The sequence below is a fragment of the Falco cherrug genome, chromosome 6 (genome assembly GCF_023634085.1).
Source record: "Falco cherrug isolate bFalChe1 chromosome 6, bFalChe1.pri, whole genome shotgun sequence".
NCBI classification, from domain to species: domain Eukaryota; kingdom Metazoa; phylum Chordata; class Aves; order Falconiformes; family Falconidae; genus Falco; species Falco cherrug.
This window is the reverse complement of record NC_073702.1, coordinates 9,056,280-9,344,637: the sequence shown is the minus strand read 5'-3', so window position 1 is coordinate 9,344,637 and position 288,358 is coordinate 9,056,280. Positions and strand designations below refer to the sequence as shown.

The 288,358-nt window shown below is 40.0% G+C and overlaps 4 protein-coding genes and 1 long non-coding RNA gene across 24 annotated transcripts; 2 read left to right on the top strand and 3 right to left on the bottom strand.

The window, feature by feature from the left end:
- The first annotated feature begins 59,635 nt into the window (after positions 1–59,635).
- Positions 59,636–72,198, top strand: IRAK1BP1 (interleukin 1 receptor associated kinase 1 binding protein 1). Of its 3 annotated transcripts, none has more exons than XM_055714376.1 (4): positions 59,636–59,973; positions 66,591–66,656; positions 70,741–70,871; positions 71,883–72,198. In XM_055714376.1, the coding sequence occupies exons 1-4, from the start codon at positions 59,671–59,673 to the stop codon at positions 72,151–72,153; spliced, it is 771 nt and encodes a 256-aa protein (XP_055570351.1). In that variant the 5' UTR covers positions 59,636–59,670; the 3' UTR covers positions 72,154–72,198. The 3 variants fall into 3 exon arrangements, with proteins under 3 accessions (XP_055570351.1, XP_055570353.1, XP_055570352.1); XM_055714378.1 differs by having other exon boundaries at positions 59,654–59,820; XM_055714377.1 differs by lacking the exon at positions 66,591–66,656 and having other exon boundaries at positions 59,654–59,973.
- Positions 72,199–72,328: 130 nt separating this feature from the next.
- Positions 72,329–83,934, bottom strand: LOC129736368 (uncharacterized). Of its 2 annotated transcripts, XR_008732856.1 has the most exons (4): positions 82,413–83,934; positions 78,198–78,361; positions 76,213–76,323; positions 72,329–75,346 (listed from the first exon to the last, which is right to left on the bottom strand). It is a non-coding gene; the product is annotated as an uncharacterized LOC129736368 (long non-coding RNA). The 2 variants fall into 2 exon arrangements; XR_008732855.1 differs by having other exon boundaries at positions 78,198–83,934.
- A 10,201-nt stretch (positions 83,935–94,135) lies between these two features.
- On the bottom strand, positions 94,136–213,451 carry PHIP (pleckstrin homology domain interacting protein). 4 transcript variants are annotated; one of them, XM_055714372.1, is made up of 40 exons: positions 212,795–213,451; positions 212,598–212,656; positions 212,374–212,403; positions 212,158–212,217; positions 202,456–202,606; positions 202,253–202,351; positions 191,446–191,606; positions 178,538–178,759; positions 177,837–177,937; positions 170,918–170,988; positions 170,015–170,115; positions 169,870–169,910; positions 167,953–168,051; positions 165,747–165,900; positions 164,669–164,803; positions 149,328–149,456; positions 144,052–144,277; positions 140,902–141,039; positions 139,654–139,837; positions 138,880–139,003; positions 130,138–130,278; positions 129,171–129,247; positions 128,232–128,463; positions 124,863–124,982; positions 121,305–121,412; positions 120,788–120,912; positions 120,503–120,585; positions 115,863–115,974; positions 115,589–115,650; positions 113,876–114,031; positions 111,853–111,973; positions 109,801–109,926; positions 107,721–107,793; positions 107,272–107,322; positions 106,833–106,982; positions 105,960–106,112; positions 103,753–103,916; positions 102,993–103,273; positions 102,510–102,671; positions 94,136–100,646 (listed from the first exon to the last, which is right to left on the bottom strand). In XM_055714372.1, the coding sequence occupies exons 1-40, from the start codon at positions 212,838–212,840 to the stop codon at positions 100,003–100,005; spliced, it is 5,472 nt and encodes a 1,823-aa protein (XP_055570347.1). In that variant the 5' UTR covers positions 212,841–213,451; the 3' UTR covers positions 94,136–100,002. The 4 variants fall into 4 exon arrangements, with proteins under 4 accessions (XP_055570347.1, XP_055570348.1, XP_055570349.1 ...); XM_055714373.1 differs by having other exon boundaries at positions 94,136–100,643; XM_055714374.1 differs by lacking the exon at positions 149,328–149,456.
- On the top strand, positions 213,390–220,132 carry LOC129736344 (collagen alpha-1(II) chain-like). Its single transcript, XM_055714045.1, has 4 exons — positions 213,390–213,411; positions 213,462–213,806; positions 214,129–214,256; positions 217,731–220,132. Exons 1-4 carry the CDS (start codon positions 213,390–213,392, stop codon positions 217,740–217,742), a joined length of 507 nt encoding a protein of 168 aa, XP_055570020.1. The 3' UTR covers positions 217,743–220,132.
- A 10,690-nt stretch (positions 220,133–230,822) lies between these two features.
- Positions 230,823–256,656, bottom strand: HMGN3 (high mobility group nucleosomal binding domain 3). 14 transcript variants are annotated; one of them, XM_055714390.1, is made up of 7 exons: positions 255,881–255,992; positions 241,814–241,864; positions 235,773–235,802; positions 235,590–235,613; positions 235,071–235,118; positions 232,697–232,766; positions 230,823–232,143 (listed from the first exon to the last, which is right to left on the bottom strand). In XM_055714390.1, exons 1-7 carry the CDS (start codon positions 255,926–255,928, stop codon positions 232,130–232,132), a joined length of 285 nt encoding a protein of 94 aa, XP_055570365.1. In that variant the 5' UTR covers positions 255,929–255,992; the 3' UTR covers positions 230,823–232,129. The 14 variants fall into 14 exon arrangements, with proteins under 14 accessions (XP_055570365.1, XP_055570361.1, XP_055570360.1 ...); XM_055714386.1 differs by having other exon boundaries at positions 231,654–232,143; positions 232,656–232,766; positions 255,881–255,981; XM_055714385.1 differs by having other exon boundaries at positions 231,654–232,143; positions 232,656–232,769; positions 255,881–255,964.
- Between the last annotated feature and the right edge of the window lie 31,702 nt (positions 256,657–288,358).

Sequence of the window (288,358 nt, the reverse complement as noted above, 5' to 3'; positions counted from 1 at the left end):
GAAAGAGCTACCGATTTTGAAATGCAGTGCAGCTTTCCAGAAATAAGTGGGAAGCTGGAACTACATGGACATTTTATCAGACAGCATGAAAGAAAACAATAGCATCTCACACTTCTTAGCAGACGTGGGGGAGCACAGGCATCACTTGGCAACTGAGGGACTGAAACAGCTTCTGCGTTTCAGGGCTATCCGTTGCCTGGAGCTGCTCCAAATGTCACGGTTATTCACCAGCAGTGTGGGACCTGAGGATTTTCTAATATATCCTGGCCACCAGAAATCCAGGAACAAAGATGTGGACAGAGAGAGCCAATATCTCAGAAACAAGGGTGTATATTAAGCTCTCATCTCTATGCCTAGGGATCTGAGAAAGAGTTGGATTAAAAACAAATGGGAAGACCTCAGGAGCTCCTGCGGAAACACACAACATTTCAAAGCTTATAAAAAAGAAGACATTTAGTTGGCTGTCTATATTACTAGTTACATGTTCATACCCCTTCAAAAGAAACCAACCTCTAAATCTAACCTAGTGGTCTTTTTAGTATACATAGTTTCTGAGTGTTTCTATTGTCTTACTAAATGGAACATGAGGTTTGACCAAAGCTACTGAATGGGGGGTACTGCATGAGAGTGGGGGCGTTGTACAATTGTCACCTCCTGTGGTGATGCATCTCGCTACCTTCCCTGGGGGCTTTATGATCTCAGGAATTCCTGTTAGGCCTTAGCCTCCACGTAATGAGTTGGGCAGTTAGGTGTCCCTTGACCATCCTAGCAGCTCTCACACAGCTGAAGTGGGCAACTGCACTGGCTATACCAGAAACATCCCTCATCTGTGCAATAACAACACCTGCTAGCCTTGGAGGATTCCTTATCTGGAATATAACACCTCTTACAAGCCTGAAAATGCTCTTCATTATGGGTCCAAGTGGTACAGTACCAGTGTCAGTGGAATTCTGAGAAAAAAAATCATTAATTACTAACTCAGATTGCAGCCAAGACATAAAATTGCTGATGACTAAGGAGACAATCGTCTCCAAACATGTAAATGAAGGTCCTAAGTGAGGCCCTTGGATCTCTCCTAGACCGCAGCGAGCTGTGAAGAGCATCTCCCTCTGAGTGGGACACCTCTCAGAACTTGCAGACTCCCAAGTTTGCAATACTAGGGGGACTGCCACCAAAAGCTGATGACAGGACCTGGGCTGATTTTCCTGCTTCTCGAGGCTCAATGCTCTGCCTATTGAGAAATTCAAAGACATGCTATGTGACTACTTCACTGAAGTCGAGGTGAATTTTTAATATGTATACCTTTGTAAATATACCTCTACACTTCTATTCCTTTGTGTCTGCATGTATGTGTGTGTGAACTGATTTAGTAACTTCATAATAAGTATATTACCAATTTTGAATCCATAGTTAAGCCACTTTTATAAGTTAAGTAAATTTTATTTGAATCCCTTTGTAAATGATAAATTAGTCAATGATTTAAGTGCTGCTGAAATTCTATGATCAGCCGTAAACTGTGAATATTCCTTATATCCTTTAAATATAAACCGTTGTCCGAATCTGAAACTAAGACTGGATCTAGCCATATCTAAGCGCTATTAAGAGTTCAGGAAGCAAAGGGGTCCATTCTGAACCTTTTGACTCAATGAGAGGGTATCCCTTACTCTTTTACATTTTTTAGTCTCTATGTAAATCATTTCAGCTTAATTTTAATTTGATTCTTCTTTGTGTGATTTGTCTATGTAGTAAGTAATAGAGTGAACTTTGCCATTGAAGTCCCACAAATTCTGATTAAAACTTTTGCACTCATACCTTTAACAAGTATTCTGAAAGCAACTTACCCTAAACTACTCATTCATAAGAGCCCCCAGCAGCTCTACAGCACTGAGTTTCATACAAAGTCACCACGTGGGACGACTAGGAAGAGGGCAGTCACTGAGCTATTACATTGTGGCTGTGCATGGTTTAATTCAGTTTGACTGCCACATCAAAAATGCAGCTCATGAGAGATGCTAATGACAGGCTTATGCAATTCAATACTTTCAACTACAGTTTATTAGCTTGGATGGAATCTAGTAGGGAATAAGGCATTTTATCCTTTGGAATATATGGAAATAAAGGAGAAATACTATCAGATTGCCACCATACAGTTTTTGTGACCAGTCTGGGGAGACTCCCACCTATTTAAAATGTTAATACTTTTTTTAGAGCTCTCAGCAATGCTAGTGACCAAAATATTGGCAAATGGCTCCTAGGACATAAAAAGGGCAAGGTGGACTGGTTTGTATATTATTCCAGTGCTGTGGGCATTTAGCAGCCTCCTGAAGTAATTAATTATGATGGGGAATCACTTCCTGAAGTAATTAATTATGATGGGGAACCTCAAATTCTTAAACAAGCAAATGATTAACCTCTCATCAGCTGTCCTTGGAGTGCCAGGCTTCTCCCGGTTTTCCTATGGAGCCCCACTCTCCCAGAACACAAATACATGCACACGCTGTTAGCATGACATGATTGCCACAGAACTGATTTTAAAAAGCAACATGCAACACAGCCCACAGCAAATACTAGGAGACAGTGGGGGAAAAATCAGCCCTAGTTGAAGCCACTGATGTTAGCGAGTTCTTGATACAACACATTTGCTGAAACCGTCCACAATCAATTACCGAGACAGAAATGGGAGTGTGGAAAGCAACGGCCTTTAAATAACAGAGTGCTGATACACTTAAAACAATTCCTTACCTTTCTTCCTATGGGACAGAACCTCTTCAAAAAGGCTATATACAATTAACACTATATTTCTTATGGGATCCTGGGGGATTCTTTAACAAGCATTGATCACTTTTCATACTGTGGCAGAGTCCTGGTTAAATAAAATGTCTTTAAGGAATAGAAGGGTTGATACAAAATATACCTAACATCTCCCATTCAACAAAAAGCTTGTTTAACCAAGAACTGCTAGTGAAAGCAATGAGATGCACACAGGCAATGTCAGATTGCTCTGGCACTAACTCATGTTTGCTGTGGTTCCAGCCTCAGGTAAAAGCCCTCAAGATTTAGGAGCATTATTGAGATTTTTGGAAATTCCATGCTAGCATTTCACACCAGCTTGTTTTCCCAAGTCTCATTTTCTATAGCTAAAGCCGGAGAGACTGTGAAAGAGCATATCTATCCCGGCCAGTCGTGATGCCACCTGTTGTCCAGTTCTGCCTCCATGCATGGAGTGACACCTGGCCAAGCCCCACATTTCAGCCACTCACCAGAGTATTCCCTTGGGCCTACTGACCACTGCACAACCTAGATTCACACAACTCATTTTTCTTCCCATCACACAGCTTCTGTCATGCATCAGTTGAAACCAGTGTGCAAAACAAAGACCAAAGAAAGAAAAATATTAAGGCTTAAATTTAAATCTGTAAACAATTGCCAAGAAATCAGGCTGACTATGCAGGGTGGATAACCTTAGAAGTATGATGCCTTGTGTTCACTTCTTTGAGTTACATCTTGCTTTAATAACCTGGCAAACCAAAATATGAAGGAGATACTGGCAAATTAACAGGTTATTTAATATTAAATTAACTGATAATTAATATGATAACTGCTCCTTTTCAGATACTACTTCTCTTTATAAGCACATTCTTTGAATTTTCAGAATATATGATATTTCCAACCCTAAACAGTTCTCTTTCATCATTCAGCAGACAGGCCAAGTGCCTTGGAGCACAAGAGCAGGAAACCAGCACTACAGAATTCCCTCTCAGAAGACATTTAAATTTTATGTAATAAGCAAGGCCTATGACAAAAGTAAGTGTAATGTAATGTAATTGTATCATTTCTCAAAGTTTTGCATAATGACTTTCTGTTTCTAAATAATACTTCATTATTGGGAGTAGGAGAATGTAATTGTTCTCTGGGTGCTGCTGTTAGCTCCTAAGGGTACGATCAATCCTGCCGAGACATATAATTCATGCACTGTTTGCTTCTGATGCAGCTACATTTACGAAGGCAATGTAGTGATTAGACTCCTCCAGAATAAATGTGTCTATAAATCCCTGTATTGCAAATATTCACAACAGCTACATCCAGTAAAGGACCTGGGCCACTGGCATGAGGCTGAGGCAGAACTAACAGACCTCCAACCAAACCACATTTAAAATATAAAGAATAAAATCCCTTCCCAGCTATTGCTTAACCCTGGACACATTTATAAGCACAAGGCACCCTCCTATCTAACTCTAGTCCATTCAATGCCTGAGGTGCTGCTCTGGCTCCTGCTCAGCAGGAACTGTCTGAGCTTCTCGAACCCTCTTCCCACTTGAGGAAAACCAGAGTCACGACGTTAAATATCGTCTGCCATGATTCTGGAAAGATAGAATCTGATAAGCATTTAACACAGCATGAGCAGAGTTAGATGCCTTCACAAAAAGCAGCCGATGACACTCATAAAAAAACCTGGCTATTTTAGCAGTCAGCAGGTGCTCATGAGGGAAGATCACTCTCTGCAGCACTTGAAGCCAGAGAGGAATAGTGCCCTCAGCTACCTCAGGCTAAACATGATCCTAAGTAATGATCCAGGTACAAACAGAAATTACACAAACTGAACAAAGGGTAAGATTCATCTCTCCAAATTAAGACATCTGCATTGGGGCTAGCTGGAGAAAGATGAGTGTTTCAGGGCATAATTAATCTCATTTAAGGAATGTACCTAAAACTCATTATGTGCATCACTCCTTGGGATTGTTTTTCCCACACTGACTATAAAGGGAGAACTAAAAAGCTAAATCAGATACAAATGTATGCACTGCAGACTGCTAAATTTAGCTGAAATCAGTCTTGCACCAAACGTTTATTAATAATTTAACTAACAGAAACATGGATAAAAGTGAGTCAGTGCATTGTTTTAATATTATTTATGTTAGGTTGGACTGTGCAGAGAGCAGAAAGATTAAACAGAGATTGAAAAGGCATAAATCTTTCCTAACCACGGAGAAAATCTTATTTATGTATGTCCTTGTACACAATAATACCATCTTGATTTTCATCACATAAACCATTAATATACAGAAACTAAATTCTGAAGTCAGTAACTTAAAGAGAGTGGGAGCTTTGACAAATCTATAGGACTCCTGTAACAGTCCAAAGAGATTTTCACACGTGGCTCTGTAACCACTACAATTTTTATTGGGTTCCATGAACACTGTGAAGGAAACTTCCCAGGACATGAAGTTTGTTTCAGTACATTTCCAGATCAGTCTTGAAGAAGACTGGTATTATTTAGCTTACAGAAAGGCTGATTCTCGGAGCTTTCTTCCCATTTGCAGCCAAGGGGTATAGCGCTTACAACCATACTGAGTCGCTCTTTCCACAATGGCCTGTTTCCGACATGTACATGATTTAAGAAAAGGCGGCATATTTCCAGTATTCATGCAGTATCTAGTAGCACGGAACCTCAATCCCACATTCTCAGAACTGAAACTTAAATTTTCTGTTGGATGTTGTGGGAATTTTATACTTCAAAAGCAAATGAGAACAACATATCTACTTTAAAGAAGCACAGTATCATTGTCCCATACACAACTCCTTGTTGACAGCAGTCTTCAATTTGGAATATGTTCTCACCCACCCCATGAGTCTCACTAATACATCTTTTGCCGTCTTTGGCACATGGTCTGCCTTCTAGGAAAGCATCACTGTCTTCTGAGTGTTCAATGAGCTGATACCTCAGACAGGCACATGTTGTAATTTTCATCCAAATGACCTATTTAAGGAGAGCCAAAGATGATAACAACCACAATGTCCCAGAGAAAAAAAGGCAAGAGAAACAGCAAAAATCAAGGGAAACAGTCAGTAAATACCCAACTGGGTTTTGCAGTACTTATTAGAAGAAATAAAGAAATCCTTAATTGAAAGAAAGCAAAACTCAGAGACCAGCACTCAGTTCATCTGTTTCATCTCTGCTTTTTCCCTGAGCACAAGCCAGCGTGACATAACTAATGTTGACTGTGTTGCCTATGGTCTTTTTTAATTACTCATATTTTAAGATTCATCTTTTCATTACCTATTTTCCCATATTAACCACAGTTTTCTACCTGTTTTTTTTTTTTTACTTTCATCTGCTATCTCCTCTTAAATTTAATTTTGTTAGTGGTTTTTTTTTCCTGCTCCAGCTAAGCACCACTTCATTTAGGTGTGTGCTCTTACATGTGCCCACAGCCCAAGTGGTCTCTCCAGCATGAGAAGAATTTGATTTCACAGCAGAGGCAGACCAGGTTCACTGTTGGTGGAAAAATGGGAGATGTCAGCAGCAAGAATAAGCCTGTGGGCTTCAGGCAAGACCTTGGCACCTGTCAAAAAGCAGGAGTAGACGACTGTCCGAGCAGGAGGTGGGAATAAGCTAACAAAACTAGTCATAGAATCATAGAATCATTTAGGTCAAAGGTCAAAAGACCTTTGAGATCATCAAGTCTAGCCATTAAATTAGCACTGCCAAGTCCACCACTAAACTGTGTCACTAAGCACTGCATCTACACATTTTTAAACACCTCCAGGGATGGTGACTCAACCACCTCCTTGGGCAGCCTGTCCCAGTGCTTGACCACCCTTTCCATGAAGAATTTTTTCATAATACCCAATCTAAACCTCTCCTGGCACAATCTGAGGCTGTTTCGCCTTGTCCTGTCACTTGTTACTTGGGAGAAGAGACTGACACCCACCTGCCCACAGCCTCCTGTCAGGTTGTTGTAGAGAGCAACAAGGTCCCCCCTGAGCTGCCTCCTCTCCAGACTAAACACCCCCAGTTCCCTCAGCTGCTCCCCATAGAACTTGTGCTCCAGACCCTTCCCCAGCTCCGTTGCCCTTCTCTGGACACGCTCCAGCACCTCAATGTCTGTCTTGCGGTGAGGGGCCCAAACCTGAACCCAGGGTTCGAGGGGCGGCCTCACCAGTGCCCAGTACAGGGGGACAGTCACTGCCCTGGTCCTGCTGGCCACACTGTTGCTGATACAAGCCAGGATGCTGTTGGTTCCTTGGCCACCTGGGCACACTGATGGCTCATGTTCAGCTGGCTGACAGCCAGCACCCCCAGGTCACTTTCTGCCAGCCTAGTCCTACCTAGAAAGGCATAGACAGAGCAGGCATCTTGCCTATCCACCGTCAGACAAGATCTTCTCTTTCTGCTTGCTGTCCCTTTGCCTTTCCTGCCCCCTGAGGGTGCACCACCAGCTGAATCTCTCTGGTAGGGTCACCAAGAACACTACCTTCTCCCTAATCACAGCTGTCAAGTGCCACACTGAGCTTTGCTCTCCATTTCCCACACTCACGGCCACGTAGGGCACTACCTTGGGCCCCACACCAGCCCACCCTGGGGTAGGTAGGGTATAGGAGGTATATAGTCAGCCCCCATGCCACCTTGGGAATAACGAGGCACAAGGCACCTGAGGAGCCGGCACAGCCAGCTCAGCTATTCATTTCACAGGAGGGTGGGATGCTCCTGTGCAGCCTTCAGTGCTGTTATGGCCCTGATGCATATCAAGACTTCTCCCCTTCTCCTCTTGATGTCTCACAGCCACTCTAGCTTTAAACTAAACTCCTCCACACCCAGCCATAACCTTCTCCCAGCTCCAAACGTCAGTGGCACATTTGCAAAAAATTACCCAGGGAGGAGGAGGACTTAATGTATTTGACTCCCAGTTTGGCAAACTGGGCCCACTCAAAGCTCTGAGAAGTTTGCAGTAGTTATGTTGAGAGTCACCACCCACCAGCAGAAATGTAAACAAACACACTTATACAGCACTCGATAATCAAATGGCGGTAATAATTGCTCTCACCCAGCAGACAATAAAAACTAAAGATCTTGGGGGAAGACTTGTGATCCCCCAAGCTGTACTCAGTGGCGTACCCTCAAGCCTCTCGCAAACGCAACCACAGGAAGGGTAATTGCGCTGTGCTTGTCCAGATAAACGTGCTGCAGCCCCAAGCAGCACTCTGAAGACTTAGCCTCTGAGCTCCCAGGCAGTTATTGTCACTCCCCTGAAGGACAGGGAAAAGTCACGCTGGTGTCTGCAGTCCTTCCACTATCAGCAATGTACAGCAACTCCAGTACCACACCAGATGCAGACAGGGTATTTAATATAAATAAGAACCACAAAGAGACATGAAACTTTGTCAGCCTTCCCTGTCTCTCTGTATTGTGGGACTGCAGCTGAAGGAAGCTGAGGGTTTAACTACAGCAGGCCAGGCCCAGCCTTGAAGAAGACAGGCCAGGAGCCTTCCCCAGGTCCCTTCCATCCCTGTTTCCTATGATGGCTGACTGGCCAAAGTACAGCAACTCCTAAATGCATGTCTAACTTCAGACTCTAACCTCTAAAAAAGCCCAATTTAAAGTAGATAAGGAAATAATATTTATTAGCCTTCCTGTTAACTGGAGTATGTCCCCCACTTTAAAAAGAAGAAAAGATCTATTCACTTAACACTTCAGTGACATTCCTAAGCCAAGTTCAGACGCTACATGAGTTCCACTGTTTCCTTAAAAGTTATAGCGCTCGTGCTTTTCACTAAAAATTGGTATTACTTTGTATATTCACTGGGATTTTTTATTTCTAGATCTCAAGGCCCTTGGCAAAGGTAAATAACTGCAAAATAAACCTTTGAAGGAGTTCAGTCCTAGCAGCTATGTGTTGTATGAGAAATTGGTTATGAATGTATAATTTAGGGCTTCAAGCAAAATTTTAAAGCCAGGTATAAATTAAGGATCTAGTACTGCTCTCACTGAAGTCTGTTAGAACATGACTGGACTCTAAATGACCACTGGAGGTTACTGTTTCCCCACAGAAATTCAGTGAGTCAAGCATTATGCTAATTCTTTTCAATTATTGAAGACAGGCTTCCTTAATATCAACATCTGCAAATTGCTCCCACGTATGGCAAGCTGTGTTGAGTACATTTTGGGGTGGCAGAAAGTCGGGGGCAGGAGTGGAGGGTATTTGATCATGCAAGCATAGAGATGCAGTTGGTGAAAGATTTCTTGCTGATTATTATTGTTGTTATTAGTATATGTATTATCCCAGGACCTAGAAACGCAGCGCTGACTAAGTTTCTGCCGTGTGAAGTGCTCTACAGATTGGAAATGCTGCTGTAGCCACCCACAGCCTTAGCAAAGAGGCAACAGGCCATTACAGGCAGATAAGAACCCATCAGACAATATTGATTGGTGTGATAGACAACAGCATCCACACACCAGCAACCTCATCATCGCCACATCCTAGCAGAAATTACAGACATGGAGGGCTATTATAAGGGTAGATCCAAGGGAAGGTAATAAAGCTGTTTTGCACATGTTTACACAAGTTACTCTGCAGTGCGTTGGACAGCATGGGCTTTGTTGGTATACCCCTGAAAACCAGTCAGCAGGTAATCTTGACTTTCTGGGCATCTGGGGGTGGTGACCAACATCTTTAATATGAATGAGAGATGCCAGGCTGGCTAATATGACTGATTAACTCTGTTTTCAGATGTTAGTCACTGTGGGTACCTTGTATTACTGCTTTAATATGCCGCTTCATCTCAGAGGTTGTGAGAAGGTGGTTATTTTATGATAGATGTAGCATCAGTCTCCTTCACCCATATGACTTCTGTTCAGAGCTTGCTCAAATTCTTCTGTGCAGCACTGAAGAGCTTTAAATACTTGATCCAAATTGGGGACAATAACTGCTTTTTTCTGCCTCAATTGTTCAAAGGCAAGCTCTGGGAGTCAGGTGCTGCCTTTTAATATCCATTTGTGCAACATCAGTATGACAGATCTGGACAAAGGCCCCTAGAAACTTAGTACAAGTAGTAGAAACAATAATGAGGTGATTCTACCTCTCAAAATATCTTCAAACTGTAGACACAGACCATAATATTATAAGTTGTGTCAGGAAGAGCCTAATGGCGGTTTACCTACAAAAACCTGATCTTCTTCCTTAATATTGGCAGCCAGAGGCATCTAATGACATGTTAGAGGCAGTGCAACGAAAGAAGATCAATGTGACACAAAAAGGAAAAAAAAACAACCCAGTGGTGTGTGGAGAAAGTGTTCAGTCAAGCACAGGGGAAGCAGCTGCTTTGTCATCTGTAAGACTCTGTAAAATACCACAATCTGAAAAGAATAAAATAATTATAAAAATAGCACTCCATTTTCCTTTCTTTAAAGATTTGTCACCCTCACCATTTTCTCTTCTGCAAAGTTCTCCTTAACATCAAAGCCTTTTAACTTTAATATTAAAGTGACATATCACTTTTTTCCGCTTTCCTTCTGTTTGAGGAGGTGGGAGGTGTGGGTATCTGAACATTTTCTTTCATTGTTGGATTTATTTTCTTCAGTCTAAAACTGGTTTTGAAATTGTAAGCAGGTTTATAAGCTCTGGTACAATTTCAACAATGTTCTGTTTATTTAATAAAAATTAAAAATTCTGTGATTTAAATCTCTGTCATACTGTGCAAGGGCATTAACATACTATTCACAGCCGTTTCATTGAAAGCCTTTCTGCAGGTAAAGCAGGACTAGGCACAAAAGGAAGCTCACCTTCCAAGGTGTTGGGACTGGTTGTCTCCCAGACACCTTCCCCCAGCACGGACTGACATCCTCAGTTTGGTAGTAGGATACAGAGAATATTTCTCCTTCTGGTTGTCACTTTGAATCTGGGTGAGTTTGGCAGTCAGTAGTAACCATCACCTCTTAAACAGGTACTGGTCTAACACTGAAGGCCAGACTCTGGTTCGTATGAACCATTTTGTAAATCTTCTACCAGGACCTGAGTGGAAACCGTAACAGGTGAGTTCATATTTAAGGTCAATTCACCACTAAAGCACCGTTCAAGTCCTCACCCAGAAACCAAGGAAAATTATCCTGATGCAATGAGCAGTGCAAATGGCCCAGTGAATAAACTGTCCCCACTGGCAAATAGAAAACAAATGGCTTAACGAGGAGTATTTTTTATTAAAGGCAGAAAGACCAAATGCCTCTAACTGGCAGATAAACAGGGTAAAAATAAGTCATTCTCAAAGCATAAGTGTGATTTATAGTCTTTTCTTTCAGGGAGAGAACAGGCATGCCAGCTGGCTGCCTTTCCCCTTCTCTGCCAGCATTCACCGATAATGTGAGATATTACAGCTTTTCAATACCCCATCTCAGCTGAGCAGGCTGGTTGCACGTGGCTCCATCATCCACCACCTCCCATCAGTACTTTCCACTCCACAACCATGCGAGTGTGTTACCTGCACAGCATGGGGACACCTCTCCTCCTGCTTTTCTGGGTGGTAAAAAGGACTTGGCTTGAAGATGCCAGTTCTGCTTGCTCCTTTCTGAGCAGCCCATGAAATAAAGCAGATGTCACCCACCTCTGAGAGCAAAGACAGCTGGCAAATGGCCCTCAGAGCGGTAGGACATGCTGATGGCTTTCCCATGTCTCAAGAAAAGCAACCTCTGGGAGGGAGGCGAAGAGGAAGCAGGTGGGGGTGAAGGGAGAAATGGCACGTGGGAGTCAGTCCCCTGGCAGGAGTGAGAACAATCACATCCAGATGCCCAAGCAGAGTCACGATGCTGAAACTTGAAAGGAAACAAGAAAACTCAATTAGTGTCATACTTTTTCATTTTTGCAGGTCTGGGAGTTCCCAGGGGAGTGAAAATGCAGCCTACACAAAGCCTAAACAATATTGTGTTTTATCAAGGGCAGAATAAAAAATAATTTAAGGATTCCTTGTTTCCAATGGGAAAATCATCCCTCCCTGGTACTACAAGTACATCTCAATAAAAAATGCTGCAACCGATAAAAGCTCATGCAAAATTTTGAAGAAATGATCCCCAAGATCCTTAAATATTGACTTTATAGGACTTAGTTCATTTATTTGCTGCAGAGAAATGTAAGGCTGATGGAGACAGGACTGGCAGGTTCTGAACCAGCTCTTGTAACACTGAAGAGTTCTCTAGAGTAAATAGCATCATTATCAATAAAAATGACATTTCATTTACTGCAGTTTTTGTAAGAACACCTATTCTGTTCACAGAAATTTGCTGTTGATTGGAAAAGCCAGCAGTTTTCAAAGTAGGAACAGAAATTACTTGCCCTTCTCTGTCCCTAGCACTTACTTGCCCCCTTTCATTTAGCTGCCTTGATAGCAAAATTGATTTAACCAAATTACTGTGCCTGCTCAGGCAGACACAGTAATAATATATTTATACGTGATATCAACTAATACATCTTGTATGTGCTTATACAGATTTAAATACATTTATACTTCTCCCACAATCACTGAGTAGAGGCAAGACTTCTGAATAAACAATAGCTATAGAAAGCATGCAAAATAGTTGGTAAACTTTCGTATCAGCTTCATTTGGTTGTTAAAGTTCAGATGAAAAACGTCTTCCAGGCTAATAACAGCCAGAAAAGATTTTAAGGTTAAAAATGGTGTTTTGATGATGGATTTATTTTAACTCCAGAGCTAGACAAATTTCAGAGTTCCAAAATGACACATTCAGTGGTTCCACTTTGACTGCAACCATTACAACATTGCTTGATCCTGTCTCTCTTCTTCTAGAGATAATTTCTTTTTTTTTTCCCCAAGCAGAACAAAAAAAAAAAAAGTCTGTCTGCCTTTTTGTTCCACCTTCAGACAGCACTAAGGCAGTGGGGAATTGGCTTACAATGATGTGAAATAATCAATACACAGATTAATATATTACAGCAGAGCTGGCAATTATCAGTTGATAATAAAACTGTCAAGGGTTATCTAAGACGGAAACATGTCCAGCCAGGCAGTCCAGAGTAATCCATAACTTTTGATTATCTTGTCACCAAAGAGTTTAACATGTATCCAATATCACATTAAACTTAGATTGTAAAACAGAGGCCATATGTCAAAGCCTCCTTAAAAAATTTCGTATTGAAATTTTTATAACATCTTGACAAATTATGCAGTTAATTTGGTCATATTTTCTTAAAACTGACAGCAGTGGCTATTTGAAGCTCTAAGCGTGGAGTAACCATTCTGATCAAGATGAAAGGAGGAGCAGAGAACACAACTCACCCATTCCAGAGAATGGTTTTTCCAATTGCAATCAAAGATATCTAAGACTTCTTTGTAAAGCAGGTGAGAAACTTTTCAATTAATGATTCCCACCTACCCAGTGGCAAATCTTGACTTGCTAAAACCTTTTGTAGAAAAGACTTAGCTCTGATATATTTCTTCATATTAAAAAAAAAAAAAGGAAATGCAAGTTTTCAAACTGTACAGTTTTATTTGAGAAAAAAGTAACAATTTGTGTATTCAAAGTATATTGTTTTGAAAACTAAGCAAAAAAAAGAAAAATGTTTTCACCTGAGTTATGTGTTCTAAAGATTTGTAATCACAAACATTTGAAATTTTAATTTTGCATTGTAACCAAAGGGAATATTTTTGAAACTTGAAAATTCTCCCACTTGCCTTTTCCTTTTTTTTCCCACTCTGTCAATTAAGTTTTGAATAGTTTGGTTCAATGGGCATAGAAGTCACAGGTGGAGACCACTGTCAGTGTGATGGTTCAACACAGTCTCATCTTTTTTCTCCAAAATGAGTTTTCAGCAAAATAAATAAAATTTCAAAAGACAGTGAAGCTCTGCCATCTATTTTTTCTCATCAGCTTTGAACATGTTTTTTACCTTTTCTTCCACTAACATACGGCCTGTTTCCTATCTCTATTTTGATCTCTTCAGGTTTGTTAAAAAAGCTTGGCTATAAAAATACTACATGAGAAAAGTCAAATATCTGAGTAAAAGCTAAACTCAGCTCACCAGTAAGTTGCTGTGCAGAAGGAGTCACAATGCCCCTCTTGCTGAATCATTTCCATGAGCAACATATTGCAAACTTACCATCAATACCTTGAGACAGAAGAAAGTAATTACGGTAGCATTTTAAAGACACAAAACTTTATGGAAATTGTAGATATTAAATGTTATTATCTTACTAAATCTGAGAGCATGCAGGTTTAAGGTTTGTCCAGTGAGAACCAGAGACGTGTCCCCATAAACCTGATATAGTACAGCTTTACTGCCACCTTTTTCCAAAGTTAGGAATCTTATTACAGGAAGCACGTAAATTCATAGCTTCCTTCACTCACTTATCAAAGAATAAAGCAAGTCTTACTCTTTAACATCTTCTGCCATTTGGGAGAACACTGACAGCCAGTAGATTTTAATCTGGGTTTTCCAGTAAGAAGACACCTACTTGATCTCTTTTGATACAGCTTTTCGTGGAAATAGATGTTATGACAACAAAATCACTTGGTTTTATCTTCGAATGATGCCTTGAAAAAGATGTGATGTTAAAGTTTTATTTCTTAGCTGAGAGGAAAAAAACCAAAAATTAATGGGACTATTATTCCATAGTCAATCTGAGTCTAACTGTTACCTTCCTCTCTGGGTTATGACTTTCAGTTCTACCACCAATAAATTTCAGGTTTATTGTGGTTACAGTTGGGAACCTCAACCCTGTTATGGCTATTATCTCAATCTCACAATCCATTTGATACAACCTAATCCATTAGTAGTTATTTTCCCACTTAGGGCCACAGCCATTATTCCCCCCCTAATATGAGAACAGACATAAAAACAGACAGCAAAGAAAACTCAGGCGATAGACTCCACATTGCAGAGGTCAGTCAGAAGTTTTCTATGCAATAAGTAGCATCAACAAAACCTAAATTAATCATTACTGACAGTGCAATAAATAAATACAAGGTTCAAACACAACAATGACAAACTGGGAGTAAAGAATAGTTCAATGTTTCTCCAGGGAGTGAGAAATTAAATGCCTAGCTCTGTGTGCAGCACAGCTGATGAAACTTGGTTTCCTGCAGATCCGTATCTCAGGACTGTGCTCTCCTCTGGACTCTCTGATGTCTAAGCAACATGATTCCACATCAGCTTCTGCCCTGACGGGCATGAACCTTCTGCCTTCTCTGCCTGACCAACTACCTTCACAAAGCTTGTAGGGGTTTATTATTTTTCTTATATTTTTACCTTTCTGACAAACTTGGATGAAATCAGCTCACGTGTTCAAAAGTTTGGGGCCAGTGTTGGCAGCACTGTGGACAACTGATCAACAGCCAGACAGACAAATGCACCATGTTTTCAGAATTCTCATTCACTCAGAAAAAAACAAGCTAAAACAAAAACCTGTCCTTGAATCAAAAATTGGACACATCTGTTACTTGCAGCATTAAATAAAGAGGAGGGCTGGGGGAAGAGACAAGCAATGAAGTGGGACTACACATAAAATGATCAAGAAGGGTCTCAAAGAGAGACAAAGACTGATAGAGATGCGATAGAGATTAGATACAGATATGGAAAAAGGGAACTAAATTCTAAGAAGACAAAGGTTGCATTAGGAGAGGAAGAGGGTGACGAGGAAGGTAAGCTGGCTGATAAGGAGCTCAGGACCCTGTCTGGCCATCCTTGTCACAGCCTCCATCACGCCACCTTTCTTCTGATTTGACTTCAGTGCTACAAAGAGGCTACAAACCTGTCAATATCCAGAAAACAGAGCTCACAGATATCACTATACGGAACCCAGTGTGGGTCAGAAAATTACCCAAGGACAGACCGAAGCTCAAAATTGAGATATGGGAAGGGTCGTAGGAGTTATTTGTTTTTCCTGTTGTTTGCACCTGACACCTTCCAACTCGTGCTGCTTTTGATCTATTTGTGGGATGGGGAATGACTTACATGTCAGAGAAAGAGGTGAGGGAGGGAAATCCTCCACTTTCTTAAAAAACTGCAGAGCAGGAACAGCATGCCTGCGGAGGCAGAGAGCAGGAGAGCTGCTTAGCTGTGTGACATGCCATAGGAGGATACTGAGAGGGGACGGCCAGAAAACAGCAAGGGAACCACACCTGAGAGTTGGAAAAGAGGAAAAGTCCTACATCTAACAGAAAAAAAGCCCTGCCATGAGAAAACCCATTCCTTGGAAATGACAGCAGGAGTCTGCTTTCCAGCAGCCTGAAAGCAACTCTGACACGTTCACCCCAGAAATGGTCTGAATCACATTTGCTGAGAGCAAAGGAAGAAGTCTCAGGCACAATAGGTGCTGCTTATCCCTGAGCTCTTCTGTGACTCATCTCTTGGTACAATTTTTATCTGAATGATTCTCAGAAAACTTCTGAAGCTCACTAATGGAAAAAAAAAACCAACATGAAAAGAAGCAATGGCATTTGCCATTCAAATAACATCTCTCTTTCTTTGAGCTATTCCATGCAAGAAAAGACAGAGTGAGCTATCCACTTTCACTTACTGATAAACTAATATGAGTGAAGAAAGTAACAAATTATTTTTATAAACATCCATTCATTTGGAGTAATGGACTTTCTATGCAGGATATAAGTGTGTTTGAATGCTACCACGACTCACAGTGAGGTTAGAAGCACTGCCTCCCAGGCTGTGGTCCTCCAGAGTTTCTCTCTGGCTACTGCACTGTTCTTACCTGTGTTTGTTGCACTTGAATCAGAACAAAAGGGGAAAGTTGTGGAGGACTGGTAAATGACTGCCTCAAATCTAGCTTGTGTTAGTGTCCAACTGCTGGCCTGTATGAAATTAATTTATCTACATAACATCTCATTATCTCTTTAATACTTAAGCTCAATCTTGTCTAGCTGGGTGTTTGAATAACATGTAAATCAGAGTACCACCCTCGTTAGAAATGGGTCAAACTAATGCCAAATTCTGTATCACATTAAGTTTTCAGCAGGTTGAATTTTACGGCACAAATCTAGACTGGCTTCATTAGTACTTTGTAGCAGATGAGTAATTCTCTTCTACAGTAAGTCCTGATAAGCCACATCCAAATATAGGAGCCCCATTTCCACTCAGACAGAAATGTTGAATTCAGCCTGTTCTCCCATGGAGGGGGAGCATAAGAAAAAGCCCCTGCTTTCACTGTGTGATTGCTGTGGTGACAAAAAAACCGTCCATAAACCCTTCAGCAGCCTCAGCAGACACAGGTGAAGGTAAAAAAGGCTAGAAGTGAGCTCAAGCAGATCTCCTGGCTTTGCTCACAGAAAGGAATGAATGCAGTACTTACATCTGTGTCCTCAATGATAGGTAGGCACCTGCCTTGAACTGGACTCAGCAGAAGCTACGCAGATATCTATTTACCTTTGAGACTCTAACCCCTAAAGCTGTACTCAAGAGATCCTGTAAATCAGATAAAAACACAAACCCTATTTAAAACAAACAAACAAAAAAAAAACAACCCCCCCCCCCAAAAAAAACCACCAAACTCCTACCTGTTCCATCCATCTGTAACCAAAATTCACTACCCTTGACCTTAAAGTCAAGGCTTTAACAGGGATTTGTAGATTGAACTAAATTAACTTTTCTTCTTCTGATGTAATCCAATGAGAACGGTGTCATTTGGTTCTGTGCAGCACACACGTACTCCGAAAGAGTTTTTAACAGAGCTGAGAAATCAGGCTTAGCCACACAATGTTTTCCCCTCTTAAAGTACATAAAAACCTTTGGCCTGGGTTGAGGCTTGGTGAGCTGCTGCAGACTTGCACCTCCTCAGTCCTCTGCTTGCCAGGACTGACAGCACCAACCTCCCCAGGTCACTCCCCCAGCTGCAACCTGCCCCACATTATCCTGAAAAACATTCCCAGGACACGCGCTGAGCAGGGAATTGTATTGCACAGTCATGTCTCATTTACACACAGCAGCTGTCCAGAAAACTTGAGGCAACTTCTGGAGGAGTGAGCCCTTTTGTGTTTGGGGGTATGACAAACCTCTCAAGCTTTAATTTCATCCTGCTCCCAGTGCTGTGAGGCTCTGAACTTCATCAGAAAATATGCTTATTAATGACTCAGCTTTGGGAACTCCAACTGATTTAAAGGAGAAAATGTACCCTTTGAAAAAGATCTGATGGGAATCTTCTCTTTCAAATCTCTCCTCAAGGCCTGCTTTTGCTGTGACATCCATCAGCTAAATAATGATCCTTCCACGTTAACAGCAGTCAGGGACAATCCACATTCCTCATTAAAGGTGTTCCCTAATGATTCAGAAACAGCATGCTGGGCCCACAGATAATTTATATCATCTTGTGATATCATCCTCACCTTCTTTTCTTCCTTACTGCCTCCTTCCTCTTTAAACTTCTTTGTTATATTTTTTACAAGATCCTGTCCTCCTCTAGTGCTAGGGCAGCATGAGATGCTAGTCAGATGGCACTAATCCGGCAACTGAAATTCTGCATTGATATCTTTGGAGGTATCTATATATACATACTTATATGCACGTGTAAATGCTCACAGGCAAGTGTGTATATATATATTCATATATGTATGTACACACACCTCCACACATACCCACTCCGTTCTCAGAAAAATTACCTGGAGCTTCCTACAGCAGAGCTTCCAAACACAAAATGATTCACACTTAATTTACATTTTAAAATCTTAAAAATCAAAAGTAAACAAGCCAAAATTCTCTTAAGTAAATTTTTAATGCCTGATGGGAAGAATATTTGGTTTTCAAAGGATATGAATTAGTTCCCTTAAATATACGTAATTACACTACTTGAGAAATGAAATATACTTAGCAGGATCAAATAAGAGATTACATCTGTCAGAAGAGCTCTCTTTAAGGAAAATGTTCAAACCCAAAACTTTTAATACTTTTTTCTATTGGAAGTCATACAAGATAAAACCCAACGTGTCATTGTTCTAAGTGAATTTTAAGTTACAGAATCACTTCTTGTTTTACTACCTCTACATACATTGAAGAATTGCTTACAACATGAAAGATGTTTTCCAATAAAGTGGTAGGTAAAGCTTGACAAGCTAAGCTGAAAATTGCTTTGGGCTATTAGTGCTAGGGACAGGGGTTGTTTATTGCTGTGGATGACAGCTAGCCCTCTTTAAAATCAGTTAGAGCTCAGCAACCATGACTTCATCCAGGCCACCATGCTGGGACACAAACTGGGGTCTCTGATTATGTGGCTTGAGTACTTCAACCAGTAACTGGTGCATAGAAAAATTAAACATAAGCAACAGTGAAATATCTGCTCATTACCACATTTGGGACAGAAATCTTTTGGTGTCCAGGCAAGTTCGCATGAGCAGGTATGGATGGATTCTGGCCTCATTGATACAGGTGACTCTAATAAAGGCACTGGTGTAGCTGAGAGCAGCTTTACTGGTTACGCAGCAGCTCTCAGTTCACTCACGAGCACAACACGCTGTTCCACTGGCTGCTTCCTACATAGAACCCAATGCAGCTGAGACTACAAACTTCTCCATTTGGATGCCCAACTTCACATGCTTCTTTAAGAGGCTGTCAGTGACTTTTCTCCGGTGCTGAGTAACATCTGCTGAGATTCATGCTTTGGCCACGAACAGAAAGGACAGAGCAGTGCAGCCCCAGCCCCATTAAGACCCCAGGTGGCTGCTCCCTAGGCTCCTGGTCCCAGCTTTGAACGCAGTACCACTCTTCCTCCCCACATGAAAGCTTTTTAGAGCTTTCACATCCAGCTGAATGCTACACCGATGGCAGATTATTTAGTAAGAGCAGCGGAGTGTGCCTGAGAAGCATACAGTCTGGGGGTTACAACAGAGATTTAGAAAGTCTTTCCAACTGCCTGCTCACAGCCCGGCACATGTTAGAGAAGCCTTACTGCTCACCACTTCCAAAGCCACCCCAGCACCCAGGGACTTTGCCCACCTATAGCACTTTCAGCCACCTGCCAGAAACCAGGAGGGAGGTAAAAGTAGGTGCAGTGGTTTGATACTATATGGAAGTTCCCTTAACAAAGCTGAATTCCCTAAAGCCTGAAAAAAAACCCACCCTGAAAAAAAAAAAAAAAAGTGAATTTCACACTGTGCAGATAACATGAAGCTGTCTCCTACAGGACAGACCTCTGTTCTGTGCTGCTCCTCAGACTCCTGAATAGCATTTCCCAAGGTCAGCAACAGCCTCTTTGTAAAGCTGAGTTATCCTAAACAGAATACTATACCATAAATCAGAATATTATACTAAAATCTTTGCTGCTGGAAAGCACCCAGACATCTTACTATATACATCAGATCTCAGAACTGATCTGAAGGTGAGGATTACTCATCATCTTCTGTAAATCAGTTTAAAAAATCAGTTGTACCCAGTAAAAGGGCTTTTTTATTAGAAGACCTCGATTGTCACATAGATGGAGCAGGTGCTCAGGAGATGGTAGTTAAGCTGCCGTAGCTGAGACAATGTCATTGTCAGCTCCTGTTTCAAGCCATTTGTGGTATTCTGGAAACCACTATCAAAAGTACATAGCAGAAATTGTTGCAATATATTCAAAGATAAATAAAAACTGGAACAGCTGCACCAAGCTGATGATTTAAAAGGTGTGGTGACACAGGTTGAGGCGGACGCGAAAACACTATAGCCCCATGGCTGGGTTCAAACAAAATGGCCAAAGTGGCATTTATTATTTTTACATATTGCTTATGTATCTTAGATAGTACATGTGTCAGATGCTGATAGGCTTTCTGTCTTCTTCTTCTTCTTGCTTGCTATTTGCTGTTGCTGTATGTGCCCTATGCTGTGGTTCTAAGTTCCAGTTTTTCACATCTTGTTTACATACTTGACATTTCTGTGGCTGTCTTAAAGGTACACAACTAAGTCTTTAAAGTCAACTAACTCATTTTCAGACCCCTACAAAAAATATATAAAAGCTATAGAAATCAAGTGTTAGGGAGTTAAAGTCTGGGGAGAAGCTTGCAAAAGCTGCATAGAGAAAGGTCAAAGCTCACTTCTTTCCATCTGCCTTTATTCTAGTTGTCTACTTGCTTCTTAGGCCAGGCAGTGTATTTGTGGCTGAATCGCCTGGCTAAGCTGTGGATTTTCTTAAAGAAAATTTCCCTGAATAAAATCTGAGCTGGCATCTTGGACTTCCTGCACCATAAGTCACCCAAATGCCCATTTCCATCTCTAATGACACAGAAAATAGATGCTATCCAGTAAACTAGTTACCACTGTTGCTGAACTGCAGACCAACTCCAAGTTTACATGCCTGTACTAAATATTTTGAAAAATAAAAGAGTTCAAATACTCTGTTATAATATAGTAGAAAAGCTCCTGACCAGAATTTAGACAAGCTCATTAAACCAGACTTGACATGCCTCCAGAACAACATAAACCAAGTGATATTACAAAATATGTTCTGAAAAATCACTAACAGAAATTACTTCAAAATTACATTATCAGTGCATTTAGGTTGTAACTCTACTCAAACTAAATTAGGTCCCATTGAACAGAATGGCATAGATTCACCACCTTCATCTTTTATTTGCTATCTGCTAGAGTTTGGGTATTTATTTTTAATAATCTACAGAAGGGGGCAGATGTTAGTACTGGTAACTAGCAGGCTTTCCATATATCCTAACGCCCATAATTCAGCTTCAGTACTGCTTAAGTATTGCTTATACTGTCAAAAAAACCCCCAACTAACCAAACAAATAAACTGCCTCTGTTCTACGAACAAGTTCACCTGCGGGTGTGCCAGCTTCCAACTCTTTACACCGTAAGGAGGAAGAACCATCTCCTGGTCACTCAAAAGGAAAACCTCAAAGATTCTCCTTTGCCAGAGGGGAATTTGATTGGTATTAGGCATTCATGAGTCACACAGACTCTCACAAAATTCTTTCACTACTATCTTGCAGTAAAGCTACGTCCCCAGAGTGCATCTGCCTGCCAAAGGAGTAAGCCATAGGAAAAGGATTTATTTTATCTCCATTTAAATACTCATGTACAATTAAATAAATATGTGCCAAGCTCTGCCGCAACCGAGTACGCAGGAAAAGCAGCACAGTGCTCCCTGGGCACATATTGCTACAGAGATGGTGAACAGCAAGCCAGAGCTGGGTTCACCGAAGTCCCTTAAACTGGGACAGGGATGAACCTGAAGTGTCCTGAAGAAGTCCCTGGGGTTCACCAGTCACCACCCTGGCTATCCTTTGTGTAGCTTATTTCACAAGGTATTTGGGGGGAGGGGGGGGGGGGGGGGGAGGGAGGGGGAGGGAATCTATCAACTTGCAAAATCTGATTAAAGAAATCTAAAGAAAACTAAAGTTTCCATGTACCCTCCCTAAGAAAAAAAAATGCAATAAACGCCTACCATTTGGTGCAATGCAGTGTAATCCAAGGGCAAGAACTTTTGTTCTTCCGAATTATTTTTATAATGTCCCCTCTGCCAGGAATGATTTAAGAGCTTTCAGATAAAGGGATGAATTTAATCAGAGGCAGAGAGATCACCTCGAGTCTCCCTTTAGCTTCTTGAATAAAACACTCTCCCCAGCGCTCTCCAGTCTCTCACTGCTACACTCCGAAGTGTGACTTTAAAACAAAGAAAATAATTTGTGTCTTAGTCTGAAGAATGTCTTTTAAAAATCAGGAGAGTAAACATAATTCCATTCAGTAGAGATGAGTTTGTCGACTAAGCTTTTGACAGCTTTAAAAGTGAAACTACCTTACAACAAGTGTATCCAATCTACTCCTCTGAACAGCTATTACTACATAGCACCACCATGCCAGCGGCAAGTGAGAACAAATAGTACCCCACATTTCAAAAATTGAAGTCTGTCATATCATTTTAGGTGGTTTGCATGTAGGAATTGCTACTTGCCATTGCCAATGGCTAATTGCAATTCGTATTTGCATGTAGGAATCCTCTCTCTAAAACTAACTAACACTTCTTCCAAGGCTAGATACAGAAGAGTATAACCTAAAAACTTAAACAAAGCCAATTTCAAAGGGATTTCAACACAAATTTCCCTCTCTGGATAGGGGAGATTCCTGCCAAGTCTCACCCACCAGGCAATTCCTTCTCCAGTTCTCGTAAACTCAAACTTGGTAAATCTATCAGTTCTTATTAAACTCAAATAAATAGGCAAAGGAGAACTGGAGCTCAGAAATCATCTGCAATTCCCTCCTTCAGCCAACAGAAGCAGCTGCTACAAGCGTATGTGAATGGGATCTTCTCTCATTGTAACGCTTCTGCATAGTTCCAGTAAGCAAAAGGAATCCTAAATATTGCAGGCTCCCAGCCATGAGTCACCCAAAAAAGCACTATGCTGGGTGGCCAGGGGCTGGGCGTGCACAGATCCCTTGGATAAGAGCAAGGATGAACGTGATGTGTCTGTCCTGTGCAAGTTCCTGGGGTTCATCGCACCTCTAGCTATTCTTCATGTAGCTTATTTTGAACACTGAGGTATTCTTTTCTGATCTACCAGGATTTTTTCACTCGGAGGTGCTTGATCTGGAAGGATATTTTGTACAAGTCTCCATAGTCATCCTACTTCTTACATACAAACAGCAGAGGAGCAGCATTGTTGGGTTAAGCTCTGATAAGGAAGGCCTCCGTTCACACAGCACTTATGTTTCCTGACAGTTTACGTTAAAGAGAGAGGAACTCGGACTGGCACGTGTTCAGGAAGTACTGGCCGGAGGACTGGAGAAATGGAGATTCATCTTATAAGGGGACCCTGTGACAGGACGTGATTGTGCTACAAATACTCCAGAGAGAAGACACAAGAGAAGAATTTTCCAAGCTCACAGACAGTGTTGGCATATGAAGAAAATGGTTACTAAGAAATGAGATTTCCAGCCATCTGGAGACCAAAGTTCTGGCACAGATTTCCAGGAAAAAAATACTAGGAACAAAATGAAAACCAAGTTTCCAAGATAGGGCTGGATGTATTTACAAAAGGGGATTATTTGGCATGGTTTCTCAGAAGAAAATCCACTTCAGTACTATACCTGCTGCTCCCAAGTTAGGAACAACCTACAAACATTTCCAGGGAATCAGAGCACCTAAAGGTTGCTCAAGTAAACTGTTGGTCATGTCAGCCTTCTCCTATGAGGTGCAATAAAGCATTATATGCAAACAGTGCAACATACTTAAGAAAAAAATGTATCTGAACTATTTAAGCATGAAGAAGCAGACAAAATGAAATCTTCAAATGTTCTTTTAGGGAAAAGAGCTATCTACAGTGCACAGCACACTGAAGGGCAAGGAATGCAATTAGTGTTTGCTGCTGTATTTCAGAAGTCCTCTGCCATTTCTTCTTAGCGTGTAATTTACATATTAGTACTGGAAATGCCCTTTGTTTGTCCATTGCATTATCGCTCTTCACTAAGCAGGTGTCATTAATACATATAAATAAGGAGCTTCCACCTGTCTGCTGGGAAACACAGCCAGAAATTATTTACTAAGGGGTCATATTCAGTCTGTTTCATACTATAATGACATCTTTCCTTCCTCTGCCAAGCAGGCAGAAAAAATCCTGACAGCAGAGCTTGTACTGCTTACTGCATGCTGGGTAATAAAACACAAGACTTTTTGCTACGAGACCAACATACAGATATGCTGGAATTGTGCCCATGTGCCTCCTCAAGACATCACCTTGTACTTATGTTCTTTAGAAAGAACAAAAGTTAAAACTCAGCTTTTAAGAAAATCAAGGTTTGGGGGGCAAAAAGAAAGTCCAAGACAGTGACAGAAGCAGAAGCAGTGGCGAAGCCTGATGGCAAGGTTGGGCGATGGCTCAGCAGAGCCACAACCTCCTGCTGGCAGAAGATCTGAGTCACAGCAGCCACCTGAGTCCTTGGCACAGGCCAGGCTTTGGTCACTCAGTCAACAGTGAAGAACAGGGTTAACTCCATGTAATCAACAGAGTGGATATAAGCATGAAGATTTTAAGACACTTGTCAGACTAAAGGTCCATTTGTGCCCGTAGCCAGTCTCTGGCAGAATCTATCAGCAGATGCTACTGCCAGGAAACATGGCACACAAAGCCCTGTTGACCACAGCTGATCTTCCCAGCAAGCAGGTGTTTGAGGCTGCTCTCTGCCAGAGTTTGTTCTTGATGGCCTTTCTTCTCCAAATCCATCTAATTCGCTCAACACATTTCTACTTTCACATCTGACACATCATACAGCAATGAGTTCCAGAGCTGTATTACAGGCTGTGTGGAAAAGTAATTTTTCTTGCTTGTTTTAAGCCAGATGTCGAACAGCACTATTACACTGCCCATGCTGCACAGGCTGTGAGAGACAGGGAGTGATCATCCCCAACTGAACTGCACCCGGTGCATCTCAGTAGTCTCTTTCCCAGGCTAAAAGCCATTACTCATTTGATCTCTCCACATGCAGAAGCCATTTCGGGTCTCTGGTTAACCTTATTGTCCCTCTATATCTTTTCTAGCTCTACCGTGTCTTTTTGAGATTAAGGGATCAAAAATGAGCTCCCTATTCAACATCCCATATATGTAACAGTGACAAAGTGATGATTTATCATTCATTCCTTTCCTTATAACTTCTAACATCCTATTTGCCTTTCAATTATCATCAATCATTATAATGGGGTTTTTTAAAGAAAATTATGTATAACTTCAAATTGTTATGGCTAGTAGGAAAATTATCATTTTGCACGTATATTTGGGATTGGCTTTCCCAGGTACATTACATAAAGTATATGGTCCCCAGACTTCATCTGCTGTCTTTATTGTACAGTCAATTAATACCAAGAAATCCTACTAAAGCTCTTTGCAGCTGGTCTGAGTTCTGGCTATTCTGAAATATTCTGTCCCATCAAGGAGCAGTTGTCACCACATCACACACTCCCTTTCTCAGATCATTTATGAATATGCTAAACAGCATAGAGTCTGGGACTGCGGACGCTCCTCTCTGTTGTGAAATACAGGTCATTTACTTGTACCCTGTGGCTTCTTTCATGTAACCAATTATTGTTAGGTGACACCTTAATCTCACCAAGAGCTTTTGGTGAAAAGTATTGTTGAAAGTTGCTTGGAGATTTGTTAACTGCATCGCCCTTACTCACATGTTCTTCAAAGAACTAGAATAAATTTGGGAGGAACAACTTCAGTCTAGGAAATCTTCTCTGACTCTTCTCCCTTATGTTGTATTTCACTTCTCTACTCTTTTCTGTCATTTGTTACAACTTCCAATAATTTGTCCAGTACAAAAGTAGGAGCTACCGTCCTGTGGTTCCTTGAATTCTCTCTGAAGCCTTTTGATAAAAACTGGTGTTACATTTGCCACTTCCCAACCATCGGAAAAAAAATATTTAAACAACGGGGTGGAAGCAACAATTAATTTTTCAGCAAATTCAGCCCTGAATTCAATGGGTACATACCGGGCTCATGCTGCCTGATGTCATCAGTCTGATTCTGCTCTTTCCACTGCCTTCTGTAAACACTCTTCTGGTGTCAGTTTATATTGAGCGAGTTCCTCAGACGTGCTTCCTACAAAGGAAGGCTTTATGATAGGACATCTTTCCCAATGAATGTCAATTAAAAGAATTCCTTTTAAGCTTAGTCCCCTGTTTTCACTGGGTTCCCTGTAATTCCCTTCTGCTGAGTTTGAGATGACAGTATCTTCATTTAAAATCAGCTACTCTAGTTCATACCTCTTCGTTTTTAGAGTTCTATTACTGGTAGAAAAGTACTTATATTCATATGGGGTTTTCCAGTACATATGAAACAGATTGAGCTGCCTATTCCTGTGTCTTATGCTTAAATATATTTTAATTCTTTTAATAATAAGCAGTGAAAACAAGGTTCTTACTTGGCCACACATGATCAGTTACACAGCCTCATGTTTTACAGTGTCCTATACCTAAGTGTAGGAAATACTCCATCACAGATCTTACAACCTCAGTGACAAAAGATAACAGCACAAAGAATAAATTCAAGACAGTTAGCACTTTTACCCTTCTGTAAATTAGTTGCTCCCCCCTCCAAAATAAACTGAATTTAAATTAGAAGGCTAGACTACATTATTTAGGCACAGTCTTAAATGCGGAAGGAAGATTTATGCTCCTGCTCTGGGTTTATCTTAGGTCTCTGAACACACAGCACATGTTCAATGTTGTATTTATATTGCCACATGCTGTGATTTGTCCTGCCTGAGAGACTTCAGGGAATATGCCCTCTGCTCATCTGCTCATCTGCAATATTTAAGCTGCCATTTGTACAGTGAATCAGTAGAAGGGAATGAAAGCAATAAACCATCCTTTCCTTCTAAAACCACACCAAACACCTTGGCTGAAATTAACACCACCATTTCAGTGCTCACTTACATAAAGGAAACACAGCGTTATTTCTCTCCAATGGTACTTTTTCTTTCACAGATATCAACATCGGATATTGCTTTGATGATGAAGCTGACAAATGATCTCTATTCACAATTCAGCATCCCCAAATATTTGTCAGCAGCACTTCCTTCTCATTACTTGTAAGTAATTATTCTCCAGCAGCATTATGTCTAGACCTATTAACTCTAACGTCAATCTTATCCAGGCCTTTAAAAAAAACATGATGATGAGCTTTTCAGACGTATTTACGAGTATCTGTTGAGAAACTTCTGGATCTAAACAGGCCTACATTGATCTTTTACTTAATATATTGCTGTATAATACAAAGCATTTTTAATGTCCCCCACAAGAAGTCCATGTGGGACTGTTGATTCCGAGCTGCCTGCGGCACACAACCACCAAGCTGCTTAACCACCTGGGCACCACCCAGGTATCAACAACCCACAACTACTGTTCTGCTCCTCTCTTACCCTGCACACACCCAAGCAACTGACAACAGCAGTGGGGAAAAAAAGCCTGTATAGACACACATATATATACATGTATATGTATATGGCTCTTGCAACCCAACAACTAACATGCTGCTTGCAGGTTTGGCCTGAGCTGAATGAAGCCCTGAAGAAGATTTTCTCGATTATTAACAGAGAAAACCTCTCTTGAAAGCAAGCACGGTTTGGTCACCACTAATATCTAGTGTGTGCCTGCGTGCTTCCCAGGCAGCTCACAGGAAAAACCACAAAACAGCAGCACAACGCCAACATGAACGTCAGCAAGTTTATACAGAAAGAGTGCAGTCACTTGGCATCATGGGGACACAGGTTCAAGTGCTCACTTCGCCTGATGTGGGTCAAGACGTGCCGTGGGCCATACACATACCATGGTATAGTGGGCACCTCTGCTACCCAGCTGCTGGTATTTGGGAAGGAGAATCTCCTTTGCTTTATGAAGAACGCTGGTGTAACCGAGATAAACCTCCATGGGAAAGGCCAAAGGTGGGGAGAAGAAGGGCACCCATTCTCAGGGTCCCATCCCACAGCAGCACAGGCCGACAACTGAGCTTACAAAGTTTTGAGAGGCCACAAAGTTACCACACTGACCAGCGCTGGCGAAGCAGCAGTACCAAGATGTCACACTTCAGTAAATTCTCCTGCAGATGTGGACACCTTTTTGTGACTTACCACAGTACAAAAGCTGCCAAAATCTATGAATCTTTCCAGCTATTCATCCCAGTGGAACTACTTAACACAATTAAAGACTAATTGCATGAGAATAGATTGCTTGATGAGGTTCTTAGACTAGCATGTTTCTGGTCAAGTCATCAACTGATGTAAATTAGCACAGCTTCAAAGAAATTAATTAAGTGATGCTGAAGGTCTGGCTCCTACTGTTTGTGTGTTTTAGAGGGAAGGTAATACAGGAAAAGAGATTTTGTATGAGAAAAATCTATCTCTACTAATATATTAGAATTCTTGTCAGCAGACTAATAGGTAAAGTAGGCTAGCAAGGTATAATTTATTTGGATTTTCATTAAATTATTTTTAAGGCTATTAAGGAAACTAATTAGTCATGGGTTAAATGTCAAACCTCTGTCCTGTGATTTGAAACTGATTAAAAGATACAAAGGTAGATAATTTAGGCATGAAAATGGTGAGAATTTAAAAGTAGCTGTAGAGGGGCAGCATTTAAGTTATTACTAAACAATCAGGAGATTATTTGGATGACACAAAAATGTTGCATCAAGTCTGAAAGAGGTTTGAGGAATTAAAAAGGATGCAAGTAAATAAGCAGATAGTTATCATTTCTAAGACAAGGCGACACTGGAACACCCTACTCTTAGCATGAGCAAGCACTGTTACCAGCTGTTCTGTTGTTAATATACCTGAAGAGCAGCTTAAGCAATTTAAAACGAGACTCAGCTGCAAAGTAGGAGAAGCCCATCTCCTTTCACAGAAAACATCAGTTTGTGTGGTCACTGCTAAAGCACAAGTCAACACTAGAATATCTCTTCTATGAAGAAAGGCTGACAGAGCTGGCGTTGTTCAGCCTGGAGAAGAGAAGGCTCTGGGGAGACCTTATTGCAGCCTTTCAGCACTTAAACACTTAAAGGAGGCTTATATAAAAGATGGAGAAAGACTTTTTACCAGGGCCTGTAGTGATAGGACAAGAGGTAATGGGTTTAAACTGAAAGAGGGTAGGTTTAGATTGGTTATAAGGAAGAAATTTTGTCCAATGAGGGTGGTGAGGCACTAGAACAGGTTGCCCAGAGAAGTTGTGGATGCCCCATCCCTGGAAGTACTTAAGGTCAGGTTGGATGGGGCTTTGAGCAACCTGATGTAGTGAAAGATGTCCCTGCCCATGGCAAGGGGGGTGGATCTTTAAGGTCCCAACAAACCTCACAACAAAGAGTGATGCTATAAACACTGTCATCTTGGCTTGTTTTACTTTTTAATACACAGCTGCTACCCAGGTGTTTATTCTGATAGTGTTATGTCATTATTATGCCTCTGCAGTGGTACCCTGCTGGCAAGCAGCAAAGAGACGAGTTCGCAGGGAACCATCTGAGCTAGGAGTCAGGAACGGGTCCTGTGGCACACTGACTGCAGTGCATAGTGATTTCCACACAGGGGACATCCAGGTGCTTGGGTCAGAAGGAAGTCACAGTACCTTCTAGCCAGGTCCTCATGATATGGAGAAATAGTGCAAAATAGGGACAATAAACACCGATTGTGATTGTATATGTCTGCTAAAGGAGTGTAGGTGTGGTGATTGGTCACGTAACCATATAATTTTAAGGAAATACCTACTCTTCTTCATCTAACAAAGGGGCTATTTATAAAAAGGATGAAAAACATTCCAATGTTATCTAGAGATCTCCTCGCTAAAAAAAAACAGATGCTCGACAAGGACATGAATTAGCTGCAAACTTGCAAGACCAGCACATTCCAGGCAAAGGACTGATAAGCTAATTAACATACAAAGTGAGAGTATGCGGGGGGGGGGGGGGGGGGGGGGGGGTTAGGTAATGAATATGTATAGGCGTCAGTTGAACATTCATTTGTTTTAGTGTATAAATATGAGATGGTTCCTCACTTCGGACATGCGCGCTTGTGGTGGAGCGATCCCCCGTGCATCTGTGCGCAATAAACATACCTACTTTATAACTTTCGAGTTATAGAGTTTAATTCCGTACGTCACTCAGACTGAAGATACAGGAGGCCCAAATGCATGTCCCAAAAGTAATAGTGCAAAAGGCAGTACTGGACATATCACAGATAAGCTATTGTGGGAAAAGCTACAGAACTTAAATTATACATGAGTTACAAGGACGAAACCCTAAGTTTCTCCTTTATTTATAACTGAGCTGTAGGTAAGGATCAGGCTGTGCCTGTATGCCCACCCAGTCATGCCCAGAAGTATGCATTTGGTCACTGACTTCCTGGGTGGTCCATGAACTTCCCAGGTAGTCATCCACATAGATGAGATACTGGACTGGCTTTAGACAAGGGACTGACTTGAAACTGGGTGACTGACTGAACTCCCAGCACCTTCACAGTTAGGTGTTCAAGTTAGTGCTGCAGAAGCCCTCCAGCTGGGGCTTTTGGACACTTCTAGAAGCAGAACTGCAAGTTCCAGGCAGCTCCTGCTCTGCCTAGTCCAATCTGTGTGCTTAATTGGACTTAAAACACTTAAAATTGTTGCTTAGTCTCCTGGATGGGGTGGCTCCATGACTACCAGGCTGTTCCTGATGCAGAGGGACTGTGCTGTCCATATGGTGAGTAATTAATAAAAACTGTTCCTGCAGATGCAGAAATGGTTAAATAGGACAGTCTCCTGTACATTGTTAAGATAACAGTGATGGATGATGCATGTGCTGGAGTGGTCATGTAGGACCGTGGCCAGCTGGGTTAGAAGAACTGAGCCGAACTGCAGTCCAGAGAGTCTCACCCCATCCAGCTGAAGGCACTGTTGCAAAGACCTTTGCAGCACAGATCCCTGTCACCACTGGGCAACAACCAGCTCCTGTTTGAGAGACATCATTCTCCGTGACAGCATTACCCTAATGCAAGATCCCGATAAATTAGGGAACTTTTTAACCAACTCTGTGAGTGTCTGTGCAACACAACAATACTGCTTGTCATGTTGACACCTTTTTTGCAGCTATTTATACACCAACTATAACCTTGCTCATTAATTCAGAGGTGACAACTCAATCAAATGGATTGGCCACTAAAAGTTTCAGTTTATTCTATTTACGCTGGGCCACACTGTAACAGTATTTTCAACTCCTCACATTTTGCTTTATTTTTTTCCCTTCCAGGAACTGGTATCTCCCACTCTTACAAGAGGTAGAATACTCCAGAAAAAAAGTTGGTTTAGCTTGGTTCCAAAACCATAAATATAATAAAATTGACTGCCACATCCCAAATATATCATTAGAGCTAATGCAAGCCCACCACCAGGACACCCACAACTCCTATCTGAGACTATTGTTAAGTCTTGCCGGTGTTTTCCAGAGGAACACTCCCAGCATTGCTGCTGAGAGCTTCACGTGGCCTCAGCTAGAAAAAAGAAGCAAAGTTACAAGCCAAGGGCTTGTTTCAAATCAGCCCTTGTGTAGGTCTTGAGTTTTTCTTTCCTTCCTTCCTTCCTTTTTTCTTTTTCTTTCTTTCCTTCTTCCTTTCTTCCCTTTCTTGCTTTTCTTTCATTTCTTTCCTTTCTTTCCTTCTTTCTTCCTTTTTTGCCCTTTCTTCCCTTCCTCCCTTCTTCCTTCCTCCCTTCCTCTACCTCTCTCTGCTATAAAATCTCTGGCCTGAACCAGAACCATTGTGCATCAGTTCAGGGAAACCCTTTGCAGCTGCAGGTGTTGATCTGGGAGAAGCAGTTGAGTGTAAAGGCAAACAATAGTTCTTTCAGCAAATTTTCTCATCACTATTTTACTCTTTGGGCACAATGGCTTCAGAAGATGGAGTCTTGCATACCAGCACTTACACACAAAAATTTGCTCCCATTGACCTTGAGGCATGTATATCTGCAGGACATGTATGGCATATAATAGCAGCAGTGCTGGGGGAAGTTCAGTTCAGCCAGTCACAGCTTACACATAGGTAAATGCATTTTATTAACTGTAAGTTTTCATTTTCTCTCATGGGTTCACAGGAGTCTCATATGACATTTTTCTAAGGAGAAAATGGAACTGAATAATCTTTAAAGAAAGGAACACCATATAGCTCACGATTAATTCGACTCTATAATATGCAGAACACAGGCCTGAAAGCCAATTTAAAATCTTCAACATAAGATCAAAAACCACTACAAAAGGATGCAAGTATTTTTAAAGAGGAATGTTCTCTTCAGGAGTCAAACTACTTCACAAGTTGACAGCTTTCTCTGTTCATACCCAGTAGCTTCTCTTTGAAGCAACTTTTCACATTGAGATCTGATGGAATAACTCAACATTACAAAACAGGAAAGCACTATTAATTACGCTTATTATCTTGAGGGTTACAAAAATACTGTCACAGACACAGATCTCAAGATATGCAAAACCTAAAAAAAATTACTAGTCCCTGACTTACAGAGATTACAGCTGATATATAAGAGAGCAAGTGGACAAAAATACACAGGAAAACAATGGAATAATAAGGGAAAAAATCTATTAATTAGCATCCTGTTTCATGGCGTCATATATAAAGAAATAGCAGGTCAACCAAGTATTTGTAAAATTTCCCTCTGAAACCAAAGTGTGGTTACATTTGGGCAGGGACATTGGAAATGGGATGCATGTGCTGTCAGTGCCTGCCAAATGCAGCCTCATCATCTGGGAACAGCTGAAGATGGAGAAGGAAGTAAAATCCCAAATTTAATCAACATCTACAAAACAAAAAGCACTGGTAAGTAAATCAGATGACTGAACCATGTGAGTGTAAACATACAGTCAGCCAGTGAGGGATATCAGCAGAAGAAAACTCTTTGGCGTTTTAACATTACTGTAATCTTGCATGCATTAGGTGTATTAACTTAGCTACACTGGAAATTGCAAACACATAGCAAACCGAAAGCTCAAGTTCTCCCTAAAATCAGATAAGAAGCAGTGTTTAGACTTCTCATTAGGCTGCCACACAGAAGTGAATTCATACAAAATTTATATCACATCCACGTATACATTTCTCTTGCTTGTTTGTATCCACTGCAGAGCACTCTGTGTATGACAGAACTTCCCAAGCAACAGGTGCTTTGCAGCCAACTCACAAAATACGATCCTAAGTTTGTGCAGAATGTGTGGTGAAATCATGGTCTTATTTCTTCGGTATTAGTTAACAACTGTCTAGAACAAAACACATGCTTGTGGTTGTTCATGACATCTATCATACCATAAGCCCTGCTCTGTGGATAAGTCAAAGGCACGAAGTCATCAAGAGACCCGTAGCAGCTATTTAGGTGTTGGATAAGAAAATTTTCACGCTCATCAGTTAAAAATATAAAGACAAAAATGTAAAGGAAGAGTAGTTTTTTTGACAGATAAAAAGAATGGAAACAATTGTCTGAACTTTACTTTTGTTTGTAGCACTTCTTCCTTTAGTTAAACGTTAGGCTTGCAAATTTTTTTTTTTTTTTTTTTTAAAGGGTGCTGGTGCTTCAGAATAAAGGCATGATCTGGGGCTATCTCCATGACTCATTTGGTGGTTGGAACTGAACCTTATCAGATCAGCTGCCCAGACATGGCCTTGGAAATATGGGTCCTGCAAAAGACAGCATACCTTTATCCAGGTCCAATGGCATGATTTATTTGCTGCTTGGAAGGAAGGAATTGTTCAGTGACACTATTGCAGTCTGACTGTGTGACACCACGTGGTACTAGGAATAAATAGAGATGAAAAACAGCACCATGAATGGAAGAACAGCTAAAAGCTTCAGCAGACACACTGAAAAAAGAGGGAGAAAAGATGTGGAAGACATCTATATAGCATCTATCTCCAAGTAACATGTGCCAGAAGAATGGAAGGATTGTCAAAGGAGAAGTTTCATTCTGGCAGTCTTCAGTTGTGAAGTAGTGGAAGTGTTCCACAAGTTTTCAGTTCATTTCAGCAGATGAAACTACAGTGCGAAGGAACTCTGCCTTCTGTGCAAAAGTGACACTCCTGGCTGGCTGGCCCCAGGCTGGACACCCCAGGGGTGGGCAAGCTGGTTTGCTCTTTCCCAGGACCCCTGTCCTACAGAAACGTCTTAATGATTAAGTCAGTCCAATTCAATTTCAGACAACCTTTAAAAGAAATGTAAATAGCAGCCTTTTTCCTTCTGCCCCTCTGTCTTCTCCTCCCTTTCTTTCACATGTGCCAGAGCACGGATGCCTTGCTGTCTGGGACACTCACCTATGCGGTGGGAGGTGGTTTGAAGGTTTGAATCCTTTCAGGCGGAGAAGGGAATGGAGTTGCATCCCACGCAGAGTACTCTGCCCCCCTCAGAATTACACAATAAAGATTATATGTAAAGAAGACACTACTTTTTTTTTTTTTTTTTTTCTGGTTATGTCTTACAGGAGATGACGGCTGCTGCACTTCTGAAGAAAATTTCTGCGGCAAACACCTTACTCCAGCCTGTCTGGAGGGAGGCACCTTCCTGGAGGCACAGGTCAGATGGCTGTGAGTCCAGGCAAGGATAGGTCAGATGGCTGTGAGTCCAGGCAAGGATGAGGATGTGAGACAGAAGCTTATATTCCCAGTTGCTCCTCATAGTGATTAGAGACCACTTTCCCCTCCGAGTGCTGACCCTGGATCCCTCGTGAGGCATCCACCCCCTGGGAGGCAGAGGACCGGCACTGTAAGGCCCTCCAGTGCGGATCCCTGTGTGGCAGTAGGAACCTTAAAGCTGTGCTATACACAGAGACACTCGGCTCTCCAGCACCCAGATCTGTTGAGGGACCAAGGCTCATGTCACTGCATTGTGTCCCCTGGAGAACCCCTCAGGCTGGCACTGACAGACGAGCAGAGCATACAGAAACCTACGTTACTGCTGCTGGTGCCACATGAGGATTGACAGGATTTCCGTCACCGCTGGGGCCAAGCAGTTTAACATTCTTTGTGAGGTCTGTGTTTTCTTTCTTAAAAAATATTAGGATACTGACATTTGATGCTCCCTGATTTGCATAGAACTAAACTACATTGTGTGGTAATTTTTGCTTTGTTTTCTTACATATTATCTCTGTTGTTGCCCTAGTCTTTTGAGCTTTTCCATCTGTGCCCTGAGCATTAAAGAACTCACTGGGGTGCCACTTATCTTCATCTTTTTTTGACATTTTTTATATACGAAGTTCCCTGCATAGTAACAGGTTCAGTATTGTTAAAAAACAGCAGGAGAAAAACCCAATTAAATTTGCAGTTTTCCATAGAGCATAGCACAGACACAACATGCCTGCCAGTTGACTTGCTCTGTCCCAGCCTGTACAGGACATATCTATGAGATTTATCCCTGTGAGTACAACATCTCCCATTCCCTAAAATTCTGCTACCTTTCTGCAGAGAAATCTAAATAAAACATATCCATAATGGCTTTCTTCACCTCAAATATATATACTGAATTTACATGAAGGTCTAACGCTTCAGAAGGGTTTCCAGATTTCTGAAAGACACATATGCTTTCCATTGCAGCTTTGTTGTACATACACAGTCACTGCTTACCACATTGTTCAGGCTATTTCTCTGTGTAACTCCTCCATACATACGTAATCATTTAATTTTCACACATGCAGGAGGAAGACTGGACAGACATTTATTTTCACAGAACTGCACTCCTCCTTTGAGATCCCATCTGCACTTCAAAATCAATTATATTAAGTAACTACTAGTGTGATTTACAGCGAACCCAAACTGATTTATAGCAGGCCTAGAGTGCAATATGTTTCCCACCACTTCAGCTGTCCACAAGCTCAACACAGGGTAAGGAAGTCTTCTGCATTCCCTCCATACTCAAAAGAGTATTTTTTCATATAGGTGTCTTTCTGTTCAGTGATTCATCAGCATCTCCTGTTTCAGGATGGGCTGAGTCATTTTCTGGCTGTCTCTCTGTCCACTGATTAACAACCTAGATCACTTTCTTACTAAACAGCTAACTTCAAAGCAAATAACATTAGGACAGATTAATCTCACCCCCAATTAAATCATTGTTCTTCAATTCAGGTACTGTTTCTGTGTCAGGAATCACACTACAACATAAATCCTAGGGAACCTGAGTAAAGCAATACTCCTCTGAGAGTCAAGAGTCCAAGTCCTAGGTGTTAAACTGTATTCCGACAATATTTATGCACTGATAACTAGAAAGCAATTAGATGAAATGCATAAATAGTGATAGCAGTGACACCTTTCTGCGAGACTGTGGTTCTTACCACTACCCCACAGTGTCACGTCCTTTTTCCCTCGTGTCCCTGGAAGCTTCCATTCCAGTGGTCCAGCTGCAATGGAACAACTGCAGACAGCATTTGCTTAGAGTGGTTACTGACCCAGCAGAAAGGCACCTTCCATTTTGCCTAGCTGAGAGATGAATTATTATAAAAAGGAAAAGCATCTCTAATTACTCACCAATAAGAACATTAGTTTCCTATCCAAAGGCTCATCACCTGGTATCCATGAAATAGTTTTAGGCGGCAAATCCCACTTTCATCTAAGCATCAAGAGGATAGGGACACAGTGAGCCAGTTCTCTTTGCACAGGCTGTTTCACTGTATCCCCATGGGCCGTCTATTGCTAACACCAACCCTAGACGTCTAAGGGTTCCTATTACATTCAGAAGGAAATTAAGTACTTGCCATGAGCTTACAAACTGTATTTCCGGAACAGATGCTTAACATTGGGTCCAGTGTAAACATAATACAGAATCTGGGTGCTTGGCCTGTTCCTGAATTGCTGAATATCACTTCCCTAGGAGTCTGGAGACACCTTGTGTGGAGATCACAGATAGGTACTGATGATCCCTTTTGCAGACAGTAATTGCAAAATCCATGAAGGAAGCCATAGCAACCATATTTTCAATGGATTGACTTTTATTGTTAGATACAACATTCCTTTAGATGCATTATCATGTAGGCAACTTACTGATCCTTGGATTTTTAAAGAGAAATTTCCTTTGGCCACGCTGAAGAAAAAGCATAGGCATCCAAATTGATATGGATTTGCTCACTGCCCTGCAATAGATTCATAACATATAAGTGAATTTCTTTGCTTTTTAACTTAGCATCACTATTAGAAAAGGAGTTTGGAGGGTCTGTTGACTGGAGATCTGTTGGCAGAGGGAGGAAAAATCATTTTAATCCCTCCTTCAGACAGCCTACAGGCAAAGATTCATGAGAGAGACTTAGAAAACGGTGGTAATAAACCCTCCCAACAACCAGGTGTTAGCTCATTGCAGTACAAAGGGAGATTAAGGCATAAAATAACCTTTAATATGGGTAACATCCGAGGATCCTGCTGCATCAGACACAAGGTTTTCCTCCACTCTGCCTGGTAGGCAGCACCATTCAGCACAGTGGTACCTATAGCATCAGCCTAGCCTGTTCACTGGAAACAGCGAGATCATATCATCATTACCATAACCTAGATATTCTGCTCCTCAGCAAAAGCGGCTCCTGCATCGTCCCAGCTATTCTGCTCAGGAAACTGCCGTCTTTCACCCAGGCTATCTAGCACATCACTGTTTTGTGCCCCGCGCACAGACCCTGAGCGTTGTGGGACATACAGGCAGTCATAACGGAAGGAGAAAGGACACCATCCCAGAACAAGCTGTCAGCCCACCACAAAATCTCTTAGCCAACAGAAGAGAACAAGAAGTCCTGAAAAAGCTGTGCATACAAGAAAATCTTCCTGGAGGTATCTCCTGAACAGGCAAAGGCAGAACCAGCCAGGATTGCTTGCTGTAAATGACACAGTGCCTTACCAAGTTTTCCTTACTTGGACTTCCTCTTGCTCCTGCAAACTTGATATAATATCACCTTTATTAACCCACAGCAGAGCTCAAGAGTGATGAATAAAATAGACCAAACACATAAACCTTTATTCAAACATCTGAATTTGACAATCTACAAATGAATACCATAAAGTATCTGAAATCAGGCACACCCACGTGGACATCGAGAAATCCCCACAGAGCAGCATTCCTCAACCTACAGTCTAGAAAGGTAAAATATACATTACCAAAGAAAAAAGGATGTTTTTCATATTATGGATTCAAAAGATGAGAATTGCGTTTCAAAGGCCTGAATGCGCTCCTAGCACAAGGGAACACAGCTCCTCTCACCTTCAGAAAGTGAAACATGCATTTATGCCGAAACCTTTCTTCTATGAAGCTGCTGCTGGAGTTATATCAAACATTTGACTAAGGACACGAAAGCACATGAACCCCCATTCAATAATTGGGTGATGATGTGTGCTCACACAAATTGTATCCAGCAAACTCACTCCCAGCTTTTTTAAATGACAAGAAAAATGATGTGTGTGTGGGAATTTTATAACTTTAATATTCAGAAACGTTGTTTTGCAACTTTTACTCCCAGTTATTAACCCTTACAAACCAGGTGTATTTGCATTAGTCTGAGATCCAAAATTGAGCCACCAGAGCTGGTCTTATATCTACCTCACCTGCATTAAACCACATTGCACCTGCATTAAACTAATGCCTCAGCATAACAGAGGGCCTAAAATTCTGAACAGATCAAAATTATATATATAATAGATTTTTTTAACGTATATATTCATATTTAATAACATAGTTACTGAGATTAATGAACAGCACACTTTATTTAACATGTTTGCTGAGTTACTGGGGTTTATAAACCATCCAGGATCAGTTTCACTCTGTGTATTCACATTATTATTAAACTACGCAACTGCATTTCCCTTTGTGCTGGGGGTATGTGCGAGGTCTACGTTTGAATCACGTTGTATTTGTGGTTCAAATCCGTGAAGACACAGACACAAAGACAACCAGCCACAGTCGTTCTCCTTCAAACTATTTAAATCCTTTCACTGGGCACAACATGAACTACAGATTGTAGCTATACCAAAGGTAGTGTGGCAAAACCGCCCAGGAATAGATATAATTGTTTTACATACAATTATTTCTAGCTTCTTTATTAAACCTAAGGAAGAAAATGTGTATGTAATTTGCAGAGTTAAGTTTCAGAAATATGTTCTTTTTTCCTTTATATTTCTCAAGTCTCAGAAAGTGCATGGATTACGGGAAACGCCTGCTCACTGAGATGAATCGGTAGCGAAAACCAACTTAAGAGAGAAGGGAAAAGATTATTTCTTCTTAATGACACATGAAACAGGATTTTAATTTTTCTCTGGCATTCTTGCTTTTGGCTGTTTCATTGTTGTACACAGATATGTTTATAAGCAACAAAGAATCATGTCAAGTTTATTCAGAACTGAGTTTATTATTCAAGCTAATCTTAAAGCTTTGGAGGTATCGGTGCAAGGATTCAAAAAGGATAATGAAAAACTGTTTTGATGATTGCCAGTCAAAATATCTTTGAAGACCAAAAATCTAGGCATTTTCTTAAGACAACAAAACAGATACAGAAAAATTTACCTTAATAAATTTTAACACTAAAGCATTCCCACAAATGCTTAAAATTCTGGCTAACCCAACAGAGAATTTCACTGAAAAGAAACGAACTTATTTTTATATTTGGCAAATGTTTTCACTAATAAGCATTTTGATTAATTAATAATAATATTTTTAAATATTTTAAAATACACTCTGGACTATTTTATTGTTATATGTATTTTGTTTTCACACTTTGCTGACAGTCCATATCAACTTCAGGAAGAAGCATGGCTTCTCATGGCTTCAACAGGCATACTCTGTGCTGGGTAAAAGTCTGGCTGGATGGCTGAGCCCAAAGAGTGGTGGTGAACGGAGTTACCTCCAGCTGGCGGCTGGTCACAAGCGGTGTTCCCCAGGGCTCAGCACTGGGGCCAGTCCTGTCTGATGTCTTCATCGATGATCTGGGCAAGGGAATCGAGTGCACCCTCAGTGAGTTTGCAGATGACACCAAGTTGGGGGGGAATGTTGATCTGCTTGAGGGCAGGAAGGCTCTGCAGGGGGGTCTGGACAGGCTGGATCAATGGGCCAAGGCCAGTTGCATGAGGTTCAGCAAGGCTCAGGGCCAGGTCCTGCACCTGGGTCACCACAACCCCACACAGCGCTACGGGCTTGGGGAAGAGCGGCTGGAAAGCTGCCTGGTGGGAAAGGACCTGGGGGTGCTGGTCAACAGCCGGCTGAACATGAGCCATCGGTGTGCCCAGGTGGCCAGGAGGGCAACAGCATCCTGGCTTGTATCAGCAACAGTGTGGCCAGCAGGACCAGGGCAGTGACTGTCCCCCTGTACTGGGCACTGGTGAGGCCGCCCCTCGAACCCTGGGTTCAGGTTTGGGCCCCTCACTACCAGACAGACATTGAGGTGCTGGAGCGTGTCCAGAGAAGGGCAACGGAGCTGGGGAAGGGTCTGGAGCACAAGTGTGATGAGCAGCAGCTGAGGGAACTGGGGGTGTTTAGCCTGGAGAGGAGGCAGCTCAGGAGAGACCTTGTTGCTCTCTACAACTACTTGACAGGAGGCTGTGGGTAGGTGGGGGTTGGTCTCTTCTCCCAAGTAGCAAGTGACAGACAGCACACGAGGAAACAGCCTCAAATTGTGCCACGGAGGTTTAGATTGGGTATTAGGAAAAATTTCTGCCCTGAAAGGGTGGTCAAGCATTGGGACAGGCTGCCCAGGGAGGTGGTGAAATCACCACCCCTGGCAGTGTTTAAAAAACACGTAGATGCAGTGCTTAGGGACATGGTTTAGTGGCGGACTTGGCAGTCCTGGGTTAACGGTCGGACTTGATGATTTCAAAGGTCTTTTCCAACCTCAGTGATTCTATGATTCTGTGATTCTATGTCTGTACAATCGTACCAAATGCCTTACTGTATTTTTTTAAAATACCCATAATTGCAGAATCAAACATTAAACATGTAACTAAAATAAAAGTAATATTTCTCTTTGTCACAGAGCTGACCTTTTCTTAATAGATAGTACAGGTAGAATTTAATTTCACTTTCTACAACAAAAGAGACTTTAATTTACATATCTGATTCTCGAGAAGAATCTGTCTCGATATATATTTAAACAGCTGCCGACTTCAACCTACATTATGTCCCACCATAATGTTCACAGTATTTCATGAGCAGTTCTATTTTATTTTTTTTTTTGCAGTGATTTCTTCTCTTTTCTTGCCTCACTGTAACACTTTGTTCTCTCTCGGAGGGGGGTGGGGAAGACAGAGAGAAAAAAGTAGCTAAACCAAAGTCTGTATGTCAAGTGATGATCATTCCCAAAACAGATCATGTATGTCTTATCAGAGATGACTCCATTTGGACTGCTAATTTCATGAGAATTTTTGTTTGCAGTGAACCAGAATGTGTCACTTGAATGAAAAGATATGGTCCACTAAAAAGAACAGAATTTCTATTCTGATCAAATAACTTTATTTCGAAACTGTGTACAAAATCATAAATTAATTCAATACCCAAGTCTAAATTTTCAAAAGCATCTAAAGACTAACTATCTTAGTAGCCTAAATATATTTTCTAATTAAATTTATAAGCTTAAATGTCACAGACTACCAATGAGACCGAGGGTCCAGTATGAAGATTTTGGTCCTTAAAAATGCAGTATTATGGAAAACCTCACTATGTAACTGCACATATTTTTAGAAGCCAAGTATTTTTAATAATCCAGCTGGTAGTAAAAAAATCTTCTTTGAAAATGTGAGAAAAATTAACTCAGACAAACTTAGCAACCAAGCTGTCTGAACAAATTAGGTCCCAGTTTTTCTTCATCATGCAGTAAATAGAGGGTATGTTTTGTTTTGAAGTGCCTTCCTTCAGCATGAATGACATAACTATACCCTGTTCTTTACAATAATATGAGGAAAGAAATTAAATTATTTCTGTATGTATTCTCCTGAATAAACATTGGGTCAGATTTCTAAAGATTTTCTAATTTCTAATTTAGAAATAAAAAGATTTCTAAAACTTTGTCAGCCTTTTATTTCAACAGGAATGCATTACTTGGACACCACCTTTAATCCCGTCTCAAGAGCAACAGATGTGATATAGGAAAATCATATCTGAATTCATGCTAACTTATTGTTAGAAGGGGTGGAAGGAATAATACGAGATATTTAAACTATTCAGGAGGAAAACAGAGGTGCTGTTGACCTTTGAGCTGTATTCTCACTGCAAGTAATCTGACTAAGGATTTTATTCAGCTGGAGTTATTACTCTTGAATCAGAAAATCCTGATTTTTCAGAGAAAGGAGAATGTATCTCAGGTAAAATTAACAGCTACCTGTTTCCTAGCTTAGACTTTCTAGAAGCATAGTATAGACATACTAGAGTACCAGAAGGTGCCTTTTCAAGCCGGCAGACCTACCTGCAATACTGTCTTAATGGTTAGGAGGAGGAAAAGGGACAGAGCAAGAAGGAGCAGTAGCAACAGCTACTTCTACAGATTCCCTTGACAGGGGTTTTCTGACTTTATCATCTAGAAGTCAGCTGCCTAAATGGCAGCTAGTCCCCTGGGCTCCTTTGTAGTCAAAGGAGAGAAAGGCACCTCCAGAAGGCAATTCAACTCATCCTGAAGTAGGTATCTAAGACAGGTTCAATGAATCACAATCGCATTTCTTTCTTATTCCATGAAGGGAATGTGACAAGTAACTTTCAGATGCCCGAGTTTGGCAGGATGAATCCTGCCCTACTGTCATTTTTTCATTCCACTCTGAAACTTCAATTGTGGATTTTCTTCACCTTTGTGGTCTTTGGTTCTTGGTTCCCTTTCTTGACACTGCTGCCAGCCTTCACGATGCCTGACCTGACCTCACTCACTGGCCTGAGCTAAACCCACTGGAAGATCCTCCTTGCTGTGAATGATCTTTGGATCAGACCTTAAGGGAAAAGTAGTACAAGAGCAAAGGTGCTCATGAAGATTATTACAAAACAGCCAGCTGGTTTATTCCACTCTCTGAGGGAAAAGTTCTCCCTCAAATCTCCAATGTATTGATTAGCCCACTTCAGAAGGTTAGCAGCTTTTTGATCTCATACATAAAGATGTGTCGTCATAAATAATTTGATAAACTGCACCAAAATTGCTCCACTTGGCTGTCATTCACCTCTAGCCAGTAGAAAGACCAAGGAGAGAGAGGTGCAAGACTCTCAGAAATTTGAATTGCAAGAGTCTTTCTGCAACAGTCGGATGAAAAATGGACTTTCAGCCTGAATTCTAGAATTCCCTCTATACTGGAATTAATTAGGATTTTATTAGATTTGGGAAATATGTAAAGATGTTGTTGTTTGAATGTGTCCTTACTTGTCATCGAGGCAAAATCATATGACTAATTAAGTGATATTTTTCCCCTCTCCTGACAAGAGCATCAGCTGAGCATACAGACAGTCAACTGTTTCTATTATCACACAAAAATATCATAAGAAAGCAACTGTAGCAGAGGCTGTGTTCAGTGTCAATGTATGAAAATTTTCTCAAATTTTCCACCCTAAGATTAATGGCAAAGATTCCTTACTGAAATAAAAAATAGTTTGTGCTGTGCATCAAAATAACTCGTATCGTTCAGAACTGTGGGGAAGAGAAGCCTGAAGATAAAACAATCTGGAAAACCTGCTATCACCAAACAGAAGCTGTCAATCATGGTGCTGTACTAAACATTACAAAAAAGGCAAAAAATTGGACCCTTTGAGAGACCATCCGTTCTCTCTGCATATATGAGAAAAACAAAGCCGTTATACAGATAATTTACAATTTCCTTTTATTAACAGAATTATCATTGGAAGGCAGCTTTTATCAGAACATGAATCTGAAATCTGGAAATTTGTAAGTTATGGTCAAAAGGGGCCCACAGCTGAAGTGAATGGGTAAAGATGGGTAAACAATAAAATCCTAAAAAACTATGGAAGCCAACCTGAGAGCGTCCAACTCTGCAGATTCAAAAGGCTAAGAATAGGAATAAAAGGGTTTTATTGCACTTGAATTTGCAAAAACTTACCATATCAATAATAATAATAATAATTTTGTGTAGAAAACCCATCTACAGTTTAAAATAATTTCTAAGCAGACTGAAGGAAAAAAAATCACACTTTTAGTTCAGGTATATCTATCTACCAATGCATACGCTCCTATCCATCTATCTATATGAATGTATGTGAGTTAATCACACCAAGGTGAACTTCATTAAATCAAATTTTGATGTTCTTTACATAATTGAATCAAAACCCAGGGGTCTTTATCACTTTCTTATCAGAATTAACAGGATACAGCCACAGTAAAATGTACCATTATTGTAATTTTGTTATTATGCAGTGCCATGTGTTTATTATTATAATGTAAAATACCATAAATATGCAAATTTCTCAGTCCAACATGGCATTTAACACCAAATAAAAAATATTAGCAAAAGGAACTGGAAGTAATAAGTTACTTCTAAAGTTACTTTGTCTTTCTCACAAATGCAAAGTAAATGGATGATTTTAAATCTCAGACTGGACTCCATTTTTTCTACCAGTACTCTTGTAATGAATGTTTAAGTTTTAAACCTAGTCAAATAACTGTGAAGTATTTCTTTTGGTGTATTCATTGCCTTTAATTTTCTACTAATACATGTATAACTGTTAGACTACTCAGTTGCATTTTTAATACGAAGGTTCATTTTTTAGTGCAATATTGTGTCACTCCACGACATGTAGTTGAGTTTAAAAAGTCGTGTGGCTTTTCTCAGTAGAATAGTCCATGTCCTTTACAATAGATTCCGTCATCCCAGGACAGTTCATCTAGTCTGAATCCGTGTCTCCAACTATGTCCCATAGCAACTGTTTAGAGAAAAGACAAAAATACAGGGCATTAATAGAGTGATTTCTCCATGCTACACCTCCCAAGCAACCAGCAGAGTGCTTGCAACTCTGCAGGAGGTCATATCCAGACCCTGTCCTCCATTAATTTATCATAAAAGGAGTTATTAACCAATTTATTAATCCATTTAACCTAGTGTAAATGTAGATAACAGGTGTGATGGATTCCATATGTTTTGTTCAACATACACTTAATTCATGTTAATACGGCACACCTCTAGAGAATGACTGGGTCACATGAATTTGTTTGGAGAGGGAGACTGATCCAGCACTGGTATGACACTGAGGGGCAGTAGACTGCAGCATGGAAGAACATGAAAGAAGAAAGGAGAAAGGAGGAGAAGGAGGAGGAGGAGAAGGAGAATGAGAATGAAAACGAGAACAAGAATGAGAATGAGACAAGACCAAGAAGGAACAAGAGAATAATGCTCAGGAAGGGAAGCGTACCGCACAGCCGAAAGACTCAGGGCAAGTCTATGTTAGGGTGTTAATTTAGGCAGGAGTGTGCTTTTGAAGAAAATCTCAATTGTCACCACCTGGTATGCTTTGGTTTGCATCGTGGAGTGGTCTCCAAGCATATTAACTAGATTCCTTTTGGGTAAAGATAAATTGGAAGATGCCCTCCAATACGTCAAAACCCAACCTCAAAGCAGTATTCAACCTAGAGGACCACACCAGACTTAGTTCAAAGTACCGATACATAGTGTGGGCAGAAGGTCCTCAGCAGCAACTGCTCTGCTCCACAAATGCAGCTAGTAGCTCCCACCACTTGCCTATAAAGATGTAGCCTGAAAAACACCCCAGTGAAGCAGAGGCTGGCACAGCCACCCCTCAAAAGTGACAGTGACCAGAAAGGGCTCTACAGACTGTGCTACAACCCGTTATGCCTCTGAGTTGACTGAAACTGTGCTTGGAAGCCAGAACCTACCTTCAACACCTCATTGGGCAAGGGGAGATTTTTTTCTTAAGATATTTTTCTACTCTGCTTCACCTAGTCACTTTATTTTTATTTTTATTTTTTTTAAAAGACCAGTTCATCTACTTTTATTCTCAAAAAACTGTCTTTTTTAAGCTTACTATATGGAAATATTCTCAGCAGATCCCTTCTGGATCTCTGGCCAGTTTCAGATCCCACTACAAAAAATTACAAAGATACTTTCAAATAACGGATCATACAGGCCAATACTGATAATATTTATGACTGCAATCCCAAGCATACAGGAGCTGAAGCCCTCCTTTTTATCACTGAAATGAGAGTATAACCCATGCTTACACTTGGCCTGTGGATTGTTGCTAGTCTTCCCTCAGGACACTGGGATGACGCTTACTACAGCCATACACGTGACTGGCATTACTGATACAGAGCCCACAGATGGTGCATCATGGTCTACAATGCAGAGAAGCTGTCTGTGCCACACATGATCAAACACTGTACTGAAAAACATACAATAAAAGACCCACTTGACCTTCCCAGAAACATCATTGTTCAAAAAATGTTGCAATAATACCAATGGACTTTTGCTTTTTATTTCCTGAAACGTTAAACTCTTGACTGGAAGGAATCAGGTACATATGTATTACAGTGAAACAAAATCTTATACTTCAAAGATGAAAATATTCGTATCCGATGGTAATCGGCCTCCAGGCTTACGCACCAAGGCCTTCAGGGAGCAAGACAAGTCCACATCATCTTTCTAAATGCCAATTTTGTGGTTTGACCTCTGGCTTAGCTATCAGATAAAAATCACACGTAACCACCTAACTCCACAGCAATTACATTAGCACAGATGCTGAAAAGAAGCATTCTGTTGTGTGTAAGTCATCATGAAGTTAGAGAAACACAAAAACTTCTTACACATTCACTCTTCCCTGCTAAAACAAAGCTTAGGTAATATATTGCCAGTCACTTTAGAAACTATTTCTTGCTCATTGTTATTTTATGTTCATTTGTTTGATCACATAAAGCCTTTTTTGGTAAGTGATAAGTGCATTTATAAGGCACTTTCAGATCTAAGGATGAAAAGCACTAGCTAAAAACACTATCATCATTTCCACTGCAAAGGATTCAGAAAATCTTTTTTGTTTGAGAGGAACGTGAAGCGTACGCTGGGGCTATAGAACGTAGCTTTAAATACTAACATAAAGTAATTACTGAAAATGTCAACACAGATCTAATGAAATCATTGACACTGAGAAATTACACACCTAATATTTTGTAAGTAGCCCATACAGTCTCTTTTTTTAGCAATGCTTAAATTGGAGAAAACCTAAGACTCCAGAAATACAGGCCTCTCTTTTCCTCTAGCTTCTTTTCACATAGTTATCACAAACAGCAATTATATTCATATTCAAAACTCATTTCTCTGGCCAAGAAAAGGCAGCCATGTGTCTTCAGGTCATAACCCTGGCCTGAAAGGTTATGAGAAGACCCTAGAGCCTAAGTGCCACCGGAGCACCTAACAAAACTCTCCCCAGAGCTTACCAGCTCTACCCTCCTCGGGCTAAGCACAGCACCTAGGCTTTGGCTAGATCTGCCACCACAGGTCTAGGCCCACTATCACCAGTCCTCCGTGCTGGAGTTTAGCAGTGGATGATCTTAACAGCCTCTTGTTCACATTGCCTATGCTCCTCTAGGAAGGCTGTGAAGTTGTGTGTGCATTTACTGACGTGGTTGTTTCAAACTACTCTGTTCCTGTCAGCACATGATGCCATATTTGGCTAAATTTGCTAAATTTGGCTAAATTAGCTAAAATGCTAAATTTGGAGACATTCTCATACAGCACAGGTTAAAAAAGTATGAGCAGTGAATTTCAAGCACTTTCACACAGATGGCAATGCAGCGCAAAATACTATTTCATTTTCCCACACTCAGATAAGAAAGTATAAATGTCAAATAAACTGGAGGTTTTCCTCTGAGGAAAAGAAAAAAGCAAAAAAAAAAAAAAAAAGTTAGAAACTAGTACCTAGATGGAGCTCAGCAACCCCCATTTTGTCACTTGTTATACAATCGTTGTATTGCAAGCCAGTGGGTTGATTCACTGGAATGTGCCACTCCAAACCACGTTATTTTGCAATCTCTTACTGCCATCTTATGCCACTTTTGGTCACTGCACAACCCACAACATACTAAAAATTATCAGAGAAATGCTTCCCCACATAGAGCACTTCCTTTTGTGTTTGTCATCGTATCAGCTCATTATCACCTGGCCCTCATTTCTGTGCCTCCTGAACACTGAATTCTCTTTGAAGTTGATGAGAACTGAGAACCCTCAGCACCTTTGAGGATTGTGTTAGAAAGGCTAATAAGAACCTCTCCCCTTCAAAACTATTTCTTCAGTTGCTCATTGCTTTTCAAACATGTGGCTTGATTCTCATTTGCACTGATTGACTCCACGTTTCCCATTCCAGTACTGTGCAGGGACTACAAAGTAAATGTAGATAGGCCTGTAGTTTTTCTTCTGTAAAAGAGATGCCCATAAATGGTGGAAACGAATTCACAGTATATATACATTATTCACGCAAAAATAATTTGCAAAAATTGCTGATTTAAACAGCATTAAATGACGGAACACCAAAGGGAGTGAGGCACAGGAAAAAAATAGTGGTCCATAATGAGCTTTACTTTTAAAATGGGATGGGAAGGGTGGGGAGGAGGGTATCTTGCAAAAACTACTCTAAATAACATTTCGGACTTCTATGGGCGTCTTCTTTCTTGAATTCCACATCAAATTTCCCATTTATGAGTAAATGAACAGTGCTGGGAACCTTACCACCTTACCAGCAAAGCATGAAAATTCAACCTAAACTCTAAGAGTTAAAGTGTTTTTTCTCCTTTTTTGGTCCCATCAACTCTTAACAAATTTTCCACTAGCCGAGACATTTCCCCAGCACTGTCTGTGACAACCACTCCATTTCAGTTCTGCTCTAGACATTGATGAGAGTTTAGTAAAGTATCTTGTGGCTGACATATTAGAGCAAACAGATTAATCTCTCTTCCATTCCCTTCTCCCACTCAGTTGTGGTTTTGCTGTTCTTGTCGCTGCACTGGTGAAAATTAAAATAGAGCTCAGCTTCTCAATACAGCCAACATAAACAAACCTTCCAAATTCTCCAAACCAGCAAATTCTACAATCACATTTTATGCCACATAAACTCTGTTTTCGTAACGTTCATTGATTTCAACCATTCCCATCTATTGTAGTTCCAAAGCACAATGTTGCAAGACAACTAATGTATCGATTTTTCAATATGTGCTACAATAACTGCTTTTAAACACACTTCAGCGATCACTCCCAATGACAATGCAATCAAATGAGAGTAACGTATACACTGCAAAGCATTTCATTGTTTGGCTTTCCGCAGTGCTGGAGCAATTCCTGTATCTCAATAATACATTTACAGGAGAATCAACTAACGCAGTGAACCCTACCATCAAAAGGTAGAATTATCTTCTATGCTCAGTTTCCTAAGAGACTAATGTTACCCAAAAAAGGACAAATTGATGTGATGTTCTCCACTCTCAGATGTCATTTGGTCCTTGTCACAACCCTCTGCTCTGTGGCATGCTCCAGTGTGGGAAATTCTAAAGAGTTATAAGTCACCGCTTTCTGCTTACTTGCAAGCGGAATGAGTGCAGAATCTAACCTTGAAAACTCCCAAAACATGCCAGATTGGTGTAAACAGAACCATATGGCTAATTTTACAATTATCTGTTTTCCTTAGTGTTTGTATAACTCCCTGTGGTCTGTAATTTTAAACATAAGAGACCTAATTCACCATTTCAGGTGCAAAACATGGCCCCCACTGTAAAAAAGGGATACTAGAGTCATACTCAAGATCACTAAAAATATTGGTGCCTTTTTTTTTTTCCAAACCTAAACCTAGCTAATTTAAGATCTTATTACTAGAAAATATTTTTTTTAAAATATATTTTTATATATTTATTTATTTTATTATTTATTTTTAAAAGAGGAAGAGTAAATATAGAGAAAAGTGGTGTGGATTAACAAGGCCAACCTGTTTCTCACTGATAACACTGGTCTCCTGAAAACTGCAGGTAAGTACAGTTAGCAGATGCTAAGTTCAGCTAATATGAAATTAGAAAAAAATACCTAAATTTTTATGCAAAATGTGGTATCATAGTATCATAAAACCATAGAATGGTTTGGGTTAGAAGGAACCTTTAAAGGTCATCTAGTCCAACCCCCCAGCAATGAGCAGGAACATCTTCAAGTAGATCAGGTTGCTCAGAGCCCCGTCCAGCCTGACCTTGAATGTTTCCGGGGATGGGTTATCTATCAGTGTTTCACCACCTTCATTGTAAAAAATTCTTTTTTTTAGGTCTAGTCTGAAGCTACCCTCCTTTAGTTTAAAACCATTACCCCTTGTCCTGTCACTACAGACCCTACTAAAAAGTCTGTCCTCATCTTTCTTATAAGCCCCCTTTAAGTACTGGGAGGCTGCTGTAAGGTCTCCCCGGAGCCTTCTCTTCTCCAGGCTGAACAACCCCAACTCTCTCAGCCTGATATGACATATATGACATATTTATATGTGCTGCAGGGACAGAGATTATACTGAGGGGAATTGAACTTCAAGCTAGGTCCTAAAACATTTCAGTACAGAGACCTACAATAAAATAACTTTCCAGCTTAACTTCAATAGCAAGCAAACACATACTTTAAATCACAGATGATGCATTTGTAAGGCTGAAGAGTATTCTACGCATCCCTACGTATGTGTAAGTGCCCATGGAAATTTTTGATTAAAAAGTTTCATAGTACAGAGGGGAAAAAAAAAAAGTCTCTCTATTGCACTTTAAAAAATACAATTTTATTTTTTGGGAAAAAAAAAAAAACCAAACCCAAACACTCAAGTCTTTTCCTATGACCTTGCAAGGCTTTTGAATTGATCCTGAATATTTGTTATTTTACATAAGAGTTTTTAAATGTTAGTCCTTAAGGGCTACTAACTACAATGCCAGTCTGCTCCACTTCACAGCTACTTCACAACTCCTTAAAAGTTTCTTTACAAATCAGTTGCCTCTACTTCTGAACTAATGTTACACTTAATAGTAACATTGCACATCTCCAGATGTCCAAGCATGCTCACAAATGTTCTCCTGAGATACAGTTTTCAGATAAAAGACCTCTATCTTGCTAGAACTATTGCCATTATACCATCTGCTTTGACAGCTCTTCTGTCATCCCTTCTTCTGGCAGTTGCTATGCATTGTCCTACCGTCTCTGCAGGTCTTCCCTGTTCCAATTTTTTCTCTGGCACTCAGCCTTTTTTGATTAGGGAGCCTCCAGAGCTCTTCAAAAGCATTTTTATAGGCAATTTTTCCTGTGAACGTCTCTTGGCTGACCTTTGAACTGTGATTTGGCTTTTCTCCTTCTGTATCACTTACATTTCCTCTAACCCAGTTGCTGCTGCAATTGCAGTGGCTATTCTAAGACTATGTTATTGAAATATAATTTCTTTAAATCTCAGTTACTAAGCAATCTACTCTGTGCATTTAGTTACTCATTCCCAAGTCACATTACACTACTTCTTCTGTTTCAAACCCTAGAAAAGTCTTTTCCACTAACCAAAAATAAGATCAGGAGACATAGTTCCCAACTTTTCCCCCCATTGACAGTTGCATGGTTTGAGGACTGGTCAGTAGGCTGCCTGATCAAGGTGTTCCAGTGACAGTAACTGCTGTAACAAGCATTTGCACTTGGGAGCAACCCAAGTGTCTGCCTGTGCCAAGTCTGCTGTGGACTTAGGAACAAAAAGACACCTTAGACACCCTTTGACAACAGGAACACCGTCACCTCTTCATTCGCGTTGTGTAGGGTGGTACTTGGGGCAGATGCTCAGGCCGGGAGCTGTGGTCACTTGCAGAGAGCCTGTCAGTTCAGGGAGAAAAGCTTTTGGTGGCAGGCACCTAACCCTTGCATTTAGAAACCATGCTGAACTGTCTTTTCTGCCAAAGAAATCGCCTCCAACAATATATACAAAAAACATACAGGAAGATAAGTATTAGGCAGTGAACACTGGTATTATCACTCTACAGCGTTTCATTCCAAACTGCGCCACTGGATATAGTCTGAGCACTATTCTAAGTCTTTAACACTCGGCTTAACTTTTCATAGGGAACAGGGTTAGGGTTTCTAGGGAAACCTCTTTTGCGGAAGGACATGAAGAAGAGAGTGGTAACATGGCAAATTTAGTCCTCCAAGATATTCCAGAAATGTGGGGGGAATCTGTAAAAGGTAGAGGTGAAAAAACACATCAGTTGGATTGAGTAGAGTGAGCTGGGAAGCAAACCCCACAGGATATGGTCAAAACCCAGGGTCTTCAAAGGCAAGAATTTGAACTCTCATCATGGAAAATCTGAGGGATAACAAATGAAAGCTTGCCAAAAATAGAAAGAAAACATCAATTTCTGTTGACAGTTCCAGTAACAACTTACGTATGGGGAAAAAAGCCTTGGGGGAAAAGTTAGGGAGACATTTCTAACAGTTTCACTTACCCTTTTAAGGTTGTCACTGTGTCACTATCTGCTTCTTTCTAACGTTCATTCCCCTGAGTACATGAAAGCACATGCTTGCTGTCAGCTGCCCTGGTCTGAGCCTCCCACCTCTGCTTCTTCTCATCCAAATTCTTGCATGTCACATTTCAGCTAGTTTCTGAATTAGCTACTCCCATAGCTATGCTTACCTCTCTTGCTTCTAGCATCTGCAGCTTAATCTTTGGATGCGTACATTTAAAACAAGTATCTGTTACATGCACCTTTACAGTTGTTTTGTATATTCATCGTTTCAGATCAATGGACATAATTAACAACAAAGTCATTAAGAAGATCCATAACAAAACCAAAGTTGCACCTTGCTGCAAATATTTAAATGATGCAATGTCACATACTGCAATTTTTTTTCTTTTAAAGATGAAGATCATCCAATGACCGGCCTAGGTTTACAGTGATCAGTTCTTTACCTTTTCCTCCACCAACTGTGTAATAGAAAGATCTCATCTATGAAAAACTATTAATTGATAGTTTGGGAATGAAAGGCTAAGGAAAGGAAATCTTCAGTCTGTGTATAGTCAAACTATTGATTTCCTTGATACAGGAGATTCAAATTATACAGTCAAGTCTAATAATAACCGCCTGGGTAACGTTATGAAAGCTAACATTTGTTGCATTGCATACCCGATTGACCTTGTGCTTCGAGACATTAAACTGTAATTTGCCCTGTTGAAAACTCCATGTCATGTTGTGACACTGGGATAGGTTCAGTATAGTTAAATAAATAAATAACATCTAAGGGAAAGAGTATTTTATAATTTTTTTTAAAACATTCTAATTCAAGCTTAGACAGACATTTTTTAAGCATTGATTTTTCAGTCATCTATTTTCCATTGTGTAATTTCCATTACATTAACAAAAAAGCAAGCAAGCAGACAAATTCCAGGAATAGGATGGATAAAAGCTGCCCTGGGGAAAAAACAGCCCTGGGCCCACACACTTGAGAGTTTAAGGCTTATTGACAAATCAGATCATACCCACAAGCAAAGAATAGGGTCTAAGAACCTAGCCCCAGAAAGAAATCCACTTGGAATGAAAACTCCTTTCCATGGCATTTTGAAGCTGGGACAATGGTCTCTGCAATCGGTTGTGAGAGAGGGAAGTGAAAGAGGTGGCGCATGGGGAACCTCGTCTGAAATTAAGGGACCGTTCATTAGCAGTTCCTAAGCCCAGCTCCTTATGCTTGGGGAAAGAGGGAGACCACAGTCTCTTAAAGCAGTGTTTCTCCGTTGTTGCTGATTATAATTAAGTCTGCATCAGTGCATTCCTTGAATCTCCTGACAAAAAGGATATAAGCAAACAAGAGACACTGAGGACAGCTAAGGCACCGGGAAGTGAAAAATATCTCTAATATCAGAGGGTCTTTTTATAAGTGGGTAGCCTAAAATCTGCTAAGGACTGCTTGAAAAAAATAGACTTCTTAATTTCTAGCCTCTTCTAATCTGCATTCTCTGGTAATCTAGGTGGCATGTAAATTCACCTTTGTTTTAGCAGTTGGAATAATTAATAAATAGCTGCCCAAGAACAGCAAGAGGCTCTCCATAACAAAGTCTTTCCATCAAGACAACACAGTCTTTTAAAACTCTCTCAACTTCTAAACTCTGAAAGTTGTATGGCCTCTTATGGAGGTCAGGACACAGGGATTTCTTTTGGTAGTAAAATCCAGTATTCTGTAATTCTCCCCAATTATACGGCTGCCTCCACAAAGCTCCTTTAAAGTGTTCCTGATGAACATGTAATTGCTGTAATTGCCAGGTTCCTGGTGGTGAAATTACAGAGGTATACTGCCTTGTTAAAGAGGAGTATTTGTGGCCAGTCAACATTAAGATGTTTAACAGTGCTTATATATGAGAAGTATACATCTGTGTTCATTCACAGTTATTGTGAACTTCTAAGAAAATATAAAATTATAGACCGGAGAAAATATATATTATTTCCTTCATAACTCATGAAAGCTCAGATGACATTTTAAATAACAAATGGAGACTTAGTATTAAAATTGTTAAGCATGTAAATTTTAATTAAGAGATGCTTATAGTATCTTAAATTACGCCTTAATTATCAGATTCTACAGAATTATGATCTTTAAGCTATGAATTTATTTATAATTTATTTTTCATATATTGCTTCTTTCAACACATATTTTTTTAGCAAAGATTTACTGCTTACAGAGAATAATTCCAGGCCATTTCCTCACAAATGCAATACTGAAGACTACTTCAAGGACTCGTTTAGCTTTTCTGTAATGTTCGTACTCTTGAACAGGGACTGTGACTTTTTTCACTTTTAGGTGCTGCTGAGCTCAGAACATGAGATATTTCAGTGACATCTAGCACAGAAACCAGTTTTAAATCTTATTTCTACTAGTCTTAACCTAACTTTCTCTCTGACAGCTTTATTAATAGCAGTATGTTCCGTGATTCAGTTGTGAAGAACCACAGAATCTTAACTAATTTCAGTAGCAACTGTATTAAGTTCTTTACAGTTTTACAAAAATGGTCAATAACAATGTTCTGATGGTTTTTGTACTGTTGGCTTTCAACCAGTACATTAAATCAACATCAACAGGTAGCTGCAGTCAGAGAACGATTTCATTGCTCACATTATATGTTAAAGTTGACTTAGAAGAACAGAGTAAAAAAATCTCCACTTTTATTAACAGGACCAATTTAAAACTAGAAGTCAGATCACATCTGCACCCAGCCAGAGTCAGTGGTTTTGTACAGTTACCTCTAACATCACTCTATCTTGTTCAGGAGGAAGCCTGAGAGGAAAAGAATCTGTGAGATGCTGAGCTGTTTAAAGGAAAATAAGATGTGATGAATCCATCCATATTCTCCAGCAATACTGCCACTTCCCGTACTTGGGCTGCAAATTCTGCTCATTGGAGTGTGTCTTTCAGCAAGCAATATCTAGAGCAGAGACTCACTGATTAACCTCCTGAGCTATGGAAATTGTTAACAGCCCTTGGAAATTCTGCAGGCAAGGTCAGAGTGAGAAGACTGGAGACATTGCTCTTTCTCTATAGACCTCTATGTTGTTACAGGGAAAACCTCGGTTTTGCTTTAAAATTCTCATCAATCTCACCTTCTGTGAGCTCTAGTATGTTCCCCTCAAGCTTCAGCAAGTCTCAGTTATTCTTACTAGTCCATGAGTGGAAAAAAGCCTCCTAAGGACACATATTTCCTTAAAACAGACTTCACAGAAATCATTTAAGTTCCACATTAGCTCCACCTTACCCAGTAAATTTTGACCTTGTAAATAAAACACCAGCAAGGGCAGGGCTACTAGATTTGTTCTCTCTTTCTTCCATGCATGTTTCTTCTTAAAAAATTTTAAAAATTCAAGTAAAACTTTAGAACTCCTTGGTGATCATTATTAAGAATTCAGTAATTTAGAACTCTGACAAATTAGGTTTAGATTTTGAGAGGGATTTTCTATTTGCTCAGCTAACCTTCTCAATTTCGAGTCTCATATGGGTTCGAAAAGGTAGCAAATCTGGCTTATGGTGGGTATTTATTTGCCCTACAGAGTGGTTGTGAATGCCATGCAAGAAGTGGGTGACTGACCAACTTTGCCTAACAACGTTGTAAGGAATAACCAGGCAATACATAGATATGAATAGGGCGTCCATTCATTAAATGTTTTACAGTACGTCAGCATCTGAGACACATGACAGAAAGACACCAGTCACTATGGCTACTGCTAATTGTCCTTTCACAAAAAAGAAGCTTTAACAGATTTCTGCCTCACACACGTTCCAAACCTCAAAAATCTTACCTCGCTAAATAAATCCAGCTCCATTGCTACAAATCATAAGCAATGTAGCACTTTACTGCTACCAAACAGAAATAGAACCAAACATAAAACCATCTGTTTCCTAAGGAAAAAAAAAAAACCAACCAACAAATCCCACACACAATTTAGCACCTTCTCCATCTCTTTGCAGTCTGTAGTTAAGTCTTCAATGTTTTAATTCAGCTGTAAGTTAGCAGAATGATATTCACAATTGAATTAGCTTTTCCAACTCTGAAACAGCAGTTTATTCCACCATTTTAAAAAATACCTCCTGGTCAAACTGCAAGTCAGAAAAAGCTTATTTTGGCTTTATATTCAAATTCTGAGTGACAGACTCTCGATATACTTAAACTGGAGCTTTGCAAAGTGCCCTTAAAGAGTGCAAAGTAAATTCAATAACTTTAGCTATTTTTTATCCTTAGTGTATGATGTTCTTATAGCACATGCTAATTACTCAATAACATTTGACCTTGTTTCACAGAGAAGTATTTTTCCATTGATTAATTTGCGTCTAAGGTAATTTTATAACTGGCCTTAGAAAAGGTCTTCCCGGATTCACCCAATTAAGCTCATAATTATGATATCTTTTTGAAATATTTCTGTTTCACTGTTCCCAGAAAGTCAAAGATCATAAAGCATTGATTCATGAAGTGTATAACACATAGGAGATTTCATTGTATTTACATATATACATGTAGCCACTCCAACAGATTTTGTTTGATACAGGCTGTCTTTCATTAAAAGGCAAATCACTTTTAATAAACAGCTAAATCAGAATAGTCTTGAACAAACAAAAACAACCTGGAGAGTACACAATTTGGCTTCATTACATTATCCAACACTTTAAAAGTTGTATTGATGACCTCCTGACAAGCAGCATTAAAAATGTGGAGGGTCTCTATTAATACTGTTACATATTTAAGGAAATACTCTATAAACATATTGGCTAAACTAAAAAGAGTACATACTGCTGCAACAGGCTACTTTCAAAAGCATCTTTAACTCCCTATTTACTGAAAAAAAATATTTCTGAGGAATATACATTTATAATTGCCTCTACTAATTTTCCTTTTATATTTTATTTCCTAAAGTCAGCAGTGCCCAGAGTTCATTCATGTAAGCTCTCAAATTGATTTACGTTAAGTGAATAAGCACCAATATTTCTGGATTCTGTTACAAGCTTCTTCTGTGTCTTCTCATATCACTTTGATCAGTTACACTCAAAATTTTAGGTGTCTCTACTTTTGGTTATTCATGCTGAGAAACACGGAGTGTCATCTCCAGAGGTAATGAGTACCTATCAGGTTCAATCCATTTAATTTGAAGCTTTAAGTATTCAACAAATATGGAGAGAAAAACAGATTCAAAGGCAGAAGACTCAAAAAGTCATGAGGCATGCAGAAGTCATAGATACCTCTTAAGGCAGATGCGATATTAATGATGGGAAAGCAAGTTTGTACAGAAACTCACTAATGATGGGACATGAAGCATGCATCACACCAAGCAGATTAATGAGGGGGAAAAAAGACAGGGCTTCAAATCACTTAATGTTTCTTTTTCCTGCCACCTCCAAGGAATTTGCATCTGACTTGTAAAATCAGGTCTTGATGTCTTTACGTGTCATGTTTTTACCTAGAAGGAGATATAGCAGTATTTATCTGTACCATGTCACGCAGACTTTCTGATGTCTGCAACATGAATTCTGAAGGCTGCAAGACCTTGTATAAGCATACAGTATCATCAGCTTCCAGCCTCAGTGCCAGATTCCGGATTTCAGGTAATCAAAACATGTAACTGCTGTAACATGTTTACAAAACATGTAAACAGTGATGATGTATCCAGAGTCCTTTCCAAAAATCCTCATACAAATGAGCCCTGACATACAGAGCTAGTTCACTGAGCTAGCCATTTCAGTCACTTGGACAGGCTGGAGAACTGAACGGAGAGGCATCTCGTGAAGTTCAGCAAGTGGAAATGCCAGACCCTGTGTCTGGAGAGGAACAACCCCGTGCACTAGTGCACGCTATGGCCTGACTGGCTAGGAAGCAGAAAAGGACTTGGGGGTACTGACAAACAACAAGCAGATCATGCACCCACATGGCAAAGCTGGCCAACAGCATCCTGGCCTGGATTAGAAGCGTTGCCAGCAGGTCAAGGGAGGTGATCCTTCCCCTTCTTTCAGCACTGGTGAGGCACACCTAGAGTGCTGTGTCCTGTTCTGGGCTTCCCAGTACACAGGAGATATGGACATACTGGAGAGAGTTCAACAAAAGGCCATACAGATGATGAAGGGACCAAGGCATCTCTCCTGTGAGGATGGGCTGAGAGAGCTGGGACTATATAGCCTGGAGAAAAGAAGGCTTAGGGGGAACCTTATCAAGGTATATAAATGCCGGATGGGAAGGAAAGAAGACAGGGGAGTCAGGCTCTTCTCAGTGGTGCCCAGTGACAGGACAGGACACAGACTAAAACACATGATAACTCCATATGAACAGAACAAAACTTTTACTGTGAGTGCAGTCAAACACTGGCATGGGCTGCCCAGAGAAGTTCTGGAGTCTCCATCCTTTGAAACATCAAAACTCAAGCAAACATGGTCCTGGGCAATCTGCTCTGGCTGACCCTGCTTGGGCCAGGAGCTGGAGCCCCTCTCAAGAGGTCTCCTCTCACCTCAAGCAACCTGTGATTCCCAGAGAAGCCGAACTGCAACCCTCTGCAGAGGGCATCGTTAGCAGGACCTGGCCAGCAGACATCAGCAAAGCCGCCATGAGTGCTCCAAGACCCCCCCACAGAGGACCAGCAGCACTGACCTTAGAATGGCTTTTAACCATCCCTGCCACCAGCAGAAGCCATGCTGCAGCACCCCACCGCCCAGCCCTCCCTCCGGAGCCAGCCACTACAGCCCTCCTCCTCACACCCGCAAGTTAGGCCAGACGTTAACATAATGGAAAGATATGATAATAGGTCAAAAACGGTAGAAAAGGGACTGCTTTTCCTCAGAGGACGCGCACCCACACCTCGCCTGGCCCAGCCGCCCGCCCCAGCCCCGTTCCGGCGCCGCCGCAGCCGCGCCCTCGGAGCCCGCCACGGCCGCGAGCAGCCTCGCTCTGGCAGCCGGGCGGTGGCGGTAGGGAGCTGAAGGGGGGCGTCACGTGGGCGCCTCCCAGGGTGCAACGGGCGCGCCGGCGTTGGTTGCCATGGTGCCCGAGGGGCCCGCCGCCATGGCGCTGCCCGCACCGCCCCCCGCCCGCGTCTTCGCGGAGCTCGTCCCGGCCCCGGCAGAGGCCCCGGCCCCGGCCCCGGCGGGACGCAGCGGCCCCCCGGCGCTGTCCGGGCGGGAGGTGCACGTAAGCGGCAGCGCGGAGCTGAGCGCCGGGCCGGACCGGGCGCGGGTGTCGCTGCGGCTGGGCAGCCGGAAAGGGGCGGCCGGGGCGGCGCGGAGCAGCGTGGCCCGCCGGCTGGAGTACATCGCCCAGAGCGCCCGCCAGCGCGGCGTCCCGGTGAGAGCCGCTGCCCCGCCTGCAGCGCCGGGCGCGGGGTCCTCTGTGGGGCCGGGCGCCGAGCGGGAAGGCGAGCGGAGGAGCGGGCGGGGCAGCTCCCCTCAGCTGCGGGGGGCGGCCGGCACCGCCCGGTCGGCGGGGGGCGGCCTGCGCGGTGAGGTGCCTTCCTGCGGCCGCGGGAGCAGGGGCGGCCGGGCGGGGGCCGCCCGAGGGGACGGGCGCCCGCAGAGGGGCCCCGGCACCGCTGCGAAGGGCGCTGCGTCCCCCGGCCGGGCCGGCGGGAGGCAGGAGTGACGGGGTTTGGGCCTCCGGGCCTCCGCCCTGGGAATGCAGCGGCCGCTGCGGCACCGCTGTGGAACCCTGCCTGACTTGGGGAGGTTGCGGCTTTGCCAGCCTTGGCAGAAAAGGTGGAATGGAGTTCCTCGGGCTGACCCAAGGGTTGCTTGTTTTGCGTCTGAAAACCATCCTGCTTCGACTGTTTCAACTGTTCATGTAATACAGCATCCTCACGTGATGGAACTGAGCAGGGGTACACAGCAGCATAACTTAACCTATACATGTGTGTGTCAGTATAACTATGTCCTTACCATAGCTTAGTGACAAATGCCAACAGATCTTCTTCCTCTCTTTTTTTTCTTGTTCCACTTGGAGAGGTATGAAAAAACGTAAGATGTGATCAAGATAGCTGAAGTGATGGGAGCCCCTTGTGGCCTCAGAAAGTTCCTTTACCATAACAAGGTTTTTTTGGCCTCAAGAAGTCATTTTATGATGGTGAGAAAGGCATTGTCCTACCTTTAAGGCCTTGTCTACATTGTAAATGCTCCATAAGGGTGATACTTCTTCTAGCAATTGTTCTGCTGATGCTTTTTGGATTTTATAAAACAGTTTTAGACGGCGTTCCACACCTAGGACTCTTGAAGAGACCAAAGCTGATCTTTGGTGGAATAAGTGGTTGCTTTTGAAAAGTTACTTACCATTGAAGTTCCCCTGAAGTTTGTGCCTTTTTAGTGTGTTCACAAATGAGCTGGAAAGAAGGGAGATGACGGAGTTTGCTATCAACACCAAATTACTCAATGTAGTAAAAAAGGAGGAACTGCAGAAGGGTTTCATGATACTGCATGATGTTACAGTGCAATTCAGTGTTAGTAAGTGCAAAGTAAGAAAGTAAGCTACTTGGCGTAAACAGTAATGTGGGCATGCAACATCACTGTAAGCACATCTGAAATGCTGCATGCATTTGAAGATAGGTGCTGACTCCAACTTTTTTTTCCCCCCACAAAATAGGATGTACGGTTTTCTTCTAGAACTGATAGTGATGATATCTCTGTTTCTGTAGTAGCTAAATAAAGCATTTGTTCAGGAATAAAGAAGGCAATAAAAAAGACCCCTTAACCCCTGGTTTAAAGTCTCGTATTGCAGTTATGGGACTAGATGGCAAGGACACATGGAGGCTGCTGGATATGTGGGCTAGGTCCATGATCCTGCTCCCTATGTTTTTCCTGAATGCATGGCTGGGTGTGTGTTTGTCACAGGGAGCACGATTCCATGGCCATCAGAATGACTTGTTCAGTCAGAAATGGTGCATTTTTGTATGGGATTACAGGTTGAATGCCTTCAGTTTCTATTAAGTGAGTTAACAGGATTTTAAAGTCTTGTGAATTTTAAGAGGAGGAACGGGAGAAGAGAAGGCAACTGCTCATACATTTATTTTTATTAGTAGAGGAGACAATATGCTTTGTACCCAATATTATGGTGAGCTATCATATCAGGGGGTATTTTCATCCTGACTACAATTAAATAGCTCTTCAGAATGTGGATAGATTAGATAAGGTAGTTACAGATATTTACCCTACTGTGAATCTGAATAACCAACTTCCAGTTTTAGCATGAGCCTTATTGAATTAGGATAGTATGGAGCATTTGACATGGTGATGGCACACAAAAGGAGTAGGCAGGATGTTAAGTAAGTGAGCATGTGTTAGATGGGCTGTGCACGCTGCTCCAGGGTAGAAAAAATAATTGCAAAATGAAGTATGACCTGGACAGACAAATGGTTTTATTTGGCTATATGCAGCTGGTTCTGAACTGTAATGGGAGCAAGTAAGCGGCGGTGGTGTAACCTAGGCGGAGAGTGAACTGTCTTTATGATGTGAGAGCATTCAGTGTCTTATTATAATAATTTCATAGTAATCTTTTGCTGTTTCAGAGGTGCCGTGCATTAGAGAATGGAGATGTTCTTTCTACTTATTTGAGGAACTGTGAAATGCTGCTTAAGTTGTGGGTTTCTCAGTGTTAGCAAAGTGTTAGCTCTGGGGAACTCTGAGAAAAACAACATGAAGTTACTTTTTTTTTTTCCAGAGTAGTTCCCTGTGGTATAATTTTTAGTGCTTTGTTCCATCCAATTTTAAATCACTCCACTGCTGGAGCTTTTATTTGCCTTGTGGCTTTTCTACTAACAACTCTCACTGCTGACAATTTGTTCTTAACTGCATTTGCTAACATCACTTGTAGCTAATACCATTCTAGGCCACTGTAAAATTAATAACTCTTCACAATCTCCATATGGTTCTAGTTGTTGCAAGCTTATCTAAGGCCTCTTTAGAAATCAGCTGCCTAGTCTATATATTTATTTTTAATTAATCTGTAGAATAATTTCCTTAACGCTTGTTGTTGCTATTGTAGGAAGTCTGTGAGATCAGAAGTGCGTAACCTCTGCAGCAGCAGGAGCTTGCATTAGCAGCTTGTCAGGATGCCTGGGGGCAACACCTAATTTCCATATATATTTACACAGGATTTTAATCAGAAATAGATGCACATAGTAGCATTTATTTATAGAGTGCTGTAAGTATATGCAGCACTTCAGAGCACAGACTCTGCTTTGAAGGCTGCAGGGAAAGTAAAAGCAATGGGGAAACCAATCTCTTACTTGGTCCAGCTGCTCAAAAGTAATGTTTTTTTCTTTTTCTCTAGAAGAAAACTGGCTTTATATTTACCACCCATGATTTATTTGGGGAGTGGTGTGATGATGACACTTGTTTTCTTTAATCACTGTATCTAACAATTGGCATTGGCCATCTTGTTTAAAAATAACTGATAATATTTGTCATACTGATCAGCGTGTCATTTAACAAACTATATCCAGTGATCTCTGGCTTAAGAGTTTGTACTGGGATATGTAATTTGATATATGTGCAAGATTCTCCATAATTCAAAACTGTTATTTAGGAGTCACAGTTATGGATGCATATCCATACAGTTGGTGAAAAAGAGATTTTTATGTTTTGCTCACTCAGTTGCAAAATCTTGCAATTTCAATATATCCTTGAATAAGAAAGGTAGAAACCTGCGTAAGTCCTCATGGTTTTTAGACTGCCACATATTTTAAGAAATACCCCCAAAGCATCCTTACAGTTGCTGAGTACAAATCTGCTTTTTACCTTTCTTAAAATAACTGTTATGTATACTTCTGTTATTTCTTGAATGTATGTTAAGCAGCAGAAACTTCCTTACTGTAGATTTTTAGGTCGTCATTCTGTTCCTCTCATACCAAACAGAACAGGCAGAGTGAGGCGATGAAAGGCTGGAGCAGAGGTACCCGATGCCCAGCTGGGGTGTGCACTGACTGTAGGTGCTGATCATCCTTAACTGTCTGGGGATGCTACGATGGATAGACTGTTAGGAGATATGACCATATACCAAGACTCTCATTAACCATTTATTTAGTACTAAGAACAAAAAAGCTATATTCAGGTGGAAGAAGCTAATTCTTTTTGTTGTTGGAATATATTTTTCTTAATGTGAAGTTATATTGGCTATATCAGTGCAAATGTACTGCAAAAGTAAATAGTAAGGTAGGTTTCCAGGTGTCTCCAGATTTTTTTATTTGTAACTACACATACCAGTGTAACTTATGACAACAGTGCATAAGTGTACATTTCCAAACTATAAACACTTTCCCTTACTAAGGCTGGTCTGGTGTTGCATAAAAAGGTCTCAGTTTTGTTAACCGCGTAACCAGGAGCAGAACATACAACTTTATCGGCAGATAGGCTTTTCTCATACCTTATTGTTGTATAGCTGTCTCCTTGAAGTGTGCTTTTGCAACTTATCTCTTTAGTTTTCTCCCTATTCTCTTCTGGGGAAAGCAGCAGTCACTCCTGTAAACAGTGATGGTGTTGTGAGGGTGGCCACAACGGTTCTGTGAAGATATGGTTCAGGAGTAGTAGATAGGTAGGAGGAAGGGATATATTGTTGAAAAGAAGGAAAATATAAGGCAAAGCACAGTTCTAGACTTGATATTATAAGCCCAATGAGATATTGATTGTCTTTTGCATTTATTTTTTTTTAGAGTACCTGCAGCAGTGATCGATGGTTTATGTCACTGTTGGCTCAGAAAATAGGCTATATAAGCAGAATGGAAGTGCGATTCTGTTAACTGCTCCATGGCTTCTGGAGTAATTGAGTTATCACATAATGATAATATTATATTCATTTAATTTTCCTACTGTGATTCTTGGCCCACAGATTTAGAAAGTGGAGACTTCTATTCTATTCCAGAAGTCCAGAATACCTGACATATCAGAAGTGTAGCTTTGCTGAAGTCACACTTGAAACTATTTTTCCTGTGGATATTGCAATCAAATGGATAGTTCCTCAGCCAAAATATGAACGCTAGACATACACAGTAGGAAAAAAAGACTTTTGCTTTTGATGTAGTTGAAGTCTGGATTCCAGTTTAAAATTCTCTTGTCACCTACCTGTTTTTTCCATTATCTTTGTCTAAACACACTCCCAAACAGGAACAAAGTATCTAACAGAAGATGTATCACAGGAGGCCACCTTGTTATGAATTCAGCAATTATTTCGTCCATTTATCTTCAATAACACATACAGCTACTGTCAAATCTGGTGAGATAAAAATCGGCTATGAGGGAAATTTTAGAATATGTGGCACAAAATGACCTTTCACTCCTATTGCATTGATCTTGCAATAGCTCCCGGAGCCACTGGGTGGCACTGTCCTTAAATACACAGGAACCTTGTGGAGGGCAAAATCAAATCGGAATACTTGGATCCACTCGGCATGAAAGAGAACTTTTTTAAAAAGGATTCACGAGTGGGGACAAGGGAAAGCAAACACATTTTTTCTATGTTTACTCTAAAGCATAGTTATTTCTGTAAAATATGAATTGTAGAAGAAAGCTTTTCTGTGTGGTTATTTCTATAAGATATGTAAGAGCTCTAGAAAAAAAAAATCTTTCTTGTCAGTTGTAATTGGATTCTATCATAAATAGTAAGATTTGCTCCATTTTGTAAATTAAATGAGTTGCTGTTGCTGGACTGACTTGATCACTCTTTGGCAAACCTCAGCCACCCATGCTGCTGAAGTACCTCAAACCTATGACTGTAAAAGGGGAAATACAGGTTTTAGTGACTAACTGGCCCTGGTCCTCACACTTACTAGAAGAGATTATCCAAAAATAGGACTGTTGTGCTTGAATTTGAGTACTGCCAATCAATCATAAAATTGAAATGTCAAAATTTGTTTCTTGTAGCCTGCTGTGCAATGGTAATTATGGATCTAATTTCCATATGATATTTTAAAAGGAAAATGCTTCTCATGATTAATGTAATTTATATAAAACTGATGCATGCGTGCTACATGATAAACTTGGAGATTTCAGTCTCTGTAGGAAATATTCTGACCTAAAGCATCTTTTGAAATGTGTCAATACTGAAGGAAAATACTGTTTTCTGATGCAAATAAATTTAGTAAATAAAAAACTCTTTCAGTAATTATAGAAGGGTTAGTATGTGCTTCCCTACAGTTTTTGTGTATTAAATGAAAAGATACATTTACAGTTGTAAACTGTGTGTGTGTGTGTGTTGTGTTATAGTACTTTTGCAATAAATTGTTAATCCAAATTGTTTACCAAAGAGGGGAAGTGGGTGAAAGAAATGTGGTTGTTAGACTGCTAGCAAGCTGGTCAAATATTCAGATGTCACTGGAGTTATTCTGTATCTTAGTTCAGTAGCTTATATACCAGTCTTGCAGGATTTGCTAGTGCTCTGTGTAGCCATATGTTGAATAATGTAGCTGCGGTTAATGCAACAGTGTCACTGGTGGCATAGCCTCTTTTAAGGGTCACCATTGTGCCAGAACAACCACTGCTCAGTCATTGTTCACATCACCTTGCTACAAGCCACTACTGTCGAAATATCTTAACATAAGGGCCTGAAAAGCACTTTTCACATACTAACTTTCTGGAAACAATTGAAGCATCTAGTTTTTTGAACCAGGTGAATTTACAGTTACACACTGAGACACACAGCTTCTAGCTAGCAGTCACTTGTAAGACCTAATTGTTCTCTTCAAGTGAATAGCAGTGAAATTACATTATAGAACTACTGTATAATTGACTTTAAAAAATGTCAAGAATTCTTCAACATCCAGCTAGTTTTTAACTGAAGAGGTTAGCTTAGAAAATTCCTAATTTCTGTTGCTAAGTCATAAGTAATAAGCCAAAACAGTTCAACTTTCACAGGACAAAATGTACATACATTTCCAACAGATGTTTAATTTCTGTCTTTTAAGATATTCTTGTACTTTGTTTTAGGAAGAAAATATGACTGTAACAGAGGATTTTAGTAGAGTAGAAAATACTTACCAAATGGAAGCAGAGGTATGTATTCAACTTAACCAAAAATAATAATAAATAAAAAAAAACCCAAGAAATGTAGCGAGGACCAATGAAAATCTGCATACTCTCTTTCCTCCTGCTGAGGAGTAGGTGCTCTCTTCATTAAAGGCAGCATAGTCCAAAGAAACTATTGGAGGACTGCAGTTTAAAGCAGAGTTCAGCAGCAGTCTTCTGTTGTGTGCAGATCTTGTGTTCTGCTACTGTAATATAGAAAGAATTCTTTTCTTCTAAGATGGATGTGTGCTTTTTAAATGTCACACGATGCTGCGGAAGGCAATACTTGGTTCTGGAGCTCCTCAGTTGTCATTCTGTGGCAGTATAAGCAAGCCCAAGATTCTGCACTCTCCTGCACCCGTAACCCTTCCTGTCTTCTTGCAAGGAGTTGTACTTAGGTGGATAGGTCAGTTCAGAAAGCTGCTCCAGTTAATAACTTCTTGTCTTTCCAGATTAGCTTTTATTTTTTCCATTATTTTAGCTCCTTGAACTGGAGGCAATGCAAGGCAGAGGACAAGACTGGATGGGAGACAACAGTGCTGTGGCAGCCCTAATCTAGATCTGCTTAAGCCACAGCTGAACAGCACCTGGACTTTGGTCTATTCTACATGACTCTGCCATCAGCTTGCTGCAAGTAAAGCAAAGCTAATTGTTTCCTAGGTAATTGACTTGGACTTCTGTAGGTAAAAAGTGCTGCTAAATAATGTGGGAATAATCCTATTTACTTCAGAAGCAGCTTAAGGGAGTATATTTTTGCACCTTTGTGCTATAGTAGGAAATAAATGTGCTGGAAACATTCACTGAGGGAAATGTTGTGTTTTCAGCCAGTGGATCTTTTTAGAGCATCAAACTTTAATCACTACCCAGCAAATTTACAGATTCTTACTAAGTAAACTTGGAAGCCTGTCATAAAATGGTAACTGTTTCATAGAACTGTTATTTACAGTCTCCTAAAACAGGGTTCAGCCTCTTTAGTTTGCTTGTTTTAAGGCATATTCTGATCTAAATAAAACTAATAAATACAGGAATAATTCCGAATTTGGAGAACAAAATTTTGGGTTTCAAAATGAGTCTTAAAATACTTAAATAGTATGTATCAATGTCATGTTTTGAGTGACTTTAACTTCGTAATGTAGATGCCTACTACCATGAGAGCTTAAATAACCATGTTTTTTAGATGAGCTGCACTTAACAATTAATAAAATTATATTGAATTATCATTTAGGCTACAGACAAGCTTAAGGTTACAACTTCAGTCTTAAGTGGTAACTTAACCAATCATCTCCCTTCTGCTATTAATTTCAACGTACAACGTTGAAAGCTAATTACATAGATTTAGTGTTCATTTGTAGGCAGCTTGGACCAGCTGTAATTGCTGTTTAAAAACGGTATGGTTGCCTAGGACCTGAGTGTCAGAACTTGAAAAATCTAGCCATAGTACTGCTGTTTTGGCTGCCCTGTGCACTTAAGTTGGTTGCTCTTTATGCAGAGATTAGTTTCTCCTTGCTTCTCCCTTTATGTATGTACTTGTTTCATTAGTGCAGCTTCATAAACCAATGAAGTTCCATTGACCAGCATGTTTGCATACTTCAGCAATATAAATTAATTTAAAATTAACTTCTGCTTACTTCTTCACTAAAGAATTTGCCGTTATATTTGTATTATATATGAAATCATGGAAGTCACGCATTATTTCATTCTGCAAACTCTTTGTACCATTTGTGTACTGTAAGAGTTTTTAGAGAACAGAAGAAATTCCCAGACAAATAGCTATTTTGAAGGTATAATTAAGAATTCAGGATATGCTTTCAGCTGTAAGGAGATAAACTTTAATTCATTTTATAACAAAGGAAAACATGCAGAAGAAGGAAGTTGTGTATGAGATCACAAAGCTCTAATATCTTAATCATAATAAGTCATTTATTGCATGACTGTTTCATGGGATGAAGATTATGTTGGTTTTGTGTATTTCTTAATACACCTGCCTCCTTATAAAGCATAACTTCTTGTCCTTTACAGCCTTATTCAAACCTCATAATGTCCATAAGTGGTTTTGTATACCCACATATTACTTTTTCCACACTTTTTAAACCTTAATCATAATTGAAGAAATTGAAACACAGCTTTGCATTTTAATGCTCAGGTATCCTCTGTAAATGTAAGTGGAATTTATTGGATAGCTCTCTAAATGAAGACTGATTTTTAGGAGGAAAATTCAAAGTTAGTTGTTTTTTGCCCCTGAGGGTACCTGATTACTTGCTGCTGCTTTAACAAAGTTCCTGAGCGCCCAGAACTGCCCCAGCCTGAGCAGCTTATCTCTTGCTTAAGACCCACAGTTCTTTTGTTTGGTCATTCTTTTGTTTCATCCCCTTGGGGGAGGTAATCTTGTAAACACAGCAATCTGGAAAACACTATGACAGTGCTCATAGTGAGACTTTCAACTTTCCACAAAATACAACTATGACAGTTTCCTGGCAAAACAGCACAAGAAGATGTATGCTTTTTATATATGGCAAGAACTCCCACTGAAGAAAGAAATCTAGGTTTAGTTTCATCTTCAGTCTTTCAGAAAGTGATCCAGTCCCCAAGTTACCGGTAAAGGGCATGCACCTGAGATGAAGATGCAGACTTGGTAGAGTTTTGCACAACAGGCATGACCCTTTGTCCGTGTAGAAGATGGAATTGCCCTGCCACTCCATCTCGGTTAGTTTTGAAGGCCTTAAGCCCAGTTTTGGCTCAGCTGTGTGAAGAGCTACTGAGTCAGTGCAAGGATTCAAGCCAGGATGAGGTACATGTACTGCCTGAGAGGCTACCAAGGGTAGCAAGGCGTGGGCGTTAATTGCTCTGTGATAACTGTCAATATCCATTTTTTTTGCCTTACCCTGTGTATGAAGTAGCCCCCTCATCTCTCACTGAGAGATTCAACTTCCTTGAATTATCTCATTTTCCACAAGGTAACTCTATAGTATGCACAGAGGAAGCTACTGCACTGCAGCTGACGTGCACTAACTTGGATTTCTGTACCATATACCTTCACTCGGATGGATTGCTGCATGGACCGCAGCAATCACAGGGCTGACTGAAGGTCACAGGGGTTAGCAGTGGAATTTTCTTTACCACAGTTTTTTTAATTCCCTTCCTATTGAACCTGTATTATTTTGCAAAAAGAAAAGAGTCAGGGATAGGCGAGAAGGGGAGCCTGACTTGGTGATGGCACTGTACCAGGAAGTGAAGATGAGGGTTTAGTTCTTCTAGAAAGGATTTAGGACCCAAGATTCCTGATTCCTGAATGCTGCAGCAGCTCGGCGTCATTGCTTCACTCCTGGCAGCTGCACTATGCCACAGAAAAAGACTGGCTCCTGCCTGGAAAGCTGCTGCCTGGCTGGGGAAGGCCCTAGGGCTCTGGATCCAGGGCTGATAGTGATGCCTGCTTTGTAGCACTTGGGAAAGCACTTGAAAACCTGATGCATCTCTATTTAATGCTTATTGCCAGAGCCACAGACAACTAGATGTTCAAATCGTTTTTAATCCAAGTCTGAAGTGACCAGTTCTCTGTAGGCACTGAAGTCAATCTGTTCAGCCCACTGCAAGCTGGACTGGGCTAGGCTTCATTTAATCTAATAGTTTAGGTTTCTTGAACCTGATATTTGGAATTAAAATGTAATTTTCCTTCCTGCACAACGTTTCCCACATAATTTTGCTTGGTCTTATGCATAATTAACATCTAGTAATCTAAAAAAGGAAAAACGAGGATGCATCTAGTCACATGTTCCAAAGAGCACATTCATTCTTCAAATTGTCTACATACCAAGAATGCCGAACTTCCTCACAAAAGAGCATTTCTTAATCCTCAATTTTAAACCATTTTTGTGAACTTCTGTTGCAAACCTAATGATAGTCTCTAGGGCTATATAAAAGTGTTCTAAGTAAATAAATGTTGGAATTATATACAGGACTAGTAAGTTTTATGAGCTTGTACGTTATCTGGCTTTATACTGATCTAAATACAAGTGTTGAATCATAGGGGGAAAATGAAAAAAATTACCTGTGTGATGTCTGTGTTCACTCCCAGGTCTGTATTGTATTCAGCGATTTTGGAAAAATGCAGAATGTTTGCAATCTACTCATTGAAAAGTTAGGAACCTCTGTTACCATCAGTCCACCCCATTTCTACCATACACCAGAAGCCATAGACACCCTTCGGTAAGTTCTCTCGCACCACAAATTTTACAGCCTCAGATAACAGTTGATATAAATACATTATTTATACTGTTTGTAATGGGAGCAAATAGGTTTTTTCATACCTATTAAAATTCATGTTCAAAGATTTCAGTATTTGTTTTAAATATAAATTAACGCTGTTCAGCCCAGAAGATAGAGCTTGTGTCCCTGTGCAGAATGTAATAAAAAATATTTTCCCAGTGATTTCCATTGGAAGTATAATTTGCTGTGAATGTTAGGTCAACAGAATTTGACTTTGGTTACATCAGCACATGTAGATTTAATTTGTATTTATTCATGCAGGTACAAGCGTGTTACCTAAGTACCCTTGCCAATTCCCATTACTCTTAGCTGCTGACATGATCTGAAAAGAACCACGTACAGTGCTTGCTCAGCATTGAAACATGCTGCTTTGAAGCTCACAGTCTTGATATTTTAGGCATTAGCTATTCAAAGTCCTGCTTTTCCCATTGACATTAGTGGAAGGAAGAGGGAAATCTAGTCTTGGCTTGGGTTTTGCCTCTTTAAAGGAAAGAATTATGCCTGGTCCAAGAAACAAGCTCAACTAGCTGCTGCTAACAGTTCTAGAGATGTCAGAAGTGTATCTCCAAGGTATCTATGCAGGAGTCTGGAAATCAGACCAGTGATTTCCAGTGATCAGACCAGGTTAAACAGGTGCCAGTATGCTTTACAGCTGGGCCACCCAAATGCCTGGAGCAGAGGGTGAACTCTGGCTCAGCATCACATGCCAGATGCCTGCAACATGTAGGTGTTAGAAATGCTTGGTCGTAGCTGATGAGGATGCTGACATTTTTTCCACACGCTCCCCCCTCAAACTCCTAAACAATCACTCAGCAACTGGGGGAAGGCGATGTGCCTCACAGCTACGCAGTTACAAAAGCTGAGGCATTAAAAAAAAAACCCCGCTTGGCAGGGAATACTTGTACATCAGTTGGCCCTGCTTGTTATTGTGCTGCTGTTTCTACCTCTCAGCCGTCGAGTATGTGTCGCTGCTGTTGGAAACACGCGGCAGAAAGCTCAAGAAGTCTGTCGACTGTTTGGCCAGTCATTGGGAAAACCTTTATTAATAAGAGAAGAAGAAACAAAAGAATGGGGAGGCCACATAGACAGTCATCTGGTGAGCTCCCCAGATTCAATGACTCTGCAGGAAAGAATCCAGAATGCTACTGCTTATGCTTCTTGTAAAGTGTTTGCTGTCTTTGAGATAAAGGGAAAAGAAAACAGAAGAAACAAGTTCTTGTAGAAACTCTCAAATCCTACACATTTTCTTAATAAAGTTTTTATGCCTCCTTTGGGTTTTTTTTTTTGTTGTTGTTGTTTTTACTTTATTCTTATGGTAGCAAGTAGAGTTAAGAGAGAACATTAAGAATGAAATTCGTAGTGAGCCAAAGTAGGTTTCTTGACGTATCTGTCCATATGCAAAAATTTAGATTAACTCTTCCTTTGCATGTATCATGTGAAAGCAGTGCAATGCGTGTTTTTGTAGAGAGAGCTATCAAAGTATTGAAGGATTTATTTATAACAGCTCTCCCCAGAAATATTTTGGTTCCTGTTGGCCTTTATTTAGCTCTATTCCCTAAAATTAAGGTTACCATTAATTGTAAGTACAGTTCTTAACTGTTTAGTTTCTTCCTCTGCCCTCTGTAAAAGGGCAAGATGTTTGATGTGCAGAACCTTTGCTATTCCTTGCTGAAGCCAGGCTATATTTAAACCAAATGTGGAAGGAATTTAATGCCTGCCCTGAGTTACAGTAAACTGAACATGCAGTATGTTTGCTTATAATGAAATTAATTACTCAAAACATGCTTAGCAATGTTTTATTTCATCATAGGAAAAAAGGTACATGAGTTTTATCCTGGTATCTGTTTGCTCAAGTTTAAAAAGGAAGTATGTTTTCTAAATGTACTTTACATGTACAAACACTTAAGTACATCAATCATGAGGCTAGATTTTTTTCCCAGCCATGGCTGCATAATGTATTTTGATCCACCATATCCACTGAAATAGGCTTTCCTATCGGGGTGATGCACCTGAGACAGTATTTCAAGTTGAATAAGCACCAGAATTAGCAATTAATACAAACTGATATTTAAAAGAATCATTAACTGTAGTGACTTTTAATTTTTTGAAAGCTCCTGATTAGTTTTTAAGAGCATTTTATACATAGGGATACTTCAGTGGGATTTTCTATGTACCTTAACCTAATTTATGTCAGCAGAACAGTGCTTCCTCAAAGTACTCCACAAATGTTGAACATACCTCATGAGGTATGACACACTAGATCTATACTGGCATTGATGTTTTAAAATCAGCACTGTTTCTTACTGAAGTACTTGCCACCCATTTGTTGCTGATAGACCTTTTTTTTTTTTCCAACTGGATCAGTTACCTAATCCAATTAGGCAGCAGGAACAGTAAAGAAGCAGTCAGAGAAATGGTGAAGACACACAAAGTTGATGGCCTTAGGTACCACAACGTTCAGCTTGAAGATGCAGATCCACAAAGGGCAGTCCCACTTACGTGCCTTGTCATGATGCAGAAAGCCTGCAGTGAGTGGGTTAGAACTGGCAACTGTGAAAGGGTTAGGACAAGTGTAAACATTTTCTCATCAGTCTCAACTCTTCAGGAAATTACTTTGCCTATTGTGATATAGGAAAGGCTGAGTGAAGGCAATCCACAGACCTTCTTTTGATCTTGAGGTATAGGCATGACTCACCCTTTGTAACTAATCTCAACTAGACAGTTTTCAAATACCTGATTGTGTGAGCCTGTAACCATCAGTTCCCCTAATAAACTGCGGGGAGAATACCAGAAGCAAACTGGTATCTAAAAGGCTAGTTTACACAACGTAAATGTTTAAGGTGAGGTATCTGTTTCTCCCCATGGACTATAAAGGTAACTGTAGGTAGCCAGCTGACTGACATAGTAGAAGGCGCATTTTTCAGACACATAAGTTAGAGTGGTCAAAATCCAATTTTAAATAGTTGAGATGCTTATCTGGGACAGCTTAGTTCCTGCTCCTAGGTTCAGGCACATTAGCACATTTTGTATTACAACCAGTGGCTAAAACAGAAACAAGGACTGGAACTAAGGCTTCTCCCAGAGAAAAGAGGTAAGGGTGTCATACTGTTCGGCCCCACTGATTGAGAGGATCCTTTATGTGCAATGGCACAGTTCCAAGAGAGAGCATGGAGAGTCTTCAAGCCAGCCTAACTTAGACAAGTCCTTGTGGGGTTCTCCTGAAAGGCAAAAGATGCCAATTGAATCTCCTCTGTTTGACTAGACCAAGCATCTCCTGTTAGATGAACGGTTCAGCTACTTGCTGTTACTTTCAATACAGATACTGCCACTATCCACAATTTAAAAGGCATCCACAATAGAATCATAGAATCATTTAGGTTGCAAAGGACCTTTGACATCAAGTCCAACCATTAACCCAGGACTGCCAAACCCACCACTAAACCACATCGCTAAGCACCACATCTACACATCTTTTAAACAGCTCCAGGCATGGTGATTCCGCCACCTCCCTGGGCAGCCCGTTACAAGTGAAGGACCTGGCACTGAACCTTGTCGAACCTCATACAGTTGGCTTGGCCCATCAGTCCAGCCTGACCAAATCCTTCTGCAGAGCCTTCCTGCCCTCAAGCAGATCGATAACTGCCCTCCAGCTTGCTGTCGTCTGCAAACTCACTGAGGGTGCACTCAATCCCCTCATCCAGATCATTGATAAAGACATTGAACAGGACTGGCCCCAGTGCTGAGCCCTGGGGAACACCGCTTGTGACCGGCCACCAACTGGATGTAACTCCATTTACTACCACTCTTTGGGCATCCATCCAGCTTTTAATGCAGTGTAGAGCAGTACTGTCCAAGCCATGAGCAGCCAGTTTTTCCAGGAGAATGCTGTGGGAGATGGTGTCAAAGGCTTTACTAAGGTCCAGGTAGACAACATCCACAGCCTTTCCCTCATCCACTAAGCAGGTCACCTTGTTTTAGAAGATCATGTCAGTCAAGCAGGACCTGCCTTTCATAAACCCCTGCTGGCTGGGCCTGATCCCCTGGCTGTCCTGCACGTGCTGTGTGATGGCACTCAGGATGATCTGGTCCATAACCTTCCCCAGCACCGAGGTCAGCCTGACAGGGCTGTAGGTCCCTGGATCCTGCCCTTCTTGTAGATGGATGTCAGTCTGCTGGGACCTCCCTCGTTAGCCAGGACTGTTTGTAAATGATGGGGAATGGCTTGGTGAGCTCTTCCACCAGCTCTCTCAGTACCTTTGGGTGGATCCTATCCGGTCCCATAGACTTGTGCATGTCTTAAGTGGAGCAGCAGGTTTCCTCCTGGACTGTGGGGTCTTGGTCCTGCTCCTCCTTGTCACTGTCTTCCAGCTCAGGGGGCTGAGTACCCTGAGGGTAACTGGTCTTGCTGGTAAAGACTGAAGCAAAGAAGGCAATAAGTACCTGTCTTTTCCTCATCCTTTGTGGCAATGTTCCCCCACCCCCCTATCCAATAAAGAATGGAGATCGTCCTTGGCCCTCCTTTTGTTTCTGATATATTTGTTAAAACATTTTTTGTTACCTCTGAAGGCAATGGCCAACTTAAGTTCTAGGTGCACTTTTGCCTTTCTAATTTCCTCACTGCATAACCTCACTACATCCTTATAGTCCCCCTGAGTTGGAGGACAGTACAATAGCACTGGATCCCTTGCAGAAAGCCATTTGTATGTGGCATATATGCTTGAAGGCTGTTTTCTGGATTAGTCTCTGTCTAGTTTAAGAATGAGGTGCACCTTGCATAAACTAGAAGTCAAAAGCTACCCAGACCATGATAAGCACATCAGAATTTTTGGCTCCCACAGAGTTCTGTCTCCAGAGAGGAGACATTCAGTCTGGGCAGCAGCTGAGCAGGAGCTGTTTGAAACGCAGGTTTTTCAGAGTGGAATTGAAAAACCAATACACTTTGCTAGATTCAGCAGAAAGAGATTAAATGACTTGGATAGGCCAGTGAAATCCTAAAACAAAAGTCCATGTCTGCAACAGCCTGCACGTAACAGATGCCAAGTCTCTAAAACACTTACGAAATTAGGCAGTTGGATATTCTGAAGTAGGCAGTGCCTGGGTTTGGTCATTTACTGTCTTCCAAAACACATACTTGGAAGTGCAGCAGTAATTTGTTTATCTGCTTTCTCTACTAGTTTTCACTAACTTTGCAAAATAGATGGTATCTATTAAGTCAAAGGTCAGCTAACTTCTAAATACAGGATAACAAACAAGTTGCAACTGAATCAAAAATAAATACTACCTCTAATCCCATAATAATTGCTATCTTTTCCTCAGGAATGTAAGCTGTAGATTTGCCAAATCCATTTGCTTTGTTAATTAGAATTCCACAGCTAAGACTGTCTTTTAGACCCTGCAAAAAGAGAAGGAAAATAAATAGCCTCAAGGGGGGATGATGACTAAAGATTACATTATATAATCAGTTAACTCTCACTAGGCTTAGAGAACCTAAATGCACTCAATCTATACATACAGCAAGTTCGTTTTTATGATCTTACCAACATCAGTTTGGAAAATTAAATATAAAGCAATCAAAACTGTAACACATGAAGTTCTTGGCATATCTGAAACATTTTTTGAGAGTCACGATTTTAATTAACCTTTTCTCCCATAGATCTTGCACAAAACATGACTTGGAATATCCCTGCTTCTTGTATAGAGGTTCCACAACAATTTGTTAGTCACCCTTCTTCCGTCAGAAGCAGCAACAGAACACCAGAGAGAAACAGGCAAATTCAGAACACAATACCACCTCTGACAATCTTGGTCTCGATCCTGGACAGAGCTAAGGCAACTTTTATGCATATATAAAAATCTTCCAGCCAAGAAAGAAGTGTAGCTTCTTTTTTACAGTGCCTGTCAAAACAAATCATGGTCCAGGGTTCTGCCATGCTCACTATTATCCATAAACATTCCTGGCCAAGGTAGCCCACAATCTAAACACAAAGAAGTGATGGATGGATGAATACAGACAGATAACTGGAGTTTATGAAGCAGTTAGTATTGATCAATGTGACAGGCAGTGGCCTCTGCTCAGCAATTTAGTAAAGAACTGAAAGTCAGAGAAAGGCAAGGAAAAGTTGGGCTGAAAGCCTGGCTAATGCTGAGAGAGAATTTGCAAGGACCAAGCTTAGTAATTGCCTTGTAAAGGTCAGAAGGCATTTTGCATAGCTGACACATGTAACATGATAAGCAAAGGCAAGTTAAAAAAAAAAAACCAAAAAACAAAAGACACACACTTAAACCACATGTCATCACTATTGAAATTAGAATAATAAAGATGAACACAAGGTCACTAGGAGAACAGAACAATATACGGTACATAAAAAGAATCAGAATGCCTGATGGGAAATTCATGGGTGTTCAGTTGGTGACAATACTGAGAGGAGAAAAGCAAGCAAGGATGCAGGTGTTTTAGAAGCTGAAGCTGAGTGGCAGGTGGATAAAATTACAGCGGGGAAGGAACAAAATGCACAAAACAGGACTGAATGTCTGCTCACAGCTGAACATGAATTCTCTGCTACAGGCAGAGTTTCTAATTTTTTCTCATTTTCAGTCCTCTTTGACTAAACGATTAGTGCCTTCCTGCCACTTAAGCAGCATGTCAGCAGCCAACCCACAGGGTATGCAGCACTGTATTATCAGACCAGCACTGTCAACAAAGATTTAGCATCTGATTTTTACATACAAGGATTTAGGCTAGAGAATTTCAAATCTTCAAGAATTCTAACTAAAATACGTTTTTAAATAGATTTACATTCCAGGTATACAGACGCCCCAAAACATTGCTTTCTAACGGAAACTGATTAAACACAGAGGATTACTTGCATTTCTTAGGTGCAATGAAGATTATACCATTTATGGATGATCAAAGATTTAACAGCCTCTCACCTTTACTAACACAGCACGACAAATCCATTCAAACAGTACAGGTTGACACTGCTACTTTAAATACAACACTGCGTATTAAAAGTGAGTAATTTTAATTCGAGACATGTCTGGTACAACCCTGACCAGCGAAGCTTAATCAGTGGTGCAAAAACAAAGCTCTGCTGGGAGAGCAGCACAGAAACAAAGGAGGTACCACTCAGCTGCACAGGTGATACGGGATTCTTCAGTATTTTCCATTAGGTTAGCAGGCAGTCTGTCTGTAGTGTTTCTGAGGGGTTTTTAACCTGAGTTATTCTGTGTATGTATTAATAAAGCAAGATTATAATAAATTCAAACCTGGTTTGCTGGAGGATATTTGTGTTGTAGCCATTTTTCTGGAGAGTTAGCTTTGATGTCCCATCCAACAATGATTCCTGCATAGCCAAATCTTTTGTTACCTATTACTTGTCCCACACTGATCTGAATATATTCAGGCTCTGGACTGTGAACATGAATTGATTCTAATAGAAAGAGACTTAGCAAAGTGTTTGATCAAGTGCATTAAATGTTTAAACAGAAAATCTTCTGACTTCTGGTAGGAGAGAACTGGCAGTTAGATTAACAGGTGTGAAGTAAACAAGGGAACAGGTACTTTGCTTTTTCCCTCAGAATATTACTATGATCTCTGACAAAGCAGCATCCACTAAGGAAGGCATTTTTCTCTTTGTATGCCTTCGATATGACATAGAGGTCTTAACAGAGTTTTGGAAAGCACAAACACATGTACGTACTGACAATTACTTAAGGCTTACATACAGTATTTTACAGTGCTTAAATATGCTAACTGATTTTGCCAACAGTTTTTTCCAGTTTAGGTCACAGAATTCTTCTATTCAGTCTGATTGCAGGGAAATTTTTTCCAGGAGCAGACTGAAAAACTCTTGCTTTCTCCTTTTAACAAGTTGATCTACGTCAGTTCATTTGAATCAGGTAAAAGCCATATGACTGTTTCATATAGCATAGGCACTCAGATCTATTCAATAAAATAGATACACACATACAGTATATCATATTGATACTGTTACACAACACAGGGTGAAAAGGTCTTGGGTTTTACATTTTCTGTTTTGCTTACTGAACATTATCAATAATGTTGAGAAAGCAGGAAAAAAAAAAGACTACCATTTACAAAGTAAGTATGGAAATCCACTATGAAAGACCTTCTGACCTTATAGGCAACAATATCACAAGCAAAATCCAAAAGGATTGCAAAGACTAACACCTGCAAAACAAAAATGGGTTTCTGCTTCACTGTTGCCACTTGGAATTTTCTCTGTCGAAGCAATTCCTAAAACGTAAAAGTAATAACCCGAGATTCAAACAAGTTCTTTAGAAACTAAGTTTTAGGATAACTGACCTTCTGATTACTACTATTTTAAGCATTCGTATGAAAAGAGGGATACTGCAAAGCTTTTGATACAAAATTCTTCAAAATTTGAAGCCCAGATAAGAGGTTTCCATTAAAAGCACTTTTAAGGTATACACAAGACAAAGGGATTTGTTCCAACAGAAGAGTGTGAATCTAATTTCTTTGGATGTGTAACTCTACAGTTGCATTAGAATTTTTATATCAGAGGAAACCTATTTATTTTATACAGGTGAGCAAATATTATTCTGAACTCTAACAGAGTGATTCTTCAGTATCTTTTGTAAAATCCTTACATATTGGTTAACGCTGGTATGGCCAAGGTATCTGGCAATGAGTCCCAGCTTAAAGCTGCAGTAAGTATAGCTTTTCCTTCTGCACTGCACTGAATTTCATCTGAATGTAAAGGGTGAAGGCTAGGAGAAGGACATCTTTAGAAAGGGGAAATGGCCTCTGTTTTTCATTGCTCTTGCAAATATGTGTAAAGAAACTAAGCAAACCGAACATTTACTGGGGGCGAGGTTTCAGATATTCCTTCTGCTGGCAACGTAACAGGAGTAGTCTATGAACAGATGTATTTGGGTTAACATTCTCCATCCATACCAGTCAGCGGCCCATTGATGCCAAAGAACTATAGGTTGGCCTAGTCTCCTTCCTCTTTTATGGTGTTCACCACCTTCCCTCTTTGAGTCTTACTCCCTTCAGCCTGCCTGGAAGAAAGTAAGAGCAGGTTCCACAGCTGTGCAAAGAATACTTCTTTAACAGCTCTTGGTTTTGCTCAAGTCTGTAGGAAGACTTAAGGCTGCCAGATACCTTTTAATGCAAACAGGAATGGGCAAATACCCTGACTTGTCAGACTACATTGTTGAAAACAGCAGCTAATAATGGTAGGTTTGGAAGCTCTCAAATGTCACTGTATTTTTAGGATAACCAATTCTTTATAGTATAAGAAACTCAGAAGACATATCAGCTCAAACTATATACAGATAATCAAAGGATCGTTTGGTCTTTGAAGGGTTTATCTTTAGATATTCCTGGAGCTTTCCACAAAGCTGCAAAGCAATTTATAGTGAGTCTGAGAAAGGCAGTTTCTGTTTCCCTTCATACACCATTACCCTGGGTTTTCTTGGGGGCAAAACTAAGTCTGAACCTTCCACAGTTCAGAGGGCCTGAGACCCTCAATTGTTGTACATGGATCAACAATAAAGGATATTTGAAGGTCCAGACAAGGTAAAACCTTTGCAGTATTTCTACTGTACAAGAATTAAATCTCACAAACAAGCCCTTTAACCTTCCCAAACAAGTCCAAGCAACAGTCTTCTTAAATTGTCATATATGTAAATGGGTGTAATTTTACCTTTTCTAGACCAACTCATTGTCAAATGTTCAGTAATCAAGTTTTCCCTTCTTCCTAAACCCGCAAGTTTCCTGTCTGTGTTTTCCAGTTCAAGTTTTCTTGAACTACCACAGACAGCGTAAGATGTCCATCCCATGTTGTAGGATCTGATCCCACAAACATGTAGCTCCTCACAATCATTAATACGGTGAATTGCCCTGACTTCACAATCAGATAAATTTGAAGTAGAGGATAACATGTATAGAATTACTGCCATGATTTACATTTAGTTTTGCATGGAGTTCAAATTGCATGTTTGTGTAGAATATAGGCACACGGTTTTCTTAAAACTGGTAGAAAGTCCCAAATAATTCTCAACAAGCAAATGAGAGACACTTCATTACTTATTGTACCCCTACAGCATACCTTCCTGTTAAGAATAAATTTCAGACACGGCCTCCTCTTAAGTGTAGACAGTATGTAACACCCTGCCTTGTCTTTGATAGCCACAGCTTTAAACGATCTGCACACGCATCCAGACTCAAGTAAGATTTCGTAAAGCTGCTCCAAGAGGCAATTATTCATTAGTAGTAAAAATGATCATCGCGTTGTTTTAAAAACCTTCTCTAGTATTTTTATATTCTTTTTATTATTTAAAACTTTAAGGCTTTGCTTCTGTAGCGAACAGGAAAAAAGAGTCAGTGACCAAGAACAAGTTCTCACGATTAATATCAAGACTGCAAATGAATATTCTTTCAATCATCGCTTGTACCAGCAAACTGTATGTAACTTTTGGAAAATGTCATTTTTCATTACAAGGTTGCTTACTTTCTGTATTCAGACCATAGGAATTGCTAAATTGCAACAGATTCTGCAGTTTCAACTGTTACTTGAGAATAGCGAGCATGAGATGTCAAAAACGGTGCATGTAATCAAAAGACTACAGCCTAAACATTGCTGCATAACTCTAAACAGTTAGTAGTTGACTCATACCATGAAACCTGAAAATTATTTAAATCTGGGTCTTTATGCACAAAGTCAGACTTAGCTCTGTTTTCATCAGGCCAGTCTTTTGCTCTCATTACGTCACGTATTTGAGATCTACAGATGAACCATACAACCAACATGCTACACAGGCTGCACTGCTAAAACAGCCACCAAAGTCTCTCTTCGCATGGTTCACCTTCAAGATACCAACATTTGGCAATGGTTACCACTATCAAACATTTAGACCTGATGCAGTATTCTCCACTTTAGATTTGGAATAGATGCGTGCAACCCTGTCAATACATAACTTTTTAATTCAGATAAAAAACAGCACTACTTACTTCATTTTGTGACTGCCTTAAGTGATTTACTAGTAATGAATCTTTGTTGGTTAAGAACTCTGTACTGACTCACACTATGCAAAAAAAAAAAATCTATCTCAACAGCAAGCGTCAAAAGGTAATGGAAAGTTAGAAATAATCTTACTAATCAAACATTTCATTTCTCCCTTTTTAAAGGGACATAACCCATAGCAACATATATCATAATGTCCAAAAGCAGAATGAAATTAAGGCAAAGTGGAGCCCTCATGCAGATTATACACAGGTTTTTATGTGAAGAAAACAATGGTGGTTGTTCAGATTTTGAAGGACATCTTTAAACGACTAAATACAGTCACATTAAGGCACAAAAAAGGTATGTTGTTTTCATGTAGGAATGGCCAACGCGTCCCACCCACACTCCATCTTTCCAGGACAACGTGTTGTTGCAGATGAGAATGAACTCCCTTATCAATAAATACAGCAGGGAAGCAGAGACTTACAACTTTCCTGTTATTTGGATGCACTGCGCAGAGTCTGTTCCGTACCACTGGGATATGAAATATTGTGCAGGAAGCACAGACAGCAGCACGCAAATCCGCAGAGCTGCAGCTGCATTGATGTGAGGCATTCCAACAGGTTTCTTCAAAGAAACTTCCCGCTCTCCACTCTGAAAATAGGAAGAAAAGAAAAAAAGGAGAGACAAAAAACATGGCCATCAACTTGGCTAGCAGTGTAGTACTTAAAAGCTTCCTTCAGATTGTTCTGTTGGTTCACAAGATGACATACGATCTGTACACGCACATTTCAGTTACAGCCAGAGCACACGTAAATTAGGCCAAACTGCATTAAATTTGAGCATACTTACGCAAACTAATAGAATACTAAAGAAGGCAGCTTCACAAGACAAAACAAAAACCTGGATAAGTGTTATACAGACATCTCTTTCATCTGGAAATAAAAAAAAAAAAAAAAAAAAAAGGAGGAAGCAGGAAGTTGTATGGGTCCAATTTGCAATAAAATGCTGCTTTCCATGAACAAAATTCATCATGCTGCTTTATTGTGCAATTAAGCTTATTAAACATGTCTAACGTATCAGATGGATATCTATTTAGATTCGGTGATTATTGCACATATGAGAGGACTGAAGGATTTTTCTTTCAGACCAAAGGTACGCGTAACATCATACTAAGGCAATAACAAAGTGTGCCACAGTCCCACCACTAGACTAGAAGAGGATTTGACTCCACCATTCATTCCGACAGGCACCTGCCATACCTGACCAATGCATCAAGATATTAATTCCTCTTCCCTCCTCGACCATCAAATTAAGATACTCACCTTCAGCAAAGGAGCACACTGACTGTCTTTCTACATCTACAAGGGTTTTTCAAAACAGAACTAAGACCTGCTGAAATTTGAGAGTTGTATCTTTTACACAAACACCCTCAGAGCGTACAGGGTTACTGCAGCGTGCAGCCAGTCACCTACAGCCACCCCTCTCCGTCCTGTAGCAGCTACTACAGCCACTGCTCTCTAGTAGAGCACTCAGCTTGCAAGCACAAGCAATCGTCTCCATTGTTTCTGAATCCCTTCTAGCTCCTGCTATCCTAGTTTACATAGTTTACAACGTAACTTGGGTGATGTAATAAATACAGTACCTGTGCACGCAGTAAATTAATTTGTGAAAACTGCCTGGCAAAGGTAGCAGAGATCACAAGGCAGTGCTGAAGGAGGCCCGAAGAATATTGCCAGGAACATGAAAAAATCTGTGTGTGCAACGAAGCATTAACACAAGCTCCATTTCTCCCTTCTGCGTTACCTGCTTTAGAGCCAACAGCAAAGAAAAAACCCTCCTCCCGATTTTAAACGTTATCAGTAGCTGTACACCAAGAGTACTTGCTTTTTACCCCTGCATAACGTGGGGTCAGGTACCAGTCCGACACGGCAGCCATCCGCACCCGCCGGGGCTGGGGAGCGGGGCGGCCCCGCGGAGCGATGCGCTGTGCCCCAGGCCAGCCCTGACCCCGGCCCTGACCCCAAACCGGCCCTGAGCCCAGCCCAGCCCCCACCCCAGCCTTGCGCGCGTCCCTCCTGCTTCCGAGCGCGCCGCTGCGCGCAGCGCGCCGGGAGGATGCGGCAGCCTGGGTAGATGAGACAGCCTGGATCAAAGCTGAAACCCCACGGAATCAAAATACTTTTGCGCATACGCTGAAGTACCCGCAAACCCCTCAGAAAGGGGCTGCGCCTTCACCCCCGCCGGGAGCCGAGCGCACGGCCGAGCCGCAGCCCCCGCCGTGCCGGCAGCGCCCATCGCAGCCGGGGGAAGCCGCCGAGCCCGCGGGGCGGTAATCCCAGCACAGAGCCGGGGGCGCGAAGCCGACCGGCGGGCAGGTGAGGCGGCGGGGCGGGCTGCCCGCTCCCAGGGGTCGGCGCGGCCCGGGACAGCCCCGCAGCCCTCCCGCCCTCAGCCCTCGCCCCGGCGCCGCCACACGCCCTGCCCCGCCGCACCGCGCGGGCAGCCCCTCGGCGGGGCGGCGCGTCCCGCTCCCCGGGCGGCGGCGGGCGGGGGCGGGGCCGAGCGCGGGGGGCGGGGCGGGGGGGCGGGGCGGGGCGCGGCGGCAGGTAGCCGGGCCGGCGGCCATCTTGTGGCGCTGAGGGGAGCGGCGGGACGGGCCGCGGGCGGCAGCAGCGCCGTAACGCCTCAAACCGGGCCCAGGGCGCCGAGCCTGCCGCCCGGGGCGGGGGTACCCCCCCTTCAGCCCGACTGGGGGCCGTCCTCCCCGTCCGTGGGTGGGGGCAGGCGTTCTCATTCTCAAAACAAAACGAAAGAAACACCTGGGTGGACTTCGCACCCTTATCCTTTTAAAGGAGATTATCAAGAAAGAGACAAGAGGTGTGTGTGCTCGCAGGTTAAGTAAATGATATTTGAAACTCCCTTACTTATGTCTTTTTTTTTTTTTTTCCTCTGAAGATGGTCAAGCACCTTTGACCTAATTCTCTAGTGCGAAGTTCACAGAAAAGGCATCACATTTTAACATAAACTCTTAACCCAGCCTCACAGCTTACCTCTAGCCACCCAGCTGGTATTTCAGAGAGCGCTTACGAGTGGTCCCTGGGTCTGGTTTTGTCCCAGATGGATGAAGGTGTAGCTGAAACAACAGGCCCCTGCGTAGTTTTGAGAGCAGAGCCCTCCCTCTGGGCCTGTGGCTGCCCACCTGTTGCACCAGGGTCGAAGCCTGTCAGTGAGTCTCCTCTTTGCCAGGGATTTCTTTGGTGTAAATTCAAGGGCAATCAGATTTGTTGATGACACCCAAGCCGGAGCGGGAGCAGGCAGGAGAGGCTCGAACTGCAAACGACCCAGAGACGTTAAAGCAATAGGAACGTTACAGGCAACAGGAGAAACTCAGCAGCAGCAAGACGTTGAGTCCTACTGAGCAACAGGAGATGTTCTAGCGTCTCTTCTCAATTATCAAGCACATCTCTGTAAAGGGCAGTACCATGGGGGAAAAAAAAGGGGAAATGTTACTCAACAAGGTATGGTTCAATAGCGTTGCTTATTTTTCATTGTTTTTTTTCAGTAACATGTCAATAGTTACACTTTTCAAATGGAAAACTTCAGAAAATACTTTCTCCTGTAGGCACAAGCCAAAAGCAAAAATGGCTCAGAAATAATTTGAAAAATGCAGGAACTACAGCATGTGATGATACAGACTGAATACCTCCTGCTTTCTGCTGTGGATAAAATCAACAACATACAGGACAAATAGCGGCCCACTATGCAATATTATTAGCCAGCTAACAAGTCATTATGTCTCTTCTTCATTGACAAAGCCTGTAGTGATAGACAAGGGGTAAACTAAAAGAGGGTAGATTTAGTCTACATATAAGGAAAACATTATTTTTTTTTTGCGATGAGGGTGGTGAAGCACTGGAACAGGTTGCCCAGGCAGGTGATAGATGCCCCATCCCTGGAAATGTTCAATTCAGGTTGGACGGGGCTCTGAGCAACCTGATCTAGTTGAAGATGTCCCTGCTCACTGCAGGGGGGGTTGGACTAGACAACCTGTAAAGGTCCAAAGGTCCCTTCCAACCCAAACCATCGTATAATTCTGTAGTCAAGGAAAATCATGTAGCATCTCCTACACTTGTGTCAGACAGCAGAGGAGTGGAGTGGTGTTGGCTTTTAAGCCGAGCACGTTGGCTGGAATACTTTGACTTGTTGCTTGAGAGCTGTCTCGAGCAGTGGTTTTGAGCCCGGGGCCCATGAAAAGCAAGCATATCAGGAGTTTACATGCAGCATCCTGGGGCACGCAGGGAGACAAGGATAATCCATTTTTCTAGTGCATAAAGTACTTTGAAATCCTGTGCCTTGGCTAGGCAGAAGCTAAAGAAAAAACATCAGGATCTGGCACTACTGCTTTCCCTTCTCCATTGCTTGTGTTGCCACTTGATGTTCTTCCTTTCTCCTTTCATCTCAGGGTCTCCCCGGTGCCCTTTTTGCCCTGGGGACTGACTGACTTTGTCAATTTTAAGGCTGTACAAAGTTGATGAGGGGTTGGCAAAAATTACAGTAGCGATTTCAAGACAGCACTGGTGGAAAATAAATCATGTGGGAACTAAGCAGCCAGGCTTGAGGTTTTGTTTGTTTGTTGAAGGATTTAAACCTGTGCAACATGTCAGGTATGCCCAGTTGAAAATTCACATAACTACTGACCTAGACAAGAAATACAAATTTAATCTAAGAAAAAGATATTTTTAAAACTTAACTAATCAAGTTGTTTCTCTATAGATAAAATATAGTAGAAATATAGTAGGAATAGCTTTAGTTGGTAATTTAACTGTTATTCTTCAACCCAATTAAAATTTCATTATAGGGGGAACATAACAGGTTGTGTTTTCTGAAGGTGTTTAGGAATAGCCTGTCACAAAGGCCTCACAAACCATGGCCACGTCAATCCAAGAGAAGGTGCCTGTTTATCCCCTACCTTGCCACTGCAATAACAGAAGAATAACTTTAGGACCTAAATAGGAAAAATGGAAAGAATTTATTTTTTCTAGGAGCCCCACTTCCCTTCCAGCCCAGACAGCATCAAAAGGCAAAGCAACTTTGAATAATAGAAATGAAAAGACAGAGGGACAGAAAAGCACTTGGTGTCTGGAGAGCCTTCCTTCAAGTAAGTGCTTGGTGCCCAGACTGTAGTGAACAAAGTTTCTAGCATTTAAATGGGCTAGCTAGGTCTGAAGGTAACAACTCCTTGAGGAAGAAGCAATAGAGGGGTTGAGGTGGTACTTTGGCCGTTACTTGAATAGAGAGAATTTCCTGCAAGACAGCATATTCCTACCTGGTGGTAGAAAGGTTATCTGTGCAGTGGGAAAGTCTCTCCATACATTCATTACATGAAAAAAGTTTAAAGTTATCAGTGAGCTGGTGAGGAAGTTCCTCAAAAAGGAGCATTTGCAATTACTTTGCACGTCTATCTGGCTCACATTCGAATTCTCTGCAGTCACCTTCTGGGCAATGAGGGCCTGTCCAGCAGGGAAGGAGCAAGGCTCCCACTATACATATGCTTATCGACTTTTTCCCTTAAGGAACAGGCACATCACCTCATGTCATGGGCTGAACTGTGAAAAAACACCTGTGACCTGACAGCGTCAGTGGGGTGTCAGGTGGTTGGAAAGCAACGTAAATCCACACACTTTTCTGGGAATGTTACATGAAGTGGTGCTGAACTAGGTTTTTCTCTCTCAAGTCTTTATCTGTTCTGGGCAATGGTATGTTAAGATTGCTAAAGTCAACCTTTTTATTGTCCTGGACTAAATATGTAACTTCTCAAAAATTAGAAAACTTTTTCTTACCTTCCCCCCCCGCCTCCCCCATCATGGGGACAAAACACATCCTGTACCATCATAAAGATCAGATGCTGTTTTGCAGGATTCTTGTGCAGAGAAAGACTGAGGAAAACAAAATTAGAATAATTTGCTGAAATAGAAACCAATCAAGTTAAAAAAAAAATGGCAAACCAAAACCCACCAAACCCAAACTTGTGACTCAGTGACAGCAATTCCAGCCTTACCGTTCTGGAGGCACCAGAAGCCAAGCCAGTATTGCATTTACCGTCCCTCCAGTCTCGCTTCTCTGCTGCCTGCAGTTCACAGTTGCAATTCCTGGCCAAGTTTTACAGGTTAGGCACGATACCAATTGAGCAGCAAAACAGTTTTTATGAAGACAGAGCTACAGCTTTTCTGGTGGAAGATCAAGTTCCAAAAACAGGAAGAGATATTTAAAGTATGCATTCCACACAGGCTTAGCCCCAGTAGAACAACAGTTGTCTAAAAATGCTCCAGCTGCAGCACGTAGGGAAGCTAAATCAGGGCGGATGGACAGAGCCGTGGCTGCAGCTGGAGATGAGCCTTTAGGCTTGGCTGCTGTCTCACCTTGAGTGCCTCCGTTCAGCTCTACTTCATGTAATTTTTCACCCATAAGAAGACACAAGCCAGGTAGTAAAGGAGCAGAGGCTTAAGGATGCTCTTTGCATTAGTAGAATTGAAATCACATGTGCCAGAAATGTCTGGGTAATGTAATTGCTAGCGGGCCTGGCACTCAGCTGTGTCCCAAGATGTTGGCAGTTTGCTGGATTGTCATTACAGCGACACAAAGCGCAAGCTTAATGTGCTTACTCTTCACCTTTTCTTCAGCCAGCCCCGTCCCTACATCTGCCGCTTTCCCTTTTTTGTCCCGCTAGCTGGTAGGGCTGGTCTGAAGCGCTTGCCCACTGACCTGAGTTGCAACCATTCTGAGATGCAGTCAATGCTGTGATTTGGTCATCTGTCAACCTTAAGATAAAAATATTCCTGCATCCTGTCTTGCCTCTTTCTTCCTCACCTCTAGGGTTTGCATCTCAAAAAATGGTTAGCTCAGATTTAAAACTCAGATATAACGTTAAGCCACGCTGAGACACTTGGATTTCTGTGGTGCCTAAGTGGGTATGAGGAATTAAGACCACTTAGAAAAATGAGCGTCAGCACCAGAGAGCTTTCAGACTGGAGCTGGATCTCTGTTAGCTTAAGGTATGCGAAGTAAGGAACCTTTCTAGATGCCTTGTGGTCCACAGCAATTTCCTATTTGCCCCACACAGCCCAGCACAAGGAGAACGGATTCTTTGCGGCCACCGTGGCTGCTTTTGCATCTCACCAGCCCCGGCTGCAGTGGAGGGACCTAACCACTCACTCCTTTGGGTGAAACCTCGGGAGCCACATAAATAGCTGGTCTCAAGGTGCGACTCAAGCAACTTACTACTGAACATTAAGACATCTTCCAGAAATACAAAGTAAATCAAATGGCAAGATGCTTCTGTTACAAAGCAGGTTGCTCCCCATGTGCTTGAGCGGAGGTTTGTGGTTCAAGACCCAGACAGGAACCAACCCTGTGTGCTCTGCTGTGACAGAGCAGGTGGGCAGAGGAAAGGCCGAGATCCTCCTCATTCACTGGAGAAGCACGAGGCCTTGGTACTGGTCTGACTAAACGGATCTTCACGGTCTGATTTGCACTGGGATTCTCGACAGGATCGCAGTGGTTTCCCTTTTTACCAGGCAGCGGTTACTGCAGCGGGAGCGCTCCCCAACTCTCATGCCACAGCCGGGCCGCCATGCAGCCAGTCACGCAAGAGCCCCAGGCAGGGCAAGCCCGGGCCACGAGGCAGCCCGAACGCAACCCTGTGGTTAGTGCAGCCTGCTGGGGGGGAGAGACCTCTTCCCAAACCACTTCTGTTCCATCCTGGAGAAGCCAACACAAAATGTGTGAAGAAGTTTTGAGCACCAGCTTCACCTGCCACTAACTGGTAACTCAGACAAACACCTCTGAGGGCTGCAGTGGTTAAATATTAAATGTCTCACATTTTCCCAAGGAAAGCACGTTCTTAAAAATTCAAGGTGGAGAAGCCTGTGCAGTACAGTCTGGATAAGATCTTCCCAAAGATAAATGCCGGATGTTTTTCAAGCCCAGGGTTTTCACTGTCGCTCTGTCCCTGAAGAACTCTGGAGTTCTGTGCTGCTGAATTTCATGCAAGTTTAACCAGACACACTTGCATATCACAGCACATACCAGCCCCAGAGACTTTGTACAGACTCTCCTCTCCCCCAGAAGAGAGGCACACACAACACACCCGCTCTGCAAGGTCAGGAAGGCGTCGGCGGTCAGAACTGCTTCTGGCTTGAGCAGGCTCAAGCTGAGCTCAGCGCTCCACAGAAGACCGCAAAAGTGGGGCTGCGAGTGCCCTAAAAAGCGAGGGCAGCTTCAGTCTTTGCTAAAGCAGGTTGTGTCAGTGGTGTAAGAAACTCGTACAAAAATGACTTTGCCCCATTGCCTAATGACATTTTGGGTCCCAGAGTCCTGGACTTGGATGGGACCAGCTGCAACACTGCTGTACTGTGATCTCTTTAAGGAAGGAAAAGTCCTTTAAAGGTCTTTTAGTTCCTAAAGGTTTTGATGTATTAGAGTACCAGAGAAGAGAAAAGAAAAATCAGAAGTTTTCCTGATGTGTAAAGGGACCCTCAGGCCAACTGCTCACGAAGCAGATGGGTTTTGGATGACAGATGACAGCTAGGGGTAGAACGACAGATGTCAAGAGCTACCATCCGTTCGGGGTGCTTGGAGTTGGGGGCAGATCCCAAGTTTAGGAAACTATTTATTAAATAGATGCAGAAATTTTCTTGCATGCGAAGAGTCACATGTTTTCCACCATTCTTTTTTTCCATGCAGAAACAAGAACTTCCAGACGTGCAAAAGATCCAAATTTCTCTTCCTTGGTAAGACAGGCATATTTTCACAGAGCTGTGAAACGGGGATTACCAAGCTGTAGAGAACTAGGAAAACTGGTTTCTGTCCTTTAAAAATTCTAAAGAGCCTCTTTTATGAAGATGGATTTCTCCATAGACCTGAAAGAATCAAATCACATGCACAGAGGGAAACTGGAATTCTCAACAGGTCTGTGAAACCTGAATAAGGGAAACGTTACTCAGCGCACTGTGTTTCTGCCATGAGTCTTCCCTGACAGTAACAGTTGCCGAAGGAGGAGAGAGGAGGCTTAACAGGGAGTCAAGGGCACCAAGACAAGTGCAAAATTAAGGTCCAAAGCTCACAAGAAGTTTTGTAAGAATGTAAGTTTTGTAAAAAGGCTAGTGACAATGCTACGCAGACTGAAGCATTTTCTTGGGACACTTACAAAGCCAGAGAATTACAACTTGATAAATTAGCGTGTAAGAAAAAAAACCAAAACACCACCCTGTCCGAAAGACAATTTCAGGTGATCTACCTTTCTTAAGACAAAGCTTCTATGACTTTTCTAATCACTTTTCTAAATAATTAAACCTCTTATTTCCCTTATAACTTTATCAGAAGAGGTTAGTATTAACACACATTTTACAACCTCAAACCCTTAACAACCACTTAAACAGAACAAAAGTTCTGAATTCTAGATTTTTAATCCTTCCCAAAGTACTTGTACTTGTTCAGATTAACCGATGTCAGTGAAAGACGGCAACAGTAGAGTGCACGTACACTCAGCTTTTCGTGTTGAGATTCTAGTTGGGTAAAAAATACGCAGTGTATTGAAAGGTGCTGGCATGATCACTGAAGTGTGACTCTTTTAAGTAATTTTGTTCTGTGAACGTTCTCAAGTTAAAACCTTGGTGAATGGGAAGGTTTTGACAGCTGTGTTCCATTTCTGAGCAGTTCACAGAAGCTTACACCGCACTCCTTAATAATAAAGAGAATTCAAATTTTGAATCAGGGTGCTTGAATATGAAAAAAATAACCCCACTAGACTTCTCCTCTGTAGAATGTAAATAAAGTAATTCTTTCTAGTGTTTTAGCCATATTCTAACTAGTTTTGCATTTTAAGTTACAGTCTTTACTATTTTGAATATCCTTGTTCAAAGTAAAATTCAGAGACCTGTGACAAAGCACAAGTTAAGTTAATGTTAACTTCACTTGTTAACTTGTTAACTTGATAAGGCTGGCAGGCCCTTGAATATTAACATTCAGTTTGAACTCCTGCCTTCAGGAATACGCCTCTGCAGAAATTCCGTGCTGAACGATTACTTGCCCTTGCACTTGTTTCCTCTTTCTCCTGTGTTTGTGGTTTGTCTGGTTTTGGTTTTCCCCCCACCGATGTGCCTACAAGCTAAAGTCAAGTGAGAGGCAGAGGGGACCAAGTTTAGGTAAAAACTGTCCATTTCTGAGGCAAGACAAGGAAGCACAAAGAAGTCTGCATGGCTGATACCAGATTGGAAACAGCATTCCTGAATTCTCTGCCCTCTCCTCCTTTCAGGACACACAGATAATTTCAGTGGGCGAGAGAGGATTCGTAAATCCTCACTACACTCCTGTAAGAGAGTCAGTTAAGCCTGTTGTGAATATTATCTAACACAAGATTTCTGTGAGCTAGAAAAACCATCTAACATTTTGGGCTTTGAGTTTCCTGCCCACATTAGTAAAACCCTCAAAAATTCTATTTTGCATACCAATTTTGTATACAAAACCTCACTTATCATTGTTTAAACTCCAGTCACCTTCTATGTTGCTTTGCTTGTGTTAGTTCTCTGGCACTTGCTTTATTTTTCACATGTACTTCAAACAGAAACAGTGATTAATTTTTAAAGCCATTACAGTTTGCTCAAGTCTTTGGGAAAAACGACAAATGCTCTTTTGCAAAGCTCACATCGACTACCAGAGCAGGAAAGAACACAGGTTTTGGTACAAGAACTTTTCATTTTGAAAACAAAATGGCCACCTTCAGCCGTCATACATAATTTCCTTCATTTAATGAGCACTATGAACTAACAGGAGTAAATGGTATTAACAAGGTAACGAAGCATTAGTCCTGGCACAGTCAGCATCTGCCAGACACCAACATTTCACAGCATCTGTCAATCCCAAGCAGTTCCTACTCAAAGTACAATAACCCCAGTAGGCCTCAAAAAGGCACCTGTCACACGAGTGAGAACCGCCATACAACGGCACTTTAAGGATCCTGTACAAAGTTCCACAGAAAAAGATCTTTTCAAAACAAAAGCGATCATGAACTGCTTAAGACTATTCACAGTAACAAAAATAAAACCCCGGACCTGGGGTGGCTCGTTTTTGGAAGAGCGCACCATTACTGCTAGAGTACTGTAATACTGAAGATGCATGTGCAAACAGAACTACCACCTCTAGTACTACGCAGAAACAGGGAAGGAAACGCGTTGCATTTCGAGTATTTTAGAATTATTTCTCTCCAAGCAAACACGCCGATTACTAGAACTCACACAGATACTCTTGACACAACGGATTTTTCCTCGTATGCCAAAACAAGTCTTGCTTTTGCCAGACTCCGTAGGGGACATGTCTGGAAAGCTACTGGGAACTCAATTTGTTCTGCTATGACCGTTTCCCGATCCCACTACTCAGCAGCACACATACCTGCATCTGTGAGGTGAGTTAAGGGTTTCTTCTCTCTCTCCCCTGTGGTTTCAGGTAAGGTGCGTAAGGAGGAAAAGATCATCTGATAAAGCAAGTAACACATGAAATTAAACAGGATCGACACGGTGCAGTATTTGAAACAGCAAACACTTCTTTTGTTTTCTATCTATTGAGCAGAAACACGTAGATATAAGCAAACCAAACGCACACCACTGGGAAAACACATCCCGTCACTGCCTTTTCTGTGCATCACCCATTCAGGGCAACCAGAGTGCAGACCTGTACCGCTACATGCAGGGAGGCGGGGGGCTTCGCTCGGCTTAGCTGCTTTTAGCTTCTGCTAGAGTTGTTGGGAAGCAGAGATTTCCACGTAAACTGGACGTAGCTCTGGTCCAAACAGCTGTCACCTGAACAGGGGTGGCTCCTTGGAGGATGAGGGGCACCCTGCTGCACAGGTGACAGTGAGCCAAGAGGACTGGCAACGTGGCGTCTTCAGTGCCACATGCCAGTGCCTTTACACTGCCTCCAGAACTGCGGGTTTCTGTGAAAAACCCTACAAAATAGCAGATTTTGAGCTCTATCAAGCTGTGATATCAAGCTTGTAGTTTCGCCTGTTCCCTCGTAATACACTATATACCATGCTACCACGTAAAGCTATACCATATTCCACGAGGAATCAAAATGAGCCAATTTTAGGCTGTTTCGAAGAACGCATTAGCACTTGTCCCATAAACCGGTACATTACTAGATAGAAACACACACTGTTGGACAGCTTAGAAAAACATGTTTTCTATTTATTTAAAAATAAGTTTGTAGTTACTACATTGCAGTGACAGTAATTCTTACACATACATTCTAGTTTGTATAAAAGGATTCAAAGTATTATGCATCAAAACTAACATAGAAAGTGTCCACATAACAGTAAAGAAATTTCCAATCCATATGTACAAAAAGAAAGGGCACTGTTATCCTGGTGAGATACTTCAGGTTATAACATGATAATCTAGATTTCTGGAAGGAAAAAAACCTTGATAAAGCTAAAGAATTATAGTTTTCAAAACTGTTACTCATTACATACAACAGATTCGTGTTTTACATAATTCTGTACAAAATAAGCGTAATTTTAAATCTGAAAATGTGTCAGTTTCAAAATTAACCTTTCTAGGTCATTTCCTTGAAGTTGAGCTCCGTTCTATACATATTTAAACATTATGACAGAATTTAATTCACACAAGATCATTATCCAGTTGTCCACCACACTTCTGCAGTTTCAGTATGGTCCAAAAATGTAACTTCTGTACGGTCTCCGTGTATTAGCAAACCAACACACACAGCTGTAAGCACAGAGCAGGACACGTACGTCATACAGGCATGTGTACACGATAGGTACTCCAGATTTCTTTCTACTCCTAATTTGTACGACCTCATTCTTGGTTCTTTCAGGGTAGAAATTCATAGTATAGTACTACCTTCCCTCCCTAAAATATATTGTTTGCATTATTTGAAGTTAATTTCCTGATGTATTTATCTGCATTAAAAGGATCCAAATGACTACTTGCCTCACTACCTACCGCCTAAAAGCTAAATTTATTCACCTTTATTTTATTGCAGCATATAAGGTTTCTCTATAGATGCCTCGAGGCTGTTATAACCTTGGGAAAAGGAGAGGAAAAAAAAAGCAGCTAATAATTTTTTTTCTGCCATTTAAGATGTCTTTTAATCTAGTCTTTCTGGTGTGTTTCCTCCTCTAACACACTGTAAAAATGACACAGTGAATTCCCACATTAAAATTAGCAAAAATGCAAGTGCACCTAGAGATTAGCTCTAGTTTAAAAGCTACCTGTTATTTCCTCCAGACACAGCAGAAAGTGTACAAGCCGTATTCCCGATTCAAAACCAGGAAACTCTGTAAGCTGTCAATACCAGATTTGTTATTGGAAACACATTGTCAAGCCTTGGCCAATTTTATGAAATTTAATACACTTTCCTCTGCATATGAACAAGGATGTATATACAGCAATTTACAGCGGAAAACTAACAGCCCTTTTATCGGTTGAATATCTAGGTCCCCTTGGAAACCAATCTGTTACAAGTACTGCAGGGATAAAAGAAAATATATAATAATTTTACACAGTTAATTTGTCTTCATTAGGTAGTAAACAGAAAATGAGCTTTTGCTGTTTCTAAGGTGACTCTACCATCTGTATCACAGCACATCTGTAGCACTGTTCCAGTTGTATTTCACTTCTTGTTAAACACTCAGCTCTTAAACAACAACAAACCAACCCACACCCACCCCCCTCAAAAAAAAAAAACCAAAACCCCAAACCTTTGAAAAAACACTGTGGATAAAATATACTACTTCAGAGTAAGGTAAGGACTTGGGACACAGTGTAACTATTGTGGTATGGCTGTATCTTGATTGACCAACAATATGTTAAAATTATCTCAGCAAGATCTGCATGCTTCAAATCAAATGCGAACGCTGATGAAAGCGAGCTTAGGAACTTCTAACCTCCCATCTACTACGAAGTGCAGGGTGAAAGGGTCCCGTCCAGTTAAGCCTATTGCTTTTATAGAACCAGCCAACCATTTAACGTGTGCCTAAATTCAAATTACACGCTAAAGCATTTACTTGTAGTCCTTGATCCGACAAATGTGAGCAAAAAGATTTAACAATGTGGTGTAAAAATTGTAACAAGCTTGAAGTTACTGAATGGACAGACTATTTTTTGTTTTACGTAGTCGTTTTTTTGGTAAGACAAAAGCCTCTGGGCACAGAATCAGAACTGGTCCTTGAAAAAATATTTGTACAGCAATACAGTAAGTTGTCTCTATACTACAATTTATTTTTTTATAGATATTAATATTATCCTACGTGCTGCATCAGGGTCCTTTATCAATTAAGAGTTTTACAAATATTAAGCCATAGTAATATTTAACTCAACCAACTCAATCTTACAAGTCTATCAACAGACTGGTCACATGTACAAACCGGACACTGTACAAATAAACATATGTAAATCTATATCACAGCAGTCAAATCACTGGAGGAAGACATTTTTCCGTAAAGTTGTATCACTGGTCATTGCCGAGTGACAAAGAGCTCTAGTTCAATATTGACAATAATGAACACTACAGTGGTAAAATTGAAGTTCAGTTCCCAGGGAACACACTAACAACAGAAACAAAGCGGTTAGAGCGTTGTTAAGTATGTAGGCACAGGTACAATGATTTCCGTCAAACATTTAGAGCACACTGGTATCACAGAAACAGAACTTATTTCCTCATCGGCAGTTAGGGAACACACTGCTATTAAGATACCACTCAGCGGTATATACCAATTTTAACGTTTCCCAGTATAGAGTAGAAATACCAGAACCATATCCTCATATCCACGTCAAATAGAAATGAAGTTAATGACTTAAACTGTGTTAATTGCTGCCAGGTCTGTAAGATCGTTTGCGTGTATGTGACTATGAACCTATGTTATTTACAATGCAAATGTGAAACAAGCACATGAGATTTTGATACTCCATTTTCTGAACCAGTTGTTAGGTATTTGCGATGGCATTATAAAACATGCATGTAACTACAGTTCTTAAATTATTTCAGAACACTGACCAATAGTTTATTGCTCACATTAAAAAACTTAAGACTTTGTAATCAAAAGCTCCTTTTCTGTGTTGATACAGTATATTACAACAACCTCTAATAACACCTTTTTCCCCGACCAAAATGCACAGTCTGATGGTGACTAAAGTCTCATAAATAAAGTTTGCAACCTAGTGAAATTAAATTATAAAAATATAACTTTTAAATAAATCTGGTATTCATTTCTAATAATTTTCTAGCGTTGCTTCTATAAAAAAATTTGACCCAAATTATCCACTATTTATTTTAAAAGGAAAAACATTGATGTGTCTAATACGAATTAAAAAATTACTGGCTAAAGTCACCGATATTACTGGGTGGGAAGCAGTACCCATGTTCTGCAAGTAAGGCCTTCTATTCTCATAAAATTAAGATGTACAATTTTCTACTTACTGTTAAGGGAACACATATTATTTCAGGCTCCGAAACTTACATACAAGGTATTTTTGATATATAAATATATACACAAACATGCCATATAAAACATTATTACAAATGGAGTAAATACAGAAGTTCAATTTTAGATATAATCTATTTCATATATTACAATGCAGATAACATCAGGAAATTACACATTTTCAAATGATTGCCTTCATCAGTGAGACTTGACAAAATTAACAAGTAGAATCAATTAGCTGTGAATTGTGAAGCTGCATTGCAACTGCACAACCATAGCTTGTTATCTTATCTCATGTTTAGTGACACTGTTTTAACTGAATGATAAAGAAGTATTTGTTAGAAAAAAATAAATATATCAACAAATGAAATGCAAACTAATCCCTGCTCCCCAAATTCATATCCATAACAATTCAAAGAGGATCTGGAAAACATTTTCATCATTTTTTGTAGCAAAATGCATAATGAAAACTAGGTATGGTGGATACTAATTTGCTCTCCACAGTAGCATATTTTTATTCCCCTTGGTGCCAAATACCAACGTTCTGTGTTCAAAAATTTAAGCTTTTTTTGGTAACAGAAAATAGAAGTGTGAAGAATCAGACTTCAAATAAGTATACAGAATCTGTGCAAATTTAAGGTCTTAATTCTGTATGCCCTCCCTTCCAGATATTGCAGATGATGTTTGTAAAAAAAAAAAAAAAAAAAAATCAAACACAAAACCAAAAAACAAACAAACACCACCCCACCCCACCCCAGAGTTATTATTAACTAAGGGTGTACAGATTTGAGGTTTCATTTCAGGTTTATTTTTTCAACTAAGTTAGATCACACACACACACACACACACACACAAAACCAAACCAAAAAAAAACCCCCAAAAAAAACCCCAAACCCACAGAACTTGCACACTATCCAAACCTGCAAAATAATGTAAACCCAGAAAATTTTGGTTACATTTTTGTACCATACCAGATCTCAGAAAATATGACTACTTCCGTATTTTTTTCCTTAAAACTGGACAATACTTTTTTTTAAGTGATAGAAAATGGTATTAAAGTTTGTTTGCAAAGGTATAAAATAACTAAATGTACCATAAACAAATAAATAACTGCTTTTCTTTTCCAGAGCAGTACATATAACAATACATTCCCCTAAGTCATATAGTTATCATTTACAATAGACAACTTAATTTTACTAAGGATGCAAGAAATAATAGAATACAAGGCACAATCATTAAATGGAATTTTTCTTTAGGGTGTATATTGACTTATGTCAGCGTGATATACCATAAAAAGTGCAGAAAAACACAATGTGCAATGAGACCACTGTATAAAACATGATTGCATAAAAAGTGATTTGGCCTTTTAACCTTAATAATTGAAAATAACCAATCTTCCCCTTAAAATTAAACTATAAAGTATGACATTTTAAAATTTATTTTCAATTCTAGTGCTATCTAAAAAATCCTGAAAAAAATTTATACCTGGGTAATATTTTATATGTATGTGTTTATGTATATACTAATATATACACATACACTCTTCTTTGTAGGTCATTTTAGCCTCTTAAGCATGTCTAAAGTTGTAGAAACAACAATCAATCTGGATCAGAAAGTAAACATCATCATTCCATACCTGTCCTGTAATTTCCTTGAATCCTTTAACCAATTATACATTTTGTCTAAAACATCTCTGTCAAAGGACCCCACCAGTGCATTATTTTCTACCAAAAGTACCAAAAAGGATACATTTCAGAACAATGTTAACAACTTACTATTTAAAACAATACACAGCTTTTATCACTGCAAATGGTATGCTGTACTGACACTCAAAAAGAAAAAAAGGCTTTCCACTGCACTGATTCTCAGTCTTTGGCACAATAAACAGAGATTTAGTGATTGATACAAGAATCAAGGTCTGAAAAATTAGACATTAGTCAAACTTTTTCCAATGTGGATATATATATATATTTTGTTTACATTTTTGCTATGTTTGGCAGAACTTGGATAAACCAACAGCCTGTGCTAGGCTCCTTTTGCAGTTGAATGTTCCATCACAACTGAAATTAAGCGTTTTGAGATTTAAGTTTGGTATTTCTGTATTTAACAGAAATGTAAGTGAATTACTGCCACTGTTTGCCAAAATCTGCCTTCCTAGGCAAGTTGACTTTACAATCAAAGTGTACCTTGCTTGGTCAAAAATAAGACTTCCGTTTTCAGTTTGTGGCATTAAAAGTTCTATCACCTTTTTTTTAATTGTGTAGAGATACTACGCGCTACTAAAACAGAGTAGTTCTCAACTCTGTACGTCAGTCAGAAATTGCTTCAATTACTCTCAACTGTGAACAAAATGACTGTTGAAATGCATAACCTATTTGGAGGGCAATAAATAGCAAAAGTTTAAAATATATATTTCTTTCAAAGAATGTTCTTTCAGTTTATTTTTTGCTAGATTTTTCTCCCCAAATCAGAACATGTTCTTCTAACCCATAATAGCAGCAGGGAAGCAGAAGTCTGTTCTGCTGTTCCTTAACTGTACCTGCTTCATAGCATTCTGAAGTAAAACCCTTGGTAAAAATCACCAACCGATTAAATTAGCTTTTGCTTTTTCAGTCAACTTTCGGACTCTGCCTCGGCTAGATGTTCCAAAAGTTAAGGAGGTGTCTTCGAACAATAGCTGCCGTTGCTCTTCCTCAGAGTCATCTTCATTGTAAAAGGCTGTCCTCCTACCCTGGTTTCTAGTTCTCATGTGAGGCTCAGAATCTTTAAGCTCTTCAGAGCCCTCCTCCATAGGCTCATCTATCTTTTTCCTCCTGCTTCTCGTTTGCATTTTTACATTTGCAGGAACTAAGAGGTCCGAGCCTGGCTGATGGGTCTTTATCTTCCTTTTTGGCTTTCTACCCCCACGGCCTTTTTTTTGTAACAAGTCTTCCTTCATATTATTTTCAGAAAGAGAATTGCATGCGGTAGAAGCAGAGGCTTCTTCTGGTATATCCCTTGCAGTCTGGATTGTATTCTGCTCTGCAACCTTTTGCTGTTCAACAATTTGTAGCTTTTTTGGTTTTCGGCCTCTTTTCTTGTGCACCACTTCACAGCTACTGTTAGTCGTCTCCACCTTCGGTTTCCGTCCGGGACCTCTTTTAACCGGAGGTTTCAAAGGCTGTCCTCCATGTCCGTTTACCTGGACGCTTCCTGATGCCAAAGCGTTATTCTTGCAATCTGCTGTAAAGAAATGAGAATAGATACCACGTAACAGATTTGCATTTACATTAATTTTCACACTGCCTTAATAAAACTCTCACTAAAATATCTGAACGGATTCACAGTGATTGCCAACCTGTCAAAATCTAAGAAGCCCAAAGTAGAGCTCAAAAAGCTTCATTCCAGTGTGCAATAAGGACTAACTTCTAGTTGAGTTTAGCTCAAGGTAGCTTGAAGGGGGGGTGGGGGGGGTGGGAGAAAAAAGAAAAAAAAAAAAAGAAGAGGAGGCAGGGGGAAAGAAAGAAGAGAGGGAAAAAGGGAAGAGCTCAAGTGTTTTTATTCACTTATATGCCACCAGTGGACAAAACCTCCCATTTGGTAGCAGCAGCAGCAAAAAGTTGCTCAAGAAGCACTGCTGCAAGGATCAGGAATGCTTCACAGCAGGTCTTCTCTGGAGAAATCAAAAAGTTTCTTTCAGCCTGAGGTCACATCCCTTATAGCTAGTTCATTAGACCGCGGTTGTTTCAACAATAAGTGAGGAAAAGGGTAGAAATGTGGGAGACTTTAACAACGAAGTCTGCCGTTTGCACACGCTCCTGACATAACAGATGCAGGATACGAGGTATTTGCTTGGAGACTTTTACGGGCTAAGCGAGAGGTACTCAACTGCCTCCGTGGGACACGCCACATGGAGATGTTCTGACACCACAGCCCTGGCCTAAAACGTGACCAGTAAGAGACTCTTAGCCAGCTCGATAGTCCATCCAGTCCTTTGACGGAACATTCATGGACAGCTCCTGCTGCGTTCAAGTGTGCCCTATCGCGCACTACAAGCACAGGCCTCTACTGTCGTGTCACTGGACGTGCAGGAGAGACGGGATCACGTCAACAACCCTCAGATACCTCTGACATGACCAAACATCCAGTTTGTGGATTTTACATGTTACATTTTATGTAACAGGTGCATATTTAGCCATGTAATGTGGTAACAGCTGAGAAAAGCTTGAAAGGAATGGACAGATGACTTAATTTATTAGACCACAAGGTGCTTTTTCAGAAGTAAGAGAGAACAAATAATCCTCAAGGAGATGAGAAGTACAAGCAAGGAGTAACCCGATTAATTATGTGAGGCCCAATTTGCAGACCACTGTTTCTCCACCTTCATAGAAAAGATGTTTAGCGGATCTAGCTGCTTCACAGCAGCTTCGCAACAGTTCAAAGCTCCTTCATAAACAGGAAAGCGTTTATGACTAGATCTTATTTCAGTCTCCACAGAAGCTTTGAGTTTTAAGGCATCCAGGCATCAAAACACCAGGCAAGTTCCCGTCAGAAGATTATGTGGAACTAGGTCTGGTCAATCCATACAAATATACTAAAGACAAACCGTAAACACTGCACAGTTCTATTTTGCTGAGGCAAAAAATGAAAGAACAAAAGGCGCAGCTGGGATGCTCTGATCTTTATGCTCATGGTTGTGCAGAGTGTCATTACACTCAGCATTCACTGACCCAAATATAACCCACATCAGTTTTATTAGGTAAATCCCACAGGGTTTGAAGTGTGACCCCGCAGAAGTCTATACTGGAATCTGAGCACTCATAACATGACCCTTGTAATAATTTAAATGAAGGTACAGATACGTTAACGTATCAAAATTGGCTAGACAACGCAGTTATCACCCCATGGAGATGGTGATAAAAGAATACTCAAAACAATTTATCAAGAAGGAAACTAACTGTGACTGAGCTGTTCTGTTAGCCTTCCCTATTCCACTAAATCACACTGCATACCGTTTCCCCACTCCCAAATTATGACAACTGAAGTGCAACACAACAGCCACAACACCAGTAACTGGGGGTAGGAAGTTCCAAAGAAACTCTGTACCTTGTTGATTAACAGTGGAAGATTTTACTTTGCGCTTGATTTGTTTCTCTTTCTCAGGATTTTCTCTTGTGGAGTTATTCCTAGTGTTATGACTGTAATCAGACTGACTAGGGATTGACACAATATTCTGGTTCTTGGAATGTTTGGTTGAATTCTCCAGTACTAGAAGGACAAAAAGAAAAAAAAAAAATCAAGTTAAATACTTTATACCACATTCAATCTTATCTGGCTAAAAAGGAAGTCACGTTCTACTATAAACAATCAATTTAAATCAGCGATCTAGAGTGAGAAAGCTTCCTGGATAAAACAACATAGCCTGACTTGTTCAGTTTTCCTCTGAGAACCTCAATGGCACAGCAGCTTGAACACAGAACCAGTCTGAACTGAGACAAGTTTGTTCAGATTTCCAAAAAGCTAGTTTTATGTTTAAAAACATTCACAGCTTAAAAAAAAACCAAAACCAATGAAAAATCCCCAACTTGCCTGACTTTCCTGACCCTGCAGTAGTAGTAGACTTTGTAATTAAAGGCTTTATTGTTAAAGGCTTTGCTCCTGAAGAAGTAGATGGTTGCTCTGTAACAGCCACATCTGTTACCCCCCTATTGCTTCTAGTCCGCACAAGGGAAGAGGTTTCAGCTGCTTTTCCATTCATCTGAGGTGGAGCGTGTCTCGGCGCTGTTGACCGTGCAGGTGCAGAACATGAAGAGGTGGCAGAAGTTTCTGCCTTCAGATGAGGTTTTATTAATCTCCTCTTCCTTTCAGGGCTGCAAAAGGAGTAACAATTTGCATCCTGGAATGCCACTTTTTAATTGTACAAGAATAAATAAAATTAAATGCTAGCGTCTGAGACCGGGGGAGTAAAACTATCATCTCTGCATGAAGTATGTTAAAAATACGACATTTGCTGTGGAAATTCATCTAGTTGTGAGCCTCTGAGAAGTGAAACTTCACAATCAATGCTACAGTTATTTGACAAAGCGTGATGCAATCACTATCCTAACGATGCTGTTTTACTGTACATGTTCAAGAGTTATTTGAATTTTAAGCACTTACACTAGGACAGCTCTAAGTAAAGTTTAAAACTCTTCCACATCATAGGAACTTGCATGTCAAAGCTATATCACTCTGCAATATAGGGAATAGTAAAGGAAGTATTAAGAAAAAAAACCACACTACGTTCTGCTGTTTAGGTATGTCAAACTTACGCAGCATTTCATGAATACTGTAAAGGAATTAAATGTACCTGGATGCCACACTACTGGAAACTGAGCTGCTTCTACTTCTTTTTTTCCTTCGTTTCTTTATTGTATTTCTTTTATGAAAGCGTAGGGCAGATTTATAATCCGATAAAATAGAACTTATGTGTTCTTCAAAGAAAGCAGAAAGGCGCAAGCTCATGCTGTAAATCTAAAAAACACACACAAATTTTATATTTTTCCAAAGCATCATTTTTACTTATCATTGAACAACAGCTAGAGAAGTAAGGACAGTCTGCCTCAACAAATTTCCACTAATCCGATGTGTAGGTTTACTTTTAACTATTTTCATGGTTTTGAAAAGTTTATATGCAACCTTCAGTTGTAATATAAGGAAAAAAATAGAAAAGCCACCTAAGGTCAAGAAATAGAATTTACTTCTGTATTAAGTTGCATTCTTACATCTTATATTTGAACACCAGTCTATTCCTCTTATGGATGAACTGATACTACTGTTAAATTGGTTGCAATAGGTACAATAAATGTACCAGAATTATGCAGGTGCACTTCCCCTCCCCCTGCCCCTCTAGCCTTGGATGATTTATAGAGACTCCGCCTCAGTTTAGATGACAACTAGTTACCTCAGCACAGTTGCTATTAATTCCGGAAACAAAAAACACAGAAGTGAACTGTCTATAGATACTTTCAGAGGGGACACAGCACCTTCTTAGTGTATGAAATACAAAGACAATATTAAACAGTTTAAACTATCAGAGTGCCACAACAAACAGTGTTACAGATTCCGCATGCATTACTCAAGAGGACATCCAAAGAAATTTCACAAGAAAAATATGTAAAAAGCTATATAAAAATATATGTCTAATGTGCCAAGGAAAAAACAAGCTGACAGGTTTAGGATTAATCTTCAAGTAAGCATCAGTGATGTAAAGTAAGATGCTAAATATATCACTGAATGACAAGTCAGAGTAAAAACATCAACGTTCAACAGCTCTGCTTTACATGCACTGAAAGTACATAGGTTTCGGGGTATTAAAATTCTTCATGCCAGAACCTTCCACTTCTACGTAAAATAAAAGAGATCTACAAGTTTACTACTATACCAGCACATTTGGAAGAAACATGAAAAATTACAAAAATGACAGAAGAATCTGTGAAATCAATCACACAGAGCGAAGATACTCTCAAGCATTCTATCTTGGTTTGAGGAATCACATCAAACCATGGAATGGGTTGGGTTGGAAGGGATTTTCAGGATCATCTAGTTCCAACCCCCCTGCCATGGACAGGGACACAGAGATCAAGAAGAGAAAGAAGAACCACAGGAGAATCCAGACCTGCCCAAAAAGCCCTGCCCTTTGATGCAACTGAAAGACGAGAGACTGATTCTTAGGTAGCCCCAAAAGGTAGTGGGACAGTCTATTACTGACCGAGGAGAGATCAATCACTGGTCAGTCCTTCTTGCTAGTCACCTACTAAGGAATTTGGCTGTATGTTTTAAGACAGTAAAGTCCTGATGATTAATTTGCTACTTAGAACAGCCAAACATAAAAGCTATTAATAATTCGAGTCTAACAACTTACGAAAGAAAAGCTACGCAGAAGCCTTGAACACGCTTAAGTATACGTTTATAACTTTCACTGCTAACAGATACTGCGCCTGCAAGTCAATTTGAGAGAAAATATTATTAACTCTAAACCACTGGCAGGGCGTTTCAGTAGGAGCTCAGTAAGAATGGCTTTGCAGGCTCGTGCTTCACGTAAACAGTTCTGTTTCTCAGAAATCCCAAATGCTTCATTACAATCTCACTGCATACTGGTGAACAGCACAGAATTTCATTACCCTCTGCTCTCTCCACCTTGGTATTTCAGCTTTGGGCAACCTTCAGAGTGGAAGTGTGTTGTGTTGCGTGTGTGTTTGAAAATCTAGTTTCTCAGTTAAATTCCACTATTGTACCCACAATCATGCTTCTACAGATGTCTCCTTTAACGTGGCTCTCCCTTTAGGTCCGCTTTCAAATATTATCTTTGAAACACACTTGCTGAACATCAGACCTTTAGGCATTTAAACAGCATACATTCCTTTCCTTTAAAATACAAAGCTATACTACTTTCTCAGAAATATTAATATTTGAATATAAGAAATATTTTTAAGTAATCAATCACACGGTTTCTGTCCTTTATTTTCCAGATATAAGTATTCTTTCAGATAACAAGAAGAAGAAACTAAGTCTTACCCTTGATCTTTTACTTGGTGTATAGGCCTTGGAATTGCTGAAAATAAGTCTCACATCCTTACATAACTCCATCGGTGACTCATAGTTGCCAGCTTCCAGTGTTTCTCTAACAGTAGCAAAATCCATAGGAGTGTCAATAATATCTCTATAATCCTGTTAAGAAATAGCAAAGCAACGTATTACAGATCTTTTTCCCAAGTCTTAATGTAACATTTTCATTAGGATGCATTTGAAAAACCTGTTTAAACCAAATGCCCTCTTTAAATAGGTATGGAAGACTGCTTAAGACATTTTGCTTTTTTCTACTCATACATGACAACCCCTCATAGACATAGTCAACAGGACTGAAGTTCGAAAGTAAGTGATACAAGATTTAATTCATTTTCTAAATAGATTTACTGAAATACAGAGTTCAAAATTTTGTGTCCTAAGGGTTTTATTACTGACACACTGTCATGAAGATAACCATGATAAGAAAGTGTGACTACAAGCTTTCTGGGTGACTTAACAGCTCAAACTTGTTACTAAGACTAATAATGATTTTACAAATTAGCTTTAAATTATGAAGTTTGGGTATTTGAATATGATGAAAGGCTTAGCACATCCCTGATGAAACTTGAGCAGTTTCCCAAACGGACGTCTGACAATTTAGGGAAGTAATATTAAAATAATCAAAACTCCACAGGCTTCAACAGGACCCTGTTCAAGCCCATGACAGTACTTTTTTTCTAGGCTATGGAAAAAACAGAGGAAGTTCTGCTGCCTGAAGTTTCAATTAAAAGAGTTGGAAAAATGGTCACAGTTAAAAAAAAAAAAAAAGCCAACCACTTAAGAACTAGATTATAACTGGCCTTCCCGTTCCAAAATACTCACTGGATATTCAAGTAGGTCCACTGGTTGTCGGAACGGTTCTGAGTCTTCGCACTGAAAAATGAGATTTAGCAGCTCCTGACATTGCTTCTTCCATGACTGAATGTCATATGACTGAGCTCTATTACGTAGCCGCCGCTTTGGCTGATGATCCTGAAATGACAATATTGTCTGTCAGCAAAAAAACTAGCTGTTTTTACAGAATCTACTGGAAAAGGGACCCTGCAGGATATAAATTCTAATTAATGAATTCAGAACATGCAGCAGCACACATAAATGCTTTTACCTTGAAGAGCTCAATAGAACACATCACTAAGTTCAAAACTTGCCAAAAGCTGACATTACAGGATTAATAAAAACAATTTTCAGTTTTACATTCCTTTGTTTACAAATGCATTTCCAAGTATTTATAGCATTATAAACCATTAAAAAAAAAAATTACCTTTCTTTTTCTAGTGGAAGTTCCTGGCACGTTTGTATCTTTCTCTTCTTCCTTTGAGCAAGATAATGAGTCGCATAAAAAGGTTAAAAAAATATAAGCATACATGAGTAGGTGAGTTCTTTTACACTTCACTTATAAGTTGAGTCTTTACAGTTCTATCCCTGTCCCTCTGGGAAGCATTTCAAGTGACAGTCGGTTTTGAGAACCTCTCAGAAGTTTAAGAAGTTATCTAAATTCTCCAGCAAACAGTTAAAGCTCACTGCACTGAAGGGGAAGAGGCTGGATTTTTACCCAGTTTCCCAGCTGACAAAAAGAAACATCTCATTGACAGAAAAGTACACCCTGCTCCCTTACAGTGACTGAAAACAGCACTTTCGTATCTAGCAGGACAGACAGAGGTCCTCTTTCCCCAGCCTATCAATCCCAGTATCCAAGACACAACCACTTACCTCCTCAGAGTCAGACAACACTTTCTTCTTCATTGCGTTGTATAACGGGATTATGTCATAGCAACTCTGGTCTCTGTGTAAGAAGAAACACACGCTAACATTTATTTTCCATCTTCACCTATGGAATCAACTATTATTTTTCCAAGGATAAGGAAAATGTTTATGAAACCGTTCCCAAATAAAACAATAAAGTGTTTAGTTCTATATGAATGCTAAAAGGATGGTAGTAATAAGAAAAGCTAATCTTCTGTTCACAAAGCTGTAAAAATATTATCTGCACTCTGTAAAATATAGAGCATTTAATAGCGTCACTGTTTTAAAATTAAAAATTATAATCTTTTACTACGAATTTATTAGCATTAGAAAAATCTAATACTATACCACATAAAGGGTTCTGGGGCCCATCTAGCTCTGTAAGAAGCACTTAGTGGATTTAGTGTACAAGAAAGCGATTTAATACATTAGTACCCACAACGTAAGACACTTGAAATGTAACGTTTATTTGTGTAAGGGCTAACACTGTTGTTGTATAAACCTACACAAGTATATCTGCAAAATAAACACCGATTTTCAATTGTATAACACAGCAAACCCCTACACAAAAGGAAGTCCAAAGGTTTTCTACTATGTAGCAATGCGAACCACCAGAAAAAAGGAATAAAGACTCAGCAACTCTACAGTGGAATTGTAATCCATAAATAACAGGCTACTGTGCTTATCACTGGAGCAGCTGGGGGGGAAGGTAAGACAAGGTCAAGCAACACACACCCCACCCCTCATTTTCTGCTTTTTAGAAGACTGAGGTAATTTAGGTAACTAAGGCTCAGTCGTCTCTTTCTGAGCCTTAGATTCTCAGAGGCATCTAGATACTTCACTCTTGCTAGAACCATGAAGTTTGCCTTCCATGGTCTAGGTCTTCTACCCTGCAGTTAGAACCCTAAAAATCCCAAAGCCAAAAAACCAAGCCTCATCAAAACCCTCTGGGATTTATATGCATTCCTAGTTCACTTAAGTGAGTATATTAATAGACACAAGCTATAGGCCATTATTAAATAAGAATATCCATGTGTTGCACTAATTTAGCTAAGCCAATTAAAAACAGACACTTTGAAAAACCCTGAGCTGCTTAATTAATCAGAAAAAGAAACACGCAGGACAAAGATGTTAAAGAACAGTTAGTAACGGAGAAGCCTCTTTAGATACATGCCTGTTCCTAAAGGTATATTTCACCAAAACTTTTAACATCTGAAGAAGTTAAGTATTTTTCACTGTCCAGCCAGTACCAGCAATCACAGGTACTGAAGGTATCAAAGACTTAGGTGTGGAGTCAAAGTCCTAGATTTCCAAATACATAATGCAATGCCAACGTGCTTAAGAATACACAAAATAAAAAACAAGATTCAATTCAACACTAAATTAGAGAAACTAAATCACTAAAAATGTTATTTTTGTTAAACTAATGAAGTACCTTGCTGTTTCTAAAAGGTGGGAACAGCAGCATTCCCTGTGTACAAGTAAATCAAAGTAATGGACATAGTAAAGTCTTTGTACAAACTTTGGGTCTGCAGATGTGTCAACTGACTCAAATCTGAAACATTTCTCACTGACTTTTTCTACAGACAATAATAAAAAAGAACATTTGAAAGACAACTACTGTTTCTGTCAGCCACAAAGCTTCCGGTTTAGATTTTGCATTTTCAATCACATTATAAAGACTTCGGAATTAAATGCCCACAATTATGTTAACACAGGCAGTATTCAAACTCAGAATTAGAACTCCTAACTTACCTATAAATATATCTATCACTTCATGAAGATACTCAGACCCATTTTTATCATTTAGCAGAAAGTCTCTAAATAAAATGCCATGCCAATCTATGCCAATCAACATATTGTAAAATTTCATCTTGTTTTGCAAACTTATTTCTTCATCAATATTAGCTTTCTTCCTTTCTGCCCCAACAGCAGACAGCAGGTTTATTCAAGCTGCAAAACTACGTCACTTGAAAATTCAGATCTGAAAAGGCTTAAATACCTTGGTAAGAGACAGGAATAACAACAGACCTACTAAGCAACTCACTTTATGAAGTGTAGCAGAAGATCTGTGACAAATTTGGCAGATTTGACAATAGGACTTCCAGGTTCATTAAATGTGCGAGTATTATGTTCTATGTACCGGACTTCCCACATTAATGAAGAAAGGCGCCTGTATATGAAAGGAGGGACGGGGGGGGAGAACACGACTTCATTTCCAGCAATGTCTATGAAACAGGAGAAAAAGCCTTACATTCTTCTTCCAATGTACTACCCCATTGACCGTTTTTTTACATCACATCAGAAAACATGCACACTTCAATATGTTGCCCTACGCGACCAGCAGAAGGGAGCTTCCTTGGGCTTCCTGCTCTTACGTCCTGCAGGAACTTACACAAAAGGATTTAAGGATACACAGCTGACACTCCTTGGGATAATCCAGCTGTGACACTTCAGCTTTTATTATTCCTTAACCCACCCTGTACCACCTCTGAAGTTACAGCTGAGGATTAACAAAATAGTTATAAAGATTCATTAAAAGTATACATTTTTCTGACAGATAGACAACGACCAGATTTCCTCACACAGGTCTGATTTAATGACCTAACTATAGAATAGTCACATTATGAAAAATTACGCACAAAAGCTAAAATAACTGAAAAAATCAGATCCAGATCTTAAAAAAAAAAAAAAAGAGATAAAGATAATAAATACTATTTCATATAAAAACTCTGACAGCACAGAAGTCACAAATATATGCAGTCTTTCATTTTCCTACCAGCAAAACATGATGTACAAATGTTTTGCAAAGTTAAGCCGGGGATCATTTTAACAAGTGTAGTGTAGAATAACTGTTTAGATGCAATTTAATCATGTTTATGGCCCCAGCATTTAGATCTATACAATGCCAGCGGTGACTGGGAACGCCCATACTTTTTGTCTTGTTTTGCATATTTTAAAAACACACAGGCATGCTAAGACTCCTGGTTCAGAAGAGAAAAAAAGTATGTTTTAAGGTAAGCCTCATGAAAAGCTACCAAAATCACAAGTGATCTGAACAATCTTTCCTGCGGGAGGTAAAAAAAAAATTTCACTGGAAACCACAACACAAAGTGGCTGCTTATTACCTAACCAGGCCTTGGCAATACCACAAACTAATAAAACCAGGTTTACTGAAAAAGTATACTGATTATCTAAAATAACCGCCTAACTCTTTTAACAAGAGAAACAATCCAGCAAAACATCCTCATCACTTCTGATTGCAAAGCAGTACATTACAGAAGTGAAAGCTGGTTTAACTTTTATCACACAATAAACATTGGAACAATAAATGTGCATTACTGCATTATGATGTATAAATGGCTTTTTTGAAAATGAAAAAGTGATTTTTCATTTAGAATTCAGTCTTCAGTTAGTACGCATAAAGTCCTACAAATTAACTTTGAAATTTGGCCCAGAACAAAACGTTAGCCGTGTTTATTCAAAAGAAGTAGAAGTAATTTAAAGGAGCATAATACTCCTAACACTGATATTTACTGCAAAAAAATACAGCAATTAGAATCATAGTTTAGGAAAATGTCGGAACAGTGTCAAAAAGTTTAAACTTATTTTTATTGCTATCCAACAATTTAGAATTTCAAGACCAGTAATTTTAGAAACTCTCTTCTGTGTAGCTTCTGAAGTGATAATGCAAAATTTATTTATTTTTTAAAAGCACAGTAGGATAAATACACTCAATATATTTCTAAGGTTCCTCTTACTAAAAAAAAAAAGATTTAAAAAAAGAAAATAAGTGGAAACTTAATCCTTTTGACTAAGAGTCATTTTACTGACCTAGTCTCTGGTCCTGCAGTTTGAATCTCACATGGAACAAGCCATTTGCATAAGCAGGAATCTGAATGCCGCGTAATTCTAAAATACATTTTGGAGATGTTCAATCCTTTTAAAAGTTTTATAAAAAGGAAGCCTAGCTCAAGGATAGAAGATGAGAGCACACACCTGTACCCATCTCCTAACTGGGTATTTATTACAAGACAAAGAGCTACCAAAAACTACGGTCAGCAGTATTTCACAGCAGGAACTGAGACTTGGATCTAACCTGTAAAATCTGCTTTCCAGTCTTTGTTTAATGGTACTGAGGTCTGTGGGATACGCCACAACAGTGCAATACATGGGGTAAGCCTGAAGATCCACAGGTGCCACGAATGCAGAAGCAATATCTAGACAGAATGAAAAAAAACCCCAAAATCAGTTATATACCACAAAAGCCCCTTAGCAGTTTCAAGATTCATCCCCTGCAACATATGCTCATGTTTGAAACGCATAGCACCTTCCCAAAACCACCACCAACTAGATATTCCAAACAATTTGTGATACTCTACATATAGAAGTGCTTGCTGAGTTGCAAGTACAGTCACTGCAGCAACTACCCATTCTGATGCGCATGAAACACCACATTCCTCAGATATGCAAAATATACACCTTTGAAAAGCAGATTCAAATGTATGAATTATACATATATGAAGACGTGCAATTCAGTATCGTTATTTACAACACAGGCTCATTTAATTTGGTTTTGTACTGCCACTCTCCCATCTTCAAACAAAGCAATGCGTTAAAATTCTTACCACCTAAGTTACAGGACTATTTCAATCTCATTAAGATATGGGGAAAGCCCACACTCCAAATAAAAGTGAAACACAATCTCCTGTCCCTACCGAACTGTAAAGGAGCCTTCTAAGACCAATCCACCATAATGTTAGAAGACTGCTGAGCAACTTAAATCTCTGTACCTGCACAAACTTGTTTTTGTTTTTTTTTTCCTTCCTGTGCTTAGAAGTCTGAGTGCTTAGGCACATCATTCTAACATTTCATAACTCAGGGGAAAATACTGGAATACAAAAAGACAAAAAAACCCTTTAATGTCTCTCTCAAAAGCTTTTAAGAACAGGAAATATGCTGTTGCTAAACAGACTGCTCCTCTTCTAAAAGCTGTTTACTTATGAATGTTCCAGCAACTGCTACTTTGTACCGATACGCACGACATATGCTCTAGTTAAATCCCAAACTAAGCAGTATGCCATACAACATAATGCAAAATGTAAAACCATTACTCTTAGACAACACAGTGAAAATAACTAAAATTTCATTTCCTCACAAGCTTTTTAAAATGTAATTCTGTAAGCTGGATTACTGAACTGTATAGATACTTCCTTCCTTCTGGAAGCAATAGGAAGCTGCTTACGCAGCATGACACTGAAGAAGCCATAATGTGGGACACGTCAGTACCAGAAATATTTCGAGTGTTAAAGAGTTTTCTGGCTTTTTAAAAATGTGTCTTACCTTGCTTTATTTAAAAAAAATCAGTTAAAAAAAAACCAACAACTGTCTGTGACAAATTATATATATAATTTATGACCATTGTTACCCCAGAATTTGAGTGCTGACTTAACACAGTTTGCTCATCACAAAATATACAAAAGACTTGAGATTCAGCTTGCGTTTCACTGATGGACCTCCACCTCAGACACTCATCTTTGATCATGTAAATGTGGCAGTGATGTGTTAAACGTTTTAACAATTACCTTTTCAGAAGCTGCCTGTGAAGAGTAATTGCTCTACAACCAAATAGCAAGTGCCTTTTCATACGTTAACAAACTACTTTTTCCTCAGTATTTTGCACAACTATGGCAATGTGGGGGAGAAAAGGAGAATTAGAAAAGGGGAAATCTACACATAGTTATCCATTCTCTAAGTATGTAAGATGCCCCCCTCCATCGGCCTGTAATATACTTAATATTCTGTTCATCATAACGTTTGCAGTTTTAGCCCCCACAAGTCATTCTGGGGGCTAAAGTAAAAAATTAAGTACTTGGTTTTAGCATGTAAAACACAAACCCCTAGCACATATATGTCAAATTATCTACCAAAACTCAACAGTTACCTTTGAGAACAGGAGAAAATTTAGGTTTTATATGTACTCACTGAGAAAGTTTTGTTCCAGCTAATCAAAAGGTAAAAGATGTGTTTTATCACATTCGGTTTTGTAATTTCAGAAGTACAGATGAGCATAGTCGGAAAAATATAACAGGAAAACATTTCCCATATTATTCAGGATTTACCTAGAGTCATGAGCTGGTTTATCCCTGCAATAACTCTGTCACACTCCTCGTCTCGGGTCCTGGAACCCCACTCTCCATCCAGAGGTTTGTAGAGCAGCGTTCTACGTTCGTCATCTGTTAAAGGAACACTAGTTCCCAGTTCTTCTGGAAATACAGCTAGAATGTAACACGAAAACTAAATAAAACATAAATCTTTGTATCTTGTGTAATACATATACCCGTAATTCAAAGATGTGTAACATCATTTTACTAACCAAAACAAATGCGTAGTTCTTGATTTGCTCAAAGACATTTTGGACACATCCAGTATCATTTCTGTATATTGTTATATGTTAAATTTAAATCCTCACAATGTAGTTTGGTGTACAAGTCTTCCAAGAAACAAGATTTACCTTCTTCCGAATAGCTAATTGTAGAATTTATTTTAGAACCAACCAAGACACTCCTTTACCCCAGTTAGTTTGTGTTTTGTTTTGGGGTGGTTTAGTTGGGGTTTTTTTGTTTATTTGTTCTTGGCTTTTTGTGTGTGTGATTGTGGTTTTTGTGGTTGCCTTTTTTGTTTTTTTTTTTTTTAAAAAAAAACCCCAAATTCTTATATAGTTTTGGTAACGGATGGTCAATGATTTTCAGATGGAGCTTAAATGACTTTGATATTGATGCTAAAACACTCTCCAGGCAGTGGTTCCGTCTTGTCACGGTTTGTGACACGTGAGGTCAAATGCCAAAACCAGAGCTCCTGAGCAAGCAAATTAAAAGTGCCGTCACCCTAGCATTCTTCAGGACCAAGCAATTTTGCCAATTTGTAATGTAACAGCAGATTTTCAGTGTACAATGCAAAATGCTCCTCTTAAACTTTTTTTTTTTTAAAAGGAAAGTGTAAAAGAAGTTAGTATTTGTGGATACAGCAAAAAATAAAAGCCACAGGTTCAAGTTTGGTTACCTACCTATTTTAATTATTATAGTCATGTTATCACTTTAGTGTCCGTATTTTACTTATGAAGAGATACCCATTAAAAGATGGGTTGAACTGAACTGAAATGTTGAAATGAACACACTTACAACTTAAAAGAATTAAGAATGATACATGGTTACTTATGAGTGACAATGTTACTGAGCGTTTCCTAGAAAACACAAGGAAAAAATGCTGGTTCTACTTCAAAAAAAACACCTAAGTGAGACCAGAAGAAATACCGCATTCTTGTCTATGAACCGTGCCCAAGCTTTGCTGTCCACTCTGCAGCAGGTCTATCTGCCACACGTGCTGGGCCAGACACGGAGTAAATCCTACTATTACCAAACTATCTCACAGGCACATGTTGCATCTTCAATGCACCGAACACCTGCAGGCGTGCTGACAGGGCTCAGAGCAGCCAGCTTCCTCAGGCTGAGGTTTATCCTCAATCCTCCCGAACTGTACAAAAAGTTAACTTTAACTGTACAGCATCTGTTACAAGTTTTTCTAACACTTCTGCCTACTTCTAACGTGCACTTAGTTTGTCTAAGTATACTGCACGTTTTTCACAGTTCTTTTATCTTGATCTGCTTTTAGTTTAATAATTGATTTTAAAATGTTCTTCAAATGCAACTGGTTTGTGGGCCTTTCCCCTATTCCCCAAGAGAAGCAGGATTATTTAAGGTAAAACCATACAACTTTTTCTTTTTTCCTTCTGTAAATATAATCTTAAAGCAAATTATGTTATTAATGTACCATACCATTACTTGGTATCAGCTCCATGTCCCAAGGGCTCATCTTCTCAGTATCACCGTTGTCCCAGCTTAAAAATAACCACATTTAAATTATCTACTAATACTGCTTCAACCACGTGATTATTTAATGTTTGTAACACAACATAACTTATATACCACACAGTATTATAATAAACTGGACAGTGAGATGCATGACTGAATTTAATGAAAGCAAATTGCTCAGTCATACTTCAAATGAAATAACTAATGAAAATAAAAGATTGAAGATAAATTTGCTAACCAGACATTGTAGCACTGAAATAAGCTATCAGGATAATCAGGCTGAAGAGGTTCCTGGCTTTCAATTGTTCCAAACCACCAAGCATCATCTATCACTGACCTGAAACGATCACCTAGGTGAGAACATAAAATAATTTTGTCAATACAAGGCACCTTACTCCTCTCAAGAAAAGCAGATTTTACATACCTTTGGCTTGATCTTGAATACAGAAATCCTTTTGAACACTTGTAGCATCAACAGGCAAACATGAGTCATACTCAGTTTAAAAAAAATATTATTAAATTATTTCTGAAGGCTGCTTTTGAACCAAAATAAAAGTTAACATGGCATTAAAAAAAATTATCAATGCTTTCCAAATCTATCTATATATTCTTTATATATGAGTTTATTTCTTAATTTCACATGAAGGGTGTTATAACATTAGGATTCAAATCTGCTTGCATTAAACACTACATGCTACCTTAAAACAACTGAGCACCATGACACTTTTGTATGGAGGGTATTTTACATGCTGCTGAGCTCCTCCTCCTTAGTTTCTGAAGGGCTTTCTCAGCTACCCAAATGTAACTCAGAGGCTCATTCCCTTTACTATGCATGCAATCTGACTGATAAAAGAATAAAATTTATTAAAGCTTCTTCAAAAGGTTAGCAAAGTAATTTACTATGCCTTTAAATAGTTCCACTACTGCAAAGTGTTCACCTAGCTGAGAAAAAAGGTCAGAAGCATTATTAAAAATAAATTACACGTGAGAATATGTGTATTACATGCCACCATAAAGTCTAACATTTTCGGTAACATGCCACAGAATTTAGAAACAATTTTTAGTGGAGTATTCAGGTCACTCAATACAAGAAAAAATGTAACTTAAGTCTGATATTCCAAGAACTGCATGTTTTTGCTTTCATGGGATTTGAATATACACACACTTTCTCAACTGCTGCAATGTTTGAACTATTTCAATATATCCACATTCTGGCCAAATGCTTCCTGCAGTTGTCTGAATTAATAGGAAGTAAATACATTCTCAAAAATGTTCTGCTTTCCTTACTGCACTTTTTTTTAAAAAAGTTAACGGATTGCAAGTAATTCCAGCACAATTACTTCTAGCACAAAAACTTCCATTAATAATCCTAATTGTGTTGAACGTAATTGAACCAAGTATACAATAAATATCTGAAATACAAGTCCAAAAATGTAAATAAGGGCCAATACTTTATTTTAAAGGACTAAATTATCCTGAAGCGCTCTTAAAGCACAGTCTCCCAGTATGGCATTCCCAAGTGATCAGTTTTACAAGGGTATGTGAGTGGGTACAAATGTGAGTGACTTCATGGGCTGAACATTAAGCAGATCAAAACCACTTAAAGGAGCGTATACTGGCAGCCACTTCCAATTTCTCAAGAGCCACAGTGTTCCTATGGACAGAATGCTAAAGCCGAAAACATTATTGAAAAAGCCCACAGAACACTTGCCTGAACCACCCTTTTCTAATGTGCTCTGTTACTTCATCTATGCAGACAGTAGACCAAAAATTCTTAGAGAAGGATTTAGCATAATTTTCTAGAACTGTGCATCACCAGATAACACTAGCTTGATGAAAATGTAAAATGTATGTTGAACTTGAAGTGGCTGCTGTGTAAGAGACAGGTATGTGCACCTAAGACATACAGCTAAAGCTGCAGGAATCCCACTGGAATAGCTTTTAGCCCAAGTATTAATTTTGTAGCTACACTGTAAGACAAAAATATGCAATAAATAGTATCAGAGTAGAAATAAGAATCTGTCACTTCTCAAACTTTATAAATTTGTTCTTTCTGAAAGGATTCATATATTAATATACATTTAACATGAAGTGATGCAAATATCATAGATAAGTAACTTCCCTAAAACAAAAAACCTGAACCAAACAACAAAAACTCCAAAAAAAACCCATGAAAACACCAAGGATTGTTATTGGTTAAAAGATCAATGTTTTAATGATTTAAAGTGGAGTCAGAAAATTTAATATCCAGTAGCTCTCCAAATAGTAGCTATAAAAATATTGATTTGTAGGCTAAGTGCCAGAAATCACAAAGGAATAAAAAAAAATAAAATAGTAACAGTAGTCCTGAGAAGACAAACCAGCAACTGCATGACATGAAAAAATATACCAGCTTGTTGTTGATGAAGAGCTATGGTGAAAGCTCAGACGACCTAAGCATGTCAGATAAATCTTGGGGATTTCAGATTCATATGGTTAAATACTCAGGAACAGTTTCATGTACAGTTTCTAAGGCATTTCTCCTGACCCTGGCAGAAAATATGATCTATTTTCAAAGAACACTGTTATATTGTGATCCCCATTGCAACAAAACTGTGCATGACTTGTCCCAAGTACCTAAGCATACACCAGTAATATATCCAAAGTATCAACTTAGCGGGGGTAGCACTCTGGCAGGCACCTGGAAGAGCTGTTAAGAGCTCCAAAAGCAGTGTCTCTGCTATTTCTGCTGTAGCATCTCATGCAGTCCCAAAGGAGGACAGTGTTTCACCATCCAAAAGAGGAACTGAAGAATGAAGTCTAACACACACTTGTCAGTTACAGGCTGGCATTAGACACTATTGGCCTGAAACTCACATTATTTACATTGAAGGCTTGATAAAAGGTTCTGGCACTTTCAACACCTTTTGCGTAGCTCCGACTCTTTCCACACTGCAAGTTTCTCAAAGTACAGTTACCAGCCCAGGAAGGAGATGATACCTGTGCTCAGTCTTAAAAGCAGCGAGGGTAACATTACAAAGTCCCTCTACTCCTGGATCTCTGTCATGATGGCTGACAGACGACTTCTGGCTAGGCTGTTCACGGACAAGGTACAGCAGTCATTCTGCTGCCGTGATCTTGTAGGAAAACATGTTTGGCATGGCAAAGGAGGACAAGACCACAGATCCATAACTACCAGGAAGGAGCAAAGCTTGGTGACATATTAGTAGATGTGGACTAATCTTGTCTCTTAAGGAATCTTTAAACTGAAATCACCTTTAAAGAAGAAATGGAGGTTTACATTTCCTATTGAATCAGAAGCCTAAGGTCTTTACCGAATTCCCTACAGAATTGAAGACTAGCTGTCTTTTTGGACAACATAACAAAGTATGATATCAAACTTATTAATTTATACATCTACTGTTAAGGCACACATCCCAAGCAAGGGTATCATGATACATCAAAGGACAGGAAACCAACTCATCTTTCCTGGCAGAAAAATCAGGTAAGAAACAATAAACATGGTTTTTAACGTCCAGCTGTGCTACTTCTTCAGGTGACTTAGTTACAATGAACTTAGGAGAGGACAGCACTTTGAAAGCAACAAATACAGACTAAGGAGGCAGTATATTTGCAGAAATGTATGTTGTATCGGTTGTTTCCTCAAGGCAATCAGATACACATCATGTTTTTGCATTAAAATCCTCCATTCTCCTATATGCCTGAAGTGGCAAGAAATGCTGGCAAGTCAACTGTGTACATGCGAGCCACAGCTCCTGATGGAAGAACCGCAGGAATCGAGCTGGTACAGTTAATCACTGTTACATTACAGAAAGAGTATTTAACATTGAGACATGCTTTTAAAAAAAAAAAAAAGGAAGGCTATCCATTTCATTTTCGGGAGCATGTCACTTCACAAAACCCACTGAGATACTGGAAAGGACTTAATGGTGCCTATCATTCTGCAAACATGGCATCACACACCAATTTCTCTCTTAGGGGAACAGTGCTCATCCTGAATTCTGAAGCATCAGTAACACTTGCTTAATCTTCTAAGTTTCAGGGACGATCTAAGGCTGTTCTTATGAATGAGAACATATGTATTTCTTGACCTCTTGAAACAAACCACCATATTAGAGGATCATTTTGTCATAATGCAGCTTTCTCTCCCCCTAATAAGATTTCATTGCTGAGAGGCAATCGTTGTTATCATATGGAAAACATGACTAGGAAATAGATCTGACTGGAGGACATTCCTGTCATGGACACTCTCCGATATCCAGAATTTCGAAATAAGTAAGCACAGGGCAAAGTAAAATGAATCAGAAAACACTTCCACATCATGCAGCAGTGAATTATAATTATATACACTTCAATGAAGGTAAACCATATGGGGTTTAGAACAGAATTCAAACAAGTCTAAAGAGATGGGAAGGACATTCTCTTGGTACAATCCAGAGATCAAAAATTTCAAATGGTGGGGAAAGTTCTTCCTTATTTCCAGCAGAAATTCATGGGAAAAAAATCTAGTAGCAATGCAGTTGTAAGAGGGCCTTCAGTCAAAAAAAAAAAAAAAAAAAAAAAGAAAAAGACAAGCAATATATAGGCTACAATAAGTTATCAGTTACCAATAAACACCGTATTTCTAAAAAGTATTCTTTTCCTCTCTGCAAACATATAACTGAGAATTTTCTTTGCACTTTTTTTTACAGATAACATTGTTTGCTGGCTGTAGCTTCAAAGCAGAACTCCACATCCAGTGGACAGAGGTTATGATCAGATTTCAGCATAGCATTAGGATTTATTTACCGTAACCTATTCTTAGTAAGTTCTCATGAAAATAAGTAGACACTTAAACAACAAAAAAACCACACCACCACGCCCCCTGCCACAACTCACCTATATTCCATCGTCTATGTTTTGCATCATCAAACTGCTGCCTCAAAACTAGGAAATCTATGACATCTGGCATATCATGGTACCTAATTACAACAGAACACACAACTATTAAGCGGTAAAACAGCAAAAGCATAAAGTTGAGCACTTACATAAAAAAATTAACACTCCGAATTCAACACTTCAAAAGCAAAACCTCAAATCATGACATTAATGGGATTTTTTAAACTTTCAACCTCACCCCCTGCAAGGAAGCCCCCAATTTGAATATAATATTGATTTCCTTACTTCATGGTGAATGATCCTCCAGTTAGTTTACCCGTATCAGGGTCAAGAAAAGCTAGTTTAAGACAGCAGAGAGTAGGCAATCCTACTTCATACTTAATCCCAACAATTTTCATTAGCTCTTGCTCCTGGAATAAACAAAACGTTATATACCACCACTGAAGTTAAGCTGATAATAACAACTTTCTAAAACATGAAAATATGGATATACTGAAAAGACATGTCTAAGTTCAGTACCCAAAAATTAATCTTTCAAAACAAGCTATTATTTCACAATGTAACTTGTCTGAAAAATATTTTTCTATGAACTGTAACCACCTCACCTGCTCAAGCAGATGCAAAAAGGAGTACAGTTTAAGGTCTGATTTCATTTGACTGTTACACTAAGTTAATATTTTAAGATCAGAAGGAAAAACTAAGAGCACAACATTAGAAACATACTGTATCAAGAATCTTCTTTCAGTTTAGTTTTCAAATTTTCGGTATTAAGGTATAAACAAAAATGAGAAAGAAGTCATACCCGTAATTCCATTTTATGCCATGGTTGTTTCTTGGGATTAATACTATATATTTTGTTCTTCTTGGCCATTACCACATATGCTTCATGACCTTGTCGGAAATAGTAGACCTAAAAGTGAAATGTGACAGTTAGAGACTTCAATGAGCTGTAATGCTAGCATATCACCACCATGCAGTGTATGTCCTTTCTATTTTATCATTAACTTTTGCCCACTCTTAAGAACCTGTTACTTTTGCAGGAAACCAAAAATTAAACAGTGAACAGTTAAAGCAGGTATAATAGAAACATTTCCAGAAAAAGTAGGAAAGATTTAGAACAATTTTCCCTATGAGCAAAATATCCTAAATCACTCATATGAGACCAAAATCAGATCAGTAATAACATCTACTTATCATCACACTATAGAACAATTCAATGTTCTCCACATATATATACACACGCACATCTATACAGTAACATGAATTCCACTAATACACCTGGTTATTCATCACTATAGGACAGACCTAAAAAGACAATGAAGTTTATCTCTAAATTCTCTGACTTATCATATCTTTTTGGAACAAGAAATCCATTCTAGAGGAAAATTCAGCTGTTGTTACTGTCCTGGTAAGTTCTTGGTGTTCGGTCCCACACCACCAAACAAACAGTCTAACAGACATGAGCAAACTGCAAATAGACATTTCAAGTGCTTATTAAAAATTTTCAAATCCTTCCACTATAAATTCCCATGGTTCAGACATCTAGAGTCTATTAGTTTTATTTTAATCCTGTTGTATATGATACCATGTGGATGAATGGTTTTGTTATAAACCATCACCGTAATGAAGTAGTAAGCCGAAAACCTTAAACATATATTCAAGGAATGCATCTGAAATGTGAAACATTCCTTGAACTAATCAGAACAAAGACCTGATAAACAGCTGTATTCTAGGTATGACGCATTCCAAATAAATGAACCCTCTTAAAAGCGCCCCAAGCAGTAAACATGGGGTTTCCATCAAGTAGGATGAGGGAACAACAGCTTAAATATAAAGGCCTAGCAAAAAAAGCAGAGTGAAAAGCCCTCAGTAAGTTTTAAAATACATTTATAAAATTAAACACACTAATATTTATATTTCCACATGCTTTCCAAAACCGTTGTTTTTATAAAATATTATGAACAAATGTCTGTCAAATTTCTACATTAACAGTTACTGAGCTTTCTTAATGTCACATGGCAATTATTTTATTTTTAAATGAAGGACTCAGTACCATAATTTTTTTATGTTTAGGCTACCGAGAGACAGATCTAAAATAATGCAAGTTTAAATTACACTTGCGACGTTGTCATAATTGTTTCCTGTGCCTTCCAGTGAATCAAAACAAAAGAATCCACTCAGTGACACAGGCTACACAATTCCTCCTACGCTAACTGCTTCTGCTGAACCTCTGTGTAAACTCAACCCACTGTTTACAGACGTGAAACATTTTTATTTTGTAAATGGCTCTAAGCATTGCATCTTGTCAGAAGAACAAATTAGAAAGATATATGTGGAAAAAATAATTTATGCCTTTTCCCAGGAAATTATATTTTTAATCTTGATAAATTCCTGCTTCTGCATGTTGTAGTTAGTACCCAGACAAAAACTGTTCTTTATTGTCTTAATGGCAGAATACTCCAATGAGTATGTACTGTATTTTGATAATCAGACAGGGAAGTTGCAGTCCCATCTCTCTGGTATGTTTCCACTGTTCCTCAAGACGCGTGACAAAGGTCTGTAAATAGCAGTATTCAGAAAGGGAAAAGGGATGGTATGTGCTATTCTTATGCACCGAGTGTAACTAAATAGAACACTACTGTTTCTTCTTGTTTGCACAGCTGTAAGAGAACAAATTTGAAATATCTCTCCTCCCAAATCTTTATAAAACGTACCAACCATCCACCAAAATGTCCAAAGGCCACACAAGACCTCTTCTCATCACATTTTTCTAATTAAACTGATCTATTTCTGTGGGTCTCAAAAGTAACTTTCTAAATGAACAGGTTCTTTTCACATCTTAAGCAAATCTGGGGAGGGCAAGTATCAGAGATGGAATTTTTAGACAGAGCAGTGTGATTACAAACGTACTCTCTATTGGTGCAACTACTCCTGCCTTCTAGGCACAGAACAGAAAATTTCCTCTTCACCAATATAAAAAAAGCATTTTTCACAAAAGGATACAGCCTACTTAGATATTCCTAGTACACACTGCACATGCTATTCAGCAGGTGCCAAATCAAATACACCAGTTTATCTTACTAAACTGACACAATGTTAAAGTCTCCTGAGCAATATGGTAGAGATAAATCCTTGGCTGCTTCACTGTATCCAGATGGTATCAGGCACCAAATATATTTATTTGGACTTGATCTTTTGAACAGTATCCAAAACATGCTTTCTGGAGGGTATAAATACCTAACCATTTTCTCCAGTTGCAACTCTCATCTTGAAGTGCTCCTTCCCTCCCTCATGAGCAATGCTGATGTCATTTTTGCATAGCTGTGCTGTGAACTGCATCAGCGAAGTGATCCAGTAAAAACAGAACTGCTTGCACACGCAACCTCTGCTCCTGATCAAGTTTTGAAGGTGGTGCCTACAAAAAGCTCTAGCTCAGGTCCAAATTTAATCAACTTTGCCACCATATCAAGGATTTCTCCAACTGCATTCTGAAGGTATGAGCAACACGCTGCTCCCTGAAGAGCCAACAGACTGCACGTTACAGCATAAGCCAGCTATTTCCTCTTATTTAACCTGAGGAGATTTTAGGAAACATGCACAGACTCTCATTTTCAAGACTGCCTTCTATCCGATACTCCGTATTCATACAATTCACTGTAACGTTCACATGCTATATATTCCAAAGTAGGAACTGGTGGGTGTTCTTTTGTTATTGTATTTCAAGACATCTGGGCCACGTTTCCAGAGTGTTTACAGTCTAGTTCATATAAAATACACATATGCAAAACTTCTCATTGTTTCCCGTTGTGAGAGATCAGCAGAAGTTTTCTGACATCAGAAACACAAGTGAAAAGGACAGTTCTTCTTCAGAACAAATAATTTTCAAAAAACCCAAAAACCAAACACACACAAAAAACACTCTCTCCCCCCAAGCTTTAATTCCTGGATTTTACTTCAACCTCCAAACTGAAGTTTTGCAAACAACTTAAATTCATATTTGATTTCTTACCTATTCTCCAGCGTACAAGATGCTCTACAACTAAGGACTATTTTCACTAGATAAAGTGTCTCACACGGCTTGTATACACATGTCATAAGGAAATTAACAAAACAAACGTAGTACAAGAAGGAACGTTACTGCAACAACATGGAATTAAAAGGAAGTCAAAGCAACACTGTGCAGAATATTTTTTAAGTATGGGAAAGGCTAAAGGAAGTGAAAGCAAATTTTAGCCAGATCAATATTTTGAAGAAAATGCAACATATTCTGCTACTAAATCTCTGGGAAAAAAATGCACAGATGAAAAAAGGCAAAAACAAGCTGAAAGAAGCAAGAACGCAGAGGGAAAAGCTACAATACCTCATCCCCCATCTGTGGCACAAATGGGCACCGACGAGGAACAGTGTCTGTAATCCATGCTGAAGGCAGCCATTCTTCCAGTGTCAAACCATTTTCTGCCAGAACTCCTACAGCCAGCCTCTGAAGAAAATACATACAGAAGATTAATAGGAATAAACTAACATGTGAGTAAGTCTTGTATTTCGGGAAGTGTTTTATCAAAATCAATTGCCATTTCTTAAGTATATTTAATGTAAAAAGGAAATTATTACTAGTGTGAAGATAAATCTTACTTAACTGCTCACAGTAACACCAAGAACAAAACCATTAATAATCTGAAAAGCTAAGTGTTTTTTTTAGTTTGATGGGGTTTTTTTTTAGTTTGTTGGTTTGGGGGTGTGTGTGCATGTCTTCTAAGAAAGACTGAATTTATTAACACACTAATAACTACGCCTCATGCCCAAAAAGATAAAACTGAAATATGCCGTTTGATTTAACCAAATTCACATGGTTGCCTCGGCCCAAAGACACTACAACTATACAGCTGCCTCCAACCAAGGAATGCCACAAAATGAGGGGGAAGAGATTAACAAACATAAACAGAGGTAAAGCACGTGGAAATGACCTGGACTGGGTACATCCAGGTTACCTACTTTTGCATTTACTATAACTTGCTGTGGAACTGCATTTGCAGACTGCACATCCACATCACGTATTTGTAAGTAACAAAGCTCACTGCAGTTGCTGGTCTTAGGTGCATCACTGCATGTTTGTGTCTAATACGACAGATAAAGCTGGCTTCTGTACAACCACTCAAGCAAGGTTGCTTTGAAATTATCACCAGAATCTTGCGCACGTACAGAAAGCAACTTGACAGTTGTACAGAAATCCACTCCATATAGCCACTGATGGAAAAGACTCTGCATCCCGAGACTGCAAATGGGATGCTCCAAGTGTAAAGCCATTGTACAAATTCAACTTTGTTTCTGCTTTTTTTCAAAAATGGGAACTACTTTGAGCGTACCACTGGAGCACCAGTGGGCACCGCACGAAAAAGCACACACACAGTTAAGAACAAAGAAACAAACAAAGAAAAAAAAAGTTGAAACAGAATCTCTCCATTGCAATAAATCACTAACACAGAAGTACCTTGTGGATTCTGAGGTTCAAGCAGGTCTGTCTTGTGAAAAACTGATGCACTGCATCAGAGCAAAATCTGTCTAGCTTATCGGTGAATTATGGGAAGGTAGGAAGAAACAGCCTTTAAAAAGAAAATCTTCCCTTCTGTAACTTCACACGTTAATCATCAGTTTAAGACCCTCTGGAAGCCAAGCCTGAACTCAGCTGATCGTCAGGATGAGACTAGTCCCAGTGACCTTGTCTAGCCATTTCTGAAACTCTACTAAACCCTTTAGTAATTAGTTCCACAACCTGATCACATGCTCAGGCGGTTTGGGGTTATTGTTTGCTTTCAGAGGGTGGGGGTGGAATGCAGAAAGGGCTTTTTTTGGAGCTTTGTCAGTGTCATTGGGTGTTAGAACTCACCATAACAAAGTAAGGAAAGGAATCATTCTGCATTTATTCATTTTTCTAAACCATTCATAGTTTTATAAAAGCTTTTTTATGATACCTCCTCCAAACTCTCTCTCTTTTAAGAATCAGCTTCTTTGTGTCTGCCCCAAAGAAAATATTCTGTACCCTTTGATCTTCCTGGCTGCTCCTTTCTTGCCCTTCTTCACTGCTGTACCATTTTTTAGATTGATTTTTTGGTGGAGGAGGGTTAGAAACGTAAGTACTGTTAAAGATCTTGACAGCCTATGCATTAATAGAGAAGAATGAAATTCTTTCTCTGCTCCCTTAATTCCTTAGGTTCTGTGCCTGGCTACAAAGATCGTCAAAACATCTTTTCTCAATGGAAAGCCATAATTTTCATTCAGGTTCAGAAATCAGGAAGAACTTTTTACCAGTAAGGACTGAAGCTCTCTGCCCAGTAAGGAAGTAGAATCTCCACCACAATAAACACCAAAGACAAACATGTCAAGAATGACAGGTATAATTAATCCTACCTAGGCGCAGAGGGAGGATGGATGATTTTCTGACATGCCTTCCAGCCCAATATTTTCTTGTGATTCAAGAAAGGAACAGGTCATCTTTAAAATCTGAAATATCTAAATCTGCTATTTTTGTAATTGAAGATCTCCTGCACCTTGATAACTGAAACCAAAATGGATGCAAGATTCCCAAAACACTCAGTGCAGCTTTAATCTAAGTGGAAATACTAGACTATCAGCCAGTCTTATATTTTATAATAAAAAGCTAATGATAAAAAGCTAATGTAGAGATTTCAACCGCTGAAACCCCCTCCACCATTTATCTTCCTGATTTCATACCTTATTCTGGTTTAAAGCTGTGTAAACACCAAGACACTATTAGTACTGACACTACAACCAATGACTGCCTACAACAAACAAAATGCCTAATCAAAGCGTAAACACTACCACCTAACATCCTGCATATTATAGCAAAGATTCACAGCAAAGCTGATACTATGCCAACCTGCACATTAAAACAGCTATTTTGTCAGTCTACCTTCTAATGAGAGCCAAAACACTGAAATAACAAGCTTAAGAAATGCTGAAGACTTCTGATCTTATAAATAAAACAAATACAGTTATTTAGTTACTTAGATGGTACTGCAAAAATAGAAGCTATGAGCTTATAAACACAATCTATCAGATAGACTGCTTCTGGTCTCTGTAAAGAAAGAATGAAGAAACAAAAGTTCTCTGATCTAACACTTAATTAAAAACAAAACCAAACCAAACCCCCCAAACCACACTGAAAATAACAGAAGTCACTGAAAATTTCCATGTACTGATCTAAACTGGAATAACATGGTTATATTAGAAAGCAAATAAAACACAGACAACAACAAAACCCTGATCAAGCGAAATTCCCCTTGATGGAAGTATAGCAGCAAGCATAATGCAAATATACACATGGAACTGATACAAATGAACGACACGATTGTGCAGACCTAAACGAAACTGCAATTAAGCAGGGAGACAGTACAGCTGAAGAAATACAGGCATGTGTTATACCAACACTCAACACACATTCATAGAAGGGAAGTTTCTGGTCTGAGAAAAGATGGGTGTTAATGGCATTAAAAGTGTTCCTTAAGAGAAACACATCTTATTTAGAATGCGTATCATTACAGCAATCTATTATTTGACTTACAAGAGTCAGTAATTACCATTTATGATGAGTAAAAGTCATGATGTTTTCAAATTAGACAACATTAAGTTGCATACGCAACTGAATCATTCATCTAAATCTTTCTAAGACAGCAGGAGGGAGCATTCCTGCAATAGACAAGGAACATCTAACCTTTTGTTTTCTCTCTTTGGGTTTCCTCTTCTTTGGTGATGTTGATGGTCCATCTTTCTCCTCCATCCCTTTCTTCTTTTCCTTTTTAATCTGCTTCTTTTGTTTTTCAGGTCCTTCTTCATCCTCTGAACTACTTTCTGCTTTCTTTGTTTTAATTTTAGGAATTTTCTTTGGTGGTTGCAAATTGATTCCTGCATCTGCCGTCCAGTCAGAATAATCACTAGAGTAGTCACTACACGGGATGTAACAACGAAAAAAGAAATTCAAAACCAAAAGTTAATAAGCAATTCAGATTTAATTGGATTATATAATACAACCCAATATAAGATTACAGTCCAGATGACTACAATACTTTAATAGTTAAAACCAATGCCTAAAACCCTATATTCTATCTACAATTTAAATGGTATTAAAACAAAAGCCTTGGTATCACCCAGTTTAGCAAGAAGCTTAACTCCTAGCATCACCAGAAGTAAATACACTGTTCACTTAGTCAATTCCAGATGTGAAACTAACATTAAGAGTCTGGATACTGTTCTCAGGGCTTCTGGTTTTGAACAGCTTTGAAGAAAAGTTAGCAACGAAAAAAATCTGCTAAAGAAACAAAGGATGGGTTGAAGCTACCTCAATCTTTGCTCTCTAATTTCAAACCAAGGGTCAGCAGAGACAATCACACAGCTCAGACTGACAGTCACAATAAACTGCCACCACATGCCTATAAGCGTGCACGTGCCTGTAAAACCGAATCGGAAACAATTCTGCTTCCAGCAAACAAGGATGAAACCTTCCCTAAATTTCAATTAGTAAGGTAGCTGAAAATTAACTTCCATCTCTTCTTCTAAACATGTACAAATTTTAATTATTCATTAACTGTTTATGGAGAAGATTGTTTACGATTTATCAGCAGGACTTTTCTTTGTAAGCTATACTGTCACTTACCTAGAACTGCCATCACTGTGCCATGCTCTTTCGTCATCTTCCGACGTTCCACCACTGGCAACAACTACTTCCCCTTCCTAACAAAGGCAGGTGGGCAGGGGTGGTGTGCAGAGGGGGAGGCAGGGAAAAAGAAAGCATTTTCTTTGGAACTCAAAAAAGTTATAATAAATGATAACGATTCTTCTAGGCTTTGTATGTGTTATAAACATATAGCACTATGAAAGCTTTATATTATTAAAAAGGCATTTTAGTTTGCAGATACTTTAATGGACTTAATTAAATGAAAAGAAGTAAGAAAACACTATGCATGGACAGATGCACAGTGTAGAGCAGTATTTTTATAACATATAGCCAGGGGAGACTTAAGTGCTTCTCAACCTCCATGTAAAAAGGCTAGCTTATCTTTTGAAAATTATTTCCAGTCCTTTTAATGTAGTATTCCCATATCTTTTAAATCAATATGAAACAAAACCCCAGTACAAACTTCATATACTCTTACTAATCTTTACTGTAGCTACAGAAGCACAGAACGGTTGAGGGTGGAAGGGACCTCTGGAGATCGTATTATCCAACCTCCCTGGTCAGGCAGGGCCACCTAGAACCAGTGACCAAACTGCTACGCCATGTCAACCATACTGATTAGGCTGGTAAATATAGGGCAGATTTATGCAGATTTATTTAGATACTGCACACACATACTTTGCAAAATGCCCTTACAAACGAGCATTTCTCCCTCTTATCAATTACTTTTTAGTCAAAACTAAACACATAAACAGCATGTCAAAATCTAATTCGACATCATTTTTTTAAAGAGGTGAAAGAAAAACCACAACAAAAAATGCAACATGAGTTTCTCCTAGAAAGAATGTTCAATTAGCTGACTAGAAACAATGTTCATTTAGCTGAAGCAGGAGCTTAGCAAGTAGAAACGGAATGTATAAGATTGCCTCATGAATAAGGATCTTACATCTGAGGAACTATGTCCATTTTCTAACTCCTCAGCAGGCCTTGCTGTTTCTTCTACTGCATATCTCGTACGGTAGTTGTGCTGATTAGCTTGCTGTTTTCTTGAGTCGCTAGTGTCTAGTAAATGATCGTGAGAATGATTCTGCAAAGACACAACAGTCAAAATACATCATTTTTTAGTATACGTTTTGTTAATACACAGACAACATTTTCTTTAATAACAGACTTCAGGAAGCAATTTTTGCAGTAGCAAAAAGATGCAAGTTTCAACATCACAAAATTCAAAACAGGCCGCAAGTCCAAAACTAAAAGAGTTGCTGAAGAAAACACTCCACATGCATAGTTGAATATATGGACCAAGCAGTTCAGTATATTCTGAAAACAAATAAAAAATCTTTCTGGATATAACAGAATTTTTTTAATCTTTGACTATTTAAACTCTTAATTCTCTACAAGGTACACATCAGTTAACTACTGATAGGCTGCCAAGAGCTTGTAACAGCTCAAAATTACACTAAACATGGCCATCAGAGGAAAGGGGACTCTTACAGAGAACGCCAGACTGTGATATTTTGGGACTGAGGGGTCAGATCTGTTAGAAGAGAGATCCATACAGTAATATATCCCTTAGCATACTGAGATGACTGTCTCCATAAAGCCCTTTAAATGGTACAATGATGCACAAAGAGTTCAAATGAATGAGTCAGTTGGAAAGAATGTGAGTTCTTGTGACGCTCAGGAGAATGAAGTCTGCAATTAAGAAACACTTCACACTCCAGCATTAAGACATTTTGTTCCTCCTGTAGAATATACATAATGCAAACATTTTCTCTCAACACGAAGTGTCTAATCCTGTATTAGTCCCCAGCCCCCAGCAAAAAATCAAGAGCTATGATCTCAATTTTCTGTGTTTTGTGCTAATTTTTCTGGTTTGCATATTCAAACTTTAGCCTAGCTCAGATCCCATGAAATAGTTTCTGGACACATTCGCAGGTGCCACAGAAAGAGGTACACTTCCCCAGTGCTCTCTTTTTTCCATAAAGGAAACCTCAGATATCTAATAGCTGCTGATACGGTTGAAGAAACAGTCTGGGAGATGAAGAAAGCAGAACTGGAACAAACCACAGAAAAATATTAATATTATCAGAGCCTTCTAGTAGGGCAGACTGCTTGTACCTATTCCTCTTGGATTTTCTTCCTTTGCAGGAAAGAGATGATCTTTCCTGTCATGTATAATGAAAGTTGGTTCATGGGGTTAAATTTTTTCTCATTAAGGAAAAAAAACCCAACACAACACACTTTTTGGTGGAAACTGCTAAAACTTGGCTAAGCAGCAGTAGGCAAGATTTGGTTTTCCTTACCACAATTTTCCTTAAAGTGCAGAACTCTGATAGCTAGAGCTTTTCTCCTATCCTGCCTGTTAGAAAAAACACACCTTTTTCAGCCGTGACTGCAACGGTTCAGTAGGGCAGGCCAGCACGCTGCTCTGTACAACTGCATTACAGTTCTCACCAAAGCACACAGGACCAACACGAACTGCTCTATGCTCTGTCTAGTAAGCGTTGTGTTTCTGTTGTTCTGACCAGTCATTTCAAGGTGGGGAAGCTACCACTGACAGTACTGCTACCAGAGAAACCTCTCGGGGAACTGCTCAGCAACTGGTAGCTTAACATTACCCAAGGCTTTTGAGACCTGAGGCATTCCTTCCTCTGGATTCAAACTGGCAGCACATACTGGACCTCAAGCTGCTCTGACCTGACCAGAACAGCTCTGAGGCAGCCCTAAGACTAGCAGCTGAGCCCGGCACATAGCCTTCTGGGGCTGCTCGCTTCTGGTCAAGCTCTCAAGATTCATTGCTGAAGCAGAGAGGTCACAAAAGCCAGCATTACAGCAACTCTTCTGCTACTGAAATGCGACTTTCTTGTAAAGCCCATCTGCCTCTTAGCATCATACGAAACATGGTATGAGGAAGCACGGACAACAGAATGGAAACACGTAAGCCCAGTGAAACAAATTTGTCAAATACCCTTCACAATAATGAGGATGTATTTTGCAGAAGCTATATTACAGTCCAACTGTAATGCTCGTGTCTTTTCTCTATAAACAGAAGTCCTAAAAATTCACATCCCCATTTCTACTCAGAGATGAGATTTCTCAAATGGTTATTATAAATGTAGCTTTTCCCTATTTACACCAGAACTTTGAGCAATCTGGTCTAGTGGAAGGTATCCCTGCCCATCGCAGGGGGTTGGAACTAAATGATCTTTAAGGCCCCTTCCAACCCAAACCGTTCTATGATTACTAAGGATCCTTAGAAAACTGAAGGGCTTTGCATTACTCTTTGGGTTTGGAAAGTGTTAACTCTCTTTTGGCAGTTCAAAGCTTGTGAACAAAAAACACCCCGCGACCACCACAGCCACCACTCATTCCCCTCCAAAACAAAATTTTTTTTTCACAGAAGCAAGGAACACCACTGTAAAACTACTGGGCCATAGTACTGCCAAAGGGTAACAAACTACTTTGGGAAAGATGCAATGCCAAAACAAGAATGAAGGGAAAAAAGCCAAAAACAAAATCACAAGTAGTTATCCGTAAGTAACAGAATGACAGAATGATTAGAGTTGGAAGGGACCTCTGGATGTCATCTCTGACCTCACTGCTCAAGCAGGGACCAGAAAATGGACCATGAGGTATGTATCTTCCAGATCTTGCAAAAAAAATATATTTTATCATCACTCCTATTCAACACAGCTTTGCCAAAATCTGATGAGAAGCTGCAGGTCAGGCAGATCTTTATTTACCTGGGGCGGGGTGGAGTCAAGTGTGAAGGTTTGACTAAAAAGATGAAGTATTATAAACTTTTTCTGACAGAGTGGAATCTATCACCAACATGTTCAACAACAACTGAGAAACACAGCTGATGGTCTTTGTCCCCATCCCCAACATATATCCCTAAAGAAAGAGCTTGAAATCGGACTCTCAGCTGTAATGGGAGGCTTAGAAATAAAGCCGAGATAACCTATGGTTTGATGTTCAATCCTCACTTTCTCTCTTTCTTGATACACTTTGATGAACAGTCACGTATGCTGACAAGTGCCTTGTACCGTATCTACAGCTTCCAGTTAGTATCAGCACATCTATAGATACATTAGAAATTACAGCTGCTGTCACAGAACAGTTTTTCTGCAAAATACAAATAATGGCATTTCCTGCATTTGAGAGGAATAGATACAAACACGTAATACGGACACTGCTGAGGGTCTTTGTAACACCATTTGTGAAAGATGAAGTGGAAACTCAGGGGTATCCTGACAACTCAGACCACTGCATTCTGCTGTCTTTATGACCCTGACTTCACTGGGAAGCACAACTTTGCTGTGCTTTCACACAGGACAGCAGCAATTTTGGAAAGCTTTGGCTGTAGAAATTTCATAGGATTTCTTCATCAGCAGCATCTACTCTTTATCTGAACATGGTTCCTCCTTCCTTAAGGTAACAGAAATTAGCCTCTACTACAAAGTTAAACAGGGGCAGGACACAAGCATACACCTAGTATCACAACCCCAACATTAAACAGATGCTCACAGCTTCTTTAAAGACAAAGAAAGGAAAATTTGGCTTTTTTGTCTGCACATGCTTTTCACAACATTACATTTGAAATGTTATGCTGAAAAAAATCAATCTGTCAAGTAGCCTATAACTGTTTTTATTCTTGAGTAGATACACTATTTAAATTCTTCAGCCCAATATTTACCTCTGAACTTAAGCCTGTCCTTATTCAATTTCAGTCCTTATTTTTCTGGAGGGAAACTTTTGCCTTACCAAGGTCATTAATACATGCCTTTGTCCAAATTTAACGTTCTCCAATGACCATGAGTTCTCCCCAGACATAAGTACAACACATCCCCCAAGCTGCTAGTGCATAACACAGTTTTTATTTCACGGACTGGCTGAAGTTGGAAGGGACCTCTGGAAGTCATCTTGTCCAACCCTCTGCTCAAGCAGGGCCACCTAGAGCCAGCTGCCCAGGACCATACCCAGACAACTTCTGAGTATCTCCAAGGTTGGAGACTCCACAGCCTGAGCACCCTGTGCCAGTGCTCAGTCACCCTCACAGTGAAGTACTTCTTTACGTTCAGGCAAAACCTCCTTTGTTTCAGCAGTTTGTGTCCACTGCCTCTAGTCTTGTCATTTTCTCTTTGAGTAAAGAGCATCCTTCCATATTCTTCTCAAGTCTGGAGCAGTGCTTGTCATTACTGTTTTTACTCTTACCACACACAAACACACAGATTTAAGATATGAGTGAGAACTGTTCCAAAAGCAGTGAAGATAACGGACACTAAGTACTCAGTACTAGTCTCTCGGGGTTTAGATTATTTTCCTCTTAACATCTTGCCAATTTACCTGGAAGTAGCATTTAAGTAACACGTAAGTGGAAAAAATACTAATTTTGAGGACACAATGAAGCTACCTTCAAAAAAACCCAATGCACACATTTCTTCTCACTGGTTTCTGTTAGTTTACAATACAGTCGCACCTGTCCCAACAGAGGCCTATGCTTACTTTTGTCCATTGATAACAATCTCCAATCTTAACTCTTTGAAATTTCTGCTTATAATTTTCACTTAACAGTAATTAGAAATATTTCCGGTTTTGTCTTTTTCTTTTTTACTAGATCACACACCACTTTAACCCTCTAGCATACAGAAATTTCACACTATTTAATATTTATTAAAATACTCTGTAATCCCAGTAGTTTAATAAACTAATACTCTAATTACTTGGACAGGGAACATTTATCTAAACATGTTGTTTATCTCACTTCTCATCTCTGGCACGCTCCTGAAACAAAAACCATTTGAAATACACTTCCACTTTGAACATTCAAAAATTACAATGCCACAGTCTATTCTTTGTCACTGAGGTTTTTTGTTTGTTTGTTGTGGGTTTTTTTTAAGGATTTCTGTTTAATAATCAGAGAAAACCCTATCCCTCACTAATGACTTTGAAAGTCAAACTGAGGTCTTCATTTGACATGCAGACCAGCGATACTGAATACTATTCAGGTCAAAATACCCAAGCTTTTGGGTTCTCCCACACAACTCTGTTAGCCCCTCAAGCAATCATGGACAAACACTTCTCAGTATGACCTGTGTCAAATAAATGTAGGTTTCCTAACTTTAAATATCAGAATGCTTACATGACTTCTTCCATCTAAGTTGCAGATATTGTTAAAGAAAAGACTGAGCTGTAATAATTCTGTACTACTTTTAACACACCCTGTAATGACCATGGACTAAAAATTAGTAACAGCACTTTGGAATCTCCTCAAAAAGTAATTACAGGTGCCCTGTCTTCTTCCTTACCAACCTACACTTTATTTAGCTTGTAATCCAAAATGCTAACATTTGCTCCTGCCCTCCTTTTCATTTTAATTCTGTATTTTTGACTCTTTTCAGTTAGAACAGAACAGAAGAAAATATTATCGTTATTATATGATCAGAAGTGATAAATTTCAGAAGTTTATACAAAAATTAGCATTTCCTACTGTTATGAATAAAACTGAATTTGCATAGGAGGAAAAGGTTTTAATACAAGCCCTGTTTACTCCGTTTCCAGACCAGCTGACAGTAGAGTACAATGACACACTTTCTAGAATTCTTGATGCTTTAATCTTAGGTCTACAGATCACTAGAAGACAAAGTTTTCCCCTGTATTTTGTTTGAGGATTTCCCCATCTCCTCTAGATCATAAATTCTCTCATTAAACCCTTAAGACTTCACTATACAACACAAAATAACTGCATTCTCACAACACTACTGTAACATAAATTACAAGGTATCAGTATCAAAACCAATTACATGCACTCAAGAAAAGGAAGTTTTACACAGTACTTTCCAGTTCTATCTTCAACTGAACACAGCTTGTGTTTAAAGCCACACAGTCACTATAAAGAACCGCAACAGAAGAGCTGCTATAATTCAGTTACTAATTTCTATTTTAAAAACCACTAAATATATCACACAACAGTTTCTGGAATGCAGTCAGCCTTACTTCTCTTCCCAGGCATTTATTTGATTTTATTATGGACACTACAGAAGATGACAATTCCAACTCACCATTCTTATTGCTCAGACACTACTGAACAAAAGTGTTGCTGATGCTAACCATAAGCAACAACAAAAAACTCTGCAATCTGAGCAGTTTATTTAACTGGCAGATTCGATCACTTGGGATCAAGCACCCTTTTCTTCTTGCAAATTTGCTTATTTAAAGGCCATTTGATACCTACTCATTTTTTAAACCCTCTGAGATTTATCTCAAGGGATTTGAATTAATGTACTTCTCAACAACCCAAGTACTTAAAAAAGAGACACACATATGGAAGAATATGAGGTTTTTGTGCCGAGATGACATAAAAAAGTATCCTGTCGGGTTTAAGAAGGATTTATTTAAATGTTCTGAAAGCATTACTGAATTCAGCAGCGATTTCTATTGGAAGTTTAACTGACATACTCAAGTGCAGAGACCATGACTGTCTGCTTTTGCTGTATTTCATTGGGATGAAGGTGGGAAATAACTAAAGGATTTACCAAGTTACCTCTCCCTCACATTCTGGGCATCAGAATCCATATCACAGACCCTCGATGGACTGAGATAAACAAAGGACACATTCTCTGGGTAAATAGGAAAATCTTTCTTCAGTTTCATATAAGCTAGCTGTTGATCTGAAGGATTTTAAGAGCATAAAATCCACAATGAAAATATGAGTCTCAAAAGGATCCAGTGCTACCTGTAAAGTTTGAAGACTAAAAATTCCTCCGAGAAAAATTTTCGAAAACATCCGTATTAAGTTTTCTTTGTTCAAAGATGTAATAAAAGTAATTGCTGAAACCAAAATGCTGGACCAACTAGCCTACTCTGCTATTTTTATGTCCTAGTGGTATTTTAGGAAAACTGTAACCCAATTAGAAATGTAAGGGTAAATTGGTAGGAACTCACATTTTCAGGAAGGATGCTTTGACAAGGCTGTAGCTAAAGGAAACCTCTGCCCCCTACACCCTCAAAACAAAAAAAGAACCCTTGAGCAGTGCATTTAATTAAAGTAAATGAAAGTCTATAATTCAACACTAAAATACATCCTCCCAAGACAAGAAATGTTAACATCTGAATTTGTGAGGCCCATCTTCTATTATTCCCAAGAGAAAAATAGGAGTTACCAAGATTTCTGATGTCCTGGTTATTTCATTAATAAGCCCTGTCATGACCATCTCCAAAACTCTAAGTGGCAGAGAGTTTCTTCCCTCTATGTACGAGAACTGGAGATATACTGAAAAAATACTTTTTCACTTTATCTGGGCAAACATACTTGATGTTGGTGACTGCAGCATTGAAATTAGCATTCCAGTACCATTTCTTAAGATAGCAATGCACACAATTTCAAGACAAGAAATTAATTTAAAAAAAACCCTAAGAAATTTAATAAAGAAATTGAAAATTATTAGGGAACTGTTTGGGGGTGGGGGAGCATTTACCTCCCTTCTTTTGAAAGTGTTACTTTGCTCGAGTATAAAAAAAGAAGCAAAACAGAAACCTTCAATTTAGTATCAAACAGAAACTTGCCTATCTCAAATGTATTCTTCCTACTGCATATAAATTAATTAATCATTATTAAAAATACACAAGCACTACTAAGCACCTGAAGTTTACTTATTTCAGATTGCTTTCGATCTTTGTTCCCTTCCTCCACAAGAAAGTAAATAATAAACAGCACAGGCATTAAGTATGGTATTCTGATAAAGTTAATAACTGCAGTCTTTTGTACCCTTTTTCTTAATACTTCATTTCTTCATTTTTCCACCTTGAACCTCATAAGTGATTTTTACTTTAGTGGACAGTTTGCCGGCATTCTTGAAGGCCTGTTACTTTACTAAGCTTCTGATTGAGGGTCGAACTGTCTCATATAGAATAAGCATACTGCAAAACCCAAAGCATGGGTTCTCCTCTACAGTTGCTTAAAATTTACTTCCTTTATTACAAATTATAGTTATTTAGCTAGAAAAGCACAGATGAGCATGTGAGATGCATAGACAAAACTGATTTCTAACACGCAAGATATAACCCAATTTTTTTAAATACAGAATATGCAACCTTCACATTTTCTTACCAGGAAACATCAAGTCAATTATGACAATTTCATTACAACCATTCCATTCCCTTCTTCTTCACCTACCCTGTTTTATTCTTTTCTGGAATATGTACTTCAGCTCTAGCAAAAAGCATGACTTAAAAATGCCCCATACAAAACCACAGTATGATTATTAGGGTACCATAAGAGAAAATACCCAATTCTGTATTTGGAGATTGATTTAAACATGTTAAAGTTAATAACTGTGACTTGAGTTTTAACTGACCCTTTCCACGGAATAGTATATCAAACAGCAGACAGGAGTAGCAGGATGTATTGATAAACAATGACAGGCTCCCTACAACTAATCGTGTTCCTAACACCAGATTTGCAGGGCTTCTCACTTAGTGGATTCTAAAACCAATCTCCGTTGTTTATTCAGAACACCGTGAAACATCAGTACAGACACGCTTCCTCGTTCTGGAGAGGTAAACAATTCCTGTACCCCTGGTTTTAAAATTCAAAACTGAGAAAAGGAATGTAGATTTACAGGGCCTAACACACCGAGTTAAATTTTACACTTCTTTGTGTGATAAGGTGTAAGTGACTATTTACCTTAGCGAAAGTAGGTATTTTGTTTTCTCTTTGAATGTGACTTGTTACATGTTTTCTTTTCTCTTCTGATCGATACACCCTTACTTCTTCTTCTCCCTTTGCTGTTCTCCATTCTTCCTGCCTACTGAAAAAACGAAAATTGAGATGTTAACCTTAAAGCAAAATACAACTGAGAAGATCTATTCCAAATCAAGGAATAAATGTTCAACAATTATAACATTCTTTGAAGAACAATTCTTCTCTTTACAGTCTAAGATTACAAACTAAGATTTCCATCTTATTTCAGAAAGCTGGAGGAGTTAATGTTTGATTGTGGCTAGTAGGGTTTTTTGACTTATGGATGTAAATATTCATCACAGGAGTCAATTACTGAACAAAATAAAGTTCCAGTTTGGAAATCAAAATTCATCTCAGGTACCTAATAGATTAGGTCAGTGTCCCAGCCATAAAAGGCCATATAATGGCAAGAACAAATGGACTTAAAACACACTGTAACTCTTATCCTGCAAGCCAGAAAACACTGAGGCAGCTAGATCCCATTGCATATACAAGTCAAATGGTCAGGTTTTATTCACAATACTTCTGTAATTCCAAGATTTTTCAAGTTACATGCAAACAGCTGATTTCAAACTGAAACTGATATTTACAAGAAATTGAGACCACAGTATAGATAAATACCACACAAATAGTTCTATGACAGTATAAATTCCAAACCAGTTCAATTTAAATAAGTTCACCAAACTAAAATTCACTGTAAACTTGGCCTATGTTTACCTGGCCACACCAGAAGACAGTTCAGGCACTACAACTCTTCGACTCCAAGCCACAAGGTCCCGTTCAGTGGCTATTTCACTTCTTGGTGCGTTGCTATGCATCTGACGCACACCTTCAATTTGTCCACTACGTCTTAATCCTATATTTGGTGGTGAATGTACTTCTGAGGTAGAACTTACAGATCCTAAAAAGTCAAAAAGTAGTATTTGTACTTGATCTGAAATTCTAAGGGAACCATTCAAAAAGAAGAACTCAAAATGAAAGGAAACTAAGAAAAAAAAATTTACTTAACCTATTACTTCAAAAGAAATCAAATATTAACTGAATTTAACTACTCCAGCAGCTTCTGTAGTCACCACAACACACACTTAAACAGCTACTGGGATGCAGTACTGTTTAAAAATTCACATTGAAAAAGAGCAGATGTATCAACAATCTGAAGTGAAGCAAATGTTTCACTGGTTTGCTTTTCTTTAAAAATGCATTTGAAAATATTTATGCGAAGCTGACTTGCTGCTGCATTCCAGATCCGTATTATAAAACAGTGAGCAATCTCACTGAACCAGTGTATTCCTTGAACAGTCTTCTACCTTGAAAAAAAGTGAAGCCACAACACTGGAAATTGGGAATCCAAGCTGTGAAATTTACAGACAAGAACCTGAAATGGTCAAAAGATTAAGAACCTGAAACGGTCAAAAGATTAAAAAACCCAAACAAACCAAAGCAAACCCACACACACTCAACAGCTTTCAAACACCTACACCGTAGCAAAATTTCAACATTTTTCCACATCTTTCCACATACAAACTATTCTTGCTTACCCAGGTGGATTTGCAACCATGACTTTTTAAGTGTTGAAAGCTACTGTGTAATCTAGAACAAGATACTGAAATAGCTGGACTGAGAAATAAGCAACTCCTTCCTCTTTTCTTCCTCCCATTTCCTCATTTGACACAATTCAGATTTCAACCAAACAGATGGCCAACTGCAGACTAAACAGTAGGGCAGTTAGTTCTAAGGGAACACAGTTGCTACAAGTTCCCTGACTGAGCAGACAATAACTTTAATAGATAAATTTGTAATGTCAAGAATCCTGAGATTTCGCAGAAAGATAAAGAGATGAGAAAGCTCTATTATGTTCTGTAGTTTCACATCTCCTTTTTAATAGTTCAACAAAATGCACAAATCATGCACAACAATGTGAGTTTTCCAAGTCTTGGCTACAATGCCCATTGCCCAGTAACCTACCTCTGCTTATCCGGGTGGTACTACTGGTTCCTGCCTCCCCAGAACGTCTCTGGTCCTGCTCTTGCTGAAGTCTTTGAATCATGCTATCCAACGGACTGATCTCTTGATTTGCTTGTTGGCTAAGAACTTGATTCAATCCTGTGAAGTGAAATATACAAGAGAACAACACACAAACGTTGATTTGAAGAATCAGATGTTACAAAGAGTTCACTGAAGTTTTAGCTTTGAAATTTAAAAATACAGCATAAACACATGTGTAAGCATGGGCTAATGCATATTTTTGTAACAGCCGTTTTTTAAACAGGATTTTTTCTTCTTAATATCTTGAGAGCATTGTATTCGCTGGAGCAGGGTCAAGATGATTACACGTCACTCCTAATAAAAGTTTACATTTGATTAAGTGTCGGCAAGTCACACAAGCATGATACAACTGCTGTTTGTCAGCTCAGTCAATGTAAATTGTTCAAATGCATGCTTAGCCTGCCCCAAATACATTACAAAATACTTTAGCATAAGCGCCAACAGAAGAACTACATCAAGAAGGTCTAACTGAATTAGAAAAGCATTATCTATACTGAAGAACACTAAGCAGCAAAAATGCTTGATGGAGCTCCATGTAGGCATCAAGATGACAAAGGTTAAGTAATGCTAATTTTCTTTGGTATGTAAAACAGCCAAGAAACCCCCTCTGGGTAGGTCTCTTGAACGAAAGACAGGAAATAGTTCTCACCGAAGTGACTGTAAGGTGACAGTGTTTCTGTGCAGCACGCAAAATACACAGCATGTAAGCATGAGCAACACAAAACCTCTTTTCATACTCACAATGGTCACAAAAAATTAAGAGATGTATGGAGAAAAAGGCAAGGGTTACAGGACTGGTTTGAAAAAGAAGTCAGGTACCTCCACATGGAATAGTTAGATGGTGGAGTGGTGGGAAGCTCTGATCAAGAGAAGCAGAACTTGCAAAACTTTGTAACGAGGGATGACAATGTTCAAAGAAACAAGCTACAGAAATAATTTTTCCAGCATGATTCCAAAGAGATATCACAGTATAAACTGCACTTTGCAAGATCAAAGAGAAGATATTACAGTAATTGTGCTATGAAATGAAGAGCTTTGATTATGTGGCTAGACAGAAGCAGCTCTCTTAATAGATGATGGCATGCAGAAAGAGCATAAAAGATTTAAGATAGTGCTCTCAGGGTTTCAAGGTTATTGTAGTCAAAGTCAACTTCGCTAAAGCAGCAGAAGCTTCAAATCATGGTATGAGCTCTGGTATAACCACAGCTGGATGTTTTCTGACTCATGTAGTGAGACAGTCCAGATTTGTTTGGTGACCTCACGAGCAGACATACTGCCTACTGAAAACAATGAGAAATACTACAAATAACCCAAGAATGATCTTAAATAAGGAGATTGCTACCTAAACAAAATGAATGGGGTTTTATGTATCTAGATTGTGACATTTTGCCTTGGCAAGTAAGAGCAAGATTTTTAAACAATGAAATAATAAAGACACTGGTATGTATTTGATTTTTGCAAAATATCTGGTTTAAAGGAGCTTCATGTACACCTAAGCAGTAAACCAAGCATGACTATCTGTATTTCCCCTACTCTTATAAGCCCCTACAGAAAACTTGACAAAAAATAAACTGTCAGTTCTCTGAGGGAGATCTATCAAATCCCACAATAAAGTTTCAGAAAGAAATGGAGCTTCCTTAGTGGAAGGGAACACAAATACATGACCACAGTTTAGCTCTGCATAAGACTGAATATATTGTTCCTAAACTGTAAAGAGGTAGAAAAATATCTTCCCTCTATAATCTCTCTGGCTCTCTGCCAGCCTGGTTGATGGCTTCCTGCTATTAAACAAAATGCTATGGACATCATCTTCCTACAGGTAATCATGTGTCATGCAGCCACACCATTAAACTAAATATTGTTGGGTCTGTGTGCAGAGTCTGACTTGTTGCAAGATATTATATTGGAGAATATGTCCAGGACATTTTCTAATTTGGAGAATTTCATAATGTCATAGATCCATGCTGTAACTGCAACAACAAAGTAAAATCGCATCCTTCCTTGGAAACTGAATTTAGCTTCAAGCCACTAGCTAGAAAGTTAAAGATAAAGCACAGTATACATTCACCAGAAAGATTTTTCTTCTTCCTACAGTTCCTTCTCAGGTAGCATTTCTTCCTACAATTTTGGAGGAAATATAGAAATGCTCCTTACAAATTATTGTGTAAGTATTTGGTGGCTGATAATCCTCAGGTCTACAAATGAGGATAAAGAGATCTACTGGTAACTGCACTGTCAGTTAACCCTATTGGAACATCTGACACATCACAGGCTTAAGTATGGCGTACGTATAAGCTACCGTTCACAGGCACAGTCGGTTTTTCCCGGTTTTCAAGAATATCCAAATACTTAACAATGCTTATCTTGAAATCATTTAAAGCTACTATCACCAGTCACTGTTTGCTCATTTATACTAATACTGAACTAGTGACACAAAACAAGTAGGCATCGTTTTTACACCCCCACCCACGGTGGGCCACATCCAGGCAGCTCCCAACAGCCTACCATTAGCCCAACATACGCACATTCCTCCCATGTTGTAAGCATGGAGAACACAACTTTCAAGGAACTTCCTAGATTTTGCATCCTCAGCAACTCTTTAGAGTTCTCTAATCAAACTATCAAAGCTTAAGCTGAATGACTGCTTTCACTTAAATAGGAAGAGGATTTTGCATGTTCCAGGCGTCCTCCCATTTTGCTCTTCTTGTAGGTATTACACGTTCCAAGTGATCTGTGGAAGAACAGTCTGTTTCCTAGGTTTTCTGAAGTAGGAAGTCTCACTCCAAAGAGATCACCCGAAAGCTCACTCAGCATCATACACTGTTCCAATAATTAAATGAGCTCCAAGCCAACTGGTATTGTTGCACCAACTAGTACTAATTTGGTCAATGACAATACTGTTAAGTGAAAACGTCACAATCAATCAGTGCCAAGGACATCCCAATTCTTCCACACTACATGAACTACTATGCCCAGAAATGAAGAAAAAGGACGAAGCAAGAGGGAAAGTGTAGAACACCTGGAAGTAACTAGATAGGCTACTGTGTAGTGAAGTGAAATTTTCCATACCTGAAGATGTCACTCCCATCTGAGGAATAAGCTGTTCCTCCCTGCAGTTCTCACGACCAGGAACTAGTCTTTGATACCTTGCAGGATGAGGGTTGCCATCCACATCAACCAAAAATGGGGGAGGCATAAGGTGTGGAGCCTGCTGTGTCTGTTCATCCAGGACAAAGTTGTTGGCATCACGGATAAGGGGCCGATAATCACTATGAAAGAACATCTGATCTGCTATCTGTAAACAAAGTTATTTTGTAATTTTTTTAAGAACCTATTACAAAAAAGCATACAGAAGATAACTGCCAAAAGTACTTTTAACAATGTTACTTGTGGTCACTTTTGCAAAAACAAGGTTATAAAGTGATCTGTTTACCTCAGTTTAATGGGGAAAATTTAATGACTATGATTTTTTTTTTTTCCCCAGTACTACTTTTCTTTATTATAGCGCAAGGAGAATAATCCACATGTTTGAGGGTCGGGAGCATTTAAAGACCAGGGGAATAGGGCAATATTTAATTACTTGCAGACATTTGACCAAACACAGCATGGGCTTATTAAATAATTCACAAATTTTCTTCTATACTCTGAATATATTAATATATATTCTGGTAACAAAAACTGTGTCACAGACTTATGAGCTATGGGTGCAGGAACAAGAGGAGTAGAAAATATTTATCGCAGAATGTTATTGCCAAATGTTTTAACAGCAGCAGCCAAACTTATATATTCCTATTACAATGCTAGATACATGAAAAAGTTCCAGTAGATAAAATAAAGCTGATCTAAAGTTGAATTCTTCAGGCTTAAAGTTGTCTTTATTATTTCAGTCCACCTGCTCGTAATTTATTCTAGATGACTTTCCACAGACGCTCAAGACTGAGGATTTCCTTTATCCAAAAAGTACGTGAAAGGGCTTAAGTTCCATCTCTCACTGGCACATGCACCTCAGTGTCATGCAATCAGAAAGGTACTGAACCGCAAGGCAAAAAAGAGAAAGAGAACCAAAGACAAGCTGACATGACTACTACACATCCCAACACTACCTACTTACTGGCAAGCAAACCCTTTGGCAGCTCATCTACTCAGTTTAACTTTGAACTGAAAATATAGTCATAAAATCATCATTCATGCAAATTAGATTTCCAGTGCAATATAAAAACAATTAAACAACTAACTCAAGGCATAGATATCTCCAAAAAGTCTTGTCTTAGGTGTTAAGAGACAGGTATCAGGAGCACGGACAGAGGAATGCCCAAGTTGTAGAATTTACATTTCTGAAGAGCATGCTCTAACATGACCAATCCGTAACATAGTTTGCAGTAACTTGTGATGCAGAAATCAGTAAGGCAGAGGTTATACCACCTACTCAGAGGCCTGGGCTCTCAGTGACAAAGGTCTCCTGTCCTGGACGTGAGAAGAATAGGAAGGAAAGATGACAGCAAACATCTATCAATTACAATATCACAAAGTGCCTACATGCGGCCACATGAGGTAGATAATTTTTTTTTTAAAAAAAATACTAGGTAACATGGTATCTGTACCACAGAAAAATTCAGAGAAGTAACAACTGCAAGAAATTGGAAAGATGCATGGAAAGATGCAATAGCAATGATTTAACTCCAGGGATTCAAGTGGTTACCCTTACGAAGTATGTATGGACAAGGTCACGTCCCACTGCAGTAAGAAACCCCGACTGGGTAAAGTCTTGTTGCCAGATTCTCTGTTAAGAGAGGCTGAATGAGAAAGATAAAAGTACTTTCGTGTGTCTGAATGACAGAATCAACACCTGTTCAGCAACTTTGACCCTTCAGCTCAAATAGCTCAAAATGATAAAGGCATAGGTCCTAGAAGGACTTAAAATTTTCCCTAGAATCGTAACAGTAGAGTGTCCAGTACTTTCTTTCACCTAGTGTCAATTTTCCTATTAAGTATTTCTCACACTAAGAAGATATTTCAACAGCATGATCATACAGACTCTGAGTTTTAATGTGCTGTGATTTGGTTGTATGGTTTTGTCTGCATCCCAGGTTTTGTAAGCAAAGGGAACATCTGAAAATTCTTTTTGAGATTCACTGACCTCTACCAGAATAGTCTCTGGTGCAGTATCATGATGGAGTGTGCAATTACCCTTTTTGTACTCTGTACTGCAATCAGACGTGGTAGAGAGAATAAACAACAATTTTCTACTCCACAAGGGAGGAATGGCATTTCGTGGAAAACCCAGGCTCAGACCAGCTCTCAGATACAAGACTGGAATGTCCCTACTGGAACCTGGGGGTAGCAGCCTTGTCCTCAGGCTACTGCAAGTCCTGAGAAAAATCAGAAGATTAGATGTTTCAAAGAACCTTAAATGGTTATGTTCAGTAGACACCCAGTTACAAGTAGTAACAACCAGACCTACTTCTTGATATACTATTAGAGATCAGTTTCATGACAACAAGAAGATACGACACCACCATGAAGATGTGAGTCCTCTGAACACATGGCTTCACAAACCCAGCCGGCAAAAGCTGTCCACAGGATCTGAGCTCTACAAATAACACTCTCCTTCAGTAACTACACTGCACATTCAAAATCCTCAGTTTCTCCGAAGGGGCACACCTACACAAATGCAGAGATTTTTCCCCACTACTGCACTAATCCACCACACAAGAGCTGTGAACTTGCAACAAAGAGCTGTGGTTTGGGCAGTTCTCAGGGACAAAAGCCTTTGCAAACTCAGAGATCTGGTCCAATCTAAGAAATACAATCAACAGAAAGGTACCCTCACGCTTTAGGACAGTTAGGCATTCCTGGACAAGTTTCCACCTAAGCATGAACTTCTGAAATGCACAAGCACTGTTGACAGTGAGCTCAGCTCATCTCCAATGGTCTTCACACACACAGAAATTTCAGCTGAGCTTGGCTCAAGGCCCCCTTAACTGGGTCAAATAACAAAGGAGCCCTAAAAAAGCAGCAAATGTAGTCTTCCCCCACACACACTGAAGAATTACTTCAGAAAAACATTTATCATCAAAAAAAGAAAGAAAGAAAAAAAAAAGAAAACAAACCAAACACACCCCATCACCTTCATTGTGGCCAAGATCACACTGGGGAAAGAAAAGCCTGCCCAGTGGTTCCAGTCAAGCAGGAAATACAGATACTACCTGAACAAAACATGCAAACCATACACGTGGAAAACCAAGAGCTTGCTCTCTCAGCACATCTAACACCATCTCAAGCTGTAATCATTGTCCTGACTGCAATTCACAAATACAGCAATACAGGACAGGTTACCATACCCCTTTTTCCTGTACAAGTAATTCCCTGAGACAGATGGAAACCACTTTAAAGCCAAAAAACTGCAGCTCCTACCAGAGCATATTCTCGCAAGGTGTCTGAAAATAAACCCAAGTATTAGGGCAGTGGTGGTGGGGAAGGACAGAAAAAAAGAACACCTATTCTCCAGCACCTACCTACCTACCTACCTGTAGTTACATTCTTCTATAGATCAGGTCAGACAAAAATAAAAGAAGAGATGGAACCAGACAAGAAAGAGATCAGAAACTTCCAGACTGAGTTTTCTGAGAGCTGAAGACTGAGATTAAAGAGGTAACAAATGCAAATCCTAATTGCTCCCATTTCTTCTATGGTCAAGAATGCCAAGATTACCACTGGCACAGTAACTGCTGGAGAGGATCATTTTAAATCACCCAGTAAGTGACTAATTTTAAACATAATCTTTTCTCAGAGGCTGCAGCAACAATCCCAAGAGAACAAAGGGTCTGTAGTTTTCATTCTTCAAACAGATCTAATCCTTCACAAGGTAAATTATCAAATGGCAGCGTATAAGAAACTCCTGGTGTATCACAGTAAAGAGGGGAAGGCTCAACATTTCTGAGTGGCAGAGGTCTATACACTTCCAAAATGACTGGAGAAATAAAACCTGGATTAATCAATGGACACAGTGAGAAAAATGTTTCTATTACAAAAGACTTTAAGGTCTGGAATACTAAAAAACTCTGAAAGACAAAGACCTTTAAAATTATCTAATAATCCTGGTTTTCCTTGTTGCGGTGCCTCTGCTCATTTGTTTTCTTTGGAATGAAAGGGGAAATGCACAGCTAGCAATAGCTGCAGGACAGCAACAGCAGCCAAATACCAAGTACTTCAAATCATAGTTGAGAGACAAGGAGAAAAATATAATCCTCAATATGCAAATACTGCTGTAACTAGCATCAAAAAAAGAGCTGGAAGACTAAAAAAAAAAAAATATTTAAACTCCTTTTGCTCTCCCTCCTTCAGGACCCTCTGTGTTGCTATTTGCCAAAATGCTTTCAAGACCAGCTTGAGTCCAAAGATCCAAAGCAGGAGGCAAGATCCAGAAGCCAGCACTTCACCAATAAACTTCCAGTATCAGCTAATAGAAGCAGAAAAGAAAATCCTGGAGAAGATATGTCTGCTTAAGTCTTAGAAAGAGGGAGAAGAGACACACCACACCTCCTGCCTCGGTGGTAAAAGAACTAGGACCTTGTGGGCACTCCAAACCTGATAACCTGTATAGTTCATAGGGCATGTTCCTCCACAGAGAACAAACATAACACCACATATCTATACACTCATGAGGGTCTGTGGCAAGACAACCATGCTTAGAATACATAACGTAGACTATGACATTAGAATAAAGATGTAATATTTTAATCACCCAATATTGGTGGAACATTGCTGTGTAAGCACCACAGCATCCGTGACAGGAGAACTTCATTAGCAGACATAAAATCGTACCACTAGAACATACAGTACATTTGTTGCAAATGTCTCCCAGACTATGCATTGTTTAAAAGCAGATAGCAGGAATTAGGTTTTATTACACCTCTCCCACTCTTTTTTTGGTCTTAGTCAGAAACCAGAAAAAATTTTAAACCAAAATGTTTAACTCTTGTTTCAGTTCCACTGCAGTTTATTCACATTATTCATGTGGACCCATTAGTAGACACTTTCAGCCTTGTCACTTAAGAAAATAGACAGTGACTGGGTAACTTTTTAAATGTTTTGGGTGCTTTGTTTTGTTTTTCTTAAGGTTGTTTTTAACTTCCCATTTAGACAGTACCTTAATAGCATGTTTCCATAGTTTAAAACAATACAGTGAAAGTAAGCTCAATGTCAACAACAAGAATCTGAGACATTTCATATTAATGGCTCAATATTGTGTTAAGACACACCCTCTTGAAATGAAGCTCTGAAGGAAAGTTTGCATGAATGCATTCAACACAGACAAACATTTTGATTTTCATCTTGCACTGTACCTTGTCATATTTGCTACTGGAACCAAAGCCAAAAATCAGAAGGTGACCGTGAGAATCAGTACATGCAAAATGCTGTCCATCAGGAGAGCACTTGCAGTCAAAAACTGCACCATGTCCTTGTCCTTCAATCTGAAATACATCAACATACAAAATAATTAAGTTACCAGAAATAAATAAATTTCAATTATGATTCTCAAAACTGTGGTGCTGATGTTGAAATTTATTGTAAAATCTGTAAGACAGTATACTGCTAGATGGAAGTTACTTTAAAACAGTTTACTTTTTAGCTATTCACTTCTCAGTGAATTTTGTAATAATGCTCATGAAAGATGCCAAATTGATAGTAGAAACTGACAGACTTTATCCACAAAGCAGGCACAGTATAGGAAGTGAAAATAAAAGCTTCCCCTTGAACGACCTGCTAATGAGCCTAACCAGAGAGCTGGGTCCAGTTCAGGGCTTAGTCACTACACCCTTTCAATCCTCTGCCTTTTTGCTAAGCTAGCCCAGTAGCATTGGCTGCTGTGGTGTTTCAGAACACCTGCCTGCTAGAAAACGCACTGACATAAGGCAACCCACATTACACAACTTAGCAACTGCCTGTTTCTGTAATTCCTACTCCTAATTTATTGGAGTGGGGGAGGTGTAGATTTGTGTAAAAACTCCACTTTTTAAAGGAGAACTGCAAAGATTTTAAAAAAGGAATTTTTACCTGATACTCATTTTCTGTTTTCCAGTTCCATTAAGCCAGAACAAATGGGTTTTTGTTTTTCCCTGCAACCTGTCAATCAAGCAGAGGTGACCAATCACCACTCTGAATTTTCACGTCTTCAGCACCTCTTCAGAAAGCCCCTTTCTATTCTCCCCAGCAAAGCACTTTTGCATTTTCTTTAAAGAGACACCAAACAAAATTCTTCCCCTAGCTGTGGCAGGCCTATATACCGCCAGAAAAAACAATGGTATTCAGCCTGCAGACAGTAGCACTATGCACTTCTGCAGCACCTTCCAGAGGCCATCAGCATTATTTTAAAATGTTAACGAACCAAGCCTCAAAAAAACTGTGAAGTAGGTACTGTTCTCACTATCTTACAGGCTGAGCCAAAGGCAAGAAATCTAAATCTTTTGCCCACGGTCTTACAACACACCCGCACCCCTGCACACACCCCCCAGTGGTAGAGGCTGCTACACCTATTACCATGCTCTCAGGTATTTGATAAAGGTCTTTCTTACTGCAAGTACTTTCCATAAAAGTCAAATGAGTTTCTGGGTTAGCAAAAGAGGAACATAAACGAATCCAAGTTTTATGTTCTATTTTGACCATCACTCCAGAAGAAATGAACAGAAGCATCCTATAGAAAGAGATGGAAAATAAAAACAGAGCTTCAAGCGAGTGGCACTAACATCACAACAGCTAGGAATGCAGAATTAATTTTGGCTAAGCAAGATCCAACAACCAAGGCAAAGTTACAACTTTGTGCTGCTTTTTTTAATGTAGAAGGCTCACCGTATTAAAGGGAGACAGTTTGGGGAGGTAGGTGGAAAGGGGAAGGAAATTCAGCCCAAGAATAAGCTTTGCAGATGTGTAATAAAAACCTGGAAAAGGAGTATTTACACAGAGATTTCTAGTCCCTTTCCCTTTTTCCAACAAAGGAAACATTAAAGTATCAAGCTTCCTAACATCCAAGTCCTTCATAAATAGAATTTCTGGGTTCTACTAGACCCTAAGATTTGAAGACTTTTTGTTTTACAAGGAAAACAAGCCATGTCGTAGGAAGAACTATTTGCTAACCATGGCGAGAGGGGAAAAAAATGAACAGAAGGAAAAAAATTAAGACTAATAAGATGATGGTTTTTTTTAATCTTTCCCAGCAAGAAATGGTTTGGATGGACTATTTTTAAGAATCCCCTGGGAATTACAAGGGTCAGTTGGATGACACTCCCTTCTTATGTAAAGGAAACAAATAGTGATTGATTATTCAGTGATTAATGCGGTGCAAATAGTTTTACTCTGTAAGTGGCCAGAAACTGGTCTAGAAAATGCTTTTGGAAAGGACAGCAATGAGGCCTTTTACTACAGCCCCTCAAGTCCTACATACAATTACTAGGAAATAAAGATCCTTAATATTCTAAGAACAAAAATTACTGTTGGGGATAAGCTTCCAAAATATAATTACTATTACAAATTAAAGAGCAAAGCCTGCCAGAGTGTGCTATACCCAGTAGACTTTTTCTTTAAACAAAAATATTTTGGGATTAATGAATGACACTTTACAATGGAATTTCTTCAATAATAAAGCTAACACTGAGGAGTTGGTCATTTGGAACAGAAACTTAAGATGCAAAAGGGGAAGCGGCAGTAAATCCGTGAAGCGTAACTTCAGAAAACTAGATAAAGGACTTGAGCAAGAAGGAAGCTGCTTTCCCCACCCCATCCCTTTTAAATCGAAGATGCAAGAAATATATGAAGACCGTACCCCAAAGAAGATAAAATGGTTACTTTGTCTGGAACCTTCCCCTGCTGAATAATGGGATACCAATGGTGAAGAGACATTCACGAGAACAGAAAAGGTACTGGTCAATTAAGAGCTGTCCCAACAAAGGGCCGCAAAGAGTGAACATACTAAGACACTGCTGGTAGCAAAGCAAGTAGCAAGGATTCTTTGACCACAAACAGGGAAGAACCAGTGATGCTATACAATGAGGACTAAGTTAAGATTACTTTCAGCCTCAACCCCAAGAATTAAGCTATTTGCCCATATTTTCACTAGCAAGGGAACAGGTGGACATTGTACATCACAAAGGGAGGAATGTTGATAAAACAGAATGAAAAAGGGAAGTTACTCTTTTCCTCTCAGTTTTGAAGACAGCTTATTGTTCTCCCCCAAACCAGGGAGAACAGAGCTGTGAAACTAGTACACAAAGTAACATGTCTTAGATCCATACAAAAACAGAGTAGTACCACCTACAGAGAGAGAACTAAATAGTAAGCCTTTCTGACCTGTTCTCAATAGGTAGCGTAAAAGACTTAAACCCTAGTTTTTAAGAAAAGTAAAGGACACGGGAGAGAAAAAAAAAAAGGGGGTGGGGGTGGGAAATCAAGTAAAATGAAAACTAATCAAGAGTAGAGAGTACCAGACAAACTCAGCAACTTTCCTCAGTAAAGTAACTGTTTTTTTTATACCAAGAAAATAATAGTTCATTCAAACTAGCTAGATTTCATAGCCATGACATGGCACGGAAAACAGTTCAAATGGAACAGACTGTGATTACTAGGAGAAAATGCAGAGTAGGTACACTTGCTAAGCGGAGGATTAACAGTTACTGGTTTGGGGAAGACATACAGAGTTAAAAGGATGTTACCAGTGAAGTTCCTCAAGCCAGGCCTTTCTGTTAGTGACATCAGGGAAAAAAAAAAAAAAAAGAGCCCATTGATGAAATGAACATTAGGAAATCATCCACTGAAAACAGATTTGGAACACAGCACAAATTATATTGACTGAAGCAATTAAAAGCCAACAGGATGAAATGCAATAGCCCGTGAATCTAGTAAGATTATTAGAAAAAACTTACTAACACACTTACTGCCAGAAAAAATAATGGAACTCAAGTCTACACACAGTAACACTGTGCATTTCTATCACGCCTTCCAACACAAGTTGTCAGCACTGTTTAAAAAGACAATGAACTAAGTCTCTACTAGCCTGAGGTAGGTAACATTCTCTCTCATCCTTCACATTAAGGGACTGAGGCATTAGTTGCAAACACAGGAAGAAAGATCACTGTGTATTCATTGCAATGTGTCACATGTAATGCAACAACAACAACAAAAACTATAATCCTAAAATATACCAGAAGTTTATCCAGAAGAGAAAGAGAAAGCACATACATGCTAGGCAAACAGACAACAGTAAGAACAAACTCTTCCAAAGCAATACACGTATTTTTTGCTTCCCACCTTCAAGATAAGTAAATGCTAACTGGAACAGCTAACAGAGAAATGTTTCCACTCATCATCATAATGGAAAACCTAAGAACTCTGGTTCTTCACATGGACACTAAGGGAAGAGGACTACTTTGCACACCTATACAGAAAAGACCTTTAGCAGGAAGAGAACTACTTTACTTTTAAATGCATAGGGACAAACAAAAATTAGTTACAAGCAACATTCAAGTCTGAAAACTAAAATTTAATGCTATCAATCACAACAATGGTATGCTAGAACAACCTTCTAAAACTAGCAAAAAAGCAAAGTTAATTAGCTGTTACTACAACATTTAACCTTTTTCACAAGTGAGGAAACTACATCATAGCTGCTTAAATCAGTCTCCAAGTATTCTGAAATTCCTTTGCAGGTTTATGTTCTCCTTTGCTTTAAGGAACAATCTCCAATGACAGCCTGCTTCCATGGTAAGTCAAAAAATATCTACAGACCTTCTGCAAAGTTAGAAGGGGTTGCTGCAGATTTGTAGGAGTGGAAAGAACACTTGAATTTTTAAGCCAGTTTAAAAAAAAAAAGGAAAAAAAAATCAAAAGGGCTTCTACACTGCTTCCAGAACAGTAACAAAGGATCAAGTGGTGGGAAGAGGACAAGAAGTAATTACATTAAGAGTAAATACTAAAAATGTTTCTATCTTCTCACCACCCAAGTAAGTTATCCATTCAGGAATGTTGTACTTGCCTTGAAAAATAAACGTATCAATGAAAAGATCTGACAGATCACCCACCCTACAGATGCCTGAAGGCTATATAAAAAGCATTTACAGATTTTTTTTAAGATTTTTTTTTTCTTAATTAACAACCTGCGAACTCAGTACTTGGCCTACTAGAGCGTTATGCTGGCTTTGCTTTTCAGGATCTGCTCTTCTATACTATTCAAAGGCGGAACCTCTCAAAAATTTCAAAAACATTTCAGTAGGGCTACACACTGACTGATTAAAAAATAACACCTCTATAATCTTATTCTAAGTCATTCTGTATTCAGATGACTACAAAACCTGATCTAAAAATACAATCCCATACGATCCCAGCAAAACTGTAAGTCTCTTCAGACTTTATTAAACGCCACAACATAAGAAATAAAAGTTTTTAAATCTTTAGTTAATACTGGAGATGACAATACTTTGTCCATATGAGCAATCAGTATGCCTTTTGGACTTTAGTCAAAAAAAAAATCACCTCATATGGCAGAAAATCCATGCACAGAGCATTCTGCTGATCTGTCCTAGACTGAGTCTGATCTTCCATGTACTTCTTACAGGGATTCCAATTTTTTGTCATGTCATTAAAACTAATCAAGTAGTTGCCAACAAAGATCTAGGTAAGCCATGCAGGTTTATTGATTAACAAAAAGAAAATAATGTTTTAAGCAATATGGTATCAATGTTTTAAGCAATATGATAATGCCGTTAGAGCTTCAGAGTTTGTAAGTTTGCATTGGAAACAGAAGTAGCATTAGAAAGTAAGGAACTGCATCACACACATCAGTGAAAGACCTGACCTCTGAAAATGGGGCAAGAAAAACATTAAGATACACAGACATAAGGAGGCATCAGCATAGGAATTGCCTGTAATGAAGTGTCCAGTCAAAGGTAAAAATTAAGGCCAGAGTAAACAACCAGCTCTCTGAAGGAGCAGGAGAACACAGAAAAATCCCGACTACAACTTAGTAGCCTCTGCTTGATTGACAATTTGCAGGAAGAAACCCTTTTGACCTGAATCAGTTGATGCTGTGACACTGACAGTAAATTCTAAGCAAAATAAGGACTAAACTGTACTAAAAAACATTCAAACAGTTATTAACAAGGGATGTGTGTCCCCAAATTCATAAAACCTAGACATCATTGCCATTACAAAATACATTACTACTATAACCTCCATGGGGATTCCCAATTTTTCTCACTGATTTACATAAAAACCTAAGATGTAGGAAGAGGGCAGAGAGACGGGGCAAGGAAACAACCAATATCACCGCATCCAGGTGGTCCGATTCTTGAACTGCAGTGCAGACTCTCCATTAACTTCAAGTAGGGTCACCATTACACTGTACAATTTCCACTGTAGAAATCAGGAAAATTCTTACGCGCTGCCTGAAGTTGACCTTTTTATGGTCAAGTTTTGTATATGACAATTTTAGTCACCGCTTATGCTAATTGCTTCAAATAAATCTACAATATATCCAAGGCTCACAAACCTAAGACAGTGTTTCTATAAAAAAATTTTTCAAGAGATACATTGTCAGAAAGTTGTGTGAAATGTCTAAGCTTGAAAGAGGACCATGCAATGCAACGACCACATACCCTATAAAAATAAATAAGGGCCCACGTGGAAAAAAAGGCATAGAACCAGGAATAGTACCAGATAAGTTTTACATTAATGAGACAAGCAGCTAGCTACAAGACTTGGGGACATAACAAGCAGTTTCAGCAATCTTGTCCTTATATCTCAATGACTACGTGGCTTGAACTTTCAACCTTAACATCAACATGTGGGTTTTGAGTTGTTTGCTTTTTTGTTTGGCGGTTTTGGTGCTTTTTCTAACATAAAACATGTATCATCATTTACACAGATTAACTAGTATTTGGCTATGAAAAGGCATATATTCACCATGGTAACTTCACACAGCGAATGTAAAAAAAATAGTATGAAAATATCTACTTGCTTCAAGCTTTCTCACTGGATGTGTGACAGGTTTTTTATTTCAAAAACAAGCTTAACGTTTTAAATGTAACTACTGCTTTGTTGTGATACATATCACTACATTTCCAAGAAGCATAACCTGTTTCATTAAGACACCTATTTGAAATAGCAGCAGTGCTTTAGAGCTATACAACTATAACCATACCAGAAGAGGGTGACCTTACAAGGTAGGTTAGTATCTGCTTCTTGACTCTCTCTGCTACTCCGTTTGGTTTTCAAAGACAATCAAATGAAATAAAGGAATTTCAGAGAGCGCCTTCAAAACAAGCCTATCACATCCACTTTTTGTATCCTCAGCCCAAGGCTTCTCAAGAAAGAAGCAACCTGAAAAAGAAAACTAAGGACCGAAAAGAGTCACTTTTTTTTTCTTTACTATAGGCACCCTTGTAAGAGCTTGGGTCTGAACTTTTAAGACTGGTCAGAATACCAAGAGACCAAAAAATAAGTTTGTGAGTATTCACAAACACATTCTATTCTTTTGATCACATGAAAGCATTACGTGCTTTTTCACTGTATGAAAAGTCGTAACACAGACTAATGAAAGTTACTGCAGCAGAGTAAGTAAATAAGGTTTTAATGATCATCACATGATCCTTCCAACACATCTTTTCTTCTGCCTAGTTCTTCTAGTGGAAACGTAGAAATATGGTCATGCTGTAATCCTTGAAGTCTGAAAAGCAGATGCTGGACTCTATCTTCTCAAGTACAGAGACAGAGATCTTTCAGTGAAGTAAAATTTTTGTTCTTCAGAATACCTAGACATAACCACTACAGCTTTTCAAAAATGACTGTTAATCTTCATTTTCATGACTGCCTTGCTTCAGGTACCTAATACAGATAGATGTACAGAGATCTAAAATTAAGGAAATCTAAAATTAACTGATAACAAATTTTAAAGTAACAATATATAGTCCTTTCTCCAAAAATAAAGTAAGACTGAGAAAAGCATCATATGTGCTTGAAAACGACGTAAACAAGCTGTGGTATTTCTTCCCTTTTCAGATATTTTCTCTTTAATTTGTGGTTAAAATTAAGTTGTTTGCTAAGTAGCTGGTCTCAACTCTTGCTAAGAAATTCTGGCCAGCTTTGTCAAGTACAGTTCTGCATTTTTATATTTCAGATAAAAGCCCTGTCCCATCAATTTTGAAAATTCATTAGAGGAGCCAACCCAAGCTCCTGGTCAAGTTAGTAAGACAGTGTAAGACATTCAATGCTGTGCAAAAGAAGTCATCAATTCTACAGCTAAAACGTTTGCAATTTGATTAACATTTTTACCCTCCTGCAAGGCTACAAGTTTGGGATTTTTTTTTCTTTTGAAGATTATTAACTTCTGCAGTATTTTGCTAAGTCCAACCAAGAATACATAAGCAAAAGATCAGCCCACAGGTTTGTTAGCTACACTGTTAAAATAGCTTATGCCTGCTGGTACTATACATTCAACAACACTTTATACTCAAGGACTTCGAAAAGTTTTTCAATATAAAAAACTTTACAATTGCTGTTCTCCTGTTAAGGTTTACATTTAAGTTTTGATGTCCAATATAATTTTGCACATATTGCAATCTGATGCAGTATAATGCTAAGCCAAAAAAACTTCATCTTGCTGAAAAGTTCCTTAACTATTTACATAAGGTTCCAGGTAAGATGTCCTTTAATCTCTGAACTCCAAAAAGTTTTGTCCCTGTTTTTCTTTTAGCTGTCACAAATTTTCTTTAGAAGAAAAAAGAACAAAAAAGGAAATATGACTTTGTTTATGCAGTGAAATCCAGACTTGATCTTAGAATCTTAAGTAATTTGCTTCTGGGCTGACAATTTTAAATTAAGTTGGACAAAATCACGTAATACTAAATTCTTATTTAAGTTGCAACTGCAGACCTTTAAATTATTAGAAAATTGACGCTTTTCAATTCAGCTGCTTACACTGTACCTGTTTGAATGTATGGTTTTTAAAACAGATGGAAGAAACCAGGCTCATGACACTAGCTAAATCTTTTAAAAAGCTACTTAACATTTTGTGAAATAAACAGAGAAGTGTTTAAGTTCTTAGTGCATTTACAAATTCATATTTATATTCATATTTTAAAAGTTCACATTTAAGGTCTACGTTTCATCATCTGTTGCTAATTAACTAGCATATTGGAAAGAACACATGCAAGTTACAAGCTTCCTAGTTCTGGATACCATGCTTATTTACATAAACTGTAAGTAATGTATTTTACATGACAGTGTGGGACTATTCATCATGAGCTTCCAAGTGTCTAGAACTAAAGCAAACAGGTAGGATTCTGGTACAGAGATCTAAATGAAAATATGCCTCAGTTTAAAAAAAAAAAATAATAAAAAAAAAATCACAGTTTTTTTCTAGTACACCTGAAAATCTGTAAGAAGCCTCATCCTACCTTACAGCAAGCAACTATCAAAGCAAACAGCTATCAAAGATGATGTTGTCCTTCCAGGTCACAATGAAAAAGCATGTCTTAGCCCCAGGATGAGAGTTTTTTTAAAAAAACAAGTGAAGAAATGAAACCATACCCCGTAACTTCTCCAACACCAATGCAACAGGCAGGCCAGCTTCTCCTTCAGGCTTTGCAGACTTTTTAAAGGTGCTTTATGGGGTTTTGGTTTTCTCTTTTTTTCTGATGGTTCCATAAAAGCGGGACAGAGGGCTTAAGAACAATACACACCAATTCAAGCAGTAACAGTTACACTGCTATCAGAAATCATCCATTATTTTTGAAGTACCAATCTGGTTTCCAGGGCAAGCAACATTTACTCAGTGACACAGATGAGAACAATGGTGTTTCTGAAAGAGATTAAAGCTTTTCCTTCACAAAGGTAACACAGTTGTCATTTCAAAGGAAGATGAAGGTGGGAGAGGAGGAGAACAGGTTTGGTGAGGAATTTTTTTTTTCTTCCTCCCCCTCCAAAAGAATCAGAGGGTTGCTTCAAATCACTAGTTTACAGAGCTTGAGTTGTAAAGAATTTCTGAAATATGCTCATGGTATTTCTATATGCTCTGATGAAATGTGCTTTGGCATTTAGGAAAAGACTCATCATCAAATTCACAACTGCTGGAGATATATAATGTGACCTTTAAGCGTCAAAGGCTTAGGTGGCTTAGCCTTTCAGCAAGTCAGATAAAGTCACAAAGGTAGGAGGATTTTGAGGTATTCAGATCTGTGAATTTAATACAAGATCGTAAAAACATTCTTTTTGTATCAGTATTTCAAAGCATTCTTCAGAATATGATGAAAGGACTAAGGCCACCTTTGCACTGAGTTCAAAGTGGGCTCCAGAACTGCCACCCACCCACAGCATGTTGAAAAGAATGCTGCAGTGCGTGACAGTGCTCTGAAAGGCTGTCTTAGCACTAAGGTAACGTCACAAATGAACTCTTCACAACCACTAGGAGGAACACACTAAGATTACAAGTAAGCAGAAGTCTGACCTTAACAGGCATTCAGGCACACAGGAGACCCCTGAAGCGCATGAATCCCGTCAGACCTAAGAAAGCCTAATCCTGGCTACAGCAAAGCCTGACTTTCAAAAGATGCAACTTGCAATTGACAGTCAATCCGGTAAAACTTAAGAGCAACACCTAGTTGTGAAAGATCTATTGTTCTTCGTTTTCTTTGGGTTTGTTTTTTTTTTTTTAAATCTGTCGACCAGAACCATTTTTTTCTTTAAAGGCATCAGTATTCCTACTTGATTAATTTCTACATTACAGAAGAATTTCTTAAATGCCGTACAGGCTAGTCTTTATCAACTAATACACAAGCCTCCCAGTGCAACAACTTCAATGTCTACTTATAAAATCTGCTGAGTCAGGTATCAGATTCAGGCAAAGCAGTTACATTCAAAGATACACTACAAAAATCCAATATTCTACAGTGACAAAGATTGTAAAAATGCTTGTTCTCCCCTGGTCTTTCATTCTTACTACTGTAGTACAGTCTTCATACTTTCAATGGCATACTTTTAAGAAAACGAAGTCACTGTATGTTCCTGCAACTGTTCATAAAGCTATGCTGTAAACCAGAAGAGAGAGAGTGCACACACAGAGCTACAGGCCTGTACATATCCTGAAATCTTTTAGGAAACTTTTTAAAATTTTCTTCTACAGGGCAGCAACATTCATACTGCAACATTAGCTTTACCACAGGAGAAATCTATACTCTTAAGGCTCCAGGCAGCATGCCTTTTGCAGTCTGAATCAGCAGAGCTCAGCCATATGAGGCACTACTCAAAGGAAAGCATGATTAAAATAAACTACCTAAGTCCTGAAAATAAAAATCAACGGCAGCACCATTATACCACAAACATGTTTGGGGTCAGACCTGAGGAACACCAGTAGTTAATGTCCAAATTGCAACACAACAAAAAACCAATCACCAATCCAAGCCAAACCCCATGCATCCACCTAACATTACCAGACACCTCCTTTTTGATCTGCAAGATTCTCAAGTGTCTGTATTTTTCTTTTACCCTTCAAACATTCTCAGAATTGAGAAACTTCTGCTTAAAGCCTACAGGAACCATAAGTGTAAGGCTAAGCTGCAGCACATACCATCCAAGCGTCAATGCTGGCATTCCTAACAAACCAAGTGTCAGGTCATTAAGTAGAAACGTTGTGAGAACACCTGAAAGAAAACAGATCCTATGACAACAACTGAGTGGGGTACAGTCTTATAACCTAAGAAAGTACTAATTCTGCAAGTTCAAGAGCTTGCCTGAAGCTTGAAACCCAAGGTCATTTCTACAACTTTCTGATTTACCTAAAACATTATTTCCATACCCAAGAAAACCAGCCTAGCACGAGAGCCTAAAACCATAGGATACAGATGCATGCCTCTTCACAGTGGCATAACTTCATGAGAAAGTTGGGGAAAGGTCCTGTCTAAACATTTATAGCTAGGATGCCCTCCTGGTTAAGCGGCAGATGTTGAACTGAACACCTCGCCACTGAGGGAAGAACAGAATCTAGGTCTTGTATTCCCAGCTCAATATTAGTTAAAGCAATCCCAAAAGATAAGCTCCACCTGCTCCTGAGTTGTCCTTTTAGGAAAGCAGGGACCAACCTCAGTTACAAAGTGCCTTACCACACAAGGGATGCAGACTGCAAAGCCTCATTGCAGCTTTGAGTAAGAAACTGCATTTCAAATATATCTCTATGTACATTATCATACAGTGGCTTTCACTGGACAGCCCACCAGGTTTTTTCCCTGGATCACCCACTAAGACACTTTAATCTCATACACTGCTCAGTAAATTGAGGATTTAGTAGGATACTGCATTCTATGTTGGAAACTAAGGACTTTGGTCCCCAATAACTGAGGTGTCACAACAGCCAAGTCCTTTGGTGAATCTAGGCCCTGCGTAATGAACCACAATTTAAACATTTACAAGGGTTTGTGCCATCTTTCTGTAGCAAAACCGCTATTTTTGTGAAATATGTAAGATCTGAAACAGTTGGCTGCAGCAACCAGGTTTATTACCCTGTTTCTTCAGAAGTTTGCTAAACGCTTATTTGTACCTGGGAAACACAGCATGTGAAACTGCCCTGGTATTACAACACCAAAGCCACAACCTCACTGATTCCTTGAGAAAACAGATACAAAAATACACTGAAAACATTTTTTCATTAGCAGCTGTGTAAAGACAGGACTGGCAGGGATATTACACAAAACAAATACCTTTATTTGCACATGCAATTTAAAACCATGTAAAGACTTATTTGCTGCATCTCAAAACTGCCTAAAAAGCTTTAACCCTCTCACACTCTTGATAGTTCTGTGGCACATTTCACCCTCTGGGGTAGTGAGTCTAGCTGACTCTAGTCACTGAATTCAGTCACTAAACACAAACCAGTTCTGAATGCCCATGAACTCAGACACTGAGATATGCAATACTTACAGGACCAGATCAAATGAAGTGAAGACTCCAGGTGAAAACATGAAATATATACAATATATACCTACTTACTGAGATTAAGCCCATGTGTGTAGACAGTCACTTACGGGACTAAGTTTACTATTGATTATAAAGACCAAAATCTGGCACACAGACCAAAGATGCTTCAAATTTTGACTGTGCCAACCGATTTAATAGTAAATCTTAAGTTTAAAAACATGGGAGAGAATGTTCTACAGGACCACCAGAGTCTTCTAGTGGCACCTATCTGTAACCAGCAAGGCACAAATAAACCGATTCCTCTATTTACATTAAATACATACCAAAAAGTGTATTTGGTTACTACAGCTTGGCAATTTCACATTCACTGACTGGATTAAAGGAATTAAGTTGCAAACTGACTGACACTGTTTGCATCTCTCAAAATATGTATGTGTGTGTGTGTACATATTTGATTTTTTTTTTATGCTGACAACAAAGGAATTGGGGGGGCAGGGGGGAATAACTTAAAGATAACCAACTCTACCTTACAGATTGGCCACAAGGCTTTAGATGTACCAAGCACTGCATCTAGGATGGAAATACCTGACTGGACTATTATTAAGCTAAGAGTCGTCTAAGATTTTGCTAATTCAACCAACAACCCCAAGGTCTGCTATTTTTTTAAGAAGCTTTTGTTACAACAAAGTCATCCACTGCTAGTTCTGGTACCATAGACACTGTTTTGTCAGACAACAACAGCAGGAGGCTCTTGAATGGTAAAGCACACCTGTCATGTCATTCAACTCTCAGGTTTGGTTCCTCCAGATGATGTTTTCTGTCTGATCCAAAAGAACCCAATCTGTAAACATTTCCCCATCCACTGAATACAAATACTGTTTTTCAGAAGTATGAGATGACATGTTAAGCAAGTCAATGAAGGTAACAGCAGTTACCAGAATTTAATAGTAGCTAACCTAATGATGTTCCCAGTTGATATGCCAGTTAGGAAACTGGGAGAAGACTAGCTCTGTATGTATTCATGCCCTCCCATAGTAAACCAGAACACTTAACATTTGCAGCTGTGCAGAGGTGCCTACGCCATCAACTCTCATGGTCTAGAAGCATCTCCCCCCACCTCCCCTCAAGTCATTTAAGAAAACTTGTAATTTCCACCCATGTCATTTGAAGCATCAGACATCGAAGACTGGCTGGTGAAATATTCAGAGACTGTAGAGAGATGCCTCTCTTGCATACCTGGCTCATGACTTATTCATTGGTTTGAGACAAACTGATTGCCAGATTTACAATTCTCCTCACCTCACACAGCAGGCAGACTTTCTCACATTTTTCTAGCATGAAACACTAGCTGCTGAGATCTTCTGTCTACACATTTCTCTGACTCCAAAGATCTTAAAAAATGTGATTTTTACCCTTTTTAGGTGTTTGTGTTGCCTTGCGCTCTTGAAATAAATATTTAAGTCTTTCAGGGGGCTGCCTGACATCACAGGCATCCATAGTTGAGATTCTGATAGCCCTTAAATGGACTTGCCTTAAAAAGAGCAGATGAGCTCAGTCTCTTCTGACCTTAAATTCCATGAAAACTATCAAACATCCATAGTAAGTAGGACTGGCAAAGACAACCTAACCATGCAAGCAGAACATACACCTCAACTGGTACAGTGAATAGCACTGTGTGACAAAGATTTGTACTCATAGCCCCAAGATGATTGTCTCAGATTCTTCGTAAGTTCAGTTACAGAAATCAATGCAGAGGGAACAATACAGAACCTACGTCAGTGCTGAAGGAATCTAGGCTGCTCTCTTCCCCCATTAAGCTTGCCATAATTTCCTCAGAGACTTTATGAGCTGTATGGTACACTGCACATCTCAAAATCCATCTTTAGGTTCAGAGTGACCTTTCTGGCTTGACTTCATTTCCAAATGCCCTTTTTTTTGTGAGTACGTCTATAGCAGGTCTCCACTTCAGATGATCTTCTTTATGCTGCTCTCCAAGACTGCCATTCCACTATGGCTTAAAGTCTGGATGAAGCCCATATGCCTACTCTCTGCATTCTCAATGATTCTTCATATTCTACAAAGACTTTTGTAATTTTCTCCAGGAGACAAAGTCTGAATTGCACAACACATTATTAATTTTTTGAGGAAAAAGATACGTACAAAGACCCACTTAATATTAAGAAACAGATGGAAATACCTGTTGCATCCATCTTCCAGAAGAATTAGTTTAGTGCAGAACAGACCAAATTTGAAACCTGCATGTGGAGAAGCTCTACACAGAAAGGCTGACAGTATGGGCCAAGGCAGCATACAACATTGCATGAGATCAGGTGACTCCTGAAGAGCTTTAGCCAGATTAAGAATTAGTAATGCAAAAATTAACCAAGTTCCACCTTGGCTCCCCAGGCAGGAAACAGAGCACTAAAGGAGGGTCTCTGTCACCCTGTCTCTTACGCATGATCTCTGACAATGTAAATTAACACTCCAATTTCATGTCAATGAAGCATATAGAAAGATGACACTATGAAATACAGCCAAAGAAACAACTTTTTACATTTTACAGATTTAATCTTTGCCCCACTAAACTGAATAGGAATTTCTCTTGACTTCACTGGATGCAGGATCTTGCCCTACACACATATGCATGCTTCAAGATGGCCTACATAAGAAGGTACTAAAAGCAAAAAGTTTAGAAAGATTGCTTTGGCTTATCTGCATAAAGCACAATAATTACCATGTTGAAGTAAGACCGGATTTTGACCCCTCTTGCCAAATCCCAAACTATGACATTTCCATCATGTCCAGCAGAGAAAAGAACTCTTGGATCAAATGGATGCGGTTCAAGTACAAACACTTCATCTTCATGTCCCTGAAATTAAAGATATAGCCAGATGAACCAGAGGACTGTCTGAAATACTTACCCAGGAATTCAATATGGTAACACTAGCAACTGTAACTTTAACCTACGAAAGTGTCCAGCCAAGAACAATCCCTTTGACCACATTTCCTTTTTTTTTTTTTTTTGCAGCAGTGTGTTATGCTTTTCTCTTTTCAGTTGCAATTTTAGCTTCCTAAGAAGTATGTCAAGTATGTCACCTTCACAAATATGTCCCAATACTTTCGCCATGATTTCAAAAGATCAGAGTCTACAACATTCAGTGGTTTCGGTCTTAATGCTCCACAGATTTAAATTTATTTAGGTGGAATAGCAGTTAGGGATTTAATTTAGACTCATAAAGAATCAAATATATAACTAAAAGTTAGATATCATCTCCAAAATTAATCCTACATTTTAAAGTTTTGCATGAAACATTTCCGTATCTAGCAGAGCATCTAGCTGCCTAGAGTTACCTATTCTCAGTTAAAAAAAAGTATCAGACATTAGTAAAAAACGTTGTTTGATTTATTCTACCTAGAAGACTATTTTTTTTTGTACTCATGGCATGACTAGGTTGCAGAACTGTCTATCTGTGCCTGTTTAAAACAGAGCACATTTATCCACTGATGATATTTCAAAACATTTCTCACATTAAATAAAGGTAAAAAGAAACAACTGTTTCCTTCTCTCCTTCAAGGAAGCACTTTAGGGAAAAGAAAGGCCAAAATTAGTTTCAGACATCTTGAACAGCAATGCTTATTTGCAACTTTAAAGCTTTGTTTGCTAATAAGCAGCTGTCAAGACATCTCTATTACAGTTCAATTATCCAGAAACGTTTATTAAGGGAGTTTTCAGACAGAAAAAAAACATGTAAGGAAGAATGTATACGTGAATTCTGCATTCAGGTTTGATAAATGAAGATGGAACACCTTACCATGAGAATATGAATGAGCTGGCCAGTGAAAGAATTCCAAACTTTCAGAGTCATATTATTTACTGCAGTTATAACAGAGTTGTCATGGCGGTCCCATGCCACCATGGTCACTTTCAGCTTTGTGATTTTATCTTCAACTCCTTGTAAACTTTGTCTAAAACAAAAGAGTGAAAAGTTTCAAAGCAATCCTAATTTGCCAAAACATCTTTATGTCCCTAACAAGTGAAAATACTTTTGTATTTTGCTTTATTATCAAAAATAGAAGCATCAAGTCTTCAATAAACTAGAGCAAAAAAAGATGTTTTCCACTATGTTCACATACAACCACAAAAGAACTGTAGATACTTAAACAATGACTATAGGGTCCTCCTAATATCTTAAAAAATAGGCTGATCAGATCTTTTTCCAAAAAATGCCCTCTGATACATGGTCTAACCCAATTAAATTTGATAGCTACAGTATTTCTTGTGACACCTGAAGAGCAAAAATTGAAACTAGTCATTCAGTGAACAGTAATTTGTCCTGGAGAACATTTGCAATGAGTAGTTATAAAAATGGAGAGAAGTATTTTGATACATTTAAATGAGTTAAATTCTCAGGCTATATTTAGTACTATACCACCACTCTTTCCCATCACTAATAATAATAGTGCTTAATTTTGCATGTATTTTATGTTTATCCCTATGAAACCCAAAACCTAGCCATCTGTATTATTATCTATCCAAATACTCCAAAAATTACATTTTTGTCAGCGTGGTTTAAAGATGAGCCACCATTGAATTCTCTAGCACACCAATTTCTGGGGAAACATCAACCAAATGCAACAGTAGTATGTTACCACTACGTAGGCAGACAATACAGAATCTTCTACACAGTAAGCACTACAATACATTACACAATAGTATATATTGTACAGCCCAATAATAGAAAATGTAGTTATAGCCAGATTCATTTCTAGATTCAATGCAGAACCCAGGAGGCTTTGTAAGCCGAATTCACTCTTTCCTTTCAGTGCAGCGATTTCATTTTCTTTGATAAAAATTGTGCTTGCGCAGAAAAGATCAAATTTGGAACTGCACTTATCCCTCTAGTCAAAATGACAAAACAGAATTCAGCTAAGGTGCTTTACTGAAATGAGCAGTTCAGTTTCTCAAAGAAGCTCAGCATTTGTGACCACAATTGAGAAGAATCCATTCCTGTTCTTTCCCAGAATGAGTTCAAACGAACAGTTTTTACAGGGGGCATTTTCATGGGAGAGTAACTGAGCATTCTCAAAAGTATCAGTGTTTTATACACTCTTGTCCAACAGTTCTATATTCATGTTTTGTTGAATCTGCCCATAACTGGCAAGATACTCTCTGATCTAACTAATTTACAGTTTATTTAGTCTTCTCTTCCATTCGTCTCTTGATCTTTCAGACATCTGTCCACAGGATTACTCCTGAAATAATTTTTTTTTTCCTATTAAATAACATCCTTCAAACCACTCAGTATGATCAATACAGGGAAAAAGGTTTATCCTTTACACCCATTATAAATCTTTCTAATGTACGTCAGTTGGAAAACATCTCCTCTGTGCCAAAATAAAAAGGTGCAAAAGCCACAATTCCTACCAAGTCATTCTCCACCTTCAAGCTTCTTTTGTTGCTTGTTTTAGTGTACAGAAGTTCCTCATACCTACAAGATCTTTGTAAACTCTGAGGTTGTTTTAACAAATGAGAACCAGTTACAGAGCATGTGATTTATTTGCTCTGGCATGTGGTTTAAAAGAACCTAATAACACTTTTCTGGGCATGAAGATTCCACAATATCTTTAAGTATTACTAAAATGCAAATAGTCTCAAGAACAGACCTGACCTGGTTTTCCTGCTCCAGAAATAAATACCTATGTAAAAAGCCACATAAATTTGACCTTTAATGTGTTTGGAGTATCTTTTATTCTTTTAATCTAATCAAAATACTAGTGGAGATATTACCAGGACAAGCTAGTTTTGCCCGCTGAATATGTAGTCAAATATTTGTTTTCATTGGACTTCAAAAGCTAGACAAGCATATTGTGCATTTAAGCAATAATAATTTAAGAAGGCCTTTTCCCCACGCCTTATTTTTCCTTTTTTTTTTATTTTATTTATTTTTAATAAGTCAGCAAATGGTATCTATAGCCTTCAAGTATCTATTTGACAGCAGAATATTTTACATCACTTACCCTGCTGGGCGAGTAGCCATATCTAACAAAATGCTTTTCCATTCCCTTCGCTTAAATTGCCAGATTCGTGCTGTTCCATCACGGCTTCCACTCACAAATCTAACAAAAGGGGAAAAAAGTTACTCAGAGAGCAAAGGCAAATCTGTACAGAAAAGATACTTGAAAATTGAAGTTCCAGAATTTAGAACTCAAAATAATAGGAAGTTAGAAGAAACAGTGTCAGAATGCTGTATGACTGGTTTGAGGTGAAAAACACTTCTCATAACAGGCCTGCAAAAAGTGGAACCTGCTTCCCTATCCTGAGCCCCTTCCAAACTAACTGTACTTTGATCTTTGGTGCACCTTGCTGAGTTATGACACTGCTCTGGCACAGGGACACCGTAACCCAATGAGCACTCTAAGAAACTCAATAATTCTATTGAGAGCAGCCCTGAGGAGATGGACATAGGGGTGCTGGTGGACAAGAAGCTCAACATGACCCTGCAACATGCGTTTGCAGCCCATGATGTATCCTGGGTTGCATCAAAAGCATGGCCAGCAGGTTGTGAGAGATGATTCTCCCCCTCCACTCCACTCCTGTGAGACCCCACCTGGAGTGCTCCATCCAGCTCTGGCGCCCCCAACAGAAGAAGGACATGGACCTGTTGGACTGACTCCAGAGGAGGGCCACAAAGATGATCAGAGGGCTGGAGCACCTCTCCTGTGAAGACAGGCTGAGAGAGGGTTTTCAGCCTGGAGAAGAGAAGGCCCCAGGGAGACCTTGTAGCAGCCTTCCAGTACCTCACGGGGGCCTACAGGAAACCTGGAGAGGGACTTTTACAAGGGCATGTAGCGATAGGACAAGGGGGAATGGCTTTAAACTGAAAGAGGGTAGACTTAGATTAGGTATTAGGAGAAATTCTTCCCTGTGAGGGTGGTGAGGCACTGGCACAGGCTGCCCAGAGCAGCTGCGGATGCCCCATCCCTGGGAGTGCTCAGGGCCAGGCTGGATGGGGCTTGGAGCAAACTGGTCTGGCGGAAGGTATCCCTGCCCATGGCAGGGGGTTGGAACTAGATAATCTTTAAGGTCCCTTCCAACCCAAACCATTCTGTAATTCTATGAAACTAACCCTGTCATGCCAGGTAAAGCTAGGGAAGAAATTTAAGGAGTAAAAATAGCTTGAAGGGCCAGCAGAGCCCTGCAAGAAGTACAGACATGATTTTAAAAAAACAAAACCTACTCCCAATAAGCTAGCACTGTCATGACGCTTATCTGGAGAAGTGTTTCCCAGCTTGAGATTCTCCCCCACCTTTTTCTTCCCCCTTTTTGGGATGCAGGTGTAGAAGGAGGAGAAAGAGGTAGGTGGAGCACAATGAAGCATGGCTAACAACTATTTGTATCATAATAAGTGTACATTAGAACATCAATTAAATGAAGTGTCAGAAACATCACAATAAACTGTTTTCTTTAGCACCCTTCAGATCCAACATCCACAACTTAAAGTGGAACATTAAAAAAAAAATAGGCCAAACAAAATATTGTTAGATCTAGTCAGGTAAGTTTTCCTGTATCCAGCAGACACTTCATTTAATTGAAAAAAGGTTTTAAGTGTTTAAATGTATCTAAAAATGCACATATTTTATATGTGTATATATATTCACATATATTTCTTAAGAAGAAATTTCAAGTATTTTTATGCTCCTTGATTTTGGCAAATTGAAGATACTTTAATCATCCATTACACTGAAAACAACTGTAAGACTGAAGAAGCAGTATTATTAAAAAAAAAACCAGTGAGAATCCAACAGTTATACATGACTTTACTGCATGAACCTCAAAAGAGAAAGCATTTTTTTTTTTTATGTAACTAATACCAGAAACTGGTATTTAAAAAAATTCAGAAGTCAAAAATTAGCTCTGAATAATTAAGTGCTTACCTGCTACTACTATTAGAAAACTGAATGCTGTCAACTTTGTCCTATATAAAACAGTAGAAAAAGAAAAAAAAAATCAAATATGATTCCAAATTATCTGAATTATTATTTTAATCAAATACATATGTAATTTTTAAAAAGTATTTACAGTATGAAACTCCAACTCTGATATCTTCTCTGGCTGACCTGATCCAAAGAAATAAACCCTAATGATGTGATCTGTACTCCCAGTGGCCAAAAACATTCCACCTAAGAAAAACAAACAGGTAAGACTTAAGAAAAAAAGGACAATCAAATGTTATTACAGTATTTTTAAATGGCTGTAACATCAAATACTTAAATTTATTTCCTTAAATTTATAGCTGTAACTCATGTCAGCTATGACTGTAACTGACCTTTAAGTAAAAAACAAGATTAAGAAACTTGAAAGTTTAACTGGACTTGAATTACCTCACATTTGCTGTCAGATAAATATGCTTCTGCAGACATACCTCAAAGATTAGCTAACTACAGTAATTTGTTTGTGATTAAGTCCTTGGAAGGGGCTCAATCTTAACAAAACCTGAATGGAACTAGGACTCCAGTACACTTTCTGAAAATAAGTTTCGGTCATTTTGACATTTCATCCCATTATTTATGTTACATTCTTCAATTGTCAACTCTGGAATCAACGAAATTCAGACCATGAAAACCTAGCAATGAACGCCTTGTCCCAATTCCTATAAATTCCACCTCAGATAAAGCTGACTCTCAGAATCACTCTGAGAAAAAGGTATACATCATGTTTTATAAGACATGCAGTCACAAGAGACACACTTTCAACATTTTATATTTAATTCTTTTAAAGAATTGCTGTATCACCAAGTGTTAATGTACAGATTCTGAATTTCTATTTTAAGTATTTGGGGGGTTTTAATAGCTACTTTACCTCAATTACATCTTATTAACAAGAAACATGCTATAGTAACTGCATCACACTTCATTTTACTCTCCAAATGACTTCTTACGTTGATACAAGGGAGAAAAAGGGGGCGGGGGGGGTAAGACGTACCAGCACTAAAAGAAGAACAGATCATTTGGACTCCAGGCCGAGGGCGTTCTGTAAACTTCGCTGGCCTTGGACTACAAATAAAGAAACAGTTAAAATTACTTCCTAATAGGGCTTAAAAAAAAAAGTATCTTAGAAATAAAGCACAGAAGGACAAAATTAATATGAAGGAACAGATGGTTGCCCATCCATAAACAATTTTATGTGACTATGCTTCATGATCTGATCTTTAGGAAACTAAGACATCCAGATGGACTAAGTAATCCATGTATCAAGGAGAGTTGCATCACAACTTAAATCCCATTCCTCTCTCCCCTCTAACTTTGCTACATAAAACAACTCTCCTTAAGTCACTGGCAAAGCAGAACAGAAGACACTAGAGGCAGTTGCCCATGATGTTCAGTTTTAAACCACTGGGTGTACTGGAACTCTGGCTTTCTCCTGCAGCACACAGCTGCTTTTACAAGAGAGAAACAGAGCTTGGTGCTCTTTATAGAGCACGATACAAAAGAAAATTAAATAAATTCAGAGTTCTTCACAATATTAGAATATACTGGTTTCTTCAGAAGACACGTATTCTTTGTGGGCTCATTTCAAATAGTACCCAAAGAATGTCAGAACAATAGCTAGAAGACTAAGGAATTTTACTTTATGGCCTGTGCTTTCTTTTAAGCATTTCAAAAATTGATGTGCAAGCAGAACTAAAGCTTCAACAGATTTGGCACTTTAGAAGTGCATAAAACCAAAACATATCAGTTCTGGTTCTTCAATTATTACTTCAACTCTGCTCATGCACTGCAGCAACCTCAAACCAGTAGGTGGTCTTGCATAGTACGCCATCTGCAATCTTCACTCAAAGAATAAACTTACTAGAGAACAGCAGCATTACACCCACAAGTGTGATCACTAAAGATGTGTTTTAACATAGAAGAATGCATATTCATAAAGTCTCCAAAATTTTCTCTTTTAAAAGCAAAATGGTCCATAGAATTCATTTCAGCTGAAGGCAGATGAGTAAGAGACCTTTCTTCACTTATCAGCTATTGCTATCTCAAAGAAAGCAGTAAGTATTAAACCTTACTGGTGCCTATGCAAAGAATACCAGTTAGAAATCTTTCTCCAAATGGCCCTTTCAGTATAGGCTGCCTCTGTGAACTTTCCTCTACCAGTTTTAAGGTAACTCCCTGCAGACTCATGACAAGAAAACTTCACCACAGCATACACTAAACAAGACAAAGATCTAGTCTACGAAACAGTTGTAACCCTTTCTTAACTGAGATACTAACATAAAAAGAACTATCAGATTATTCAATATACAGCTTACATAATTTGGAGAAAGTGTAAATAGATAAATAGGCTGCTGTTTTCTTCCACTGTGGTTTGTGAACTCTGCCTTTGGAGTTAGGACAGCTGCAAAACAGAGCAAGTATGCACTTACATTCTAGTTTGGATAAAGTTAAATTCTCCAACTTATGTCTCTCTAATGTGTGTTATTGTAGGCATTAGGAGACATAAGATTACGGCACTCTTTTACAATACAGCAGACTCTGGTCTTTACAGAATTACCTGGGCAATCAGTATTTCTGGGAAGCAAGGAAAGGGGACAAAAAGCATAAGTTCTTGCAACATACAGAAACCAAGCTAATTGCTTCACTTTACAAACACTCTCAATCCAGTTACAACGTGGCTGGAAGGCACAAGGATACCTTCACAAGTATTCCACAGAGAGGTCCAGAAAAGCCCTGGTACACAATTTTCCTCCTGGAGGAGACCTGTGTTAAGTTCAACACGAAACCAGAAATGAGAGGGGCTGCAATCAAAAAATAACCTGCACTCTAAGCAGCAGACAAAGAAGCAAGTTGGTCTATGCACCCCTACTAAGGGACACACTCACCCATATAAACATCTCAAGTTCATCTTCTTCCAAATGCAGCAACAGTGCAGGAATGGTTACCTAATCCAAGCCCTGCAGACTGACCTCACTCTAGACATGTAGTGGACTCACGTGAAACTTCTTCCCAGAAAACATGATGTGATATAACCTTTCCAAATTAAGTCTTTGTTCACAAGCTAATGGACAAGGTCCAGCATATCTGAATTCTGACATATAACCAGCCCCTTGAACATCAAGTGCCTTCTGCTTAAGAAAACAGGTGGGAAGTATCACACCACAGTGATGCTAATTGAGAAATCAACATCTTGTCCAAAACAGGATTGTCAAAATCACCAGCATGTGGTTTTCCTATGTTTCTTTCCTCCTTTTAAAATTATGAGGGAAAAAATAGAAAAGAAGAAAAGCAGTGTAGTAAGCTCCTCTACACAAATCTGTGAGACTGTTCTGCTGCCTTGTTCATATGGTCTGCCAGTAACAGACTAACACTGGAAGCCTATGATCCAAACACGGCAGAAGAATAACAAGAAAACTCAACATCTTTCTCAGAGAAGATAAATAGACAAATATTTCCCACTGCAACTAATTTAACTTTGATGCATCAATCACTTATAATTTCTCCTCTAAACTTAAATTCTTCAATTTCTGATCAACCAAGGCCGATCTTATCCCTTCTCCCTACTGTCAATGGATACAGAATCTGACTCTTGCATCTTCTCTCACCATCCAGAACAGTAACAGGAGACTAAGGGGAAAGTCCTGATTGCCTAAATTTCTAATTGCTTTCCCATCTTGTGGGCCACATTCCTTGACTTCCTTGCCTGCAGCAACAACCAACCTTACTGTTCATCTAATTAGAAACCAAATTAACCTACCTGGAATGTTACTGCTTTTAGTCATACATGGTAACTGCCTGGTCAGAAATCTTTTCACTGAAAGAAGAACAGCACACAGAAGGCTCTTCTAGTACTGAAGAACATGCTTCCACACTAGTCACAGAAGCGCGTGAACAAGGCTGATTTGAACTACTCTCCTTTGAACAGTATGAGAAATTTGAGGTCAGCAGTGTCAATGTCTGTGTTGCATCCTATAGCACCAAATCTACTGTAATGTGTCCTTTTGCAGTTTTATCAAAACAGAGCTCTTATCACCAAGCATCTCCTGTCTGGGCCGTATGCATGACCCAGACAGTGAACATGCCTCAATTACAATGTTATCAAAAAATTGGGAGACTAATGTGGGAAGCCTCTAATTTCAGAGATACTATTAATATTGCAGCAGAGCTGCTGGCAAAGCTGAATACAAGGATTTTTGCGATCTAAGAATGAAGCTAACATTTGCAGAGAGAAAAAAACCAAACAGAAAACAGGACTGGGATAGGGCACTAGACATTAGAAGGCTTAAAGGATGTCAAAGTCCATTTGAATGACAAATAACTACAGTTTTCAGGTAGCGAGTTTTCCAATTTTTCATGATCTGCTGAGATAAATAAATTGCTCTGTCATATTTTGATCTTGTAAGTGGGGAATAAAGAACATTTTCAAGTTTCCTCATCTCCCAAAGAAGATGACAGGGAAAGATTCTCTTCAGAGGCAGTTCATCCCAGGAGGGACTAAGTCCAACTTCAGTTAAAGACAAGGAGTTGATTCAGTAGCCTTAACCATCCAAGCTGGGTTCCATGAAAACAGTTTGCAGTGTAGTTAAGAACAAAACTATTTTTAATTTGAGAGCACACTGAACACAGTAGTGTATCCAAACATTGCCTTTCCCATATTTCATGAAAAAGTTCAGCAAAGTACTTACTGCTGGCACTGCCAATCATCTTGAAACTACAATCAACCACATGATCATCATGAGGCTGCCCAACAGCTCATAATCTTAACTCAGTGCCAGACGATTCAAGTAGTGCCAAGTATAAAAAGTAGGGGGTGGGGTACAAACACGGGGCTTTTTTCTTCTTTTAAGCAGCTGACATTTCAAGACTTCACTACCGGTTTCCATTTAAAGTATTGGATGATTTAGTAACACACTTTCATCGCTGATGGCAATTGCATTCTTGAAGGGCAGGCTGCAGTCAAGCTCAGGAGAGTCAACTCTTAACTTAAGCATGTGACAGCACCCTTCACCTGTAACTACTGGGATCTTTGGATCTTGAAAGCTCCCATTTCTCCTTCTTGGGGAGTGATGCCAGTAACCAAGATGTAGTGCAGCAAGGTCAGACCCTAAATATCTGTGGTAAGAGATCTTTTCTCTGCAGCTTTGCTCCATTTCAGAGTTACTGAACAGAAGCAAGCCTGTATTTTTTACTATAGTGATAAAAGTTCAAACTTCCCACCCCACCAGTTATTCTCTTTTCCAGATGGCCTACACAACACGTTTTTGAAAACAAAACCTCACAAAGGGCCTTAAGAAAAAAATTAACAGGAATCTTTCTTTCCTTTGATGCTGTTATATCGCTGACACTCCTTTTCCTCCAGCACATTACTGAATGGATGTGGAGGGAATCTGCCATGTTTCCATAGTTCTGGAAGCAGATCTAAAGGTATAAGGAAGCACAATCACCTCACCAAAAACTGTTACGACAATGTACACCAAGAAGCACTGTCCATACAACGCAGCCTCCCTGTGTATTATTACACTGGACTCTTAGTTTCCCATTAAACTTTTCCAGTAAACTAAAAGTTTACTGGAATAAGCAAGACAATCTCAGTCAGAAAAGTTCAGTTCAACGCATGAAGTAAAATTTCCTGTAACTAACAAATTCCCCTGAATTAGTATACTGTTCCATTCAGGAAGAGCTACATTAAGGCTTTTCTGGCTGTCCAATTATTTTGATATCCTAAGTGGCATACAGTTACGTTCCAGTCCCAAAAGACATACCTGTTTATTTACACTTTGCCAGATTTTTATCAAGTTTTAGCTTATATCAAAAAGCATCAGTTACTTCTAACACCTAACAGCATTACTAAGATCAAACAAAAATTTAAGACCAGTATCTTGCCTCCAAAGTAGCTAAAACTGGTTGTGTAAGAGCAGAAACTGTACACCGTAATGCCTTTTAGTATCTTCATATAATGCATAATACCCTGTGGCATGGAGTTTCATAACTTAACCGCGTGTTTTGCAAAGAACCATCTCCTTCCAATTTGGAATTGGCTACTGAATACCCAACAAGCAATTACTCATTATACGCCCTCCTCAAGACACTCATGACTGTACATGTCTTATCTTCATGCATTCGTCTTTTTCCAGACTGAAGAAACGCAGCATAAAGGGTTCCTCTGTCTTCTCAAACACAACATATAAAATCCTTCCAGAAGGGAAAGTAAGGATGGTACAAATTCCAGTTCAAAATTTACTCTGCACTCCATCATTAAGCAGCACTGGCATGACTTGGGTTACCAGACCACTTCCTTGCTATGCTGCATGAGACAGCTGAGCTAACCTGTTTTCTCTGCACCACTATCTGATCACATCTGCTGTGACTACTTATATATTGAAAGCGTTACTCAAAAAACTTTTAAAAATTTAATATTTGGTGAGTGTATCTTACTGAAAATTTTTATTCTACATTTACATATCACCATGGAAAGGAATTAGTTGAAAATCCCCTACCATAACTGATGCCAACTTTCTCAGTCCCTAAATTTTACTTCAAGACAAATCCCCTCCAACTCCATGATTCATCCAATCATTCATGACTTCTAAACACTGATCTCCCAACCTTATATAGTATAACTCACTTAACTCTCATGGATTCCACTATTCTCCAATGGCAGAATTTGCTTCAAAATTCCATTCCATAAACTCAATCTTTATTTAGGAAAGTGGGGGAAAAAAAAGAAAGGAAAAAAGTGAAAGAGAAACATTGTGGGCTCAAAAGTTTTACAACTTGGGCAGATTAAGATTTCACCTTGTCAACAAGAGCTCAGGCTTAGAGACCTTATGAAAAATAAGGTGGTGGCAACGCCACTCCTTCACACATTAAAAGTAAGCATGTAAGCCATCTCCCCCTTTTGTCAGCAAGGAGGAGTCTTACTTTGATTACAGCAAGCACCAGGCAGCAGAGGATTAACAGCCTGAGAAGCAGCTTCATCTACAGTATCAAGAAAGAGCCAAAATGCCCAGAGACCACCACAACAGCTAAGGTCCAGACAACTAGAGAAGTACCTAGGCAAACCCAAGCCCTGCATAACCCTGGCACACTGCAAGGAAGAGGTTCTAACAGCAATTACCAAAACTACAAGAAAACAGAAACCTACCTGGCCAGGAGAATATATCCATAAGAACACGTCTCATCCCCAGAGTGAAACCGCTAATGATTACTGAAACAACTATTTCCAATATTAAGCTACAGCTGTTTTGTGATAAAGGAAAAGAAGGAGCAAAAAGCATTTGAAAGCTATTGAACAAGTTCATTTTTAAAAAAACTTCTATTTGAGGGCACTGACAACATTTTTAATATCTTATACTTTGAAGGCAGTACTTCAGGCTCAACTTCAGCCACCGATACACAGCTCCCCAAGAATTCCGCCTCCTACCACATTACAGTAAAGAGCAACTACGAAAAGGTAATACAGACAAGGAAAATCATCAAAACCACCCTATTCTAATTTATACTAGGACATTACCATATCCTAAAACCGCCTGGATCTTCATGTCTAAATTACAATCATTTTATCAACATAAATTTTATTTCATTTGGGACTAAGAGATGAGAAGAGAACCAAAAAGCACCAACTTCGACATTGTATTTTTTTAAAAAATAACTTTTTTACTAAATTAACAGAACTGCAACAAAACTAGGTATACAGTTACTTGCTTCAACCCACAAAATGTTGTATTATCAACTCAGTCTTTAAAAGATAAGCAAGCAAGCTATGGCTACATCAGAAATAGATCACACCCAATAATCACACAGTGAACCAGCCAGTGAGAAGTTTTGTCTTAGTCAAATTTTTCTCCAACATTTGTACATCATTCTTAATTACAAAAAAATGTATAAAATTAACAAATAAAATAGCAACCAACTTTATTTTAAGGGTGCCAGCATCCCACAGCCAAAAGCATATTGTTCCATCTGCCCCGGTTGAAGATAAGTATCTCTTTGAGCCACTGCACAGTGGAGAGAACTGGGGTGGGGAAGAGAAAAAAGAAAAGCTCTGCTGTTAATCTGTTCCAGATGTGCTAAGAAGTTCCTCAAGTCATTGACTTCTCACAAAAAAAAAAATAAATCAAGTATCGAACCATACTTAAGAAAACTAAATTGTAATGAAGACCAAAATAACACAATGCTGCTCAGAGTCACTCTCTTCCTTCAGAACAACCCTCCTGGGTTACTTGGCAAAGCACTCTGGATTCTCCCTCCCCACAACCCAAGTTGTGCAACAGCATGCAACTTGAAACAAAAATAAACCAAAGTATTCAGCAGTGACTGCAGTTCTTGCTCAGTGGACCTGCAGTCAGAATCACAGCCTGGAAAGGAACGATACTTCAAAACAGAACTGCCCACGTGCATCATGCAATTTTTTTGAACAAGGATTATGTCTGGCATGTTTCAAGGGTCATGCATTTTGACAATAAACACGTGTTATTTCACAATGCATACTGTGAAAATTCCTTCTCACTTCACAGGCACGCAATTTTATTACACAGAACATTCCTGGGTGGTTCCTTTTTCAGTCAAATTATGTACTTTATTGCTCAGGTGAGTTTGCAAAGCAAAAACCTACCTGCAATGATGTTATAGATGCACTGTGGCCCTGCAGAACTGCTAAGGGTGCACAAGTTCGAAGGCACCAAACTCTGATCATTTTATCACAGCTTCCAGCAGCTATCATGGTGTTTTCGTAGTTCACTGCCATGTCAGATATTTCAGCTGCATGCCCTCTCAGGGTAGCCAACAACCTTCCATCATCTGTTGCCCAGATTTTTACAAGGCAATCATCTGATCCCTGGAAGGTAGAAATTTCAACCATACCATTAGCTGTTGATGTTACAGTTAACTAACACAACGAACTGAAAAACAGAACTAGTAGCATGTGCAGGTAAGTATCATATGACATGCCCTCCCGCCCCCGGCTTTTAACACTTTTCCACACTGCATTCAAAACACAGGATTACATTAATTCTCAACAGTATATACAAAGCATGATGTGTTTGTAACACAGATCACAAATCCTACAGCCAAGTTGGATTTATGCTCTTCAGTAACACGCTTTTCCCAAAAACTCTAGCACAAACCAGAGTTGCAACATTAAAATGAAAATTTACATTAAACATTAAAATGAATCATGAATTGGTACAGTGTTTGCCATTTAGCATTATACCCACTTACGTTCCTTATCTTCGTGCCCTATCAGCATTAGCAGTATACTTACCACAGTAACAATGAGGTAAAGAGCCTGCATGAACAGCTATTCCGTTAAGTCGAAGTACTATAAATCTGCTTTGATACTCACATGAACAATCACCAAAATGATCACTCTTTCTCAACAAACCTCAGAGGCTTCACCTATTCATATTCAACTCACATTTAGCTGGTCTTCCCACATCACTGTAACAGCTGCTTGCCTGTATACAACAAACTCACAGCCCTAGCAAAAATTTCCAGACTCAGTCCTTCATTTTTCATTGCATTCCTGCGCGTCCCTGAAAGTCTGAATATCTTTGCACCTCACTCAGCACAATAATATCTGAACACTGCACAAAGGCACTGACAGCTGAGATTTGCTGGAAATATTTCATTAATTTGCTTAGGTTCAGAAGCAATACAAAGCTGGATGTTGGATTTTAACATCTGGAGCACTGATCTGCTCTGGACACATAGAGGTGCTGCAGCAAGTTACAAAGTGACACCACTGTTATAAAATTTCATCCGTTTTTTCCTCTTTCATCTATTTACAGTGTCTTTGCACAAGTTTCTTAGCATTTATTCTTTGAAGACAGTCAGAAGGCAGGGCAATACTTTCCTCCACCTTTTATAAAAATGGTATCCATTCGGTACAGGCACAAACAGCCAGATTTTTAAAAGACTGGTAAGCATTCAGTGAACGTAAGCATCTAACAACCAAAAGTCTCAAAAAATATTTAGAGGCTACCACTACTATTTTCAACATCGCAGCTTTTGTAAACAAGTGACGCATATTTTCCCTACTTAGTACACTCCTTAGTCTACATTCACGTAACTATAGAGATCCCACACTGCCACAGCTCCATTCAGCTACTGTTCTGGGCAGCCCAGTCCCAGGACTCCAACACCCAGCTTGGGAAGTGCTCACTGACACACACACTATATGTGACATAGAGCTGTCCCACCAGTGCTAGGCAAATGCTCCAGGAAACACTTTCAAAAGAAACCCAGATACATACTGCAGCTATTGGAATGCATAAAATGATTCAGAAAGCTTTTTTTTTCCTCTCCTTTTTTTAATAAATACTGACTAGCCTGTTCACATTATGTTAATACTGATGAACAATTTATTTTCTTAACTTCTTTTATGTTACTGCTATAAAAAAAAAAAACCAACCAACAGTCCTCTAATTTAAAAGGTAGCTAAATTTTACTCATTACATTAGTTCAGATTTAAAGCTAGTACCCGGGAAGAGGGGAACAGCATACCTGCAGTTACCTAACAATTATACACCCATTCTCATTTGTAACAACACCCTGCAAACCAGTCAACTTTCTCAGGCTTATTTGTTGTTTAGTGAACAAGTTGTTTATGGCTCACAGCCAGTTACGCACAGCAGTTTCACTCTTCCTTTATTATTTATATCAATTCTGACAAGACACTTATCTCTTTAACACAAGAGACAACTATAGCCCCAGTTTTTTAAACACTAAAAAGAAAGCTGACTGTATTTACATACATTGACAGGGCACATGTTTCTACAGATCACAAATGCAGGTTGCTTCTCTACAGAAGCAACACATCTTCAGCATCAGTAAAAAGGCTACTTTGGAGCATTAGTAACATTTTAACCCAGCAGAACATTTTGCAGGGGGACTCCAGACATGTGAAATCAAGGTAACTTAAAACTTTACTGTGTCATTGATTTCTGGAGTACCTTGGTAGGTAATTTTGATTTACCAGTTACCATGCTTTTGCTTTTCCTCAGGTGGGCATGACTTTAAGGCCATAACTTGTCTTTCTTCCCAACCCTTCAACAGGTGCAGCCATGAATGCAAAGATGTGGGCAAGACAACTTCTCCCATGCTTCCACCTCAGAATAAACTTCCGAGCCTCCAATTAAGATTGTCAAACAAATTCTGACATTGCATACTCATTTTAAACAAGTACTTCTATTAAGAGAAGGTCCCTCTTCCCTCAAACAGAAAAGTACAATTTGAGATTTCAGATTTCTCTTTGGTCCTCCATGGACACCAAGTGTGAGCAATCAGCGTTACAGAAGAGCACAGCTCTTAAATATTTAGCCTCAATACTCAACAAAGGACTGCTCCCTTGTGCAGTCTTGGTTAGTTATAGCAAGCCAACAGCTAGTTTCTACTTCAAAAACTTGGTCATAAGAGTGTCTGTTGCAGGGACATGTCTATTTGACAAAAGAGATAGTAAGGGAGCTTGTTAATAATTGTATTTTCTGCCTCTTGGGTAAGGAGAGCAATGGTACATATACTATCTCTACTTATACATAAAACTTCCATGCTGAGATTCTGTGGTACATGCCTACCTTCTCTTAGCTGCTAAACTGCTACAGTGCCAGCCCAGGGAAAACCACTGAAGCATGCAGAGTTGAACGGCGACAGACAGAACCAGAGAATCACTGAGGTGGGAAGGGACCTCTGGAGATCGCCTAGTCCACTCCCCCTGCTCAAGTAGGGTCAGCTAGACTAGGTCACACAGGATGATGTATCAACAATGCCTGTAACCTTTTGTATATTTACTGAAGGTACTCAATGTCCCATCACCAAGGACCTTACGGAGAACATTAAAAAGTACTGGCTTCAGCACCACACCCTGTGGTACCCCTAGTGACTGGCCTCCAGCTGGGCTCTGTGCTGCTAATCACAACCCTTCAAACCTGGCCATTTTCACTCTCACTGTCCACTTATGCAACCTGTACTTCATCAGTTTGCCAGTAAGGATGCTATGGGAGACAGCACTGAAAGCCTTGCTGCAGTCAGGAAAAACAACATCTACTGCTGTCCCTCATCCAATTAGTCATTTGATCATATAAGGTTATCAAGTTGGACAGGAACGACTTCCCCTTCGTAGATCAATGCTGATCATGTTCTTACTGTTAATATGGTTGGAAATAGCTTTAAGGAGGGTTTACTCCATCACCTTCTTAGGTGACAGATGAAAATGAATGGTCTGTACTTCCCTGGAACAACCCTCTTGCCCTTCCTGAAGACAGGAGTGACATTTACTCTCTTCCAGTCCACAGGAACCTCTCCTGATCATCATGGCCTCTCAAAGATAATTGAGAATGGCCTCACAGTGTCACCTGCCAGTGTCTCTCATCAGGTCCCAACATGGTGTCATGGTTTAACCCCAGCCAGCAACTAAGCACCACTTGGCTGCTCACTTACTCTCCCCCCCCCCCCCCCCCCGTGGTGGGGTAGGGGAGAGAATCAGAAGAGTAAAAGTGAGAAGACTCATGGGTTGAGATAAAAGACAATTTAATAAAATAAAGCAAAAGCCACACATGCAAGCAAAGCAAAACAAGGAATTCTTTCACTAGTTCCCATGGGCAGGCAGGTGTTCAGCCATCTCCAGGAAAGCAGGGCTCCATCACACATGACAATTACTTGGGAAGACAAATGGCATCACTGTGAATGTCCCCCCTTTCCTCCTCCTTCCCCCAGCTTTATATGCTCAACATGACATCCTGTGGTATGGAATATCCCTTTGGTCAGCTGGGATCAGCTGTCCCAGCTCTGTTCCCTCCAAACTCCTTATGCATCCCCGCAGCCTCACTCACTGGTGGGATGCGGTGAGAAGTAGAAAAGGCCTCGACACCATGTAAGTGCTGCTCACCAGTAATGAAAACAGCCCCTGTATTATCAACACTGCTTCCAGAACAAATCCAAAACATAGCCCTCCATACTAGCTACTACAAAGACAATTAAATCTATCCCAGCCCAAATCAGCGCACATGGATATGCGGATGGCTAGTTCATTTAAATATTCCCTAGCCTGATTCCCCTCCACCAAGGACAAGTCTTCCTTGCTCCACACTTTCCCTCTGGTCTCAAGGACTTGGGACTCCTTAAGACAAGTCCGGCACTAAAGACTGAGGCAAAGATGACAGTCAAGCATCTCAGCTTTTTCCGTGTCCTCTGTCACCAGGTCTCCTGCCCCACTCATCAGCAGGACCACATTTTCCATAGTCTTCCCTTTGCTGCCCATATACTTCCAGCAGCCATTTGTGTTGCTCTTCACAACCCTTGACAGATTCAATTCCAGGCTGTCTTCAGCTTTCCTAACCCCATCGCTGAACTTCCAGAGAGTGGCTCTGTATTTCTCCCAAGTTATTTGTCCCTGCTTTCACCTCTTGCATGCTTCTTTTTTGTGTTTGAGTTTTGTCAGGACCTCACTGCTTATCCACACAGGTCCCCTGCCACCTCTGCTTGCTTTCCTGCACATTAGGATGGATCATTCTTCAGTCTGGAAGAGATGATACTTAAAAACAGCCAACTGTCCTGGACCCCTCCTCTCTCCCCCCAACCATATCCCACAGGATTCTTCCAAGCAGGTCCTCAGACAGGTCAAAATCTGCTCCTCTGAAGTCCAGGGTTGTGATCCTGCTTTTTGCCTCAATCCTTCCTCACAGGATCCTGTCCTCAGTCACCTCATGGTCACTGTAGCCAAGACAGCCCTTGGCTTTTACATCCAAAAACAATTCTTCAGTTTGTAACTAACAGATCCAGCGAGTGTCTTTTGTTGTCAGCTCCCCAGTGACCTGTGCCAGGAAGCTGTCATCAGGGCATGACTGCAGAAACTTCCTGGATTGCCTGCATGCTGCCGCATTCCCCATCTAGCAGATACCAGGGTGGTTCAAGTCCACCAGGAGGACTAGCAGAGGCTTTTGCCAGTTGCCTGAAGAAGGCCTCATCTACTTCTTCCTGATCAGGAAACCTGTAGCAGACAGCCACCCCAATGTCACCCACACTGATGGGCCCTTTAACCCACCCATGAGCTCTCAGCTGGCTCATCACCTGTCCCCAGGCAGAGCTCCATGCATTCCTGCTACTCTCCCACATGAAGGACAACTCCCACTCCTTGCCATCCTGGCCAGCCCCTCCTAAAGAGTCTGTATCCATCCACAGCAGCACCCCAGTCCTGTGAGCTATCCAATGCCACTTCACTTCTTTGATCCCAGTAAGACTGTACCCCTGCAACTACCCACAGAATTCCAATTTCTCCTGCTTTTCTCCACATAGTCAGGCTGATTTCTCAAAGCGTGAAAGCTTTCCCCATAATACACTCCACGATCTATGTGCATACACTTTGGGGTGGGCCCTCTTCAGCCCTTTTTGTTGTTTTCAGGGGTTTTACCATCTATATCGCCTCACATTCTTTGCTTACCCACCTGGTCCACTGCTTCTTCATGTGACTGTGACTTCTTGTCTCCCTCCCACATCTCTCCTACTCTAACACTCTCCTCACCAGGCTGGTCACCCTGTTGAGAAAGTTTACCCCGTATTTGCTTCTTATTCTCCTTTTCACAACCCACAGTATCCATAACAAAAAAAACCTTCCCTCTGCCCTGCCCTCTCTTAGCACCTCGACAAGTCAGAAACCACCAAAGCCCTTGATAAAGTGGTTCTAATGGTAAGTTACTCTGTTAATGCAGTTAAAGGATCCAAAGAAAAAAAGTACTCCATAGACAAAACTGCATGATAATTGGATCCCCCCTTTGTTTTTACACCAGAAGTTCTAAACCTCAAGCATGCCATTGCACCTTACTAACAGGCATCACTCTCCAAAGCTCTGGACAGCACCACAACTCTTTCCTGAGCATTAATCTTCAATTTTTCCAATTTCCTTGGGGAGTTTCCATAAAAATAAATAAATTGGAGCATTCTAGCAGCAAGTATGAAACAGATTCTGTAATTTCTCTTGAATTCATCTAAGCTAGGACTTTGGTAGTCATTTTAACCACAACACAGCAACGTAAGTATGTATTAATCCAATTATTCAGCTTGAACCTCAGAAGTCCTCCTGAATTACCTTAGAACTTCTTCAAAGTGTATCCTCGCAAACTAATAAGCATGCGCAGTCTTTGGTCTTTGCCCCGTCATTTTAGACTGCATGAATATGAAAACCAAGTGTTCGATACTCTAACTTCTGTTATTCTTTTTCTATTAAAAATTTTATCAAACCCTTGAAATGACCATTTCCTCCTAGATCTTTTTTTTTTCTTTCAGACCCATTGAACTAAGACTCATTAAATGAATAACAATATTAAACAAATAACGCAGTGTTATTTGTTAAAAAGAAGTTTAAATTATTAGCTCAGTCACTGAATGTTTTTGACAGTCATACACACACAGGCTAGTTTCACTTATAGCTTGATTTAATTCACTTCTACTAAGTTGCTGAGAAGCTAAAGGAAAAAGAAAGGAAAAAAAGTAGTTTCATTAAATGAAACTACTATGCATCTTAACTCTACTTTTATTGCTACTTTTAGCTCAGCTCAAATACCTGTATGAAAAGAAAGTAAACCACCTTCAGGAACAGGTTTTAATTAATAGGTACAACTTGGGGCCTTCCAGTAAGACGCTTACCTACCCAGAACTTCTACAGGAAAGAAGAAGATTCAAGGACCTCTTAAATTTAGTGGTTTGACTGCATTTAAATATAGTTGTTAGCATTTAATGCTTTTGAAAAGGCTGCAAATCTCACTCATATTGAATACCTTGAAAGACGCAGTGTTATTTGTTAAAAAAAAGTTTAAATTATTAGCTCAGTCACTGAATGTTTTTGACAGTCATACACACACAGGCTAGTTTCACTTATAGCTTGATTTAATTCACTTCTACTAAGTTGCTGAGAAGCTAAAGGAAAAAGAAAGGAAAAAAATTTGGTAAACAAATTCTGTAATGCGTACTTTCAAATCAATTCCAATGAACAAGTTAACATGGCTTTTCAACAGAACTAGCAAACTTGCTGTTTAGGGCTTTATAAGCAGTTTAGAGAAAAAAAGGGTCCCTTTTTTCTTCTAAACTTTGCTTATAAAGTTCTAAGCAGATTCCATTTTAATCTCTTTGCTTCCTTAAACATACGAGCACTGTATAAAGCGCTCAGATTTGGGTTCCCCCCCCCCCCCCCATGTTAACTCAGTAAATTTCACTAACTGTTCCTGTGTTTCCAGATTCAAATTTGCACTTGTGTTACCTAACGCATCAAAAAGGTTCAAACTCTACATCTACTTGATACAATTTCTATCTGAATAACAGTATCAGCTCATTCCATCCTACTGTTGCCACAATGCGAGACTTAAAAGTATGAAGAAGCTTGTGCACTCTCCTCAAAAGTGCAGTTGCCACCAAAAAAACCCCAAGCAGCACATAGGGCGGGCGGCGCATGCGTGTGTGAAACAGAATTGCTCAAAAAGAGACACCTGAAAGTAGAAGGGAATAGGGAACCCAGAACTTCCAAAATACTAGAGGGTTGAAATCGCTCAAATGTGGATTAATCTCTTTCTCAAAGCAGTACACACATGAGAATAGAACTAAGCCATTAATATTAATTGCATCACAGTTGAGAAACATCAAACCCATTTTTCTTGGAGTTGCACAACTTAAAAAACCCCCAAAACCAACTCTGTCTACAGAGCTATACATATTACACAAAACATGCTTCTGCAATTCTCACGTTGTACAAATCAATATTATGAATAGGCTACTGACTTCTCAGTAAGCTTACAGCCTGCAGCCATTTTACTGGATGAACAGATAGTTCAAAGCATTTAAAAAAAAAAAAAAAAAAAAGAAAGAAAAAAAAGTAGTTGTCAACCAATAAACCAAACCCTGCATTATGAGACCCCTAAAATGCTGTTTCAGAATGTTACTGATGGAGAGCAACCTGCTCATAGACAACTAAAAGGTGTAAAATGGTCAGAAAGAGAAGAACAGCTAGTTCTGGAACCTAATGCCACCTGGTGGGTTTAGTAACAGCAAACCAAGGGAAGATGATCACCAAAAAACAAGCCTGCTCCCTACCAGTTGTCTACAATACCACTATAGAGGCATGTGTTGTACCTCTCCATTGCAGAAAAAAATTAAGACTGTTAGCAAATCTCAACAAGGAAAAAAGGAAGAGAAAAAAAGGAAAAAGAAAAGACTAAGTTAAAACTGTAAATTCTGTAGCATCTTGGCAAGATAACAGTATTAAAATCCAAATAAATTCATGGAATTCTATCTGAACTGAATGTGACAATTCACAACTCTTAAAATACTCTTGCAGTTCTGCTAGCAAAGGCACCAGCTTATACCGCAGCTCATGTTTTCAAGGTTGCATCTACAACTGCTATGAATTATGTGCCTATAAAAAAGCATTTTCTCAAAAGTGAATCCCAGAACAAGTTCAGCACCAAGACAGAACTGATGTCAGCATTGCCAAGGTAGAGTAAAAGTGCTTCACTTTCCTACAATTACACACACTTGTGGGCTGAAGTGAAACTGCAAAGAAATTTACCAATTAATCTTGGGTGGGAAATCTTACGCAGAGTACTACACAACACTTCATTATTCCCTAGAAGGAGTAATGTCAGAGAAGACAGGAAGATAAAGGTGGGGGACACGGAGTTGGCCATCCTCCTTTGCAGTCAGAAAGGTAAGCAGTGCAGGAACCAGAGAAGACAATGCTTTTTTCTATTACTCTGTGTGGGTTCTGCAAGTCACATTTTTCAAGAGATCCAGAATACAGTCTCAAAAATAATTAGGTTTTCTTCAATGATGGCCAATAGGCTGTGTCTTTGCAAGTAAAGATGCCTTTAATTGTAATTAATTAAAAAAATCCAAATTACCAAGAAAACACAATTTGTGTATTAAAATATTTTTATATATCTGGGGGGAAAAAAAAGGGTAAGAGGTTGATCTTCAGAAATCTCTTGTGAAATCCGTAAAACGATACAAATAGAATCAGTCATTGCATGACCTTGTGGTGGACTGACCCTGGCTGGATGCCAGGTGCCCAAAGCCAGACAGGCAACAGATAACATAATGAAAGGTTTGTGGGTCAAGATAAGGACAGGGAGAGATCACTCACCAATTACTGTCATGGGCAAAACAGGCTCAACTTGGGGAAATTAGTTTATTACCAATCAAATCAAACTAGTGGAGTGAGAAAAACACTCACCTAAATCTTAAAACACCTCCCCCCACCTCTCCCTTCTTCCTGGACTTAACTTCACTCCTGATTATCTCCACCCCACCACCACCCCAGCAGCACAGGGGGACACGGAATAACGGGGCGTTTCATTCAGTTCATCACACATTGTCTCTGCCATTCTTTTGCCCTCAGGGGGAGGACGTTTCACAATCTTCCCCTGCTCCAGTGTGGGGTCCTTCCCACAGGAAAGAGTCCTTCATAAACTGCTCCAGTGTCAGTCCCTTCCATGGGGTGCAGACCTTCAGGAACAGACTGCTCCAGCACAGGGTCACAGGTCCTGTCAGCAAACCTGCTCCCGCGCGGGCTCCTCTCCATGGTCCTGCCAGGAGCCTGCTCCAGCACAGACTTCTCATGGGGTCACAGCCTCCTTCAGGCACATCCATGTGCTCTGGTGTGGGGTCCTCCACAGGCTGCACGTGGATATCTGCTCCACCATGGATTTCCACGGGCTGCAGGGGACAGCCTGTCTCACCATGGTCTTCACCATGGGCTGCAGAGAATTCTGCTCCAGCAACTGGAACATCTCCTCCCCCTCCTTCCTCACTGACCTTGGTGTCTGCAGACTTGTTGGTCTCACATAGTCTTGCTCCTCTCTTCAGCTGCAACTGCTGTTACACAGCAACTACTTCCCCTTCTTAAGTATGTTATCCCAGAGGTGCTACCAGCATTCACTGATGGGCTTAGACTTGGCCAGTGACAGGTTCATCTTGGAGCCGGCTGGCGTTAGCTTCATCAGACATGGGGGAAGCTTCTAGCAGCTTCTCATAAAAGCCACCCCTGTAGCCACCCCCGCTACCAAAACCTGGCCATGCAAACCCAATACAGATCTACTAACTAGCTAGCAGGAAAACTGCATAACATCCTGTTTTCACTGCCTTTAGGCAAACTTCTTCCGAAAAGCATCTTCTTCCTAGCAAAGATAACATCTTCCAGAAGAAAATGACTCAAAAATGTGCTGAGACCACTTTCTTTTCCTTTTAATTTGAAGCAGAACATAAACAGAACTTGAATTTAGAGGCTTTCAATCCTTCAAGGGTCAGGAGGAAAAGGAAACAGTTACAATGCATCTTCTAGAACCAATTTTAAACCTAAACCAACCTCTTACCTAGCTAATGTCACAGAATGCTGGAGGCTGTAGAGTAAAAACAGAACAAGAATGATTCCCTATCGATGCATGCAAATTTACATGCCGGCAACAGATGTGTCTGGAATGAAGTTTTTTATCAGGAATTCTTAGTTCTATTTACTACACTAGAGACTTTAGAAATTGCAGTGGTCTAGATTGAAAAGAATTGGCACCATTTCATTATACAGACACAACTGCAAGGCAGTTCATGACTGTTTATCCACTGACTACATCACACCACCTACAGCAACTTGGGATTTTACTGGAATGTGGAATACAACCCATTGGTTTTCCATTTGCCAACAACCACTGAAACATCTAAACAAACAACACTGGATTTACCTGAGAATGCAGAGGTAAGAAGCTCTGCCCCAGGCTCCCCAAAATGAAAATTCACTAGTCACAATTAATTTATATGGCCACTCTATTTAACACTAGTTTGAAGTAACCATGATCTCAACTGAGACCTTCTTCAAGCAATCATACCAGGACACCAGTGCATCTGTCAGCAAAGGACTGCCAACAAAGCCCTGGGGTTGCAGAAGCAGTGTTGCTCCCCCCATTTTAATTCAGGTTCTTCTGCTTTTCTTTTGGAAACAAACTGCTGCTACTGTCAAGACAATTCATCTCTTTACTCATTTTTAAAATCAGACTGCAAAAAGCAAGCAAATGTGCAAAAAGGAGTGATCACTGCAGATGCACCCAAGAGGAAGTTTAGTTAACCTCTGGAAAAGGAAAGGTTTTAGGAACATGGGAAAGTTTTAGGAAAATGAATAATCGGGAGACCTTAACAAGGAGTTCTACACACTTCATCTACAAAGCACAAACAAGTTTTTACTTAGAGGTGAACAGGGTGAGCACAGGTGATTTTTATACTTGGTACACATAAACATCTCTAATCCATTCTGCTGTATCACATATAGAACAAACTCACAAGAGAGCTCTTTTCCTGATAGGTTAATCATGCATAAACTACAGGTCATAAGAATTTAATGCCTATGACTGTTGAGGGACTTTGCTTGTCAATGATGGCTAAAGAAGTACAAAAGAAGTCTGCTATGCCTGAAGTAAACAGGTGTTCAAAACGCTACAAGTGCCCCATTCCTACAACCACACATGCTTCCATGCAACAAAGCAAAACGTATGTGAGTGAAAGGGCAAATTATATTTACAACCACATTGAAAGAACTTTACAAGTTAGGATTGCAATACATGAAGTAGAACTGAACCATAATTCAAGCAATGCAGGTAGAAGTATCTACCATGTCAGAAAGGACACAGCCAAGCTCCTGGATCCACAAAGGTATCAATTACATCCAGTATTTGTGGCAAGGAAATAAATGCAGCCAAACTGTCCCAGACTGGCATGAGGTATGTATTCATGAGATGTTTGGCTCTACTAAAATTGACTACTTGCCAAGGAATTGAAATTACACTCACATCTATCTGGTTTTATCATTCCCATTCCTTGGGAAACCTGCAATTTCAGTCCTGACTTCAGACATCTATCCAACATTACTTTTTTAACAACAAAACAAAGGCAAATAGTTAAAAACATTAAGAACACCGGTACAGAAACATTCCTGGGAACTCATGAAGACAATTCCTTGTGACCCAACATATATTACAATACATAACGTGAATTTTCAGCTTTCTAATTCCTTCAACATGATGTACCAAATCTAAGTGTATCATCAGGCTGTTAAACTTAGTAGTCATGCTTTAAATTTTAAAAAAGTTAAGAGAAAATAGTCAAATAATCTTTAATTACACATTGATTGTCCTGCCCGACTTCCTAATGAAATTCTGTGTTGGTGGTCCATTCTTTTACTTATGTTTTTTCTAGAAAACACAAGTCCAGAGGAAAGAATCTACATAGGGCAATTCCCTTCGACTGAAAATAACCTCAGTTTTCTGACTGAACCACATAGACCAGCAATCACCATCACATCCAGCCTTAAGCCATGTAAGCCAAAACTATTTTAACATGCAAACCAGCATGGTTATTAAAAAGCACATGAGCATTAACAGTAATAAAGCATGTATGTCCTCTTGATACATAAGATCAGTATATTTAGTTTTTAGAAACAATTAGGTGACTTGCTATCTATACTTAAAAAAAAAATAAAAAAAATAAAGATTTTGTACTTACAGTAAATATTCGCCTGCCAGTCCGATCAAAAGTTACACAGTATACAGAAGACAAGTGTCCTAAAATTCGTTTGTGCATCTTCATGTGTTGATAGACTGCAGTTGGAACAAGGCGTTCAAGTCTGTACTTTCCATTTAGTTTTCTTGAAAATAGGGTATCCACTACCAAACAGGGAAAGAAAAAAGGAGACACGGCATTTATATTGGGTTCATAAACTAAAACACTTCTCCAAGATGGAAAGTTTATGTCAATACTGTACCACCTGCTATATGAAAAACTTACTATAGTAATTGCCTCATTTTGCCGTAAATTAGGGAAAAATACATACAAAAGTAGCCTACAATATAGATGAGCAAAAATATGTCAAACTAAAGCAGAGCAAAAAGATGCAATACAACTTTCAAGCCCAAATGTATGCTTCTCACTTTATACCTAGTGAGAGAAATTCAGGAAGACTGAGGCAGCTTCCATGGAGGACTAAACTACCTCACATTTAACAAGCATTGCTATTAACTGAAGAGCAGCAAACATACAAACCTTCTCCAATGCAACTTGGTTTTTTGTAGTCTACAGTTAAACATTTATCCACCACTTGCAAGACAGTAGTATTTTTAAGGATATTGCTACCCACTTCAGCTAAACAAACAAAAAAATGCCAAACAAAAATTTACATACAAATTTACCCAAATCTTACAGAAAATTCTGAATTTGACTAACAGAATCTTGTTCAAAGAGTCTGCAGTAATTTTTTTCCAAGTTTAAAAGACAAGAAGGTCCAGGAGCAGAAATCTACTTTGTTTTAATAAAATGGATATCTTTCATCAAGAACTAAAGCTCCATGTTAATAATTTTAACCTGCTACTCATGCAACAATAAAGCAACAGAGTATAATGCTTACATGCATGGATACATAGACATTAGTCAAACAGTTCCCCATATCATTATTAGATCAAAGAATGGCAACAGTGATACATTTTATATTTCACAGAATTGTGATAAAGCAGGTAATATAATCAGATCTCAAATTTCTGAATACATGAAAAGTAAAACCTTAGATGCCCAGCAATGCCCAGAGCACTACATACACATGAAAACCAAGAACTATCAGTACCAAAAGAGGCAGTTAATACTTTCATTACTACTCTGGTTAACCATTCTTTATATGTGACCAAGGTTACATCTGTACTAGTGAATTGAGCAGGACCAGGGCAGGGGTCTGGGCACTAAATCACAATCACTCCTTGGCATCAACCGTGAAACAGCTACAAATGTCTCCAATTGCTTGGGTTTGGCCCAGACCAATCAGACACCGGCTCACAAGTCAGTACAGGTCAAACTACATTAAATATGCAAACCGGTTTGTAGCTACTCTATAAGGAGCAAAAGTACTCAGTGGTATGGATAAATGCCAAGCCCACTGGCCTCAGGCCGTAAGAACAGCCCTGAAACTTTTCAGTTAACTGCCTATGCAGCCCAAGGATTCAAGGAAATTTTCCCAGGTCAAGATTCTTTGTGAACGAGCAGGATCATCAGCTGTGGAGTGAGGCACTTGTAGTCAATTCACCACTACTGCCTTAAGGCTCTGCCATATCCTCTTCACCCTACTGTTACACAAGAAAAAGAGGCAGTTGCATGTGCTTTATGACAAAGATTTTCCTTGCCAACAGTCTACTTTAGAACCACAGGAAACCAAGACTAGTTCAGTCACAAGATAAATCTAGTTTTGGTTTCTGACAGATCACTCTACAGTTAAAAAAACACCAAAAAAACCCAACCAAAAAAAAAATTCTCAAAAAAACCAAACCACCCCCCCTCCCACCACCAAAAAAACCCAACAAACCAAACACACGCATACACACAAACAGAGTAAGGAAGGTCTTTGTCACAACAATAAAGTGAGCTTGCACGATATCTCAACCTACCCAGAAGTTACCTTTTGTTTGATCTTAATGTAAGATGGAAATGGTAGTTGGAAATCAGCTTCTAGCAATGCCTTCACATGAAACCACAGCTCACAAAAAGGGGAAAAAAGCTTAACAACAAAGTTTACTTTGCAAAGATGTTCTGTCAATATATCAAAACTGTAAGCAGACTCTTCAGGATAAAACAACTGATAACTTCATATAAGCATGTAATTTTTAATATACATCTGAATTTATGAAAATTTTTGAAGTACTTTTAAAGTACTTGAAAGAAATTTCAAGTTTGGGATTTATTATTTGAGTTTTGGGTTGTTTTTTTTTAAATCACTGAAGAAGGGTAAGTTTACCAGAATCTAAGACAGTATTTCTGATGATACTTTTGCTGATGTGTAGTAGTAATGGGCAACTTGCTCCTAGTTCACACATCCCTGGGAAACTCAGCAGGTGAAATGCCCCTTGTCCAGTAACAATCAACCTACTGAAGGAAATAAGAGGCAACGCTGTGATACTGGAAACAAGACGACTGGGATCTATTGCACTCTTTGGCCTTGATTAAAATTTGAAACATAAAAAAAAATAATTCTAAAACTGGTAAAAAAAGAGGTGACTTAAGTGATTTGACATGGAAAAAAACAGCATTATAAATTGACATTATATGGGAAGAAAATTTTTAACTAAGATCATGCAATGCGGAGGGGGAGAATCAACCTCCCACAGGTTTGAACACTGTCCATAAACACAAAATTTTTAAAAGATTTCTTCAAAATGTTTTTCTTGTTGGTTTTAAACAAAATTTTCACATCCACCAGTTCTTCAGTATATCCTTCTATTTAACTACATTTCTATTTACTCTCATTGACTTTGCCAAGTGATCCAGCTTGATTTCTCCAGCTGACCTATTCCCACTTTTTATTCCAAACACTGAAAACTCCAATGTGTCACCTGCACACTTTGCTAGCACAATAGCCTTCATTTTTTCCTCCAGAGTACAGGTAAAAATCAAAAATAGCTGTGTCTCAAAAATAAATTCCTGCAGCTGAACAATAAAATTGTTTTTTCTGGTGCAAGCCAAGGTGAGAAAGGCTACCAACTGTTAATAATAATGACATTGTACTAATTATAGGTCTTTGCTTTTGTAACAATTGTTAGCCATACCTATCTTCAACACTTGTCAGGCCTTATGTGGTCTCTAATCTATTTTTGCTTGGTTTTAACTGGATTTGGGGAAAAAGTGAATTTAGATCCCCTCTGACACCAAGTCTAACATCTCTCCTTTTAGACATACTAGCGGTTTTCTGTCTCTCGTTAAATTTTGCTTGGCCTCACACGAATGAGTCAGTATGAGCAAAGGTGTTAATCACAGGACGTGTGATAAGGTGTAACAGTTAAACAGCTGCAGTGGGAGCCACAAACCATACATAATATGCAAGGGAAGAAGGATGAGACTATCTCAGGAAGGGTTAGAGAGCACTGGCTGGGCCTTACAGCAAGTCAACCAACAAGAAGAGAAGAAAGTTTGGAAAGAGGAGAACAACAGAATAGAGGTTGCCTGCTCCTTGCTGGAAGGGCAATGTGAAGTCAACACTACACAGGAAGAACTCCCATCCAGTGCCTGGCCAACTAAGGATATTGCTATTTACTTACGCTTTACATGCCTGTCTACTACTCACACTTAAGTTCCTGCTTTAAAAATAATTTAAAAAAATTTAAAACAAACATAAAAAGCAGATGTTACTAAATGGCTGTTGTGCAACACAGGATGACAATTTACCACTTCCAAATGACATTTTGGTTTCAAAATCAGCGTTCTTCGTATTTAATGAAGCTAACTGATCAGCAGAAACCAATGCCTGAGAAAGCCGCCTACTTTGTTGATGTTTTGAACATTGAAAAAAACTCTTTGCCACAAATTTTAAGTTGCTATCAATTGTTTACCAGCTGGTTCCAAACAAAATTAATCAGCTTCTGTTTTTTAGGTAACTGGGCTCATCTTCATACAACACGACCAGCCTCAAAGATTGAAACGGTCTGCTATCACAGAATGGTTCAAGTGGGAAGGAACCTCCAGGGATCAGCTAGTCCAGCCCCCCTGCTCAAGCAGGGTCAGCTACAGCAGGTTACTCAGGGCTATGGCCAGCGAGGACAGAAAATTCACAACCTCTCTGGGCAACCCATGGCAGTGCTTTAATCACCTCTAAAAAGTGTTTTCTTCCATTTAAACTGAAGATCCTCTATTAAAGTTTGTGTTCGTGGCCTCTGTCCTGTCAGGAGGTACCAAAGAGAAGAGCCTGCCTGCCTCCATCACACCCTCCCATTTATACCCATTGATAACACGCCCCCGTGCTTTCTCTTCTGAAACCTAAACAATCCCAGTGCTTTTGTATTCTCCTCGTATGACAAGATACCTCAACCCCTGCATCATTTTACTAGTCCTCTGCTAAACTAGTTCCAGTCTGTTCATGTCTGTCTTGTTCTAAGGAGCCCAGAGCCAGACCCAGCGCTCCAGGTGTGATCTCACCTGCACTGAGGGGAAGGAGCATCTTTGACTTAGTGACAATGCACTGCCTCCAGCAGCCCAGGATGCTGCTTGGTTTGTGTGTGCAAGGGCACATAGCAGACTCGAACATCTGACATGTTCAACACCAGAACAGCCAGCTTGTTCTCTGCAAAGCTGCTTTCCAGCCCATCAGTCCCCAGTGTCCACTGGTGCATGAGGTTATTCTTCCCCAGGGGCAAGACTTTTGCACTTTTCATTGTGGAAATTTATTAGATTCCTGTTAACCCGTTTCTCCAGCCTGTCGAGGTCCCCCTGAATGGCAGCACAGACCATGTGATCTATCAATCACTCCCAGTTTTGCATTGTCTGCAAAACTTGGTGTTTCATCATCCAAGTTACTAATGAAGATGTTGAATAATACTGGCTCTAGTATCAGCCCCTGGAGTACACCATTAGTGACTGGCCCTCATGCCAGTCACTGGAATTCATTCTGCTGGTCACAAGCCTTTGAGCCCAGCACTTCTGCCCATACCAGTTTGTTAGTGAGAATGTTACGGGAGCCATATTACAAAGCCTTGCTGAAGTGAACAACATTTACTACTGTCCCCCCATCCTCCAAGCCACTCATCTCATTTAAATGGCTGCCAGGCTAGTCAGGCATGACTTCTTCATAGATCGATACCAGCTATTCTCAGCCACATTCTTGCCCTTCATGTTGGTTTTCAGGAGTACTTGCTTCATCACTTGCCCAAGGACTGAGGTGAGGAGGGCCCATCTCTAGTTCAGCAGTCTCCTTGTTGCCCTGCTTCAAGACAGGAATGACATTTGTTCTCTTCCAGTCCTCAAGAAGCTCCCCTGACCACCATGAACATTTCAACAATAATCGAGTGAGCTTGCAATGACATCAGCCAGCACCCTCAGCACCCAGCAGTAAATCCTACCAGGGTCTATGGACTTCGGTGTGTAGTTTGGTCGAACATTCCCTGACCTAATCCTCCTCCATCAAGGGAAAAGTCTTCCTTGCCCCAAACCTGGTCCCTGGTCACCAGGGCCTGAAATTTTTGAAGGCTGGTATTACCAGCCAAGACCTAGGCCAAGAGGGCATTGAATACCTCAGCTTTTCCAGGTCTTTTGTCACCAGGTCCCCTGCCCCATTCAGCAGCAGGCCCTATTGTTCCTTATGCTGCTGACAGCCATGTAAAAGCCCTTTTTGTGTTCCTTCATGTTCCTCACTAGATTTAATGCCAGAAGAACTCTGAAGTTTGTTACTGCAGAATCACAGAATGGTTGCAGCTGGAAGGGACCTCTGAAAATTACCTAGTCTAATAATCCTCCTTTGAAAGCAGGGTCAAATATAACAACTTGCTCAGGACCTTTTACTAGAGTTAAGAAAAAAGAAATAAAGAAAGTGGGGTAGGGTGAGAAACATGGGATTCTTTACCCAAACCTTAAGCTCTAAAGGTAAGAGTTTAATTCATTTTTCCGTAAAGGCCACTCAGGAACCTACACTGTGAATCGAGAGTTGGGCTTTTAAGACAACTTGATGAAATGGAACTGTTAAAACCTTAATCTGGAAAAACATACATCTCTGAGTCAAGATCACTCTATTTGTTTGGCTTCCTTCAGAACAATTTAAAAATCAAATACATATGTAAAGCTGATGAAGGTAAAGGGGTTGGAGTTTTCAGCAGAACTTAAAGAATACAGATTTTCTCACACTCAAAAAGAATGCAACAGGCATCAACAGAATGCCTTCAAAGTTTTAGAATGTCTCTCACTCCCCACCCAAAACGGAACAAGCAGTTCGAAGAAAAACAGCAATGTGTAAAATGGAGACAAATTTTGGGGTCTGAAACACATGGCAGTATTAGCTATGATGATCATCCTCCCCCCCTCCCCGGCCTTGGCTTTCTTATTTTAGTTTTATCAAAGCGACCAATGCCATCACGTTACTGACATGGTCCTGGAATGTGAAATATACCTTAAAGATGGGGGATAGTAATCTACTTTATCCACTAGTCAGTGATAAATCTGATTTAATTTTGTACCAATTGTAAGTTACAATTTAAAAAAGCACATGTAAAAATCATTATGGCTTATCTTTCATTTTATTCCTTTCTGGAGTCATGTTTAACTCATGGAAGTTCTATTCTGAAGAACAGATTCCACCTTTGTTCCCCTTCCATTCACACAAAATAAAGCCAGATTTAGAAGACACCTGGAAGGACACCTAATGAATATACTTCACTTACGACTCTTACCCATACTGAATCAAGTTTTATTAACTTGAAAGGCTAGAAATGCCTTTAATGAGTGCCAAGGCATTCAGAGCTGTAAAAAATAAGCTTTTTGAATAAAAAGAGACTGCTAGACTCCTTTCACTCCTCAAGCTAGTACAACTAAATGTATCAAGCACTCAGTTTTAGGTTGTTGAGGGCTTTTTCCCTTTCTGTAATGATGTCCAAGATCAAAAAAAGCAACTTCAATTTACTTCTACCTTCCTACCATTTTTCTGTTCAACTTCTAAACATTGTGCAGTACTTCAAGTCTTCTGGCTTACAGATGACTGTCAACCAAGTGAGTGGTTAAGCTAGCAATTTGACCAACCCAGAACTTGCCTCTAGGCATTTAATGAAAGTAAATGTATACTGACTTCTTACTGGAGCATTTCTGAAAATATAAAAATTCTATGTACATCTATAACTTCACATATAATATTAATTTGCCCAATGAAACTAACTGCCAACCCTAACAAATTCACAGAGATTGGAGGCGAGATGTTTCTAGAGGTAGAAGGTAAAAACAAATGAAACTATACAATCTCAAGCATTTCCAAACTGTTCCCTGACTTCAATGCAATCCCACCTGCTTCCACTATATATTTACTCAGTTTGTATTTTATTCAAAGTGTAAGTTCTGTAAGACTTCTATAGCTCACTTGCTCTTGCATAGCGAGTCATTTACTTTAGTACAATTCGCTTTAGACTTGAATAAACATGTAAAACAAGATGTTACTTTTACACAGTTCCTTTAACACAAGGTGGTCTTTCAGGTTTTTTACTACAATTAGCAGATAATAGTTTGACAAAGTACTCTTAGGTTAGCTTTTAGGCCTAAAGTACTTACTATATTCCTAAAAAGGGACATCTACACCACTGTCAGAACCCCAAGTTCTCTCTACAGCCAAACCCGCAGCATCATTTAATAAAGAAGTTGTGAGAGAGGTGCAAAAAGCCTCAGAACTTTTCTCCAAGCAGACTACTGAGCAAGACCGTGAAATACTATTTTTGAAAGGCAGATATACACACTGCCCAGGAAAAACATTCTTTGTCGCCAGGGGCAAACAGCCAGTCCCACCTCAGGTCGCCACACCTGAGCGGTCAGCCTCCCTGAGAGCTTTGAGCTCAAAGCTCCCAAAGCTTTATGCTTTGCTTCTGTGCTTCTTTTAGCAATTCCTGAAAATTACTGAGAGTTGTTCTTCTGTTTCTGCATCCAAGAAGACCTTTAGCAAAACAAATTAGCATATGACATAGCTCTTTTTGTTTTTAATTAAGCACTCTGCAACATTTTATACGATATGTTGCACAAGTGAGAGCAATTGGGGAAAGATTATACTGTATTCAAGGTTTTTTTTCCTCTTTATTACGTTCTACAGATATTCTGTAGTTTTCTGGAAAAGTACATATTTGTACAGATGTATTTTAATTGTCATAAACCAGCTATGTCGAAGGCTGTTGGCACAACATACACAAAAACTTAACTCTAAGGAATATCTCATCAGCATCATAATAGCACTGATTCATCAGGCTAGGAAATTAAAGAATATTCCTGTACGTTCACTGAAAGGTAAATTATGTTTTGCTGCACACAATAGAAAGACTTCAGAACCTTTTCTGTTCCTCAAGCATTAGTGGGTTCTCTACCTGAAGTACATACAGGCTGAAGAATAATATGTTCCAATTTGTTTTTGTTGGGCAAATACAGCCTTCCCAGGGGAAAAAATGGAAAAGTTATTTAAAGAAAGGAAACAAAATCTTCTAGTTGAATTTATAAAAGTAGTGTAATTCCAGTTCATGATTTCACTGAGAGGATTAGACTAGAATAAATCAAAAACAAATGATTTAAACACACAGCTCTGAAACAGATATCAAAAAAATCCAAATACACCTCACAGCTGAAAACATTCAGCTACCAGCACTTATCTCAATGTTTGGAAAAGGAAATTATTGGTCATGAAAAAAAGTGGTATGTTGAAATAACTGTAATTTTGCAAACATTCAGAGCTCTGCAAAAGATTCAATAAAAACATTTATTTAGAAAGCCTTACTTGTTCTTCCCTAAAACGAGTCTGAAAGTTATTTTTCTTAACATTTAATTCCACTACCATGGCAACTCTACAACTTTCTTTGAACTCCAGCTGCCACAGATTTCATACACTGCGGTCTTTCCCTTTAAAAAGTATACACATGGAGCAAGCTACAGTACGATGCAGAACAGTCCTCTTCCATTCTGATTTGCCTAGCATGTTTTAAAATGTATTCCCAAGTAAATAAAAGGTAAGGCAACTAAAGAAATCTTAGCTATTAGAAAGCTCAGTCCTCCAGCCACCTTGCTGAAACAGCTGCTAATCTAGCCCATGATTTTCCAAGTTTACAGTCCTCAAGCGAATGCACAGCCACTCAAGAAGAATTATTCTATTCAGCAACAGGCATATTCTCCCTCACATCTAGAGCACAACACAGAAACAACTCCCGACACAAATACCAAAATAGCAGCTCTAACCAAAAACCACACTGAATGAATATAGGTGATACATGAGGATTTAAGTGAACCACCTCTGACCAATACACATACTACCTGAGGAGGTTCTGAAAAACTTAGCTCTAAACACCCAGCAAGACCTTCCTATATTCCACACATCTACAGAAATACCATGGAAAGGGTGCAAACTGTGCTTTAAAATGAAAGAACTACTACTACAACACCAAATACTTTGCCATCTGACCAAGTCAAAATTGGCTGTACTCAATGTAAGAGCTTCTTAGCTGCAGCATGCTTCTGCTTCAGCTGTTAAGAGAACTCTCTGGGTGAAGTGTAGTGGTATGCACTTTGAGATTTGATTCTGAGTTTCTTCAACATTAGAAATAATATAAATAGCCCAAATTAAGCTCTCTCAATTATGTATTCTATGTATATTTACATATATATCTATCTGCCAATTCATGCTAAACTTACAGGCTACCAACGGTCTCCAAAAGGAGTTTAAGAGATTGAAAAACTGTAATGGCAAATTACCACATTAAAAATGCCTCTGTCCCAAAAAGCACCTGCCTATATATTTGTACATTGTTACTCACTAGTTCCCCAATGTATCTTCAGTCTTTTTTTTTTTTTTTTTTTTTTGTCAAGACAGAAGCAGCTGCACCTGATCAGGAGCCAATCAATTGGATATTCCCGGCCCACTGTCAACCAACACTTCGCATCTATCTGCAACTACCATACTGGTATAAACCACTACTGGTTTGGTATAATCCACAGTGGTAATTTTAATCATTCATCCTTCTTTGGACACCAGCAGAGAAAGATGAAAAGACAAGTGATTTTGCACATTTTCCGATCCATAATGAAAGAAAAAGGGTAGTCCTTCGTAAAGGATCTCCTGAAGTATCACACATGTCTATTCTTCTAGCAATTAAAAAACCCATGTATCTTCTTGTTAAAAGGTTGAGAAACAAAGAACATGTTTTTGTGGCCATACAAGTGCTTTAAAGTAACAAAGAAAATAAAAAGAAAATAAGAAAAAGAACACCTCTGACCTCCAGCTTCTCAGTTTTTCAATGGTACAGAAAGCACATGCATGCTTCATGATACAGCACAGCAAACTAAAGCACAGCTACAAAATTAGTGAATGAACCAGAGAGCAGAAAGAGTAACTTCTACAAGACACTCAAATCTTTCCAAACAAAACTATTACCAGGCTATGTGACTTACTCTCCCCAACAATGGCTGCATGCCATGCTGTCCTGGTGTGAAGTTATTACATAGGACTAATTATTTATCTACTGACAGCTTTATTACCTCTTTAAGAAAAAAGATGTTTTATTTGAATGTATTCACTGTTGAAATATATTTTATTCCATTTCATACTTCAGAGACAAAATTAGCTTCAGAACAGAATTAGTGCATGAATTTACAATACACATTTTTTTCCCCACACACAAACTGGTAAATATGACAACAAAACATCTTAATGAAAATAAAGGTAAGGTATATGACACAAACAAGGACAAATATAACCAGAACCGCTACTTAGCTCTCATCATCACAATAATCCATCACCCTGGAAGTTGGGTATTACAATGGCAATGCCAGAATAAAATTGACTTACCTATACTAGGTGGACTACCATAATTTACAGGGGACTCTGGAGGCCTCCCACAATGTAGTGCAGCAAGAGCAGATCCCTTCCATACAACATGTTTGCAACCTGTTTTAAAAAAATTACACAAAAATTGTAGGCAAGCATTTTTTCATGTGAAAACACAAAAAAGGCATATCAAGAACTCTAAAATTATTACAAAATGTTCATACTTTTGTTTGTACGAAGCAAAGACTGTCTGCCAGCTCCTAATAAGGTCTGCACTCCAGGGACACTTTGGGGAATTTCTTGCTCTAGAAGTGGTCCAAGTCGATGGCATATTTGAAGCAAGTGATCAGGTGCCAAGTGTCTGTAGTATTTCACCTATTATACGAAGAGAGCAAACAAAATAAAAGAACATAATATTTCTGAAGAAGTACTGGTTTAATTTTTTTTCCCCAGATCGTTACACAAATTCGGAAGAAAACCATACTATATTAATGATAAAAACAAATCATGACCTTGAAGTACAATAATTCATTCCAGCTGTTCCTAATTAAGTATTCTATTCAGCACATGCCATTTTGTACAAAGAACGTTTTAAAATAATAAATTAAAAGGGAGGATAGAAACTGTTTTCTTCAGTTCTTGTACAGGATTTAGCATGTAGTACTTTCATCCTTCACAGAACCTGAAATAAGTCTTCACAGTTTAACTTTGCAGAATTAAAAAAAAAAAAAAAAAAAGTACTGCAGTAAAAGCTTGTGATGTTTTGTTATTCCGCAACTAGAGAAGGTTGGAACTGACATTTTAGACAGAATGATGCTTCTGTATTACACCCAATTAACAAGAATATATACCTCTTCCTTCATCAAACATGCTCCTATCTTGCTGACACACCGTAATCACTTCATGTATTCTAGCAGTTTGCTAACATAAAGAGCGCTGCTGTCTGAAACCAAGGCTCTGGAAAAGCCTTGCTTACACCATTAATTCCCACCACCACTCACACAATCTTCTAGTGAAGGAGGAAAAATTTTCTCTTTTGCCTCTGTCATGGTTTGACCCTGGCCAGCAGCTCAGCACCACACAGCCGCTCACTCAGTGGGATGGAGGAGAAAACCAGAAGGATAAAAAAGCAAAAACTTGTGGGTTGAAATAAAGCCAGTTTAATAGGTAAAGCGAAAGCTGCAAGGCAAACTAAGCAAATTAAGGCATTCATTCACTGATTCCCATCAACAGGCAAACGTTTAGCTGTCTCCAGGAAAGCAGGGCTTTCCTTCTGTGAATTAGGCTACATTTGTAGGCGGCCTTGCAGGCTCTATGGATTTGACTGCCTAAAAGTTAAATTACTTATAAAATTCACACAAGTTAAACAAATGCTTTTCTTTTTAAAAATATTAAAATCTGTTGGTTTTTTAATAGTTACAGTTGATTGTACAGATCAACCAATTTAAAATTACTAAATCAAATGTCATCAGATAGGCACCCTGTTAGAAGAGTAGCAAAAAATAATCTGCTGAATTCAGAACTTGCTATTCTGATTCATTTTTATCAGTAACATGCAAACAAAATTTGCTTTTTTCTATTTAAAAATCACAGTCAAAGTATGTCCTTGAGAGCCCTAAAATATCAGAACAGCCGTAAGAAGCGACAAAGCTATGTAGTTTCTGCCATCAACAGCCCTGATCCCTTTCCTTAGCTTTTGTTCTCCACTTCTGTCAACAGCAGTGTAAAAACTTAACAAATACCACAATCCGTATAATTCTATCTCAAACCAGACTTCACATCTGCAGAATCTGAACTTGTGTCTCAAAGGTTAATAATCACTGGGGTTTTTTTGTTTAACCCCAAGAACTACATGCGCAATAGTTGTCATTTTCTCCTGCTCAAGACCCTTCAGTTTTACAAATCCTCACAAACGCACAAAATCTAAAGTAAATGAAGCAAATCAGCTTTGACACATTACAAAACTACAGCTAGCTGACATCTTGAGTCATACTCCTGATGATTTGTCATAAGCCATGTGTTCACTTTTTTATTTTAGCAGAAATTAGGTAGACTGAATTCCTCATGCAGTTTTTTTAAGCAAATGTTTTGAAAAAGTAGATCTATTTGTAATATTCTTGATCATACCTATTAAAGATCTTATCTTAATTAATACCAGACACCCATACTATAGTCTTTCCTCATTTAAGTCCATTTGTGCAAAACCAGCTATTTATGACCAGTTATGCCATAGTGCTTCTGTACAGCATTTGTCTGAATAATCATTGTTTGGAGCTAAGCAGCATTCGCAAGCAGCTCATTAACAAACTGGTTCAACAACACTAAGTGAGCTGTATGCTTAAAAATAAAAAAAAAAAAAAAAAAAAAAAAGGTGACAGTGGCCATCTAAACACTTGTCAGTTCCAGGAAGTTTATTAAAACTATTTCACAAAACATACACAGTCAACATTTGGCTCTCATTTTCCTATATAAGGCTAAAGCGCACACAAGAAACTTTTAAAAATGAAAAAATTAAGCTTCATTTCACTGTAAATATAGGGAAAACCCTCTTATTTTATTATAGATTGTATTTGGACTCACTTCTCTTTTCATCCTTCTATAAAGAAATAAACGGTGGAATTTAAATAATTTGCTAAAACCAAGCTATTTAAGTTTTCTCCAGGTGAAGTACTTTCTCCTCTATCAGAAAAAATAAAATTATTTCAATAATATTGATAGAATAGTTCCAGTTGAAAGGGACCTACAACAATCACCTGATTTAGTCCAACTGCCTGACCGCTTCAGGGCTGACCAGAAGTTAAAGCATGGTATTAACGGCATTGCCCAAATGCCTCAAACACTGACAGGCTCAGAAACAAAGAAAGTAATAGAAATTCACCTTAGTCCTGAATCCTCCCTTTTGAAAAGACAGGGGGGGCGGGAATAAATAAAATTTGAATTTGCAGAAAAGAGAACCAATGTGTTGGCAACAACTCAAGAAAGGACGAGGTAAGAAAGATTATTTAATACATCAAACAACAGAGTGGCTTGAAAGCTAAAATTATTCAGATTGTTCTAAGATGCAGTCTACCAGGGGACAATTCTTGCCCTGACAAACTGTAAAAAGAAGCTAAAAATAACATCAAATATACCTACCACCCTGTGTCTTCCTCCTAAAATGAATAATAACAAAATAAACCCTGTCATGAGTACAGGGCTCAAGTCAGATTTAAGTGTCAATTGAAAAAAGTATTTTTTTTTAAAGGACACTTCACAAGTTTTGTCAGAAACAGAAAAGCTCATGACAACTCAACAGAATGATAGAAATTTGTCTTGCCATCAAGAGGAAAGTAAGAGCAAAAGGAAAAAAAAACCCCACAAACCAGCCCCAAACATGTATAGGTATTTAAAATTCAACCAGCTCTCAACGAAAAGTGAAAACTGGACTCTACAAACAGCAATTTTAAAATTTCATGTCAAAACTGTGACGTCAAACTATATAAACAGCACAGATTTTTTTCCTCTGCCAGTCTCACCTAGCTGAAATTCTAGCTGGTTTCTTTCCTCCTCCTATTAGGCTTCCTTTGCAACATCTAATTCTGCTCTTTTCTTCCAACAGAAATGCACAGAAAATACGCTTTAAGTATAATAATGAACTCTCTTTTTGCTCTAATAGACTTTTCACATTAAGACAAGTTAATAACATTTCTTAAACATTACTGTAATAAAAATCAGAAGTCTCTTAGCAAGTACAAAATTTTCAGATCTTAAGCAAGAATAATATTTTCTAGAAAATAAGCAGCAGTACTACCTTCAACTTCACCCTTTACCTACTACACCCAACTTTACTTACTCCAAACAAACAGCATGGGAATATAAAAAATGCAGCTACACAGCTAATTTGGACTAACATTCAAATCTTTATTACCTCTGAAATAGACCTGAAGTGCTTATATTTTCATTCTGCATGACTCTGCAGAATAATTCAGCATCAGAATCACAACGAATGCATCAACAGAATTATGATTTGACCTAGACTCTTTAGTTAAATCTGTAATACATAATGCAGTTATTTGCTGCCAGTGTTTTAGACATCAAGTAAAATATGACCCTATTCCAGATTCTGCTCTAAGCACTATGCATACTGAAATGTTCTCCGAAGTATTGTTGTTAGTGGTTTTTTTTCCCCCCATGCTAACAGTTAACATGCTTAACTGTAAGTTTGCCTGTAAATATCTTTCCAAAAAATACATTTCCACACAAGGACATTTATCAACAAAATCTAAGCTACCTACATTTCAAGATGCAAGAGCTCAATCCTACTACCCAGCAACTATCCCAGCTTTAACTATTCTGCTACATAACGTATTACCCAAAACAAGCTCCAAATTGAATTACAGTAACTGTAACCCTCAGTCTAACCGAGTACACTGTTCCACCAAGCACTGCCTGATCACTTTAAAATTAGGAATTGCAATGAAGTGCAATTACTTTTCTCTAAAGCAGTTTTTTTGGGGGGGGTGGGCGGGTGGGTTTGTGCATGTGATGAACAACAGGGAGCAGAGAACCAAAGAATTAACAATTTTTCCTAAGCATGTTTATTTCTCACGTACATTCTAATTATGCTCGAGCTAAAATTATACAGATACTTAGCCACTATTTTCTATAGGAATCCTTACTATTTTGACGTAAGATTACTTTTGCTGTAGTGAAATAGACCTAAATCAACCACCCCAAGAACATACTAGTTTTTCAACTACCTAATGTTTTTAATAGGTGTGAGGCCAGAGCAGATAAACCTTAGTATCAGACTGCTGCAAGCTTACTACTTAACTTACCACATGAGAAGGTATGAATAGCATTTTCAGCCTTATGGACCAACACATTCAACTGTTACTATTGCTGTTAGATTACCTGTACCTATTTGCCTATCTTAAACTCATTCGTAATTTTTTTTTTTTTTTTTGGGGGGGGGGGGGGGTGTCTTGTTTTGGGGGTTTTTTTTTTCCATATAAAAGGTACACCCTAGAAACTTGATACTGCTATTTAGCCCATCACTCATCAGTGTTTTTTAGTCTCAGTTTGAAAGAACTAGCACAAAACAGTTGACTTAGCCAATCCTCTAGATTATCCATGGAACAAACAAAAGGTGTGGTACTTCACACAATGAAGAAGAGTCCCTCCTCATCAAAATATCATAGTTTGAACAGAGAGGCTCTAACATCAACTAAGTTCCCAGCTATGGGAATAATCTGTAGAAAACAAATGCTCATCTTTTAGAATTAAAAGGAAATCATTTAAGTTGACACACGTCCAATAGAAGCACTGATAATGAGACCGAAAAGACGGCTAAGGATTCACAATCATTTCACAGGTTTTCTCATCTCCAGTGCCAAGTCTTTCAGACTCCCTTCCAAACAACTGCAGAGACTTTTCCCAAAATACCGTTAAGAAAAACTAGATAATGATGCAGCTCTCAGATTCAAAACAAGTTTTATTTTTGCTCCCTATTTCTTTAAATACCTTTACAGCACAAGAACCCCTGAAGAAACAAACCACTCATCTGGTTACTTATTAAGAAACAGAATTATTAAACAGTAACCACAATCCTGCCAAAAAAACTTTACTATGTTAGGTATTGTAGAACAACGAGATACAGCGTCAGTGTACTTAGTGTCCCAGTCCCACAAGATATTCTTTGTAACTTTGGTTATACAAAGCTACATGAAAAGAAAGAACAGTGGAATGGCCTGAACATAGTGTTTCATCATTTTCACTTTAAATCAATCCCATTTAATAACTGTGGACAGGGGAAGAGGAAGGGACAAATGTTAGCAAAATAGTAATAAACAGTTCCTGAGAACAAGGCATACTGTCTACTAAACCAATTACACCATCCCCCTATTTGATGTGAACCCCCTGCCTTCTCTCTCCTCAACCACCATCAACATGAATAAAAATCTATTTCACCAGAAAATGGTAGTTACGTGAATATTTTGGATAAGAAAGAAAATTAACACAATGGCTCTGATCATATACACTATGATGCCTGCACCCTGGAAGACTTCTAAAAAACCCCAAAACAACCCCATACCTAAAAAAAACCCCCAAAACTAATCAAACAAAAAAAAAATCCCAACCACCCTCTACGTTGGCTTTAAATTGGTGTGATGAATCTTAACAGTTGGCTTCATCCAGTTCAAGTACACTTTGCTCCCAAAAGGGGCAACCCCAACACGTTTCCCCAAGACCTCCATGTGCACTCCCATCGTCTCCCTCATGGTAGTGGCAAGACGCATGTTGCTGCACACAGAAGGATAACTAAACCTTCTGAAAATTATTTCTGTACTGTTCATTTTTCAGACAGTTCAGCTCCCTTACCCAACTAACCACGCATTTGTTTGAGCACTTGTGCTTACACAAAGGATGCAGCAGAAATGCATAGCTTTCATCCACAGCATACAATTAGCGCAGCTACACAGAGAGTGAAACTGCAGCATGAAAAAAACAATTACCCTGGAGTCAAATGATGCACTATAGCTTATTTGTGCATCAAGGCCCTAACAAAGGTGTTTTAAAGCCTAACTACACAATACTTAAACATCTTTAACTACAAACAATTCACAGGGCTGCCCTGCTCTTCTAAAGGGATCTGTTAAAATTTAATTTCTGTCCATCATGAGAAACCCTGTCTTTCAAGAAGAGAAAAATAGAAGACTTACAATTAATAAGCTTTCACAACTAATGCAAATGAATACAAAACATCCTAAGATCTGTTACTGAAAATTCCCACAATCCTTGGCACAACTAGGCTGAAGGTGGCCTAGCAGGAACTTGATTCTCAAACAGTCTTTGGTTATAGCACCAACAAAAATCTTAATACCGATGATATAAAACTGGGATTGGCATTCTGAAATGAATCTTCCTTTGGGAGTGTACCCTTTTAAATGGTTTATACCACAAATGGTGACTGTAGAAAAACGTAATATAGAAATATTTGAATTTAAAAAAAAAAAAATCACTTAAGAATATAAAACATAGTATAATAGCATTTCTGAACTCATGTTTTTTTCCTGTAACATCACAAGCATACACAGCACGGTGCTCATAAGAAAATGAAGCATTTACTTTTACTGACCAAACACAAAAATGAAAGTAATTTACAACATGAAAAATCACATCTGATTTAACATTATTTGCACAAACCAAGTTACAGAAATAAAAAATGTAAGGTTGTGAATTTTGGTCTAATAACAGAAACCCTAATAAGAATTCCTAAACAGATGTTTTCAAAACGAGGACAAAACCAGGAACACCATCATCTCTTGAAAAGATACCTGTCTAAACAGATATATAATAAAATGCATGATTTTGCCAACAACAGAACAGAAGCCTAGGATTAAATTCCATCCTGTTACACAGAGCCTTTAGTCCCTCCTAGAGTAGCAGTCAGATATATAACACTGCATTTACTGGTATTTTTATTTCTTAGCTTTTCTCCTTTCAGTCCCTTCTGTGAAGTTTAGTGAAAGCTCAAGGCATTCAAGTCTGAGAAGTGGCACCAAAACATGGCAAAACACGCAGTCTTCAGAAAGAAGAGTCAGCATCCTAAAGCTAGGATATTTTTTTAAATTAAAAAAAATAATAAAAAAACAACAAAGAAACAGAAAGCTAGCCCGTCACTGGCCTCTATCTTAAAACCCAGAGGTTCTTTGGTTCGAGATACATGAGTTTTTGCCTAATGAAACAAGACATTGTGAAAAACACCTTTCCTATGAAATGTAACTGTCACCCTGCCATGCCAGCTTTCACAGGCCTAAAATGTCAAGCAATACAAAGTTCACAGATCTTTGACAACTGAAGCAAGAACAGAGAGAATGGAGAGAAACATCAAGACCAAAGTAACCAGTTTTTTCCCCCTCTCCCCCCCCCCAACACCTAGGTAAGGACAAAGTGGAAAAGGGCATATAAGCATTTATCAGCAAGTCTAAGAAAAGGAACAAGAGAGACTAGGAAAAGAGAAAGGACCTAGTCAGACATCTCATCTCCAAATATACACATCCAGGATCAAGTCCAAATTCTGAGGAAGTACATCTTATGTCATTACATACCTATTCTGACTAAATTAGTCTTTACCTGCATTCCAACAAAAAAAAGTGCTTCTTGGAAAGAAGGGTCTGAACAAACTTACTTCTTATCAAGCCTTCATACTTCAACCTTTAAAAATGTCTTTTTCCTCACCTTCTCTCTCTTCACATCCTTGTATATCCTATGTAGAAGAAACCCAAATCCATTCTACACTAAAACTGCACCTCCAATTCTTTATAGTTTATAGGACAAATGAGAAAGGTTTGTGGTTTTACCAAGTAACTTCTGACCACTGAAACAGTTAATACAGATGTAACATATCATGCAAAAACATCAGCACTTTGAAATTCCCAGCTGAATTTCTTGATGATCTTTGATTTCAGGAAAATTGAAAGTATTGGTATGTATGAGTATGCTTTCAACAAGTCAACTGTTACCAACTCTTCCACGCCACATGCATTAAAATGTCTGGGCCAATCCACCTCTTGATCCAGAGAAAATCAAAGCAGTAAGTACTACAATAAATACCTAAGCTTCATACTATAATATTAACAATGTAACTAAAACAATGTATCTATCAACAAACTTAATTGGACACATTACAGATTGGAACTGTTCCATCTTCTTTTGTGTGAGCTCAAACGTTACCCACATTTCTAAGTCTCAGAAGTACTGGAGTTCAGAAATACTGTAACCAACCAGAAAGCCTGAAAGGAAATCTCACTTTTATGAACATTACAAGCAGGGCTCACTCTTCCTCTGAAATCCTATTCAGAAATTCAGACTAAATTATACAACACTATATATATAAACAATGCTAGCAACAAGTTGCTAACAGACAGAATTCAGACATCTTAATTGCTGTTTTCCCAACTACTGTAGTTCACAACATATTAAGAAAAAAAAAAAAAAATCCTGGCCCCTCTCTGCTAGCAAGAGCCACACCACAGCAACTAATACTTTTTTAAATCACTGATATACACCATCTACACCCGAGATGAAAAGCATGCCCGGGGAGATTTAAAAAGAGGGCAAAAAAAACCCCAAAAAACACATAACTGAATTTTATTACATGAAATTGACAAGCCCAGTTATCCCCACACCCCAGATACGTTGTATATAAAAACCGCCAAGCCATATACCGCACCTTCCCAACACACACGGGCACACATCGACCCAGGAAGGCCACCCCAAACCAAACCCCAAACCCTCCATCCAGATCCCAACCCAGGCTAACAGCACGGCGAGGAGAGAACCGCCTCAGCACAGCGACCAAGGGCCCGATCTCCCGGTCACCCACGCCCGCTGCCCCACAGCCGGCCACCGCCGGGCCACCGCGGGCGGGCAGCGGGAGCCACCGGGGGCCGGCGCAGCGCGGAGCGGGGCCATTGTGTGCGCGGGCGGCGCGGCAGAGAGCGCCCCCGCCCGGCCGGCTCCGCAGCCGCCTGCCTGCCGCCCGCGCTGGCCCCGCCCCGCGCTGCTCCCGCCCGCCCGCACCACGGCCATGACGTACCTCAGCTCCCAGCCCGGCGAGGCCGGGGCTCTCGCATTAGGGCGCTTGTTGTTATTTACCCCGCGCCGCCGGCCCCGCTCCGGTGGCACCGGCGAGCCCCGCGTCTGCCCTCAGGGCCGAGAGCGGGATGGAGGAGGAAGGCGCCGAGATGGCTGTGTTTTTTTAAAAACATAAAAATAATCGCCAAAGGGTGGGTGGTTTTTTTTTTTTTTCTCCTTAAGTTGGCTTTTTTTTTTTTTTTGCGGGAAATTCAATTTTTTTATTGGGCTGCTCAGGGAGAGTGAGGAGAAAAAAAAACAAAAACTTTGCCCGGCACACCGCGGTCGGCCCCGGCCGCCCGTCTTACCAGGTTCTCGTAGCTCCGGGGATGCTCCTTGCCCGTCCAGTCCGTACGCTTGGGCAGCAGCTAACGGAGGGAAGAGAGGGCACCCCGTGAGCGGCTCCCCTCCCCCGAAGAGCCCCCCAGCAGCGCCCGGGATGGGGCGGGGGAAGCGGGAGAGAGCGAGGGAAGGGGGAGGGAGGCCGCAGGCGGGGCGAGCGCCGGGTGCGCGGCGCCGCTTACCTCTTTCTCCGCCACTTCTCGGATCAGGACCTGCAGCAACAACAAAAGGGGGGGTGGGTATGAGACGGGGGCCGGTTTAAAAAGAAAAAAAAAAAAAAAAAAAAAAAAAAAAAAGGCGAAAGGGAGAGAGAGGGGACAAGGCTGCGAGCTTGCCGCCCGATCCGCCGCCCTGCCCGGCCGCCCCCTCCCCGCCAGGCCCGGCGGCGCCATCCATCCATCCCTACCTGAGCCGCTTGCTGGCAGGGTCCGTCCTCCAAAAAGCGAGCGATGAGGAAGTAGAGCTCTGAGGGGAAAGGAGAGGCGGTGAGGGCTGGCGCTCGCCCCTTCCCCGCGGGCTTTTCTTTCTTCCCCCTCCCCGCCGCCCCTCTCCGGCTCCCGCCCGGCTTCCGCCGCCCCGCACGGCGGCTCCCCCGGCACTCACCCGCTCGCAGCTCCGCCGTGTGCCTGCTGCCGCCGTCCCCGGACATGGCGAGGCGAAAAACGAGGAGGGGAGGGGGGGAAGGGGGGGGGGGGGCTCGGGCCGCGCTCCGCGGCAGCGTCGGGTCCCAGCGAAACGCGTCCGCCCGCCCGGTAGCTGTCACTGTTCGTTCACCAGGAAGAGTCTCGGCTCCACCATTCAACCCACGGGCAGGAGGAGGAAACAACAACTCACAGCAACCCGCCGCCAACGCCGCCGCTGCCGCCGCCGCCGCCGCCAGCCAGCGCGAGCGAGCGCGATCCCTCCGCCCGGAGAAAGAGTCCCCTCCTCCTCCTCCGCGCCCCCCTCCTCAGCCCTCCCGGCCCCTCGCGCCGCGCGCCGCCCCTCCCCCCCCCCCCCCCCTCCCCTCCCGCGCCCCTCAGTCCCCGGCGCCCGGCGGCGAGGGCGGCCAGGCGGGGAAAGGGGGGAGCCGCGTTCTCCTGCCCCCTCTCCCGCCCCGCCGCCGCCGCGGCAGCCCCTGGCGCTGCCCAGCCGAGGGGAGAAGGGACGAGGGCGAGCACTACGTGTTTATTAGCGGGCGGGCGGGCTCAGGCAGAAGATGTCGGAGCGGCAGAGGCGGGGTGGGCGGGAAGGCGGCGGGCTGGCGGCTGAAAGGCGCTTTCTCTGCGAGGTGCGGGCGGCCGGAGCGCGGAGGGATACGACGCACGGGGAGGAGGGGCTGCGGCGGGGCAGCGGCTATTCGCGGCGGCGGCGGCGGGGAGGCTGGAAGTTACCGAGTTTCAGTGTCGCAGAAATGGGAAGCGAGCGAAGCCAAAATGCCCCCGGGGAGCGCGGTCCCGCTGGGGAGGCGGGCTGACGAAGCCCGGCCCTCCCCCTTTCCCTCCCTCCCTCGGCCGCTCGCCGCGGCTCCCCCATCCCCCGTGGGCAGGCCCCTCCCGGGCGCGGGGCTCCGGCGGCCCCGGACTCCCTCAGACCCCGTCGGGGGCCTCGGGGCGCCGCGGCTCTGGCTCTGCGCGTAAGTGCCGCTGTCGGGCGCTGGTGGCTCTTTCTCGTGTCGCACCGTGCCCGGGTTCCTGCCGGGGGTTTGGAGCCGGGAGGAAGCCCCAGGGAACCCCAAACAACGCGAAACGCGCTGTTCTTCGCTGTCTGGCCGGGCTGCCTCGGCAGCTCCGCCTGGGTCTGCCTGGCTGCTTGTAGCCGTCGCCACGGGGGCGGAGGGCGAAGGGCTTGCAGGGTGCGCGGCTTGAGAACTTTCCTTTAAAAAAAAAAAACCAAAAAAAAACCACCACAAACCCAACCCAAACATCTAATAACGATTTTATTCATTGTTCTTGCAGCCAAGCACATCAGACAAGCGGGACTGACGAATCTTCCGGCTTCTGAGCGCGATGGCAAGAGGAGGAGTGTTGTCAACGCGAGGACAAGCGAGGGATGGCGATGCCTGCAACCTATGGCTGAACCGCAGGTAATTCACTAGCGGATCAATAACGTACCGAAGGTTCCTGAAAGGCTGCGACATTGTACGGAGTCTGATTAGCGGTTAAATAACTTATTTATTTAATATTTACTAGCTCGACGGTACCGAATAAACGTGCTAGTTTGTGCTGTAACTGTTTATTGTGCTGCTTACAGTAAAAAAAGGCAAAGAAAATAAAACCAAAGCAAACGTCCACTGATAAATGCCTTTAAAAAAAATCTATCCGATGAGGAAGGGGTTTAAAAGGGCATAATTACTTGTCTAAACACTGGTTTGCAGTGCATCTGTGCTTTTTCAGGTCGAGTTGGGGCCTTGCAAGAACAAACATGTTTCTGGACAATAAGAATGAATTTAGCAGGGATCGAAGTAAATGGGGGAAGCTGTCATTTTTTAATACTTAACGTTGCCCCAATTATTAACTAGTGTAACTTGTGAGCAAAACCAAAAGTATGTTTGCAATGATATAGAAACTAGACAAAGAATGTGTAGTGTGTAAAGACCCTGAAGCTCTCAACTATATAACTTCTAACAAAATTCAATTTAAACCATATTTCTGTGCAGCTGAGGGGAGGCTGAGTTGAGCATTTTTATACGTATGTTTCCAAGGCCCGTGAGCTTGGTGTACAAGCCTCCTGCTTGAGCTTTGTGCTTGACAGGGTGAGAAAGCTTGCTGCAGCCACCCTTCTGCTTTATTGCATAAACGTAACCATGAAAGGTTAGAGAACGGAGGCTAAAATGTCATGTATTTCCATAAAGTCATATTACAAAAAGTGATAAAAATTAGGTTTATATAGCAGACAGCTAGTTGCTATGCATTTTGACATACAATTATCAAATGTCCTAAAAAAATCATTAAAATCATAATCTAGCAAGTGGTGTGTAATCAATCATTAGGGTAAATGTATTTTGTAGTATAGATTTTTTTCGAAGTAATAAAATTGTCCATACTAGATTTGATCACTTAATCTGTAGCTGTGCTCACTTTATATATTTAAAAATGTACGGGTGTCTCCCTTTTCCCAGTTTTTAGAACAATAACCACTCTGTTTCAGCTTTATTTTAAATCCATGCTTCACATAACTGAAATGGCAATGAAATCATATCTACCATCTAATAAAGATTTTTAAAGTAAAGTGACTTGAGTCTTTTCTTAGCAATGTAAAGTATGTATTGTAATATCTCTCGTAGGTGGTTCTCACAACAAAGGGCTACATGGATAATGTGATTAACGTTTTACTTTCCCTTGATGTTTACATAAAGGAAAGTATACTTATGTATGATATCGCTAAATCTTTAAAGCAAGGAATAGAGAAATTTTAACAGTTAAAGAGTCTGAAAGTAGAGGAAAACTCTCCTGAATATATTGAACTTCCCCATCCTTTTGGCAACTCATAACTTTTTCTGGTGCGGTTTAAAATACAGCCCACAGAATCAAAATATTTTGGTGTTTTGACGGTAAAATAAAGATAGTGTTTTATTCAATTTTTGTAGAGCACCAAGCAAAATGGAATCCCAGTCTGTGACTTGAGCCTGAGCATCACAGCACTGCAAATAATATTTAATAAACAGCTTTTACAAACATACATTCCACTTGTTTTTACAGATGAAATCCGATGGGGCTTCTTGTTTATTTGTGGCTTAAGGTGGAAGTCACACGAGCCACAAGATGCAGAATTATTATTGTTTGGTGATGCATGTTAGAATGAGTCTTAAGAATTCCTGCAGCAGTAAACAAATACTCCAGTAATTCTTCAGAGATATTCTAACAGTGGTTTTTTTCCCTATTGCAGTTAAATTGAGGATGTGTTTGTTACGTACACAAGTGGAGAAGAATATCCTCGTCTCTGAATTTTTACTGTCTTGATTGTTTTGCTTTCAAATAATTCCTTTTCTTTCGTGTGATCTTGTCATCTTACATTATCCTTAAGTAAAAAAATACATCAGTTCTGCTTTGTCGCTGAGATTTAATGTTTTTTAGGAGGTATTTCTACTCTGAAAGGTCTGCGTTTAAAAAAAAAAAAGTAGCAATGAAATTATTTTCCTTTTTCAGCTCTAATAACTGTTAGAGTTAAAAAGAAAATCTCCGATTATTTTAATCCAGTGATTTTACTGTTTTAACATCTGACAGCTTTACGTATTCTTTTTGCAGATAATGGGTCCTGTTATTTTATTTTGTGACTTTCAAAAGTGAACATTCATACATGTTCACTAAAATAATTTTATAAAAAATCAAGAACAAAGTTTACTAGATTTTGCTGTTAATGAAGTTGATACGTAAAACTTAGTCAGCTATGGACTGATCCCAAGGGTTGATTGGTTTGGGGTTCTTTCCCCGCCCCCCCCATACCTTGGCCTTATATGTAAAGATATGTTCGAATTCTCTTGAACTACTCGTTACTTCTGACAAGACAAGGATGTAGTATCTTTGGTTTCTTCGTGTTTTTTCTGTATCTTAATAGTTTGGGAGTTTTTTTACTGATCTTTTTTCCTGTCATAATTGTTCATATCAGTTATCAGTGTGGTTTAATAGCCTGCAACCAGAAAATGTGTTACTTGAAACTTAATGGTGGCAGTTCCTAACATGAAAGTCCTTTCTGCTTCTTGTGAAATTTGCTCTTTTCCTTTTCTTTCTAGACAAAGGAAAGCATTTAGGGTTTGTAAATTGTCGAGCTGAACAATGTAGCTAAATATTTGAAGCACGATGTTGGCGGAGGGAGGTTGGTTGAGAGCACCATAAAGCATCAGCTAAGCTTTCCTCAGGTTTTGTTGCTTGGTTGGGATTTTGGTTTAGTTTTTCTTTTTTGGTGGAGTTTTGTCACCTCAAGTGAGAATTATCACCACCAGTTCCTTGCCTTTTTGTGACTGTTGATTCTTACTCTTGAAACCAACCACTAATCTTAAAAGGGCAAGAAGTGAGCAATGGTACTTAGGAGGCCAGCCAACTTTTTTTATTATTACCATGTATATTAAGTATCTGCAGAAAGAACCAAGTGTGCCAAAATCCAATAGTACTATGAGTAAATTCCTTCTGCAGTTTTAAACAATAACATAAAATGTTAACTAAGTGGCTTCACATCAGAATTCTTCTAAATACTCGTTCATGCCTCGTGCCAGGAATAGATCCTTTCTGCACCCTGAACTTTCAACTAAGGAGTTCCTTACAGAGTGCTTAGCCGCTGTGCATTCTGCCCGCATCAGATATAAAATATTAGACTGCATGTTCTTTTCTTTACCGTTATTTCCTTTTTCAGTGCATGAATTACCATAGAAGATGGATGTCTGCCCACTCCAACCAAAACACACTATTTCACCTTTTGCTTCCTTCTTCCTGTTGGTGAAAAGTAGCATAGAATTAGTTATCTGTATTACGCAAACCACCATCAGCACTGACAGATTAACTTTTCATAAAAGCACACAAATACATTAACCTGATAAGCATGTTTTACGTGTTCTCTCGTGCAGCTAGAAGAGTAAAGCAAAATCAAGTCACTTATGAAGACATCATTCATTTTTGTCTAAAAAGAAACAGTGAATCTACTGTCGAGCTTCTGAAAGTAGATCTATATGTCATTTATATTTTGAGCAGTAAATGGGTTTGAATTTCATCCAGTGACCCTAAAAAACTCTTTAGGGTTGTTACCTAAATAAATATGAATTACACCAACCATGACATTCTTCCAGTTTCACTATTCTATCTTTTGAGTACAAAAAACTTCCCTTATGAAGAGAAACTAGGAATTAGGCCTACGTAATTCCTACTGAATAAATGAATTCTCCTGTTTTATGGTGGGGGTTTGTTTGGGTTTGGCTTTGTTTTGTTTTAAAGCAATTTAATTTGTGCTCCTGTATTTTATAAAAGACCTTCCATTTTTACTGGATCAGTTTGACAGTACAACTTTCTATGCTGAATACATTCCCTAATTATCCAGAGAATTTTGAGAAAATGATTAAACTGCTGTACTTAATTGTTTGCTATTGGGCTTTTCTTCACGGAGAATCTTGGATAATTGCCATGTTCAGTTTCACGTCCATTTGATGTCTCCAAAGTTTTCTGAGAATTGTAAGGATTACAGGGAGAGGGGGTGGGGGTGGTTAAGTGGAGCTTTCAATAAAATGAATGCACAGGGTGTATTTTAGAGGAGAGCTGCTCCATAATGAAAGTAGGAGTAGGAAAAAAAAAAGTTTACTGCATTGCTTTGTATATTGACAATTATTTTCTTAGATTATTGCTTTGAGAAAACTTTTGAAAATGTTTGCTGCTACTATACTTACTAGAAAGGTATTCAATATGCTAAGGCAATTTTTGTTGAGCAGGACTCTTAAAATAAGGTGTAGCATTGATTTGTATCACTGGTTTCATATTAGCGTTCTAAGTCTAAAGTGATGGATTTTATTTGTGTTGATAAATTATTAAGTTTATTAAGACATGATTTAAGTGTCCTTCAGTGACTATTTATCTTTCTGTTTCTCTAAATGAGAATCTAGATTTCTGTTTAACCGAGTTTGAGGGCCATTTGTGATTAGGGTTTTGGATTTGATTTTTTTTTAATTACAATAGTAGCCTGTTAGAAATGCAACATTTTAAAATACAGATGAGGGGTTCTTTGACTCCTCAGAATGCAGCTGGTTATCAGCAGCTTTGGTATAGACTTGGAACTCCCCTGAAGTTAATACAGTGGACTATTAAAGATTTACATCTGTGTAATAACTTGAGAGATTCTGTCACATTGTTATCCTTATGGGCTCCTAAACCAATATAAGAATAAAAAAGCTCTATTTGATAGCTGGTAGTAAATCTTTTTTAGAAAAACAAAACCCCAAACATTCTATTTATTACATATTCAACATTGAGAATATGGCAATTTTTTTCTAGAACTCTTAATATGAAGCCAGTGAAACAAAACAATGACACATCTTTTGTTGGAATACTGCACTGACTCTTTCATCTTACCTCCAAAGATTTAGAGTTCAGAGATATATGAGGAAAATAGTTAGGGTGAAGAAAAAATACTCTAGGAAAAGGATTAAAGACCAAGGTAAGGGAATAAAATATTTGGAGGAGGCAATACTTAAGTATGGCATACAAAATTTCTCTGTTTCAGAGAAGATAAAGCAGGATCTTCTTTAAATTCTAGGACATAGTTCAAGAACTGAAATAGTTGAAAGATTTCAAATTAAAAATTATGGTTTTCCCCATCAGGAAATATAGCCATCCTTCACTTTTGCCTCAGAAATTGCTAAAGCAAGGATTTTAGCAGTCTTCAGAAGAGCTGAACACTTCTATAGGTAACATCATCCAGTGACAGTATACATATGTAATTAGAAAGATCATCGGTGTGATCCAACACAGCTGCGCTATGTTGCTAGCTTTAAGACAATCCTTAGTTTTTCCTGAGTGTTTCCTTCTAGTGTTGTTTGATTTCATTTAGAGCTGCAAAGTATTTTTATTTCTACATAGCTGAAATACCTGCTTTCCCAAAAATAGTAATGATGTAGTGCAAGAAGTACCAATATTTGCACTTAGAGTAAAGATTTTAGTGCTGTTAGCATTGAACCATTTGGCTGACAGTGCCTACTTTGTGTAGCATATGTGATTTGTCAATCATCCGTGAAACACACATCACTGAGATTCTGATCTCCATTTATTGTTCAGTCTTCTGAGAAAATACTGGGCTGCTGATCCCAATTTCTCAATATTTTGTATTCATCTATAGCATCTACTTAGTGCCTTGAAAGGATTATTTTATATTTTTCATTTGCCCAGATAAACTGTAGAAGAGTTTTGGTGTGCCAGGTAGGCATGGTGTACTAATTGAGATATTAATTGGGTAAGGTAAACTGCTAATTGACTCAATCTCTTGATTTTACAGGTTTTAAGAGTACCAGAGACAGGAATTGTGATTGGACCACAAATGACCCTTGCATATACGTGATGCTGGTTAAGGGGTTTTTTGTTTGCTTCCTTGTTTTTAACGCAATACTAATGTAAGATGGAGATTGGCACGTGTGCTTCCCTTTTCCCAGGTGAGGACCTACCACAAGATTAAAAGATTGTGATCACTGTAGCTCAACTAATGTGCAGTTTTCCCATGCAAAGTGGAGCAGCTTATTTAACAGGGGCTAAGAAGAACCCTCTTTCAAGGATATTTACCAAGGTGGCTAGCTCGTTCTCTTCAGAAGTACAAAATACTATTTTCTCTTCCCTGTGGAAGAGTTTTAATGGAAGTTGGATCCCCTTGTGCACCAGAGCAGATGAAAGCTATGAAGTCGTTGGATGGAAGGCAGAACCACCACTCTGGTTGGGACCTAGTTTGGTAAGCATGCTCTGGGAATGCTCCTTGAACGGGGTGTGCAAGCGAGACAAGGAGATTTGTGGATTATGGGCTAATCACAGCAGGCAGCTTTGGGCATACTCAGAAGTCTTTTAGATGCCCAGAAACTTCTACTGTTGGAGAATTAAATATCTACATTTTTAATAGTAAAATAATGTGAATGTTATTTTATAATTACTGTTACACACATTCTCACCCAGCTTTGGGTCAGCTCATCACTAATGGGTGTTCTTGCAACAAGCTGTGGAGCGTTAACACACTACTAGTTTCTGCACGCGTGCATTTTATTAATGCTCAGACTTCCAAGATCAAATAAAAATTTGAATTTGATCTTTCAGATCAAGTTTACTACTAATTGCCTCTTGGCAGGCCCTTCAGCACTGAGTAACACTAAAACTTAATCAACTAATGTAAAGAAAAATGATGTCTTACAAAGGTGAGATTGAGCATTTAAAGAAATACACAGGTATTTATTTTTTAACATAGTTCGAATTTTAGAGTTGTTTATTCTGGTTATAATAAAGCTATGTTTATTTAGTCCATATAGTCAGGTTTTTTTGTATATATGTTTGAAAGTGCTGTAAAAGAGAAATGACTCTGTAGGATTCATTGACCTTTTCACCTAAATACAACTACAGTTTGAATCACCTAGTTAAAATATAAGTCACGACAAACCTGTATGTCAGCATTTGAGGAGTTGGGACCCTTCAAAATCCTTCTGTAAAAATACCAAGGTTCTTTTTGTTTGTATGCAAGTTATTTTTGTTCTTAAGAAGCAGTTTGAGACATGTTTTAAGTTTTATCTGTTAGAAATGGAAGCTAAGGTTTTCACACTTTACTTTCTTCTAAATCTGAGCAATAAAGAACAATACCAAATTCCCACACTTTGAGAAATAAAAATAGAAAACATTATTTCTCCCATGTAGTCTAATACAATTCATAAAAATCATAGGGTTTGAAAAGAACAAGGGCAGTTTCTGTGGAGCTGCAAGAGGAATTATCCACACGAAATCTAGGTAACATTGAAAATAAAATACCGAGGTTTTAAAAGAAATGATCACATGGATCCTGTTAATCACAATTTCATCGGGACTTAATCTTTGTATCTCAAAGCTCAAATTTCAGGATGTAGTTACATTTCAGAGAATTCGAGAAAATCTGTTTTGTACGAACAGAAAAGAGAGTTGCATAATGAATTGCCAAACATGCTTCCTGCAGAGCCTGCTGGTTGTCAGGTGTTTCTAGTTTTCGTTTTGCTGTTTTAAGGGATGAACAAGGAGTGTAGAGAGAAAATGAGAAAGTAGCAGACGAACTAGCGGAAGTCCGGGGTAAGTCACCTATGCTAAAGGAAAGCCATTTAAAATTGGAAAAAATAAAAAAATTGGACAGTCCCTTAGGAAAATGTTAGGTCAGCTGTCTATTCTTCAGCTAAATGCCCCAGTTAAGGAAGGATGGATTTATACCAGAGTTCTGAGTCAGTAACTTAAAATCACAGAGGTTCCCCCTGAACTTCTAGTATTGACCTTTCTGGTTACCATAAACATTACAGCAGGTTCTCAAACCCCAGCAGGACATTCCTTTTGCCAGATCGGCAAACTGGTAAGAACAGGCAAGGAGAAGGCTGAGGCACTCAACGTTTTTGCCTCGGTCTTCCCTGGCTTCCTCTCTTCCTACACCCCTCAATTGGATGGACTGCAAGATGGGGACTAGGGGAGCGAAGTCACTTCCACTGTAAGAGAAGATTGGGTATGTGACCACCTGAGGAAGTTGAACATACTCTGTTCTATTGAGACCCCCGCCTGCAGTACTGCATTCAGCTCTGGAGTCCTCAGCACAGGAAAGACACGGACCTGTTGGAGAGGGTCCAGAGGAGGGCCACAGAGATGATCAGAGGGATGGAGCACTGCGCCTGTAAGGACAGACGGAGAGCTGCGTTTGTTCAGCCTGGAGAAGAGAAGGTTCTGAGGAGACATTACAGTCTTTCAATACTTAAAGGGAGCTTTAAGTCTGTCGGGGACAGACTTTTTAGTAGGGCCTGCTGCGATAGGACAAGGGCTAATGGCTTTAAACTGAAAGAGGGTAGGTTTAGACTAGATAAAAGGAAGAGATTATTTTTTTTTACGATGAGGGTGGTGAAACACTGGAACAGGTTGCCCAGAGAGGTGGTAGGTGTCCCGTCCCCGGAAACATTCAAGGTCAGGCTCGATGGGGCTCTGAGCAACCTGGTCTAGTTGAAGACGTTCCTGCTTGTTGCAGAGGGGTTGGACTAGATGACCTTTAGAAACCCCTTCCAGCCCAAACCACTCTATGATGATTCTACGATGATGGTGGTGCTCTTCCTCAGACCCTGCACAGCAGTTGCTCACAGTCTTAACAACATAGGCAGCTGATTTCTAATGCCCAGACCTGAGCCCTGGTGCTGCTTAAGTTGTTACTTAAAACTTATTTTCGAAGTAATCAGGAAGTAATTCACCTACCTACCTCATCCCATTTAAAAACAAAACACTACATGCTGCTTAAATTCTAACAGCATAGTGGCACCTCTGCTTTGTTTTTTCCATTCAAAGTCCTTTTCTTTTGAAGTCCTCTACAAGTGCTAGCGAAACAGTCCAAATTATAAGTCCTAAGTCCCCTTTATTTGGGTCTTTTAATCTAAACTAAGTAATTAACATTCAAGTAAAATTAGAAAAACACTCAACTGAAACTCTGATTTACAATCTGCCACTCCCTGTGCATCCAAGATTTCATCAGATCGAGTCTAGCTCTGAAATGTGTTGTTCCCATATACTCCCAACCCTGATTTTTGACTTGAAATTTTTCAGCAGCCAGCGTCCTTGAATTTTTCTCCTTCCAGGAGAGTGATGTGTATGCCTCTCGGTTCACTCGCTGTTGGGTGTTTCTAATAGCGTAGGACTCTCTGTAGGAGGCCAGGTCACGGCATACTTGGAGGCAACAAAATTTTGAATTCCAGTATACAGAAGGTAAGGAGTACTTGTATTCCTCAGTTTCGAATGTTACCCATACTAGTAAACTGAAGATTAGCAGTGCCCACTCTATTTCTGAGGCCAACTGCCTCATGCTGATGGCCATATCCATATTATTAAACTCTTTTAACCACCAAAACAGGATGGCTGGACCTGCATTGTCAGCTGGGGTTGAGCTAACCCCTGACCCATGCCAAGGGTTGCTTGGGAGAGCGCTGCTTGGCCTGCACCGGGTGCAGGGACCCTGCTGACCACAGTCTAACAGCGTAAGCAGTGGGCTTCAAGCCCTCAGCTCTGCACCCTGGCACCTTTTAATTTGTTAGCATAGTCACAGCCTTTGCAACAAACAAAACCACAGGCTGCCATTGTGCTTTACTTCTAAAAAAATCAGATGTCTTTTTAGTGAAGTATAGTATATGAAATATGGCGTATGTCCAATGCAGATATCCTTTGTTAGGAAGTTCTAGAGGCCAAGATAAATCCTATCTGGTTTGTAACAAACCCTAATACATCTCCATTTTTGCTCAGCCTTGGAATTATTTGATTTTTCATTCTGTCCAGCAAATAACGATAAAACTCTGAAATGCTTATAATGATCATAAAAGCTTCTCAGGGCCACATGAAAGACCACTTAAGGAAGAGCTGATGTGGAAAGAACACCTGGAAAATAGAAAGTCCAAAGTTGCTGAGAAGTTGAAACAATGTAATATTAAATGGCGGTAAACATACATTAACACCTGTCAGGGAGATCCAGGGTTTGTCTCAAACATCTACAGTGTTCTAAACTCTAACCAATCGTTAGAGGTAGTCAAGAGCCGGTTGCAGTTGTTTGCAACAAATGTATTTAAAAGTGCTTGAGGGATACTGCCATCAAAGAATTTGTCAGACTGTACTAGGAACAGGAAGGCTCGTGCATGAGAAGCACCGAAAAGAATCCTGAAATGGGATTTGGGCGTAAAGCTTCTTGCTATCTTGTTCTTACCTGGTGAAAATAGGGCTACTGGGAGGGGAAGGGGGATCACCCAGTTTTGAAAAAAAATAATATATAACTGAGCCCTTTATTCACGGTCCAATAACATAAAAGGTGTCAATCTGCTAAACATGACAGATGCACCGTTGTAAAGAGATATGTGATACCAAACACATTGTCTGCTTCCCAAAATAAAGGAGACAGTTGGTATCTTCCATGCTTGTTGATATAAAACAAGGCTATTTTTATCAGTGATAAACTGAATCAGTCATGGCATTTTGTAAGAATGCAACATTTGTGCTGCTGGCTGCTTTCTACATGTTATTTCATGTGTTTCAAGATCTATAGACCTCAAGCACCAACCAATGCTAATACCGAAGCATTCATCAGATCAGTGTTACGGTTTTCACTTAAAAGACCCAGCATTTAAAAAATAAGTTGACACCCCTGTGATCATGCAAGTGTGAATGGGACAGCGGCTTGAGAGCCAGAGGAACCTAGTATCAGCTGCTTAAAACTTGTGCGGCAGCGATCCCCCTTGCAGTTTCATCACAGAGGGTGACATCTGCTTGTAAATACCATTTCAGTTTTTGCTAGCCTTTGGGATACCTTTACAACTATATTCAACTGCTGCTGTAATTGGCACTTGCAACTCGACGATTAAAGTCAGCTTCATACACTTCCCATAGTCCTAACAGCATCTCTACTACCAGAGAGCCAACCACCTCTTGTAATTAATCCCTATTAACATTATCCACATCCACTATCTTTGACTAATTATTGCCAGCTTTCTGACTCACTGTGGTCGTTGAACAGAACCAGCTGCCAGAAGTCACAACCAAATCTATCCTCTTGGAAGCACGCCCTTTCTCTGCTACTCGGCGTGGGAATAACCTGCAGCAGTCACATCGTTCCCTGCGATGAACTACCGCTAACGCACGTGTTGTGAATTCATGGCCTACACCTCACCTCTGGCTGCTGAGGCCAAGCAACCCTCATCTGGTGCGTGGCCACTCTACAAAGAAGTCTCACAGTAGTAGTAGAGGTGCCGAGCTCATGAGGCCTTCTCCTGGCTCTCTACCTTGATGTGCAATCTTCCATCTCACCTCAGAGGTTGGTTCTGCTGTCACTGAGGTGGACACTAGACTTCTCAGCAGCATCTTGATGCCAGACTGCTTATCCCATCTGATCACCTCCATGGCAAAAAGAAAGGCATCAAAATTTTTATCTTCTACCCTCATTTTAAGATGAGCTGAAACATTGATGTAGACTTTAATTCCCATCATGGAGGATGCTCTCTTGCTGGCTTTGGAAGGGAGTCTCAGCTCACTGAACCCTCTCACCATGAATGCCACACTTGGCTGGAGACTCACAAAAGTTATTTTTGAATTGGTTATAATACATTTATAAATCCGTGTAATATGCTGTGGTAAACTTTTAATAAAAAGGTTCTGGACTCTGTCTCGCAGAATTACCATAGTTTAAATTTTCATATACCTAGTTTCCTTGGGAGGTGAAGCAGGCAAAGCTTCCGCAAAAACTCCGTAAACTCATCAACACAACTTGTAGTTATCCTACAGGTGGAAATTTGGCACTGATACATAAATGATACTTAAGGGCAAAAATGCCCTCAAGGAAGTAGACGAGAAATGTATCCCAGAGGGGAAAAAAAAAAAAAAAGTACCTTCAGTAACTCATACCAACTTTTGTTGATAAAAGACCTGCGGAGGCCCCGTGAAATACTCTAGTGACATTCAAGGCTTGCTTACACATGCAAAGAATTTTACTATGTTTCTGTCTTGTACCTGTTCCCAGAAAAATGTTTCTCCCATGTTATGCAAGATCTCTTACTCCACACCCACCCAGGTTACAGGGGCAGACTTCTTCCCCTCTTACCATTTCCCCCTCTCCCAGCTTGTCTTCAACAGAACATTGCTTTGAAATCACCGCAGAGTGCTCACACATCTCCTCTCCCACACCCAGCCACGAGGGGCCCTTCTTCCAACCCCATCCTGGGACAAGCCACAGCTACCACAGTAGAACCACTCCCCTGCTTTGGGGAATAATGTGCAGCCATCTTTAAATCGACTGTGAACAGAATCACAACAATTCTCCAGACCCACCACTCCTTATTCTCAATTATTCTACGTTCCACTGACATACATACATCAGTTTCTTAGTCTACAATAGAAATGAATCCCTTAATGTTAGAGTTCACATCTTATTTTTTATTCACATCTTATTCACATCAACCTTCTTATAGAGTATTCCTGATATCTGTAACATCAGAAATCAGGAGGGGGTTGGTTTGAAGAAATTGGCCCTCATATTTTATTCCGATTCTTCTATAGAAATCTTTCCCCCTGTACTGGGCACTGGTGAGGCCGCCCCTCGAACCCTGGGTTCAGGTTTGGGCCCCTCACTGCCAGACAGACACTGAGGTGCTGGAGCGTGCCCAGAGCAGGGCAACGGAGCTGGGGAAGGGTCTGGAGCACAAGTTCTATGGGGAGCAGCTGAGGGAACTGGGGGTGTTTAGCGTGGAGGAGACTTGGGGGGAAAGCTTATCGCTCTCTACAACACCCTGACAGGAGGCTGTGGGCAGACGGGTGTCAGTCTTTTCTCCCCAGTAACAAGCAACAGGACAAAAGGAAACAGCCTCAAGTTACACCAGAGCAGGCTTAGATTGGGTATTAGGAAAAATTTCTTCTCAGAAAGGGTGGTCAAACGTTAGAACAGGCTGCCCAGGGAGGTGGTGGAATCACCATCCCTGGCAGTGTTTTAAGAACCCATAGATGCAGTGCTTAGGGACACAGTGTAACGACGGACTTGGCAGTCCTGGGTTTATGGTTTGGACCTGCTGATCTCAAAGGTCTTTTCCAACCTAAATAATTCCATTCTATTCTCTGTAAGGCATTCCAGACAAAAGTTCTCGTTCTACAACCTTTATTTTGTGAGGAACTAGTGACATTTTATATTCATTTTGGAAATAAGACTGAGGACTTTGACAAGATCACTACTTCCAGGTGCTGTATTGTCATCTTACATTGCTTTCCACAAAATTGTTCATTTTTAGAAGATTCGTATCAGACAGCTCAGTACCTGAAATCCTCCAATACAAATTAAGTTTTTAGAGGCCCCAAGTCTGAAATCTGTTTCTAAATGAGAATCAAAACAGTGATAAAACAATTCCTACAAGTTATACTACTGTAACTTAAATGCAGTACTAAAATCAAGCACAATGGCCTCATGCACTCAAGTTTCTTTTTTAAGCATGAATTCTAATTATTAGCTTTGTCCTTATCTTAGCAGGCATGCAAATATGCTTTTCCATTCACATCTGGAAAAATTAAAAATTAGTATCAATAGACAAATTTAAAGTGCAATGTTAGTTAAGTCATTTTTCACCAGAAACCATTTATAGCAGCTTTGAAAGTGCTTACAGGAATTTTGCGGCACCAGTCAAAACACTTGTTAGTCTCTCCCTGTTACATACTAACTACTTTGTTGCTAATACCATGGTTCATCACAAAGGGAGCCATGTATCAAAGTACTCTACTTTGATCTCCATTTTCTATACAAAAGCTGTAATTATTTCATTCTGATTATAAATACAGAATTGGACCTTACAGAAGGCAATTGGTGGCAATTTGGCAAGGCAATCTGGCTATACCTAGCCAACTAACAGCTTTACAGTAAGTTCAGAGTTTCTGAATAAAACAAAAAGTATGCTTATTACAGAGAACAGCATTAGAAAATCCTTACCTTTACAAAAAAATAATGGCACTGAACATTCTGGTACATCTCCTAATCATCATGTACGCAGCAATTTAACCAGCAGTGAAAGCATTCAAGTTTTCCTACAAACAGAATAATAATAAAACCTTAAGCTAGGAAGAAGAGAGAGCTCTTGCCACTGAACTTGCTCACAGACGAGTCTCCTGTATCTTTTCATGCTTTGGTCCAAGTGTAAAAGTTTACTTATTAAATTTAAATTGACATAGTGGGCTAAAGTGTTGCTTTAAATCTGGTACCAGTCAGCTGCCCAACACTATTCCAGATACAATGGCAGAAGTGAAAATACTGGTCTAGCAAGGCAGCCAGGTCAAAAGCAATTTATTCAGAAGAGACAGACTCCTTCACATTTCATGTTATTTCGCCCTTTCTCATTTGATGACACCTAACCTTTACAGAATCCAGAGTGGCCACTCATTTCGCATGTATAATCTCCTTAGGGTTATATAAATTTTGTATAATTTCAGTAGAAATTTCATCAACATTTTGGCTGTTGAGACTTGCTCTCATGATGTATACCTTAGGATTGCAGAACTGCTTTGATTTAAAACCACATTCTCCCTTGAACTTTTAAGTGATCTTATTTTCCCCTTCTAAAACTACATTAAAAAAAATAATCACAAAACTGAACATACAAAAAACCAAAAAAAAAATTCTCCTATTCCACTAGAAATTTAATTCTTACATGTTTGTTATTTATTCTAATAAGGGATCTTTATTTGCTTGATATTCCTTTCCCCTTTCCCCCCCCCCATTTATCAACAGACTGAATAACTCTCAGACTTTCAAGAGTTGAGCATAATGTAGCAAAACAACTTAATCTTCACTGCTGTTTAGCATTAAGGATTAATTTACCATTAGTATTCCCCTTAAATGCCTGCGTCTCATCTGCATGGTTCTCCATTCAGAAAAAGCTGCCTTTGCCATCTGAAGAGACAAAATACCAAGTGTAACCTCGTGCTGGCGTATGCAATTAGCCCAAGGTCAGTCAAGGATAGGGAATCAGCAGGAAGTAACAACCCAGAGAAGTTACAGAAAGCTAAGGGAATGTGGACCTTTAACTACCCCAGTGACTTTTTTTGATGATTCATTGTCTTGTTTCTGAGGTACCTGCCTTATTTAAACTTACAAACAGTCCACCCTTCCCAATTGTTTGGTTTTTGGTTTGGTTGTGTTTGGGTTTTTTCAAATGTACCTTGAACTGCCCATCTGTTACATCCCATAAATGACAAATACCATTTTCGGGGATCTCTGCAAACCTCGTGTTCCAAGTGGGAAGCAGCCAGTCATTAAATACTGATGATGCAAGTTTCTTCATGGCTGAGATGCAGCACTGGCACTGTCAAGTGCCACTTCAATATGAAAATACTTACATACTTCCTGAAGGTGCTCTGCAGATCACCAGCTGTCCACCAAGACTAGCTACGTATGTCTGAATGCGCAACCATCTGAACTTTAAAAGGTGTTCTACAACTTGATACAGTGCTTTGAAAATTTCTCGGAAAACATGACACAGGAAAACCATCGGAAAGCATCACATGTACAAAGCACTTTTGAAAAAACAGAAATGTTAAGCGAATCAGCAGGACGGTGTGTTTCACTAAGCTTCACCCAAGCAGATTTTACGTTGTTAAATGCTTCTAACAGAATTCTGGCACTGAGCTGAATCTCCTAATCTGGTCAAGCCAACAGAAGAGTTTTGTGCCAAAATTACTAGTTTTGGGATACCGTGCGATTAGTGTAGGGACCGAACTTCTGCTCACCTTTTAGGCATTTAGTAAAAGGAGCTCTCTGAATATAAGCCTGTTCAGAGACATGTCAGTGTCTTGTGATGCTCACGCCCAAGTTAAATCTAAGTTAAAAGGGTCATCTCAAGAACTCCAACTGTCTATATGGGATTAGGGAACTAATCTCTCAGTTATCCACACAAAATGATAAGAGTACTCAAAATCCCAACTTACAGGAACGATAAACCCGTAGATTGACAAACGCTTAAAAATAGAGACGATCCTGTGAAAAAGTTCAGACTGTTAAGTTCTGCAAGACCATAGCGTCTAAATTAAACTTCCAACAAGGCCCATCAGAAAGCAAATCAGAAGTACTGTGCAGGAGGACTACCAAGTACATATCACTGAGTAACAACAGATTACAAGTTTTACTGTTTAACAATAGCAACAAGTTTTGTTACATCCCTCTGCCTTCCATCACCAAAAGCAGAGAATGAGTTTAAATTTTCTTCCAAAACTCGGCTCATGATGCAGAGAGAGAGAACAGCCGCCTCTTATTTGGCTGTAGCAAGCCTATCACGAGAGCACGAGTGGCATTTATGTCAATGCAGGTCTTAACTACTTTTCTAGTTAGCATATAGGGTTTTGGTAATCAATCTTCAATTTTTAAATATAGAGAGGCTTGGCTTCTTTTCTAATTTAAAAAGGCAACTAAGGATTTCTTCCCAAAGAATAAATAGAAGGCTAGGTCAGGCAATAGTAATTTTTTTATTGACTTAAACAAGCAAAAGATATCCTGAGACACGATGGCCGCCACTTGAGCAATACAAATCAATGGTACTGAAGAACAGGAAACATCTTTTCTCTCACCCCTCCCATCCCAGAAGTAACTACAGAAATACCAGGGCCCCTAGAGAAAAGAGGAGAAAAAAATTATAAAAGGTGCTCAGAATGAGCTCCAGAGTTGAATCATGGACACTAAAAAAAATCATTAGGTAATCTACCATATCACCACAATCACCCCAAAAATAACTTTTATCGTTCCATTTCTACTGGGTACCAAATATATAGCGCTGTTTAACAGCAATTTCAATGTATTAACAACTGTCCTCAGCTGAAGCAGAACAGCAATTACTATTTATATTAAATCTGAGGCTGCAGATAGAAAGAAAGGTTTCCACGGAGTACAACGCAAGTTAATGAAAAGGGAGTGTATCCTTGAGAAACAAGGCTACTTTTAAGTTACTGTACGTCTCTATCAATCAAGCAATTAATTCTTTATTGATAGCTCATTACAGATACAATATCCTCATATATTATGGCAACTCTACTCACCCTGTGACAGTCTATCTGAAGATTGTTATCTATGAAGAATGTATCTATAAGTTCCTCAAGTTGTGGGCCACTGAAAATCCCAGCCTGCTACTCCTGTGTGTGTATTTTTTGATCAGACATCAGCAAAAAAGCAAACAGACTGCATGCAAAATAACAGTTGTTAAATCATTTACTCTTCCCTGTAATAGTTGAAAATATGAGTAAGGCATTCCTTGAGAGTCAGAGAAAACATTAGGAGGCTGTAGTTTTGCAGGCAAGGAGACCTTTTATTTTAATCCATTAAAAGAACCCAAAATAGTCAGCAGGTGGCCACATCTATCCATGTTTCATTAAAATCACATAAACCCTAAGTACAAAAGCACCACTGATTATTGCTCTAGAAAAACTGCATGGAAAATGCAAATACGCACAGTAAAAACATCACTATATGCACAAGACTTAATTTCTTAAAGCAAGTGTATGGAATGCTGATCCAATTTTACACATACCTTGCAATATTAACTTGGTATTTATATTACTTAGCAACAATGGGAATTTCTAAAAGCACTGTTATGAGAAGGGAAATGTTCATATACAGTTTAATATGTCAACTATCATAGTCCTAAAAAAATTAGCATTTACAAAATACTTGATAAAAATATCTTTTAAAACTTGTCCAAGAGGTACATAAAATCAACCCAAAATTTTCATGATATTTCATTCATTCTTGTCACCTACAGATTCAGTTTTCTGAGCCTGTGGAGAAGAAAGAAATAAATTAATTACTATAGTAAATTGCCATTACATACCTAAATACCCATACTACCCCCTTAATCCTTTGATTTCTTATTTGCAACAGCTCAGTTCCAAACCTACATCCTTATTATATTTACGCAACCAAAACAGGTACATTCACACACTTTCCTTAAATTATTGGTCCCAGCTTTCCAAAAGCAATACAAGCCTTACCTGTCAGCTTCCATTGTTCATACTGAAAAGCACCACATTACTATCTGTTTCTATTCACTGCACACATGCTGAATGCTCTACCGTACCCTTAACTTTCACTGTTTCAATCTGCCCTTTTACTGACAGTGTGCTGGGTGGGGCACCTCTGGATGTTGAAACACTAACAGTTGAGCGAGAGATGCGAATCTGCAATAACATTATGGGCAATAAAAAGAAACATTATGAACATGCTATCAATGTCTGAAAGGCTGAATAATTAAACACTGATTTAATCAGCAGGAGGTATGTGTGGAAAGTACCTCTTCAGCTTTATTTTCACCATTTTCAGATGGTGTAGTACCTTCCTTTGCAGCTTCTTGCTTTTCATCCTTCTTCCCTTTAGCACCTTTGTTGGCCTTTGTTCCAGGTTCCTTCTGACAGAAGATTAAGAACACAGGCATAGACACTGTATGAGTAGCCAGCACCCTACATCTTTATCAAAAAACCTTCACGTGAACTAAAAAACACACCTTGTCATGTGCTGCACTGAAACAGAAAACGAGCTAAAGGCTACCTGGAAAATGTATACCCACAAAAGTTATACAGGGAATCTCAATTTCTAGAAAATGCTGATGTCTGCTTCTTTATTGTTTCTGCTATTTTACAGGGATACAAAAACCTCAGACTATTCTGGTAGAGCTGAGCTGTATTATACAGAGGTACACACAAGATATCTGTATGAACAAATCCAATTACACTATATTGAAAGCTTATTCAGCCCAGCACAAACAACACACTGTTTGTGTAACAGCACTACACTTTCGATTAACATTAAATATTAAATTAGATTTAAAAAATTAAGCATTTTTGCTGGCTGTCCTTTTGTTAGTTTGATAACATCTGTGATGTTCATTCCATGTCAATGAAAGAATCAACCAACACACTAGGGAGGCAAACGCTGATAAAATTCCATCTGCAACAACACAAAGCAGCGAATTTATCAAAAGGAACTATTCTAACAGCTACAGTTCCATCTGGAGACTTGCTCTTAAACAATTCATGTGTTGAAGTCTACCCTTTTTTTTTTTTTTTAATCCTTGCTCTACCTACATATTTCTATTTGTGATCTAAGGCTAGTAGAGACATAGGTCAAGAATTTTAAGTGCCATAGGATAAAAAATGTAAATGGTATTTAATTGAATATTCTACATTCGTATTTAAAGTAGTTCTGATAAATACTGTGATCTTCCATGTGATCATTTGCTCCAAATTCTCCATACAAAATGGCAATAGCGGCTGTGAACAGGGACATGGCAGTCAGACCCCCTTCACTACCTTTGGGCAGCAATCCCCCTGCAGGCGCAGGGCAGTGAGGAAGGAGTGCCAGCAACCCTAGTTCCAGCGCAGCCTGAACTACTCCCTGCACCCTTCAGCTTCAATGCTACACAGCAGCTGCAGTGCTTAACTGAGAAGCTTATTGGTGGTGCGAGTATAGTCCCAACTCCTCACCTCACAGGAAGCAGCTAAGGACTTAACTTAGTAAATCCACAATCTGCAAGCTTTTAGCACGAAAAATTATCTCAAAACTGTACCAACTTTGGTTGTTTACTAGCAGGTTCAGAGTACTTGCTTGCTGTTTGCTGTTTATAAGACCAAGATTAATATACTCCTTAAAATGTGATTCAGTTAGTTTGGAAAAAAGCAGACTCCTGTATCACAAAGTTACTTAGAATAATGTTGTAAAGCCTTCTAGGTTGCTGGAAATAAGCTTCAAACACCTCTCATGCAGCTTAGACTGACCCCATAACAATGAGCTCATTTCACATGTACGTGAAGCTATAGAAGCTACCATATTCCCTTCTTTATTAATACTCTTTTTAGGAGAGGAGCAAGATGGACTCAGCAAGACTTCATTGGTAATTTCATTCAATAAATCATAAAGTGTTCAAAGTCATAGATTTTTACTTTCACACACGCAGACCTTGTGTCCTGATACTTGCCCAACTGAGGTATCAATAAAAGGACTTGAAAAATGTAAGCACGAGGAGTGCTAGATTCAGTTTCCAGCATGAGTTTTTTTTCCGATAAAGCAAATGGTCTTATTTAACATTCCCCTTGGGCACAAATACATCTACAGTTTCTGAAGTACATTATTTATATGCAGAAATCCTGAAAAGGTATTTCAGACACTAATAAGATTTTAATTTGACTGTAACTGGCCTAGAAAACCCAAACCATTCAATTTAAATATATTTAATTTCACCTTTAATTATAATTGTGCATTGTCAGCAACAGCCAGTATTCAAGAACAGATAAGAGTTTCTCACTATGAAATGAAGACACGGAAACAGGATGGCACAGAGTAATCTCAAATCCTACTGTAGAAATTGCTAGGTCTCAGCTAGAGCTTACTCAACCAAACCTGTACATTTCAGGAAAGGTGCAGGAAAGGTAAAGGTTCTTCTTAAACTAGGAATCTACTACAAACTTAACATGGTCTGCATATCAAACAGGCAAGACATTTTGTTTGGGCCAGTAATGAGGCCAAGACAGGGTGGAACAGAGAGAAAAGAATGATCTAATTTGTTTTTTTTCCAGGGGGGTGGGGTGGCATGGAGCTGCAGGGAGGACAGGGGAGCCAACGCGCTGTGAACTGAACTGTTTGCAAGGCAAAGGAGGAGTATACTTGCTTACTATTGGCTACAATGATGGCAACTAAAAAGAAGAGTATTTACCTTCGTGGTTTTCCTTGGTTTGGGTTCAGGTTTTGGTGGAGCAGGTTTCTATAAAACATTTTTAGTTGCATAATGTGTTAGACATAATACCAGAAGCCAGGCAGCCACCTCCACACCCCAGCTTTCCCAGACCCCACACTTTCCCTTACTTCCAGCTTGTAAGCATGCACCTAGAAAAAGACTGAAAAACCTTAATGCACAAATGCACCCCACCACTGTACACACCCATTTTCATTAGCTCAATCATCTAGCAGTCAAAGCAATTTGGGGGTCATTCTAAGAGTTAAACACGGAGATCAGCAGTAACTTAAAAAAAAAAAAAAAAGTCAGACTTTCTAACAGAGAAAAGGAACTAAAAACCAAATACTAGTAGTGGCATCAAATGAAGTCCTTGAAGGACAGCTCGTTCTCCTTCCCAGAGTACTTGCATTTCCACAACTAACATCAGCCTGCAAAATGATACAAAGTCAATACTACACAAAACAGCTTTGAACTGAGGTGGGGAAATACATCTTTTACCAGAACAACCTGAAACCCGAAAACCTGAAACCAAGAAAACATAGATAACTTTAGCTCTAGAGTTCTTAAATATCCCTCAGCAAGAATAAAAATTGAATCAAGTGAAATATAACAAAACTGTTTGGTGTGAGAAACTGTATGTGTCTAGAAAAGTATATACCAGGAGGTGTTACACATACTTACAGCTGACAATCTTGCTGATCGTCTTGTGGGCTACAGAAGAAGAAAAAAAAAAAGGAGAAAAAATCTTATAGGCTTACAGCAAACAGTATCCAAAGCAACATAACATCAGTCATTTCATGGCAAGAGCATAAAATATGCCCCTACCAAAATACATCTCTACTGCCAAATACAATTCACATCTTCCTCACCTTGGACAATCAAACTTTTAAAGGGACAAAGTGATGTGAAAATTAGTAATACAAACTCTTCAGGAATTGTAACATCTAAATCTTCATATGGTTAAATGTTTTGTTGGGGTTTTTTTCCCCCCACTATTTTACAAGTACTTCTGAGTCCCTTGCTGCTGTATGAAATGTTCACAAATACAACAAGCTTGACTACCTGTGTACAGGACACTGAACCTTTCTCATAAATACTTAGAAAGATGTTTCTATAATCTAGCAGATGCTATAGCAGGTAAAACACCATCTGTTTAACAGCAGAATAAAGCTAACATCCTTCCCTAGAGAATATCAGTGCTAGAATTCCAAAACGTGAAACTAAGTCCTTCTACTTCCTCAGTTCCCCACACGCTTAATCCAAGAGTCACAGGTGCACAAAGACTGCTGCAGGACGAGAGGGAAAAATTATTTCTTCTATTTAAACACAATTGTCAAAAAGGAAAGAAGAAAGTCTGATATTCTGCTTTCCTCTACCTTTACTGCTTCAGCACACCTTCCTTATTAAATTTCATTTCACTCTGGTTTTTGTCATAAATTTATTACTGAAGCTAAGTCTTAGAAATAGTTATAAGCTCATTAGTATGTTTGGAATATTTTCGTATTCATCAAAACAGATGAACCCATGACTCAGTAACACAGCATGGTTATCAAACAGAGTTAAAGTTTGGTCTAGGTCTTAAAACTGGAATCACACTTGTAGCCAAAATAAAGGAACAACTCAACTGCAACAAATATCTAATGCAACACAGCTTAAAAAGTGAATCAAAAATACCTTCTTAATGAGATAGTAAGCATTTAACTTGAGCTGAAAAAACATGGCTCCACACATCTTGCAACAGGAAAAAGCTGTTGATAGTATCTGAAGAATGCAGCAATTTGTATTCATTGGAGCAATTTAAGTATTCTTAGTGGAAAGCAGCAGTGTTCAGAGCTGCACCCAGCAAAATAGAAGTCTTGTCAAAAATCACCTAAAGACATTTTCAGCTGTCAAATATTTATGCATCATAAAAAAAAAAAGTAAACCTCTTTTCCTGGCGATTTAGAATATCAACTGCTTGTTAAGCAGCCTCGCACTATTCTGCAACAGGTTAAATAAAGCATTTCACTTGGTCAAACAACTCCTACCTCAAGATACCTTCTTTTACAAATCTATTTCCTTAACTGATTCTTTCTATCCCTCAGCATTTGGGAATGGGAATGTTTTGTTAGCATCTACTTTTTGAAGGATAGTATGTTGGTTTAAATAAATTATAATTCTCTCCCACATACCCCAACTGTTCCTGTTACATGACTGGTTTCATAGAAGGCTTATATTCCCATAAGAAAGTCAGCACAAACCCTCAGCTCTTTAAAATGCCTGATGCTTAAGTCATTTCAATTCTCATTCAGAGTTTGTATGTATTTTGTGTTATCTGATTATTAGGAGGCAACTGCAGTCAAGTCAATAAAGGCCACATTTTAATGTCCTTTTGGAACCTCTGTCCCTCTCCAAACAGCTGTACGAACCCAAAAGCTAGCAGCTCACCACCAGCCTATTTGACACCAGCCCACTAGCAAACATACATGGAAAGAGTCTACGAAACAGAGCAGACACAGAACAACACTGCACTTTTCTACCATACCAGCTTCTGGCAATTTGAAGTTACAAACTTTCCAACCTGGATATTATATCCGTATCACGTGTTTAATAGTCCCCAAGGGTCATTTTCGCCATAAATCTGTCCAATAGCCTAGTGAACCCATTTACACTTTCAGTTTCCGTAACATCCTGTGGCAATGAGTTCCATAATGTAGTGTGGAAAAGAAAAAACAAACCCTTTCCCCCGCTGTCTTTCCTTTAAACTTCTTGCCTCTTACAAGATTCCTCGTTTTCAGGTTTCACAAGTAATAATTATCTAACAGCCTTTCACTGTGTTATGAATGTTTTTATCACACTTGTTATATTAAAAGTCAAGAATCCTAGAAAATCTGGGTGGTTTGGGGCTTTTTTGGTTTTGTTTTTTTTTTTAAGCTGCTTTGCATCCTCTGTTTGTCCCACTATACTTGGTATCCTTTTAATTCTGTCGTGGCCACTTTGAGGAAGAGCCAGGAAAACTTCATTCAGTAGTCCCACATCTGGGAGAACTAAAAATTAATCTTGTGATACACTGATGTTTCACACAGTCCTCTAGTATTTCTTCCTATATATATTCTAGTTACCTTTTGGTTAGAACTGACATATTCTAGTAACTAATCACTGTGATTTCACAATCTCTCCCCTGATTAACAGTTTGGTGACCATCACTGCATCTTCCCCTCCAACATGTGTATTAATTTGCATTTCTCCATACTGAATTTCTATTGATATTGTATCACCTAGTTATCAGTTACTTACCAGCTTTCTCAGTCTCTCTCACTTCTGACTACCCTGACATTTTTTTGTAAACTTCAGCAAACTGTCATTTCTCTAGTACCAAATCATTAATGAACACATTCAGCAACACAAGCCCAAACACAAATCCTTCCAATACTCCGCTGTTAAATCTCCTCCACTGAGATTTAATAAGAAAATTAACTACTTCTTCCCCTTCTTCGATGTTTATCTGTTACGAAATCTTAGGAAGATCTCCCATTTGATCCATGGTAGCTTAGTTTCTTTACAAACCTGTTTGGGGAGCCTTACAAAAAATGTGTTCTTTACATGCAAGTACACCTGTTGTCTTGTACAAATTGCTGGAAGTATGGCTTCTGTCTGCAAAATCCATGTTGACTCTCCCATTAGACATTTATCCATATATACTTTAAAAAAAAAATTTTAGAAAAACCAACCCTACTTTTGCAAGTTAGACTCACAGGCTTTATTTTCCAGAATCTTTTATCTAAAGTCCTGGGAGCATTTCATCACCTTCAGTTACTCTGGCACTGAGGCCAATGCAGTAAATTACAGTTTGGCAACTGCTGGTGAATACTGTCTTCTAGTTCTCGCTCACAGTCAATTAAAGAATTTCCTCCAGACTCTACACCCCATGAGAAAAGGCTACACTCTGAGAACCTTCCTCAGAATTCTCTATAGCAGGAGTTTCATTACTGGTTTTCAGTCTTACATTTGCCATGCTGAAGGTTTTGTTCCTTTCCTCATTATTCTCCACCCATATAAAAAACACCTTTCAAAAATAAAACATTTACCTTATTTTGCTGTTATGCCATTCCATTTTGGTGTTATGGCGGGTTTTATTTGGGGTTTTTTTGTTTCATTTTGGGGTGTTGTTTGGTGTTTTGGTGGGGTTTTTGGGGGGTGAGGGGTTGCAGGGAAGTGGGAGCTTTTGAAAAATAATATGCATTTCTGCTAGCCTCTAGCATGGTGTACCACAAAGCCTCTCTGCCACCTGAAACCTTTAAAACGTTTAGATGCTGCCTTCAATAGGCTCCTTTTTTAAAATAAAATCCCTTTCTTGGTATCAGATCTTACCATAGCAGAGTTTATTTGGACTTGCACTCCTGCAAGGATGATGAACCTGATTATAGCCACAATACAGACCAGTTCTCTGACAACTGTCTTTTTAACTAGCTCCTACATACTACTGAGCACCAAATAAAGAGCTGATTATCCTTTTACTGGTCCTTTGATTTACTCCTCCAGGAAGCAAGCATTTATAGTTTTAACTTTTTTGTCTTTGTAATGCCGTCCTGTGCCTTTTACCAAATCTCTGAAGGGTAACTGAAATCTCCGTTAACACCATTTCTATCCTCAGATCCTCTCTGATCTCCCTTAACATCCATTGCCACTTTTATTATTGTGGTCAGATGATACCTGGCACAATTTCTACACTATGTATTTCCCATTTACACATGGCTTGGCAATCCATAAAGGATTCTGCTGTACTTATTGATACAATTAATCTAGAGAAATATTAAAAGATACATAACAGAAAGCCATTCAACCACTAATGCAACTTAGCTGTCAATGCTGCATAATTTGTGCCTCAGTGTCACAGTGTCCCAAAAAGTTTCTGAGTCACCCGTTATAAAAATGTCCTCATTTAAAGCCAGATAGTCTAAGTTGCCCAAATTTAGATTTGCAGGTTTGGTATTTTGGCTTGACCGCCTGTTTTCATAGGCATGAATTTAACAGGCCTTTATTTCTGAAGACTGCTCTTTTTACCTTCTCAGATGCAAATTTTTATGGCTTCTGTGCTAGCTCCCACCCTCCACCCCCATAGGGAGCTCTGACTTCACCCTGTGTACTCTCAAGAAATACTTGCCGGTCTCCCCTCTGATCCTCTGATGATGTCGCGGTTTAACCCCAGCCAGCTTGTACCACACAGTTGCTTGCTCACTTCTCCCTGCCTTCAAAACTCCCAGCCAAACCCGCGACAGGTGTTTAGTTTAGAATAATTCAGAAGATTTCTGGAATGCCATCCACATAAGCCTGTTTCAGTTCAGACTGAAGCTACCCTTCCTATGTAAGTTCTACTTATTCCAAGAGTTCCCACAGTTTCTAATCTAACCCTACAACTATTTTCCTCATTCACACACTAAGAGCTACAGGTGTATCCAATGAGATAATTTTAATTTGCTGTTTTGGTTGGTGTTTTTATTCCCTGTACCATCAACAGCCACTATTATCTCACCTTTACTGAAGCCTACTCTAAGAGCTCTCATATTTGAGTCAGGGGGCTCGCTCCTGAGAGCCTATGTATTTCTGTAAGCTTCTTGGTCTTTCTTCTTTATTCAAGGAATCAGGTCTCAAAATTTTTAGGGAAAGGAACTTTTACTTTTCTGGCTCTTGAAGAAATAATATTTGAGATAAAAACATTCACTCAGAGCAAAGGTGATTACATTTTTACTATGATTTAGTCAGCCTTTTCATACGTCATGAAAAAAACTAATTTGTCTTCTAGGAAATTCCATAGGAAGACAGTGAAGTACCAAAATCTATTCCTCTCAGACCCCCTTTTTACTCTACCAGTTTTTTTCAAGAGCTTATTGTAAACTTTACCAGTTTGAAATATTTTGACATTTCCAGTGTACCATCTTTTTCTCAAACACTGAGCAATCAGCTTCTCAATTCAGAAAGCTAAAAATTCATTAGACTATTTTTCCTGTTCAAATATGCTCAAAGATTTACAAGAGCAGCAATTAATTGTTAATTCATTTGAATATTCACCCATTCTTTTCAAGGTCCTGATTTAACTCTGTCTGCCACAAAAGATGACAATCTAAAAAAATGAATCCTCATAATTCGCTACCTGTTTTTAAAATTCACATTAAGGGCTGTGACAAACTAGCACACTTTACTGCAGAGGTCAAGGTATCACCAGCTGTCTCTTTTTGCCTTCTCTGACAGAAGTTACTGTGCCCTTAAAACAAATGCAGACAATGGAAACACACAAATGTGTCAGCTGCTCCATTTTAGAGCCTGGTATCTTAATTCAAGACACCCTTCCATCAGTCACTTAAGCTAAGAATAGTTTTGAAGTAGACTGGCTGAGGTGTGCACATTAACCCTCTTCTGCCAACCTGCTAGAGACAGAGCAACAGTTTTAGGCAGTAACAACCTACACTGTTGCTACAAGACCCACCAGAGCTTGTCTATCAAAGCCCTAAGTTTTTCTGAAATTTATTTTGCATACTAGTAAGTTGTATGAATCCTTAGCACACCAAAAACAAATTATGCCCGATAAGCTACAGATGTGGTTTACTGTCATTACTCCCACTGAAAACACCTCGCTAGACGTGCCAGAACAATGCATAGTCTTTTGATATGCAGGACTGCAGATTGCCAGCAATTATTTATAATTACATGCCAAAATAAATTTTAAAATAAAATAAAATACTTGCCTCTTGTTTAGTTACTTTTGCTGCATCCTTGCCTTCAGCACCCTCTGGAGACTGAAAGAAAATATCAAGTCAGTGTTTTTATTACAGACTTAAAAGCATCCAGGCAACAGCAAAGCAAGGATTATGGTGAAGATTCTTCTTTCCATACATTGCTGCAATTTAAAGAAGCCTGGCAAATTTATGTTAATATTTACAAGCAGCATTATACCAAAGCCATTCTAGATTTTCTAAGGAAGAACACAAGGACTGATCATCACCAGGTACATACATATCGCAGCATCCCTCCCGTGGTCCCTCTAGCCAATTAAGTAAAGCATCCGCAGACACTGGTGGGAGCTCCATCTAATCAGCAGCTGGTAGCACAACAGTATGAACTGGAAATTTGAGGTTTGTTCTACCAGGGCTTTTGAAATCCCTGAGAAATTTAACACGTTTCTTCCCAAACATGAACTTAACAAGTAATGAGATGTGATAAGGATGAACCAAAAAGCATGCCATTACTGAAATGAGTGATTTCTTTACCTCATTTACTCCTTTTGTGCCTCAGGCTCACTCAGCTGGAAGCTTTAATGGTATCTTTCCCTCACCTCTATCTCCTCCATCAAAACAGCAAAAATCAGTAAAACACCAAGACATTGACAAGGAAGCTAGGGACAAACAAGTTTCTTCACAACAACTAAGTATCAACCTGATTACTCTAACACTGGTCTTCCAGAGGTACTAGAGAAAGGTTAGTTAAACCAGTGGGAGGGGGGAGTGGAACATGGGCAGGTGAGTAAAATAAAAAAGTCAAGCTTCTGTCTTTTGTTTACAACTCAGGATGTATTACTTCAAATTTTGAAAATTCTTGGGCTTTCACCTAGGAGCAAGGGATTCATGGAAAAACAGTGAGCAGCAGCAGTTAGAGGAGAACTACAAGAACAACATGTGTTTCAAAAAGGCATTTAAACAGGCAGCAGCGAAGGCAAATCACTAAAGAGGCAGACTAGTTATCGTTTCCCTTTCTATTTCAGTCCTAACACAATCCTCCCCCCAGATTTTGACACTGAATATCTCCAAGTTATACAGTTATGGACTGGAGCAGAAAGACCACCTAGTTAGCAGCAGTTGATCACTACCGTCTCCTGGCATGGGGCTCTAACGTACTTACAGAAAGACACCTCCCAGCAGAGAATAAAACGTGGCTTGTTACTGTGCCATCTTCTGACAGAAAGGAAGCATGCCACAGAAGCAGGTGGTTTAAAAAGCAGGTGAGGACTGATCATCTAGGTAGCTAGAAAAGAGCAGGAAGTTAAGCAGCACCGCCCAGCACAGATAGAGCAACTCGGAATACCAAGTCAGGCATCCAAAATGGAGTCTGACTACTCCCTATGTCACTGCAGCCCCACCAGCTGCCTGCAGGATTGATTCAGGTTTGCACTCCTAAAAGCCTTTCAGTTTGGTTACTGAAGAGTTGCTACAGCATCATGGTGTGATGCTGGGAGCATCACAAAAACAAGTAGTTCCATCGTCACTGTCAGTAATGAAGTCTTGTTTCCTACGGCTTCCCTCTTCAGCTCACAACACAGTATATGCTCTGGGTATATCTGGGTATAGCTCTTCTGTAGTCCATGAATTCATAACATCTGTTTCTCATATATGAATTTTCTCAAGTGTAACAAACTTGCACTGCACCCTTTCCCTGGGAGGCAACTCAAAATAGCATCCTTCTTGTCCTGGGCAACTATTTATATGGAAGTTCTCTCAGATTTTGTAATCTTTTCCTCACAGTGGCCATGAGGCTCAAGATTTACAGGGCAAGGTCAGAAAGTTGGCATGATTCATTGCTTTCAAAAGCCAGGCTAAAAATCTCACGATAAACTAAATGAAGTTGACTGACTGACACTCCACAATCGGGCTGTTTTACCCTGCTTCACTTTCAGGAACCACAAAGCTTTGAAAAAGGACTAAATCATATCATAAGATGGCACTGCCACATGCCAACAGCCTCACAGTAACTGCCCAGGAGCAAACTCTCACCCTTCAATACTGCACAATTAACGCACAGTAGTTTACCCCACTCTCTTTAGCGCTAATGAAACACAAGTCACCTGCATTTCTGATAGACAGGGCAGCCTGATTTTACATGCCAACGTTATTGCTTGACAAGCGATTTTAAAAACTGCTCACAAGGCTAACCGCAGGGGGGGAAAATTACATTATAGTACTCTTAATGCAACCACAACTACTATATACTACTATAATATATTACACAACATACTTCAATCAAGTTAGCTAATTAGGCCAGCATTCCCTCTCAAGTTAGAAAATCCAACAGCAATTCTGAAGGCCACAGAACTTTCTCCATGGAGGGACACGCATGGTAATAATCTCAGAGGTGTGAATAAGCAGCAAAGGGTTCTGACATGCTCTCATTTCCATTTCAGACCTGCTCCCTCCTCTGCAATCACTGCAAGTCCAGGCATTTGGAGTCTGCCCTCAGCAGCCTCCCAGGGCCTTGGCTCCCCGGTACGCTGGCAGAGCTGCGTGGGAGGCCACGTCATGAATAAGGTAATTGATCCAGCTGAAAAATAGCCTGCTGCTTAAACAAATTTATAATTATAAATATAAATACAAATTATATAGTCTTCCCTGCTCCAGCAGAATCACTTCACCGCACAGCTGCACAAACAATTCAGCCAGTACAACAGACAATACTAAAGTGGCATGGGCCAGTTGCAAGCAGCCTGGGACTCTAAGCTGACAGACACACCAGAAAAATGTGTATGTCAGATATGGCCACAGTTAAAAGAGGAACAGAAACTTATTTCCCCCTCTGTGAGTCCTGCTCAGGCGTTCCACTGAGTCCAGGCTGATGTGAATCTTCATGCATCAAGTTTTTGCAGCACTTTTTTTCCTAGGGACCAGAGAGATGCGTACATGAATGGATCTGAGCCAAGCACAGTTCCCAAGAACTCGGCATGCCACAAACAGTGACTGTCTGTACTAGTATCTGGAAGTTACAGGACTTCTACGTAGATACCACCAAAACCTTAAAGTCCTTGTCCCTAACTCTTCCACAGGAACCCTTCCCCCATCTTTTGTTCTGGTGACAAACTACTGAAGGACCTCTGGTTTCAGAGCAACCAAATGTACTAAGTAACCCATCCCCTTGGCACATTCTTCCACATGATGTAATGCTATGGCTCACCATATTGCACATGACACCCCAGCCACATTAAAATGCACCCTGGATACTGTGCCTTGTATCGTAAGCTAGTCAGGAGCAGGACTGTCCATACTGCAAGTTTTGTGCAGCAAAATCAAAGATCACTGCAAGGACTGAATCACTTGACAAGGGCAGTACTCCAATTTCAGTAATTCTTCAACAGTACTCCATCATATGCCTATATTATACTCATAAAGTAGTCCCTATAGGCCTGCTGTGCCTGATTCTGTATGGATGCCTACAAGTGACAAGACAGATAAAATAAAAAAAACAAAGAAGGAAACAGATAATAGTGGTTGTGGGTTTTTTCCCCGATCAGACAGAGGTACACAGAAGGAAAGAAGCTGACTAGCTAACTAAGTATGCTTTTGACATTTAAACGAATAACAAGTTTTAGGTTCAGATGACCCCACGCTGCATCTCATCGCAAGTAGCCCTACATACTGGCAATAAGATTAAGCTGTAAATTAAGCTGTAGCTAGGCTTTGTAAGATCCATCAGAGCTGCATAACTTTCATACTACAAGATTAACCTGAAAGGTTCCATGCAAGGTTCCCTGTGTCTACTGGCAATCAGCTATTTTAAAATTTGCATTTTCCCCACCCCTTTTTAATGACAAACTAGAAAATTATTTTGAGAGGACTGGAAAAGACAAAGTAATATTAACAGATAATAGAAAACAAAAAAAAAATCAAAGTAATATTAAAATTGTATACACAGTTCTTGCATTGCACCAGTTGTGAAGTATATGTAAGAACTGGTGTTCCCACACACCAGGACAGTATTGCAGTTACTATTAAGTTGGAAACAGAAAACTAGGTAACTAATGTTTTAAGGAAACATTTAATAGAACATACAGGCAAATTTCCTCTTTTTATTGTTCTTAAAGCTGAGTTACCTGGTAGAGATGTACCACAAAAGAAAATTAAAAGCTTCAACTTTTCTAATCAAAACCCTGCAACATAAGCAGGATGTAATGAATGCAGTAACACAAAGTAGTGAAGTTATTGATATCAATTTGAAACATCCAGAGGCACGTGTTAACCAGAAGCAGCAGCGACCAGCTTCTGCGTAAGTATTTTATTTGTACTTAAATGAATGGATTGTAATATTACACAGGAGTACATTAAAAAGCATGAAGAATGAGAAAACACGTATGTGAGAAATAGCAGTCAGTACAGAAGGTTGCTTGTAAAATCAAATGGATTGTTCATTCTCTGAAGGATCTTATTACCAGCTGAAACTCAACACCTTGGCTCTGATGCGGCAGAAGTTAATCCTTTCATACCCACGTGAAAAAAAAAACAAACAAAAACAAACCAACCAACAACCAACCAAAAAAGCAGATGCCAAATTCATTTTAACCACCATGTTAAGAAAGGCAGGAAGCCTTAACTGCCCCAGCACTTGCGCATTCTCTATAGCATTTCCTCCCTTCTTTGCAAGCTGTTTTGCTCAGCCACATCTTGATACGCTGCCTGCAATGGGATTTGCCTGTAGATACTTTCCTGGCTCACTGTTCTAGCTGCAGTTTCCCTGATGTAATGCTTTGGTCATTCCTCCAACAACTTTCTTTTTTCATCAACCAAAATATGATAAAAGCTTGCAATAAAACCAGAGCACAAGAAAAGATGTATCACGTCCTAAGCCTTTTTCAGGGTTTACTGCACTATTCCTAAAATTTTTCCTCTCCTCATTTCCCTTTCAGTAGGACTCTGCATTAGACTAAATTTAATTCAAGAAATTGTTTCCCCACACATGCTAGATCTTCTAATTATTTGTCTTCAGAGCAGCTCTGAATTTTGTGACAGTTCATAAATGTAATTAGAATACTGTTTATTTCTTGTTTTACATTAATGAAGACTATGTGTTGAGTAATTTAACACCAACCAACTCCTGCAACAACCTTCTAACCATTGTTTCCTCATTTAGCTCCTCCAGCATCTTTTGTTAATCTTTGTTTATAGCTGCTACTTTGATCTGTTTTCAGCAGATAGAACAGTGCTCAGTGCCAAGCCAATGTGAATGAACTTTACAAGTAAAATTAATTCTCCCTAATACAAACTTTAAGAAATCATGTATTCCTACTATTACCCTCCATTTCTTTTTTTCTACCAAAAGCCTGATCCTGGATGGGGGAAAAACATATACATGCCACTAATTTAAAAAACAAGTGATTCTGCCAGGACCATCAATGAAGTGCAGAATAAATCTGGAGAGTGGCTGTATTTTTTTTAATACTTATCCAAAATTATATCTGTCTTGCTCTCTTCCAAAAAATCCAAGGGCGTGGGGTGGGGTTTTTTGTATATACTCTGTGTGTGTGTGTATATATATATATATATACACATGTACATATATTTTTCACAAAAAAAAACCCAAAACAAAATACCCAACCAAAAAACCCACACCTGCTTAAATATTTTAATCTTTTCTGTTAAGAATTACTACAATGAAATATTATACAATCTCATTTTTAGAACTTAAATCCCTTCACCTTACATCTATTAAGAGCAGAATATTTAATGTTCTAATTCTTTGGGGGAGAATGTCAAGATCATAAAGTTCTGAAAAGACAAATAGTACTGAAAAGTTTATATCTAAAGACAAGCATTACAATCCCCTGGTATTAATATGTAATTGGGTGGGTGGGGGAATAATCAGGGAAAACACTTCCTAATCAAAGTCTCCATTTCTGCTTAGAGATTCAAGCCAAACAGAGCAATTGGTTAACATCCACTGCATTTTCAAGGAATATATAAGAAAAGAATACAAACACCCTGGTTATAAAAAAAACAAACACACACAGAAGGTTCAGAAAATGCATTTTATTAAATTCCTTAACACGTAACTTCTGTGAGCTTTATGCTCTTCCAGACAAGACAGAAGAGACAGAAACCAAGTTAGGCCTGGGGTATTTCTAGATAACCAAAACCAGACAGAATAAACGCTTTTCCAAAAGAGGAAATTCCTTCATTGTAGATTGAGGTTTTGCTATTCCCACTGAAAAGAGGTCAAAGATTGACCAATATAATTTAAAACACGTTTATATTTGATGGAACATGTTAAAAGTCTCACAACTGGTTTGGCTTTTATTTTTCCTTTCAAGTTTGTCTTCCCTGTAGTCAGTTTTTTTAACATGACATCTTCTACCTATACCAGAGTGAAGAAGGAAGAGCAGTTTCTAGCGGCTCTGATTAAAAAAAAACAGCATTGTAATTTAAAATTAGGCAGACGGTTCCTTTTTCAGACAGTGAAGTAATCAGCTGCATTTTGAAAAATCCAGATCAGCCATAGGAGCAGTAAGCACAACACATCTGAAATTTTTCAGTTTCCCCTGAACACCAAACATGAGAATTCAACTAGGAAGTAAGGCAATTCTTGTCTCAATATTTGCTTAACAATTTTACTGCCACCATAAAATAAAAAGGCAGATTCAAAAAATACAATGGATGAAATCCAATCCCCAATAACATTATTTCTCTGACCTTTCAAAGCTGATGCAAGTTCTGCAAGTGAGATGAAGCTGATCCAACTCCTCCAAGTCTACATTCAGAGGCAGTTTTTAAAACCTCAAAGATTAAGTTCCAAAATATGTATCTAAATAGAACTGATCAGATCTGCAAGCAAAATTAGCACAAAGTACTTCTGAAAGAAATATGGAAAAAAATTATCTACTTAGAGATTAAATTTAGACAACTACTTTCTGTAACGACTAATTCCTGAAAATAGCCACCTCTGACAAAGAAAAGTACTTTGAATGACTGAAAAAAGGTGTATAATTCCTCCCTTCCCTGAGGATGTAACTGTGATAAAGCCACAATAATCTAGAAAAAAATCTTTTTTATTGTTGTTTCAACTAACTGGTGCTACAGAACACCAGACCTCTGAGATGATGATAGCAGGTCCACGAGTAAGAGGTAGGTACCAAAAGCACTACTGGTACAAATGCCTTAGATACACCAACCTCTTACATCCTGGTAATAATTCCAGTTGGACTTAACAGGAGTATTGCTCTACAACAATAACCAGAACACAGAGCTTCATAGTCAACATAAATGCAGTTTCAAGAGAAGAAAAAAAGTAAAATGTCTCCAAGAGGGTGCAGGTGGGATAAGGAAGAAATGATGCAGCAGAGATAAAGGATGTTTTCCTACTGGGAACAGAGTACCGACACTTCTCAACTCTGCTTGAGAGGAACAAAACACTACCGAGGTAAAAATGTCATTAGACACTTGATTTCCAACTATGGAAGCACTCTGCTACTACTAACTGTGCTAGCATTAGGACAACAGAGAAAGCTAGGTGGGAAGAGCAAACACACCCAACAGCCCCAACAAAGCCGGGGTTGATGGGTACATATGCGAATTCTTTTGTGCAGACAGATCCCAACATTCCTAGGGACACAGCATTTCATATTTGCAGCTTTCACTGTTACTGAGCACACCCACTCTTCACTACGGGAAGACAGGAGCTGTATCTCCAAGTTACGGGAATAATTAATTGAAAATTGGTAATTTCCAAAGACACCAAGGGGAAAAAAAGCAAAACAAAAAAACCCAAGTTGAATGCCTCCCCCTCCCCGTCATGGTGCAAAGACACAATTTGACCACTGACTTGTTCTGATTATTCTAACGAAGTAAAGAATCTCCTCTATACACTCTAAGTTAGGGACAATCAAACAAAGGCTGACTAAGGCTGCCATCTGATGAATGCCTGGCTGCCAAAAGGAGTTCTGCCCTTCCCCACCGTACCATTCTTGCCAATAAGCCAGCTTAACTCTTTGTGCCAAGGTATGGGAAACTAGATCATCAGACAGGTCTGGCCAAAAACTACCTCAAACATGTCTGATATCCAACAGGTTAAATGACAGTAATGTCAGGAATGAGTATCCGGAATTGCTTCTTTTGGCCTGTCATGTCAGCTTGAAGTATCTGTTGAATGACTGTCCAAACTGAAGTCCCACACTGCCAATTTGGCCAACAATAAAACTGGTATAAGAGCATCTTACTTCTGCATACAGCCAGTTGCTCATTTGCAACTCATACACCCTTCTAACAGGTTACCACACATTCATTCTGCCACTGTGCAGCATCTCTAAATTGTATTGGTAAAATTATCCAGTATGTATATATTAAAAAAGTTTCAAAAGCACGATAAAACCTGCTAAGTAAAAAAGCATTAAGAGGATTATGGCCTGAAATGTAAGTCCAGCACATGACAACACCTTTTTGGCTACTGGACCATGGGATAAACCACTGTGCTAGCATACTGCAGGTAAACCCAGAAAACAGATGGTGGCCATCACGATCCTGTGATGTGCTAATTTCCAAAAGAAACCTCTGGATCTGGTTTACTTACAGTCTGCACAGAAGACAATATTACAATCAAGTCAAGCAAAATTCAGTTTCACACAATTTCTCTGAAACAATACAACTTGGAACATGCCAACTGCTCAGGTATAAAACAGCAGAGAAAGTGAAGTTTTTCAGATAAGAAAAAAAGGAGCCTTAAACCAAAAAGCATGTACCTGGTACATTCCATTTACACACAGGACTTTTTTATTTTTTTAAACTTAACAACACTGATCCTCTTGAATACAAAATATTGTTACTCCCATTGGAGTGCTGAACTACTGTAAATAAAAAGATTACCAGCACTTGGTTAGTTTTGAACTCAGAGGTGATGACTTACAAAGGAGGTTGTATTACTGCCTACACCTCATCAGATATCATGCTTTAATGTGCCCAAGAAGCATTAAGAATTATTTTTAATTAACAATTCAGTTAAAACCTAAGAATTTTCAGATTACCCATTCATTAAGTGCAACTGTATTTCAGTGTGGTCTAAGAAGACCATCAATTGCTAATGGGTCAGATTTTTACAGACTTGTATAAAATGACCAGAAACATTTTAGATCTATAAATCCTTGGTCAACAAGCTTTTAATCTCCATAACTCTAAAAAACAGTCGTAGCTAAAATTATGTAATTCACTCTAAGCTATTTTAAAGTGTATCTTCAATATAAAACATGAACAAATATTTGTTGTGTGTATTTAATACCCGTGTAAACATAATTTACAGCAACACAGCACAGCAGCATTATTCAGGCATGTTTTTTCTTTTGTGTCACTCAGTGCTGCTACACTATATAATATCTAAGTGTACCACACACAGATAAAAAATTGTGATCTTTTCTGCTTAATTTTTCTATGATAGATGTAGAACCTTTGAGTCTGTCAGGTCACAAATATGTGCAATAGGCCAATTAAGCAGTTTTCAATTGCTTTAAATACGTCAAGGTTTAAAGTTCTCAACAGTTACAAATTCAGTACAAGTGGTACAGTTTCTAAAATTGCTAAGCGACAAAACATCCTTTTCCCTTGTATTAAGAGATTCCTGCAATCTTTTAAGATACTCTTGCACCTCTTTTGTTTGCCTTGCTTGAATGTTAAGAGCATCTCCACATAGCAATCATTTTACCCGTCCCTGCAAAGGATGCTGAAAGTGGAAGTCCACCTGGGAACTCTGCTTGCACGTTAGGCAGGAGTTCGTCAAAATCAGGGGTACCTCAGTGACACAGATGCAAAGGACATCTGCTGTTGCCTAGCCTGTCTTCCAGTAGTTACTGAATAGTCTAGGATTGAACTATCGGGAAAAGCTGCAAGAAAAACTACCTGTTCAGAGCCCTGACTATTGGTTTTAGTCCTCATCTAGCCTGAAAGGCAGAAGTCTGAAGAGAGGAGTGGGACAGAATGGGAGCGGGGAGAGGGCAGCAGCCAAGTCATCTTCATCTGGTACTGACCCTTCTAATCTATAATCACCTTCAGAGTATGAAATAAAATACAGAACCTCCACCATTTCTACATCCCACTGCTAACAGAGTGTGCCCTGTTATTTGTGTTCTAGGATAAACTGAGGAGTGCCTCTGCTACAGACCAAGAGCTTCCAACCCCAGTGATGACACAAGCTATGGGGAAGGTGCAGGTCCTCACAACGATGTTGGAGCTTCTCTCCTGCCAAGTAGCTTCAAAATGAAGATAACCTAGCAGAAACACAGTTACATATGGTATGTTGAATTGACACGGACTGATACACAGGGGAAGTACCAAAAGATGGAAAGGGACATGAAGTGGAACTGAACAGCACTAGAGGTACTTCATACAGCTGCATTATGAACACAGACCTGCCCCTCTGCACAAGATCTGCACCTCATTCCACAGACCAAAGAGCAACAGTGGGATCACTCAGAACCACAGCAAGCTGAGCTGTCATCTGCAAGACCCCCAGCTTCATTAGTTGATTGGTGTTTGATCACATACAAGTCGCTCCAACAAAATTTTGGAGAACTGGTTACTATTGCAAGTTCCTCAGTCTCTACGTATGTGCCAAAAAGCAAGCAGACAAATTTCAAGAAGTAACAACAAATATGCCACTCAAGAGTGCAGGAGGTGCTTATTAGGGGGAATTAAAAAAAAAAAAAAAAAGAAAAATATATCAGGACAGATGTCTTAGCCTGAGAATCCAAGATGAAGGCACCATTCCTACAACTCAGTCATTTATTTCTGTGCCCCATTTCCCTACCAGGGGATGAGGAACAACATTCCTCTTTGAATATTCATGACACTTCAGAAATGCCAAGTAAAAAACAGAATTCCACAAAGAGAACTGAGTTTAGGTCCTGACAAAAAAACGTAAGTAGAATTCAACAGCTCTAGGTCAGTACATGTAAGAACATGCATTTAACCCCTACGATTAGAAAATACATTGATATCTGGTTGGCAAAATAACTAGTAAGGTAAAAGTTCCACAAAAAACCTACCATGTGATCAGGTAACTAAATGCACTATGATAGGACAACGCTGGAATATAGCACCTTCTGACTTCTGCTAAGAGAGCAGCATTCCAAGCAATATTCAGAGAGTTTGTTTTCCTGTAGTAAATATAACCAACTAGTCCCTCTGACTTTGAAGAAAGTGAATTTGCATAACGGAACAGGAACCTGCCACACATGTTCTCTATTACGTTTTCTTCACAGCATCAACTGTACTTCAGAAATTAACATTCCTGACTACAAGGTGGCAAATACCCTACTGAAATGGCTAATTAGACCATGATATTTTTATTTGCTCTGAAGCAACAGCAATATTCAAAGATGTTACACTTGGGGGGGGGGGTGGGGGGGGTGCAGGGGGGAACATAACCGAAACAAAAAAAGAAGAAAAAGATGCATTTAGTTCTCACATGTGATTCAACTCAAAGTATTTACAAAACAAAACGCGAGGTGCGGGTCACCTTGCATAGAGTCAGATTAAAGAATGAGTTGGGTCATTCTGGAGCACAAACCCAACTAAATGACAGGCCTCCCATCCATTAGTGGGCAAGTCACCACTTGACCTATTAATATCCCTCAGAGATGGCTCACATTCTACTTAAAGGGGCACTGTTCATCTTTATGACAATCACATTAAAGCTGATATACGTATGCTTATACACATGGGTGTATGTGACTACACCATGATTCGCCTTGTCATCAGGTATGTACAGAACGGTTCTTCATCCTTTTACAACTAACATTGAGACATTTTTATTGGAGCTGCTTCAAGGTCAAAGAGTTTTCCAATACGACCCAAGAGCTAATTCCACCAAGACAAACAACAAAACAAAACATCCCAATCCATTTCCAGGCATTCATTGCTATCAATACCACAACAAGCATTCTGGTTTATTCCACATTGGCATGCCATTCTTCTTGTGAAAGGCCATGTTCACACTGCAACACATTATTACAACAGACAAAGGGTGCAGAAATCTGACAGGAATCCAGAGGTCAACTCTTTTGTGGTTTTTGCACAGTATTTTACACCATCTCAACACAGTAAGTTTTTCCTTTTCCCCGCAACCCTCAAGCAGCGAGCACTGATATCCCACACCTTCGGCCACAGCCCTCTAAAGAAGGGAAGAGAGCCTATTTTTTTTTCCATAGTGTTCATAACGAACATCAAGGCCAGGGACTCATCAACTGACTTCAGTTTACTTTGAAATAAAAAATATCAGGGATTAAAAGAAAAGCAAACAAAAAGGACCAGTCGGTTTAGATAACCAAGGCATACAGAAAAACAGGTACAGGTGAATACATGCTCTTTTCTATAATATTATCTATATACTTACCCCTATAACTGTGAAAAATTCTCATTTTGACTTTTTACGTTTATTTTCTTATAAAACTTTCAGTGTTAGCAGCCTTTTTGTAAGTTAGAAATGTTAATAGAAGAATTGACTATTAGCTTACACATGGAGACAAAATCATCACGTGAAGCCAACTGCGTAATTATTCAGCTACTGCTGTACCACTAACTTCTCACTCTGTGGATGTTATTCTGGAATAAAATTGACTGTTGTAGACTACTTATGGCAAATCCACTTTTCTCAAAAAGCAAAGCCATTAATCACACACTTTTCCTGGAACCTGTGCTTCCCAAAACCCACACTTCATATATAATCTTAAGATTTAAATGTTTACCCATACAATGCTAAGTAAACTAAACTGTGCCATTAAAATTCATGTCCATTGCTTTGATCCCATACGCAATGTTTTTATTACTTTTTTTATAATCTTCTAGAACGAAGACATGTTCTTGCGGACTTACTACTCAAGAGACAGTTTCTCTTAAACATTTTACAGCAGACCACCAAAACCTACAGGAGTGACTTTAACTCTACCACTCTGCAGAAGGACAGCCTGAAACACCCATATGTAATAACACAGAAGGGCAAAGGAAGCCGTGTAGGAAGTCTGCAAGGTTTCAAAAGTTGTGGAGAGTCCTACGGGTACAGGATAATTTTCAACTTTTTTCTGATGATAAGCAATGGCACTAAAAAAGCAGAGGCATGAGGCATACACAAGGGTGCAATGACAGATGAGCAAAAGGAAAAACTGCCCAACATTCACTAACTTCAAGCCGTGTTATCCCAATAAAGGCAATCGACCCCACAGCTGTATCCATTTTTGGAACTGGTATCAGGATCTTAACTATGAATTAAATAATTCGGTAGCATACTTGACAATTTGACGTTCTGATACGTCCCATAATGGATAGGGAAAGGACAACAACTGAACACGCAACTACCTGGAAGTCATCACCAACCCGCAACTTTATTAGAACAGATGTGAGCCCCAGCGCAGATATGGTGTATCAGGTCACAGGTGACAGCTGGGAAATCCCCCAAAACAGAAACCGCTTTGCTCTGGTTGACCTAGTTAAAATTAAAGGACTGCAGCTATGATTTTTTTGTCATAGCACGTATCAGCGTCGAGTCCCTCGTTACACTCAACGAGCGCCCGCGGAAGGCTGCCAGCAGGTTCTCGCCGAGGACCCCCCGCAGGGCCTCGCCGGCCGCCCCCCCGCCGGGCCCGGGCGGGCGCCCCCTCCGCCCCGCACCTCCCAGGGGAGGGGGCCGGCTGCCACCGGCCGCCCCACGCCGCCTTCTGCCAGCGCCGCAAGCGCCGCCCGCGGCCAGCACGCAGCCGGGGCTCCGGGTTCAAGCGGGAAACCGACGGGCAGGAAAAAAACCAGCGCTGCAGCACCGAGCCCGGCCGCCCAAGGGCCGCCCAAGTTTCTCTCCCTTGGGGGACGCGGTCTCGCAACCGGCCCCCGCCGGCGGCTCCCCCTCGAAGCGGCTGCCCGCCCCGAGAGCAAAAACCGGGCGGCGGCGGCGGCGGCCCCTCGCCCCCGCCATGGCTCCGGCGCGGGGCGGCGGGGGCTGCGCGCGCTCCCTCAGGAGGCGCCTCCCCGCCCCGGCGCCCGCCCCCCGCCCCCGGGGGCCCTGCCCGGATGGGCGCCGGAGTTGGTACATACGGGTCTGCCGCGGGAGGCGAGGAGAAGGGTGTAGTTTGTTTTAAACATGGCTTGCCTCTCCCCTCCTCCCTGTTACCTCGGAGCCATCACCCGGGCACGGCGGGAGGTGGCGGCGGCGGGATCCGGCTGCCCCGGGCGGGGGCTGCCCCCTCCCCACCGCTCCCCCCGCGGCGGCGGCGGCGCCGGAGTTTGCAAGCAGGAAACTCCTCCCGCCGGGGGCCAGGGGCGAAGCCGCAGCTGCTGCAGCGCTTCTCCCCGGCGGCGGCGGCAGGAGTAGGAGGGAAGCGGAGTTGTGATAGCGACTTCACCCCCGGGAACGGGGGCGACGCCGCCCCGCGCGGCACCGGGAAAGTAAACAGGGGGCGGCGGCGGGGAGGGGTGGAGGGGGCTTGCAACAGGCAGCAAAATACCCGGGCTCGGGAGCGATCCGGCGGCTGCGGAATGGCACGGCGGCGGGAGAGCGGCAGGCGCTCCCGGCCCCCCAGCGCGCGTTTCACCCGCCGGCCGCCGGTCGGGCCCCCACCCCTGCCCGGGGGCGGCGCGGAGGCAGGACGCGCCGCACGCCCAGGGCGCCTTACCTTTCTCTTCGGCATAATGTCCCTGCTCCGGGCCGCGAAAGTAAAGCGACGAAGGAAGCTCCGGCAGAAGCGCGGATCCGCCCGGTGGTGGCGGCGGCGGCGGCGACACCGGCGTCGCTGGTGCCCGCAGCTCTGCCCGCGCCCGGTGCCCGCCGCGCCGCCCCCGGCGCCCCGGCAGCCCCCACCGCCAGCGCCCGCCTCGCCGACGGGGTGGGCAGAGCGGGGCAGCCCCGGCTCCTGATTGGCTGCCCGGCTGCGTCGCGCCCCCCTCTCCGACGGGAGCGGGCTAATCAGGGGCAGCCCGCGTGGGTCAGAGGCCGGGCGTGCGGGGCGAGGCGGGCGCGCGCGGGGACCGTTGGGGCCGGCGGCGGCCCCGGGCCTTGCGGGGAGCGGAGGCAGAGCTCGCCGCCCCGCGCCCGGAGGGGGGGCCGCGGCCTGGCGGCGGGCGGCCCGCCCGCCGCCCCGTCCCGCCGCGCCGAGGGTCTTCCTTAACGGCTGGGAAGGCGAACCGGCGGTCTGGGCGCGTCGCGCGAGTTGCGTGCAGCGGACAGCATCCGCTCGAAAAGAACGCTCCAGCGCCCGGTGTACGGCTGAATTGTTCCAACCTGTTCAAGTTTCCCCTCATTTTCTCCTCCCACCAGTTCCGGTTTCTCCTCCTCGGCTGAAATCCGCTGCAGCCTTTCCCCATCGCGGCCGTTCTCCCTTCCCAGAGCCGGGGGTCTGTTTAGCCGGGTGAATCCGTTCATCCCCCGGTCATCTTCAACGTCAGGAAGCTGGTTTTCTTCAGGTCTCCTCTTCACGTACCCTGTTAAACCACTAGCAAGACAAACCCGTGCTGCTGAGAAAAGCTCCATTACAAGGCGGTGTAATCGGTTCTTCAGTGGAGTTCAAATGCCAGCAAATACCCTTCTCTAAGATTTTAATGAGAAAAATAAAAGCGATCGACTTACCAGCTTGAAAATAAATAATCCTTCTTGAGCACCTGCGGAAGAAACAGAACTGAAACCAGCGGTTTGCCAAGGGGTTGGCCACCTGCCTTTTAGCCAAGAGCTAGGCAGCTTAAGATGCACGCAAGGATGTGGCAGCCATAAGCCTGGTTTTCCTCTTTGTGTGAGGGTACTTGAACTTGTACCTCTCCTTCTCCCGTAGTGTTGTTTTGACAACAAACTACAGCACCTCTGAAGCAGGAGAGGTTACATTCTTCTTGATAGTGTTTCAACAGCTTTGTTGAATTTATATTAATTAATTTGTACTAATAATTCACCAGGGCAGGAACTCAGCTGGGTTTGCTCCCAGTTGTGTGTAAACCACCAAACTAGGAGTCACACCCACTTGTTTGCATGCTATTTCTGTACATTTAAGTAGTTTATACAAAGCGGTACAGTTCTACACAGAAAGGCTGAGAAACATGCACATCAGCAGGAGGTGCCTGTGCTAATCAAAAATTTAGTCCCACCTGACATAGTGTAATGCCTAGGTATTGATTAACATGGGAAGGAAAGAAATTAGAATTACTCTATAGCTTAACCCTTCCCCATGTCTTTTTTCACCTGTTCCCCAGCATTTCTCCCACATGTCCTTAATCATCTATGGATGATGGCAGCAACCCTTACAGCTTCACTGTGGGCTGTCCACACAGGAAGAGAAAGCAGAGCTAGGCCTCCATTAACACAGATCACAGCATGGTCAGGGTTGGAAGGGACCTCTGGAGATCATCTAGTCCCACCCCCTGCTAGAGCAGGTGGCACAGAAATGCATCCAGGCAGGTTTTGAATGTCTCCAGAGAATGAGACTCCACAATGTCTCTGGGCAGCCTGTTCCAGTGCTCTGTCACCCTCAGAAGTTTTTCCTCATATTCAGACGGTACTTCTTGCATTGCAGTTTGTACCTGTTGCCCCTTGTCCTGTCACTGGACACCACTGAAAGGAGCCTGGCCCCATCCTCTTGACACTCGCCCTTAAGATATTTATAGAGGGGGTCTTATCAATGTCTCAGTCTTCTCCAGGCTAAACAGGCTCGCTCAGCCTTTCCTCACAAGGGAGATGCTCCAGTCCCCTCAGCATCCTCATAGCCCCCTGCTGGGCCCTCTCCAGCAGTTCCCTGTCTCCCTTGAACTGGGGAGCCCAGAACTGGACACAGCACCCCAGGTGTGGCCTCACCAGGGCAGAGCAGAGGGGGAGGATCACCTCCCTCAACCTGCTGGCCACGCTGCTCCCGATGCCCCCCAGGGTACTACTGGACTTCCTGGTGCCACAGACACACAGCTGGCTCGTGGGCAGCTTGCTGTCCCCCAGAACCCCCAGGCCCTTCTCCGCAGAGCTGCCTTCCAGCAGGTCACCCCTGGCCTGTGCTGGTGCATGGGGTTGTCCCTCCCCAGGTGCAGGACCTTACACTTGCCTAACTTCGTTGGGGTCCTCCCCTCCCAGCTCTCCAGCTTGTCCAGGTCCTGCTGAATGGCAGTGCAGCCTGCTAGTGTATCAGCCACTCCTCCCAGTATCATATCATCAGATAAATACTGTTGAGAGAAACAGCACACAACTGCAGTGATTTCTTCCTATGCCACCCAAAAATTTGCGTTAAGCCCACATCTAATTCCAAACAAAACTGTCGAGATGTGCAGCACAACATATTTAAAGTTCATATTAGCTCTATGACTACCTTCCTCCTCATTCTATTATATTCCCGTTTCATCTTGTCCCTCTACTTTTAGACTTGTAGGATAATTCAGGTTAAGAGAGACCTCAAGAAGTCACCAAATACAACCCTCTGCTCAGTTAACAGCAAGCACCTGAGGGCCTTGTCAAGTTCAGAATATCTCTGCAAACAGAGATTCCATGATCTCCCCAGGCACCCTATGCCAACTCTTTGGTTCTTTCCCTGCTTATGCATCATTTCAATTCTAAAACTGTCCCCACCTTCTTTCCATGGTCACTCCAGCTTCTTTAAACTCTCAGCTAGAAGGCAGCGACAACAGTTCTATGACAGCAGTAGGAGCCTGGGAACAGGCAGAGAGAAAGTTCAGTAGACTTGAAGCAGTAGTTTTTCCTGGCCTTGCAGGAAAGGGAGAAGCAATCCTGTTGACATTTCACTTCTAATTAGCTAAAACTAATGAGCAGTGCTATGGAAAAGCAAAATTTTAGCAGCATGATACTGGGAGAAAAAACTGGTGGAGCTGGTCAAGTTATTTGCAGATGCCTTTTCTTCTCCATTGAACCAAACTCAGGTTCAATGGAAACATTGTACCTCAGGATGAAATCACTCAGAAAAGTTGCTGCTCTGTAGAACAGTCCAGCTGGTGGCTTTCTCCACTCCCTCAGTATTTTCTGGGTCAGTACAGAATCGTTTTAGTCACTTATTGTCACTGCAAGTCCTGTCAGGTCTCTGGACAGTGGCAAGTTGTAGGGCAAATTCACCAAAACATGACAATAGCAGTAAGTTATTCTTCTATTACGCACATACTCAGCCCTCCTGTATCTGCGTTACACCCTCTCTGTAACAGAATTTGCGTTCAGACTGGCTGGCCTGCGGCTGCAGCCCTCAGTTAAAAAGCATGGTAACTGGTAGTTTCTACAGCTGTTGTCTTTTTCCGTCATACCTGACCTGCTGGTGGTGAAAGATGCCTCGTCTGAAAAACTCTGCCACTAACAAGTAAAATGCTGATCTGTAGGTTTCCAAATAGAAAATGCAAAAATGCTCTCTTCCAATATATGACAAAAAACTTCTGGACCATGTTTATTTGAACTTCACAACTGTTTCTATTTATAAGTAAATAGGGGATGCAAGTGTAACAGTACCACTTTTCTATAGTAACATTTAGGAATTACATGGATCAAAGTAATGATGCCCTACATCACCTCTCATGTCCAAGAGATGACACTAGTAATATGGAGCCACCCAAACAGATAGCCTTGGAATTGTCAAAAGAGACATTATTGTGATCAGTTCCTTATAAAGGAATATGTGGCTATAGACCAATAATTCAAAGTGGTGGCAGTAAGGGGTTATGGATATACAAACTAGGAAATCAACACACTTCTAGTTAGTTCCAGTCTTTCAAACATAGGCATTCCAAAGTCTGGCAATTATTTTATAGTCATTATTGATATCTGGTGCTGTTTAGAAATTTGTTACTCCAGAACTGTTACTTGTAAGCAAAAATAATCTATGGCAGTTACCTTTGAAAAGAAAACTGTCAAGCCGTTCAATCTGTATAAAGGAACTCCCATAACATTTTAATTTCAGAACAGCCTTATTGTTTATCTCCAAATAAGAAAAAAGTTCAAGCACTCCATAGTCACCACATTACTACCAAGGTGGTTTCCAAGCTACCAAGCTTCTGTAACATGTCAGAGTTCTCAGCAAAGCTCCTCCTACCATTGTTTCAGGAACCTTGAACCACTACAACCACTTTAAACCTCCTGAACCTTCATTCAGTAGGGCTCTGCACAAATACTGTGGGGCACAGCACAAGACAGAGACATTTAGTAGCTAGCTACAACAAAACAGAAAGCAATGTCAACTTTGCTACCACACTAATAAATAAAAATGCAATCAGTTCCACATGCATATTAGAAAGGCAGTGGAATTTGGAAATCTAACAATTCTCTTTTTTTTTTGCCATAAATATCTCCTGATTATTTGTAGAAATAGAGCAGCTGGTATACAGAGTTTCCGTAACAGTCAAAAGGAACACCACCAATGAAGTTTGGAGCAAAATTTGGCTAATACCATATACCTCGGAGAACTTGGACTACTTCTGACACTTCCATGCTACGATCAGCCTATGAGTTGTTAATATTTAAGATAACAGAATCACAGAAAGGTTAAAGCGGGAAGGGACCTCTGAAGATAATTTAGTCCACCCTCTGCTCAAAGCAGGGTCGGCTACAGGAAGTGGCTTAGAGCTGTGTCCAATTGGGTTTTGGATATCTTCAAGGATGGAGACTCCACAACCTCCCCGAGCAACCTGTTCCAGCTACTGAGCACCCTCACAGTAAGTGTTTTCCTACATTCAGAGGGAATTTCATGTAGTTCAGTTTGTGCCCATTGCCTCTTGTCCTGCCACTATCACTGGAAAGACCCTGGGTCCAGCTTCTTTACCCACGTGTACGTATGCCTGATGGGAAGGACTAAGATCCTCCTGAGGCTTCTCTTCCCCCAACTGAACAGTCCCAGCCCCCTCAGCCTCACTGTGTACATCAGATGCTCCAGTCCCTTAACCATCTTCACGGACCTTTGCTGGACTCTCTGGTATGTCCATGTTTCTCTTGCACTGGATAGCCCAGAACTGGACATGGCATTCCAGGTACATCTCACCAGGGCTGAGTAGAGACAAATCACCTCCCTTGACCTGTTGGCAACACTCTTCCTAATGCAGCCTTGGACACCATTGACCACAAGGACACAACGCTGCTTGTGTCTGACTTCTTGAACAACAAGACTCCAGGGACTTTTTCTGCCAAGATGCTTTCCAGTCCATTAGCTGCCAGCATCTACTGGTACACGGAGTTATTCCTCCTCAGCGGCAGGATTTGGATTTCCCTTTGTGGAATTTCTGTCTGGTCATTTCCTCAGCTGTCGAGGTCATCTTTCAGAAGTGGCAGCACACCCATCTGGTCCCAGTTGTATCTTCTGCAAACCTCCTGAAAGAACATATCAAGAATGTATCATCTAGGTCATAAAATGAAGATGTTAAACATTAGTTGCTCCAGTATTGCCCCCTGGGGTACATCAGTAGTGACTAGTCTCCAGAAAGACTTCATGCCATTAAACGTGCCCCTGTGACCACACATTGCCAGGCTTTGGCCTAGTAGTTCAACCAGTTTTCAGTCCATCTTATTGCCCTCTTACTTACCTAACCAATACGTCATCAGTTTGTCAATAAGGCTGTCATGGGAGCATGTCAAAAGCTTTGCTAAAGTCAGGATAAACAACATCCACCACTCTCCCCACCAGTTATCTCTACCATAGAAGACTATCAAGTTGGACGGAAGTGATTTCCCCTTCGTAAGTTTGTGCTGACTCCTCCAAATCATCTTCTTGTCCTTAATACAATTATGGAAATGTTTCCAAATATTTTCTCCTTCACGTTCCCAGGGATCAAGGTAAGGCTGACCAGCCTGTAATTCCTCTTTCTTGAAGACAAAAGTGACATTTGCTCTCTTCCAGTCCTCAAGAGCCTCTCCTGATCATCATGGCCTTTCAAAGACAAATCTCCCTTTTTCTTGCTGAGCATGAAGTTATATGGCATTGAATAGCTATTTAGTTATTTTAGGTCATCTGCCTGGTTCTGTCCCCTCCAAATCTATTTGGGGTGGGGAAGCAGAGTAAGAAACAGAGAAGGCCTTGACTCTTTCCAAACACTGCTCAGCAATAGCTAAAACAGTGTGTCACCAGCATTGTTGTGGTCACAAATCTAAACCACAGCACCATATGAAGAAAGTTAATTCCATCCCAGCCAGACCCAGTACAGGAACTATCAGATCCAGCTAAGCCCCTGTGGTTGTCAGCTCCCCACAAAACCTCCTGGATTGCCTGCACCCTGCTGGGTTCCCCCTCTAGTAGATATGGTGTGGTTCAAGTCTGCCAGGAGGACCTGGCCCTGCGAATGTGAGGCTTCTTCCTGCTGTCCAAAGAGGGTCTCATCTATTTCTTCCTGATCACACAGCCTGCAGCAAACACCCACCCCAATGTCACCCACATTGGTTTGCCCTTTAACCCACCCATGAGCTCTCAGCTGGCCCCAGGCAGAGCTCCATGCATTCCTGAGATCTCTCACACAAAGGGCAACTCCCACTCCTTATCATCCCTGCCTGCCCCTCCCGTGTCCTTCCACGGCAGCACCCCAGTCCTGTAAGTTCTCAAAATATCCAAGCAAAGCAAGTCTGTTTGGAAACTTCTTTGGAGTCTTCTAGCACCACTTTGGTTCCAGAGAATGAAGAACAAATAAATGAGAAGAAAAAAGAAAAAGAAAAAAAGAAAAAAGAACCCTTTAAGACAGAAATTCTTGAAGGCTTGTTCAGCAAATAAAACAACTCTTTTCAGGTATCAGAGACTGCTGTGAGAAAAGTCTTATCAGATACGTATGTCCAACATTCACTGTGACTTATAAAAAGAAATTAAGACTTCAGGAAATGAAATTATAAAAAGCTGAGGAGAATCAGGGTTCTAGGACTAACAAGTCTGTTAAGCCGTGATGTAGTAGTAGCACAGTAAAAACGCTCATCCTGGAGAGGTGACTGCCTGTTGAAGTTAAATGAGAAGCACACCACGTGGTTATCCAGCCCATTGCCAAAGTAAGGCAACCACCTGCCGTTCTAGCTTTCTCACTCTATTACATAAATCTATGAGGCAGCTTATGACCCATTTATACAAGTGCATTTTTTTGCGTGACTTGCTGAAGTAAGAGCAGCGGCCTTCATCTATCTCAGGGTCAGCCACACCCCCAGCCATGATGCCTTCTAAATAACATCATAGACACTAAATTGTCACAACTAACAATAGTCTTACAATATTTTTTCTCTCCCTTGTCTCAGCTTCTTGCCTTCTAATCTCCTTGCATACAAAAGCTGGGCCAAGAAAGATGCCACCTTCTAAGATAAAGTAGTATTAAAAGTAGTAAATCTTGAATTAATCCGCACAGCCAGGGGAACAGCCTTTCTGATCCCAGACAAGAATTCCACAGAAGTGATTCCCTAACCTTAAACCTTCTCCTGAGTCATTCTACTTGCAGTAGCCCTATCTTCAGAACTCTGCTTTTAATTCTAAACCAGCCCTTTCTAAAAGCACCCACAAACACATACTTCCACTTGATATTAATATCTGCTTTCTGAATGCAAGAGCCTTACCTTGAATACACTGCTTTCCACATTTATTCTTAGCATGTCTAAGCTCTTCTAGAATGAAGTGGCTAATAAATGAGAACAGAGAAGCACCCTGAAGTGCTTTCCACATTATGGTATGCATCAAACAGGCAAAAGTAGACCTGACTCCTCTTCAAAAAGCTTTAACAAAGGTTTTATATGCTGTTCCACCTACCACAGAACCAGGTGAAGCTAGAGATTCCTCTCAGGTCTGTCAATATATCAATTTATGTGGCCACACCTTAGTTCGCTACTTATCAAGGTGGTTGGTTTAGAAACACAAGTATTTAGAGGTATTTAATTAATCAAACCATTTAATAGACCTGAGTCTGACAACAATCACAGATACAGTGTGGGGTTTGGGTAAATGCTGACCTCCAGTTATTGCAGCAGGGCAATGATCTGTAGCTGGGGGCAACAGACTTCATTTAGCTACTGCTGGAACAGCAGTTGTGCTGCAGCATTTTAGCCTTCATACAATTAACTGGGGTGATGCCCCGTTTCAGTTGCAGCTTTGCTAGGTTGAGGGATCCCTCCACCCCCTTAACCATAAAAATCCTCTGAAAGCTGCTGCCCTCAGTTCTGCTGGCCAAGTCTTTCAGTCAGTCACTCTCTGTTTCAGTTTGGGCAGACCAAGATGGATCTGCAAAGACCTGTCATTGAAAGTGAGTGGGCCTGGCTCATTTCAACACAGGTTGGGGAGCAAACAGACAAGTTACACTGGCAGAACCTGGGAGGTGAAAAACTATGGTGGGGGTGGTAATGAGCAGCTGGGGGTGCCCCAAGTGTTCTTCACTCAGCCTAGCTACAGCCAGCTGTGTGAACAACAGAAAACCAGCTGCCCTGAGCATCTTTTTTAATTGATGGAGAGAGCTGAGCAGCTACAAGAGGTACTTAATCCTGCTAAGGCTCTGAATCAGTCTTTGAAATTGAAAAACCCACATAAATATTGGGAGGACTTTCATAAATCTGGATTGATATTTTCCTGGTAGTACAGAATAGCAGTTGCATCACTATCATACTTCTCTGAGCTACCCTAGCTGATTGACAAAAACAGGGAAGAGTTTCTTTTAAACTTTAAAATCAAGTTCAATTTTAAGGTAAGCGATAGGTCCTCTGTTAACATACAATGAGGGAAAAGAAAAATCTCAAAAGCTACTGACTGATTTTTGTTCCGTAGCACTAAGCCCCGCTGTCAATAATCGGTAAGAATTTAACTGTAGGGAATATTGTAAAGGACCTAATTGGATCAGGTAAAACTTAATGGTTATTTTTAAAAATTCTCTAAATGTACTGAGTATACCTTTATTTACTTTGTTAAAAGGTAGGTGGGTGTATTTTTTGGTGTAGATGTTGTATAAAGTTCATCCTAGATGAAGATGTGATGAGACCACCTTGACTAATGACAAAATGCTGCTACAACACAGGAACAATAATATTTCTCAGCTTGTTATTTAATGTTACTTTGAACAGGTCAAGCCAGTGCTCTTAATGTTCTGTTGAAATTCTGGACCAGCTTAACAGAGCAAGTGCTTTCTCCGCACCCCCCTGTTACTGCTCTTTTCAGTTTTTGCTTAGAGTTTCTCTGCAATCAATTCATCTGCCTCAAACTGGAAAGGTAGCAAGCATGAAAGCAAACACAAACTGTAGCTGCAGTGGTCTGGCATAGAGTGGCTGAGACTACAGCAATGAGATCGCTCTCCTCAACTTCACGCTGAGGGTGCATCCGCTGCTGGGTAAGAGTCTGCTGGTAGATGTTAAGTATGAATCAGTATTCTGTAGGTTTGCACTAGGGGTGTAGAGGTTGCTTTACTAGCTATTTTGTAGCAAGGAAGTAGTATAAATATATGTTAATTATTTCCATCTTCCTTCAATATGTTTTCCTGGGCTAACTGTGCTTGTCCCTTTTTGTGTATATTTCATGATAAATATGTCAATAAATAATTGATTGAGCTGACAAGAAGAAAAAGACAATGCAGTGGAAACCTTGTCAAAGAAGGCCTTTAAATAGCCAGTGTAATTTAAATGGGAAATCCTAAATCAACTGCTAGATAATGTAGTAAGTAAACATATTAACCACTAAGTAAACTTATTAACCAGCCTCAAAGTCATAAATTATGTTTGTTGCTATATCAAAGTCTAGTCATAGCAGCCAACAAAGGCATGAGGAATAGTTAATGAAACTCAGGAAATAAAGATAGTTTATCATTTTATGGACTGTTTAAATTAAACTTCTAAACACTTTTTAAAAAAAATGTTTCCAGAGTGCTGCTTTAGAATCATTGTTGAAAAGTATGTTTTGTCCTCCGTTAGACATAACCACTTAGGAGATTTAGAGGCATTAACACTCACAGAATGCTTAAAGTTCAGTAATGCATGATAGAACTGTTAATGGAAGAGTGTTTGGTTCTGTACAGTAAACAGTATATGGTCCTTGTAAGAAAAAAAGCATTAATTGGTGAAATTTTGTCACTATTAAAAAAACCCCCACAAAACCTGTATATGTATGCAAGCATGGTATGTTCTAATAAGATATGTTTATGAAAATTTTGGTGTGTTAGATATGGCTGTATTTATAAAACTCTTATTGTCTTTACAGCATGCTTGCACCCATTCTGTTTTTTGTCATCGCACGCAGACCTTCCCCCCGCCCCCCCCCAATTAATCTTGTACTTATCCCCTCTAGTAAAGACAGATATGAGAATATAACTAGTCCACCTGTTTCTGCTACAAGATGGCTGCTAACTTCCCAAGATACGTAAAACCACACAAAAATAAAAGAAGCACCACCACCCCCCAAACCCACAAAACTTTACATCATACATCCTCTTCAAGCTGAGGAGATGTCATTGGTGGAATTTCTCAAAGGTTTGCTGTCAGCTGTCCACTTCCACTGAAAACAATGAAACCCTTGTCTTTGATCGAAGCAAAGTTAGGCTTGAAGCTAAGCGCTTCTACAAATGCTTTCCCTGTCAACTGCAAAGATGAAAAACATTTGAAAATATGTATTATACTTAAAATGTTTGCAAACCTGTATGACTAACTCTGTAAATGCCTTGTTACAAACTGAACTAAAAATAAACGAGTCTTCCCGAAAACTCGTATTGCTGCTTCTAATCCCCAAATGATAAACGATTAGCTATAGCACACATTGTTATCTTAGGGGGGCCTGTACAGCTGGGTGGACGGTGGAAGTCAGCAAATACAGTAACAAGTGTTTTCAGTGAGGAGCTGAAGGGATCTCATAGCTGCTGATTTAGGCATTTCGAATTTATAATAGTGGAGAACTGTAGAGAGAAGAGAGTTAGCTGGAGTTGACTGAAGATCTCTTTTTCTTTGTTTGGTTTTGTTTAACAAACCTATTTGCAGCTGAGGCTATGCACCTGACATAGCCTTTAAACTTCAGAGGTCTACAACATACATCAAACATACTGCCACTTTATAAATTTTTTTCCAGTATGGTGATGATGTAAAGCCTTAAGAGATGTTTCTGGTATGCTCTAGTAGGTGAGGCAATCACCCCCATGGGGATCAGCTTTATACGCACAACTAGCGCGTCTCCTGGGTTTAATTTTCTTCATCCTAATTGCCAGCAGAAGTTGTGATGATTGGTTTTTGAGGGTTACACAGTGCTATCTCCAACAAAGATATTAAAGTATTAAAAGATGGTAAGCTGAGCCTAGATGTACTGATTAAGTGAATTTCTTAACTCCTGTGAGAAGAAATCAAAGCTGCTGAAGCACAGTATGCTAATGTACTCTGAAAGCACTTCTACATCATACTTTGTAGAGCTAAACTGCCTCAGTATTTTGCTACAGTATCTCTATATGCCAGAAACATACAGAGACATACCTTTGAAGGGGAGAAGTGAGGTTGTTCTGCTATACAGAGTGAAATTTATCTTTATATCTTTCTTAATTTAAGAAGTAAACTCTGTTTTATATTTATACATATATATATATACACATCTGCAAAATGTATAAATAGGCATGGAATATAACATGTAATAGAAAATATAAGACAATATCTATTACCTCATATATATTGTAATGTGTTGCATATGACATGTTGTATTTTATATACAGAATAAGATATACATTCAGAAGTTATGTTGTTGATTTAAGGTTTTTCTAGCTTCTTCACTGGAAGTTTGTCTTGGTCTTTTCCTTAGAGAGGAAATGAATGAGATCACAGCCTCAAGCCCACCTCTGCAATTTCATACATCTGCTGTTCATCTGCCTCTTTGTTTCCCTTTAAATACCTTATCTAAAAATATGTGTTCAGCTAGATGATGAGAAAGGAATTTTCTAGAACTGCTGTTACCTTCTAATGCAGATGTCATACCTCTGCTGCGGAATCTGTGCCTGAATGATGCTGTAACACGCAGCGTGTACTTCATGTTCCAGTGTGAAGCATCCAGCTTTCGGCTCTGTTTGGTAGCCCTCTGAACACTCTTCATTACGTAGTACAGACATGCTCTCCACTGCCAACTAAAATCATTGCCAGGTTTGACCGTCGTGCTGTGAGACAGAGATGTGTATGAAGAATGAAATTCTATCTTTATTGAAACTAAGGGAAAAAACACCCCAGACCTTTCACTGAATTACTTAGGTTCAGCGTTTCAAAACACAAGATACAGAATTATTATCCTTTTGCCCTTGGAGAAGACTGTGGCAGCGTAGAGTTCAGACACACGCATAGGGCATAACAAGACATGAAAAGGCCTGGAGTGGTTGCCCTTGAAATGATACGTATCCTTAAGATAAACACAATACAACCACCATATCTGAGGAATCAGTATCTTTCTTGGAAGCTTGCACCTATATCTAAATGTGAACATCATAGCGGTGAAAGTTGCAATCCCTTTGATATGGTGCAGGATTTATGAAATATCTATTTAGAGTCAGCTCAGGTCCCTCAGGCAGCAATGTCTTTTTAAGAATAGGAGCAGATCTACAAACTTGACATCAGTGGTCTTTTGGCTAGGATTTCTGGACACCTGCAGCCTGGTGGAGCTGCAACTGCCAATAATCTATCAGTACCAGAGGAATGAAAAAAGTCCTTGAGTTCCACCCAGCGGAAAAGAGGATGTGATCCCAGGCTTCTCAGCCTTAGGGCCTTTACCCACGAGGGGAGAGATCTATTTTTTAGGTTTTGCTCCAAGAACTGTTAATGAATTTTCATCACTGACTGTTTCTTATAAAATGCAGAGATTGTCAAAGCAGAGCTCAGATCCCAGATGTTCTTTTGAGGCCAACCAGGCTTCCTGAATATATTCCCTCTTTCTTCTCAGGGAGATAGAGGAATGTCATGGTTTTGCTGCCTCAGCTGGTGCAGGTGTGAGGTAGGTGCTGAGGTGATTCACAAACACATTCAGAAGAAAGTTGAGAGATTTGTTCAGAATGCGCAGATATTATCAGCTTGTAATTGATAATTTTTTTAATGTGCATATCAGTATTTGATTTGATGCCTATCAGCTGGATTTAGCCAATGTTGCAGAATAGGGGAGAGATGGCAGAGAACAGAAAAATGAGACAAACACCATCTCAGAGCTGAAAGCTGAAGTCAGCAAAACTTTTAATAGCAATAAGAATTAGCACACTTACAGAGCAGGTAACTGGAGAGTGTCCTCCAGTTTCAAAATTAAGAACAGAAGTTTTGCCAGAAACTATGTGTAGCCCAGTGCTAAATTACTGCATTGGATCACAAGGACTGCAAGACGAATTCCCACAGCTCAGTGCTAATATTAATTTAGACTTTTATGGGGAGCGCCCTGCTGCAAATCTAAGACCTAGACACTTTTCTGAGGAGACGCAGCTTGCTTATTCTGCCTGTGCCTGGAATTGTTTTTCTGGTCTCTTCTGTTTTTAACTGCGCAGTTGTGAGCCTTTACTCTGGATGGGCATGAGTCAGCTCCAAACCATAAACAGTGTAGCCATGGTTAGTAAGCCTGTGCTACTAAACCTTTGCTGATAGCGTGGGCACAAGTTGTGTCTGCTTGGAGCATAACCAAAGCAACCTTCATCTGCTTGGGGGGGGGGGGGGGGGGCGTGTAAACATACTCTCTCTGTTCTTTTCCTGCTTCCTCCCCCTGCCTTTCTACTCCCCTCTCACTTTTGCTTTTTCCCTGTCCCACCCACACACATCCACAAGAACATTCACAGAAACCCCACCTATCTAAGCCCTCCGCCCAGATACTTCAAATTCCTGAGTGGGATCTCACAGGGCACACATTTGTTTGGAGTGGTAACAAGTGGCTGTGTTTTGGTATGAGGCCCCTCGTGCAGTTCCTTACAATGGATTTGAACAAAGAGCAGTTGTTACGTTCATGTGTTTCAACAAGGTTTTACTCAACCTAAGAAGCGTTCATTTCTGCCTGCTACAGCTGACTGAACCCGGCAAACGGTAATACAGATCACGGGTGGGAAGCCACTACGCTGAGCTCCAAAGGCTTTGTGGGGAGTTCCCCATTCAGAGGGGGCAGACTCACCATAAATTTCACTAAACCCAGTACGGCCGGGTGTCGGTGCCCTGCAGCTCACAGCACAGATGCTGGCTGCAGAAATACCAATAGCAGCCTTGCTTTGTTGTTGACAGTGGCAGCTGATGACATTATGAATTTTGAGTGATTTTTCATGTGGCTGCAAGATCCAGGTTCCATGGGGTTTTCTCATGCACAGGATAAGACACGGGTTATTCTTTCCCTAAATTTTCTTTTAATCTGTCTTTTCTTCTGCTAGCTAGACACTAATTATGTTGTATATCATCTTCTGCCATTTTTCTGGCTTGAGCAGCATGCTGGCACAAGTCAGTGGAAATTCAACAGTCATTAAGGTTAGACTGTTATTTCCTGTGCATCTCCTCTGTCATCCATCCATACCCCACCCCACCCCCCCGATGATCACTTACAAGAATGAGACTAACAATTTCACTGCAGAAAGCTCTCCATTTTAGACAGCAAAGCTACATAAGCTGCATCTTGACTATCATTGCCTCAATGCCTGACATTTAGTTTTTCTGAGATTTGGGAATTTTTACCGGTAGGTTTTGGAAATCATCAACCACCCTAGTCACCTACACGCTTGCACAAGGACTGTGTCCTCAAAGAAGCATTACTTTGACTGAACAGCTATGAAAAATTCTGAGAAGTAAAAGGATCATCACAGAACACATTCCTTTCTCTTTTTAAAATGTATAATCCTTACAGGAGATTACTGATGGATGAATATTAGAGTTGGTCTGCCTTTTACCTTGAAAGCTTGTTTCTGAGGGAAAGCTATTTTCTGGCAAATTAAAGGAAATGGAATTTCTTAGGATCCCATTTCCCCCTGCACAGGAGAAACTCATATAAAAGAAAGGAAGCTCACTTATTCCTGTGAATTCTTCCTCTCTGTGTGTGTGTTTGTGTGTAATACTTTTATCCCAGTGGCAAAACCCAAATACCTCAGGAGCAGACCCTGGCATTTGCTTTTCTTATATTATCTACATCTCAAGGAAACATCAGGAAGCTAGAGAAATATGGCTGTCCCTCTGTCACTTGTGCTTGATACCTGCTGGATGCCACAGGACCTGCAGGTTCATCCACATGCTCTATACCTTGGTTAAATATGGGAGGAATATTAGCATCACTGTTCTAGTTGGAAGATGCTTACATAGTTCCACTATTATAGTGTAGTCATAAGCTTTAACATATATATCTTCCATAAATCCATTGCAATCAGAGTAGTACTGGTTTACCCACTTAAAAAAGGGAACAGAGAAAGAAAGTGTAAATGACTTGCCCAGCGTTATATATATCCATGGTCACACAAAATCACATTTTTTCCCTGGCAGAGCGAGGCTTGATTTGTTTCACAAGTCAGAATAGTGCATTAATCTGTTTAACAAATTCAAAATAGTGCCTTAACCCTTTCATTTCTAGATTGGTACCTTGTTATGGTGGAATGAGGCATTGTATAGTACCTCAGACAGATACAGATTTCTCACATCTGCCAAGTATATACAGAATTTTCACATTATTTGGGCTAAATGGGACAGTCAGGGATAGCAGATGGAGTGCAGAGCTCTGCACTTTCAAAACAGGTTTTGGGGCTTGGAAAGGCCGGTCAAAAAAACCATCAAGTCCCACGTGATCTTACCTGCTGGAGAAGGTGAGAATTCCATTCCTATATCTTCTGCAAGTTAATTTCCTGTTCCTGTGTGAGATCCTAAACTTTCACAGCCTGCTCTAGGGCTATGCTATGCTATGGGGAGGGAGAATCCAATTAATTATGTCCTACCTTGCATTTAGCTTTCAGCAAGCACCTACTAGACAAAACCTGGTTGAGGCCCTTGTTTGATTTAGGAGGCTTGTGTGTCTTGGCATTCATCAGGATTTACTGATGTTGATAAATTGCTCTTCTCTGTCATGGCTCTAAATAGATATATATCAGGTTTGTCCAAGACTCGTTGCCGAGCCTTGATCTAAATGGTTTTTCATCTAAGAGTATGGAGCAGTTGTTCTTTTATCTGGAACTGCGATGTGGAGGTCAGAAGTAATGAAACTGGCATTTGTCTAATTACAAATTCCATTGTTATTTTCTGTCCTCAAACAGCTGGAGGTAAATCCACATGAGTCTGCTTCAGTAAAGCTTTCCTGAACTAGCATGGTGAGATAAATTAAAAGTAGCCCGAGCCAACTATGTCCTAGGATATCTTTACAGGCAGTATCTAAGAGAGCCCAGGTTGCATTCTGCAGACACGCAGTTGCTAAATCCAGTGCAACAGAACTGGATGAAGACTCTGGGATGCTGCCTCCTTCCCCCATCCAGCACCTGTGTGTGTTAGCTGCTCTTTGAAGAGTGGCTGGAGGACTAAGATGCAGACAGATGAATATAGGGCAGTATGCATGGAGCTGCCTGGTGGTACAGCATGAACTAATTGTACTAAGTTTGGTTTAGTTAAATTTCAAGATAATCGATAGGGTGCTCAGAGCTCTGGGGCATTTCTACTACATTTTAAGCCAAAGGAAAACCACAGAAAGAGGAAAATAATGATAATAAAATAATTTATTTTTCCTTCCGCTCAGCCTCATGTGTTCTTAACCGGGAGCTCTGTAAAGTACTTTAACTTGTTTTTCAGTTTAGTTCGTGAGATCAGAGCCTCAATGGGCAGGAGTCTGCTCTTTCTCACACATGTACTGAACTGGAATTACTTGGGGTTTTTTTCCTCCTAAATTCATTCTGAGTCCTTGTGAGTCACTATATTACTTGACAGCTGAATTTAATGCATCTGATTGTTAAGTTCTCTAGCTGCTAATGTTCAGAGATCACTTATTGGCAAATACCATGTAATGTCTGTAATAGAAATGCTGCATGTGTATGTTCAATAGCTTCTGAGTTTTGTTTATTAATGACAGGTAATTCAAGCTAGGATCCTTTTTCATATAACCAAATATAAAATCTAATCTGTTCCGACTACCTCCATCCTATGTAACAAAGTTTGTGCCAGTTTTACAGCAAAAGCTACAGAAAGGGACATTTATGAACTTTCAAATTCCAAAGGACTGCCTAGTACAACTGTGCTTGTTCCCCAACTGTCTTTTTTATGTAGTGGGCTTTAAATGCTCACCACGATCATTAGATTATTCCTCATTGATGTAGCTGTGTGTTTATGAAAAAAAGAAGTCTGTTTTTCTACAAATAGTATTTGCTATCCATTATTTACTACCTGTCTTAAAAGTTTGCTGTCTGGTCAATAAACAGAAAAGATGTGAAGAGTTATCCATCAGAAGTGAAAACCAGAGAACAGCTGAGTTTATAATATTGTGGAAAAACCCAGATACAGTTTTGATTAAAAAAAATAATCAGTAAATATTTTAAAATAAGTACGCTCTGCAAATATTGCAACCTAAATACTGTCCTGAATATTGCTGAAATATTCACAAGGACAAAAAGGGCTTTCAACTGATGAAATGTGATTACCTGGAAAATGCCATGACTGTACAGCTCAATAGTCTATGAGCAACTTTCCTGATGCAGAAATTCCTGTTCCTGAAATGGCAGTGGTACTGTTTGCTTCCATCACCGCACACCTTCTAGGGGAAATTCACCTCCACCCCACCAGGCTATCACCTCAGCTGAGCTTGTGGAAATTAGGTAATCTTTTGGCACTGAGTATCTGTATATCACCTTAAGCTTTCCTATGTCAAAATGTCAGTAGTACTAGATAATTTTATACTGCTTAATATTGGTATTATTATTCTTTTATATGTCAGACTGAAGTATAATGGTATCATAAAGTGGTCTAGATGTCAAGGTATTTCATTATTATATAATAGTGCACTTTGCTGTCCTTAAAGTAAAAGCTGACATATTTCTTTAGGAATCATTCATTACTTTACATATCTGATTAAAATAATAACAAAACAAGACATAGCTTTACAGAAAAGGTATGCTGGACCTAAAAATTAAATAACTAAACAAAAGTAAATACCTAATTGCATTATTTGCCGTTAGAATAATATTTTCAGTAGTAAATTTTTGTACGGACAACCAGAGGAAAAGCCGTTCCTGTCTTGAAGGAAGACATGTTAAATTTCTAACCTTTTATTGACTGCTTAACTAAGAATATAGGAAAGCAAGACTAGTCAGGATGACTCAGTGTGAAGAAAACAATCGTGTGGGGTTTTTTTTAGGCCATGCAAATTTAAGTGAACGATACATTTTTTTACAAATACATGTATGTTTATTAGCACATCATTTTTGCAGTGTGTGACAACTGAGTAACTATCTTTAGCAGATAACCTTGCAGGAATGTACACCAGCTTACATGCCCCCACCCCACCACCAATGTAGAGGTCTCCAGAAACTATCATATTCTGTACAAAACCAAATACATAATTTAAGGCAGATATTCAGACCAGCACTTCATTTTGAGCAAGCATTGTCTTTTGTACTTACTATACACAAGACTATTGAGGGATAATACTAATTATTATCTAGCAAGTGAATCTCACTGTTATTAATTATCAGTGAACTAAAATCTAATGACATAATTATCTTGAAAAATGTCTGCAATAAGAACATGCCACACTGTATCGTATCAAATGTCCCAGTAACCCAGTATCCTGTCTCCAGCAGTGGTAATAGTGGAAAGGATCCACTATTAGCACTGAAACGGGTACAACAGTTTGTTTCAGAAAAAAACTGGTTAAAGCACAGCAGGAGTTTGATTCATCTCCTTTAACAGCAGTTATCTGCAGTGTAGATGCCTACATCTGAACTAACTGTCTAGCCTCCCCATCCAAAATCAGTCACTGGAAGGACTAGAATTATTAATTTCTGATTTGCAACCTTAAAATGTCTGCTTCTTTTCAGGGACTCTGAGAGGAACCTGCAGTGACTATCTCAGACATACACATTTACATGACTTCCTCCACAGGACCTGATATTTTAAAACACTCAAATGTTTATACATGCAGGTAGGACAGGAAAGACAGGGACACTGCATTCATCTTCTCTGCAAACAAATGCAAGGGAGAGATGCCTCAGGTAAAACAACTTCATTTGAACTCATTCATCTGGACATGTAAACCACAGCCAAAATTAACAGAGCTCATAATCTTTTGGACTAAGAGAATTCACCAAGGAGCTCGTTGTTGTCTGGCAAAGAATGGTGATGAAATGGAAGGATTAATACAAGTGATCTGTACCTGTGGTGAGTATTTTAAACGGGCAAACTTTGATGATCTGGGAAAACTATATAGTGAAGCAGACTGGACTGAAGTCTTTAGGGAAAGGGATACTTGCACTGGATTTTTCTTAGTCAAAACTACAAAAAAGTAATATGGAATTTATATGCAAAAACTGGTATGAAAAGGTTCAGCACCAAGTGGGACAATTAGCCACCTTGAAAAGATACTAGAAATAAGTAGACACCCTTAGTGAAATACAGAAAGAGACTGAACAGTTTCCTGAAGGGCAAAAAGTGTAGACCTAAATTAAGAATTGCTGAAAGTTAAGATTAATTAGATCTTGTAAAGGCTATTAAAATAGTAGATTTTCATTTTAGTTGTACAAAAAAAAAGAACACCAGAAAAGAAGGGGGTGTGTGTCTTCATATACCAAAGCTGAGCTTGCTTTTTTGCCAGTATGTCTGGGATAAATGAAAGAAAATCTGTTTTGTGTTCACCAAAAGTAGATTATATGGTAACAACAGGTTGTTTTTTTTTAAGACAGTGTTGTGGTTTTAACCTCAGCTGGCAACTCAGTACCGCTCAGCTGCTCCCTCAGTCCCCCCTTCCCACCCCAGTGGGATGGGGAGGAAGAACTGGAAAAAGGTAAAACCCATGAGTTGAGATAAGAACAGTTTAATAATTGAAATAAAGTGAAAATAATAACAAGAATAATAATTTTAATGAAAAGGAGAGGGAGAGAGAGGAATAGAATCCAAGGGGGGACGACCAACAAGCAGATAAACCCCAAGTGATGCACAATGCAACTGCTCACCACCCACGGACCGATGCCCAGCCAGTCCCCAAGCAGCAATCAGCAGCCCTCAGCCAAGTCCCCCCAGTTTATATACTGAGCATGACGTTCTGTGGTATGGAACATCCCTTTGGCCAGTTTGGGTCAGCTGTCCTGGCTCTGCTCCCTCCTGGCTTATTGTGCACCTGCTCCCTGGCAGAGCATGGGAAACTTGAAAAGTCCTTGACTTAGAGCAAGCACTACTTAGCAACAATTAAAACATCGTGTGTTATCAACATTATTCTCATCCTAAATCCAAACCACAGCACTGTAGCCAGCTACTGAGAAGAAAATTAACCCTATCCCAGCCAAAACCAGGACAGATAAAAGTGTTTTCTCTGTGTTATCTTTCCCTTGAAATGCAATAGCTTTAATCAACTTGTACGTTGCTGACTCACTTTCTGTTCCACAGAGAGAATCATCAGTCTATGAAGAAAAGAATATATATAAGAACTGAAAAGAGGATAGTTAGAACAGAGATGACAGGAATTTGTGCTGAAAACACAGTCATAATACTAGAAGGAAGTATGTAGCAAAAATCCTCCAGGAGCAGTTTTGATCTGTCTTGATCAGTAATTCAATATTTTCATGTAGTATATGTTGTCATGGGAAAATGTGCATACCCTAATGAAATCTGATGATGATGCAAAATTGAGAGGCAACAACAGAGAGAAATATTTGAGTATCACTGGTATAAAACAGAATCAGAGGGTATAAAACAGGATTGGGGAAAAGTTTGAGGATGGTATGGCATTTAACAACGCCAAGTGCAAAGCAATAGACTTGGAGACAAAGAATGGGAATCTCTGCTATTACATAGGTTGTCATCAGAGGAGCACAGGAGATCTATGTGGTCCCTAGGTGATATGACCACGGAAGAGGCAAACATGATTCCAGGACATGTCAGGAAGTGTCAGTACTATACACAAAGCTGTCCCTGGACACTTTTGAATAGACCACCATTCTCTGGTGCAGTTCTGGCTATAATTTTTCCCAGGGGTTGTTCTCTGCAGACAGAGGTGGCTTCTAGTTGCCAGGTTTTGCTTCCTTGGGCCTTCACATTCCTCCAATACTAGCCCAGAAGGCTTAAGACACCTTTAAACTCCACTGGGCTGATGGCAGGCCCCAGACTAAGCAATACATACTTTTACCGTCATGCTATAAAAACAGCACTCTGGTGGGCTCCATCCAGCACTGGCCTTACATTTACTTTGAACTGAAACTTCAACCCACCGCAGGCACACAGGCACCGAGTTGTTGTTGTTGCTATTATTATTCTTATTATTACACTTTAGACACACAGAGTCCCTGTGCTGCCCCCATGGAGACCCATGTCAAGCACTGTGCAGGTTGTACATGAGCAGTCTCTGCTTGAGGAGGTTTATTTTTGGTCAGTGTGGATGCTCTGCTACACTGGGTCTGAAGGTCATCTGGGAGGATGCCTGCAGACACATGCACGGACACAAACTGCCTTGGACGTTCAGGACCAGCGTCTACTACCTTGCTACAGTCTAGACAGCTTTTCTGGCTGTCACTGGAACACACTAATTCTTTTCCTGATTTTTGTGATGGAAACACTTAAAGCAGCTCTTGCAGCTACCATGGGTATACAATCTTTTTTCCTTTGGCTATCCTAGGAAAGGTAGGCAGTTGCTAAAATCCCAGTTTAATAATTCATTGCCCCTTGGCCAATCTACAGGAATGTCTTGCTAAATATGTCTTGCTACATGTGGGGCCAATGCCTCTTAGCCAGTTAACCTGATACCATACTTCAGTCAAAAAAAAGAGATAAAATATTAATTTCAAAAGTAGAGCAGATGTCACAATTGCAAAAGTTTATAGGAAAAAAAAAGAAATTGCTTAATCTGCTGGTACCAAGATCAACATCTAGAAAAAAAGTAATCTCTTCTACAGTCAGTGTTTTGTAGAGACACTGGGTTCCTCTGCTCTGGTAAACACACAAGGCCAGGGAGTGAGTTTAGCATGAGACCCCATAGTTGTCCTATTAAAGTTTTTAAGAAAACTAAGCAGCTCTGGCATCAGGGGGAAGTGCCTGCATGGATATATATTTGTTTAATTGTCCGCTTACCCCTGGCTCTGCGTTTGACCACTCTAACTTATTCCCTGCAAGATAAAAAGCAGATACAGTTTTGGGAGTAGCTCAATCCAGAAAGCAATCCTTGCAGACAGTTAGAAAGAGGCTGTGAGGTTCAACTCCCTACACAATCCTCCAGAAAAGCCTCCTGATAGGTTTTGTACCATTTTGCTTCCTGGAGAACACAACGTAAACCCTCCATTGTCAGACTCCAATTATATGACAGTGATAGGCTGTCATGTAGTCCTGAAGTTATTCAGGAATTGTGATTAAAAAAAAGACACATGATAATAATTATGTCTTAAGATCTTGGGGACAATACATAGGATCCAGAAAAGACTCTGCAGTGTAGACATGGTTGATTTCTCTAGAGGGGACTAGCCGTAAGCAGTGGGGACCTTTGCTAATCCATGCCATCTGGCCTCAGGGTCAAGCATTGTTCCCTGTCCTCTCTTATTTACCAGCATAGATGTACTCACCTCTTTGCTGATTCTGTCTCCTTGTCTGCCCTCCTCACGTATTGCGTCCCACAGCGGAAACCACCTCCAAGTATAGCATCCTAACTCTACAGCCAATACTGTTTCTTGAGAGGTTTCCAGGGAATCCATTCAGATTCAGTCATCCTGCCCCAAAAAAATACTTGCACTTAGTTATTTGGGAGGTGATTCTCCTCCTGTTGGTTTAGGAATAGACTCACCTTTTCAAGGATGGAAATGTCACACTGCCAGAGCAGAAGTCATCTGTACTTGGCTGACCTTGACTTGGCATGGAGTAAAACATCTTCTTTTGTTGTGACTCCATGTGAAGTGTCTCCATCTACTGAGCTTCTATTTTATATCAGCCTGTAACTAGGATAATGTACTTCTTAGAAATATTTACATGAGTTTAGTATAATAGATTCTTGACTGACACAGGAAAAGATGATAATCTACTTTGGATGAAAATGAATTTGAGGTTCTCCTTTTTCATGAGAGGAGACAAAAAAAGTTTGGCTTGGGTAGCTTTGCAAAATGAAAATTGAGACGAACAGAACTGTAGGGTAATTCAAGTTGGAAGGGATCTCTGGAGGTCACACAGTTCCACCTCCTTCTCAAAGGCAGACCTAAATTCAAAGTTAGATTAGGTTTTTGTCCAGTTGAATTTAGAGTCTCCAGGGACTGAGATCCACAGCCACGCCAGGCAACCTGTTCCAGTGCTTGGCCATTCTCCTGTGATTTTTTTTTTTTTCTTTATCGAGTCAGAATTTCTTTGTAGCAATTGTGCCTGTTGCCTCTCATCTTTATTTCTGACTACTTTGAAGAACACTGTGATTCTGTCTTCTCTATAAGCCTCAATAGTCCCCTAAGCCTTCCTTTCTGGCTTAACCAACCCACATCTCTCAGCCTGTCCTCATCTATCATGTGCTCCATGTTGAATTTGAAGATAGAGGATGTCCCTTTCTGTCCTCTCTTTTGACATTTGTAGAATCAACTTTAGCATTTTTGGCTAGGGCAAAATTTTCCAGTACTATCTTAACTAGTTCCTGTCTGCAGTGACCCCGCCACTGTGGACAGGAGAGGTCTGAAAATTTAGGGAACTTTTGTGAAATCATTATTTGGAACAAGAATCATATACTTTAGCTGCAATTAACTCTAACCAAACACATGTAAAAGTTCCCCAATTTGTGGGAGACAAATTTTTTCAAAATAAATATTATGGCTTCTAAGACTTCTGGATGTATTCAGATTTTGCTTTCAAGACTTCTCTGTACAAACATGACTATAAGAAATGTATATTACAAAAAAAATTTAAACGACAATTGCAATATCTGATGCCTCACAGAAAGTCTCCAGTTTTGGCAATGCTGTACACATAAACCTGAGAGGAGAGGAGAAAAGATTGCCGAGTGCTTCCTCCTGTCCCCTTGCAGAAATGAAGTGGTTTATTCTGTTTACTCCTAGGATCACTTTATATTTTCACTGGTAATTATGAAAGGAAAAGAGAGAAATGAAAACTGGTGTGTGCCTCTAAGACCATGTATTATACCTGGGCTCCAGAATGAGCCACGTGCAGCCCATCATTAGACAGACTATGAGGAAAAAATACTACATTTCCTGCATTAATTCTATAGCCTGAAAAAATAGTATGTAAAATGGAGACCAAGAAATTAAAATTCAAAAGCTCTTGCTGAAGTGGTGACATACAAACAAAAAGAGTTCACTGGGATGGATTTCTAGCTCTCAGCTGTTGCTATCCTCCTTTCTTGGGAAGCTCAGCCTTTGCTAAGCAAAGAGTTGATGCAATGCTCTGTGTTACTGTGTTGAACGTTCTCTAACAGCACATTTGGTTTGACATTAAAAGGAAAATAATTCAGCTAGTGAGCTGTAGAATGCTATTGCTTGCTCTAAAATTGTGGCTATGCTTACTGTGTTCTCCTGACATTAGTGATCAGATCATAGAGACTCTACTTTTGTTTACAAATACTTCTTTTTGAACTAACAGCATCAGTGGTACTAATGTTTTCTGTCTGACTGCAAATATAACCATGTCTCTTTTCCATGCCTAAGCTAATCAACTAGAAATGAACCTTGGTGATCAGGTTCTCTAAGGTGACCAGCACAATAGACCCCTGTCAGCAGCATGGATTTCAGGAGCGTTTTTCATTCATGTAACACTCTGTTCATATGGGTCAGGTTATACAGTTGTGGTCTATGATTTTTAGGGACTCAGACACTGTCAGTAGGAAAAAAGCATTGATCTTTTCAAGCAAAAAGAATTCTGCTGGCATGTTCTGAATAAAGCCCACCAAACAACCTTGTTAGCATCTCTTAATGACTTTCCTGCTTCTTTTGACTCTCACCACGAATACTTTTCTTCCTAAAGGAAAAATGAGTAGTATTATTTCACATCAGATACCTGCTTTACATTGGGAAGAGAAAGATTAATTACACAATAGAACCCCAGTATTTGAAAACCTGTGACCCAAACTTCGCCCTCTAGCAGGCTGCTACTTCCACTTTTACCTTCCGCTTTTGTATTGATTTGCAATTAGTTGCAAATCATTTATGTCACCCAACAGATTCAGACAACCAGGATTTCATTGCAAAGCAATGATGCCCTAGTAGTCTATAACATGTTATAGTACTCTTTCTAGAGCTGCATTAACAAAAAAACCCATGAACTAGCATCTCTAGTTATGGCACTCTTATACGGTGCATACTCTTACGTTATATTGCATTAATTGACTTAGGAGAGTTAAGAAAAATACAACCTATGAACAAATTTGTGAAATAAATATTTAGAGTTATTCAGAAAGACAAGAAGAACTCACAAAACATAATTATATTTTCATAGCTTGTTCAGCTTAAGCAGCAATTTGTGTTAGTGGGAGTTTAATTTATTCCTGAATTGTTTGCTCATCATTTGATATTAGATTGCCTAGTAATACATTATTCTCTACTGTTTTCAAAATGTGAGGTTAGAGCTGAATAGATACTGAATGAAAAGGCTCTATCAATTGTATGTTCCCTTGTCACTAGGACCAGCAAAAAAAGGAAGACATCCACAACACAACTAATCATGCCAGGCAGTAAGACAGTAAATCATCTTCCCTCTGTTCTTGGGAGCAGTGCCTTTTTCCAGCACTGTACCTACATTTTAAATCCTGATAACTCTTTAATTCATTGTTTTCCTTCAAGTACCAGTTGCTGGCCTCTTCCTCATTGTTGTTTTGTATTCTTGACTTCTTGTCTTACAGGATTCCTGAAGACAAGGCAGGAATAGAAACACAGCACTTGAGTTCACCACTGACTAAAGCAACCTACTAGACACTCATTAATTAGAATAATTAAGGAAACCATTAAAGAAACATTTGTAAGGCTCTTGCTTTTGTAAATGATGTACTACAGATTCATTGACAAATACAGGCAGATTATTTTGCCTATATTATTTCTCCTGTATTAGAGGAGAGGACTCTCCTCTATTTTCTATGTGCATATATTTCAGCTGTGAACTTGGACCAGCCTCCATCCAGCATTTCACCCACTTAAACTGTTCTTTATTTTACAAAGAACTAACCAAAAAAATTACAAGTGTTACGTTGCCCATTGCTCAGGAGTGTCAGCCCTCTGGCCACACCCTTGATGCTGTGCATCCCTCCCAGCAGCATTGTTGATATTTAGTAAGTATTACAGGATGATAGAGGATGTTCACCCACTCATTTTCATAATGCTTTTGGGAATAATGTGCTCCGCTTGACAGGGTATTCCTGCTGAGTGAAGCCTGAAGGAAATAATGTCAGCTTATGCTTTTTGCCTTTGTTAACAGTCCCGTGTTTGCCCTTAACATTAGTTGTGTACAAAGCTCTATACTGAAAGATGGCTCTACACTGATTTTCCAGACTGGCAAGCAGAAAATTGGTGAAATATATATTACTAAGCGCATGCTAGACAGTGTTAAGCACTAGCAGTTTAAAAAATTGTAAAGACAAAGAGGCACATCCATCTTCAACCGATGGACTTTCAAAAGATGATCTATTGCTGAGGAGTCTCGCTAGCACTCAGTGTCACCGTAGAAGAACCTGCTTTACACCAGCACCATCACGAGTCGCTTCCAGCCCCGGCAGTCAGAATGTGGATGGGGAAAAAGTGCACTGAGCCTCTCACTTATGCGTATGTCAACATTACGGGTTTAATGAACTGCCTTGTCACAAATCCTGTGAGAATAGCAGCCTTGTGGGGATAGCTGTTTGCGGGGCTTATGTACAGAGCTTGGGATGTATGGAAAAGCCTTGTCAACAGGGCTGTCCCACAACCATCGGCAAAGACAAACCTCTTTATCAACCCTTGCCTCCCTCCCCTCCAGCAGCATCAGTGCTGTCTGTGCTTCCATCACACTTGGAATGAGAGGAAAGGATGGCCGTTCTGGAGTGGGAAATGGGACGAAACAGACAGTGAAAGGCTTAAAACCTTCTGTTCTTCCCTTTGCAGAGGCTGGAGATACTGCAAGAACACAGAACTCTTCAGTCTGGAGAGGAGAATTCTAAGGGGGATGTAAAAAAATCTTGCAGATGGTAGTTAAACTGAACTGTTATTCACTGAAACCTGCAACACTGGAGCTAGGAAAATTCACCGAAACAAGTCATAGAGCATTTTAAAGCACATATAAGAAAGTACAACTTTACACAGTGGACAGTGAACATCTGGAATCTGTTACCGCAGGGGGCTGTGGGGGCAGATGATATTGGCAGCTTCAAAGGGGGCTGGGCAAATTCATGGCCGACTGGTTGATAGCCAGATACTAAAGAAAATGAGCAGGGAGGTATTCTGTGGTACAATGAGTGTGGCTTATGGTGATGTGTTAGGGAAAGAACTAAGAAGGTGGCAAGGCTGCTGTGTGCTCTCTAAACAGCCTCTCCTGCTACTGCACTCAGCCACAGAGTACGGAGCTGGGTGGACCACTGCTGTGATCCATTTCTTGTGTTCATTCCTAGAAGGACAGTAGCAGTGGGAGAACCTGAAAGTCATGTCCCACACTTACAAAGTACTAGTATGAGATACAGTTTTCAGGTTATATCTCACACCACATTGTTGAGGTTCAACAAGGCTCAGTGATGGGTCCTGCAGTCGGGTCATAACAACCCCATGCAACGCCACAAGGAAGAGCAGCTGGAAAACTGCCCAGCCGACAATGACCTCGAGGTGCTGGTCAACAGTCAGCTGAACACGAGCCCAGGTGGCCAAGAAGGCCAACAGCATCCTGGCTTGTATCAGAGTGTGGCCAGCAGGACCAGGGCAGTGACTGTCCCCCTGTACTGGGCACTGGTGAGGCCGCCCCTCGAATCCTGGGTTCAGGTTTGGGCCCCTCACTGCAAGACAGACACTGAGGTGCTGGAGCGTGTCCAGAGACGGGCAACGGAGCTGGGGAAGGGTCTGGAGCACAAGTCTGATGAGCAGCAGCTGAGGGAACTGGGGCTGTTTAGTCTGGAGGGAAGGAGGCTCAGGGGGGACCTTATTGCTCTCTACAACTAGTTGGAAAGGAGGCTGTAGTGAGGTGGGTGTCAGTCTCTTCTCCCAAGTAACAAGCGATAGGACAAGAGGAAACAGCCTCAAGTTGTGCCAGGGAGGTTTAGATTGGATGTTAGGAAAAATTTCTTCTCCAGAAGGTTTGTCAAGTGTTAGAACAGGCTGCTCAGGGAAGTGGTTGAGTCGCCATCCCTGGAGGTACTTCAAACATGTGCAGACGTGGCTCTTAGGGTTTAGCGACAGTGGTGGGCTGGGCAGTGCTGGGTTAATGACTGGACTTGATGATCTGAAGGGTCTTTTCCAACCCAAATGATTCAATGGTATTGTAAGCAGTATTCTTTCAAGACCAGGAGTCAGAGATAACTTCTGCTTTCTGCTTGGCAGCCAAGCATGGCTGTGGCAGCAGCTGGATTGCAGTTTGGAAATGCGCCTGTGGGGACTGGCCCTACTCTCATTAGATCGAGGAGACAAGTCTCTGTGCTTGATGAGGTTGCTTTAACAGCCGCACAAACAGCTACAAATTATTATGTTTACAAAGGCTGTGGAGGGAAGCTACAGCCAAGTCCTTGTCAGTCTGAGCATGGAGAACATCCTTGCTGAATGCTTCCCTTGGCTGCAAGAAAACTGTGAGTTAATGTGATACTTTAATACTGTACAGCTGCACTTTGTAAGATTGCTTTGAAGCAATTCTGATTTACAGCAAGTAATCACATAGCTAATGAATTTTTTTTAAATTAAGAGAATGAGCATAATCTAGCTATAACAACTTTAGAAGAGTGTGACCAGTTTTTACACTAAAGCCAAACGGGATGACCCAGCTTATTATAGTTCTGACAGCCTGGTATCAATCCTAGGCGAATTAATGGAATGACTGATACAGGACTTTATTCATCAAGAACTAAAATAAAGGAATATAATTAACACCATCTAACAGAGGTTCACTGGAAATAGATTGAATCCTACTATATTTTTTATTTTTTAAAAAACTGAGATGTCATGTCTAAAGGTAATAGAATAAATAAAAAATACATTACCTGGTATGTCACAACACTTTGAGTGAGGGATTGTGCACATCTAAAGTGTACCGAAATTACATGGTATGTAATTAAAGAAGGATAAACTGTTTAATTGTCAGTGTCCAAATGTGGTCATAAATTTGGAATCATCAGTGAAGTGGTGCTTCTTGCAGCTGCCACAGGGTTCAGCTGGGGGGGCCAGACTCGCAACAAAATTTAGATGCTAATGATGTTTGAGGATCACACAAGAAGGTGTGAAAGCAATAAATAACAAAGAGGCTAAGGCAGACAGCAGCATGGATTGTTCTTCAAGTGTGTTGAACGTGCTCTTCAGGACAGCCTGAGGGAAACTGTACACCTGTGGGACAAGAAAATGTTGGCAACGGTTGAAAACAGGGTAAACTGTCCTGTTGGGCAGTGGCTGTGAAAAGAAGTGGTGGCTCGGAGTTGCAAAGGCGTGACTATGAAGTCTGACTGTGGCCTGTCATAACGTGTGGTGCAAGCTGGTGAGAAAGCTCAAGCAGCACTGCTGTACTGCTTAATCTCCCTTTCTGGATTTCTTGATTTTGCTTCTGTAGAAATAGCTCTTCGATATTGTGCTTTCTTCTGCTTGCTCTCTGTGGGATACCTCTCTTGTACCCTTAGCAGCCTCATCAGTGCTGGACCCCTTCTGGAGGACACAGCGCAAGTTTCCAGGGCAGATAAAACACATTCTGGAGGAGCCCATCTCTCTTCAACGAGAGAAGGTGAAATCTAGAAACGGGCTCAGACTAAGCCCTTTCCTTTTAGAGAGCTAAAATTTTACAAAATAAATCCTGCCTGATAACTAGAATTTTAGACATACTTAGAGTCCACAAATCCATTTGAGTGTGATTGGTGATCAGACTATCTGGCACTGAAGTTGATTAAGCTTTCTTTCTCGTCAAGATAAAATGACAATACCTGTTAAAATGGTTTGAAGTGGTTGTCTGTGTCCCCTGGAGCTTTCTATGGTCCTTCAGGCCAAGAGGACTTAACAATACTGAAATTAATATACTTTGTGCCACAAGCACCAGCCATGTGACATGAAGGGCGAAGATAATGTGTTACAGAAGCTAATACGCTGCAAATTATTATCAAGGGCTCAAGTGACTTCAGCAGCAGAAACAGGTAAATTAGAACGTTTTTAGAAATGCTTTAAAGGAGTGTTGAATTGAGAAGCCAAGAGAACGTTTAGACAGAATTCAGTGAGACAAACATTGCTTACAATCAAAGCTATGTATTGTAAAAGATGAATTGCCAATACAATGCAAAAATCTGTGTGATCCTGTTTATTGTTCTAATTGGCTACATCTCGGTTAAATACTATGAAATGACTGATCTCTCATCACAGATGCTTTGTGTGTTTCATTTTGGTGCATCATAAGCAATTTTAACAGCTGGGTATAGTTATTACAATTCACTAACTGAAACAGCAATTGTATTTAAATATTTCTGATTACATATATTAGCTTTATGCTTAGAGTATTGCTTTTCTTCAGTTATATCACAGATGTTTAGACCATACAGTAAAAAAACATCTTTCTTGCACTTTGAGTGAAATCCTGTCTCACTGAAATTGAGACATTATCTTCAGTGGAGGTGGTTTTTCATCCACTCTCTCTACTATTTCTGATTTTTATGAACATTGAATAATTACACTGAACACAGTAGTAATACTTGCCTGTTCTTGCAGGGTGGGACCATGTGTAAAGAAACTGGAGATCTCTCACAAGGGAATATTTATAGAGCTTGCTCAGGGCTGTCAAAAAACCTGTGTTAGAACACTTTTAAAACTCTTTTAGCAGGAATAGTTTGACTTCCTACAGTTCCAAATGTACTGAGAGGATAGCTGAAATTTTTAATTCCATTCCTTCCTCCTGAATATTCATGAACTTCAGAAGAAAAATTCATAACAAGATTAATGCCATAACTTTAGGACATCCATAGCTCGGAATGACTGACTGGTAAAATGGCAAATCTTAACATACGTACAGTGATAAATAATTGTGAATTTCTGCTCATTTTGGCCTCAAAGTTGACTGAGTTAATGCACCCTCCATGTACTGGCTATGCTACAATGATACTGATAAATGTTAAGTAACTATAGTGACATATATTTCAATGATATCTTTAGATACAGCCTCCTGCCATTCAGGGATCAGGAAAGTAATGGCTAACTTAAAAAAATGTATACAATCAGAGTTAATTTAACATATTGAACTGCTTGCACCACAAAGTGAAGCGGCGAGTAAATTAATGGCAAATTTAGTAATAAAAGTGATCATTGGTAATAGGAAATACCTATGGCAATCTGAATTCAAAACAAACGTATACTGAAAAAAAACCCCAAATCCCAGCAAGCAGAATGATGTGTTTATCAGGAGGCCTTCAGAATATG

What these genes read in the sequence shown, in the direction of transcription:
- IRAK1BP1 (XM_055714376.1), top strand. Translation starts at nt 59,671, where the DNA reads ATGGTGCCCGAGGGGCCCGCCGCCATGGCGCTGCCCGCACCGCCCCCC. An exon ending in CCCGCCAGCGCGGCGTCCCG is followed by an intron (nt 59,974 to 66,590) that starts GTGAGAGCCGCT and finishes ACTTTGTTTTAG; the next exon opens with GAAGAAAATATGACTGTAAC. An exon ending in CTTACCAAATGGAAGCAGAG is followed by an intron (nt 66,657 to 70,740) that starts GTATGTATTCAA and finishes GTTCACTCCCAG; the next exon opens with GTCTGTATTGTATTCAGCGA.
- PHIP (XM_055714372.1), bottom strand. Translation starts at nt 212,840, where the DNA reads ATGTCCGGGGACGGCGGCAGCAGGCACACGGCGGAGCTGCGAGCGG. An exon ending in TTTTCTAATAGTAGTAGCAG is followed by an intron (nt 168,052 to 169,869) that starts GTAAGCACTTAA and finishes CCCTTTTGTTAG; the next exon opens with ATTTGTGAGTGGAAGCCGTG. An exon ending in TACCACCCGGATAAGCAGAG is followed by an intron (nt 139,838 to 140,901) that starts GTAGGTTACTGG and finishes TTGACTTTTTAG; the next exon opens with GATCTGTAAGTTCTACCTCA.
- LOC129736344 (XM_055714045.1), top strand. Translation starts at nt 213,390, where the DNA reads ATGTCGGAGCGGCAGAGGCGGG. An exon ending in GTCGGAGCGGCAGAGGCGGG is followed by an intron (nt 213,412 to 213,461) that starts GTGGGCGGGAAG and finishes TTTCTCTGCGAG; the next exon opens with GTGCGGGCGGCCGGAGCGCG. An exon ending in CCGCGGCTCTGGCTCTGCGC is followed by an intron (nt 213,807 to 214,128) that starts GTAAGTGCCGCT and finishes TTGTTCTTGCAG; the next exon opens with CCAAGCACATCAGACAAGCG.
- HMGN3 (XM_055714379.1), bottom strand. Translation starts at nt 255,928, where the DNA reads ATGTTTAAAACAAACTACACCCTTCTCCTCGCCTCCCGCGGCAGACCC. An exon ending in GATCAGCAAGATTGTCAGCT is followed by an intron (nt 235,614 to 235,772) that starts GTAAGTATGTGT and finishes TCTTGGTTTCAG; the next exon opens with GTTTTCGGGTTTCAGGTTGT. An exon ending in TCGGGTTTCAGGTTGTTCTG is followed by an intron (nt 235,119 to 235,589) that starts GTAAAAGATGTA and finishes AATGTTTTATAG; the next exon opens with AAACCTGCTCCACCAAAACC.